At 40.8% G+C, this 242351-nt stretch overlaps 2 protein-coding genes across 3 annotated transcripts; one reads left to right on the top strand and one right to left on the bottom strand.

Annotated features, from left to right (window-relative positions):
• Positions 1-14450: 14450 nt before the first annotated feature.
• On the top strand, positions 14451-18419 carry GDF7 (growth differentiation factor 7). The gene is made up of 2 exons (XM_076335424.1): positions 14451-14787; positions 17497-18419. The coding sequence occupies exons 1-2, from the start codon at positions 14451-14453 to the stop codon at positions 18417-18419; spliced, it is 1260 nt and encodes a 419-aa protein (XP_076191539.1).
• A 13391-nt stretch (positions 18420-31810) lies between these two features.
• LDAH (lipid droplet associated hydrolase) lies at positions 31811-171598 on the bottom strand. Of its 2 annotated transcripts, XM_076332705.1 has the most exons (7): positions 171486-171598; positions 153395-153553; positions 134499-134633; positions 104388-104557; positions 72440-72680; positions 48928-49010; positions 31811-35100 (listed from the first exon to the last, which is right to left on the bottom strand). In XM_076332705.1, the coding sequence occupies exons 1-7, from the start codon at positions 171517-171519 to the stop codon at positions 34909-34911; spliced, it is 1014 nt and encodes a 337-aa protein (XP_076188820.1). In that variant the 5' UTR covers positions 171520-171598; the 3' UTR covers positions 31811-34908. The 2 variants fall into 2 exon arrangements, with proteins under 2 accessions (XP_076188820.1, XP_076188819.1); XM_076332704.1 differs by lacking the exon at positions 134499-134633 and having other exon boundaries at positions 171486-171575.
• Positions 171599-242351: the final 70753 nt, after the last annotated feature.

Genomic DNA, 242351 nt, shown 5'->3' with positions numbered 1-242351 from the left:
ACATGAAACTTTTTTTCAGCCTTGATTCATATTGGGAGAAATACAATATTATTTAATTACTAAAAAAGGCTTCACTAGAGTAATAGGATTCCAGTGAGATGACCAATCACTTATCACTCCTACCACTATTTGTTTTCAGATGACAATTACAAAACCCAGATGTGAACCACTAGGAGATTTTATATTGGGACTGGGCTTCTCTGTGAGTTTCAAAGGTAGCCAAAATGGTAGATTTAAAGTTGACTCTTGTTATATGATGTGGTAAGGTTGTTGATAGCCTGTCAAGGCAGTCTTTTAATCTACACACCTCCTAAACTCAGGATAGATTTATTCTGGGGAGAAGGGAGGAGAGTTATATAGCTGTTCTTCATTATGTGTCATGCTTTCCCCCCCACTGTAAACAGTTAACCTGTAATATGATGAGCCACATGTCAGGAATAATCTAGTAGAAACCATAGGTAATCCCTGCTGAAAGATAAACCTGACTCTTGACCTGCTGCAGCCCTGGAATTAAAATTCCACCTCTTTTAAGTTTGGGGGTCCTAGGTAAATCATGGATAAATTTCACAGTAGCCAGTGAGGAATAAAAGATGAGATTTCCTGGTTTGCCCCAGTTTAATAAAACCAAGCCTTAAAATACAGAAAATTGTCTATATTATTAAAAAATCATATCTACAGTAGATAGATACAGTAGACTTTTTTTTCCCCCAAAGAAAGGATAGTTTTACGGTAGTTGACTCTTTACGTAGATGCAATGAAAAGAGTATTTCCCCAGGTCAAGGAAAGGTGAAGGAACAGTCAATAATTGCACAAGTTTCCAGGTAGACTCCCAAATATGTTGCCAAGTTTTTCAAGTACGTCTTCACCACACACCTGACTTAAGCTGTTGCCCAAGTACTTTACCTTGGTTTCTCTCATTCCCACCAAATAAGCTCTGGAGGTGTTTATGTCCATACTAATTTGTTTGGTTGGAGATAAACAAGAGCCCAAAGTCTGCTTGGCTTTGGTGCTGACTCCTGGTTGCTCATTACCTGCGTGAAGTGTGGAGATGATTCCCTTTATGAAGATCCTGCCTGCAGGAGTAAGAAAAGGCTGAGGTTCATGGAGACCCAGGCTCCTCTGCTGAACTACCCATCGCAGCACAGATTGAGCCAGTCAGGTTAGAGCTGGCCAGATTTTGTTCCTGGATTTCTTTTTAAAGTTAGGAAACTTTTCTGGGACATTGTTGGAAAAATTTCTCCATTTTATGAGTGATTCTGGACCTGGCTGAAATTCTCCCAAACGGAAAAATTTCAACTTTCTGAATTAGCAAGAAAAAGAGAAAAGGCTGCAAGGCGAGAGGGTGTTAGTATGTTATTCTTCAGCATCTCTTCCTAAAAAAAAAGGTGTATGTAATTGCTCTGTCTGTCGCTCCATGTGTCTGCCAGTCTGTCTGCTCCTCACCTAACAACATTGTAATAACCCGATTTTAACCGAATACAACAGAAGAGGAGATGGCTGGACAACTTTCAGCTCCTCCAACTATTCTAAAAACTGGCAGCTCAATAGGTGAGAGGCCGGCATTTGCGTCCCTCTAAGGGAAAGACTGAAGCATAAACGTAGCAGATACCTGTTTCATTTGGCTTGCCAGTAGGCCAGTCGCTTCTTGTGCACCTCCAGTGTGGGACGGAAGTATAAGGGAAGTACAATACAGATTTTTTGGTAGACTGAGTTGCATTAGTTCTGCTGATCTGTTTTCAATTCAATGTAACTAATTTGGCAGACGCAATGAGAGAGAGATTACAATGACCCAACCATTGCTTGATGACAGCAAGCCAGGATAGAGTTACCCAATTGTCCAAGGAGATCTGTAAGTATGCCTCTGTCTCATAGCATGACCAGTACAACCCGTCTCATCAACCAGTTGCTCGTACACAGCTGCAGTAGGAAGGTGAGTATCTTTCCAGGTCAATGCTATTTAATCCAGGAGCTGAGTTTTGCTTGCAGACGTTTTACAACAAACATTTTAAGTCAGATGCTCTGACTCTTACTTAGAAAGTGGCTGGCAGTCAGACCCTGAGTTTCACTAGGTCATGCACATGGGCTTCTGAAAACTGTGGTTTTTAATGAAGATATTAGTGGTTGCAATCATAAAGGTGTTATAAAGAAGTAACAGTTTGCCTATCCAGTTACACACAGTGAGATTGTTCTTGCTTAAAATTAGATTTTGGCCTGCTCAGCATCTTCCTCTGTGCTGATCTGGTCAACTGGCTTTATAGTCAATGGAGAAAAGGCTGTTTCTGGGACACATTTCTGGGAGCACTGGGATCTGTTTCAGGTGCTCACTTCAAGATACGATGATTTGTGCCCTAAAAGTGCCTACTTTTCTCCAGTGGCTATAGGGGGAATGTAGCAACTAGCTTAGGTTCAGGTCTCAATTCAGCTGTTCAGCTATGGTTTAGTGCCATTGAAGAGGCCTTGGTGTATCCCACATGGCCTCCAGCTGCTGCCCTAGAGGGCTGCGGGTCTCATGTTGGTCTTGTGCTATGTCTGCATCTCCAGGCAGATGTCTTGGATCTCTGCTACATCTCAAGTTACAGTGTCTCTGTGTAGGCAATGGAATGAGGCCTAAATGGTTGAAATTCATGACCTTAGAAGTAGATGTCACCATGTTGGTGCCCTCATGTGCATTAAATATATATGTACTTATTACAGTAATTGAAAATCAAGTCAGTACGGTCTCTGGAGCTATAAGAGTGATACAGCTGATGCGTGTCTAGCAAATCTCACATTTACGTTGTAGATCAAGTGAAATGAATCCACCCTAAAGGCTTCCTTATCACACTCCTCCAAAACAGTAACTACTAAAATACTATATGGGTGTTGGAGATTTTATAGAAATGGATGCTTTTCCTTCAAAAAGACAGAGGAAAATACAGCTCTAGAGATAGATGTAGCCATTTATGGTTCAATGGCGTAGCACACGCTTCGGATTTTTTTTCTCGTGAGCCAAGTTTTCAGCTTTCCATAAGGCAAGGAGAAGCAACCACCATCTGGTGAGAGAAACAAACAGACTGAGGAGAATGGAAATGAAGTCTGCTTGAGAGACCACATTGTTCTGGCTGGTCCTACAACCAGCTGTATTCATTCCTTCTTGATATGACTGGAGCCTCTGCTGAAATCAGTCACTCAGGTGTTCAAAGCTACAATTACAAAACCAGAATGATGAAGGCTACCCGAGCATTACACAGTCAAGTGAATTGGTCTGGGCTGTGCTGAGCTGGGGAGTTGAAAGGGAGACCCAGGAATTGTGGAAAGCTGATTGCGTGGAAGGTGCTCTTCCTTCCCAAGACTCCATCAGGAATGTCCATAACGACCCTGTGCAAGGTTGGAAATACACCTATAGTATTTCCCCAATACTATAGCAGCTGCCAAGCTGCCTGCAAGAGCAGGCAGGGACCCGTTACTACAGAGAGGGAAAAACTAAGATGTGAGGGATTGTGGCTGTTCCAAGGTCCCGGCCAGCGCTGGCTTAGGTCCATCTCCAGGGTAGTGCTCTTCATTGCTCTCGCTGCCAACTTCTCAGCTCCCCACCAAATACCAAAGGTCTGGACCTTTCTTTCCTCAAAAGAAAAGCCACTGTTTGTTGGATAGCTAAGGTTCACTCCAACCTTGCTGGAATAAGCTTTTGAAAGAATGAAGGCAAGACTATGGACAGTCTTGACAATGAGCTATGTTTCCAACACACAAGCCCATCAGCTACCCCCTGGTCTCCAGGGTCCCCAGGGCTTCATTTACACAGGTAAATTAAATAATGCCAGGGAGCAATGTCAGCATTGTCACATTGTTAAAAGGATCCCTGGCATGTTTTCAGCCTAGGACTCTGCGGAACGGTTCCTAGGGGCAGTTCAGTGGTTAACACAGGCCAGGGACCATTCTCAATTGACAGCTTGTACATGGCCATCAGCCTTGAAGGCTAAGGGAGTTTAGCCATGTGGACATGGGCTGATCCACAGCACTTGACCTTGGTGTCAAAGTGGTCCTACAAGTGGACCTTGGTGCCGGGGAAGATTATGGAGCGGTTCATCTTGAGGGCGCTCACAAGGCATGAGTGGGACAACCAGGGGATCCGGCCTAGCCAGCGCGGATTCATGAGAGGCAGGTCCTGCTTGACCAACCTGATATCCTTCTATGACCAGGTGACCCACCTAGTGGATGAGGGAAAGGCTGTGGATGTGGTCTACCTGGACTTGAGTAAGGCCTTTGACACTGTCTCCCACAGCATTCTCCTAGAGAAGCTGGCGGCTCACGGCTTAGACAGGTGGACTCTGCGCTGGGTCAAAAACTGGCTGGACGGCCGGGCCCAGAGAGTTGTGGTGAATGGAGTTCAATCCAGTTGGCGGCCGGTCACGAGTGGTGTTCCCCAGGGCTCAGTTTTGGGGCCGGTTTTGTTTAATATCTTTATTGATGATCTGGATGAGGGGATTGAGTGCACCCTCAGTAAGTTTGCAGACGACACCAAGTTGGGCGGGAGTGTTGATCTGCTCGAGGGTAGGAAGGCTCTGCAGAGGGACCTGGACAGGCTGGATTGATGGGCCCAGACCAATTGTATGAGGTTCAACAAGGCCAAGTGCCGGGTCCTGCACTTTGGCCACAACAACCCCCTGCAGCGCTACAGGCTTGGGGAAGAGTGGCTGGAAAGCTGCCTGTCGGAAAAGGACCTGGGGGTGCTGGTTGACAGCCGGCTGAACATGAGCCGGCAGTGTGCCCAGGCGGCCAAGAAGGCCAATGGCATCCTGGCCTGTATCAGAAGTAGTGTGGCCAGCAGGAGTAGGGGAGTGATCGTGCCCCTGTACTCGGCCCTGGTGAGGCCGCACCTCGAATACTGTGTTCAGTTTTGGGCCCCTCACTCCAAGAAGGACGTCGAGGTGCTGGAGCGTGTCCAGAGAAGGGCAACGAGGCTGGTGAGGGGTCTGGAGAACAAGTGTTCTGAGGAGCGGCTGAGGGAACTGGGGTTGTTTAGCCTGGAGAAGAGGAGGCTGAGGGGAGACCTCATCGCTCTCTACAACTACCTGAAAGGAGGTTGTAGCGAGGTGGGTGTTGGTCTCTTCTCCCAAGTAACAAGTGATAGGACGAGAGGAAATGGCCTCAAGTTGCGGCAGGGGAGGTTTAGATTGGATATAAGGAAAAATTTCTTTACTGAAAGAGTGGTTAAACATTGGACCAGGCTGCCCAGGGAAGTGGTTGAGTCCCCGTCCCTGGAGGTATTTAAAAGACGAGTAGATGAGGCGCTTAGGGACATGGTTTAGTGGGTGGTGGTGTTGGGTCGATGGTTGGACTGGATGATCTTAGAGGTCTTTTCCAACCTCAATGATTCTATGATTCTATGTTTAATTTACCTGTATAGATGTAGCCTAAGTGGCTAGCTCTACTTGCACAATTATGTCCACCTGGAGAGCTCATGGGTCAAGTCTTTACATTCACAACCTGTTGTCCTGGTTTCGGTTGGGATAGAGCTAATTTTCTTCCTAGTAGCTGGTACAGTGCTGTGTTTTGGATTTAGGATGACAATAATGTTGATAACACACCGATGTTTTAGTTGTTGCTAGGTAGTGTTTACACTAGTCAAGGACTTTTCAGCTTCCCATGCTCTACCGACTGAGAAGGCTGGAGGTGCACAAGAAGCTGGGAGGGGGCACAGCCAGGACAGCTGACCCCAACTGGCCAAAGGGACATTCCATACCATGGGACGTCATGCTCAGCACATAAACTGGGGGAAAGCTGGCTGGGGGGGCTGCTGCTTGGGGACTGGCTGGGCATCGGTTGGCGGGTGGTGAGCAATTGCATTGTGCATCACTTGCTTTGTATATTCTTGTTCTTGTTCTTCTTCTTATTATTATTCTTATTATTCTATTCTATTTTAATTATTAAACTGTTTTTATTTCAACCCATGAGTTTTCTCACTTTTACTCTTCCGATTCTCTCCCCCATCCCACCCGGGGGGGGGGAACAAGCGGCTGTGTGGTGCTCAGTTGCTGGCTGGGGTTAAACCACATCACCTGTCTTATAAATACTGTATCCACAAGCCATCATTGTACAGAGCAAAAAGCTACTGAGAAGATTCAGAGCTGGGTTCACTTGCAATTTCCACGTCGCTAAATCATCAAGGCCCAGGAAGACCTCTAACTGTCCTTGTGCCTTTGGCTCTTATTAAAACTGTCAGCCCAGACTTAATCTGCGCTGCAGTGTGAGGCCCCGCAGAAAGGATAGAGGAACAAGGGACCTCCGTGTTCCAAGTGCAAAGCGCTTGTTAGCCAACCAGCAGCTGCCTGCCTGACAATCATTTCGTTTCATACAGGAGCCAGTCATATCAAGTCATTTTCAGCTGCACTTTTCTTCTAGACACAGAGCAAGGAGCCCGAAATGACATATTTTGACTTACTAACCTGGTGGGATCCATGTGTGAACCACAGAAATAGGCAGAGCTCCCCGTACACTGCTGAAGTGACCCACACACAGTGGTGTGCTCTTCAAGGATTTCTTCAATATCAGAAAGACCCATCTTACACATTTTTTCCTACTAAATTCTGATGATCTTCTCATGAGGGAATGTGCTTTGCTCACGTGCTAAAATAGGGACCTGGGGTCTCTCTGCAGGCTGCAGGGCACCCAAGACATCCGCATGGTGCTGGTAGATGAGGCAGAAGGACAGACCCACTCTTTTCTGAGGCAGCAACTGGAGGTCCGGATGTCTCAGGTGGCACCAGATGTTCAACATTTAAGCATCTGAGATGGTCTCAGGTGCCTGAACCTGCACGCGAGTGTTTGGGTTGGTAGGAACAGGCAGGCAGGCAAGGCAAAGCAAGCATGTTGCCTGCATCAAATATTAAAGGCAGAAACAGTTACCTAAACACTAATGTCAGCACGGCCCACACCAACTTGCAGTCTCTGCGAAGAGCTGTAGAGAGGCAGTTTTGGACACGTGCCACTGTAATGTATTAGGAAAGCAAGGTCGTTGCTAAAAGGGCATTTGACATCCCACCCAGTAACGTATGTCTGTGGCTTTGTCCACGCAGCTGTCACTGCCCAGAGGCCTGCCTTTAATTATGGTGGGACCACTAAATAAATGTGTAAGGACTGCAGGATTTAATACATTGCATATATCTCCTTTTAATATATCTATCTAGGCAAAGATATGCAGGCAAAAATCTTGTTTTGACGTATATAGTAAAACTATGCAAAAGACCCTTAAGCGAGATGTGATTTGCTCATTTTATTAACTTGAGGGCTCTTTGAGACAGAGTTGGAGCAATGCAAAATAAGGTGGAGCTTCACCTGATACACCTATAGTAAAAGCTCTGTAACAGCTGATCCTGCAACTCTTGCATACTCAGAAGTCCCTCTGACAGCATGGCACAAAGAGAAAGGGATGTGCCCACATAATGTATTCCTGTCCACAGCCAATTTTCCATCTCCCTCTCTTATATACGGTACATACTTGTACTGAGCTGCTTTACATATGTTTCACAGCCTAAGGGGAGAGAAACCAGGGTGTCTTCCAGACTGCTAGTGCCTTCCACATTTCATCTGTGCATCGGAAAACACCTTACACGGAGGCTTGCTGCTATAAATCCCTTCACCGGGAGATGGTGCTCCTGCCCTGGGAGTCATCCCTCCCTGCAAGCCCGGACACTCCGCGGTACTCAGCATTCTGCTGATGCTCGGTCCCACTGCAGCCACCCAGCCCCTCTGCTGAGGTGGGTCTGGATGGCCCCGTGGGACGGTTTCTTCTCCTCTGAGCTTCTCATGCTACTCAACAGCTGAAGGAGAAAGACGCCCAGGGCATGACATGTCTGCAAAAATAGTTGGAAAAGGCAAGATGGAAAAGGAAAGCAGAAATTGTGGGGTTAAAATGCAGAACTGGACAGGAGGCCAGAAGATACGGTGGTGGTAAAAGGTTTATGAGCTGCTCAGTTTGCCCCATGGCCTATGCTGGTCTCTGTGGGGCCTCTTAGGTTAGGGGCATCTCTCCTAACTGCCAGGTGCCCACCCCAAATCACCCATGTCCCCTCTGTCGTGGAAGGACATACTGCCCTGGCAAGAAGGTCAAAGAGACATAGTCTTTGAAGGAAGTGATCCAGGCCATGCAAAGTTGCAATCAAATAGGACTTTGGACCACATCCTTTTCCCCACACAGACACCCACCTTCCTCCGCACCTCCTCCTCCTCAAAGCCCAGCACAGCAGCAGGCACAGAGGGGTGAAGGGAGAAAGACTGGGCTGAAGCAGAGGGGGGTGGCAGGTCTGCTCTGGCCCTCTGCATGCCTCAACTGACCCCTATGGCTCATTGGTGTTCCCAGAGTAACTGCCAAGGAAACCAAGGTTGCTACTTCCAGCTAGGTACCTTACGCTGTTAGCTGCACTTAGGTAGGGTGGATCCACCTGTTGATTCCTGCTCAAGGTGATGTTCCCAAAAGGGAGGGAAATCAGTTCTTGGGGACAGGACTTTCTTTGCCAGACCCTTGTCACTGTGAAGAACTATTGGACTGACCTTAAAGACTTCAGAGTTTAGCTCCATTTGGCTGGTCTACAGCAGAAAATAAAAGCATGGGATTAAGAGCATTGAAGTGAACAAGAGAGCAGAAGTAGCGGTCTGACAAGGAATAAACAATACTAAAGGATGGGAAGATAACCTACAGGGGAAAAAATAACCCCCACCTTCCTCCCATGTTCATAGCAGTGAATACCAGAAAGTTAGGAGTGAGCCAGAACTGAGGTTATTGGTCAGACTTTGCATTGGGATAGAGAGCAAAGGACTTGGTTTTGGTACAGAGAAATTCTCTGTCTCAAGTGGCAGAGAAGTGAGAATGGCACAACAGCCATGAGCAGCGCTGGCTGGGGAGGGATGGGGAGAGGGCAGAGAAGGGGTCTCCTGGGAATAGCTGGGAAATGGGAAGACTGGGGTGAAGTACTGTGTGCAATGGTCCCTTTCTGACGCTCCCTTGAGTGCCCACTGGCAGACACTCTCCCAGCCAGGTCTCCCCTTCAGGACTGGCTGATACCCCCAGGTCTGAGGACCCTTCGCAAAGGGGCTGGGAGTTGGAGGGCAAGAAGTTGGGGAGAAACACAATAATCTGGGAGGCAGATGAGAGAAAAAGGGACTGAGTGGAAGTCAAAAGGTGAAATATGTAAAAATAAGGAAGCATGGAGCAGAGCTTGAGGAGAGCTGCAGGAGAGCACTTCCCCTGGTGACATCTCACATGGACAGCCAGGGGTGGGGAGGCAGCTGAGGTCTTTCTGCCTGGGAAGACCAAAACCTCTGTAACAGCTGCTCAGCTGGGCTCTTCGGTTAACGCAGTAGGAATCACTTTCTGGAGGTATGGCTCTCCCTCCAGGTAACTGTTAATGGGAGGAAGGTGGTAAGTTAGATTGAGAAAGAAGCCAAAATGAAGGAAGGTGAATGCCGCCCCTTCTGACCAGACAGTAGCCTAGACTACCACCATAAGGACACCTGGAGTGAGTCATTGCCTCGATTCGGCATCTGTGGCTTGCTGCATTGACAAATTACCTGCTGACTCTGCACTTTTCAAAAAGCAAACAGGTTTTTTTTAAATTTGACTGAGCGCTCAACTGTGTTTTGACTTGCTATCTTCAGATGGCTTATGCCAGACCCTGTCGACCAGATGCTGAATAGGACAATTTTCCCCAAGGGGAAAAGTCTAATCCAAGAAGTTTTTATGTTTCCAGAAGGATTGAAGTCTCAGCAAAGCATTTCCGTAATTCTCCTGTCCCTTAGCTAGGGTATAGTGTTCAAACAGAAAGTGATGTGAGACAAGCATAGCTTTAGACATCCCAATTGCAGTGACGTAAGGTCTCTGGGCCTGAAGGAAAGCAGCCCTACGGATCTTTGAATCCATCTGATGTTTCATGCATGGAGTTTGTACCTTGATTTGTCTTATCTTTCCCAGCTATCCCCATGCAGACAATCAAGAAGAATTCAGCTTGGCTTCAGTTTAAGTAAGTTTTGGAAGGAGTTGCTGGAAGACTTGGAAAGAAAATGATGCTGTTGCTTGGTTACCTGCTGAGCTGGCCTTGTTGTCACTTGTAGCCATCTTGCTAAGAAGCCACAAGAGGCTTCTTGTGTGGTCACTACACGAAAACATACTCTTCCAAATAATCACTAGCGTCAATATTGTGACCGCTCTGAACTTGCTCAAGACTTGCAAATTTGGTTGAGCCTCACTAGCGTGGCTAATGGAAACAGCCACAAACACCTCCAATTTTGTAGTGTGGAAGGGATTTGTCACCGCAGTTTATTTTTGTTCCATCAAAAAGTCCTGATGACAGGAAAGGTGAACATCTGTGGAGGTATAGGGCTCTGGGAACATGGCTATGACACCAGGTACATGGTTATTGCTTGAGGATTTCCTTTCTGCCTCAGTTTCCTCCTTGAGAAGTGGTCTTCCACAGCTGGTGGGGTTCTGGTTAAATACCCCCTTCTTTTCTTTGCTGAAGAGCGTCTGTAGGGCAGCTCCTCCCTGGCAGGCAAGAGTCCCAGGCTGGGACCTTGCCCACAGTTGCAAAAGAGGATGCAGCTGTGGTAGGAGAGTCCACCCTGCCCAGGACTCAGCCCCATGCATGGCAATGAATCAATGCTACACACGCAAAGATCCCTGACCACAATGGGTGACGCAAGAGGGCAAGCAGGGCAGTGCTGGGGACCAAGAGAAGGAGCAGAGAGAGGGAGACTGCAACAGAGGGGATAAGCCCAAGTGTCACCCAGGCAGGAACAATTCCTTCCTGATCCTGAAAGAATCAGCATCCCCAAAATGTTCCCAGTAAAAAAACAGGCTTAGTGAGCTGACTGCCCCCTTCTTTCCAAAAACTTGCCCAGAAGGGCCTATTGGTGAAGGAAGGGAGAGACCGTGGTGGGACACGGTGTGAGCTGTTAAGGTACAGGAGTCAGGATCCCTCCTGGGCATACAGCCATTGGCTTCACGTTATTCGGGACAGGTTCTTAGGGAAAAATTAGAGGCAAATGTGGCCCTTTATCTTCATCTTAGGTTCTGACAGACTTCTTGTTCGTTTAATACTTGGTGAACAGGGTGACGGGACAGTCTCAGAACCATGTTTTTCAGTCTGTGCTGGAGGTACCCAGAGCATTTGTAAGTGTAAGAGCAAAGAGAGATGGAGCAAGCGAGCAGGGCCGGAGCCAGTGTCACCACATTGGTTGAGGGCCACCATGGGCAGGAGCACATCGCTGTACCCACAGCAATGGGGAGTACCCTCAAGAGGAACAAGTCTATTTGCTGGTGAAGCCGAACGGACATAAAATTTCCCTCGGTTATATGGGTGTTTTTTCTGTATAAACTTGCTAATTGAGTTGTAAAATAAAACTGCAGCCTTTCCTCTCCAATTTCTGCTGCTGCAGCAGCGTGCTAATTTGGTTTTGGAAGGGGGCTGGTAGAAGGTGGCTCTTTGCCAGCGTGAAATTATGCACAAAAGGTTTGCACTGTGAGAGAAGGGAGCCTGTCCTCAGAGCGGGGAAGCGCTGGGGGCAGGAGCTGCTGCGCCGCTGTGCAGGGCTGGGGCAGCTTGGGAAGGTCCTGCAGCTGGGCTGGGCTGGGCTGATGGAAATTCAAGAAAGCCCAAAAGGGTTTAGACGGAGCTGCAATGGAGAACAGATGGGAAACTCTGGGCTTGTGCACCTCGATAGATGCTGTGAGGTTGAGAGGATGGGCTGCAGGATTTCACGTCTCCCCTCCGGCACAGCCAGGCAGGATTTGCTTCTTGGGTCTGTGTACCCGTGTGTGTGTGCCAGCTGGTGCGGGCATGTGTGCCTTGTGCGTGCAGACATGTTGTACGTGTCGCTTGGGGTTGTGTGGCTATGTGCGTGCCTGTGTTTGGGTCTCCATACAGATGGTGAGGACAGGGATCTGGCTCTCATCACCCAGCAGCACATGGCTCCACCATGGGTGCGGCTGTGCACGGGGACAAGGATGGTGTGGGGCGAACTGTCACGGAGGAACCTATCAGCTGTGCCGGCTTGCACCAAGCGGGGATTTGGTCCTGCTGCCCACACTGGGGGCTGAGAAGAGGACTGATCTGGGGGTGAAAAAGTTGGGGGGAAAGAAAAATCAGAGGGCACAGCCTGGCTGTCTGTTCCATCAAAGTAATTTTAATTTTTAAAAGATATATGGAAAAAATGCAGTGACAGTTCCAGTCCCTGGCAATTTGGAGAAGCCTGGGGTTCCTCACGTGTGGCAGGTACACACACCCCAACATGCAGGAGGATGTACAGACCCGGGTGGCCCAGGGCAGGGCCCGCACTCACCATTTTTGTACCTTTCACTGTTTCCCATGAAAGTTGCTGCGTGAGAGGAATCCAGGCAGGATGCTCCAGAAACCACTGCAAGAAGCCCAGAGGTTTATAGATAGACTTGTCTGCCCATTTTCTAAAGCTCGGGCAGTCCTTCCCGTCACATCGTCCTTCCGTCCTTCTGCTGACCCCTTTGGTCCCTTCCCTGGGCAGCACTCGGAAGGGACCGCTGCCGTACAGCGTGGCGGGGGCATCAGGACCACAGTCCGGTCTGTAGGTGGAGGAGGGATTGGGAGGTGCAGGACAGGACAGGGTTTTTCAGCCTTTCCAACTTTGGGAAGGGCCACCCTAAGCGGTTAGCCCTGCTGCTGCCTGCCCCGGTGCTGTGAGGGCACCCAGCCGGGGTCCCAGCACCCTGCCCAGGGGGGAGTGGGGCACCGGGGGGTGGAAAGTCTTGCCGGATGCTTTTTTTGAAGTGACCTGTAGCATCTGAACAGCATCATGCTGGTTTTAATAGGGGGCTGACAGAAGAAAAACAGGTAATGAAGCCTTCCTCTGCCCCTTCCTCTGCCTCCTGCCCCAGCCAGGTGAGGGCTCCCGGTGGTCACTAACTGCTGGGCGGGTGGTGCCAACGGCACCCGTGCAAGGCCCCGTGCAAACCGCGCGAAGCGTGCAAACGCCGTGCAAGCCGTGCAAACACCATGCAAAGTCTGTGCAAGCGCCGTGCGAACCGCGTGAACCGTACAAACGCCATGCCAAGGTGCCATGCGAGGTGTGCGAGGTGTGCAAATGCCTTCGGGCCGGGCCATCCCGCACCGCGTGGGACGGGGATTTCTCGGGACATTGTCACGGGAGCTGCCTCTGTTGCTTTGCGCTGTGTGTACGTACTGAGCAAATCTGCTGGTTGGCATTAGAAACTCGCTCGCGATACTGTGACAAAGCACCTGTAAAATTACAGCAGAAAGAAATCCGAGAGGCTGCAGTGACAAATGCTCGTGAGAAGCGATTGTTTGGGGGGGAGAGGAAAAAAAAGCCGTGTTTGTTTTGGCAAAACACCTACATTCCTTCAAATAAATCATTGCAGCACTTGTTTTTGTATTTGCGGAGAAATCGCAACAGACATAACCAGGGACTTAAGAGACTTGAAATAACATCCTAGTAAATACCCCACTTTGTTATTTTAATCGAGACCCAAGGAAACATCTGAATTTTACCAAGGAAACCCTCCGTGCAAGGGAAAACATTAGCCCGCAGCTCGGCCGGGGCTTTGTTTTGCTCCGGTGTCGGTCTCCCGAGGCGGAATTACCGGGGCTGATGGAGGCGCGGAGCAGCGCGGAGCAGCGCGGAGCAGCGCGGAGCCCGGGCCCCCGCGGCCGCCCCGCAGCGGGTCGCTCCGCGCTCCCCCGGCCGCTCCCGGCCCGGCCCCGCCGCCCGGTACCACCCCCGCGGGCACAGCGGGGGCCTCCGACACCGGGGCGGGGGTCCCCCTCCAATATGGGGCTGGGGGTCCCGTCCAAAATGTGGAGTGGCGGTTCCTCTCTCCAAAACAGAGCCGGGGCTGCCCCGCCTCCAGTATGGGACCCGAGGTCCGCCGCCCCAATACGGGGTGGCGGGTGACCCCCCCCCCCCCAATACGGGGTGAAGGTTCCCCCTCCAATATGGGGCGGGGGGTTCCCCTTTCCGAAATATGGGCCCCCTGCAAATAGAGGTGGCGGTGTCCTCCCTCTGACCGGGGACCGAAGGCTGCCCCCCAAAATAAGGGCCGGAGGTGTCGCCCCCCCCCAAATAAGGTTGGGGTGACCCCCGCAGCACAGGGGCTACGGGACGGAGGTCTCCCCTCCAAATTAGGGGTGCGGGTGCCCCCCACCGGAGAGGCAGGCGCCCCCCGCGACGCGGGGCCGGGGGGCCAGCGGGGGGCGGGTGGGGGCCCGGGGGGGGTGTCTCACCTGCAGGCGGAGGCGGGGCGGGGACCGGGGACCGGGGCGCGGGCGGCGCTTCGGCGGGGGGGCGGGCGGCCGGCAGGGGGCGCTTCGGCGGCGGCGGGCGGCGGCGGCGGCGGCGGCGGCGGCGGCGGCGGCGGGCGAAGACGATGTTCAAAAGCGGGCGGGGAGCGGCGGCGGCAGCAGCACAGCGCCGAGCACCGGGCCGCCGCCATGCGCCTCCGCGCCGCCGCCGCCGCCCTCTGCCTCTGCCTGCTGGGCGCCTGCCGCCTCCGCCGCGGGCTGGAGGCCGCCGCCGTGCGCGGCCCGTCGGCGGCCGCTCCCCAGCGACCCTCGGCAGCCGCGCCTTCCTCCTCCTCCGCCTCCTCCTCCTCCTCCTCCGCCGCCGCCTCCCCCTTCTCCTCCCCGCCGCGGAGGGACGGGGCTCTCCGCAACGGCACCGTGGTGCCGCACCACTACATGGTGGCCCTTTACCAGCGCCTGGCCGCCCGCCGCGCACCCGGCCGCCGCGCCGACACGGTGACGGGCTTCGCGGAGCGGGCGCGCAGCGGTGAGTGCGGGACGCGCGTCCCTCCGCGCAGCGCAGAGCAGCGCCGCGCCGCGCCGCGCAGCGCAACGCCCGCAGTGAGGCAGGGGAGCCGGGGACGGGCTGCCCCGCCGGGACCCCGCCGTCGGGCGGGAGGGATGTGGATGGGTTCGGGGATGAGGATGGGGCTTGTGCATGGGCTTGGGGATGGAGACGGGCTTGTGCATGGGTGTGGGGATCGGGCTTCTGCATGGGTTTGGGGATGGAGACGGGGTTGTGCACTACTTTGAGCATGGGTTTGGGGACGTGGTTGCACGCGGAGATGGAGCTTGCACGTTGCTCTGAGCGCGGAGTTGTGCCTGGGATGGGGTTGTGCGTGGTTGTGCGTGGGGATGGGGCTTGCGCGTTGGTTGGGGAATGGGGCTGTGCATTGGTTTGAGCACGGAGTGGTTGCATGGGATGGGGTAGCGCATGGGGATGCAGATGAAGCTTAACGGGGTAGGGGCCGTGCAGCAGTTGTTTGACGGGAATGGAGCTGTGCATGAGTTCGAGCACGGGGAATGGGGATGAGGACGGGGTGGGAAAGGGGCTGTTTGTGGGCGTGGGGTTGGGGTCGCGATGGGGATAGCGAAGGGGTTGTGCCTGGAGCTGGGGAAAAGGGTTGCCGAGGGAGATAAGTATGGGACTGTGCGTGAGCATGGGGTCGGGGATGGCGATGGGGTTGCGCATGCAGTCGGGGTCGAGGATGACGCTCGGGGCTGGGGATGCTGTTGGGGACGGGGTGCGAGGTGCAGCCCAGCCGAGACGGGGCGGGCAGGGGTGCGGGCAGCTCTCGGGACCTCCCGCCACCCGATGCGCTGCCCGGCAGCGGGGGCCGGGGCGTGCGGCGCAGTTTGGGGGCAGCTTCTCCGTGCAGCATCCCCGGGACCGGGAGGGAGAAGCCCCGCCAGAGCCTTTGCAGCCCGAAAAACTCCCTGGGGCACCGCGACGGGCCGGGACGGGGAGGGAGCGCGGCCGCGCTCCCTCCCCGTCCCGGCCCGTCGCGGTGCCCCGTGGGGGGCGGCTCAGCCCCGGGCTGCCGCGGCGCTCCGAAACCGGCTGAGCTCGGCATCGCGGTCCCCTTCTCCCTCTTCCCCCCTCTTTCGCCCCCTTCATACCCGCGGATCTAATGATAATAATCAAATAAACACGTGTACGCACTTAACGATATATTTTTATATACATATGTATATATATACATTGCGTCCTGCCGGCGAAGTTCGCTCGGCTGGGGGAAAAAAAAAAAAAACATCCCGATCGAATAAAATGAAAAGACAAGCTGAAAAGCAGCCCCAGCCTCCTCCCGTGCCTGTCGCCGGCTGCCCCGGGGTGGGAGAGCCGCGGCTGGCGGTGCGGAGCCCCCCGAAGCCTCCCGCACCCCATCCCCAAACCCATACACAAGCCCCATCCCCAAACCCGAACCCAGCAGGGGCCGTATCCTGCCGGCAGCCTTTGCAAGGGAGATTTTTTGCTGAAAGCTGGTGGGGAAACGGCGGGAGAGCGAGGCGGGACAGGGGGAGAATGCTCCGATGGGAGGGTGGGCAGTGCCCGGCTTGGGAGAGCCGGGCGAAAACTGAGCCACAGGTCCTGGGAAGTTCCAGCGCAAAACGAAACCAGATGAACTGTTCAAAGGGATCTCCTTATCGGCTCCTCGCCGGAATTTTAGATCGGCTTTTAAAATAATAATAGTAATAGTAATGATGATCATGATGATGATGATGATAATAATAATAACAAATGACGGGGAGAGAAATCTTTCCACCCGGAGGGCGGTGCAGGCTGCAGCCCGGCGGCGCTGCCCGCGGGAGTGGGCTGCAGTGTGGGGGCGTCGGGCTGGGCTCTGCCGGCAGCGGGTCGGGGGGCTCGGGCACAGCAGCAATGTTTGCAGCATGACCAGATCAGGTTTCTTGTTAGAGAGTGGGAAAATAAAAAACAACCCTCCCGGAACTCATTCAGCTCTTCTCCCCTACCCCACCTCCTTTGTTTTTTTTTTTTTTTAAATTCACATCGAGTATATTTAATCAGTGCCAGAAACTGCACAAGTCTGTGTTTGCGCTTTGGATCCACCGAAAATAGTGACGAATTCAAGCTGGGCTCACTTTCAGCTTCTGTGAGGAGTGCCTCTATCAGACACCCCAAGGCACAGCGTCTGCGTCCCTGACGTGTGTGCCTGTGCCTGCCTGCGAGGGAAAATGAGATTTTTCACAGCATTTTATTTGGCATGGCTGGGGCTGGGGGAACGACGACACTTAGGGCAGAAGAAATCAGTGACAACCTGCTGATTGGGGATGGGACTGTGCCGCACAGGTTCAGATGCGGCTTTCCATGCCAAAACTGTGATGCAGGATAGCGGTGCAGCTGGGGGCACTGAAGCACCTGGGAGGAGGCAGAGAAGCCACCTCGGGATGCCGGGAAGAGTGCTGATAGAAGCCGCTTGTTTGAATTGATTCCTCCCTCCTTCTCCGCCTTCTCCTCCAGGTTTTTTTTTGGTGCCTCCAGCCAGGGTGACGCTCCTGGATGCAGGGCACACAGGCTGTGTCCCCGCTGGGATGCTCAGCGAGCATTGCTGCAAGGCAATGATCTCCCCCATTAGCTCTGTGTCCCTTGCGCCTCCGTAATAAGAGCTTGGCTTCAGCTTCCTGGGTTGGTTTTTTTTTCCCCTTTTTTTTTTATTTTTTGTTTTATCTCTTCCAGATGCCTCCCCGTCCGCCCCCGAGCAGCGATACCTCTTTGACATCTCCAGCCTGCCTGAGGCGGAGGAGGTGATGGGCGCGGAGCTGCGGGTCCTGCGTGCCCTCCCCGAAAACCGGAGCTTGGCCCTGTCCCCTGAAGGCACCTTCCACCACCTCCTCCTCTCCACCTGCCCAAGCTGGGATGGCGAGGAGCCCCGGCTGCTGGACTCCAGGGCTGCAGACATTTTGGATGCAGGCTCCTCCAGATGGGAGGTGTTTGATGTCTGGGAAGCCCTGCGGGATGGGAGGGAGAGATCTCCCTCTGGCAAGCTGCTGTGCTTCTTGCTGAGGATCGTCTCGGATCAGTCGGGGCGGCTCCTGCCCCCCCGGCAGCTGGGGTTCAGCAAGCCCCGGCCGCAGCCCCATGAGCGAGCCCTGCTCGTGGCCTTCTCCCGCACCCAGAGGAAGGAGAACCTCTTCAGGGAGATCCGGGATAAGATCAAGGCCCTGGGCAGCCCCCCCTTCCTGGAGCCCCCCGATCCCGGCCAGGAGGCACACCCCAAGCGGAGGAAGAGACGGACCACCATCGCCGCCCGGTCTGGGGGCAGAGGCCACGGGAAGAAGGCGAAGACCCGCTGCAGCAGGAAGCCCCTGCACGTGAACTTCAAGGAGCTGGGCTGGGATGACTGGATAATCGCCCCCCTGGATTATGAGGCGTATCATTGTGAGGGGGTCTGCGACTTCCCTCTGCGCTCCCACCTGGAGCCTACCAACCATGCCATCATCCAGACCCTGATGAACTCCATGGATCCGGAGTCCACCCCCCCCAGCTGCTGCGTGCCCTCCAAGCTCAGCCCCATCAGCATCCTCTACATAGACTCCGGGAACAATGTGGTTTACAAACAGTACGAGGACATGGTCGTGGAGACGTGCGGCTGCAGGTAGCAATTTCTGCAGCTCTTTCCCTCCCCACCCTGCCCTGCCCCGCTCAGCAGCCCTGCCCCATTTTATATATATAAATATAAATATATATATATATAAAATATATATATATACACACACACATTTTGATGTGTGCCGTTCCAAAAGCCAAGCTCAGAGCAGGTGTCCCCTGCCTTCCCAGGGTCACACTGGGCATGAGCCTGGGAGGGATGGGGGGTACCCCCCAAGACAGCGAGGCTGTAGATTGGCCCCCCCCAGGCCCTCCCAAAGAAAGAACGACCCCCACCACCCATGCTGGGTTTTCTGGGGCTCAGCCAGCGATGATGCACTGTGGCGGGAGGCTGGGCTCCCCGCTCGGAGCTGTCCCCATCTCCGTGCCTTGTCTGCTCCCCCCTGGGGAGGGGGGGGCACACAGCCCGGCAGAGCCCCCAGGGGATGCTGGCTCAGCCTCCGAGCTCTGCCTGATCTGCTTGGTTTGCCCAAGCCGAGCTGACATCTTCTTTCCCAAAGGTTTTGGAAAATGTCTGGCCAAAATTGTCTCGGTGGGGGAGGCGACCTGGGGGGGGGGATGGACCAGTGGCTGCAGCGCGGAGGGGTCGGGCCAGCATCTCCCTCGGGCTGCGGTGGTGGGACGGAGGGGAGGTGGGAATGCTCTTTTCTTTGAGTTAAAGGAGTTTTTCTGTCTGCCTTCAAATCACTGCCCTGGGTTTGCTGGGGGGAAAACGAGGGATCCTCAGGAGAAGGCAGGGGGTGGAGAACCCGTGGCCATGGGAGGTTGAAATCATTTGGTCCAGGCCCGTTTGCAGTGCAGAGAGATTTGTGAGTCTGCCGTTGGGGACAGGAAGGATGGTCCCCATAACTGGAGGCTAAAGCGAGAGTCAGGTCTGAAGTAGAGCTCGTGCTCTCGATGGAGATGGGAACAGCCCTGCGAGGTGTTAGGTGGGGATGTCATGGCTCTGCGTGGTCTGAAGCGCTGGCACGGGCACTGCCACCCTTTGCCGATGTCCTGCAGGAGGTACCAGCCGGTGGGTCCCCTCCCTTTCCTGCACAAAACCCCATTTCCAAGGCACACTGGGCACCCAGTGTTGAGCCCGTGAGTCACACAGCCGTCCCCAGTGTGTCTGGAGAGAAGCAAAGGTCCCAAGTTCCCCGGGGAAGAGCCATTTCACTCGGGTTCTTCTTTTTCAAAATAATCTCTATAAAAGCGCTAAGCTCCACCATACCTTCCTTTGGCACCAATTTCCCAGCGAGTTCCAGCCCCGGAGCGCCTGCCTTTCCCCACCGTTAAGGGAGCCCAGATCCGCTGGGAACGGACATTTCCCATGCAAACAGCTGAATGCCACCCTCGGAGACTGCTACGTAAAGTGGGGCGCTTTCACCCATGCTGAAAGGGCTACAGGATTTTAGTAACTCAGGAGCTGAGTATAAATTATGCCTTTAAATCAGAGCAGCCTTGCATCCATGCCAAGGTGTGTTTTGGATGCTGGGAAGCATCTCTGCTGCACCTCGGTGGCATTTGGTACCAAACTTCGGCTTCGTGGCTGGGTTGGCTTAGACCAGAGATGTATTTGCACAGATTTTGCTTTTGATGGTTTGTTTTTTACTGGCAGTCAAGGTTTTGGTGTGTAAACATCAGTGCTCATTAGCAACGGTAGTTTGCTTTTGGGAGATAAACCCTTGCTGGAAAACTTTTTTTTTTCTGTATGAAGCCAGTCATCTTCCATTGCAGGGGTGTTTTCATAGGGGTATCTGAGCCAAGCCAGGGCAGAGAGGGGGTCACCTCAAAGAGCTCTACCGAGATCCAAACGATTTCAAAGGTCAGGAAAGCCTCGGTGAGGGTCCAACAGCCCCCTCCCCCCAAGAAAACAGTACATCAGCAGGGAGTAAACCGTGCACATCAATAACAGTGATATATTCGCTGGGCTAACCCCCCCCCAGCCTCCTTCCATCCTCGCCTCGCTGAGGTCTGCTCTGCATCCTCGGGCTGCAGCCAGCGGCAGCTCAGGGGGGTGAACATGGTACCCATAAGTCTCGTGTAACTCCCTTGACACTTGTGGAGCTCCTCTGGCTTTACATCTGTGTATCTGAGAGGAAAATCCGGCTCCCTACCTCAGCGTGAATGTAAATATGTATTAAGTGCGATGTACCCTTACCCGGGGGGGGGGTTCTAAGGTGGAGGTTAGTGGGGGAGAGGAAGGAGCAGGTCCATGCCGGTGGGTTTTCTCACTGTTGGCATTTGTGGGGGCGAGGTGCAGCAAGCGGGTGAGGAGGGGTCGGAAGGAGGGCTCACAGCTTTCCTCTGACCTTCGGCTTTAGCACAGATAAAAGCGGGAGCAGGCGGTTGAGGGAAGGAGGTTGGCACGAGCAGCGCTGGAGCAGCTTGCTCTGGAAACACCGCGTCATTTATAAAGTTACCAAGCTTTCGAAGTACCTCATTTTTCAATCGCTGTTGGTTGCTTGATAGTTTTTCTCACTGCTGAGACAATTTTTTTAATGTTTTCATTTCTTTTACCCCCTCCCCTTCCTCCAAATACTTGTGGTGGAGGTTCGTGGGCAGTTCAAATCCAGGCAAGATATATATAGCTCCTGGCAGTCCCTGCTGGCTGGTGGCTCTTGTGAGCCTCATCCGAGCGGGTGGCCTGAGACCTGCTCTTGCAGGACTGTGTCTGAGGGGGTGCCGACACCAGTGACCCCCAGTTCTCGTGACTCTTGTTCAGCCACAGCTGCCAGGAACGGACAGACAGACGACAGACGTCACCCACCTCAGGTCTGGAGGTGGCCGACGGAGAGCAGGGTGACGGGTTGGGTCTCGTGATGCTTTACCCTGACCCCAGTGCTGGGGTGCTGTGCGCTGCTGGGGCTCTGCCCTGAACCCCATGACGGCTTCGCTAGCCCTGGCAAGAAAAGCTGTGGCTCAGTCGCTGCAGTTTCCTAGCCTGGATCGCTACAATAAACGAGGATGGGGAGGATTCGGGGAGAGCACAGAGGCTGCTGCTGGCAGCAATGCTGTCTGTGGTTTTGCCCATGCGGGAACCAGTCCTGGCTCTCCCGGCTGCAGGTGCCTCTCCCTAAACAGGCATGTTTGTTTTTTGGCAGAGAGAGAGAGGGTGTGCATACATCGAGGAGCCCCTCGGCCACCCTTGCCATGCCCACCCAGGGTGGGAGAGCAAACTTCAGCCCCCTGGGGTGAGCCCAGCACAGCCCCTTGCCAGCAGTGTGGCCCTTTGTATTCATACCCATGCCAGCCCCTCTTTTAAGAGATTATCTGTTCCTTTACTGGGCAAACAACCTCCAGAGGACAACAGGAGGGCAAAGGATGGTGTTGGACCCTCTTTCCCCTTGCCCCGGAGAAAGATCTCTAAAGGGGACAGGGGAGGGCTGCTCCCTGCCTAGGTCTGCTCTGGGGGGATGCGTATGAGCAGGGCAAGGCTGGAGCGGAGCCAGGCTGGGGCTCTCAGTGGGTAACTGTGCTGCTGCCACCCTGGGCAAGTGTATCGGCTGCAGCACTCGGCAGTCACATTGCTCACTGCTCCCGGAGGAGTATTTCCAGAGCAAAAGCCACCAGTCCTCCCTTATGAGGGTGGACTCACATCCCCATGTGCTGGCAGCGAGGGCTGCCTCTCTGCCCCCGCGCAGATTCAGGGATTGCACCCAAACAGTGGGACTAGGCTTGGGATGCAGTCGTCGGAGCAGTTGCAAATGGAGGTGCTGAGCCCCCAGTGGGGTGCGAAAGCCTTTCCTGGACGGGGAGGTTCCCACGGCTGAGATGCTGCAGCCCTGCCGTGTTGGGGAGCAACGTGGGGATGTGTCTGCAAAGGGCATGGAGGAGCAAATCCTGCCTTTGGAGGCAGGTAAGCAGGGCATCGGCTGCAGGACGGCAGTAGCACAGCCCAGCCCAGTGCCCCAGCCCCAGAGCTGGTCCTCCGCAGAGCATCACCCTCTAATGCCACAGAAACGGTCCAGAAAAAATGTGTTTCTGATCAGTTGCCTCTTGCCTGAGCTCATTTTTGGGCATATGTAAACATTATAAATAGGAGACTAGAAGTTGAACATGGACACACGTGAATTCAGTAGACTCAGAGCAATTTTAATGGATAATTATAGGTTCTCAATCTGCAGTATTTATACAACCTTTCCAGGTAAAAAAACAGTTTCCATGCAGAGTATATTCTCCTGGAGGATTTGTTTGACCTTCAGCACCATTTTTATCTGCAGGCTATAATTACAGTGAAGCTAGAAATATTAAGCATTTGAAAAGGACTACGTATCTACGCTTAACTGGCTCCCTCCCCTCTTACATGGGAACGTAATTGCGCAGGAGCAGGGAAACTCACAGAGCGATCCCATTTGACTTGAAAGCACTGGGGCTGCGATTCGGGGAAGCGCACACGATCAGGACAGGACTGGTGCCTGTGCTTTGCCTTGGGCTCCTTGACGTCTATAAGACTAAAGCCTGTGCTTAAGCCACTGCCTGCACTGTGTCCTGAACCCTGCTGTCCAGTGGAGTCCCATAGCAGGGACAGTCAGAAGCAAAATGGCTTTATGCTCTGTTTAATTGCCTGATGACCAGGGTGCTTCTGGCCTAGAAATAATTCCCGAGAAACACAGATTTTATCATTTTCCCTTTTTTTTTTTTTAAGGAATAATTGTTTTTTAATTCTCTTAAAATAAGGGGATCATCTAACATCCCCCCCCCCTTTATTTTTTTTACTTCATACTTCAAATCCAGTGGCAGAAGTGAAATGAGTATCCTCTGGCAGGGAGAAGGATGTTCATATGGAAAAGGGCTTGCTTCAGGCTCGCAGCAGCTTCATCCTGGCATAGCTGCATTGATCCCAGTGGCCTTACTTTCTGGTCAGCACTGGCAGATGGAGCCATGTCCTCTTTGGCTGTTTGTTGATGCTTGGTGTACCTGTAAGGAAAAGACTGGAAAGGCACCGCTTCTGATTCAAAGCAAACCCCCAAGCCTTGAGCCTTCTGCTGAAGTCTGAGTGCCAGTGACTTCTGTGTGTATTTGCACCATATGGATTTTAACTCACGTCTTGATTACACAGCTCTCGCTACTGGAGAAAATTGAGTAGGTCTGCAGTGATTTATCGGTCACACTCCCGTTGCAAAACAAGCAGCTCCTTTTACCGTTGGCAGTTTTAAGCCCTTATCCCACAAACCCAAAAGTGTGTGTTTAGAGAGAGTCACCTGTGCTGGCCCCCACGTAACAGCAGACACATGCACTGCTGTTTGCAGCGCTGCTTCTTGCAGGGAAGAGATGAGGGAGGCTGGAGCATTACTTAGGATGCCCTGGGGATGCGGGTCCCATGGGCCTGCAGCTGGGCAAATGGAGTGGAGCACCTTGGGGCACCTTGGCTTTGGCTTTGCTCTCCAGACTTAACAGGAGTTTTGCCGTGAGCTTCGGCTTGATGTGCTTGTCTGTGATAGTAGCATCTATTGATTCACATCAAAAACCACATGACATATGTTGATGTGACAGATATGTCATAAATGCCAATCCACCGACCAGCTCATACTCACGTTGGAGTAAACCTGGTGGGAAATGTCATGGTTTCCTGCCGAGCGTGTAGCAAGTCCTGAAATACGAGTGCCTTGTCTTTTGTTGGCATTGGGGCAGCATGGCCATGTGTCAGGGAGAAAAAAAACCTGCGTGGGGCAACGGCAATGAGAGTCTGGCTATTGGTCAGGGGTTGTCACCCGAAACAGGGCTGTGCCACTGGATTTGAAAGATGGTCAGACCGAAGGGCTATCACATGGACCTTGGTTGGGCAGTTCCACCAAGTTGCTTGCTGTGTCCCCTGTCCTGGGTGAAACCGGAGTTGTGGTGTGAATTTTTCACTCTTCACATCACTCTCTGGGGAGGTGAGTGAGCAGGAAAACCCGCGTGGGCAAAACCAAGCTCTGGTCTTTGAGAGCGGTGTGGTTCTTCTTTTAAGTCACCATGACCAGCACATGGCATGTGTGTGCCATTGGCATCAGAGCAGCTTCCCCAGCATTGGGGATCCCTTTATGGCTACGTGGAGTCTGAATGGGGACGCTGGATGGCAGGAGCAGAGTGTAGCGGTGTGCTCACCGCCGGCAGCGTGTCCTCCATGAAAACACAGCGGGGAGAGGAGTTGGGGAGTAACTGTCCCATGGATGGGGTGTTGCTGATGGTCAGGACCCTGTCTTTGAATTAATGACTGGTAAAAGAGTGATATGTTCCACCAGGCTGGTGTATGTGACATCTTGAATTTTGTTATAAGGTGGTTTATATCTTCCATGGCAAAACCAGCTGCATTCAGTCTTTTAAGGCTCTTTATTCCTAGTACAGCATGTTGCGAGGTACATAGAGGTGCAAAGATGTCTCTGAAAATCAGTCATGCCCTATCAGCAAGTGTTCTGGACCTTCGAAAAAAGACCGAAATTTGGAACTCCTGCTGGTGTAACCCACTGACCAAGGACCCCACCCTACATCTCAAAGGATGTTTTGCAGCCTTGCACCTCAAGACATGTATAGCCCATGTGGCTGCTTTTTCCTTTTACTGGCACCAGTATCCAAGCAGCCCCCTGAATTTACCGTGTTGGAGAGGAGCCTGATTTACGTGGTGGTGGGAAGAAGCGCACACTGACAGGCTGGCTGATGCACCGTGTTTAACTTTTGGCTGAGCGGACTAGGGTAGGAAGCGTTGGGCAGCAGAGCATTTGCATGGAGATGGGTATTGAAAAATCTTAAACCGAAGCTTGATACATTCCCAGAAATGGCTGAAAATGAAACCCAGCCATTTTTCAATGGTTTTTCAGCAGGTTTTGCTCTTCATTTTTCTGCCATCACCACTTATTAATTCATTCGTACATTTTGTGAGCTCATTATTCTGCTTTGATACTTGTGCCATACTTTGGGTTTTCAGGATGGGGAGTGTGGAGACTTGCTGTGGTGTTTGGTGGGCAGGGGGAGAGCGAGAAAGGAAAGGCTGAGTCTCAGCAGCAGGAGGCCGGGGCGCAGTCTGTGCCCTCGAGCAGGGGACGGTGAGGGGACGGGTCTGGCAGGGTTGAAGCCGGTGGGAGGAGAAGACCTGCTCACGATGGTTCACACGCTCTAGTGCTTTTCTGATGGAAGGTGGGAGCGTTTGGGTCCTCCACTTCGCTGTGGTGTCAACCTATGCTGGTGCTACCCAGGTCTCCACCATCAGAGGAATGAGACCCAGAGGCTGGGTCAAGCCCGTCCTCCCCGGGAGCTGTGGTGTTGGCTTTGGTCCCAGTTTTTGGGGAGTTGGTAGCGTTCCCCATGGTGTTTCATTCATTTCCTCCATCCTGCCTTGGTGAAGAGAGAGGAGGGGAGCAGGAGGGAAAAAACAAGAGGCAAAGTTTAGGGCTCCCTTGCTACGAAGCTGGTCATCTGAGGGAGCTGTGTGCCCGCTGTGTGCTGGGAACTGCCGGGCACCAAGGGGCTCACAGCAGCTCAGCTGTCAGCAGCAGAGCGTGAAATAACATCCACAGGCCAGGAAAAGGGATGGTCACACATGGAGGGGCCGGGCTTTAGTCCTCGAAAAGGTGCCAAAGTTAAGTGGTCATGTAGGTGGTGATCAGCTGGGGATGGGGCATTTTGTAGGGGCAGCTCATCTCCTCCTTGGCCAGGGAGGGGGGTGATCACTGGTTACATTCATCCCATGTGCTGTGAGTAATTAACCTTTTAAATAGCACCGAAAAAGAAGGGTCTGAGTTTCTGAGGTGCTGAACATCCAGTGCTCCCACACACTTCAGTCGAAGCCACATTTGTGCAGTGCCTTTGCAAATCAAGCTTACAACCTGAGGAGTAGTTAGGGGCTTTGCCCACCTGGAGTCACCAGCTCCATCTTGCGCTGCAGCTTTTCGCTGGAAAAGCTGGTGGAGATGCTGCTCACAAGAACTGAACGCGTGTCTGTGCAGGAAAGACCTGCTCCGCTCTTGGTGCTCCCCGCTTTAGATGCAGGCAGGAGCAACGTCAGCCCTGCTTGTTGATCCAGTTTGCTAAGTCACTACATATCCCATCACGGCGTGCTCTTTTTCTGAAGTCAAGTCAACACTATCTGCAACTCCTTTGACAAAACGAGACTCTCTTTCTGCTGGTCAGTTGTGGTTTTATTTATATGTTCTTTTCTTTGATTAGAAAGGAAAATATCAAAAAATGAAAAAGGACTCGCGTTTCCAATAGCCGTATCTCTAGTAGTTATACTTTTTGAAGCAATACTCGTATCCCTGTGTGTGCCTCTAAACTAGCCATGTATTTGTTCAGCTTTTTCAGGTCTGAGTGTGTGAAATATCTCTAAAGAAGATAGCTCTGTAAGTGATGGTGTAAATGCATTGTTTGTATGTATTCTAAAGTTTAAATAGATTGTACATATGGGATTGTAAATGGACTGTAAACAGCAATCTATTTTCTTGAATATATTATATAGCAGTATATATTTGTTAAATAAGTATTCTTGTATACTCTTCAATAACCTTTTTAATATTTTGTACAGATAAGTTTATTAAATATTTTATTGATAAATAGATCTCTGCAAGATTTTTGTCTTTTGAAGACTTGTGCCTGTGTCCTGAAACCAGATGGCTCATGTCAGAGCAGCCTTCGTAAGTCACCTTTACTTCCTGGGCTACCTAAGATGTTAAAACCAAAAATGAAAAAGCCATTAATTTTAAAGTGCCTTCCTTGGCAACCTCAGGTATTTTCCAAGAAAAAAAGTCATAGAACAGTGAGTGTTTGCCATGGATTTATCATCAAAATGTACATCCCTTTTCTTCCCTGTGTTTCTGAATTGCCTTCACTAGTAGCTACCCAGCTCCAGCCAGCCAAACAGGATTCTCTCAATTGACTTGAATAGAAAGCTTTAGAGGCTCAGAAACATTGAATTGAAGGGGTAAATATGAGAGCTGGAAGAATAGCCCCTGCTCACATCATGCTTGTGATCACACAAAGCTGGCCTGATGGGTTTGACTTGAGCACAGGACTCTGCCCCTGCAGTGCCCGGCTGCCTGTGGTCCCCACAGAGGGAGCCCAAGTCTTCTGGAGGGGTGAGGGAGGTTAGGTCTGGTGAAAACATCCCCTTAGGAAATGAGGAAGAAATCTGGAATTTCAAAATTTGGGAAATGAAAAAATACCCGGAAAAATGTAGTAGAGAGTTCTTTTCCCCCAAATCAGGTCTGGTAGTTTCATTCCTGTTAGGTGTCACTGGTACACATGATACAGCACCTAGTACTTGGGAGCTTAGGCTGCTTATTACCGCTGCAGCATATGTTTTGTTGAAGATTGCTTTTAACTGAATGTTGTTTTTGATTATTCCGTTCTTCCCTTTTTCAAAGTCTTTTTTTTTTTTTTTTTTTTTGTAGCTTGATAAAGCACCCTGGGACATGAAATCCTTTTGCATTTCTAGTAGGTGACCTTTAAAAGTTATGGGACATCCAGAAAACAGGGAATCTGTAAGATTAGCTTAAGCCATCACATTAGATAAATGTCATGCATGTTCAGGAATGGGCTGTCAAATAGCTATACGACCTTTTTCTCATCTGCTTTCACTAGGACATTATAGTGGCAAATCCAGAAGTTTCAGGGAGAGTGAGTTGCTTTAGCACGTGCTCCTGCAATGGACATCACCGAAGTGCCTTGGAGACAGCGAGTGAAGGTGATAGGGTTACGACTGCCCCCGCTACATGCCTACCGCATACAATACTGTAAACATGTAGGTGTGGAGTAAGGCACATTTGGAAGCGTGGAAGAAGTCTTCAAGGCATCAGGTATGTGTTTCAGTCATAGCAGAGCAATCTCAGTTTTCAAGACCCAGGAGAAACACATGGAGAGCTGACAAGAGAGGTTTGCCTGAAAGACGTTAAAATGAATTCTTACAAGACTGGTATTTTTTTAGGCTGTCCCTTCATCTTAAGCACACCCACAAACACATGGCTCTGCTGGAGTGAGGCATGGTGATTTCTATTCCCAGTGGCACATGGAGTGACAGACCAAGCACGAGCCACCTTTCGGGCAGTATCCGGCATCCTCACATGCTCATTTATGGTCACGTTGGCTGAGGGGGTCTTTTGGCACAAGTTCTCCGGCTGGGCACATGGAGGGAGACAGGATGGCATTTGCCCCCATGCCCCCCCGCCGACTCTATGTGCAGTTTTACAGGAAAGTATTATCTTAAGTTATTTTCAACAAAAACATTGAAGGGTGAGAGGAAATCGTTATTCACAGGAATCCCATCATGTCTTCACTGAAATCAATGGGAGTGGGAGGTTTGCGTTCAGTGGAGACAGGTTTTTAGTCCATAGTACTAACATAGCACTTCAGACTACTCATGTGATTTACAACATAAACTAGTTAATCCTCATATATATTCTAAAAGCCAAGCATGGTCATGGTCAGTTTATATTTGAGAGAAATCAGAGGCACAGCAAAGACAGGTGAGATGCACAAGGTCACACACTGATACAATGCAAGAAAATGCAGAACGTTGCCAAAACAGGACAGTGTCTGACTTGGGCACCTAGTGACTTAATCCTAAACCAAATGCCTAAGTCCCTTATGTAGTAAAAAAGTGAGTTGGTGCCTGCCAGGACCTCCAGAGGGAGATCTGGTACCCCTACATTTAGATATCTAACTTAGACCAGACAGGGAATTTATACATCTATTTTGGGAGCGCTGCTTTATGAATCGTGGGCAAGTTAGGTGAGCCAGCTCCACTTTGCTTGGAGCACCAGTTTTTCTCTTAGCACCTAATCCAAAGTCCAGTGACATTAGTTTTAACAGCTATATTAACTTCAGTAGGTTTTGGACCTGGCTTTAGCATCTGCTTGAGACTTACCTGAAGCCTCTCATGTACCATCCCACACAGTCCTCCGTAATGCAGACCAATTCAGAAGACGCTTGGGGAGATCACTGGGACGTGTGTTTGCTGTGAGGCTCAACTGCAGTCCCAAAGTATTCTAGTATGAGAATTTCATTGTATTTTCAATAACTGATATTAGGCAGGCATGTTTTCGTTACTACGAAAACCTAAATCCTCATTATCACAAGGTGCTAATTCCATAGGAATCCATCTGCGTTGGACTGTCCTATTTTGGTGCAAACTAGTAGGGTGTCCTGGTTTCGGTTGGGATAGAGCTAATTTTTTTCCTAGTAGCTGGTACAGTGCTGTGTTTTGGGTTTAGTATGACAATAATGTTGATAACACATCGATGTTTTAGTTGTTGCTAAGCAGTGCTTACACTAGTCAAGGACTTTTCAGCTTCCCATGCTCTGCCGACTGAGAAGGCTGGAGGTGCACAAGAAGCTGGGAGGGGGCACAGCCAGGACAGCTGACCCCAACTGGCCAAAGGGACATTCCATACCATGGGACGTCATGCTCAGTACATAAACTGGGGGAAAGCTGGCCGGGGGGCCGCTGCTCGGGGACTGGCTGGGCATCGGTTGGCGGGTGGTGAGCAATTGCATTGTGCATCACTTGCTTTGTATATTCTTCTTCTTCTTTTTCTTCTTCTTCTTCTTCTTCTTCTTCTGATTTTATTCTATTTCAATCATTAAATTGTTTTTATCTCAACCCACAAGTTTTCTCACTTTTGCTCTTCCAATTCTCTCCCCCATCCCACCGGGGTGGGGACGACGACATAGGGATACGAGGATAAAAGGAAACTCTTGTGTTGCACGTAATATTTTTGTGCTGAAGCTCTTTGTTCATGTCATGTCACCTCTTTTGCCCTAGTCTCAGTCAATCAATCACTTGGGTCTCGCTAAGCCTGTGTGCAATCCTATTGACTTTACTGAGGCTGTACTGGGGCTGTAATTGGAGTTATACACTCCAGTTCACTCTGGATGCTTAAAATCCTGGGGTTTTTTTGTGGATGAAAATACAGATTCCTTCCTAATAAACACTGATGAGTTGCAGTACCCCCTGCATGCTGAAAGCAGATGATGTTAACACTTCAAAACATTTATATTCTATAAATGGTATTCCTGTTTCTAACAAGTTAGATAGGAACATCTGGATCCTTATCAAATTTTAAGGGTGCCTGTTAGGGAAAACAAGTAGCTGAGTCCTGACACTGGGAAAGCCTGTTTTTCCCAATTCCAAGCCATCTCATGTTCGTACACAAGGATTTCTCTTAATATATGAAGCACAGTGTATTTTAGAGCTCGGGGGCTTTAAGGTGAGTTTGTTGAAGATATTCACAAACTGGGAGAGCGGGGGGCATCCCCCGTGGCCTCTTTCATTGTGAATTGCTTCAAATAGGATGGCAAAAAAAATCTCCTTCGAGTGCCTGACTGGCAAACACTGCAGTCAGATACAGAGTGAGTCAGATGTTTTAAACAAGATTCTGCATTTTATTAGCTGCTGCAAACTACTTTCCACAACACAACTACTCTCCTGCAAGCACGTTCCTGCAATAGGTGGAATGGAAAAACTTAGTCCATTTACTATCAGCTTCAGCACTTGAAAACAGTCTTTAATGAAATCTCTGCCTGCCTGTCCTACCCGAGCACGCGTGTTAGCCTGTTTCGTAACTTCTGCATGATGCTACTGAGAGCGGCGATCACTTCTGGCAGCTGGCTTGTACTGTTACTGCTGTATCTGCTGCTTGTACTCAAACCCCATCAGCTGTTCCAGAAATATATGCTGTGTTAATAGTTCCTGGTCACTCACAAACGCTCTCTGGATTCTTATTTTGTAAATGTGCCAGGAAAGAGAACATTTTCCTGCAAGTGAGGAGCTGCAGAAACTTATTGTAGTTGGGAGTCTGAGTGTGACCTGTGACACAGAGTAAAACAAGTCTCTTGGGTCTAGCAAGTTTATCCAAACCCAGTAATAGTTTAAGCAACTTTATTAATGATCACATTGAACATCTTGTTTAAAGTCTTTGCTGGCAATTAGCTAGACGAAAGAAAGGGACAGGGAGTGGATGCACATATAAACCCATTTTCTGTAAAATAAATATATAAATGACCTCAACTACAGAGAAGAGATTATCTGTTGCGGCTCATGTATGCAATCTGTCTCCTGTGAGTCAAGAAACCGGTGTTTAGCTTGGAGTCCAACTCCAAATTCTTCACCATAAACACTGGGCAAGCACTCATCAAGCTTCCTGAAGGGACAAACCTCACTAATCCACACACTCTATAGCTCATTCAAAGCAGCAAACACGGAGCTGGAGGGAGCAAGGGGAAACACTGATTGATTATTTTGGAGTGGCTCTGGATAAAAATGCTTAAGCGAGTCAGGTGCCTACCACCCACTGATTTTCTCTGCACTTAGCAGATGTCTACATCATGTGTGAAATTTGGGGTTTGGCAAGTATTTTTGTAAATTTTGTATGCATGAAGTAATGAAGAAGGTGAACTACGACTAAACAAGTTATCAAAATAAAGACTCAAGTTACATTTTACCATAAATGTCTTTATTTTTGTTATTGGAGTTGTGTACTTTTTCATAAAAGGTATCGATCTAGCAAAACACTTGAACATGAGTCAAAGTCATTGAAGCTAGCAGGATTACTCGCGTGGTGAGAATTAAGCACAAATGTGAATGACAGAGATTAGGTGCTACTGCATACAGTCAATTCACTTGCGATAGGTTTCCCAAGAATTCTAGTAGTCTAAAATAGGCAAGACCACACTGTGTTTTCATGGTAAGTTGGCACATTTGGACCATAGCACTTTTGACACGCTTTGCCTGGGGTCATGGTGAACACCACGGGCTTCAGAGGAGCTGGATTCTCATTGTGTGAGATCTGCCCCTCTTCGGAAATACAGCTGTGAAAACTAGACCCGTGCTTTTCTGCAATGAACAGGGTAGCAAATTCTCAGATCTTAGCTTTACAGTAACAGCTTCTAGGAGGAAGGTAGCAATTGAATCAATATGGTTTTGATACTCTTAGAGAAAATTCATTTAAGAAAATCGTAAGGCATTATCCTACAGTAGATCTGGTCATCACTGACCAGATCTAATCTCAGTTTAGGTCTTAATGCAGTCAGTAGGATTTATTATAATGGATTAATATTTGTATAAAAGGCATACACAAGTCAAGTACAAGTATTGCTAAATTAATTCCTCATACAAAGTATACGAATAATGCACTGTAAACAACTGCTTCTCATAGGTGCTTCAGTTTCCAGGCTTTAATAGTTGCTTGTCATCTTTGGTTAATGCAAGATTTTTTTCTGTCCTCAGGAGACCCACTACAACAGCTGAACTTTTACAAACTGAGTCCTTGCTCGATTACCTGATTCCATATACTTTGAAGAACAGATGTTTTGTTCAACCAGATCAACGTGTAAACCAAAACAAAGTGAACTGTATTTTTTATGTTGCTAACATGCAAACATGTGCATGTGTACATATATATACACACGTGTACATATATATATATCCATGTATGTGAACACGCCCACCCTCACTCTGCCCCAGGGAACACCTAGGCCAAGAGACGCATTTAGCATCTGCCATAAGGCCATTCAACAGGAATGCATGCCAACATCTGCGGGCTGTTTAAACACACACAGACACACACAACTATGGATTTCTAAAGTGAGCACAAGAATTGTTTCGATCATGACTGAATATGGCCCTGTAGAAAGAAGGAAAGTCCCATGACCCTCCAATAAACAGAATCAGTTGCACGGGTACAGTCCCTTCACTTTGAACGTATCTGGTTCGTCCCCATGCTGCTGCAACTGTGGTCTCAACATTTCTGCCTCAAGCATCAGTATCTGTTTCATTACGCGGCAGTGTAATCTGAAAATCCACTGGCTAGTCTCAAAAGCTAAACCAGTTTCTGATGCAAAGAAGGTCACTTAAATCCACCCTCTGTCTGCAGGTTTGAAAACTAGTCCAAAATATCCAGAAACTGAATTGTATTACAAATTGCTCTAAATATTAGTGAAAGATTCACGGGGGATTTAGAGAGAGGTGGAAGGTGTTTATATAATTGTGTAAGAAAAGTAAGGAATTAATCAGTCCTTCTGCATCACAGAGAACATTCTCCAGTACCATTCTCACTAGTACCACATTAAAACTGTTAACAAATCATCTAAGTTAGATACCCAATGAATCATCTAAATTCATCTGTTTGCAAGGGCAGGACTTCCCCTGACTACATTTTGTACTGTTTTGTTTATTTATAAATGTCTCTATGAACTCCACAGGGAGACTATTTCACAGGTTCACGGCTAGAAAGCTTTTCCTGATTATGCTTGGCTCTGTTCCTCTTACATTATTTGCATTTCTAGCTATCACCTGTAACTTCTGTTATCACAACTGGTAGGATGCTTTTTTCTAGTTTTTTGCTATCTGTAAAGGAGAGGGATGAACAAACGTGAGGAACAGTGTACTTGTCAGCAATGTGCTATAGCAAGGATCTGGTTCTCAACAGTAACATTTCATGCCATTTGGTGCCATTTCATGGGTGCAACCATAGCAGAGTAATAGCCATTTTCTCACGGTGGACTTACCTAATTTGTGGCTTGGCAGAAAATTTCATGCTTCAGTCCTTAGAGCAAAGAACTGAAATTTAGGCATGCATCAAAACTGGTTTAATTCTTTAAAGTTGCTGAGCAAGCACTGTTCTTGTGGACTTCATTAGGAGAGCTAGGCCACCTATAAGTAGTTATATACAGATTCTGCAATCCATTTTAAGCTTTCAATACTGGCACTTTTGACCAGCATCCTTTACCTTCTCTACAGTCAATCGAAAAATGAAACACTTGGCCATGTTCCAGACAAGAGCTCCATACATATTCCCTCGCTGAACAGCCACAGTTACCTTATGGTATTTTTAATACCCTGTGGAGTCCTGGCAGCACCCTAAACCCCTTTGGAGACTTGGAGAAACTGCACAGCTCATCTACACATCTCCCTTGTACTCATTCTGAACTCAGCCTGACCTGTGACTGACCACCAACCCCATCTGACCTGGAGGAGACAACGTTAGGGTTGTCCTGGGGCCTTGGGCTGTTCTGGCTGTCATGCACCAGGGTTACATGGATGGATGAGACACATGGAAAGGGCCAGGTCTTTCACAGTATACCAGGATCCATTGCCAGGATCCATCCACAGGGGGATTTTTATCCATACAGAGTAGTTTGGTATTTCTTTCTAAAGCAGGCCAGCTGGGCTGCCCCAAACCCATCCCTGACAGTTCTCCAGCAGGTGAGTGAGGTGGTAGTAACTCAGGTACACTTGTAGCCAGTGAATCTAGTACCAGTGTTGTCTAGAGTGCTAGCAGACGATAAATATTCCACCCTTTGCCAAGCCCTGCAGAGTCCTGAAGACACAGGATGAAGGTACATCACCACTGAATCAATAAAACTATACTTTGGACCAGCCAGTCTCTCTTTAACTTCCTCTAAAACATTTCAATAGAAAACAAGCCATAATCTATAATAAACAGAAAAAAATAGGACAGACTCTCTCACACAAAATTACACGTTCACAAAATAATTACATCATTTTCTTGTTAATCACTGGATCCGTGTTTATAATTTGGTCAGATCATCCTGCAACCAGTCTGTAATCATGGCAGCCATCTCCTTGCTGGCATCTAGCACAAAGGCATGGCGGAGCCCTTTCTCACAAAGTCGAATGTCCCCGTCAGGAAAATCCATTTTGATCTCATCGTAGTAGTGCTGTGGACACCAGCTGTCTCCAGTTCCATAGTAAAAAATCAGCTAGAAATCAAAGCATATCAAATCCTTAATTTGAAAAGTTACCGATGAAGCAACCAATATCCAAACAAAGAGCACTGAATTATTTGGAAATAAGTGATGCTTCATGACCCAAGATATACTGTGAAGAACAGCAAATTGGTAGTTCTTGGTTGTTTCCAAGTCTGCAATTATGATGAAGCCAATTAAATGCTCTGTGACTCAGTTTCCTAATCTGTAAAACTGTGGAACACAATATAGGCTTAACTCTGACAAGAGAGATCTGATGATGAAAGTCTGGCTATCTTAAGAAATTTGCTATTGTGGATCAAAACATCTAGTTGTCCATGGAGTCCACTCCTAACCAGGCAAGCTGCTGTGTTTTCCCTAGCTATTAGCTGTTTTCTATGTTAGCTTTCTAGCTATTTAATCAAATAGCAAAATTACCAGTAAATTTGATGCTATGTCCCAGCTGAAGGGGCTAACCATTATGGCTTTCTTCTGGATACAAACAAAGAGAAAGTAGGAGGTTACTCCACATTTGTGAGCAGCTCAGTCTTACTGTCATCTGTTAGGTGTGATCTTAAAACACCTGCCCTGTTGGGGCCTTAGGTGGAGGAGCACCTATTTTTCTTAACCTTGGTGTTAGATGTAAACTAGAGGTGATTCACTCAGCTATATTAGAATAACAGCAATTATGGTCATTCTCAGAAGCAAACCTTCTTTTGCTTGGAGAATTTTATAATCATAGAATCTTAGAATCACAGAATCATAGAATAGTTTGGGTTGACCTCTAAAGGTCATCTAGTCCAACCCCCCTGCCGTAGGCAGAGACATCTTCAACTAGATCAGGTTGCTCAGAGCCCCGTCCAACCTGACCTGGAATGTTTCCAGGGATGGGGCATCCACCACCTCTCTGGGCAACCTGTGCCACTGTTTTACCACCCTCAGCGTAAAAAAATTCTTCCTTATGTCTAGCCTGAAACTACCCTCTTTTAGTTTAAAACCATTACCCCTCGTCCTATCGCAACAGGCCCTACTAAAAAGTCTGTCCCCATCTTTCTTGTAAGCCCCCTTTAAGTACTGTAAGGCCGCAATAAGGTATCCCTGGAGCCTTCTCTTCTCCAGGCTGAACAACCCAGGCTGAACAATGCCAACTCTCCATCTTATCTTTGTGAAGTGCTGCCTGTGTAGAGCATAGGCACGTCCTGGAGATCAATGAGCAATTTTCTTTTGGGTTGTAATGTGGAACTAAAATTCTACCAAAGTCCATTTTCTTTTGATCTTGCCCTAATAACCTTGTTCAATGATATACATAAAGCAGGTGCTACAGGGCCCACCTAAACACAAAAGTCATAAATTCCAGGCAAATATCATATTCAATGAAGTGTCTTTTCTCTCTGTTAGAAACACTGAATGCCACTCTTTCTCAAGTCATCATTTCCCCCCATTTTCACCTCAACTTTGCAAGTTATAGCTATGTTTTTCAATTTCTAGAAAGTATTTGAAGGGCGAGTCGTTGTCTGGGAGAGAGCAAAAACCTACGGATTTAAAACTATACAGGAACAAGATTAATGATGAGGACTCTTTATACTAAAATGTTTGAATGCAGGTACCAGAAGGATGTTGATTGCTCAACATATCACACACACAGCTTGGCCCAAGTCCATTACTCTCTTTTGTTTCATATTTCATTTCTGTACTTCAGTGAATAATTGAGCAATGCTAACATAAATTAGGGGACAAGAAGTTTTCCTTTCATCACAAAAATCTTCAGTTCCATCATTTTTGTAGCCGTGTGGAATATAAATAAATGCACCCACTGGGGCAGAGGTGGGCTAAGAGCCCAGACTGCATTTCACAGAATGTTACAAGTTTTTGTCTAACTTGCTTTTCTCTTGTTGAAGCGTACCCAAATCTTGGACATTGCTGACTATTGGCTGTATCCAAAATATAATATCTCAGTTGCACAGACACCAACCCGAGTTATACTTCTACGTATATGTAAAACATAGAACATAAACCATCCCATGTTAACAAACTCACTAATTGCTGGAAACAAGGTATGTCGTTTGCTTTAGCAGAAAATTTCTTTTGATCTTGCCTTCGATTCATAGATCACAGGATGTCACACTAGCAAAAATTCTTTAAAAAAGCCAACGTAAAATGGCCAGCTGCATTCAGACCTTTTGAAAGCCAAACATCTGACCGAATTATGTTTAACCCTGCGCTCTGTTACCAACAGATACAAAAATAAAGATTATGAAACTGAGAAAAAAAGAAATGGAGCAACTCCAGTTTAATGGAATAGTTCTTGAAATTATTAGGTATTTTGATAGGCTAGTCATAGACTCTCATCACATGATCATTTAGAAAAAGATGAAAAGTCATTTACACTTACAAAGGTGGATAAAATACTTGGCTTAGTCTGCATGAACTGCGAAATGGGCTGTTCTCCAGGTAGGGTTGTAAACTTGAGAACTCACAGATTTGGAAATGCCTAAACAAAGATTTATGTGCATTCTTAGCTTGCCTCTGGTATATTTGCATTATGGTTTAATCTTTCATTGCATGATCCAAAGGATCCTTGACTCATTCAACCCACTGACAGGATGACGTTCAGCTGATGAGCTGCTATTTGATAGTATTTTTCGTTTTAAATTCTGTGTGTGGTCTGAGGATTTATTCACTACATATTTCATGGTTTACAGACAGGATTTATTTTCTTATGTGCATTCCTCTGGCACACACCACTACTGGATTGGCATGCTCACATTTATTAATTTAGTTTTGCAACACCTTAGTGGCCATTTTTATCTCCACTTTGCAGATGGGGAGCACAGAAATTAATGTCAAACTACATGCATTAATTTGAAAGTATGTAGTGTAGTCTGAAACACCTAGAGCTGGTTTTCCAGTGTGCGTAGCATTACACAGTATTGACTATGCTCAAAGGATAGCACTCCTGGACTTCATTTGCGGGTGCAAATTCATTTGCACTCTCTATCTGCCTGTAAAACAGATTTCAACATCTTAAATGAGATACTCAGAAAAGTGAGGACAAACTGTGAACATCTATGAAAAATATTAATGACTTCACCAACAGCCCATTCTTGGATGTGAAATTTAGGTGCCTTTACCATGAAGCTATCCATTTTTACTTCATATAGTTCCCCGTTTCTTTCAACAGGCATTTTACCGCTTCTGCCACAAATGAGGTAGGAGTTCTGCATCCTGCTGTCTCCTTCATTACATAGCTCTTTTGGTTAATGAAAGAGGAAAAAGGAAAAGTGATGTTTTAATGAATGACCACCTCTTAATGCATACATAAAAGTTGTCTGAATGAAGTTCGGTGCTCTCTAACTTTGAAATGCTTGGTAATGCAATATCAACTGGTTTTAGCAGAGCTTGTGTATACAGACTGCTAGACTTCAAGGAGGTAAACCAAAAATGAAGTATTTTACATGTGGCACCTACATGTATTGGCAACAGTGTTAGCACCTCTAGATCTGCTGCTTTAGGCCTCTGTCCCTTAAGGTAATGGCGTAATTGAAAGAAGTAGCACTGTCAGCTTCTGGCCAGAGGAACATGGGGCACCTTCCTGCTGGGTGTTACACTGGGGGTGTCCAGCACAGAAATTAGTGATTTAGTTTGCATCTATTGTGTGTTTTTGAAGTAAATGTCATGTTTGTCCAGATTTACCATGCTTTGGTTCACATCGTGGAGTAGTCTCGGAATGTATGAACTCCTTTCAACCGAAACTAAGGCAAAGATGCTCTTCAGGATCACACTTAGTGAGCTCCAGTCACTAATGGACATTCAGTCCATGGGACCAGACAACTGTTGGCTAAAGTAATAACCCTCTGAGATGCCTACATTGGGAATATCAGGTCCTCACCACTTACTATTTATCCCTACAAATTCTCTTCTATTGTGCTGCTCCTGTTTTTAAAGCAAACATAGCCAAAGGTACCTGCTGAGAACAGGAACGGTAAGATTTTGGAAATTTAGGTTCCATTCCAAGCAGAAAAGGGCAGAATATTTTCCAGCTACTGGCCTTGCTGTTCAGTTGTTTGTCCAGTCTTTCCAAGTATAACTTCTTCTGTCTTGTCCCTTTCTGGTCTCGGGACTGCTCTACCCCCCTTTGGCTCATTGTTTCAGCTCTATTCTCCTTACCTAGTCATTTCCAATTTCCGCTACTTCTGCTTCTTATTCTAGTCCCATGTTCTTGCCCTGCCAAGTCCAAATTTTAGTTTTCTGGTTTCTCCATCCCATTCTGAGTCTCAATTCCAGCCCTAGTTGCTTTTTCCCCCAGCAATTCTCCACTTTTTTATCAGTCTAGAACCTCTATTCTCAGCCCTACTCCTCAAATATCTCTCAAGTTGTTCCTAGTGTCAGGGTTGGGTTCAGCTCAGCATAAAACCATCTAAATACAGGTAACTGTATTGTGGTGTTTACATGGGTACCAGGCATCCAAATTCCCACCACATAGTCAGGAAAGATATACTCAGTAAAGCCATCAGTGCTTAGAAAGCTATTCAGCTGAAACAGCAGGTGTCTACTGTAAGGTGGGTGAAGCTGCACTTCAGGTTCCACTAAGAACTCAGTTGCCTAAGTGTAGGTACCTACTGCCATTTGAGATGCTCTAGATATCTGAGGCATCTGCATGAGACTGGCAGGTATGACAGATTTTATAGGAGACCCACAATTTTCTGGCAAAACAGCTGGAGGCCAGATGGGGATATTCCACAGTGCCCAAAATTAAACCAGATGTCCATGTTTAAGGGCCAGATTCCACCTTAACTTCTTCAATAGATTTCTATTGATTCTAATGGATCATCTGCACCTCTAATGCCTACTGCACCTGTAGATTCCTACAAGTAAACTCATAAAGCATGATTCAGGTGCCCATACATAAATATCTGGTAGTGTTAGGTTAATGGTTGGACTCGATGATTTCAAGGGTCTTCTCCAACCTAAATGATTCTATGACCTCATGCAACTTAAGATTGATATGCTAGCATATCCTGTTTGGTCTCCACTGCTGCTACAGGCAGCTTGTGTGTCTCATATGCCAGTCTTGCTTGGGTAGCTCAAATTTACCACTTCATAGCACCAGAAGCCTACCTTTGGCCAAACAAATGGAGCCTTTGGTTCTTTCTGCCTCCTTCTCCTCCTCTCTGTTTACCCCTCACTCACTAGTTCCCTCTATACTAGCTCAGCATGTTCTCCTCTGCATTGGAATGAATAGCTTCCTTCTCCAAGCCAAGAATTTTTACTATGAGAAAACAACGCATTTTCCCCTGAGCCTTATTTGTAGATGTTGTAGAACCCTTTGGACTGAAATAAAAAATAAACAGTCAAGGTAGGATAGACACTTGTGTCGTATATGCAATTAAAGTTTGGGTACATTATAGCCAACTAACAGAACAGTTTTATAACAGGAAGACTTGGGGAACTTTATTTGATGCTGCAGTTATTTTGTCTGCTTATTTCGTGTGCAGATGTTGGTGTGTGCATTCTGTGTGTCTATGTGCATATGCTTGCAAATCTAAAACTTTAACATACATGTTTCTTAATTGGAAACCACCAACAGAATTCAGAATTGTTTTCAAAATGCTCCCCTATTAATGGATTATGCAATAAAATCTAAAAGCAGGATTGCAATTAAGGTGTAAATTTTCAGTGATCCGGATGGTGGTGCAGGGCCTAAGAAACCTGACAGATACTTGACTGTCATTTGTGGCGTTGAGGGTCTCCCTTTGAATGACAAAACGTCTGTGCTCTTTGCCTATGCCACACACGGCCACAAAATATACAGATTAGGATGTTACCTATTTTCCTAATATATTAAGACAGATTAATTTTAGACATTTTTAAACAAAAGTTTCCAGAATCCAAATGTTCTCATCTTCATTTTAACATCAGGAGCTTTGCTATTGCAGCACGCAGGCAGGCATAATTAACGAACCATGTGTAACCAGAGGCACATGGGATCTTCATTAACGGTAGGAAACATTGGCACGCACTGTATGATTTGCATGGATCTGTAAAGTACGTATTTTCCTGTGGACTGTGCATGGCTGTAAGGACATCCTGAGTCAGCACAACCACTGTACCAGCAATGGAAAACTGCTGCCAACCTAAGCATTCAAAAATGGTGTCAGGCCCCCAAAATAATGAGACTAGCTTAAAAATAAACAGATTTACAAAACAATAAATAGAAGGTTCCTTCTGTTTTTCTTCTGGGCTTAAACTTTTCAATATTTGCATTTTTTAACTTTTATGCCATGAGGGTGAGAGGATTATTTTTTATTCTTCTGCAATATTGAATGCTGAGATGTCCAGGTATTCCTGACTCAGAAGGGAAGTGGCTACCACTGGACATGACAAAGACTTTATATGATTCCTGATGCAGTACCCTGCTTGTTACGAGTGACTGAAACATGTCCTCTTTCAGGATCTGATGATGAGTGCAGAGTAAAGGGGATGTGGGTTATCTTTGCCGACCATTTCAATACCATGTTTGAAACAGTTACGCAATTTCTAAGTTTCAAATAGTTTTAAAATAACAGCAATGTTCTCGTAAGCTGTTTTACCATTAAAGTGCTCAGAAGTATTTTCAGCCTTAGCTTCTGTAAAATAAAACACAAGTCAGAACAGGGCTCTGTCAGCCTAGTACCCTGTAATATGGTATGTGTACTCAGACACTGCACAATGATGGCAGCTGCTAAGTAAACATCAGAAGAATCTGAGATTCATATCAACAGGATGTTTACATTTTAAAGAGTTTCTAAGAAAATAATAAAGATTTCCTGCAGTTGATTCCATTGGCACTTGTTTTAGTATGTATGACAGTTCACAGAAGTATAAATTACAGAGATATTTCTTTTATGCTTCTTTTGTGGCTGTCATAGGTCAACACTGAAAAACAAATCCAAAAAGTTAAAAAATATTCATTGAGTTTCCTCTATCTCTCTGGAATTTGGTACGTTATAACAACTTTAGGATCTTATTACATCGGCAGGCACCACTCAGCTGATGGCAAAGAGCAAAGGACTGATCTCTGTGAATATAAACTAGCGGCACATGTGCAATGGCAAGCAAGACTGTACCAGTGTCCTTGCTGAAACCCTTGTCTCTGATACATTAACTTTTTATCTGTATTACTCCCACATGCATTCACTGGATGAGACAGTAGCTTCTCTCTGGGTGACATCTCTCAACACCAGCGAATAGTTTTCATGTGCTCTCGGATGAAAACTAGTTTAAAAGACATTAGCCCAGAATTAATTTTAGTTTCAATCAAGGTTTAGAGAAAATGACTTAGCTTCTCTGGAATTATGAAAGCGTCTCCACTCATCCTGCCAAAAGAATAGTATAAATGACATGGGAACAGGCTGGTTTGGGGGACGCTTTTTTTTTGGACTTGCTTCAGTTGTGCTTTGGCTTTACTGATCAGTTTCTGGGAAGAATTCAAAGAGCTGGCGTTGCCCTAGGAAGCCCTAAATGCTTTGGGATCTGGTTCTCCGAGACACCATCTCTCTCCCCTCATGATCCTGCCGTTGTTGAGATCAGCCAATTTGATGGTAAGGTCTTTGAAACTTGCTTCTCAGCTTGTTTTACCAGAACTGGGATTTCTCAATTTTCCAAGGGCAGTGTGAAGCCAACCTTTTTCTGCTGGACCGTTTTGAGAAGAGGCAGTTGACAATCTGGGGTACACAATGCTATTTTTAAATACTAACCTGTAGGGGTTGTAGTAAAGGTGTAATGGGTAGTTCAAGTATTTGTGGTGATTTTATTTAACATAAGGAACGTGGCCAGTTTTGTTAAACCAACATAAATAATAAACAAAATTAGCTTCACTATCTGGAAAAGGAGTGGAGAAACATTCTACTTTCGGAGAAATTAGGAAGCAAACCCTGAGACGCAGCCAGACGTAGTGGCTACTTTGCACGTGATTTAAGATGCGTTACTCCTCTCCTTGGTGTCAGGTACGGGCAGGGTGCAGGCTCCCTGTTTTCATGCCTTTGTCAGCGTTAATGGGAAATTTGATAAATCGAAGAAGGGGAAAGGACTTCTTTTCAAATTTGCTGCAGTTTGTTAGCAATGCTACTTACTGGCTGCTCTGCATGTAGACCCAAGAGATCAAGCGAGGCCACTTCTATTTCCACTTTCTCACAGATAATGAAGGGTCAAACTCAATGCAAAGTAAAAATGTGCTTTTAAAAAGGATGCACAGGATTTATCAACAAACCAGGGTGATTATCTTATTTATACTATCTATGTTACTTTTAAAGACTTAAAAGCATTTCGAGGGTATATATTTAGATGTGTCAGGAACATCAATATTTCCGAAGTCAAGTCTGTATAAATACCAAAATAAAAACAAACAGACCTGAAACCACTATTTAAGCAACACTATTACTGGGCCAGATTCTTTCAACCATATTTACTGCAAACAGTATTTCCCTCTGAATATCAGCCTGACACTGTCTACATTCAGTGGGACTTCATCTAAGGTGAATCAGTCAGATCTCTCTTGCAACAGCAGGATCAGCATCTGGCCGTAAATGGCAATTTTGTTCACTGCCGTGCAATGAGCTCTGTGGCAGAGGGAGGGAAGGTAAGCGATTAAGGGGTAGTAAGGGTTGGATGGTAACTTCTTAAGTATTCTTCAGAAGGCTGGGGAAATATTGCTGTCTTTGCTCATTGTGTGTAGCCCACACCTTATACCCATCCCAAAAATCCTGGAAATTCATGTCATCACTTTTTATTAGAATACCACACAGCATGAACGATGGTAACAGGAGCTCAGTTCTAGAAAAAGTGAAATATCACACATAAGTATATTGTGGTCCATTGAACTTTTTGAATGCTCACTGGGATCCTTTTCCACTGAGGAGAGAAACTGCTGATCCCTGATTAGGCATTCTGGGTGCTTCAAAGAGAAGGTTGTTTTTGTGGTTAAATGACACAGGCACCAAAATCCCCAAGCACATGTGCAACTTCCCTAACTTCAACTCTGCACCTCCAGGGAGCGCAGGCCAAAAAGGATGTGAGACCAGCCAAAAAAGAGGTGTTCTTGGCTTGAGAGAGCACTTTGCACCTATTCAGAAAGAGTGTTTGGAAGGTTTTTCACAAATGTAGGCAAGTAACTCACTCAGGCTGTGGGCAGGCAAAGTATTTGTAGTATTCTTTTAACCACTTATCTTCAGATCATGCCCCTCTCACTGGGAATAATTACTAAACCCCTGTGGATGTCTACAGAGACTCAAAGGAAAAACCCTGGGCAACATCAGAACAGCTGCTTCAGGGGTCAAAATAGTTCTTGGTTGCTCAGTTCCAAAAATTTTCTCTAGCAAAGACAATTTTTCAAAAGAAAAACCTAGCACTTTTCTGTGGAAAGGAAATGCTTAATTTTTGCAGTTTTTACTCTAAATCTCTGCATATCACTCTTTAGTTGATCCTCTTGGAGAACACATTTTCTATGGTATTATTGGTATGATATAAACTTGTATTGCTTTAAATTCTAAATGAACCATTGAAATAAGCAGGAAGTGGTAAACATATACTTCATTCATTTAATTTTTTTCAAAACTGAATTTCTTCCCCACCTAACCATCTATATATGGGTGGTTATAAGCCACGCACAATACAGACTTCCTCAATCTGAGTGAAAATAGGTTCATGTGTCCATAAACTTCCAGTTTATACTTTTTCCCATTTGATTAAAAATGATTCTCCTCAGACAACAGATTTTTTTTCATCTTTGTATCTCTACTTCAGATGTTTCCTGTCTTTTTCCTTACACAATCAATGTATGTGCTACACCAGACCACTGGCAAAACTAAACTCAAGGAGCGTATAAACCTTTTTTGGTTTAACATGCTAACCAAATGAATCATGATTTTCAGTTGCTGGAGGAGATGATTTATGGTCTTAAGAAATTATGAACCACTACAGAAAGTTCACTGCCAAACTGATTCAAGACTTCCTGAAGTCTGTGGGAGCTCTTCTATTGATTTAGATGGGCTTTGGACCAGATCCTACACTTAAAAATAGGACTACTGTGTATTACACATGGAGTAATGAACAAAATATATCTCAATAAATATGAAATCTGAGGGGTGATTTTTTTTTAAACAAAATTTCCTCTGTAAGCACCCTAGTTTTACCCTTTAATGCAATATCTTCTTGATTACAACAGGTTTATAAGCTTACTTGACAGAAAATGAGTCAATAAGGCTAAGTCTTAAAATAAAGGAATGAATGTGGCATGATGCAGACTTAAAAAGTTAAGTGCTGTAGAGAGCCTCTATTTGGAAATATCATTGTCCATCACAGGCATGCTAGTGAATGCCCAAAATAACCATTTTCCCTTTCTTTTTTAAATTTTTATTCTATTTGTAAAAGCTTCGTGATGCTCAAAGCTGATCCATCTTTTAAGAATACGGAATTACACCCACTTCCTTTTGTGCAAGAGCTACAATAAACTTCCTCTAGTGCAGTAGTATCTTTGCCTCCAGTTTCTGTTAGGAAAGGGAGTTGGTGTTATTACAGTGAAAGAATGCAGCTCAGCTGGCTTAGACACAATCAGCTAATGATAATTAAATATCAAAGCTGAGCAAATCTTATATCAGTATCCCCTACCTTATTCGTTTGGATTGTGTGATTTATCACAACTCTCTGTGTCACTGCAATAAGAAGCCTACATTCGTGTACTGCTTGATCCAGACGAATAGCTTTAGAGCCAATATTTTAAATGCTCTATCAATATTACTTTGTTAGAAGACAGGTCTCCATCCTCCTCATACAGTTCCACTGCTATTTAATGTGCACAACTTCTGTCTTTAGAAGATTATACGTGAAATACCTCACTTAATTATCCAAACAATATTCCATCTCCGATTCTTTCAACATAAATCTGAGCAATTACCATTGTTAGACTAAGAATCTGGGGTCTGGAGATAAAATTTCTCCTGGTCCCTAACTAGTAATAATTATAGTTAAACCTGGGCATGGAAAGATTGGAATAATTTAGTGTCTCTTCTTCTTTCTTCTTCAGATCACAGAATGCAAATAAGATCCAGAAATAACTTTTCTATTCCACAGCAGCTGGCAAAGTCAGGTGTTAAGATTGGCTTTTAGCATATGATCACAGTGACTACTAAACAGAATAAATTTTTGAAGTGACAGCTTGCCAGTTCTATAGCAACTTGGACTATAGTTCCTGTTTTTATAAACTTCCAACCTTTATAAGTTAAGCCCATTTTTATTGTCAATACACTTCAAATTTAACATAATGCCAACTCAAAAATTTTTCCTTAATTCTTACATTCCCAGAAATTACTAGAAGATGAAAAAAGAGAAGCATTTAGCTTCATTTTTAGGCCTGCTTTTTCTTCAGTTTGCCAACTGCTTATAAGCTCGCTTCAGCTTTTTGTTTTCCTGAGTATGTTTGCCACTTTAGAAGTATGAGGACATAGAAGAATCAATAAAAGAAAGCTAACACAGGTTTAAAAAAGCTCCTGCCTGCCAAGGCCATTCTTAGATTGACAGAGTCAACAAAAGCACAGATGACGCAGACTAGGACACCTGCAAACTCTTACTGTTGGCTGGGCCTTCATTCAGCACAAGAAATAAGTATTTTTGTAATGATGTGTAGCATCTGAGTAGACCACCTGAAATCACTGGAGCTGCAGCTGATTGTCACTGCTATAGTCCTCATCCAACGAGGCTTTTATGTTTAACTTCAAGCACGTGTGCTTGTGATTAAAATTTCCAAAAGCACCGGAAGTCCTGATCCTGCAAACTCTTCACTTTTGTACCCTGACTAACACGGTAACCTGCAGTCTTACCCTCAGTTTCAGGGCACTAACAGGCCTTACCAGCCTCGCCTGGGACCCCGACCCACACTCCCTGCCCATGGGTCCAGGGCCTCCATCTCTGTCCTTCACCTTTAGTCTCCACCTCTCAAGCTACATTGTAGGAGTATCTGTCTCCAGACCTGTCCCTGTCCCTGTGTCCTAGATTGACATCGGACCTACACTGTACATAGCTTGTTGCCTGGATGGATCCTACCTTGCGGCTTGCCTTCCATCATGTCTTTGGCCATGCCTCCTGGATGGACTTTGGACCCACGTTATAGCTGTGTCTCTAGTCCTGCCTCTGGCCCTGTCTCCTTTCGCTCCTGACTGGATTCTCTGGAGGGATGCTGGACCTGGTTCATTGCTTTGCCTTGTCTGGGACGGTCAATGGATCCTGTTACCTTGCTGCGCTCGGGTGCTGTGGGACTGGACCCTGCTTGGTGAGGGCACTGCCTGTGCTGGGGTCACCCTCGGCTCACGGCTCTCTTTCCCTCAGGGAACAGGCAGACCCTGCACCTCTCTGACACTCTGAGAGGTGATTCAGTCAGTAAAATCAATCATTTTCTTTGAATTCATTGGGTTTTGGATCAACCCATGGAAAGTTTTAAGACAATGAGAATATTTGCAGTCTGGAAGATCAGCCCTTCAGTTTCTTCACTGAGATTCCCCCCAAAGTGCAGGAGAACTTTGAATGCTCTGCAGTAAAAATGTGAAAAACCAGGCATGCCTAGTGCAGTGCAGTGTTCCTTGTTCACGTATGCTATTTCAACTCTTTTAAAGAAACTAGAACTGAAACATCTGAACATACCTTTCAAAGTGCAGAGAAGGCAAATGGGATAAGTAAAAAATAAATCTATTTTCAGCCAAAAAAAGACTGATTTACGAAGTGAACTTTGTACCATATCTATTTACAAGGCACAAAGTAATCTTACAGAGATCTAGGACCTCTGTCCTAGAAAATTCCATTCTCCAAGGAAAATCTCTGCAGTGCAAAATGCTGGAATCATTCTTCCAGCAAAAAGACAGGGATGATACAAAAAATGGAGGGAAGGAAGGGGACACAGTAGAATAATATGTTATACTGATTATCTACTCACACAGAGGTTACACCAATAGTAGTTTATTAAATGTGACAGTTTTCTGGCTCATAAGCCATCTGGAATTGTCAGACCATGGCCACACTATTAAATTCTCTCAGCCTCCAAATCGGGGTGACCACATCAAAACTCCAATTAGGAACAGTTTCTGGCCTGTGCCAACCCCTGAACTGTGCCTGGGAATTGACTGGGAGAATGCTATCGGTCCAGACCAAAACTGTACCAGGATCTCTTTCAACAATAAATCCGTACAGACAAGAAAGTTCAGTGCAGGAGAAAGGTCTCCGAAACTACTTCATTTACTTGTATAGGCGTAGCTCCAGTCTCCGAGGAATGCATTTTCTGTATCTTTCTCTTACACTACAGTTGAAAAGCTGAAACTGTGGAGCCATAATAATTTGATGCCATGGAAAAATCAAGCCTACAGAATCCCATGATATTAACTGACACCACAGAACACAGATGGTACATATTCTGCTTGACCTGTCCAGCAGCAAAGTCAGAGGATTTGGTCAATCAGCCTGCACTCATGTCCTGGCTGGCCATCTGCCTGTCTGATCAGAACCCAGGTAACTACTGGCCTCACTGGGAATCACATCTCAGGCTTAGCCAGAACATAGACTGTTTCTCCTCCACCAAGGAAAACATACCAGATAGGATACTACGTCTGATAGTGGTGAATGCTACATCTACAAAGGTGTGGATCAATGATACTTCAATGATCAGTGACCCCTTTAATGGCTTCTCCAAAGTCAATGGAATGACACTAACATAAAAGCAGAATCAAGCCTGCTAAAATTCTGGTTTTGCACAAATATAACTGGATGTAACATTTCCTCATGCATGCAGGCTTCCCATGAAAACTCTGAGGATTAAATAGTTACCTTCTTTAAATTTTGCTTTATGGTTGTACTGTCTCTCTCCACAACCTTCATCATTTCTTGGCTTGCCATATACAAGATGTTGGCTGGAGAAAAAGAAACATTCAATAATGTAATTACACAGCAAATGTTTTAAAAAATATAATACAGGCTCAACTGCAAAAAGGTAAGGCACCTAGAGCAGTCAAAATCTTGACAATCCCACTGAAAAGAATCCCACTGACAGAAATGGCAGAATTTATCTCAACTAACTGAATCATCAAAAAGGCATATAGACTAAATTAAGTCACTCCCCATTAATTAGTTCCATAATTAATGGAAAGGGAAAGACACCTTTGGAACATAACTCTATCCATCTATCTTACAGACTTCCGAATCAGCCCATGGTGATGACTCTCTCTCCACTGACTAGTGAAAGAACTTTGATGATTACCTTTCACTACATACTTTTAGAAAGGTAGAGGTAAGCATGATAAATCACCCATGAAGCGTTTGCAAGAGGTGGCTTTTAAATACAAAGCATTCATTAAAAGGCATTATTAATCAACAGACTATTAAATTACTGACATTTCAATATGCAAGCCACTCAAATATTCAAAATAATAAATAATAACAATAATGGCAAGTAGCAATGTCAAGTAGCATTGAAAACTGCAGTCCTGCATAATATTGGTGGTACTTACCCAGATAGGACTAGACACCAAATGTCTAAGCCTTACCTTTCTGGAATGTAAAGTATTAAAAACGGCTCAGTGCAATTTATTGTGACTTGGTCTGCAAGATACTGTCTCAGACACATAAATGATTGAGTCTAATGTTTGGACACCTACCTAATTAAAAGTAGTCTAATTTTACAAGGTGTTGAGTTCTGGAAGGTCCCATGTATGTTAGACAGCAGTGGGAACTAAGCACTTCTGAAAAGTGGGTCAGTTTGCCTGGATGCCTTAATACTTATAAATTTAAACATTTTGACGCGGAAGGATCACACTGTGTCCACCTAGCCTTGTTTCTGTTACAACAGAACCTACAGAAGCTCGGCAAGAAATTTCAGCGCACAGTCCAAAACCTGGCTTTGAACAAGCACATACCTGTTAGATTGAGCTTTGCTGCTAGAATAAACCTCATCTATTCAACTGCAGAATCAAGAGTTGCTACATGACCATCAATGTTGCATTGTGTCTGCAGATAGTGAGAGGTCCTCCAAAGGGTATTCAGACTTACCGTTTTAACAGGGACTATCCATTTCTAACATCAGTGCTGTACTGAAGAAATGTGCACATATCACTATCCAAAGAATTAGTACTTCTTTTACCCTTTTTTTCTGCTCAGTCAGCTTACTGTGCTAATAAGATGGCCAAGCCTCTCCTGTTCTCACAATCGGAAGCCTCTGTGCTTGTTGGATGACAGAGACATTCATAACCTATATGTGGGAATGAAGGGCAATATTCTTCTCCTTTCTCACCAGTTTGCAAAACCAATGGAAGACCCTGAATGGCTAAATTACCTTAAAGCATTTCAATTTCCAGGCCCTAGAATGACTGAAAGTATTCTGAAATACTAAATCCTCTCTTGAAAAACAGGAGAAAATGGAAAGACTCTGACAATTTTTAAAATTTGAACCAATGAAGTTTTGTGCACAAATAGTTAATGACAGTGTTGGATCTGATACTGCTCTGAGACAGAAGCAATACATTCTCACAATGTGTGATAGGGGAGGAAATGGCAATCACATAGGTCTTTGGTGGTGACCAAAACATGGAGTTGGCTGAATTCCAACAGTGCTCTAAGGAAACAGAACGCCACCAGAGAGATGAGTGATGGCTCCAGAGATCAAATGTTGAAAGACAAAGCCAGCGCTCTCAAGTGAAAAAAAAAACAAACCCTAGAAAGTAGTATCTACTTCTGAGCCAGCAAAAGAAGATGCAATTCAGTTATATGCACGCAGAGCTCTGTCTTTTTCAATTAAATGTTGAACACAACTAGTGCAAGATCTTCCTTTCCTAGACAAGACAAAAGGGTTGCAGACGTGACATCATATAGACAATCAAGCAAATTTGCTGGTCCCATCCTATTCTATTGGGCAAAGGGGCCTTCGTGCACTTTTGTGTCTAGCAACCTGGTAATCTAATCCTGTGGTGCAGGTGGACAAAGTCTGTCCATCTACAGCATTGTTAAGTTCATGCCCTGACATTGGTCTTCTTTTTCTCAATTCAGCTCCAAACACTGATGCATTATATACCTTTCTTTTTAGAAGGATACGCATCTTAGAATGCACCTTCAAAAATCATCTAGGAAAACCTAGAGAGAGGTATGAAAGATAATGAGGAATTCCATAGGTATTTCATTAATTTCAGATTGATTCCTGTTTCTAATGTGACAAATGTGACTAATGCTTAAAACTCCTACCTATAAATGAAGCTGTCTGTCAGAAGCACTGCTCTGTGTCAGAAGGAAAGGCAGAACAGGGAGAGCAGCCCTTGCTACCCTAGGTGCTGGTCCTTCAGATGACGGATGTGGCTTACTATGGATTTACAAGATTTCACAAAGCACTAAGTGCAAGAGCCTGGATTTGGCAGGGTATCTGTGGCAATAGCACTTGTACCCAACCCATTATACGAGGGTTTTAGCATGCCAGGCCTTTTATTTTCCAGTCCAGAATAAGGTTCTTGTTAGTAGGACATGGTGGATAGCCTACCTGCAGTCAGAACTTTTGCCATTACCTTGCAGCATCAGCAGTGGATGGTAGGCAGGGATGAAAATACTGGTGGCCATCAGTGCAGAACCTGACATATACCAGTTCATTCAACCTTACTGGGATTCTGCAGGCAGCTCTCCACTTTCAGTTCAGTCATATAGCAAAAGTGGGAACAGTTAATACTCCCCTGCTCCTCTTCTCCTATCTTACTGGTTTCTTTGTCCTACCTCTTGTTCTTAGTGGGTTCTGCTCATATTTCTGAGTTGCTCGTGTGTTTTTTTGCAGTAAAAAATAAGAAATGAAGTGGAATTCACACACTTAGTAAACTTAGATTAGACATAAAGATCCTAAAAGTAAAACTGTAAGACAGCAAAGGCAATAAGGACAGTACTTTAAAAGGAACCGTCTCTGAAGGCTCGTGTACTGTGCAAGAAAGGGAACCAGGAAGGCAGGATTAAGCTAAACCGGATGAATGGCAAGGTTCAAGAGTCTATTTCAACCAAACAGAAATCCTTCAAATTTTGGAAACATGATCCTAGGGAAGCCAATAAACAGGAACTTAAACTTCAGCAGGCGTTAAGTAAGAGGAAATTGCAAAGAGCAAAAGTAGGTTTCCAAGAACAAACATTAAAAGATTTAAAAATAAACAATAAAATATTCCTTAGGTATATCAGAAAGAAGAGGCCTACAGCAGAATTTGCACAGGCTAAGGGAGTAGCTAAAGAAGATAATTACACTGTTTGGAAGCTAAATTATTTTCCTTTTGTTGCATGCACCTTTCTTGTTCAAAACATTCAGGAGGTTTTTGCTCTTTATAATCTCTTTCTGGCAATAACAATGATTTCTCTTTGGGTAATGAGGTATCAAGAAGTAGCAACAGTGGAGAACACAGAATGTATCAGGGCTAGAAGGTACACGTAACAGTTTTGAAGAACCTTAAATATAGAATCACTGAGCTTATAAAAATCCTGCTACGTAAGAATCACCCTGTCCAGTGGTTTGGGGAGTTAAAAATACTGTCTAATCGCTACTGATTTTACAAAGGAAAATAGCATTTTACTGATCTATAATTTCTTGAACATTTCAATAAACACAACCAGATGACAAAAATTATTTGTCTTCTAAATGCTCTCTGTCACATTTCACACAATAAACTTTGGTTGAAACTAAACAGCTGTAAAATGCAAGGTTAAGAAATAGTCTGGAAGCAAAGAAAAAAGATTAGGATTAGATTAGATTAGCTGGTTTTCTTCACAGCAAGGAATAACGTCTGGATTCATCACAAATACAAAAAAAGTAGTGATTATTACTAAAATCTGTAAATAATCATTGAACACACCTGCTGATTTGATAATTTCTGGGGTGGGTTAAATCACCTCTCAAGATGACTCTCTTTTCAGTGATAAGGCCTTTAGACCTTAACTTGAATTAAGTGCCTAAACTGAGGTGGGATGAATCCTGGCCTAAGATTCTAGTCCAGCTTCATATTAAATCATGGGTAACTTATTTCTTAATGATCTGGTCAATGGATAAGTAGTTTATTGATAGCATTTGCACAGGACACAACACTACTCAGTTTGTGAGGACCAGGCAGTGAGAAATGTGAGAGAGACCTAAAGAGGAGAGAGAAAAAAATCAACGTGCTAGCAAATGAAATTCAAATTGAAGAAATGGTAAGCGACATACATGCAGAAAAAACGCCAAAATATTCTTTTCCTTTACAAGCTTCTAAATTAATGCAAGGAATGGAATGAGAAACCCAAAGACCCCTAAGATGACTGTTGTTCACTGTGCATATTTACTCAAAATTCCAATAAAATCATATATTATGTTTCATAAGTAATAGGATGATGATACAGAATTCTGCAATGCCATTATATAAATCACATAACATGACCACACCTGAAGAACTGTGTATGCTGACAGTCACAACCGGTGTGGGACATCGCAAAACTGAGAATGGTGGTGAAAACAGTCAAAGAAGTACAATTAAAGATGTGTTGTTGCCATCATGTTCATGATACTTCATGATACACTATTTTTCCCTCTCTTACAGCATAATACATTAAAATACAAAACAATAAACGGAAGTACTTTTTTAATGTCCTGTGCAATTAACTGTGAACCTTACTGCCACAGGAAACTGATAAGCATATGTATTTGCCTCATTCACATCTAAGCATGTTGCCCTGATCTCCTCTAATTGTAAATACAGTTAATGCAATTGATCTTAGGGCAAATATCTACAACGGCCAGATAACTTATACTTCCAACAATTTCTCCTTTCAGGTACGGTTCTCTAGGTCAGCTATCATTCTTGCTTAGTTTCCTCTGGAAACATTTAGTGGCTCATCTCTCTCTTGAATTTTACTGACACGGTATTTCAGCTTATGCTGGAGAGTGTCTCTCTCTTCAACAGTAAAGCTGTAGCTCTTTCAGCCCATGTACCTCTTCATATGTACCAAAATCACATCTGTCACTCTACAACATGACATGTTAACCCACATCAGCTTGTGACCCACGATATTCCCAGGATTTTTTCCTGCAGAACTATTGCTTAACCAGTGATTTACCATCCTCGTATTTAATTTCCATACAGAACAACTTGGCTCTTTAAGGAATGACAGCATTCTCCTCTCCCTGCTTGACCCCTTCTCTTAGCTTGTGAAGGTCATTTTGAGCCTGTCCCTCCCCAGCATATCTGCAGCATATTCTAGCGTGGTACTATCCGTAAACTGAGTAAACACACACTGTATTCTGTCAGCCACATCCCTAACACAACTACTGAATAGTAAAGGAATGAAGATAAGACTGTTACAAAACCCTACTAGCTACATCTTTCCAGTTTCAAAAATCCTCCTGATTTTTGAATCATTTTCCAAACAGTCATACATCTGTCTAGTAGTTGTTTCAGGTATGTCATATTTCCCAAACTTTGTTATAAGAACATAACGGGAGACACTGTAAAAATCTTTATTAAGGTCAAAATATCCTAAATTTACTGCTTCCCTCTAATCCACATTACACTGTAAGATGTTTAATGTCTACGGAAAGCTATATTGAAAGAGATACCATTATACAGCAGGAACAGTAACCTTCTCCCCTGCTGCTGTGGAATGTCAAACTGGGCTTCTTCAGAAAAGCTATTTTTCTCAAAAGCTAAGTCACAAGTTCAGGGAGAAATCTCTCTGCTATTTCCTAATGCTATACTCCGCTAACCTTGGCATTTTTTGAATATTTAGTTCTTCCTTTTCAAAAAAACTTGTTCAGTTTCCTTATTTCATGAATACTGAGCTGCTTTTTCAAAGGAAATAACTCAGAAGAATTCACTTGCTTTTCGTGTGTAATCAGAAAGCCATCTCCAAAGGCTCACAGAGACTGTTACTATGAGCATTTCAGCAGCTCTGAAAATCAGGCTGTGAACTGGGCACAACCAGAAGGTGAGACATACAAAATGAATGGCCTCTGAAATCTTTCACTAGGCTATGCAGAGGAAGGTCGTATTGTGAGATCACTTTGTCAGTGCTTGCTACCTGGTGTTACAGTCTCTGGAAAGACTTGCAACCTGTGCTAATGCTTGCTTTAGCTGAAAATCTCTAAAGATTCCCACAATCATTACCAAGAATTCTGGGGAAAATGCTTATTGGTTTTGATTGTCATGATCTCAAGTACAATATAAAATACAACCTAGAGCCCATGTGCTGAACTTCCTGAGTGATGAAGCTGTCTCACCGAAATCTGCAGAATGAGTCACTGCACAAATTGAAGCTCATCCAGGAGTCTGCAGGACCCTAGCTCAAAATGCAAGCATAGAGAATTCCCATAACGGGCTGTGTGGAAGTTGTATCGGAGTTGTGACCTTGGTGTCCATGCTGAAGTTACGGTGAACGTGCAGCTTCAATCTGTTTGGCACTCACCACTATATCTCATTACTCGTTGAAGAGAGAAATATCTGGGGTTTAGTAAAGACAAAATAAGATTGAAATTAGTATTCTGAAAAATCATTACATGTGAAAGATAAGACTGAATGTGGGATGAAAGGTCAGGAGGCCTAGAATTTTTCTGAACTGTCACTGAAGTCCTCTGAGACCCTGTGCAAATTGTAAAATCTGTATGTCTCAGTTTCCTCATTTTAAAAATATGCTTCAGACTGCTATGACAATGAAGTGCTTTTGTAGACTGTCTTAAAAATACTTGAAGTGAGAAGCATTGTGTAAACATAATGACTATTAATTAGTTCTTGAAAAATATATTTCTTTAACAATAATGAAAATTACAGAGCCAAATTGATCATGTTCCTTTGGAATTGCCTGCTACTACCTTGAACGTTGCATTTTACAGTGAGAAAACATTCAGCGTCTGAAGAACCCACCACAGCACAGCTATGATGAGATGTGTAAACGAGATGAACACCAAATACATCGGTTCCTTTGGTAACTTGGATATTCAGACCCTGAAATGAGAAAGGAGTTCTCATGGACATGAATGTGAGCGCTTCAGAACTCCGCTCAGAGACCCACACAATGACCTGAAAGCGCTTTACTTGGCATGGATGGTTTGCAATATCAAGGCTGGAGTTGAATCCTAAATCCTGGCTTGCAGAGATTTGACTAAAGAAGCCATCTCCATCCACTGAGGATACATAAACTGCAGTCCTCTCCTGAAAAGACTTCGGAAGAAAGGAACAAAGTTTATTCTTTTCTCATCCTTTGACGGCATGGCAAAAGCCCAGTACCTCTGCGCTCTCAGTTCCCATCTAGGAAACAGGCTCCTAAAGATTTGGTCTTGAATCAGCCTAGGATTTCTAGGAAAGGAACGTATAGAAGCTCTTTAGCTTTTCCTGCCAACTTATTTTTGCTTATTCAATTTGTTTCTCTGGTTTAACAGTCTAAAGCCAATTTCAGTGTTTTTTTTTCCTAATTTTCATGGTCTAATCCCATTCCTTCAAATCTGTACCTATGCATACGCTGGACTGATACATTATGAGTCAGCCTGGGTCAGTCGGATAATCCAAAGCACAGAAAGTGAAGCATATAACATGAATCTTTGCAGTATTACGGCCTCTGTAAATATTCCTTCATGTGGGTTTTTCACATAGCAACTAGGAAAGGAAAAGCACTTCTCAATAAAAAAAAAGAAAATGTGGTTGCAAAGCTACAGAAACTGGCCAATGTACCTGGAGACAGCTGTAGAGCCCCAAAGCATTTTTATTACATTCTATTCCATCTCAAGTTGCTCATACCCCTTGTAATTCATAACCAGGTCACCAGAGTTTAGTAATGAAAAAATCTATTGTTAATTATGTAATTATCATAAACAATAAGGCCTTAGAGCTTAAAAGTGAAAGCAAAGTTTTAACAGACAAATACCATGTTTATCATGCTTTTAACACATAAATACCTTCTTAAAAATCCTAACTTTTTATATGCAGATCTTTTATATACACAGATTACCCTGAAAATAGAAGCCCTTCATTTATTCCCGGGTCAGGCTTATGAAATTAACTGCCAACTTAGTTTCTCCCCATGATCCTGCCAATGACCTTTCTCCTGCCCTGGTAGGATCATTCCCTCTCCATGGATTAAAGGTGATTAAGGATCAGTGTCAGTTTAGTCTCATACATTTGCTAAGCAGAGACGGCAAACTGTGCCAAAATGTGTTTGATTTATTTGTGGTGGTTTTGTGATAGAGGAACCCGTATTGGGCTCAAATCAAGGATCCAGAAAAGAAAAGAGTGCTTTATATCATTGGTAGCTCTTTAACCCAAAGTGTCACAGCAAGGACTTAATATCCTTCAGCTAAATTATTAGTTTTCACAAACAATAATGACTGAAATCAATCAAGCTTTTCAGTGCTTAGGGTTATTTAACCACCAATTCAATTAGCCAGTTGTTAGATGAATACCTGTATCTATTGAGCTGAACTTCAAACACATTGATATATCCACAATGCAGTCAAGAAAATAACATATGAAATAGAAGATTCCCGATTTTGAAGAAACACGTCTAGCAGCATTATTATTACTTTCTAAAGATTTTAGAGCTATATCCTAAACCAATATGTTGTCAGTTGATTCTATGGATATCAACAGATGTAAGTCGGAACTTGGAAAGCTGTGCTAATTTCAGGGAAGAAACATGACTCTAACTTGGGACAGATAAACTTTCTCTTTATACTTGATTCTTGAAGCAATACAGAGATTTCCTGTACTTGGACTGAAATATGTATTTTTCCTCAAGTCTTTAAACTACTTGCTTGATTATTGAATATCCAAAGATCATTTACTTGCTTATTTGCAAGAAAAAGATTAGATTAGGTCTAGATTAATCGTAAACTCAGACTAGAAACTGAGGAGTCACATTATGTTGTCTGTGGAAATTCAAGATTAATTTGAACTGTGTCTGTATGGAAAGAAATCTTAAAAAAAAAAGACTTACACATGGTGCACATATCTGTAAAATATAAAAGAGGGTTAAGTATATCCGACTTAACCCTGATAAACTTTGAGAGATATACATGCCCTTGATTAATTTAAAAATCAACTCTGTGTTGTGGTGCCATGACTAGATCTTGTTCTGTGGTTTTGCTCTGTAGTTGGTATCTTAATTACGTAAAAACAATATTGTATTCTTTGCTGGGCTAAGGAGATGAATTTACTGTGACAGAAAGAATAGACAGAAAGAGATGCCATACTAATGAAACAACAGAGACAATAACAAAGGAAAAAAACCTTTTCAACTTCATTGGCTAATGAATTTCAGGAAATAACCAGAATAGTTCCTTTTCCAACAAAAATGAGTGGTTGTGAAGATATCCCCAATCTGGACACTTTAATGGATGCACACACACATTCTTTAATAGCTTGTTCATCAGACTAAAATAAACATAAGACTACAAAGGGTTACCCGAGCTCACTTCATTTCCCTACCGCTGTTGGCTTCAGATTATGTTGACTCTATCAACAAGATTGTGGCTGTAGGTGTAAATTTATTAAGTCCCACACATCAAAATATTGCCCTATTTTGTAAGTTAGTAGGAGCTATGCTCTGGAATGGGTACAGGGAGAAACATGAAGCCAAATTTTTACTTCAAGGTCCAGACAGCACGATTTCAACAGCATTAACTTTGGAAGAACATACTATATGATTTTCCAGAGTGGACAAATTCAGAAGAAAAGGAGAGCACAGCCCTACCTTCATCATGCTTCCCAAATGCAAATCTGGTGCCACTACTCTTACCATACTTTGACCAACCGACCCCCTGAGCAGATGAATACAGAGAGTGGAGAGACTTCTTATGCTGTCTTACTAAGGCCACCATATACTAAGGCATTGTCTTTTTTCCACCAAGAAATGAATAAACTTTCTCTAGCTAGAACTGGAGGAGTTTGTAAGAGACCAGTGATCCTCTCCTGACTGTGGTGCAGGCTGTGGGTATTCTCTGTACTACTATAGGGTATTCTGAGACCCTGCAGCATGGCAAGTTTTTATCATCCCTCCTGACCTCCCTCACCCGTCTGCTACTTGATTCTGTTCCCCACCTACAGAGAACCTATGTTTTAGATACTTTTTTTTTCTTCGTATGTATTCTATTAGCTTCATTTTTCCAGGTTGAATGTCATTTAGTTAATTCATGTATTCTTCAGTCAAATAACACTTTCCAGCTGGTCCCTTGTGTTTGAGGCATTTAATAAGACAGCTCATTATGATTAAAAAACACAAATCTGAAGTGCAGCCAGGCCCAGAAGAGATCCCTTTAGTTCTTAAAAAATCTTTTGCAACTCATTTGTAAATACAAAGGAATATTAACAGGTAGAAATATCCGAACCTGTAAAAGGAAATCCATTTTACAGTACATATGATACAGCACATAGGATACAGCCCGCTACAATAAGAACCTCTCAGGGCCAAGAAATTAGCAAGTGTCAACAAAGACACTGGAAGTCAACAAATATTTAGAACTCTCTTAACGAACTACAACCAAAATTTAGAGCTACATACTACTACAAAAGCCTCAGGTCTTTAAGCCTCTACCTCTAAGAACGATGCCTTTATTAATTGGCAGACTGCAGAGTTTTTGCTCCTTTCTTGGAAGCATTTTGTTCTGACTATTGTTGGAAATGAGAGACTGGACAGAATGGACTTTGGATCTCATTTCCAGATACTAGTTCCTATGTAACTCAATAGCATATTTCAGTTAGTACAATACTGCTTACATTAATCCAATTTTGAACTAATTTTTCAGCAATATTTGTCACCATCTCTAAGAAAATATCCTGCTAGGTTAGTACTGTACTATCAGGGTCACAAGTACTGATACATCAATTCTACTAGATTCAGGTAAAAAATTGAAGAGCAGCTACAACTTGTTTAGTTAGTCCACCTTTCTTACACAAAAGTCTGAGCAAAGCTCTTTATTAGTTTGCCTTCCCTGACGTTAGAGACTTACAGGTTGACTCTTAAACCCAGGGCATAGTATAGTTCTTCCTGACATGGCTTGATGGTTTGGAAAATGAGGGTTTACTGTCTGCCTTTAGCTATATCATCATCAAGTACTCATTTGTTACAGAACAATCTGCTCTGTTGTTCCATAAACAGTACTCTGTAAAGAACATATTTCCACACTGGCTTGCTTTTGACAGCTTCCTCTTTTCACCTTTGTAAAATGCCTTTCCTAGTCTATCTTACCCCCCTTCAAATATTAAGTGCACCATCTTTTGCTTTGACTTATCAATTTCTCAGCTTCTGCTTTGACAATTGTGAAGTCAAATTTCCACAGTCTGTTTTCTCACAACTGCTTTCCAGCAATCAAACTGTTGCTGCTTTTGCAGGTATAAATATGCGCTGTATCTGCACCATTGTACTAAATGGAGCCAGGAACTATTTTGTGGCCCTGAAGCCAACTGGAATAGAATGGGTTGTTTTCACAGAATTAATTTTTTTCCTCTACCCAAACTGCTGATTGGGAAGAGTGCATGGCAGTGCTAACTCCTGAACCGTGCCTGAACACTAGGAGAATGCTAGTTGGAGAAGGCTAAAAGCATACCAGAAAATTCATTAATAATTAAACAGTATGGATGATCATACTCCAGTGCTACCACAAGTCCTATACTCATTTAGCTGATTTCTAGAGGTAACCTACTTATTTTTGGCAGGTCCTACTATAATATTTCTGTATCCTGCATTCAACCTGCAGAATGCAGATTCATTCAGACATTCAATCAGACGTTTTCTGAAGTTTCAGATCGGCTTTTAACTAATGCCTGACATTTTTTGCCTATATTTTGGTTTCCTCAAACATTCTGCATTGCATATGTCCATCTGTTTTGCTTGGTTCTTACTATAGTAAATTGTCCCTCATTACAGTTCTGAAATTCTGGATGCTACTCTTGTATCTTTAATTAGTGTGTATGAAATTGTGGGGCTGGAAGGGATCTCCATTGCTCTTTTTGTCTTAAGGAGAATCAATGATATTGTGTCATTTTCAGCAGATACTTATCCATCGTATCCTTAGGAAGCACAGATGATGAAAGTTTCATTATCTTCCCAGGAAATCCAGTCTAGAATTCCATTCTATCATTAACTAAAATCTAATCTGAATCACCTTTGTTGCAATGTACTCCATTACGCATTACCTCGTCTACTATGAACACGTGGATTAAATTATTCTCCTTTACTTGAAAACTCTTACCATGCCCTTCAGAAGCCCCTTGTTTAGTCTAAACAACTCTAATTTTTTATTTCCATGAAGATCATAATTTCTTGATATCTGTCATGGGATTCACCTGATTAAATGTGGATATCTAAAGCTTAATTTTTCTCCCTTCACAGTCAGTGAAAAGAACATAATTAATCTCATCCTAAAGTAGTCAACTAGATAGATTAGACAAGTGTTACCTATATCTCTCCACTGACTATGACAGGATTTTAAGCGGATTAGTGGATGAATGGAGCTCTATGTTGTAGACATGTTAAGTATTTCTGTCCTAGCACAAATGTTACCCTTTTGTGAATATATTCAGCCAATCTGCCTCTCACCTTCAAATTCTCTGTATCAAACTGCCATACATTCTCTGCCAATTGCTTTCTCTGCTTTATATCTATCTATCTATCTATCTATCTATCTATCTATCTATCTATCTATAAAAGGCAATGCATTATGAGAACTAGCTGAACAGTCTGTATGTTGCCGGATTCCTTCCTCTACAGACATCAAGCACACTACATAATGCACTTTGGATGGCTCGGAATTTTCTCAGAAAAAGCCTCTTGAATCCATCTGTCATGGTTTGGTGGACATAGTATTCAACAGGTCACCCTGTCTTTACACCTGGATATCAGAACAAGTCCATCCATCCTCCTCCTTTCTCCCTGCCCTTCTTTCCCGGGCAAGTTATGTCCCTTCATATTGATATTCTAGTTCTATCAGTTATCTCACCTATGTCTGTTAAGCCAATTAACTAATATTTTTGGTAATTTATAAAAGCTTGCAATGCTACTTTATTTTCCGTGCTTTTGGAATTTACATTGCATTACCTGCACATCATCTAGCTCATCTGCCCGTTTCCTGCCAGTATTCCTTTGGTCTCTTATGAATTTCTTTGTCTACCATAATTTTAGATCCTTCACAAGTGCACTTTTGCTCATAATGATATAGAAGATTTTTTTATCTTTCCCCTTAAACTCATCCTCAAGCCTTCTTTACTAAATCTTTCAACGTTAATCACCTTTTCATGGTTAAGGAAGCCAAAGCCCCCATGACATTGGTCTGACTGGCTGTGCTCCAACCTCTGTACACCCGTGCATACTTGCAAATATTCTTTTGAGGAAGTACGGTTGTTTTAATAACCATGTCTTATACCCTGTGAAAAACAAGCAAACTCATTACACTGTCATTAGTCTCTCACTCTCTCTAGTTTGTTTCCATACAACTTTCATTCCCACGTTGACATTGCAGTTTCCCAGGACAGTTCTGATGCTCTGCCTTGCAAAACTATCATTTACTGTCAATTTTTTCACAGAACGCATCTGCTATTTCACCATTTGCCATTTAACTGCTATTATTGCTATTACTTTAGACTGTGGTTTGTGTTGGCTAAGGACCACAGTAGAGACTGGGGACACATTTTGTCAGGTACTGGCAGTACTGCACACAGAAAAGCCTGAAATGATGCTTTCTTCTGTCACACAAGGGACTCCTACAGAACCTCCACAAATTCCTAGTCTCCTTCTCCCAGAAGGCTTCACTGACGCCTCCCTTAGTAAGTCTGCCTGGCAGCAGGATAATTTCACAATAATCTGGTATTACAAAACGCTTGAGAAATATTTTAAAATATGCAAAACATTGGCAAGTTTTAATTCCCATTCCTGGCCTCTGTAAAGGTAAACTGGACAATATACAAGTAAATTGATAATTTGATGGTAATTGTAACAAAAGGGAAGAGTCCTAACTGACTACCTGATTGGATCTTTTTTGTAACTAAGAATTAGTTATACTGTGTGAGAGTGCTAAAGGTCCCAGTCAGGGGCTGGCTTCAGTGTGTCAGAGGCTATTCAAACTATCAGGAAAAACATCATTTCTGCTCCACAGATTTTACAGTCTATTTCTAAATCCATGACTGTTCGACATCGAGTTGCAGATATGCAGGCAGTTTTGCTCGTCCTTCTGAGGAACTACAAGCAGAGGGTAGAAGAAGAAAGTAATTTGACTTCAGTTGGACAATTATTGCCAAATACTACTATTTTCATGTGCAACAGAGCTCATGTGTACTTTGACATGCTGTAATATGACTCTTTCAAAAGTCCTCTAAACTCTAAAGCAAAATTGCTTAAATTGCAAAGCGATGAATCAATTCTAGGTTGGATTTCCATGCTAAATCGAAAGGCCCTGCAAAAAGTAGATTGAACTTGTGAAAATAAGTTTTCCTCAGGGAATGTACTACTATCTGGTCACATTTTTTTCCTGGTAAGTTGCCTGTCTTATTGTAAGGTTCTTCAGAGGAGTGTAACTTTAGTTTCCTTTCCAGTTTATCCTTTGCTCTTGAGGAAGCAATCTCTGTCATGCCTCAGAAAGAGTCAGAAAACAGTGGTAAGAACTAATAATACCAAACAGCAGTGTAATTTGCTATGGGGAAAACATATTTTCTACCGGTAATTATTGCCAACAGCAATCTTGGAAATATCATATAATTTATTGTTTTTAAACATCAAACAGAAGGAACTGCTTAGTATCAAGGATGACTAATGCAGGAACATGTGCTTCCACACATGCACACACATATTAGATAAAATGTTGATGTTTAGAAGTTTACAAGATGTAAACATTGACTTTGGGTTCTGCTTAAGTTTACACTTGCATTTAGAATGAAAACATACCAGTTAATATATGGTATAATATATGCGACACAAATACGCAGAAATAGCTGCAATTGTTATGACGGACTTCTCCAATGTGCTTGGTATTAAAGTTGCAGGAAGATCAGAACTATACAAGAAAATCAGTCAGCTGTGCTTGAAAAAGCATAGTAGAGGCTGAAGGCAAAAATAAAAAGTTATTCAACAATTATACCCAGGTGCTTTACAAACAATAGATGCTTTGTTGAGGAGTGAGAAAAACACTCATTTACTTTGTGTGATGAAGCATGTGCAGGTGATGTGGGGTGTATGATGGAAACTGAAATGTCTATGGACTTAATCCTGCCCTAAGTTACTTTGGAACAACTCCCACCATCTTCAAATGACAGAACTATCCCTTAGCTGGAGAAATTAATCTCCAGTTTAAGCTCTCACATACCCTGGCAGATGGCCGTGATGATGGGATTTCTGCTAGGGTCCAGATTTTTAGTCGTGGAAAGTGTCTGCTCTCTTACCCTGCAAGAGGGGCATAGAAGGGTCTGGTGTAGGTGGTGCTCAGTGCCACAGGGAGTGGCCAGGATGGACAGTGTCTGCAGCAATTTAGCATCTCCACACTGTGGCTCCTGCCTGAGCTCTACTGGGAATTAATATGCTCTTCTAGACAAGGGTTTATGCATGTGAGTAGCTATATGGAGGTCAGCTTAAGTGCTTTTCTAGATTAGAACCTGACACTGGCTCTTTCTTGAGGAACCCTGATGAAATTCAGCAACTGGACCACCCCTCCTTTGAACAAGATGAACTTCCTCTCAGGTGGAGTGGCTTTGATTGGTATGAAAGGTGAACTTTACACCACCCTTTGTTAATCATAAACCGCTGTTTTTAAAGCTCATTTTAAATACAACTGACCATTGCACTAACCAGCAAGTTAATCTCCTGCACCACTGGGTTTGCTCAAGATAAGCCAGCATTTCCTCCACAGATCCATGAAGACTCTGTAGGCATTTTCTCCTTGTCATTATCGTCACATTAAAGAATTAGGAAAGGGAGATGGTGAGTGCTGCTGGACATTTTCATGACAAGAAGCAGCAGCAAAGCGGACTGCAATATTGCTTTAGATGACTGTAGGAATTACATCCAGACCAGTGTCCCCTTTAGGTGCATGGAATGATAGGTATTGCATTAGCAGCTTTGTAAATGTCGTTTTCCAAAAACACCTTATTCCAAGACACAAATGACTATAGTTTACCCATGGGTACAGATTTAGCATGTATTTAAAGGCTTTGCTGGGACTGCATGATGAAGGAGTTCAATGAATCAAGCTAAATTCTCAACCAGTAAACACAAGTTATGACAGAGCCATGAGCTCTACTTCAGATATTCTTTGGGGGAGTTCAGACAGACACCTCTAAGACAAAAGGCATGAGCCTACTGCAGAATAGAATCCTTCCCCTGAATTCAGAGGGCTTTGTATTGGGCCCAGGGAAAATAAAATGCCAATTTGTAGATGACTATCTGGCACTGGCTAACATAAAGCAACTGTAGCTGCTAGCACTTAACTGGCATATACTTATTTTCAACATCCTTTCTGCTTTGTTGATGTTACCCCTTCTTTTTTCATGCCATTTGCAATACATCATTAGACTTGCTGCAAATTTGTGGGAGTAAATCATATCCCTGGGGATGAAACCCCACCAGGGGTGAATAAACAATCTCCCCTTCCTCAACCAAATCCCAACTGTGCCTCACATTTCATGGAAATGATCAGCAGTTCCACTATCAAAACATTCACGCCTTATGAGTAATATTTGTGATGGGAGTTTTTTACATTGGGTTTTCCCCCCAGGAAGAAAAAGAGGAATAATTAACAGAAATAAACCCAATGAGAAATTTCCACATTATTACTATTATTTTCACAAGGCTTTCACAGGAAAGTAAAAGCTTTTGCAAGTCCTTGTTAAACATCTTCCTTTCTTTCTTTTGGAAATGGGGTAAATTATGAAGCAGATTGACTTTAAAAAATAAATAGGACTATAAATACATAAAAGTCATTGCCTTCCTCCAGTAATTTAATATGAGCATCCTACTCTGAAATAAGGAAAAGTTTCGTTCACTCACAGAAAGAATAAAGCAGATGTGAGGTTTTTCCGTCAGCTTAAGTGCTGCCTTGGTAAGGTGAGTTGTCCGACTACATTAAACAAACATTTTAGTCAGGCATCACACAGGAAAATAAACAGTAGCAGAGGAAACATGAAAATATTAAAGACTGTTATTCTTTGGCCCCTTTTCCTGCAAAGCAGGTGATAAAATATTACTGTGTTTCCACAGGTAAGGAAACACGCTCTTAAACACTTTGCAGAAATACATATTACGATCATCACTTAAAATGTCAGAAGTGGATAGGACTCAACTGTGACAGCACACAGGAGCCTGCCGAGAAACTCTGCAGAAGCAGAGGATTTAGCACACCGGGTCAGACTGCTGGGCTACCTAAAGCAGCCTTCTGACCCTTGGCAGTATATCCTGCAGTAGCGAATTCAGATACAGGCAAAAAACATCTTGTAAGAGACAGCTGTAGTTCCCCGATTTCAGGAAAGATGACTTCTCTTGAATCCTAATTAGTTAGAGGCTAGTGAGAGGGAGGGAGATTATCTGCTGTATCATTTTGACCTCTTTCTGCCCCACTGAGTATCAAAGAATGCACATAGGAAGAAGAGAGGAGACCTGCTGAGCTTCATCCTTTTTGCCTACCTGTGATATACTACACTACACTGTACAGATTTAACATTATTTACTTTATGTAGATGTAATTTATGTACCATGTGAGTAATTTGTGGTCTCCGTGAAATTTTGCCTAGCTATACATCATGTCTGAAATTCTATACACATTTAATTACAAAAGTAGAAAAATATCCTTGAAATGTTTTCTGCATTATTGCCAGAAGTTATCTAAAACTTACATTCATCAGAAGAAACAAAGCAATCAGTTTTTACTACCGGGGCTTTGATTTCAGTCAGCCTGGAAAATCAACTTGAAAACGTACTGGTCTAGGTTCAAAGATCTGCAGTTGTCCAAGGGCGAGGGGGGAGGGAAAGCTTTTATTCTCCTGCCCACTATGAAAAATGTAGGTGTGAGATTGCAAGGTGCTACCTGAAATCCTTTGTAGTATCAGTTTCTGTCTCTATTTTTAAATGCACTGCATGCACGTCAGCCTGTCTAGTCAATGTGGTTTGTGGAAGCTGCTCATGATTAACATATGTATATATATTTATAAGGTTAAACTTATGGTTAAGCAGGTTCAGTAGATGAACTGCTGCCCTGGGATGTAGGTCTATGTGCCAGTTCTGCTGATGATCAGCTATGTGATGCTGGGCAATAGCTCATCGCTTGTCTTGAACGTCAGGTTCTTTTTTAAATGTGTTAGTACAGTGAAATAATAAAACCTAGATGAGAATATAATGCACAACTCCCCCTTGGCCTTGCATGCCTCGATGGAGAGTTTTGTTTCATAAAACAAGATCAAAAGAGCTCTGCCTTCTGTGCTGAATTTAGAGGTGCTCATCATATCTTCTGTTACTTTCAGGAGTTAAATTTTAATTTCAGTGCAAGAAAAGAACACCATTTTAACTTAAAAACAAAGAAAGAGAAGTAAACTAAATTTTAGCTATGTGGTCATACAGCTTTTTAAAACACTTTTAAGGGGGTAAAGCACTCTTATTTCACCATGTCAGGTGAATTCACTTATCAAGTGCTTACCTAATACTTTAAACACTGTTTTTTAACTCTGAAAAATATAAGCAGAATAGGTGGAGGAGCTATTGAGTGCTACGAATACAACACCACGCACTGTCCTTACCCAAGTATTTCAGTTAGATGGGTATTTCTACAGCATTTTAGTCCCAAAAAAGAACCCTCCAAAAATTTCCCATCTTACTTGTCAGGAAATGGAGATGGAGATGTAAAATGAATTTTCAAAGAAGGTAGGAAACAAACAACAGGACTCTCACTAGAAACCAGCAGCTGTAAATTCTAATGCAGCCAAAGCATGGGATATCTGATTGTCCTGGCAGCAAGGGTAAAGGCTGCATGGACAATTCAGATCACATTGTTTCTGATGTCTGCAGCAAAATGAGCAGACAGTAGATAGAGTGGGATTTATCTCCATTAATTTTAGGTATCTAGTAGAGAGAGGGTCGCTCTGAGGTCAGTTAAAGAGAAATAATCATCTGTAGGGTGTGATTCACCTATCCTGCTTTAGATGCCAACTATTTGGACAGCACGATGTCCGCAGTGGTCAGATGAAGACCATCCATAATGTCATATTTAAAAACTCTCTGAGTAAGAAGAGAGGACTGGAATAGAAACAGATCTCAAGACATGACAACTCCCAAGGTTGGGATAATTCAAACCCAGAATGAAGTTTTCCAGTTGGCTCCCTGGAGATAAAATTTTAAAATTAAAGCTTATGTTGCATTTTCATAGCAACTGGAAGCCTACGTTTCACCGGCTTTTGATACAAATTTATCTCCCAGATGCTATTTGACAGTTCTGCAAATTTTATCCTCCGAGAAAGCTTTTTACTCTATGGCACTTCAGGGATGTAATTTTGCCATCCTGTACAGCCAACAGAGCAAGGTAGCTACTGCTGGGAGACAAGCCTCAACACCTCAGCCGGGACTCTCGCTTCCTATGCAGTCCTGTGGGCGTAAGAGTGGAGTGTCTGAAAATGCCTTAGCCCTTTTTTCTCTGTAAAATGAGAGAAATGTAAACACTCCACATGAAATCTGAATATCTCCACACTTGGAACAAGATAAAATTTGAATCCAAACTCTGAAGTTTAATCTTAGTTCCTTGTCTTCTTACAACATCTCTTGGATGCTTAAAATAAACCGGAAATCTACTGTCTCCAGCCGGCATTCGTGTGACAGCCTCAACCCATCTGAAACCCTCACTTCAGGTTTCTGAGTTCCCTCCTTCCCAACCTGCCTGAATTGCACAAAGCAGAGCTCCCCCCGCCCCACACTGCCGTGCTCCCCTGCTCCCCGAATAGGTTAAACAAACAGGGAGATTCCTCCAGGGAAGTCACAGGTTCAAGATCACAAAGGACGCACCGCATTTGGGCCAGTTGGAGGTTTTTCTTGCTATTGTGCTTATCTGTATCTTCACTGTCATCCAGACGTTAACCTCTGACCTGCCAGCCCGCCTCTCGAAAAAGCCTTGCGGTGTTTACCCATTATGTAATGTCTGTGCTTTTGTGGAAATTTTACAGAAACAAATGGAGGAAGTTTGCCAGTCAAACGGCTGGACAATAAATCCTGTCCCGTGTAGATAGAATGGTTTACTGTCACTGTAAGTCTGCTACTGGCATCTGTCACCGAAGAAATGTTTACAAATTTCAACGCGCTGGAGTGCCAAAGTATTCCAGCATTGCAGGACCATACATGATTTGTAGAACAACCACCACTGTGCGAGATAGGGGTTTTGCTAAGCCTGAATAAACAGCGTGACAATGTTTCAGATAACTCAAGGTCACTAATGTCCAATTTTTGTGTCTGTTCATCTCCTAGGTTTATGAATACAAGTACCCAAATGCTAGTTTGTTCATTGTAGTGCTTTTTCTGCCCTAAGAAACTTCTGCTAGAAGTTTAATCCAGGTAGGCAAACTTCCTTCAGACCCCTTTGCTTATTCCAATAGGTCCTCTATTATCTATACATTATGTCTTCCCATCCTTCCTTACAATCCATTTTCTTTACAGTCCCTGCTATCTCTCCTCTTTCTGCACTATTTCCCCTTTGGGACAAGACGTTGTATTTCATTACCTTTCTGCACAGTGTCATTGCAATGCCTTCTGCTGTGTGACTGGGGCTTCTATGTATCATCAACTATAGAGTTAGGACAATGGAAAGATGAGTTTGCATAAGAAGCAGGAACAAACATAATTTGAAACAGTGGGACAGATAGGTAATATAACTCTTGTTCACTGACTCTTTCAACCAAGGGCCTGATTCTGCTGCCACTGAATGGAGCTTTTCACTCTCGATGTCAACGGGAGCGGCACTCGGTCTTAGAGTTCCGCTATAATTAAGTTTTCAAATCTCATTTCCTTTCAGAGGAGAGAAAACATTGTTGTGACTAAGCTTTGGATGTGGTAACAAATCCCTGGCAGGTTGGTTTGTTTTAACGGACGTATTAGTTTTAAGGAAACTTTTGCCATCTTTTCTGCCCTTAATCACAACTTTTATTACAATTACAGTAATGCAACAGATGTACATGCCAAAGGCAATATGTGTATTTTTAATGAGTTGACATGCAACCTTCCTGGAGAAGAGAAACAACTTCATTTGCTGAACGTTTCCGAACCATATCTAGCAGTTTATTAAGGGACAAGGAATCAATCAGAAAACCATTTACCACAAATTCAGAGGCTTCAGTAACTCACAGATGAGCAGTTCCATAAGACAGACTCGGTTGTTGTGCTAGGTTTAGCAAATTTTTGCTGAATGGTAACATTTTCTATTGTGCACAAACAATACAAGAGAAGGTTAAGAGGCAATATCCGGAAAGCCCTAAGATTATTAATCCACGCATGTGGTCCTGAGTCACTGGGCTGTAAAACATCATCAGTTCCCAAAGATGAAATCGAAGGGGAATTCTGCTTGAGAGAGATGATATCACAAGCCCAAAGGAACTAGTTGCATCAATAAGGCCTATTTATGCAAGTTTTAGAAGACATTGGCTCACAGGGGTTTTCATTCTGGTATAATGAATTCAATCAATAAATTGAATATAGGCGGAGATCACATCCTATAAGTAAAGAGCCTTCAGTCTGGTTTCTTGCCTCAATTTACCTTACAGCTTGGACACAGATCGGACACTGGTGTACACGGAAAATTACAACAGGCTGACACGCACACATCAACCGGGCTCATTCACCTGGGGACCAAAGAGCTCAGTCAGGCTCCAACAGCAGCACACAAAATCCGTTCTGTTAAATTATTCCTGCCACTGCTGTGGTCTGGGCCAAACAGCACTCACAAACAATGGCTGGCCATGCTTTTTTGGAGGTTAATGCAGGCCAAGGACCATTTCCAATACAACCCTGGATGTGGATAACCTGTTTTGAGAGGTAAAAGTTTATCTGTGGGGACCAGAGAAGGATTTCTGCCTTGTGGAGATGTGACCCCACAGACCTTCACATACCTTTCTCCGAGACCAAATTATCAAAGGAAGAAGCCTGAAAGCCTAGTGTACGTATGACTGCATGCTTGCTTTCTCCTCGGTCGTCATAAAACTGCCATAAATTAATAGGAACTCAAGCAACAAACCATAGGACTACTATCGGAAATTTACATTACCAGTGGGGAGCCTGATTTTGTCAGGCACAGGGTACTGCAACGGAGTGACTGTCATTATGCCAGGTTTGTACAACATAAACGGGGCTGTCTAGGTTTGGCAGGAAGAACCCTCACTGCCCATCCTGCTTTCAGTCACTGTACAGTCCTACAGAGAGTGAGCCTCCAATACAGACCAACACATCCACAGCGAAAGGTATAGGACCTCACTGCAATCACGGTCACTCTGGCACATCTGTTTGGACGATTAGGAGGTAAAATTTAACTGATAGAAGACAGAGCACAACTGGAAATGTAGGAATGTGTTTTTACTACTATTAATGCAATCAAAACTTCCTTCTTGCTCTTATTACTGCGTTAGCACGTCAATTCTATTCTAAATTGTTTTCAACTGCTAACTTACCAAAATACCTGCAGTATAGCACAATCCACGTTCTGGTTTTCATTCTAAACTTAACATAATTTATCTGAAATTATTCCCTTTCTTAAAGCTGTTTCTCTTGCTAGAATGTGCAAAATATGCGTACAATATGCACTGGAGGAATGTTAACCTTCTATCTTTCTCCGTATGCCCAAGAAAGTGCTGAAATTCTGTGCATAAAGTAACTTCTATGTGTCTTTGTAGACTGAAGGCCTTTTTCTGAATTTACCAGTATTCCAATTCAGATGACAAAATCTATATAGCCGGTTAAACCATAGCTTTGAAAAAACAGATGCAAAGAACCCTTTGTGAAACTGATTACTGATTTATTTTCACCATCCAATATGAATGAAATGCAAAAAGTAAACAGACATAAGTAACAAACTAGCTTGTAAAACAGTGTTTTAATCATGTGAGATACTGTTAGTAGTATAGGTCAGAGTTTTCTTAAGAAATATATATTCTTTGGGGAAACATTTTATTTGTTATTTTCTCCTTAAGACTTTTTTTCAAAATTGCCTCATTTGAGATTTTTCTGTACCTACAGTCTTCATTTGAGAAAAGATTAGACCTGTCCTTCAAAACGTATTCATGCTTTAGTATTAAGCTTTTGCTCACAAAACTACATCAACATTTACTAAATGAGAACACTACAAAAGTTGGTGTAACAAAAAAAAAAAACACCCCGTGCTCACCAATGCAGTCCACGCTGAAGAGATTTACGGAGGTTGTTATGGAAGATTCATCACAGGTCTTCATTCCTCGCAGAGCAAACCGCACCAGGGAGGCTTTGACTCCCTCTGGTAGAAAGGACAGCAGGTAGACGGGCATGTACAGAACGTAACGAAGTTTGCACAGCAAAGGGGTCATGAGCTTTCCTTGAGGGGACTGAGCTATACGCTCTATCGTCGGAAACAGCAGCACAGAGCGAAGAACCTGTCAGGCCAGGAGAAAATGACTGTCAGCAAGTCCTACAGCACCGCATCCCAGCCTAGGAGACTTAATTTTTAAATGAATCTCTGCTTGAAATGAAGTTGGGTTTCCAGGCATGTTGCACCTCAGACACATAGACAGGCTTTGTGGTGTGCCCAGGTTAAATTTTTTAAAAGACGAAGCAAACAAGAACGTGGTTATGAAATGCTCAGCTCTATCGGTTTTGAAACAAGTGCCCAGGAGCGTGAGCACAGCCACTTGCTCCAGGAGGATGGTGACCCCACCAGAGGGCAGCAGGCAGGAACCGTCATTTCAGTCCAGGCGGATTTTTTATGTCAGCAAAAAAGTACATTGCTTTTTATTTCAACTGGTAAACTATTTTCTCTAAGTAAACCAACCAACCAAATGAAAAAATGTCAGCCACTGTGACGGTAACTTTACTGTTTGACAACACACAGGGTTTTCAATTTGCAGTTCAATATAGGTAAACTTGATCAAAACAAGAGTCTAAGCACACAGCCCCTTCACTAAGATGTGTACAGTGGTGCACGATATTGCTTTTTATATGTTATAAAGAAAGAGACATATTCTAAAGCTGGCAATTATTTTATGTTATGAATAATAGAATACACTGTAGCCTTAAAATAGAATGAAATTAATAAAAAACCCACCCACGCTAACCAAAAGTGAATTAATATACCTACTCTCAATTATATTTCAATGTTAAGATCAAAAAGTATTCCAAAAGGATACCTGCCACCTTTTTCTGGAAGTAAAAACATATTACAAGAATTCACATAGGAAAAACCCTGAAAGACACACGACTACGGTACCTAACAGAAGTATCACAAAAGTAAAGGGAGAGCTTCTGGATAGTGCATTTGCAGATGATTAGGTAGAAATTGCTGTGCTTTGTTGGTGACTCAGCGTAAATATAGTAGATGTAGTTATATATGTCTGCTTACTGCACATATCATTCTCTGTATTGTGCAAATTAGAGCAATATTTTTCTAAAAAATATTTAAAGCTAATTGTCCTCACTCTCAGATGAGACTCCGCTAACGTATGCCACTGCATCTGTGTGCAGCGCCACTGGTCTCAGCAGCTATCCAGTGGAAGGCAGGGCATGCCACCAAGAGATGCTTACAAGATCTGGGCATTGTAACACAGCAAACAGAAGAAATTCAGGAAATATCAGTAACTCGCCATACTGTACTTTCTACAGTGTTAAAAGCAGACTTTGACAGTGCTATTTATATCGAATACAGAACTATTTTAAGAAATCCTTCTACTTTCCAGCTGATACTACTTTGGTTTTAGACAAAGAAAAATACATTCTCAGGGAAATCAATCCTGGGCCTCTTTTTATTAAAGGCAACCAGCAGCTGAAGTATAGGAATGCAAGACTTGTACTAAATTATATGGTAGTTTTGTGATATTTCAGCTAGGAGCTGAACTCAAACTGTTGTGATCTAAAGCAGATTTGACCTGCGTTCCCAGGCACACATTAATCCTTTGACATTACAGTTTATAGATACAGGATTAGTTGCTCGGAGTGCTGTATTAACCACTGGGGGAAGTTGCTAAACCTTGGGGGAAAAAGGACAAACCAAGAAAGCTGTTACAATGTCCTGTGCATTCCTGCATTTTTTAATGGCACACAAATTAAAAACATGGTTGTAAGATGGAGGATAATTTTATTTAATTTCTTTCTTTTTTTAATCTTTTGCAGACAATGAGAGAAATGTAAAATTCGTATTTTTCAAACACTTATCAACTATTTCTTAGTTTAGTGCTAGATTCCCGAGCCAGGATTTTGAAATGTGCATTTGCCTGCAGAATTGTAGTTCAACTTCTTTGCAATACAACTGTGGATACAACAGATTTAACATAATTTATTATAATGTAACACATGTTCATATTTGTGTCTTGAAATAAGTGAAGTAGAAATATACAGGTAAAATTAAGGCAATTAATGAGATTCAAATGCTCAACATTAGTTAATAATTTTTGCCATGTCAAATGCCAGGGTCTCATCTATATGCAATTTACACTAGCTGAAATCAAGTAGATGGCACAGAATTATATTTGTGTTACAACTTTTAGAATTATTTTAAGACCAGTCATTCTGAAGATGGAGGACATTGCCTATCATAAGCACCTGGTATTGTCACAGCTATGAATGTCGCGGTATATACCATTAAGTAATGTGTAAAGGTTAATGACCTCTTTATTTATGGAAACCCTTCTCATACTTAACGATAGAAGTTTCTTGTGATAACAATCAATCAAATACCAAAAATGTTACACATAACTACAGAGAGAAATCCAGATTCACCTGGTTTAAATTACCCCCAATTCAAAGTCCAGTGATTTTTATCGGTTAAGCACATGGGAAGGCAGAGAGCTGGGCAACTAGAGACACTAGTCACAGAGACTCAAGCGGATCTGGGGACTACTGAAAGTTGGCCAGTGAATCTACTGAAGGCAAGCACACCCCGTGCCCATGAGTCGATGAGAGCTGTGGGTCGCATCACCTACCCTTGCTGTGCTTTGTTCAACTTGATAAAACTAGCACATGCATTCTTACATTATACTGGAATTGCCACTGTTGATTGTTGTGACAATAAACAATATTTGTAAAATTGTCATTCAACTTATTTAACAGTTATTTATTTAAAATGCTATTAAATTGCAAGTTTTCAACACTCAGGATGATGCATACATTAAAGTTCAATGTGTAAGGCATAGATGCTCTTTGGTTTAGTCACCAGGCAGCTGCTTCTAAAAATAGAATTCTAAAAATCATTAATTTTTAACTCTTTAAATTACATAGGGCTCAAGACCTGAATGGTTCAAGAGACTATAATATGATGCAGTGTCTCAGAAGTTTTAGATCTTGTTAACAACAAAAAGCTAACATTATCTGCAAGCTCTTCACATAATTTGATGTGGGTGCCAAGGCAGCTCCTAGTCCCTAGTCAAGCGGCATATATATCACTGAAAAAATGAACAGGGCATGGCCTGAGCATGTGTCCAGAGAACAAACTGCCCTAAACCCCCAATATGTTCTGCCGTTTATTCCTTCAACACACACCACAGTAGAAAGGTGTGGGGACTTTTCACTTTTGCCACTGTTTACATACTTTGGTCTCTAGAGCTATCAGTCCATCAACTTCAACTATGTATGACTTGCACAGTAAATTTTACAACATAGAGGGAAGAGAAACTACGTATTTCACAGGAAAAGTGGGCCTTCAAGGCAAAGAATATTAAATGCCCGTTCTCTAAAAGCATGGCATTGACCAAGGAGCTTTCTTTAGGCAGGATCCCTAAATGGGTATGATTCACTTCATGTGATCACTGCTTCATATAAATATTAAAGAATAAACAAAGACTTCCTCCAAACTACCTACATAAAGAACACGTACGTTCCTGAACAGCTGGGCTTTCTATCCAGATTTTAATCTGTCTAAAACAAGACAATATGGTGACAACCGAGTACCTTCAAGTCTTCACTGGATAATGGTTATGTCAACGTTTTTGGATTTGCAGAAACAGTTGGAAATTTTTTTGTTTGATTAAAATGAGAATAGAGAACAAAAAGCCAAACAATTAAATTTACAACAAATTGTTGTTTGTCACCGCACAATTTAATAGTCTCAACCACACCAGCAAAGAATTTTTGTAAAATGTTTATATGGTTTCTTTATGAAAACACTAACAGTATGCAAATCAGATCAAACCAAAAAACCCCCACACTAATATTTTTCATTAATGCCTTCTACTGAAAGAGTTGAAAGACATTAGTCCGCTACAATTTGAAGTTTGAGCAGGTAATACTACTTGTTACAGGGATTGGTAAAGGACAGTGCTGAGGATACAACATCACACTTAAAAACTGGATGCCACTTACAACCACTATTCAAAAAAGTGACTTGACTTTCAGAGCTGTTAACTCCGTCAATACCAATGAGAGAAGCTCAATTCTTTTGAAATCAGGCAGTTTTGATTACGCACAGGAAATGCTGGTTAAAGATTCAGGCCCCTCAGGTGTACCTTCCCAAGATCACACTGACACCTCAGCTGAGGGCCCGGAGAGAGCGTGCCGCTTGCTCTTAATATAGAGTGACGTTTTGCTAAGAGAAACAAAACGGGAGAGAAAAGCCGGCACGACGTGAAAAGTCAGACACTGACTGACCGAGAGGAATAGGAGTCATCTTAATTAAAGATTTGTTTCAGAAGAGACCCCAAGTAGGTGAATTCATGAATTACAGCCAGGCTTTGTCAGTCCCGTACCTTGGCTCTCAAGGGACAGACCGTCCCTGCCCACAACACCTCGCAGGCATGGTCAGATCTCTCTACCAAAGTTGTAAACCAACAAGACTCAGACCCACTGAAGAAAATATCCCTCCTACACCATCAGAAAGTGAAAATTCCTCAGAAGCAACCCACTGGTTCACCCTGCTTTAACGGCAGAAGCAGCGGTCGCTGGAGGCTCACATCGACTTTTGAGCGGGGAAGGTTTTGCAAAGTATTTGCTCCTGCTGCATAATCTGTTCTTAATCATCGGGGGTGCAGAAATAGTTAATATAATAACCACCAACAAAAAGAACATAAGATTCAGCACCGGTTACACAACTCAGAGCCCACGAGGAACTCCAGAGATCGAATCAGCGGGCAGAAGCAGGAAGCAATCCATTATGTTTTATAACCGACCCATGGCACTGACCGATGCTCAGTGGAGAAGCATCCAAGTGCACTGCTGCAGCTCGCCCACAGACCCTGCAGCCACACACCCCTGCTCCACAGCAACAGCATCACTACGCGCACGACTTCGAATCACAGGGCTGGAAAGAAAACGAGCGAGGAAGTTTTATCTAAAATTCCTCCCAAAGCCTATGAAAAGCAAAAGCTGTTTTGTCAAAAGTAACACTTCTTTTGATATATTTTAGTTCATCCCATATATTAGTTTATTATTCCTCTGTTGTGTTGGCAGAGGAAAAGCTATTATCTGTCAGGTGAAACCTAGTAAATTTTTCAAAGATAACATAATGATGCACTTAATGGTAATCTACAGTCTACCCTTGACACGGAATGCCACATTAATCACAATTTCTTTTACTCAGTATGCAGAAACCTGCAGGCAAAACAACGAGGGTCAGGGAAGTATTCCCTGCTTTATCACCACAGCTGTGCTGAGCAGATTTCCAAGAAAACGCCCAGGACAAACCAGACAGCGTTGGCTTGGGCTTTCCTCTCACCAGAGTGGGACTTTCTGGACTTGCCAGTTCACTTTGCTCAGTCATGAATTATATATAATATAATATAATATAGTATAGTATAATATATATAATATAGAGTTATATTTTAAAATCTTGAATAATTTCTTCTTCAGCTGTTCAAGATGCCATTTGGTTTGTTGTATCAGCAAGCTGTCTGTCACAGCTCAATATGAACAAACCCACGTGATTTCATGACAGCAAAAGAACTAAAGAATGAACACAACTGACAAAAAATTATTTCACTCCTGGTGTGAAGTAAGAACATACTGTGTGCACTTTCCTCTATTTTATTTTATGGATCTCCTGTGATCCTAAATGAATGTTTGGGCATATTAAATAGGCAACAGAACAAGTATCTCAAACACAGTCAATAGAGAATCTTATCACTGAAAATTTCAAAAAGTGCTTTATAAGAATTAAGTCCCACAGAGAAGCCCTAGCATGCTTTTTATGGACAAATAACCTGAAAATCAGGAAGTTAGATGACTCCACATGAAAATATACATTGTGAAAGTAGGAAGATTTAAAACAACTGTACGGTAATTTGCAATCCTCTGCTCTAACCAAAGCTTACTTTTCTGGGTAACCAAACTGTTTCTGTAAAACAAAGTGGTAAAAAAAAAAAAAAAAAAACCCAACATTTTGTAGAAAAGTTTGTATTTTTTTTACCACGAACGTCATGGTGGCTTAGTTCGTTAGTGGCTGCTTAGTTCAAGAGAGCCTTCTGTTATCATTTTCTAAAGCCCCCTCCCAACATACTGCTGTGAGGCAGGGGCACGTGCACTTGATTTCATGCTTTCAACTTAAATTTTCTACATTCCCTATTTATTAGTGCCCAAATTTTCACTTTGGCATCAGATTCATTTAATTTTTTCTATTCTTTTAATTCCAGACTTCTCATTGTGTTACATATAATCTGTGAGATTAAGTGACAGAAAGGATTTTTTTTTAATTTTCTAAGCAAATTCTTTGTATATGAGGAGCATAATCTGCTCCCTGCAGAGCTTAATTTGTTTTCCAAACAAAAGCACAGTTAGTATATGCAACTCTGTGAACGTGCTGTTAAAACTCTAAATAATACACTTAAATTTTCTCTGAAGGGCTGAAGGAATTCTTGCTCCCTAGGAAAAGTAAACTTTTTGAGTGTCACTAACAGCATCATGGCAATGTCTGTCAGATCAACTTTACTAAGGGATATTTGAGTTTTCATAGCTTGAGAACAGATGGATCAAGACTCTTGATCATGACCTTCTGGTAGAGTTTTCATATGCATACTGAGGATCTGGCTAAGGATTGAGTTCTTCAAGGGAACCGACACGTGCAGGGCTGTGAAGGCACATGAAGGATGCGCAGATGTTCACGGGCAGAATTTCTCTTACAGTATCTGAAGAAATTACGGTTCAGTTGAGCAGAGCTACTTAATGCCATCTTTAAAGCATACAACAACCCAGCCAGCCTTTTTACGTAGGCAAGAGCATCGTAGCATAAATGCAACAAGATAACAGCATAGAGCAATGTGTTCAAAGATGGACATTATTTACAAAGTCAGGATTATTTTTTTTTGCTTTTATACTGACACATATGAATCCAAACAGTAGTGCCAAAGATACAAAACTTCAGTATGTGAACATCAAATGTACTTTTAAGGATTAAGCATAAAAGCATGCAAGCAGTCCATAAGATCCATTTACCAAATAAACTTTGGACTGAATTTTGCTTGACAACTTCTGTGCGGTTACCTCTAAGGCGTTTGGTCTAGGTATTGCCTTGGGCAGGTGCCAAACCCAACATATGCACAGACGCACACACACACGTACACATACCGCCCAGGTACATGCTTCTAATTCTTTGCTGAATAAATATAGCAAAGCCTAGAAATCCCCATCCAGCACACTGATTACATAAATATTAATGACGCTTACACTAAAAGAGCAAATTCATAAATACAGTAAAGTAGGCTCATATGCACAGAGCTGAGCTATGGCCAGAAGAGGAGTACGACAAACAGTTTTCTTTATGGTATCAGTATAGAAATAACCTAAGCTTTATCATATCAGAGGCACTGATTATTGACCATCCTATGTGATTTTTTCCCCTTGTATGCCTTCTGTAAAGAGAAAGAGGTGAAACCAGTAGAAAAAATTTTATCACCTATGCTTGTGGCTTCCAGTTTGCATTGTAGCCTCAATGGTAAACTAAACTGGGCTAGGACCTAGGCTCCAGGACCAAAACTTTTTACTATGTTCTCTGGCATGATTTTGGCCAAAGCCAGCTAACACATTCCTAGATGACGTCTGGGCACAGGTTAGAAAATGGGCAGACCCGGAACTGTTCTTTAGAGATGTTTGTGGAGCAATCATGTTTGGGGCTAGGGGGAAAGGAGAAGGCTTCACTATTGGAATATAAGCTATATTTTGCCACTTGCTGTCAAGAGCCACAGGACGGCCCTAAGAAAAATAATTTAAACACTAGTTTTAGCATATCTACCTCATTCAATCAGAAATATCTCAAACTGTTCAGAGGAATTTAATAATTGATTTTGTCTAAGTGAGATTCTAAACACACTGTAAGTCATCCCTGGCAATTATATACAGATCCTCCCTTCTGTTATCAAGAGATCATTCATCAGATGCTCAGCAAGGAAAGAACAACCAGTCACTAACTCCGTATGTCTTTACATACATAGATGTTAATGTTATCTGCTGAAATCACACCATGAAATGGTGGGAAAATGAATGAGAATAAACCTTTGCCCTTTTCAGAATTCATTTTGGCTCAGTTCCATCAAGTTCACTACTGGCCCTTAACTGATGTGCCTATGTTGGGAGTTAAATCACCCAAGACTCCCAACTGAAGTCAGTCATGGACAGACACTCAGCAGATATCAGATGAACTGAAAACACTTTCTAGTCTTCAGCTTCCCACTAACGATACAAAGGACCTAATACTTCTGATTAGGACCTTTAACACATAGAACAAAATGAGACCCCTCCATGGGAGAAGCACCAGAGCATACTTTTCGATACGTACTTTTTGGGGGAGCAAATGGTACTGTAAAGCAGTATTTGAGCAAGTGTTCTCTAAAAAGGCCCGTTCATAGCAGTGTATTGTTTCCAGCACTGAAAACACTGTGTAAATATACTGGTGCCACTTAACATGGCAATGTATAAAGACTGGAATTTAGTATTTACTTATGTAAAAGCTGCAGATATGCAACAATTCCCAGGTTCTGGTCTTGAATGATTTGGAATTACTAAACATCACTTCATACTACATGCATAGTGTCTATAAAGTGCATGCCAAGACAAAAAATGCAGGTCAGCGTTATTAACATCAGTGCATGATGTCTGCAGTTGCATTGTGTTTCATTTTCATTTCTGTGCAGTTTCTCAGTTCTAGGCTTCCTCTGCCACTGAAGCAGATTAGCTGTATCATAACTATCACTGACATACAGAAAAAGTCATCTACTGCTTTTCTATTACTTTTTAGTCAAGCAAAGTCTACATTTGCACCAAAGGATGTTGACACTGGTCTGCTTAGAAATCAGAAACATATTATGTATTTGGTCAATGTTTGCAGATCTGGTCTTGAAATTACAGACTGGCATTAGAAGAAGAGAAGCTAGAGGCATTTCATAACGACTGTCACTACCTCTCCTTTGTAGCTAGATTGCAGTTTCCAATGAATGTAGTGCTTCAGTACATGCCACACCACCTATCTGAGATCCAACCTGAGTATCTGCTTCACAATGCTTAAGGCAATTTTTCCAAGCAAAAGTACAGGGAAAAAAAACCCAACCAAACAAAAACCAACCCAAAAATGGAAAGAAGCAGTATAATAATGAGGTTCTGTTAAGTTAAATTTGGTACTTTAATCATTCAGCTCACAGAACCAACTCAGAAGCTACTACTATCTTTAAATACGCCCAGGAAAAATAATCTAAAGCATGAATGAGTGGGAAAAAACCTGGCGAGTAATCAAGCTGAAAGGACACATGGGAGATGGTGAACAGCAAATGATATGCAGGTTTGCAATATGATATGGTGCAGAAAGCAAGCGAGAGAGAAGCTCTGCAAGTTAATGTTACATATAGTGAGGAAACACATCACAAATGCCAGAGGAAGCTCTGTCTCCCTGGGAGACAATACAGATTGCATTCTGTGCTGTACATCTTAAAAGGGAAGATTTCAACCAAAAGCCAGCCACAAATACAGCATAAAATTAATGAAGGGCTTGGATGATAAAATTTCTAAAGGAAGTTATAGAGAGGAATATTAATAGCTTGGCAAAGTGGGAGCAGAGAGGCAATGGGGTGGAGAACATAACTCCACTAGTATTTAAGGGCTATAAACGCAAAGGATGCAAAATAATATTTTTGGTTGGACAGGTGACATAAGTAGATGTGATGGAAAGAAATGAAAAAATTCAAATGTTAAAGCAGGTATCAGAAGTCTGTGTTGACATCAACTTTTACGCTGCACCAAGCTATCAGGTCCCAACTGTAGAACCATTAGCAACAGGGAGGGTGCAAGAGAGAGAAATTCCACCTTACATGGATGTGACAGACACTCTTGATTTCCAAAACCAGAACATTGTGTCAGGAAGCTGTAAAAAAGCTAACATAAGGCCTGATAATGTTATTTATACATTCACTTCTCTCACGCAACTACACTGTCCTGGGACCACAGCATATTACATACACTGACTAAACTAATAATCCAGGAAGAATGAAAAGTAAATGCGTTGACTTAAAAAGTGTTTTTTTTTCCTTTCTATCCCTCCTCTTCTGTAAATGGTTATCACATTAAAAAAAAAAAAAAATTAAAGCATGTTTCAGTTATACAGCAAGCTGGCAGAATCTTTGCAGAGTGGTTATGCCCAAGAAAGAAACACCCTTTCAGGAGGAGAAAACCAATCAAACGTTATTTGCAAAGTTTTTACCCCTCCTCCAAAAAATCAGAATGAAATCTGACGTTGAGAACACTACAGAAAAAATATTTCTAATTCAAAGAATTCTGTTAATAAAATGAACTTTTTAACACTCCAGCACAAGACTGATCATCAAACCCAGTCCACAACCATTCTGCATTTCCTTCCCATCAAGCCATAAGAAATCCTCCAGCACCCAATGACATATTTTATGATGCTTTGGAAAAAGATCCAAACCCCCAAAACTGATGATCTAGCACAGAATGAGAAGATGGCAGACTCACAGTACTACCACTGGCATGGGCCCCCTTTTCAGATATGGAACTCATTAAATTAAAATATTAAAAAAAAAATCCTAGGAAAGGATTTTTTTCCAGCCAACAGAATGTGCTACCAAAACACAACGCAGAGATCAGTGCTGATGGAGAATTCCTTCGTGATTTCAGATCTTCGATGAATTTTATTGTGAGCATGTAAACAAGATACACCAGTTGCCATCTACAAGATTTTCAGTATTATGGGGAACACTGTGTATACTGTCTACCTGTGGTCAATCTTTACTGCTTCCAAGGAAAGCAACTGAGGCCACAGAAGCTATACCTCAAGTCAGGGCAAAAAATATTTCTCGGACAACTATGGGAAAGTCCACAAACAGGAGTTTAGGTAGTGAAATATAAGACATACTTTTTAATAATAATAATAATAATAATAATAATAATAATAATAATAATAATAATAATAATTCATACATATATGAATGACATTTACAATATATAACTTAAATATATGAACTTACATAATTATACATGGTGCAAAAACTACAGCAACCATAACATATGTACTCTTACCTTTTTTTACAGTCTTTTCTATTAACTACTCACATTCACTAAAACCAATATAGTTTTCTTGCTGTTACGTATTTGGATGATTACTTCAGATTTAATATTTTCATGTCCAGAAACCAGTTTCTAATTTCTGAATTTATTTATATCCATCTGATCCTATATAAGTATTGCATTCTAATATAACATAATAGATAATTCTATTTTTTCTTTGTATTTACTCCATGTAATGTTTACAGAATATTATCTGTTTAAGTCTCTCAAGTTAAATGAGCCAAGATATCCTGAGCTCCTCTCATAATTTAGGTTCCTTATTATCTTCCTAGGCTTTCCCTCTACTTATTTCAGTCTGACTTCCTCTTTCTTGAACACAGCTGGCTAGAAATTACCTTGTACAATAGTACTTACGCTTTTCTGTCCTATAAACCATATTATGCCAAACTAAAATGTGGGTGAGTTCACTCCATGGTGACATATGTCATTTATTTTCACAAGAGCACTGATGGAGACCCTTAGTGCTTTGCTAAGGGATACTTTGCTACTTCACACATGCAGTGAGAAAAGCTGGCTTTTCTTAAACCTTATCTGCGCAAACATGACTCATGAGATGTACAAGAAACAGTAAATACAGACAATATGAAGATAACATTTTTAAGTCCCTCTCCTGCACACCCAGACTTTTAATTCTAACAATATGTGTACAACAGATGGGGCTGCCTCCTTAAAGTGCTCTGCTGACATGGTTGTCTTCTCAACCTTCTCACTCTTGTTCCTTAGCCAGATTGTCACTCAAAGGTCAAACTAGAGCACAGTCAGCAAGAGCTGAGGCAGGGGAGAAGTGGTAGCCAAGCTCCAATCAATGTCTCCTCTAGAGATCTGCAAAGCAAAGCAACTAGAAATTCATAACATACTTGTAACGAAACAATATTGCCTTAATATTGTGTTGCATCACATCCTAAGCTCAGGTTGGCTGTGTGACAAGGGCTGTTTCCTATTCGAGTGCTGTTTTCCGTTTATCTTTGTCTGATGTCAGGGATGTCTCTGCCACTTGGCATCTGATGTATTCTCCTTTGTTCATACTTAACTTCATGTTTTTATAGTTAAAATTACTTATAGCATAGTCTAATACATTGGGATATTCAATTCAATTCAATTCAATTCAATTCAATTCAATTCCTATTCTGGATTTGAACAAAACAGGCAAAATGAGAATTATCAAAGTGTGTGAGAGAGTGACCACTCTCATTTCTCTGTGACCGCAGGTACAACCCATGCAGACCCCTTCTCACCTCCATAAAACTTCATGACTATTACTGACCTTAAGGGAGCTGGTCAACTTAGATATGGTCAACTTATAGCTGGAAGACAGGGATGGGGAGCAGAATGCAGCCCCCATAATCCGAGGGGAAATGGTTAGTGACCTGCTAAACCACTTAGACACACACAAGTCTATGGGGCCAGAAGGGATCCACCCAAGGCTACGGAGGGAGCTGTCGGAAGTGCTCACCAAGCCACTTTCAATCATTTATCAGCAGTCCTGGCTAACCGGGGAGGTCCCAGTTGACTGGAGGTTAGCAAATGTGATGCCCATCTACAACAAGGGCCAGAAGCAGGATCCGGGGATCTACAGGCTTGTCAGTCTGACCTCAGTGCTGGGGAAGGTTATGAAGATCATCTTCAGTGCCATTACATGGCACGTACAGGACAACCAGGTGATCGGGCCCAGCCAGCATGGGTTTATGAAAGGAAGGTCCTGCTTGACTAACCTGATCTCCTTCTATGACCAGGTGACCTGTGTACTGAATGAAGGAAAGGCTGCGGATGTTGTCTACCTAGACTTTAGTAAAGCCTTTGATACCATTTCCCACAGCATTCTCCTGGAGAAACTGGCTGCTCATGGCTTGAACAGGTGTACTCTTCGCTGGGTAAAAAACTGTCTGGATGGCCGGGCCCAAAGAGTTATGGTGAATGGAGTTAAATCCAGTTGGCAGCCAGTCACAAGTGGTGTTCCCCAAGAATCAGTATTGGGGCCAGTTCTGTTCAATATCTTTACCAACGATCTGGACGGGGGGATCGAGTGCACCCTCAGTAAGTTTGCAGACAACACCAAGTTGGGCAGGAGTGTTGATCTGCTTAAGGGTAGGAAGGCTCTGCAGAGGGACCTGGACAGGCTGGATCGATGGGCCCAGACCAATTGTATGAGGTTCAACAAGGCTGTGTCAGGTCCTGCACTTGGGTCACAACAACCCCCTGCAGCGCTACAGGCTTGGGGAAGAGTGGCTGGAAAGCTACGTGGCAGAAAAGGACCTGGGGGTGCTGGTTGACAGCCAGCTGAACATGAGCCGGCAGTGTGCCCAGGTGGCCAAGAAGGCCAATGGCATCCTGGCCTGTATCAGAACTAGTGTGGCCAGCAGGAGTAGGGAAGTGATCGTGCCCCTGTACTCGGCACTGGTGAGGCCGCACCTCGAATACCGTGTTCAGTTTTGGGCCCCTCACTACAAGAAGGACATCGAGGTGCTGGAGCGTGTCCAGAGAATGGCAATGAATCTGGTGAAGGATCTAGAGCACAAATCTTCTGAGGAGCGGCTGAGGGAACTGGGGTTGTTTAGTCTGGAGAAAAGGAGGCTCAGGAGAGACCTCATCGCTCTCTACAACTACCTGAAAGGAGGTTGTAGCGAGGTGGGGGTCAGTCTCTTCTCTCAAGTAACAGGCAATAGAACAAGAGGAAATGGCCTCAAGTTGCGCTGGGGAGGTTTAGATTGGATATTAGGGAAAATTTCTTCACTGAAAGGGTTGTCAAGCATTGGAACAGGCTGCCCAGGGAAGTGGTGGAGTCCCCATCCCTGGAGGTATTTAAAAGACGTGTAGATGTGGTGCTTAGGGACATGGTTTAGTGGTGGAGTTGGCAATGCTAGGTTAATGGTTGGACTTGATGATCTTAAAGGTCTTTTCCCACCTAAATGATTCTACGATTCTATGATTCTATGTCTCCATCGCTTTGAATTACAAAAGAGAGAACTTTGGAGACTACAACAGGCTGGATTCAGGGTAACATAAATTCAAACAACCATATATCCAGTGTTTTTAGCTATATCTATTTGGACATATACATAAAGTATCAGCTATATTGGTTCTTCAGGAAGCAGTATACATACGTGTATACTTCCTTACACATTCCACAGAGGGTTTCTCTAAGAAACAACATATATATGAATCTTCCTGAGAACCTCAGAAATGCATTGTTTCCAAACATTTCAACAGCATTAACTTCCTTCAAGATACAGGGTAATGAAAGACACAGGACACTGATATTCATCTTGTGAAGTTGTGCATAGTCTTCACAACTTCACAGTATTCTACTGTGGTATTAACTGTTGCAAAATATAAGGTCATATTAAGATTTATTTTTTTTAAAGGCAAGATTAAACAGTTGTATGGACAATGCTGTCCTCAGTGATATTAGACAAAGTCACTATTTGTAAATGGCACATAAATATATGAGAGTCAAGTAACAGTTAATGAAATTTAAGGGGAAACTTCCTTTTTGTGTATGCTGGTTCATAATTTCCCAACCCTCAGTTTTCTTGTACCTTCCTTTTGAAGCAGTCAAATGTGATACAACGGATCACAACGAACTGAATTTTTATCTTTCCTCACTCTACAGGCTTATTTACAATGCCAAATCTTTTCCTTCCTTTTCATGACTTAATCAGAGAAATATTATTAAAAAAACCTTAAGGTGCATGTCCTGCTTTCATACTCTGCCCCTGGTATATTCTTTGCCTGAGGTATGTCACTATTTCTGGGACAAGTTAGTCGAAGGCATTCTTTTAGCTGTAGCACATACACTAGCTACAAATAGACATGCTATTCCTTACTAATGAAATGCAGAAGCAAAATTAATATACGGAAGCACCTCATAGGCAGCAAACCTGTGCTGTACTTTTACAGACCATCCCAGAAAAAGAAGACAGGAATAGTTTAAGATATAAGTAGATGATAACTTTTAGCTGATGTTATTCAATGACAGGAAAACAGAAAAACTCAACTTCCCAGCTGATGGAAAATGTCAGGATTCCCTTGTGTAAACCAACAGAACTATGACCAATTTTTGTCAGCAGCAAAGAGTCTCCTTAACTCAGCTGTGTATCTAGCACAGCTTTGCTTCTACTCTATGTGGTAAAAAGAACAGAAGAATTTAGCAGAAAAAGCAATTAGTAGGATGACTTGAAAATAAAAGTTAATGTACCTGTTCCACACCATTTCAAAAATTATACTTTCTCCCACTCTGTCCATCTATCACTCATACCAACTTACAGTTTCTTACATTCAATATATCCAATATTATCTTACAAATTACACCTCCTTCAACATCTGAATTTGACCCACTATGTTCAAGTAGATATAAAACACATTTTTCAAATGAATGAAAACTTGGTTTTATTTTTTTACTATTTTTTTTTCAGATTCTACCTGATGATATAAATAGCAGGCAATATTCTCATCTGTTTAAAATGCTCTACAGCGATCACAAGGTTTTTCCATGTCCTGGCACCCTCTTTATTTAACATACATTATCCAATTTTATTTGAAGTACATCTTTAATGCCCCAAGCCTCCAGTGCTTTCTGGCTGTTCCACTTGGATGGAAACAAAATTCAAGGACCAGCATTTTTTTTAATGTATTTGTATTTCAAACTGTAGTCTTTAGTATAACGACGAATACAGAGCTGGGTACAATGATTACGTCCTTAGGCATGTAGGCCTGAGTGTCATTTGCACCAAGGTGAGGTGTGACTAAATTTATGTCTACTTTAAGGCCACTTTCCACTGACTTAGCATAAATTTGATTCTGAGCCTTATACGTTGGAATCCTGCATCCAAACTCATTGGACCAGCCATATGAAGTGTCCTTTTAAAATGTGAATCACAATCAGGCTTCTACAGTGTTAACTTTGTGTAATAGTATTAGGAGTATACTAAAACTTGCTCTGCAGAGTTTAATTACAGAAGAACTAAAATGGGATGAAAATAACTCAGGATATATCTTTCAGTAGCAAGAGAGGCATGGAAATCTTGGTAGTATCTAACTTTAGATGCCAAGAGTAAGAAATTACCTTTGCCAACAGTGGTTACAAGCAGAGTAAACAAAAAGGTAGGGAGCCCTAATGAGACTGCAGCATGCCCCATATCCTGTTGAATGCTTCTGGTCCTCTGTGATTCCACCTACTGTATGGCTGGGTGTGTGATCTTGCTCTTGTTGAAACTAGTGGCAAAATTTCCATCAATGTAATGGGCCTTAATTCTGCCCCATGAATAAATTCTCATTAAATTATTTATTTTTCAGCTATTAAATATGACAGTCTACAGTCAATGTAGATCTCGCCAAAGACACAATATTCCCAGCTCTAGAGACCAAGATTCTCTTATCTATTCTTGGATAGACAGATGAAGGCCATGGCTGCTGTAGAACAACAGGAAAGGGACCATCCACAGCTCACCTTGCAAGTGGGTCATAGCACAGGAAAAAATTATCTGTTGTTTCACATTACTTGAAATATTTTCCAGTAAGAAGTACTCCTAGAATTTTTCCAGACGAAGCCCAGAATTCTGCTAAACATACAAAAGACTAGACCTCAGAAGTGTTCTCTACAGACACTGCAAACTATTTCTCAACAGGTCAGCTCTACGTACTGAACTATTTGTGAATTATTAAAAATATTAAAAATATTAAACACACAGACTGTTCATTACATTTACAAGTCTCACAGGGCTGAAATGCAAATTACTCTGTACTACAAATATTTGGGTAACTGAAGACCTGCCCAAAATGTTTGAAAAAAGAAAAGAAAAAGCCTTTTTATGGGTTAAGGTAATAATGAGAAAACTGTTCTCCCAAAAATCTGTATCTTATTGTTGGACTGAAAATAGTTTAATAGAGAAAATATTCATTGACAGAGCAGTATTTTACATAGAGAATTAAGCCCCATCAAAGTGGGCAATATCATTCCATCTACAAGGGAAGTGCCAAAGGAGAGAGCCAAAATTTGCAACGGTGTGATAATACCAGCAGGGATGGATTTGTTGCTATTATGATTAAAGCATATAAACAGAAGAAGATTAGGAGGGGTGAGAGTGAAAAGAGAGGAAGAATAGTTTATTGGTTGGAAGAAGGGCAGGGAGAAGCTTATGTTGGAATGCAGTGTCACAGTTACACACCATAAAGCTTTCAGTTGCTCCCATTACATGAATGTCAGAACACAGCTGCCACTTTCCAGGAGAAATTCTTTCCGTTTTCATTTTGGAAGTAGAGGGTGGGATTTTTTTTTCAGTGTAGCACTCCCATGAGATCACTGCACTGCACTTGCATCTTGTACCCTTGTGGTACAGGGACTGGTAAATGTGATCCTTGTAGACATGATCTGGGACACCTACCACTTAACAATGAACCAGTAACATGCCCTTAAAGTGGAGAGACGGCTCAACAAAAAGAAAGTGTTAAGAATCAGATTTTCTGTTGTCTTGAACCAACTGCTTTCACAGTCATCAATGTACAGCCATACTTACCAATAAATCTCAATGACAATCCATTCAGTTCAAAGAAAAGTGGCTGAAAAACGTGGATGAGAAACCAGCCCTACAATTATAATCTCATTTTGCTGATGAAAAGGGAAGGCCATGATTTTCCATCAGTGCCTTGAGATCCTTGGACTTCTATTTTTAAGTGCTCCATTTAAGACATTTTGAAGGGGTATATTTCACCACTCACTGAAGTCAGCCCTCAAAAAGGCATCTAGTCAACCCAAGCCCATAGCCCTACTTGGCTGGAAGGGTTAGTAGACCGATAAGGAAAGCTGAGCTGACATTTGATGTTGGAAGGAGTTCAGTCCATTACTATTTTAACCATTTTAAGTGGCCTATTTAATGATGTACTCTGGAGGAAGAAGAGCAGAATGAGTCCTCACTTGTGATATCAGTGAAGAACAGAAGGATGAGTGAGCCAGGAAGTATACACTGAGAGAAACGGAACACAAAGCCGAACTTTGTATTTTTGTCAAAGGAAGAAAAGAAACAAGGAATATTTGAGGTTCAAGATGGAACTTATATCTCAAAGTCTTGTCAGGGTATCAGAAGAAGAGAAAAAGAGAGAGGAGGGATTGAGGAATTCTCTCAGTCAGCTCGTTTTTCCATCCTTGCATTGACTTTCCCAGAACTGTAAGCATTTTAAATAAGAAGGGAAAAATACAAGATTCTTTCCTTCGCAATACTACAGACTACTCCTAGCCTTAATTATTATGACAAATGGAATAGTCAGGAATATGCTAAAAGAGCAAAATTATCATATCTAATTTATCACGCAAATAAAACTGGTCATATGGTAGGAAGGGTTTTAGTGCAATTGAGAACAAGAATTTGGAGAATATCTTTCAATTGCCAATGCCAGATAAAAAGTCTGAACTCTGTCAGCTGCCATTAAAGGTCACAATTCAAATTATATTTATTGAGATCTGGGGTTTGTACCTTTCATTTCAGTAAAATACACTTACAGTAGTCATACTGCTGTTTTAAAATAGAGGAGCAGAAATTTAGTGTTTTCAAGAACAATTAGGACTCAGTGAATTCTTACTCAGAACTATGCTTCGCTTTGGAATTTGAAATGGAGTGGAATGTTCTTACAATTTTCCAGTTCAAATGGAAATGTTGTAACAAAGCTATTAGAAGCATAATTTCATTAACATTAATTGAACTTTCTTACAGGACTCCGAAGGTAACAAGTTTATAACATACATTGTGGTTCCTGGACTTCCACTTAAATGTATACTTAACACTGAATTCCACATGAAAGGACAAACGCCAATGATTTTTTTTTCCAAAATGTCACAGTTAAGTAGACTTGTATCAAAAAATAGAAATCAAGCATTTCAAATATTTATACATTGAAATGAATGGAAAAGGAAGTGGACTTCTATTGCATTTAATTTTGAAGATAACCTCAGTCATAAGAGCACAGAGGGTGATTCTTAAGAAGAAATCTAGGGCTTGATTTAGTTCTCTAAACATAGGTTTACAGTCACTCAACACATCCTCAGGTATCTGAAAAGATCCATCGCGGCATTGGCAAAAATTCTGCTAAAATAATCAGTAATCAAAGAAATACTAAAAAGACAGGGAAAAAAAATTCTCCAGTATTTATCTGAACTTAATTCAATAGTGTATTAGAAATGCCCTAAATGCAGCGAATGTGCAAGCTAAGCTCAGAGATCCTATAACTGTTTTGTATAAAGTTTGTGTCTTTTTCTGATTCCTTTCACTCCTGCAGTGAACTCTTCAAACAGGACACACCATTCTCAGTATAGAAGCTAATGCGGAGGAATAAATTTTTTCCACTCTAGCTTCTAAAGTAAGCATCCCTAGACTTCACTGTAAACCATGGGGAATGAACAAATTAACAATATGGCAGAGTAGGAAATATTTTTAATTACAACACTGTCCATTCTAAGTAACCTCTTCTAACTGGAAGATCCAAGCCAAGTCCTTCCTCACTGCTTGAGTAACTGTATCACATACAATGAGAGGCAAGAGTTGATGAAGCAGTTCAACTTTGTTGAGGGCTCAGGATTGCCAGCGAAATTACATTTTAATATAGAGCTTCTAGGAACAGATATTGGTTACTAGAGTTATAGCCATGCTCTAAGTTTAACTACACGTTTGCAAAGACTATGTTCAAAAACTCCACAATGTCCCTTCACACGCTCCTTTCATGAGCAATTCTTTAACGCCCTAATTGACTTCTTTCCCCTTTTCTCTACTTAATTTTAAATTAGCATGAAAACTGCTGATTTCTGGCTCTATTGTCTTCTGTAAAAGCATATTAATTGCAGTAGAAAAACAAAACAAATTCAAGCTATGTGCGACACATCTTGACGCTGCATTTTGATTGTTTGGTCTAACTCTCCAAAGCGATGAGTCTCTGATTTTCAAGTGCTATGCATACACATCTGCAGAATTTCAAAAGATCTCACCACCCAGCATAAAAAGTTCTGTGGGAAATCTGGCTTTCAAAAGGGTGTTGAGCTCTTTTGAAAACATACGCTATAAATCCTAATTGTTTTTGAAATTCACTTCTTGTTATATGTTCATGATTCCCTCATTTTTATAGAATTATTTCACTTAGTTATTACTATATGAATCCAGTTTTTTTGAGATTCAAAATAACAAGACTTCATGAACAAATCTGTAAAAATCCACAGTACTTAATAAATCCTGTTATTCTGCCATTTACCATTCTAGCCATCTTTTTATTTTTAGTCCTTCATTTCCTCTTCTTTCTCATGTTTTACTTTGGATTCTTGATGAATGATCACAGATTCCGCTTTTCAGTTTATTTTTCTTCCTTTTCTGTTTGTACATTTGGCTACTTTAATGTCTTTTAACTTCCTAGAAAAAATAATTTTTATAGGTTTATTTGAATTCTGACTACGTACATCTGAAAAGAAATCAGATGTTTCATTAGCAGCGAAATAAACACGTTATTAAAAAAATTCAAGTCTCTTGAAATCAAAATTATTGTTCTTACATTTTCCTACTTTGAATCATCACAGACCAAAATCTTGGTTTTCATATTGCTTCTATATTCAATTGAGCAGTAAACCAAATACGTTAAACAAGGTGACAGAAGTTGAAGTTTCAGTGAACATTATGAACAAAATATGATTTTCCTCAGAAAGTCTTGGGAATTAGTTTTTTCTCAGGCCTTGTTATCACAAGCTTATGATCTAAACAAGCTAATCTTAGGGCAATGTTATTATTGACTCTGAATTCTCACTCTTAAAAATGCGATCAATGTTAAAAACAGAAACTTGCATTCATATGCTTGGTAATTACGTTCTGATGGATATACTGCTGCTAATTTTGTCAAGCCTGTCTTTTAATTGCACCAGACGTAAATTTTAATTAAATTCGCACTTGTGCTTTTAATTGTCACTCTACTATTTACCAGTCTCATCTGATTGTCAACATTTCTGGACCGTAAGTTTTCCTGACTCAGAAGAGTACTGAACTATATGTAACCTAGTATTTCCCGTAAAGTTCTAGGACTGAGCAGGTGATACCTACCTGCTTCACCCACTTCAAAAACCACACAAGGTATGCTATGTATACACATCGCAGCACTGTTCAGAAATGATTATTTGTTTTCAAAATACATATAAGGCAGTATTAAGAATGAATTATATATATATTTCAAAAGTCTTTTCTAGAAGGCAAAACAAAGCTTTAATAGTTACTGTACCTTATCTTTCTGGTATCTCTATTTCTGTTTTTAGGAGAGACGTTTAGGAATCGAATGATAAGACAAACTGACAGTGTATAGCCTTTGGTCTATATTTGGTAGATACAAAAAGAGTAGATTTAAAAATGAGGGTTTTTTAATGTATAGTCCTTTTTCTTCTATTCTTAAGACTGTCATATTGCAATCTTTAAGCTTTTTGTTTTCTAAACCGAGTTTCTATATTGACACTTTTTGGTCAGATACTGAACTCAGCCAGGCAAAACCACAACTCAGCTACCACCTTTCAGGTGTTGACAATATGATGAACTACAGCTTCCATGTGGCTAACATGAGCTGAGCCATGGTGTACTAACACAATATAACAGAAACATGGCATAAAATACTAGTAGGCAGAATAAAACAAAGCAATTCGAGTCAAGGTTAATTTCAAAAAGCTTTCTTTGGACCAGATAATCAGGCATGAGCTTTGGCCAAGTAGGCTGACAAGCACCGTAAGCCTCATCCAAACCTTCCATTCATGCTTCCTTGGTCAACTCTAGGTTTTGGGTTAGAAGTTTAAGATCTTGAAAAGGGCATAGTTCAACAGGTAATCCTTCCCAACATGAAACTTCAAAAATTTTACATGTTTCTAATCCTAAAGTTTTGTGTTGCCAAAAAATTCAGAATTTTATCATCTTATGTTGATAACTTGAGTTTCACCTTTAATTGTTTCTTGCTTGCTACTTCCACAGTTACAAGCAAGAACAAGTCTGGATTGCCGACAGGACAGATATATAAAGTAGAGCCCTCTGGAAATCTCCTTTATTTTTTTATCTCTCTCTCTCTCTCCTTTTTTTTTTGGGGGGAACATCTTTAAAGCATAAATCCCGTTATCTCATTCTAGAGGAAATTGGATTGTTAACTAGCAGGCAGTTATACACTGTTGACCACAACATATTTGGTCAACAGCAGAGTCAGAAGATGGCACCATGTGTAACAGACTACACAATGTATGATTAAAAGCTAATTTCTCTGCTTAAGACAAGAAAGCAGAAAACAGAAAACCAGACAGACACAAAGCCATAATGGTCAGGTATCTTCACAGCATGACTGAAGACTATTCTCAAATTGTTGATCACATTTCAGTTCCTGATAGGTTTAGTTATTTGCCGATAATTGATAGTTCATGCCACCTTTGGCTTGAAGCCAATTTTCCGTGATTAAAAATTATATTCTTAATGTGGAGAAAGATGCATGCCTCTCCCTGGTGAAAGCAAAAGACAAAAAATTTGACTCCTTATTTAATTTGCCCTTAGGCATTTTACATCTGAGGATGTATCACCTTCAACAGTTTACTTCTCATTACATTTTAAGTTTCCTAATTTTTTTTTTGTATCCTTGAGATATTTCACATTCTTTTGTCCTCTGTATTACAAGGTGGGTTGTTTGTCTGTGAAGAGAAAAGTAATTTCAGGCAGACCTACGCAGCACATGGCAATCAAGACAGTGCCTGTTCCTATTCACAAAGGCGGCGTCCAGCAAGGGTTATACAAAAAATCCCGTCTGCCTGTTGATTGCTGCATTTTCTTACAGTTTACATTTTTTAAAGCTTTTTTTTGGCGGGGAGAGGTTGAAAAGAATATGACTAGGACCGTTAGGATTAGAGTCTGTCATCAAGCCAGTGAAAATAATGGTTGCTAGTAGTCTCTTGGGTGAGCTGACACTCTCAACCCCATTCCACAGTTATCAGCCTTTCACCGACGGTGTTCTGAAGTTTTGTTGAGCTTTTAAATTCAGGCTGGTGGCCTTTTATGAGTTCCTCAGTCAAAAGTCAGTATCTCTCTAACAAATCTTTGTTTGCCATGAACTCACCCACTATTGCTCTTTGCTTTGCAGCCTCCCACCCCAAAGAGAGAAGGTTTTATGTTTGTCTTAGGTTTTCATATGAAGGTTGTTTTCATTTTTTCCTTTTTTAAAAAAAAAATCTCTCCACAATTCTTTGTAGAAACTTCCTTGATGCTTCAAAGATACAGTATCTTATTTATTTTATTTGGTCAGGTTTAATAAATCATCTGCATGACTTCTAACTTTTTCCAAATAAGAGAGCTGCACAATGTTTGTATATGCACCAAGTTCGTATTGCTTGCTTTATTGGCTATTCCACTAGATTTACTGATATTGCCTGAGGCGTCACTGAGAGAACACTCTCATCAGAACTTTGTCATCTGTTGCAAGGTGGATTATGCAAACTCTGCAATGTGTATACCATCAACTAAAGCAAATTTTAGTCTAACTGCTGGCTCAGACCACCTGTGCTTCCTTGTATATGCTCCCAAAGACTTGCTATCTATCAAGAACTGACAGAGAGAATATATAGAAAATAAATATATTATATTATATTCTATAATATATATAAATATATATATTCTATAATATATATATTATAGAAATAGTCCAATTCAGTGACCAACTTAAAACATCCATAAAGTTAAATTAACACACACGTAAGTTTGCAGATGACACCAAGTTGGGCGGGAGTGTTGATCTGCTCGAGGGTAGGAAGGCTCTGCAGAGGGACCTGGACAGGCTGGATCAATGGGCTGAGGCCAACTGTATGAGGTTCAACAAGGCCAAGTGCCGGGTCCTGCACTTTGGCCACAACAACCCCCTGCAGCGCTACAGGCTTGGGGAAGAGTGGCTGGAAAGCTGCCTGTCAGTAAAGGACCTGGGGGTGTTGGTCGACAGCCAGCTGAACTGAGCCAGCAGTGTGCCCAGGCGGCCAAGAAGGCCAATGGCATCCTGGCCTGTATCAGAAATAGTGTGGCCAGCAGGAGTAGGGAAGTGATCGTGCCCCTGTACTCGGCACTGGTGAGGCCGCACCTCGAATACTGTGTTCAGTTTTGGGCCCCTCACTACAAGAAGGATGTTGAGGTGCTGGAGCGTGTCCAGAGAAGGGCAACGAGGCTGGTGAGGGGTCTGGAGAACAAGTCTTCTGAGGAGCGGCTGAGGGAACTGGGGTTGTTTAGCCTGGAGAAAAGGAGGCTGAGGGGAGACCTCATCGCTCTCTACAACTACCTGAAAGGAGGTTGTAGCGAGGTGGGTGTCGGTCTCTTCTCCCAAGTAACAAGCGATAGGATGAGAGGAAATGGCCTCAAGTTGTGCCAGGGGAGGTTTAGATTGGACGTGAGGAAAAATTTCTTTACTGCAAGAGTGGTTAAACATTGGAACAGGCTGCCCAGGGAAGTGGTTGAGTCCCCGTCCCTGGAGGTATTTAAAAGACGTGTAGATGAGGCGCTTAGGGACATGGTTTAGTGGGCATGGTGGTGTTGGGTCGACGGTTGGACTCGATGATCTTAGAGGTCTCTTCCAACCTTAATGATTCTATGATTCTATGATCTCACTGAAGGCAGCTGAACTTAGACATGTGATTAAATCTGTGCAAAACTGTTTTAAAGTTCTTCTTTCTTTGCTCCCTCAACACTTAAAGGGGGATGAAGGTGGGTGTATATCAGCCCAATGCTGTTTGCTTGTTTTTTTAATATGTAGCTCATTTATGCAGACGGATGGACTGAAGGAGAAGAAAAATACATCAGAGTCAGTTTAGTTTTATATCATGGCCTAGAAATTTGCAGCTATCTTCACAAGATACGCATTTATTTGAAATGTGTACCAATTCCCTTGGGAGGTCTGCTAAGCATAGCCATCTATTTTTTTCCTGCATAATAATTTTGCAGATGTTGTTATTGGGTTTGTGGTACTGTAAGTCTTTTACCCATTTTAATTTTTATGGGGGTTTTTTTGCACTATCATTTAAACCTGCAAGTAACATGAAATTCGTGTGAAAATAATGTTTCTCCATTCTGTTTCTCCAGATCATGATCCCTACTGCTAAACATAACTACATATCCATATTCCACTCATCACTGCAACCCATTAAGGAACCAAGATCAAACAGTTCTCAGCAAGGACAAATCAAAACAAGGCTGCACAAACCAAGGACATTTATTCACGCTTCTACTGTGCTGTTGGTTATACTGCACCCTGGCACACAGGTCTACAAAGCACAATCCTCTACATGACAGAAGACATCATCTCTCTTCGGAAATCTTCTGGCTATTTTTCTATTTTATGCAGTCTCACTGTACTCTTCAAAAGATATGAGATAAGCTTACTTTTGTAAGACAGCATGCAAGGTGGTAAAAAATATATTTGTTCACTAAGCATATTTTAAACTTTATAATCGTCAGTGAGATCATCAGAAGCGAATTTACCCAGACAACAGCTACGTAAACTGACTTTGTTTAAAGTACTGTGACATCTAATTGAGGTAATCAACATTTGAATTAGATGCTATTATGTTAAATTTTCAACAATGGAATAAAAATTTATAGTCCTGGTTATCTCAGGTGTGCTTATATTTTCATTTTATTTCTACTTCCAAAAGGCACTACAACTTCTAAGGACATCAGAACCTGCTAAATTAGTGTCCTTTCAGAAGATGTTTTCTGTAATGATGACACCACCAGTCTTGGATTACATGTATACGTTCTAATCTCAGCAAAATAGGAACTGAACAAATATCATTGCTTTCATACGGTCTTTCCCTCATCCATTCATGCTGCTAAAAAGACTCCCTTATTATCTCAAAGGTCAGACATGCTTAGCAGTTTCTGTACTGTTAAAAAATTCTCCCTCTTTTAATCTCATAGTCCCTGTGGATTTCCAGTAATTCTATACTAAAGAATTTTGTTTTCTTGTAGAAATACCTGTATTTAAAAACATGGTGACTTTTCTCTTTCCTAACATTATGAAAGTGCTTCCCAAATTCATAATTAAGCTTTCAACACAACTGAAAGTAAATCATTAATGTAAAGGGTCACGGCACTGAATTCTGTATCACAATAAATCACTTAGCAGAGGAATCCTGACATGTTTCTCTCTCTTATGGCCTAATTCTACTTTCACTAAAGTTAGAGGGAGCTTTGCAAGCTCTTCAACAGAAAGGAACTGTTAACCAGAGACAAAAGAACCTACTTAATTCAAGGCAGAAAGGCAGCAGTGAGAGAATCTAATATTTGTCCAAGTGAGATTTTAAACCATTACAAAACAACTTACACACTCCTTCCTCCCTCCCCATAAGTAACTATTCTCATCACACAAAAACATGTGAAAAACAACTCATTTAGCAAGTGGGATCTTTTTGCTATGATGGCCAATTATGCATTTGCCAACAGTGGCAGAACAAAATTTTCTCCTTGTCCAGTTCAGATCTTGGGAGAAGCAAAAGCTTAAAAAAAAGAAAAAAAAAAAAAAAAAAAGACACTTACTTGAAGCTTCTGTCTTCAGGAAACTGTATTTCAAAAAGAGGATTATCTGTGCCAGTAAACTTTGGAAAAGCTTTGATAACTTACAGAACTGACGTTGACCAACAGACTTGATAAATTAAAGCCTGAATAAAGAATATCTAAACATGGAAATATTCCTGAATAACTTCATGTGTGAACACTCTTGTCCAGAATGAATCTAGAATACATTCAAAACCATTATCTTAAGCTATTTTGAAAATAGATAAGCTATATCAGAAAAAGACATTTGGTTTAGAATCAGAATGTTTTACATGAGTTATTCAGGAACAGCTAGTTTGCTTTAAAATTTATATTCTGTCTTATTGCAAAACAGTATTTATGTATTGATGTTCACACATTGTTAAGAGAGATTTCTTTCATTTCTTCTGTAAGTGAATAATAATTTATTGCATTTTATGTTGCATACAAAGATACACTGCAATGCAAACTATCTATTGCCATTTTTCGCTGTTTCAGTAAAGCTTCTTTTAAAACAAACTACTTCTATATATACAGGTAATTTCTCACACATGCTGGAAAAAAAAAAGCCTCCCTGGCCAAGAGATGGCAAAGAGAAGAGCGTTTCTGAAATTTCATATCCCAATCAATGTCTTTGTCAGAAGGGCCATGTGCAGAGATGTCTTCTCCCACTAAGATGTGTTGCAAAGGGCTGCAGGTAATCGGGAAGAAGCAGATTTCTAGAAAATAGAAAAAAAAAAGCTAACAGAGTCGTGACATCTGTCATTCTGTTGTGTACCTGTAGGCCATCAATGTTTCCAAGCAAGCTGTTCACAACAGATGGAACGTGGCCTTTTGGTTGAAGTATGAAACCACAAAATGAGGACCCCATTACTAACAATGCAACAACAGAAACTTTGGAATGACAGAAAAGAAAGACTAATCTATTATCAGCTAAATTTAAAAAAGAATGATAAAATATATTTCTGGCTTTTTCTAACATCAGAAGTAACAACAATAATGTTTTACAGGCGAAAGCTCCTTTGCTTTTTTAACTAAGTATTTTGAAAATTTTAAAAAAGAAGACAGAAATAAAGCTACCATGCACATATAGGAGCATCATCTAAAATAACTATATTCAAAAAACTCCAACAAAATGCTTCCCGCTGAGGTCATTCAATCCCTGTGACCACTAATAATACTAATAATGGGTGAGAGAAACATTTTTATATGGATTAGAAACTGGCTAAACAGACAGAAAACCAACAGCAGGGATATCTAGCCAATTTCAGTAGTTCAAAAGGTTAACAAAAAATGCCCGATACCTCCTGTTAGGCATGTTTAATTTATTTGTAAAAGGGAATGAATAGCACCAACATTTTATACATCATAAAATAATTTAGAATAGTCAGCAATGAAGAAATGTTTGCTTAACTCAAGAAAGCTTGGTTAGCGTACAGCTTCCTGATGGGTGAAAGTCAGTACTGATTTATGAAGAATAAGACACATTGCAGAAACCTTCTAAGCTATGTACATTACCAGATCCTGAACAAGTTGTAGCTCCTCAAGTGAAAGACCTGAATGCAATTCATATACAGACAAAAGAAAAAACATGAAAATATGGTTAAGCTACTGTATAAATTTGTGGAATCGTTAAATGCGAACTATGTTATTTTGTTATGCTCAGCAGATTTCTTGAAAGAAAGTACAGACCAACAGATTTCTGTCTGGAAGAGAACACAGTGAAGGAAAGATAAGGTAGATGCACATGAACGTGTGCACAGAAATGATGTGACAGGGTTTCCAAGGTGTGAACTTGTTTTATACACAACTATTACAACTTATGTTTTGTTAGCTATTATTTATAAAATCAACTAAATTCTAGCAATACTCAATAATCTTTGGCACCGCTGAGACATAGTAGCAATGCATGGTTTTGAATTATATATTACAGAAATTTTATTTGCTTAAACTGATACATACTCAGAGGTTTTAAACTCTTCCTCCTCAATGAGTTTTACAGGAAGAGCAATGCTTACATTCTGTGATGTTTCACTCATTAATAAGTGTTAATTTATTACCACAAAGGTGCTGGCATTTCAAAAGCATCACTGCAAATGAAAGACTAATGCTGTAACAGATTGAATGTCATTAGCAAGGAAATATGTCAATCTTTTGGTTAAATTAATGATCAAACGGACTGTTTTAGGAAAGACGCAGTAGTGTCGCCAGCAAAGGACACGGAAATCCTCCAAGTAAGGATTTGTATTTTAGAAGAGAATGCCTCTAGGATGTAGCATATTTATGAATTGGGCTCAAGCTCCAACAACTAAGAAAACAATTTTGTCACTCAGCTTCATTTTTCAGTTCTGCTGGCTGAATGAAGAGCGAAGAAGATTATGAGGTTAAGACCAAGTATCAAGTAAGCTGTACATTATTGCATTTTTCCATCTCCACACAGTAAGGCTGATTAACATTTTTCCTTCCCAGTATCAAATTTTTTTAGCAGTCTGACAAACTCTGGATGCTCCACTTCCCACGAAGAGACAAACCTTGTTAAGATTTGATGCCCACCATGACAACTGAGAAATGTTCACAGTTACATGTGTGCCAGCAAACGGAATGGCCGGGAACTATTCCCTGGTCCTGCCGTGGAACAGGATGGCATAGGATGGTCTGTGTCCACATGGCGGAATTTCCCCCGCCTAACACCAGGATGTCTGCATCCAAACTAACTACTGGGAATGGCCCCGGGCCTCTGCCAAGCCCAGAACCATGCCAGGGTGTTGCCTGGGACTTGCTGGCTGCTGTGGGCCAAAAAGTCTCTTAGAGACTAGTCCAAAAACGTCACTGCATAGCTGGCCCAGTACTCAAATCCATGCAGTAGCCCCACTTAGTTACAACTATGGATGTAACCTGTGTGGTTCTTCTCTACTGATTAGACTTAGTTAAAGGCATCAGCCTAAGACTAAGTTTGTGTTAAGGGGTCTCCTGAAGAAACTGTTAACAGAAGCCTCCCTGAGAGTCAATAGAAGAATAGGGATGGGGTCCAAAACTGAATTTATCCTGGGGTAAACTAGCAATTCCTGTTTCATATCTGTTTTAATGAAAGAAGAAAGCATATTTCACAGAAGTTTAAGAAAAAAAACCACAGTACCCCATTAACCTGCAGAGCACTAGGGCCCAAGAAATTAGCAGCATTCAAAACCGACAGCTGAAGAGCAACCAAGAAGGAGAGATAAGGAGATAGTACTTTCTCCTTTTCATGCATGCTAGCTTAAGGTTCATCAGGTTCCCTCATCATTCTACAAGAGAGGGACAATCTAGTCTATATCTGGTTAGATTATGAAAGGGCTTTAAATTGGGTAACAAAAATCAAATCTGCTAAACATACGCTCCAAATATAAACATTTACTGAATTATTTGAACAATAAATACAACACATTAACCTCTAGCTTGGAATAATGAACTGTAAGCAATTAAAGGTTCTTAAAGCAGAGAATGTAAGACCAAACCCAAAACTCATGTAATAAAAGAACATCACATAAGAACTACACAAAAATAAAATCAAATGATCTAGCTACTAAAATACACATATGTGTTCAAAATCTTGTGGGAATCAAATATTCCAGTAAAAATAAAGGGAGAGATGGAAACACAAGTTTCTTATTATCACACTTCATATGTTATAAAAGCTAACAGTTAACTTATTTTTGGCAAAGGGACAAAGGTTGCACAACGCTCTAGCTTACACAAGTATTTTCTATTGTTAAATGCATCTTAAATGTAGCTTGTCATATATTAACTTCATGCACACAGTGCACCATGCAGTCTAAGAGTGTCCCAAAGATACCTACATTTCAAAACATTGATGAATAGCATGCTGTCAGTATCCAGTGAGCCAGGTGTAAAAAAATTACTCAACAAATCATAGTTTAGTTGAAACCAGATAAAATCATTTGTGTAATAAAGACTGGACAGATGTTGACCAAAGAAAAGTTGATATTTTTGGACAAATTACTGCATATGATATTTTCTAAACACTCCCTCTTGAAAAGATAAAACAGTAATAAAAGTCCTCTCAAAAAAAATGCCCTTGTTTATAAACACAAAGTAAATTATGTCTGTGGAAATATATCAGGTTAACCTCATGTTTCATGTTTTTAGTTGCCATTTCCTTTAAAGGGGAAAAAGAAAAAGTTAGACGTGCAGTGGAAATGGTTATGAAGAAGTGGAAGAAACTATTTATGCATGTATTAAACACAGACTTTACGCTAACACTACACTTCCTTCCACTGAAGATTTTATAATGTAAAGGAAGAGGCAATGATTTAGCAAGAGTGAATGTTTAAGAATAAGAATTTAGTATTCTTCATTCATCCTCTGCTAGTAGAGTGAGTTATTACTGAGCACTAACAGTTTACCATTTCCAGAGTTGCAAGGACACGGTCCTGCCTCAGCCTTCTTATTGCTTCACAGCAACAAACAAAAATGTTCAGATACACAAGAACATGCAGTAACACCTCCCACTCCCATTGAGTTATACAAATGAAGACTGAGTTGCAGAAGCAATGATATATGCATATATATTAAATTTTAAAAACAATGTCGTTCATTGTAGTACTCATCACAATTTATATTGCTATTCTTTTCCACACATTTCCCCATGTACAGCCAGCAATCTGCTTGCCTTGAGATAAGAAGCTGCTATTAAAATCATAACCAGTCTTAATTTTTGGTGTAGTAACATAATGTAATTGCCAAATATCTAGTGATCTGTTCATAAATTATTTAAAGATGAGAAGACAACAAGAAAGTCCTAAATATATTTATCACCATTATTAATAATTTATATTACAAGGACATTTAAAGGTCCAAATTCAGAGTAAGAACTTTATTTTCCATCAAACTACTTTATTATATGTTATTAGGATTAGTCATTAATGTTTTTATTTCATTTTAGTTGAAAGTTTGTGTATAGCAGAATAGAGCTTCCACAGGAAAGACATGGCATTACCCACAGGCTAAGCATGTGCATTGCTTTGCTAATAATATAACTCTTATTCTGTAAGGTTAAGGTACCTGAAGTTCTGATGCTCGCTTCATCATCTCCAGCGTGATGTAGCAACCAATAGAATGAGCAATCAGTACCAGCTTTATATCTTTAGATACATTCTTTTTGAGGAAGTTCAGCTTATGCTCTACTTGTCCGTTAAGTCCAAAAACATCCTCTAGCTCCTTAATATCTGTGTCTGAAACATAAAAGAAAAGAAGTCCTTTGTTTTAATAATAGAAATTTCAAACATCTCATTTTTTTTCACTTCTTTGGAAAACTCTGAAATAAACTTTTTAATTAAAAAAACCCCAACAAAACCCAACCTTAAAAATTGAATTTTAAGTTACCACCACTGGCAAATACAGACTGATGAATCCCTTGTACAGGATGTGAAGCCTTATGTGTAGCTGGGGAACCAGGGGAGGATACAGAAACACATGGAACTTGATGGCACATCATCTAGCATTGTGTTCCCCTTCATTCAGTACAAGACCAAACTCAAGGCAATGGATCAGTTTAAATCAATCCAACTTTACGTTGAGAGATCAGGACCTACAATAGCAATACTGGCCAGGAACAAGAGTCCCTTCACTCACGACAAACTATCATATGTTATTATGCACTAAGAACGTTCAGATATCCAAAATCTCCTGTCTAAAAGAGAGGCACAAAAAAGTCCCACGGAATGAGGAAAAATACGAAATGCATATGTGTCAACATGGAGCACTAGCACTTACATAAACTACCCCTATTTAGGCACGTTCTTACCATTGTCAATCCAGCAACAAAAAGGAAGATCAAGTTAGAGCTTCATGGTTCTAGGTTATTGTGCAATTTCATTCCTATTTTGTCAGAGACCTCCTAAAGGAGCTTGGGCAATCACTTACGATGAGGATTTTGTTACTCGCTTCCTGGCCAGTCAACAAGACAAGGATGATCTGGTGCCTGTAACAATTTACAGCAATTTGGGCATCTTTAACTCTTGCTCATGAGGTGGGTGATATGGCTCTCAAGTTCCCCAATCTAAGGGGGTTCACAACTCTTTCATCTGCTAGAAAAGTGCTCTATCACTAAACTAAAAGCTATATTAAGGACACACCACTCTAATTTAAGCTGGACTACTCGATGGAAAAGACTGTAAGAATACATACTGAAAAAAAGAATGAAAGAAAAGAGGCAGAAAGCATGAAGGAACGTATGCCTATAGCTTATCTGAAAGAGATGTACTGGTACTAATATCACTTAATCTCTTAAAGCCATGCTATTATCTCAGGGCTCAATTTCTTACTCCAGTTTAAACCCCTGATCTTTTACATGTTGACTTGCAATGCAGCTTTAGTCTGGAATAAGCCAAATCTCCTCGCAGCAAGGTTCAGACACATGATGGGGACTGGCTCATTACTGAGCCATGGTCCTACAGACAGCATATAGGTTCCTGGCAAAAGCCACCCACCTCTAACAATTCAGGAGCAGCTAGCAGAGGTAGCACACACACAGCCCTAACCAGCCCACCAAGTATTAGGTGTTCAACTTCCCACTTGGTTTCTTTTGATGTCCTCTGCATCAATTCTCTATGTGAAAAATAGATGCGGAAGAAAGTATCCATCAGGCAGAGATACTGTAAAGATACATACATTAAAGAAACTCAAAGGCACTGAAAAACTACTGTAAGAGAAAGTTAGCTAGCAGCATAGATGCATTTCAGATGTAGTTGGTTTTGTGCCTGCTTGGAGAGAGTGATAACAGAAGCCTTTCTGCCTCTGTCTGTGAACATACTTCATCAAATTATAAAGGCTGACTGTTTTTTTAATATGCATGTGGTAAATTTGATGGCAATTGGTCAGTAACCTCAAATGCTAAAAATTACTAACACTACTGTAGTGCAGTTATCGGGGGGTTGACAGTGATAGTATTAATTGGGAGCCTAAGTGGGCTGGCACTATATTGCCTTTTTGATCATCTGTATGAAACATAACCTTTTGAAGAAAAATAATTGCTAAAGCATGTGTTCTGATGCCTTTTTTCTGAGCTTAAACTATTACCACAGAGGTCACAACAGAGAAGTTCTTCAGTTAAACTAATATTTCTGCTAAAACTACTAATGATCATATCCCAGCATAATTTATAGTATTTTACTCTAAATGAAAAACACTCTAAAATACACTCAAGGAATGCAAAATTAGATGAGAAGTAATATTTTGCCTATGAGGCTTTCTACAAGTAATGGAAAACAAAAAGCTTGTTCTGTTTTCCAAAAGTCTAACTAAAAGCCTAAGGCCAAAACATTTTTTTTTCAAACTTAGTTTCTATTTTTAGCAAAAGCTGTCTTTCCTACTTTTTATTTATTTACACAGCAGCTTAACCTCATGTAGGAGTAGGCTGCCTACATGGCAAGTCTAACTAAGGGTATATATAACACACATAAAACACAGAATACTAGAAATATGATGGCCCACTAGAAATATGATGGATACAGCAACAAGTGAAAGACTATGTTATGTTAAGTATATGTATGTTACTGTGTGTTGGGTTGAGCAGGTCAATTTTCCCTTGTAAACATTTGCTATCATTTCCATACTGTTTTACTGAGGCACTGCCATCTCCAGTGATTTATCAGTACGTCTTTTAATGTTTGACATTCCATTCATAGCTTTAGTTCTTGCAAATAAGTGATTTTAAAAGAATTTCAGCTTATTTCCAGGTTAGAGCAAGGGAAAAGGAGGTAAAGTAGGTGTAGAAACCTTCTAGAGAACTTCTCACAGTTCACAAGACCCCAGAAACCAAGCAGGAAACAAAACAAATTTTTATTTGTATTGTTCAATCTCATGAGGTTAACAGCTGCTTTTCACTACACAAACTCAATATCTGCTACAAGAGATGCTGAACATTGCTGCAATGCAATTAATAAACAATACAGCAAAGACAGTCTAGCCCAGTCTCAACATTTTCAAAGTTAAGGTAGATAACTATGTTAGACAAATACAGTTAATTATTTCAGTTATTTAAGACATTAGATATCTAATTTAATAATTAGTTACCTAATAAATAGCAGCATAGAGATTCAGGGCAACATTTATTGCTATTACTGATTTCAGCAGAGATGTGCCTATTCAGAACCAGCTTTGTTGCCAAAGCAAGAACCCCGAGGAAGGATATGCATCATACAGGTGGGGATTAAGAGTAGAGTGAAAATAGGGGCTTTTTCCTCATGCACCCAGACTTGAGTTTAGGACTTCAGCATACTCAACTCCAGCCTCTGCACTAGCGCTTTCTAGGGAGCAGCAGAGAGCAGAGCAGAGCTTGCAGAAGCGATTTTTAATTGGATGGGTTAGTTATGATTGACAATGATCACGGAGACCTGTTCTACTGCACTGGGCCAAAGCATCCTCAGCGCAGCCCTGCTCAGCACCACTCAGAGCAAGGATGCTCAGATTCCCACGTCTACTGGCCACATACACATATGATCTCTGAAAGCGAGTCCTGACAGCCAATGCTCACCCCAGAGACTTGTTTCAGCTGTTTAATACAACTTTTTCTTTTCTTCTGAAATACTGGTTTGTTGCCAAACCAAATCATGTTGGCACTACTCCTAGAGAAGCCACACTGGAGGATGAGCGTGCAGTGTGGGGTCTAGCGATCCACACGCAAAACTCTCCTCATCACAGACTGACCCTGCACTCTTGTCAGGTGAAACTCCAATGTCACATAACCCTATATTGAAATATGCATCCTATTTTTCTTCTGGACAAATATAAAATTGCCCACGCCTCGTGTCAGTTCATGTTTCCCCAACACAAATGCTACACTTCTAATAGTCCAAAATATGAGAGAGCTGGGCTGCGTCACAGGTTTGGAAGATTTATTTATTTATTTTACAGAATAAAATCGCCCAGGGATTATCCAAAATCAACATGAATTTCTTGGGTGGAGAAGCTTAAATGGGTTCTTTATATAAGCAAACAGACTTGCACAAACACACTGGCAGTCAGCTCTCCAATGGCTCTACATCAGAGAAGGGACCAGAGTTACTTCACCTCAGGTGTTGAAGAAATGGCATGGCTGAAGTAGAGCTCATTTAAGCAGTTTTCAGATAGTAGAAATTATATGACTTGTACCTTATGCTGCAAACACCCCATGTGGGCCAAGGCGTGTGATTTTAAGACTTTATTTAGCTGAAGTGTATTAAAAGAAATACTGTATTTCTTTATTTTCTTTGGCAAACCATTAATCTTCTGATGTACTTTTGGAAAAAACAAATGCGCAATCACTTTAATGAATCTCTTTTTCTGACCTCTGCTAAACCCACAGTCAGAAAACAATGATAGATTGAAATAAAGTGTTTGCTCTAAGATTAGTCGACAAGTTAATCTTGCTAGGAAAGAGGACTTTGGGTTTAAGGGAAATAACAGAGAATTGTGTTTGTTTGTTTTTCTGCTGTGTATGCAAGGGAAATTCTTAGGCAGGAAAAAAAAGCATATCAGTTATATGAGCAGACTTTAGACTGGAGATTCATAAAATTTAGCCTTTCATTAAAAAAATCTCCAAAAATCATAGACTCCTTTTTACTGGATGATTCGAAAAGATACTGGAGGCCGGATTTTCCAACACTACCCTCAAATTTGTGCATATAATTTCTGCATGCCTTTGTACTTCCCTAATTTCACAAGGGAATGCTTGTGCATCCAAACTCCCAGCTACCCTGGTCACAACAGGTGACTGAACATTTGAGCTGAGTACATATGGACACTTGTCATGGAGTGACTTTAAAGTCTGTCCCAGGATCCACTCATACAGAAGGCCCCCAAATTACTCACGAACAAGTAAGGAACTGTGTGAAAAGCTGACTTGTAATTATATGCCACGAAGGAAAGGGAGGTAAAAACCGCTGCCCTACCTGCACTGTATCTTCTTCTTCCCTGGGTCATTTACTCTAGGAGGTAGTACCAGGGTATCTAAGGACAAACCCAGCATATGAACTCTCATGGTCAAGAATTTTCAGAACCGGGCCTTTTACAGGATAAAGACAAGTAAGTATCTGGAGACTGATCCAGGGGACTGGAAAAAGATTCACCTCTTCCTCTGAAGATGCTGCTCATTTCAGCTGCAAGACACATCACCATACTGCTTAATGTTAAGTGAGGAGAAATAACAAGTTTAAACACATGAAAACGCAGTAACACCACAAGAAAGTATCAAGAGGAAGAAAAGCAAAGAGGGAGAAGATACTGAAAGGTCAGTGATGATATCAAAGCATATGAAAAGGGAAGGCACAAAGCATCAAGTATGGCCAACCAAATAGTTCAGGAGAGCTAGCTCAGGGTCACGTTAAGTCCACTGCATTTTCATCAAATACCGTAAGTGCAACCAACATATAGGGCTAAGTGTTTCAGACTTTATGCCCCACCTCCTTTTTCCACTACAAATGCATACAAACACTGGCGGCAGGAGCAGCAGTTGTGACAGAGTAACTACTGTTTAGATGGAGCAACGCACAAAAAGTTTCATCTTTGCCTTCATGTAGTGACAGGCCGAAAGCAACCCCACAACTAAATTACTTAGAAGGATTACCTGTTAAACTGGCATGCATAGTCAGAAGTCTAATTCTGGAAATTAAATAAATCATTTGATTGTTTTTGTTCTTATAGCAAAACACAATAATTCCTTACAATTGAATGATGCCACCTGAAAATGTTCAAATACAACTGTAAGCTTAAAAACTGAGATTTCAGGTTTGTGGGTCTAGTAAGGGCAAATATGTTCGAAAATACATCCCCTAAAGATATATTGCTTAAAGCCTGAATGCTTCACCCAATCTTTCATTTGATTATTGAACCCTGGATAATTTGTATCAGCAAGTGATAAAATGCCGAAAAAATGGGATCGAAACCGTGAAAGAATGTTCAATAAATACTGAAGAACTCCTCCTGACACCAGGAACCAGGTCTTAAAGCATTGTGTTTTAGATTAACCCTTAGACCTTAATCTGGCCCTAGTACCCTCAGAAACTGTTCATGCAACTTTTAAGATAAACACACCACTCATTAGTGTTTATTGGAGCAATTACTTTTTGTAAAGGTATCCTCCACAAATAAATTATCTTTTACTCAAGATACTGAAGTGGTCATATGTATTATTTTCTTTATTAGAAAAATAACAAGACCTTAATTTACAAATTCAACTACTGATTTCCTTTGCTATCTACATACCTATTGCTGGGACACTTTTAACACCTAATCTGTTTTTCAAAGGAAGCTGTATTATAATTAAATTAGTACAAGCATAGTCTGACAGAATGAACTAATAAACATGACAAATACTAAAACCCAAATTTTTATTAAAAGCATACAGGAGCACACTGAACTTATTAAATTAAGATATCTGTAAGAGATTTCTTTTTTATTCTGCATTCCCAGTCTTGCTTCCCTCTAACTGATTAGAATAACTATTACCAAGGTATGATGAGACAACAGTACAAACTTTGAAGTAGAATTTTGTTGGTTGTCTCCAATTTTGGCAAGGCAAACACCATTAAACAGTGTTTTATTATGCAGTTCTACACCAATCTATGCCTCCAGAATCACTTTAACAAGCATAAAGCAAATCTAATATGGGTGTTTTATATAACATTGATGGAAAAGTTTTCTGTATTTGAATGACTGCATTTTACAGTCAGTAAGCTGAATAACTATAGAAAGTGCAATTTATAAGAATTTTCAAGATCATATAATTAAAAAAAAAAGAAAAGTAAAAGTAAAAAAACTTGGCAGGGTGGAGGTTAGAGAAACATCACTGTATAGGAGCAGATCTACATTTCCATTGTAAAGTCACCTCAAGGAGCAAAAGCAAAGAGGTCTGAGGCTATGGGAAGCTGATTGTTCATGCTACGTTTCTTGTTTTCTGGACACGCTGAAGCCAAGTGAAAGGCTCTATGAATTCCCTTCTTCACTTGCCCACAAAAACAAAACTGGAAGGGACTTTCTTGCTGAGGCTGACTGCTATGCAAGATGTATCTTGATATATGAACAAGTATAAAACTCATTGTGACTTTTTTAGTCTCATACTTTTTTTACTTCTAGGCTGCACCTTTGATGGGAGCACACTACTTGGACTATTAAGGACCGCTTTTCAGCAGACAATTATTTTGAAGAAAAAGACCTGTAACACCATGCTCATGTAGCTGATTTGGTTGTAAAACTTGAGTAAGGTCATTCCAACACACCAGGTATTCCACTCAGCACGCCATTTTACTTTGCAGAATACCCTCTATGAGACAAGAAACTACAGAGCACAAGAAAACAACAGTATGCCCTTACTTTACCATAAGTTAGGCTTTTATCTAGGCTTTAACCATTTTTTTCCCAGTTTTGAAGTCATTTCATGTCTAGGTGTGCACGTCTACGCTTGCAAAATAACAAATAATTTCAGTACTGGCAGCCCTTCAAAACGTTCCGGCAATTCTCCCCTCTTCCAGTAATTCCAAAATGAATTAGTTCTACCACAGCTTATTAAGGAAGAATCACTGAGCATAGCCTGAAATAGTTAGGACTACATACAAGCAAACAGGTACCAAACAACACCAGTGTAGTGTTACTCTTCCTCAGGGGCTGAGGTCTCTGGGCATTCCAGAGTAACTCCACAGCAAAGACAAGCCACCAGAGCAGTTGTCAACATAACCAGGTTCAACCTTCTCATACCAGGTGCTGAAGTGAAGCACACCTCTCTGGCATTGCAGGAAAAAAATAAGATAAAAAGAGGGATTAGGAAGAAAGCAATGAAGTAGCCTTGCATTGGCAGAGATTTCATAAACAATGAGAGGAAGCAGAGCTCATGTACTCTACAACTACCTGAAAGGAGGTTGTAGCGAGGTGGGTGTTGGCCTCTTTTCCCAAGTAAAAACTGATAGGACAAGTGGAAATGGCCTCAAGTTGTGCCAGGGGAGGTTTAGATTGGATATTAGGAAAAATTTCTTCACTGAAAGGGTTGTCAAGCATTGGAACAGGCTGCCCAGGGAAGTGGTTGAGTCCCCATCCCTGGAGGTATTTAAAAGACGTGTGGATGTTGCACTTAGGGACATGTTTTAGTGGTGGACTTGGTAGTGTTAGGTTAACGGTTGGACTCGATGATCTTAAGGGTCCTTTCCAACCTAAATGATTCTATGATTCTATGATTCTACTTGAAGATCTGGTGGTTGAGAAAATGAAGTCAATAACAAGACCTTCAGGAAAAAGTGTGCACCTAGGTGTGCACTTCTACCTGAAAGGGTTCCACATTCAGTCTGAGCCTCTGGATGGGATCATTGTACCAATAATGTCTGTCTGAGCAACACAGAGAAAATCTTGCAATTTCCATTATCTTGCTGATTTGCTGAGCTTACACCACAAAAAAAGGCCATGTTGCAAAAATCAGTCTAGGCCCCTCGAAACCTACTTTGACTCTCCACAAAGTCTATTTTCCTTGCTTTGCCTGACTAGCAGGTGGTACTCCTGCAAATGTCTACCTTGTGAATACTCATTTCATGTATGATCTGAAATAGTATCACCCAGTTTTGCAAGGGCAAATGTGCTTCACTGATACTTGAATTATCTTGCACCATCAACCTGAGGCATGTGACGTATGAGTCTCTCCAGGAATAACGCACACAGAATATATTGTTCCTTAAGGTAATTCTTTACTGAAAAGTGTATCAGTATCAAGACCTTTTCATGTTTGGCCAGATCTAACATATTCAAATTTAACACAGGGAAAATCTAGTCTTGAAACTGAGGCATAGAACTTTCTTACTGAATGAAGCAACTAAAAGCAACTTCAGTAAATAGCATACTTTAACAACAACTTGCGTTTGTACAGTTTAACAGTGGAAGAAAAACAAAATAATGATGTTCTGCACATCACCAAGACTGGGTAGATATAGCATAGGAGGTAAAGAAAGGACAGTGGCAATTGTATGAGTGTTGAAGGGAACAAAAATGGATGAATATCACTTCACAGGAATTGATTCAGTCGGTGTATGATAAATGAGGTGCTGGGCCATGGTTGGCAAGTCTAACAGTCACACCAATTGAAAACAGCACTTCAAAACTTTGGGAAATTTAAACAGATACAAATAGAGAAAGAGGGACTGAGAGCAAAGGGAGAGCCGAAGTTTGGAGCAAAGTAAGACAGCTGGCCAAGGAAGACAACCCACGTTATTCCAAAGACAGGGAATAAAAAGAATTATTTTAAAAGTAGGAGAAAATGACAAGGAGCACATCACAATGTTAAGAGGGGGGAAGGGGAAAAAGCAAGCAGCTGAGAGTATACCTGGAGGGGCAGCTATACGGTAGCACAAGTAACAATACAGAATTTGTACTTCACAGCGACCGGACAGATCAATGGGTGACATTTTCTGAAGTGCTCGACGCTTCTACTGAATCCAAGCTAAAACTTTTGTTAGGCCAGTCCTGATTTCTCTTGAAAATCCACCCCAAAATTTTATTTAGAACTGTGATACAGACCAAGACTGAAATGTTCAAATAAGTATGACTCTTCAGAATAATACTAAAATAACACCTATCTTTAGAGTAACACTAATGCATTTCCTACTTCACTAGCTACTATAATGGCATTAGGATGGCATTCAGTATAACTTAGTCCTTTTTCTTTACTCCTGTGTATATTCATCTTGGATGATACTATTTTAATAGAAGTATAAAGGAAAGTGTAGGTTTCTATCTTCATTTGTCCATGGAAATGTTAAATTTAGTATCTAGAATAACTACCTGCAGTAAACAGATCCAAATTATTTAACAACACTGTCTAGCATCCTTTTTATTTTAAGGAGTAAACGACCCACTTAGGCAAGCATAACATTTTTCCATCTTTCATCTGTATCCTTCAAAATTGATGGGTTATAAGAAGTTTTCAAAATTATTATCTTAGATTCCCTGATGCTGTAAACTGGTGCCACACCGCTGACTGCAAAGAGCTACGTCAGTTTATTCCAGCAGAGAACGTGACCCCGTGCTACCAGCGCTGCAGGCTGTAGCACGAAACGTATGCAAAATATTTTGCAATGCAGTGCTACCTCACAGCGCTCAATCAATGCTTCTAATCGCTACCTGTCTTGAAAAGCCTTCTAAGTCTCTGTTTGGGCTCCTCTTTGCACAAGGAGTGCAAGCTGACAGCAAAGGAAACCAGCTGTGGCTCAGCAACAGGGGGTCTGCTGCTGGCTGACATGACATGAAGCGAATCCAGCAGCCGGGAGAATCTAGTTCTCTGGTCTGACACTCTCCACTGAGTTATGCTTTCTGCCATCATCGGAAAAGGCCACGATTTTGACTGAGGAGCACTCCATACTTCATCTTTCATTACTTTGCACAGCACAAGGCAAAAGAGAATTGGACGAAACAGCGTATGTAAAAGCCTGAATTTATTAAAATCAGTGGCAAAACTGAGGAGAGGAAATAGAATTTCACCTTGTACTTTCTTTAAATATAGCAGGTTTCTTTATCAGTTGTTGATGCTTTTAATAACCATCTGCATGTGCTGTATAGTGCAAATTTTATATCTTTGGGGACATTTTTGTCAAATTGACCACTTGAAATTATGATTTATATTGTCTCTTCTCCAGTGTTCTGTTACACTATTCAAAAATTAATTGGCAGATTTATTCCCTATTACCAAGATAGCAGTTTCCTTTTTAACCTTCCTGAAGAAAATGCTGAAGGTTCCATTCTTAGTCACCTAGCTGAACTGCTTAGCATAGCAAGTGTGGCAACATGCCAAAGATACTGTGATGGCTTTGTTTTTCTTGGAGTTTTGCATTATAGCCGAAATAGACTAAAGTGCCACCGCTACAAAGCTGATCTGTCACTATAGATGAATAAGGGATTTTTTTGGTCTTCATTTTTACACAGGTGAGATGTGCTACATAGAAAGCAAACCAATCCACCTGTGACCCACAAGCAGTGGTAGGGTCACTGCTGGGCAAAGGTTGACTTTCTCATTCATTTACATTAGCAGACATCGAAGCCATCGCTCATTGAAAACTCTTTGAAACTGCCTGTGGCTTTACAGTGTAATTTATATAAAAAGACAGCAACTGAATTTGACCTGCACTCTACACATAAACAGATCCAAATATGATCATGTAGAGTTTTATATACTAAAGAGCATTCAGAAATACTGAAATTAGTCTCTTCACGATTAATTGCAGGATAAAACTTCTTCCTCCAAATCACGTAAACACTAGTACAGAAGTCAGTGGAGTCTCTGACAGCAAAGACTCCATGTTAATATATTCAAAACCACAGTTTTGTTCTGAAAAAAATGGCACTGCAGTGGCAATCCCAGAGAATTTTAGTAGTCTCCTATAACATTTAACCCAACGGGGATTAATTTGGCAACTAAGCAGTCACCTGACCACACCAGTAATTTGATAGCTGTAGTAAATTAGATTATTTTAATAAATGCATTAATGCACAAAACATAAAATTCAACCTTTAGAAAGACAAGAATATGTCTAGCTTAAAGAAAAAGAATAGTCCCATGCAGTATCAAAAGGAGGAAAAAAGAACTCCTTCATCCAGCAAGCAGCAATGAGACCCCCTCATTCAACCTGAGTCCACAGTACTGTATCATTTGGTCCTTTATCATTTCTGGAAGCACACAGCCCTTACTCGGATCTTGCTGAGATTTAAGTAGATGCACAAGAGGTAAGAATAATTCATTAATGAAGCTGATTATCTAAGAATGAGGCCATTTGCAGTTAATTCTTCCTGCATAGTCTGCCTTACAGTTTCCTGCACTTCCCTGAAACGCCTACATTGCTCCTTAAAGAACGGGAAACTCCTAAAACCAAAGCAAACAGAAAGACTCCATGTTCCAAACCGGTTACTTTTAGAATCTGGAATTATGTTGTGCATTGCTGATGGTCTTACGACTGTAGATTACTGTGAATTAAAAATAAAACTGCCGTTAAACACTGGATTGATCCCATCAAGATCTGCACCATTTGTTGCAAGCTTTGTGGGCATCAAAATTAAGGTTTAGATAATAAAGTAGAAACTATTATTAATAAATAAAAGTATTGATCAGCTTTCTTCCTACAGCTAACCTATGTAGTGAATAAACTTTTTGATTCAACTATCAAAACAAACCTAGACCCATTACACCTTCAGACAGAAGGGATTATTCTCTGCTGTGAGGATAGTCCATTTTCATTCTGTCACCAGATGTAAATATATCTTTCAAACTGACTTGGATTAAAAGATTCTTAAGCATTCTCCCTTGGGAAAAAAATCTGAATAATCTCAATATTTTGTTTATTAAATTATTTTACTTTTTTACTTTCCCTACAATAGTATGGTAAACATTTACATGAGTTACTCTGAAACATCACAGCACTGCTCATCTCAGTGAACTGTGACATGCCTTCTAAAGTCAAGACACCAAAAGATATAAATGTTACCTTTTCATAGGGTTCACATTCTTGAACACTTTTTTCCCCCCACTAACAGCCATCTGCATCTAATTATAAGCGATGGTATCAGCTGGAGAACATACCTATGTCATGGGGTGAAAGGCGGAAAATGATCCATAAACAATCTCAAAACCTATGTCCAAAGTTTCCTGGAATGCAGTAAAGACATTATGCTCTCCAATGGATGAATGTCAATTTTTTTTTTTTAAAACATCTTGTTTTCTGGATAAGGATCCAGAAGACTGTATCAGGTTTCAACAGTTGTTACTTTAAAACACATCTTTAAAAACAGAATTATATTAACCTTATTTGAAGATATGGATGAAAAATTCTGGTTCTTCTAACAGGGGAATTAGTTGAATAAAGTACGAGAGTGGATTAGAAAGCTGTTCATGGATATTTTTAATAATATGCCTACAGATATTATGTTGACAGACTCAGTGGAAAACCTTGAAAGAAATAGAGAAAATAGAGGACTCTTTTTCATATAGCTATAATAAAAGTAAAGACAAAGCCCTCTTCTTAGTCAAACCAGCAATAATTGGTCACTACTCCATCAAAGACAATGGAATATAGAGATATGCATTAAGTGGTACCAGAATCAGCTAACAATGTTTAAGTGATCATTACAAATAAATACATGGCTGTTAAGGTATGATGCTATGAGCAGTTAAAATTGATACTATTTTGGTTGGCCAGAAAAGAAAACAACAGAGCAACTTAGAAATACTTCACATATGGCAAAATTGTATTTTCTTAGTTTTGATTTTGAATGGAACAAGATCTTTAAACACATGCTTAAAATTAAAACAGAACTGATAAAGTCGATGCCAAATGCCAAGGTTTCGCTCAAAGGATCTATTTGCATAATTATGGGCATGATTATGGGACCTCTATGAATAATTAACTGAATGCGGCTCAAAGGAAAGAAGTGTTACAGTAAACAGAGTACTGCAGCATCCCTAGGGCTGCTTTCTTTTCACACATTTAGATTCAAAACATTCCAGTGGGTTCATAACATGAAATGATCATTTATTTCCTTAAAACAGACACCTAGCACTAAAACCATAGAGTAAAATGCAGATCTTACCAGGCAAAGACAAAAACCTCAGCATTTAAATGCCTCATAATAACTTTTCCATATGCACACACACTTCCTTCCTTAAGCTGCCTTTTCCAAAGACGTATCAGGAGGGGCAGCAGGACTGCACTGCACTGAGCTGACAGTTCCTGTCCCGTCCTGTGAAAACAACCAGTTCCTCTGTGCACACCCCAATGTGGATCCCTCGCTGTTGACGAATACCATGTGAAGAGCTCAATGTGATTAATCAGTGCCAAGGCCAGGTTCGTAAACAGGAAGTTTCTCCTCTCCATAGATTAAAAAAATTGACACTTTGATATGAAACTAGCTTAATTCTACCTGGATGGCATGCTTACAACTTGGTTCTTTTTAATGTATCTACAGTCTGATACTATTGGACTGGGAGACACCTTGCCATATAATTCTGCATTAAAATTAAGCACTGCTATGTGTTCTGGGATACAAACATGACTACAGAGTTCTGAGAGTCTGTAATATTTAAACGTAACTGACTAAGCCTGTAAAGAACTTATATTAAAGATAATCCAACTTTAAATGACTCTCAGATATTTTAATTTATATGCCTAGGAAGCAGAAAATATTGTTGAAATATAAATTAATGTGAATTAAATGTGTGTAATGTGAATTAAATGTCTGTATACATAGGCTTAAAGTATGCATGTGAGATGCCAGCTCAGCTGCCTTTCTTCTGCTTTTTTCCCTTTACTTGTATAATACAAGATGTAAATGCCTTTTAAACACGGCTATCACTGTGTACCTGAATGTGGCCAGATACCTACCATTACTACTGCTGTTTGATATCTAACCGAACAGTGCTGAAGCCCAGATAAGGATTCACTGGTCAAAAACCTTCTAAGCACTACAGACACTAATTTTGAGGTGGTTTTGTACTGACCGAACAGATTGCCAGTAGCTCTGATTCACCTGATTCAGCAGGGTAGGTATTCTCCAACATCAGCAATCATTAAAAACATCTGTACTACTTAAAATAAATGAGAGTCACAAGCTAGCTAAAATTACCAAATGCATACTGACTCCCTGTGCCTTTGTGTAACTTCTCTCCTTTGGGGTTACACACAACAACAAGGACAAAGGCTGTTAGCTAAGGTTGACTCCCTATTTTTAGGAGCGCAGTTCTTGGAACACCTAACTTTCATGATCTCCTCCTCTCCTGTTTGCAGCAGTGCAGACCACAGTCCCACTCCCCACCATCACCACACATTCATGGTGGCACAACACCTCTAAGGCCACCGCAGCAAATGCTTACACAAAAAATGCATTATTGGAAAAGTATTCTTAGCTACCATTAATGCCGCTTAGCAAGTGGAAACCAGTGAGAGAGACTACTCCATCTGATCAGCCAGCTCTTCCTGGACCACAAGCAAGCATCCTGGGAACAACCAGTGGCCCACAGACCACAGTTTGGGAATCACTGTCCTAAATAACTCACAACCCTCTTATTATAGCACACCATGCTCCTTGTCTTGCTCAGGCTACTATTTTAGGTTTTTTCCTGCCAGCACAGCATATCATGATGGTAGAAAGTTATGGCTCACATCTGCTAATCATGCCCACACTTATATCTGTCATTTGGTGGACAACTACCTAGCAACGAACGAGGTGATTAACTTGCTGAAGTATAAGTTCAGTTTTACCCAAATTATTTCAGTCTTTTTTTTTTTGTAGATTTATACCACTTTAGCTAGAGAGAGCATCTCACTCATAGTCAATTCTGCAGTTTCATTAGAAGTCAGAGGGCTGGAAAGGCAAACTCCATTCAGATGAATTGTAACAGCAGCTAAGAAGCAATATATCAAATAAATTCAAGCTGCACATGCCTTCCAAATTTTTCTGTAACACTAGAATATCTTTTTTAATACAAAACTTCATTTCACTTCAAAACTTCACACTGATGGTACATTAACATTTTGGGATCACACAATCAGTGTCTTCACAGATAATTTATTATCCCTCCACCACTTCTGTGCTTTTTCCCATATTGCTTCTTAAGGATATAATTCAGTTTCAGAACGGTCTGAAGGCCCTACTCTCCCTGCATAAAGAAAAAGCAATGGAAACACTCTTTTGATGGACTATAAATCAATCCTTACCTACCTCTTTTTATCATGGAAAATGAACTAAGGATAGTTTAACAGATTTTAAGGACACACTATTATCTTCTACAGTCCATGGGACATAAAAGATCAAACTAGAATTTTATCTTGTAACTTGGCTATTAAGAACGTCACTCAGACTTCCCTGTCATTCAGAAGCTACCTAATACTGATTCAGAAACAAAAAACCAGAAAATTCAGTAGACAATCTGTTCCAAAGGATAAACATGCCTTGCTAAAACAATAAAAAGTATTTGTATTATGATTGTGTATAGCTCAATACTCATCTGTACAGTTCAGAAAGTTCTAGATATATATCTTTAATATAATTTATCATGTGACCAAATATTGTATTAAGACATGACTGATGACTAGACATTTATTAGGTATATGGTATTTTAATGCATCAGTTGTGTCTCTTTAATCAATTAAGATACGAATCATGCGATTTCATATTTCTATAGCATTTGGCATACATAGAATATTACCAAAAATCAATAAATCATTTAATTCTGATTTCATTTTTCTTTACTTCTCAATCTTACTTTGCTACAAAGAAAATTATCTTGGCAGTCCTGAGGAGAAACAAAACCAAACCTGTATTCTTCTATTCTTATTTCTGTCTGAAATTGTAATTCTTATTTCTTATCAAACCACAGCAGATGTCCACAGAATTAGACCATTTTAAGACATGGCTATGTATGTACACCTGCTGTCTATATAGCCTGTACTGGCAAAAGCCAACCAGGGTGCTAAAAAAGGGGGGCGAGGGATGTGTTAGAGGGACTGGGTGTCAAGGGTTTCCTATCTAATCTCCCATTTTCCACAGCTTTTAAGGAAATTCTGGGCGAGTGTCGTGGTTTAATCTCAGTCGGCAACTAAGCACCACGCAGCCGCTCGCTCACTCCCCCCCGGCCCCGGTGGGATGGGGGAGAGCATTGGAAGAGCGCAAGTGAGAAAAAGTCGTGGGTTGAGATAAAAACAGTTTAATAATTGAAATAAAATGATAATAATAATATGATAATAATAATAATAATACACAAAGCAAGCGATGCACAGTACAATTGCTCACCACCCGCCGACCAATGCCCAGCCAGTCCCCGAGCAGCGGCCCCCCCCGGCCAGCTTTCCCCAGTTTATGTACTGAGCATGACGTCCCATGGTATGGAATGTCCCTTTGGCCAGTTGGGGTCAGCTGTCCTGGCTGTGCCCCCTCCCAGCTTCTTGTGCACCCCCAGCCTTCTCAGTCGGTAGAGCATGGAAAACTAAAAAGTCCTTGGCTAGTGTAAGCATTACCTAGCAACAACTAAAACATGGGTGGTTATCAACTTTGTTCTCATCCTAAACCCAAAACACAGCACTGTACCAGCTACTAGAAAGGAAATTAACTCTATCCCTGCCGAAACCAGGACAGCGAGATAGAGTCTTTTGGTCCTTATTTTAAAGTGGGACATTCATAACACAGCACTTGAATTAGCAATGAGTATAAAATTAGCAATGAATAATTTCAGGATTTGTTCATTGATATGTGTTAGTTTTAACTAGCAGTTTGTTTCCTACCAAAAGAAGTCGAAAGGCTGTCAAAAAGCTTCCAACTGGCTACTATTCATTGCCATCAGAGGAGCTACTCCTAAACACAAGTCTTTAGTCCTGCAGTACTCAAGCATTTCTACTCAACTGGATTTTGTAATAGAATGTATAGAGCATCAGTCTCCACAATTCATAATGTATTGTAATGCCCACTCCCGCAAGCTGAGCAGCTATACTGGCATTTTGACAGAATAATTTGAATGTAAATAAATATGGAATATTTATCATCTTAATTTTATTTTTCAGTTTTACCTTTTTTTTTTAAATAAAGAAGTTTACAAAGTATTTAAGAGTAACATTGTTTAATGATTTATTTTCTTGAAAAAGCACCAAAGTACTTTTTCATTCTTTCCTTAAACTGTTTTCTGTTCCTGTTTAAGGGAAATCATATATTTAAAAGACAGAAATCCAACGCAATTTATTTTCTTCTGATCAGATCAGAAATCTCAAAAGAAGTGTAATGCAAATTCTTCAATGGAGTGACATATTAAAAGAAGCTCCAGAACTTAATAAAAAAACTACGAGTCAAAGGCTCAGCATCAGGCACTGAAAAGAAAAAAAGCAACCCTGTTAAGATTATATGAACATTTATAAGGCATATATAGATTATGCCAGTTTTAAACAAAATAAATGAGAGAGCTAGAAAACTACTCTCCTTTTTATAACTTTGCCTACGCTTAAGGATTGACGTTGGCCTGTTTTACAGTCCCAACAGTGTTCAAAACAACTGCTTTTTTAAAAGCTAAGGAGGAGGATAAAGAAGTTGAAATTGAGGTATAACTTTTTGTGCTGGTTTTGGCTGGGGTAGAGTTAATTTCCTTCACAGTAGCCAGCATGGGGCTCTGTTTTGGATCTGTGCTGGAAACAGTGTTGATAACACAGGGATGTTTTCACTACTGCTGAGCAGTGCTGACACAGAGTCAAGGCCTTTTCTGCTCCTCACCCCACCCCACCAGCGAGCAGGCTGGGGGTGCACAAGAAGCTGGGAGGGGACACAGCTGGGACAGCTGACCCCAACTGACCAAAGGGATATTCCACACCATATGACGTCATGCTCACCTCATAAAGCTGGGGGAAGAGGAAGGAAGGGGGGGATGTTCAAAGTGATGGCATTTGTCTTCCCAAGTCACCGTTACACATTATGGAGCCCTGCTTTCCTGGAGATGGCTGAACACCTGCCTGCCGATGGGAAGGAGTGAATGAATTCCTTGTTTTGCTTTGCTTGTGTGCGTGGCTTTTGCTTTACCTATTAAACTGTCTTTATCTCAACCCACGAGTTTTCTCACTTTTACTCTTCTGATTCTCTCCCCCATCCCACCTGGGGGGAGTGAGCAAGCAGCTGGGTGGTACTTAGTTGCCAGCAGAAGTTAAACCACAACATTTTTTTATTGTGTTCACTGAGTAAAAGTAAGTTTCAAATCTTTTTGCACAGTGGATTGATTGCTAGGAGCAGAATTACAGCAATGAAATGTTCAATTAATGTTGTGTGTCTCTGTGGAGCATAGCTTGCAAGAGCTCTCTGAATAGAAGGATATCATACAGAAGTGAAAATGAAGGGTGTAGCTTTGTTCATTTCTCAAATCACTATGTGACATGCCTCCAGTAAATTAGGAAGTAGTCTGTGATTGATGGCTGCTGTTGGAAAACTTTCTTTAGTCTTTCTGAGAGTGTCAAAATCTACTTGATCTAAATATAACCAGGAATATTATTCCAACACAGTTTCTTTCATTTTAAACCCTTTATTACTTTACAGGCAGCATCATTTATATGTTAAGTGTACTATCTACATACTTGCACACTCTAAAATCAGTGGTCTCCAAAGTGGGGCGCACGGACATTGGAGTGCAGGAAGAAAATATTAGAAATTCAGTAACACATGTATACAATTTATATCAATTAAAAAAAGATATATTGGGTGTGCATGCTGAAAAACTTTTTACTGATAGAAATTATTTATTGATAGGAGTGCTTGATCAAAAAAACTTGTGGACCACTGTTCTAAATGAATCAGTATGAATTCATCTTTCATAGTAGCTCACCCCCCTTCTTGTTTTCATTTGCTAGATTCCAACCAGAAAAACCTCAAGAATCAATGGTGTCAGATATGGAAATGTTGTCTTCATCAATTTATGCCCTCATCCTTCTTATCAAGAAATACTGAACTTCCTCAGAGGATTTGCAGTAGGCTATTTCAAATGAGAGAATTATGAAATGCCCGTCAGAAGCATGAAAGAATACATGGAATTTTTACAGTAACAGTTCCGTGCCTAGTTCTTTGCAAAAATATCCCCTTTTTCTGGTTTTGTGCAACATATTAATAATTGACATGGTTTTCGCAATCCTATATAGTGGTCCTTGACACAGGAATTTTGCGTTAGAAATCCAGAACCTAGAAGGCAATGAAGAGTTGCAGAGAACAGAATTATCTGTCCCTATGCATGTGCTTCTGTTAGTCCTTGGAGTTCTGGGGTGGTTTTTTTTGCTATAATGCCACAAAATGTCAGTCAAGAACTCCTGTGGGATGCCGGAGCAGAACATCAGCAATGAGTCCATGACTCCCTATTCCTATCAGTCAGTCACCCGGGAAACTGCAGAGATGCTCAATTTTTTGTTTAGTGATTTTGATCACACCTTTATAGTCAATTAATGAAAATTACATTTTTGGCAATAAATAAATAAATAGAAGAAAGGGAATCAGCTTCTAATATCTAAAAGTTGCTTTTCATTTCTTTTGCGTCATAAGTATGAGGGAGAACTACCCCAAATCTCTTCTCCCACTGCAGACAACCTACATTGTCATAAAATGGCAAAATATAAGGCCTTCCGGCCACTTTGTGCCTTCCCTTGAGTTTGTATCGAATGAACCATATTTCTTTCATGACATTCAAAGCTACTGCAAAGCACAGTGTATTACCCATGGCAACTGTAGTAACATCATTATTTACAAAGGTCACTAAACTTTTCAGGGTTTCCTTAGAAGACTAGCTTGAAAAAGGCTCCCTATGGAATATTCTGGAATACTGTCTAAACATATACTAATGACAGGACGTGAGCTTCCTGCTCCTGTGCTCCTAATAAAATAAAAATGAAAACAACCTCATAAATGTCTTTTCATTATTTTTTAAACTATCCATCAGTGGCTTTCTATGCTTTTCTTAGCTCCATGGTGCTACAGTGTCCTGGTTTCGGCAGGGATAGAGTTAATTTCTTTTCTAGTAGCTGGTACAGCGTTTTGGATTTAGGATAAGAACAAAGTTGATAATGCACCGATGTTTTAGTTGTTGCTAGGTAATGCTTACACTAGCCAAGGACTTTTCAGCTTCCCATGTTCTACCAACTGAGAAGGCTGAAGGTGCACAAGAAGCTGGGAGGGGGCACAGCCAAACTGGCCAAAGGGACATTCCATACCATGGGACATCATGCTCAGTACATAAACTGGGGAAAGCTGGCCGGGGGGGGCCGCTGCTCGGGGACTGGCTGGGCATCGGTCGGTGGGTGGTGAGCAATTGTACTGTGCATCACTTGCTTTGTGTATTATTATTATTATTATCATATTATTATTATTATCATTTTATTTCAATTATTAAACTGTTTTTATCTCAACCCACGAGTTTTTCTAACTTGTGCTCTTCCAATTCTCTCCCCCATCCCACCGGGTGGGGGGGAGTGAGCGAGCGGCTGCGTGGTGCTTAGTTGCCGACTGAAGTTAAACCACGACAGTCCTTTTTGGCGCCCAACGTGGGGCTCGAAGGGTTTGAGATAATAACAGGTTAACCGGAGTGTATTAAAGAACTTATATCTGTTAGTAGTTGTGGGTCACAATGTTGGTTTCTCTGTTCTCGATATTGATTTGTATAATCTGCATCGCGCTCTTTTTCCTGCTGTACATGTTAAAGATTGGTGTTGGGTTTTGCAGTTTGCTGTGGTCTGCAGTGAATAGTAATGTCTCGCTTGTGAGGTTTGTTTTTAGAACATTGACCTTGACGTTAGTGTGGTATGTAAACTTCGCAATGAAGCCGTTACTGTACCACGGAGACCATTTCGTGGAGACAACTAGCAATTGCAGTAACTTTTCTGAGAGTTTTTTTACGGAGGAAATACAGAATGGCAGGGTCACTACCTTCTTCTATAATGTTTCCTCCTTCATTACAGTAATTTTTCAGTATTTTGAACATCCTTGGGCAGTTAAGATACTTCTATTAATACTTCTTGGGAATACTGTTTCGGTTTTGTCTAAAGTTGGTAAGCAATTTAAGAATATCATCCAGAGATCTGCCCCAAGGCTGAATAATTATGAGTGGCAGGGTGTGTGGGACAAGATGGGCAAGTACCTAGGCCAATGGGCACCCCCAGTGTTTTGGAACTTCACCCCTGAGCAAGTGCAGAATCCTGAAAAGTTAGTAGAATATTTGGAAAAAGTATGCTGTCACCCTGGCAACTCTAGAGAGATGCAGCTCATTGCAACGTGCTGGGGCCTGGCCCATGCCTACCGAGCCCTGTTCAACACCATTCAGTGCCCTCAAAGGGAAGGGAAGGTCTCTGGCTCTAACAGTAAAACGACACGCACTGCGGCCACTCAGACCCGGGCAACGCGCCCTGCGGCCACTCCGACCCCAGCGACAGGCCGTGCAGCCACTCAGACCCCGGCAACAGGCCCTGCGGCCACTCAGACTCCGGTGACATGCACTTGCACTGTGGCCACTCCAACCCCAGCGACAGCCCTGCGGCCACTCAGACTCCGGTGACATGCACTTGCACTGTGGCCACTCCAACCCCAGCGACAGGCCCTGCGGCCACTCAGACTCCGGTGACATGCACTTGCACTGCAGTCACTCAGACCCCGGCAACAGGCCCTGCGGCTACTCGGACTCCGGTGACATGCACTTGCACTGCGGCCACTCCAACCCCGGCGACATGCACTGCGACCACTCCAACCCCGGCAACAGGCCCTGTGGCTGAACCAAAGAACCAGCCTGTGCCGGTATCAGTCGCCCCTGTACACAAGAAGAAATTTTGGAAGCGGAAGTCGGCTCATTTAGTAAGGGAGGAAGAAGCTTCTTCTAAAAGGGAACCGGAGGAAGAACTGTACGAGTACCCTGGAGAAGGGCCATCACGAGAACGGGAGGAGGAGAGCCGGCCGCTGATCGGGGAGGAGGAAGAGGAAGAACTCATAAACGAGGCAGTGACCACCCGATCTCTATCCCTGAGTGAGCTGCGAGATATACGAAAAGATTTCAGCCGTCGTCCAGGCGAGCATATTGTCACCTGGCTGCTCCGATGCTGGGATAATGGGGCCAGTAGCCTGGAATTAGAGGGTAGGGAAGCCAAGCAGCTGGGATCCCTTTCTAGGGAAGGGGGCATTGATAAAGCAATTGGAAAAGGGACACGTATCCTCAGCCTTTGGAGGCGACTCTTGTCAAGCGTGAAGGAAAGGTATCCCTTTAAGGAAGATGTCATATGTCGCCCAAGCAAGTGGGCCACCATGGAGAAGGGTATCCAGTTTCTGAGAGAATTAGCTGTGCTGGAGGTGATTTATGATGACCTGAACAATAAACAACTATCCAAAGATCCAGACGAAGTCAAGTGCACACGACCCATGTGGCGGAAGTTTATAAGGAGCTCACCATCGTCATACGCCAACTCATTGGCAGTGATAACCTGGAAAGATGGAGAGGAACAAACAGTGGATGAATTGGCTAGTCAACTCCGGCAATACGAGGAAAGTCTTTCTTCCTCCATCGTCTCGGCTGTGGAGAAACTGTCCGAAAAACTGTCCCGGGAGATCCAGCAACTCAGAGAGGATAGGTCCTACTCCTCACCTGTACGGACCAGTATCTCGGCTATTAGAAGTAAGCGTTCTTTTGCTCAAGAGAGAGAATATAAAGGGTACACACCACGGGGCACCCTATGGTTTTATCTGCGTGACCACGGAGAGGACATGAGGAAGTGGGATGGGAAACCTACTGCAGCCCTAGGGGCACGGGTACGCGAATTGCAAGGGAAAACAATCACAGAAAGAGGTTCTTCCAGGAAAATTGCTGCTCCAGTTTCCAGCGGGCAGTTCCCCAGAGAGAGTAGAAGGGCTGATCTTACTCTTGATCTTAATGAAGAAACTTCTGACCCGTACGTACAAGAAATGAGAAATGAGTACTGTGATGAGGATTAGAGGGGCCCTGCCTCCAGCCAGGGGGAGGAAAGGGACAACCGGGTTTACTGGACTGTGTGGATTCGGTGGCCTGGCACGTCAGACCCACAGAAGTATAAGGCTCTGGTAGACACCGGTGCACAGTGTACCCTAATGCCATCAAGCTATATAGGGGCAGAACCCATCTGTATTTCTGGGGTGACGGGGGGATCCCAACAGCTAACTGTATTGGAAGCCGAAGTGAGTTTAACTGGGAACGGGTGGCAGAAGCACCCCATTGTGACTGGCCCAGATGCTCCGTGCATCCTTGGCATAGACTACCTCAGGAGAGGGTATTTCAAGGACCCAAAAGGGTACCGGTGGGCTTTTGGTATAGCTGCCTTGGAGATGGAGGAAATTAAACAGCTGTCCACCTTGCCTGGTCTCTCGGAGGACCCCTCTGTTGTGGGGTTGCTGAAGGTCAAAGACCAACAAGTGCCAATCGCTACCACCACAGTGCACCGGCGGCAATATCGCACCAACCGAGACTCCCTGATTCCCATCCATAAGCTGATTCGTCGACTGGAGAGCCAAGGAGTGATCAGCAAGACCCGCTCACCCTTTAACAGTCCCATATGGCCAGTGCGGAAGTCTAATGGAGAGTGGAGACTAACAGGAGACTATCGTGGCCTAAATGAAGTCACGCCACCGCTGAGTGCTGCTGTGCCAGACATGCTAGAACTTCAATACGAACCGGAGTCAAAGGCAGCCAAGTGGTATGCCACAGTTGATATTGCTAATGCGTTTTTCTCAATCCCTTTGGCAGCGGAGTGCAGGCCACAGTTTGCTTTCACTTGGAGGGGTGTTCAGTACACCTGGAACCGACTGCCCCAGGGGTGGAAACACAGCCCTACCATTTGCCATGGACTAATCCAGACTGCACTAGAACAGGGTGGAGCTCCAGAACACCTGCAATACATTGATGATATCATCGTGTGGGGCAACACAGCAGGAGAAGTTTTTGAAAAAGGGAAGGAAATAGTCCAAATCCTGCTGAAGGCCGGTTTTGCCATAAAACAAAGTAAGGTCAAGGGACCTGCACAGGAGATCCAATTTTTAGGAATAAAATGGCAAAATGGACGTCGGCAGATCCCAATGGATGTGATCAACAAAATAACAGCCATGTCTCCACCAACTAGCAAAAAGGAAACACAAGCTTTCTTAGGCGTCGTGGGTTTTTGGAGAATGCACATTCCAAATTACAGTCTGATTGTAAACCCTCTCTATCAAGTGACCCGGAAGAAGAACGATTTCAAATGGGGCCCTGAGCAACGACAAGCTTTTGAACAAATTAAACGGGAGATAGTTCATGCAGTAGCCCTGGGGCCAGTCTGGGCAGGGCAAGAGGTAAAAAATGTGCTCTATACCGCAGCCGGGGAGAATGGCCCTACCTGGAGCCTCTGGCAGAAAGCACCAGGGGAGACTCGAGGTCGACCCCTAGGGTTTTGGAGTCGGGGATACAGAGGATCCGAGGCCCGCTATACTCCAACTGAAAAAGAGATATTAGCAGCATATGAAGGGGTTCGAGCTGCTTCAGAAGTGATCGGCACTGAAGCACAGCTCCTCCTGGCACCCCGACTGCCGGTGCTAGGCTGGATGTTCAGAGGGAGGGTCCCCTGTACACATCATGCAACTGATGCTACATGGAGTAAGTGGGTCGCACTGATCACACAACGGGCTCGAATAGGAAACCCCAGTCGCCCAGGAATCCTGGAAGTGATCATGGATTGGCCAGAAGGCAAAGATTTTGGAATATTGCCAGAGGAGGAGGTAACGCGTGCTGAAGAGGCCCCAATGTATAATGAACTACCAGAAAATGAGAAGCAATATGCCCTGTTCACTGATGGGTCCTGTCGTCTTGTGGGAAAACATCGGAGGTGGAAAGCTGCTGTATGGAGTCCTATGCAACAAGTTGTAGAAACTGCTGAACGAGAAGGTGAATCGAGCCAATTTGCAGAAGTAAAGGCCATCCAGCTGGCTTTAGACATTGCTGACCGAGAAAAGTGGCCAGTGCTCTATCTCTATACTGACTCATGGATGGTGGCAAATGCCCTGTGGGGGTGGTTGCAGCAATGGAAGCAGAGCAACTGGCAGCGCAGAGGCAAACCCATCTGGGCTGCCGCATTGTGGCAAGATATTGCTGCCCGGGTGGAGAACCTGGTTGTAAAAGTCCGTCACGTAGATGCTCACGTACCCAAGAGTCGGGCCACTGAAGAACATCAAAATAACCAGCAGGTGGATCAGGCTGCTAAGATTGAAGTGGCTCAGGTGGATCTGGACTGGCAACATAAGGGTGAATTATTTCTAGCTCGGTGGGCCCATGACACCTCAGGCCACCAAGGAAGAGATGCAACATACAGATGGGCTCGTGATCGAGGGGTGGACTTGACCATGGACACTATAGCCCAGGTTATCCATGAATGCGAAACATGCGCTGCAATCAAACAAGCCAAGCGGTTAAAGCCTTTTTGGTATGGAGGACGATGGTTGAAATATAACTATGGGGAGGCCTGGCAGATCGATTATATCACACTCCCACAAACCCGCCAAGGCAAGCGCCACGTGCTTACAATGGTGGAGGCAACCACCGGATGGCTGGAAACATATCCCGTGCCCCATGCCACCGCCCGGAACACTATCCTGGGCCTTGAAAAGCAAGTCCTATGGCGACATGGCACCCCAGAAAGAATTGAGTCAGACAATGGGACTCATTTCCGAAACAACCTCATAGACACCTGGGCCAAAGAGCACGGCATTGAGTGGGTGTATCACATCCCCTATCATGCACCAGCCTCTGGGAAAATTGAACGATACAATGGACTGTTAAAGACTACGCTGAGAGCAATGGGTGGCGGGACGTTCAAACATTGGGATACGCATTTAGCAAAGGCCACCTGGTTAGTCAACACTAGGGGATCTGCCAATCGAGCAGGCCCTGCCCAGTCAGAACTTTTACGTACTGTAGATGGGAATAAAGTTCCTGTAGTGCACATAAAAAATATGCTGGGGAAGACAGTCTGGGTTATTCCTGCCTCAGGCAGAGGCAGACCCATCCATGGGATTGCTTTTGCTCAAGGACCTGGGTGCACTTGGTGGATAATGCGGGAGGATGGGGAAGTCCGATGTGTACCTCAAGGGGATTTGATTTTGGGTGAGAATAGCCAATGATCTGAATTATGTGATGTTAAGTACTAATTATAGTTATAATAGTTATACTAATAATACACAGATATACTAATAATATTATATGCCATACTAATGTTATTACAATAAGAATCACCCAGACTAATGAAGAATAACTTCAGTGAAACCAAGCAAAGCACAGTGATGATGGTACCAGAACTGACTTCAACATGAAACAATCCAACACCACATACCATCTCCATTTTTCCTACCCTGAAAGATTATTATGACAGATGGAGCCCGAAGTCATGGACTAAATGAACTCACCGAACATTTTAGAGGGATGGCCCACAGACGAAGGGAATGATATCTCTGTGTGTGTATATATAAAGGGGTGGTGATTAATGAAAAAGTACTGGAAAATATGAGACTTGAGCATGACGCAGATGGTATAGAATAAGGGGTGGATATTGTCCTGGTTTCGGCAGGGATAGAGTTAATTTCTTTTCTAGTAGCTGGTACAGTGTTTTGGATTTAGGATGAGAACAAAGTTGATAACACACCGATGTTTTAGTTGTTGCTAGGTAATGCTTACACTAGCCAAGGACTTTTCAGCTTCCCATGTTCTACCGACTGAGAAGGCTGGAGGTGCACAAGAAGCTGGGAGGGGGCACAGCCAAACTGGCCAAAGGGACATTCCATACCATGTGACGTCATGCTCAGTACATAAACTGGGGAAAGCTGGCCGGGGGGGGGCCGCTGCTCGGGGACTGGCTGGGCATCGGTTGGCGGGTGGTGAGCAATTGTACTGTGCATCACTTGCTTTGTGTATTATTATTATTATTATCATATTATTATTATTATCATTTTATTTCAATTATTAAACTGTTTTTATCTCAACCCACGAGTTTTTCTAACTTGTGCTCTTCCAATTCTCTCCCCCATCCCACCGGGTGGGGGGGAGTGAGCGAGCGGCTGCGTGGTGCTTAGTTGCCGACTGAAGTTAAACCACGACATACAGTAAGTGCACCAGTAAGTACAGATCCTGGCACATGATATTGAGAACACACAAAACACCTTATTGGGTCAGGCAAGTGAGTCCCCCAAGCTCAGCAGTGGCAAGAGTAGATGCTATTCAGTGAGAGAAACCAAGCCCGGCCACTTTCTGCATCCCTTCCCCTTGCAGTGAATCTCTCAGGCTCACAACCCTGGCACAAGATGGCACTGGGACCAGGAGCAGCACAGGGAAGTGCGGAGAAGGTTAGTGTCCAAAGCAAGGACCTCAGTGTCTAAAGCAAGGACAGCAGTGCAGCTGCACAACAAAGAACCTGCCTCTTTCAGCAACTATTTATGGACCAGTTGTCCATGAGGTTGTTTTATCACTTTAAGTCCGCTAATATAATTTGCCCACAGTATAGTGCTTTGGCTGCTAGTTCCCTAAATTTTTTACCTGTTGCATAAAGCAATACTTTATCTGTTTTAAACCTGCTAGTACCATTAAGTGACCATTAGTTCCATTACTGAATCTGGTGTATTTTATCCTGCATTTACTTTATTTACTGTCATGATTTTGGAAACCTCAGTCATGCTCCTGAGAAGCATTCTGTTCCCCAAACCAAAGAGCCATTTAATCTCTCATAACAAGGAAGCTGCTTCCTCCCCGTTGTTTTAGTTGCTTTTCTCCATACACTCACCAACTTCACTCTTGAAATGCTGTCCTTGAGATGCCCACCAGAACTGCATTCTAATATTCAAGATGCAGGTCCACTATGGTTATATACAGTAATAAAACAATGCCTTCTGCCTTGTCTGTAACACTGGTTATGTCCAATGTTTTGTTGACTTAATTTTTGTCTGCTGCTGTGCAATGAGAGATGATATTACAGAACTGTCAGTGATGACGCCTGTGTCCTTCCTGAGTTTTACATATGAATTCCAAGTTCAGGATCGCCCAGGCACAGTTAAAGGAGATGTTTTCTGTCAGATGAATTAACTAATATTTATCTACCCTGACACTTGTCTACCATCTTTTTGCCCACAAATTACATTTTGTAAGATGCTTCTGTAGTTCCCTGACATCTAATATGAAGTACCATCCACAAACTGAGAAATCTCACTGTTTACTCTAATTCTGCAGGTCATGGGTGAATATATTGAATAGAACTTGACACAGCACCAATCCTTATGGTACTTCACTTCCACTTCTTCACATCCATCCTAACAAGCTACCACATCCCTGAAAATCCCCTCTCTCACAGGAGCATTGTCAGTGCAAAAGGACACCGTGAAGTCAGCTGGAGGTTTGGTTTCAACTTAGATATCAGCTCCCTCTTTCCTGCTGGATGCTCTCCTTCCCACAGATTTACATTCTCCTTAGCAGCACAGGGGCTGTCACAGTGGAAGTGGGACAGTTGTACAACATCCCTGCTGGCCCCATTTAAAGACCTCTCCATTTCAACTAGTTCAGCCATGTCAAGCCACCAAACATCTCTCACCATCAAAGGCTCTTTTCACTAACTACACACCTGCAGACATGATCCCAGGGCAGGTTATGTATGAGACCTACCAATGTTCTCTGCAATAAACTCAGCTTCATCCAGTTGCCAGACTTCTACCTGTATCCTATGGTTAACATTGTACCAGAAATTATAAACCTAGGGATTTCTCACCTATCGGGAGAAAGTACCAGCATTTGGTAGTTTGACACTTGAACACAGTGACTGGCAGGAATTTTACCAAAGAAATACAGGTTTCGTGTTTCAGTTTCAAACTTGAGATTAAAAAAACAATAAAAAGGCTTAAAAGCTCGGGTGCAAAGGTTAGTGAAGGAAAGTTATGATAAACAGCTAAAACAGTTTCTTCTTCAAAACGTTCAGGTTGCTTCACATTGCTGAACCTTTTGGTCCTAAGGAATCATACTGATTTACTGCTACATCACTGCAGCTTGACCAAGTCCAGAGGTCTTCTGACACTAAGCAGCTTTCAGGACAGGATTCGCTATTGGTTCCTCCCATCTTACAATGCTGTACATTAACAATATCCACTTACAGTTGGCTACCATATCTTGCTGGCGATTTGCACATCAAAAGACTTTTAACAGATAAACAAGCAACCTCTACCCTGCAAATGCCCCATACCCCAGTCTCAGAAAGACTTACTTGCTTCCTGGAAATTTGCTAATTTAGTACAACCATTTTTGAATTCAGAGATAATTAAGTCTCTCCTCAAGTACTCAATCTCTGAATTGGACATTTCATTGAAAAATGTACTTTTCTAATCTACTCTTCTCAATATAAACATATTCTAGACTTTCTTCTCTATAACTTGTCTCTGAAGACTGCAGTCACCAAACTCTTATTCTCTTAATAGCACTTATTTGACTGGTAAATCTAATTTACCTAAAAATACTCTTTTCCTCAGTAATCTCTCTTCTCATACAACCGTTCTGTGGAAATATAATGGAGACATTTAAAAACCATGTCATACTGTTTTTAATAGGCACAAGTTCTGCTAGTGAAATCGGGGGGGTACAAATATTTGTATGTACAAGTTATAGTATTGTACCTTCTACCATTTCCATACCACTAGGAGGTTTACAATGTCCGGCATGGCTCACAACCCAAACGGGATACTGCTGATTTAGTCCACAATATAAGGCCTGTATAAAGGTCCTGTAATAACCTGCCAGTCCAGGGTTACCTGCCAAAAGACAAAACATACAAGCACAGTCAATATTAACCTTCCAACAGCAAGCAATGTGCTTCAAAGCAAAATAAACAGCATTATACAGCAATTTGTTAATTTATTTTCTCTAGTACATTTCCAATTTTTATTTTCCCAATTTCAGGGGCTACGCTATTGAACTGGTTTAATTCCATTGATCAATGGCACCCATGAGAAGCATTTTACAGAATTACTTTGAAACTCCAGAACCTAAAATTAAAGCCCAACACAGAAGAAAAATCTCCTTTTCCATCAGAGGTTAACCAGCTTACTTAGCTATCCCATCAAATTACAGATACATGAAAATTGGGCAAAGAAACCCCCAGATCTTACAAAAATATCACAAAGACTACAGCGTATATCACTTGATCCAGATGTCTGCCCTCCAGAATATCTCAGTGTTACCGCTTCAAAATAGGTATGTGGTATCCTGACAATACAAAGGTCTGTACTGACCCTAAAAGAGAGGATGATTTTATTTTAAACTCATTGGCCTAAATTAATTTTTTCTGCTTGCAACTTCGTATTCTCTCTGTCCTCTTCCACGCCTCTTGAGAAGCTCTTTCCTTTTCACCCCTCATGCTCCAGAACCACGGGAGAATCTGTCCTCCCTCCTGCATCCCATCAGCTTTAGAGAGAACTTCTCAGAAGAGGCTGGTGGCTGAACAAATCCGGCTTGCCCTGAGAGAGCAGACCACCTTGCTCTAAATCCATTGTTTAACAGTGACAATGTCGACAGTCAGGTACCATTGCTGAAGTGGAAATTGAAATACTGTCCCAAAGATAAAAATATATATCTGGTAGGGATTTCAGGATTTCCAAACAAAACTCTGATCTCTATTCCTTCTTTTTTTCTCTCTCTTTTGGGTATCAGCAGTGACAGTGTCAAGGGACTTAAATTGGAGAGTAAATCCAGATGAAGATGAAGCAGATTTTGTTTCCTGATTCCCATAGGATGCATAAAAATTCCACACAGACATAAAAACATATAATTTCTCTCTATTTATTTATTTTCCAGGGTAGTTCCACTGATTTCTTATTACCATTTAGACACCCAGAAAGCCCACCATCTTGGTCAGGATTGCTCAGTTACATATCCTTCACTCACATACTAGGCAATTCTTCGTTTGGATATCATCAACATCAAAAGGCGGCAAGAGCAGTATTGTGTAAAAAGGCATTCACTTTTTAAGACAAAGACATCCCAAAATAACACAAATGTATTACTGAAAGGGTACGAGAGAAAAAAAAAACCCCTCACTAAAATTGTGTAAACTCCTTTATATCAGTCTGATTGTAGTAACAGAGGCTGAGGCATGTAAGCATCGATAGTGACAGAGAAGAAGAATCAGAGCTGTAATCAAATTAGTACTTGTAGAAATCGCATGTGGAGATAACAACTAGGTTTATTCCACTTCTTCCCTTTCTATAGTGGGCATTTTCATTTTGCCTTCTTTTACTTCAGCCCTTTTGCTCTTCAGGTAACACACAGTAAGTTCATCACTCTCCCAAGAGGCATTCCCTCAGTCCGGGCCTTCCAGAACACAGCCTACTCCCTGCAGAGCAGCGGTGCAGCAGGCGCCCTAAGCCACCTCCAGCACAGACACCTGCGTAGGAGCTGATGCCATTGCTCACACCAGCGATGATACGTGGCAGAGTAGGGAAGCCTTCCACTCTAGGTAATATATCACACACGCTTCATCCCTCACTTACACGTAAAAAGTGCCTCTGATGGTTTTTAAATCTTAATAAAATTACTGATCTTAAAACAACATTATTTTTATTGGAGCACACTGATTTGGAAAAAAAAAAAACCAAACAACCCCAAAATACCAAAACCCAAGCCCCACAGTATCAGTTATTATATGTTCTAAGCATCTCTTTGTTACCTTAACATTAAAGGGGAATTTTAAAAAAAAAAAGTTGTTGTATATATAAACTCCAAAATGCACGATCAAATTTTTTCAAACTGATTTCCAGAAAAACAATTTAAAATTCACAGGGGTCACACTTCCGTACAACTGTACCACATTTTCATATGTCAAAAATATATAATAGAGGGCCCCAGAGACAATAAAATCAAATCTAGACATCATCTGTCAAGCTCCTTGAATTGATGTTACATAGAGGAAACCTGTCGTTCAGCAAGGTTGAAGATGAAAGTAGCAGCAATCCAAAATAAAGTGTCTTTTGTAGTACAAATGATCACGATGTTTTGGCACTACGCTTAGTCCTGGAATATAATGCAGTTAGGTATTTTGAGATCAAAGAATCACAAAATTAATCTCAAAACCAGCCTTTTTTCTTTACATTTTTCTCTCCTTTAATAATGCAAAACAAGGAAAGGGGGAGAAATGGCAACAGCTATGTCAGACATTTCAGTGCTCTTTCCCATCATCAGCCAGGTGAACCGAACATGTAAATATTCTTAAGATTCAGTCATTAGCTGAAGAGCACTGAAGTAAGAACTGCTTATTAACAGTGAGGCTTTGCATCAAATACTATACAGAGCTCAAGGCACTCTAATACTTTTTTGAGGGAAAGGGGATTTTTATCCTGTGATAAATGTGATGTGTATTTTAGGCAGGTAAAAGAGAAGATTCATAAATGCAAAAGAAACCCCCTTTCCCCACTCTTCATAAGCATCTGCTCATGGTAAAAGACATTCTGAGGGGTCAGCTGCAAGAACTGCTATTGATACTTTAAAATGCCTTGAAGGGGTATGAATGAGAACCGCTGGCACAAATGGAAAGGAAAATCAACAACAAAGATTTTAACAGCAAAGATTTCTATAGGGAAATCACCACATGTAAAGCAGCTATGAATTTATTCTTTATTGAACTTTCAAATTCAATGGAGTTATTCCAGATTTGCACTGACTTAAGTAAATGCAGATTAATAGTCCCTGCTCTTGAAAGCTTGCATCTGCAATATTTATAAGTGGAGAATGTTTATCTCCTAATATAGCTCAAACTCACATCTCTGCGACTTCAGTCATTTTATATGTTTTTACTTTAGCTGCTGGCTGCCAAAATACTTTAAGGGGAGCAAACAAAAAATCTGAACATATATATTTTTTTTTCATACAACAGAGTTACAGTAACAGCTAATGGAAATAGCTGGGGCTTAATATGCACAGCAGTCTGTAACCAACAATATTTTGGGCTCATCTACTGTGGCTGAAATATTGTTCAATTAAACTGTTTTATTTTATAGAAAAAGAACTACCAGGTTCATCACGAAGGCACCCAGGCAATGCAGTGCTCATTTGTGCATTTTAAGGACTTCCCAGTACATCAAACCAAAACTGCCTATGTTCTTTCACTCAGCAACTAAGTGTCAAAAAATGGAAACCATAAGTAAATGCAGTGTAAACCTCCATGATTTGAAGGTTACTCCAGTTATTTGAATACCACATCAATCCTCAGACACCTCAGGGCACCTGAATCATTCATGCATGCCAGCAAATCTCAAGCTGTAATCATCTGAACCAAGAAGCCCATCTTAAGCAGTTACTCTCAACTGTGCTTAATTTTCAAGAGTGTTTATGTTGTTTCAGAAGTCTTTTAAACAATAGCTGTAAATGGTGACCATAATAGAAAAGGACACAAAACTACAATACACTGCATATTACCTTAATTTGCAAAAGATTTCTAAGCATTTCATGGGAAGAGTATGTCAAAAGGACAATTTGCAGAGTGAATTACAACACAGTGGGACCATTTTATTTGGTGTTTGTTATTGTTTTATTTGGTGAAACTCATAAGTTTCAATAACCAAAGGACTCCTGCACCTTTTCTGTTCTTCTCTGTAATACACGGCATTTCATCCGGCTATTCTACATTAAGCCCAAAGTCTTTCTATTTTTAATTTGAAGAGGGGAATCCACTTCTTCCTTTTCCGATCTGTTCCACCCACAGCTAAAGCAAAATGGTACAGAACAACTGAATGTGCAGAGGTGTAACTTTGAGCTATATTAGGAGGTAAATATTCTCCACTTATATATACTGCAGATACAGGCTTTCCACATAGCTACAAACATGAAAATTACTTATAAACATATATTTGCCTGCCTTTCACTTTCAAACACTTTCTTGTTAATGCTTTTTCCATCAAATCAAGATTTTAAATACCAACCACTTCCTTCTTACGAAGACAGCTAGCAGTGGAGAGAGAACTATTTGTACAAACTAAATATCTGCCCCAGGATATCACTGATAAAGAATAACTTGGCCTGTCTTAAAATGAAATACATCCTAATATTTGAGATGCTGCACTTCAGTTATTCAGACTCAGGAAGTTCAAACTTATATACAGTATGCCATCAGTGCAATTCAATCAGCTTAATTCTGAATGCAAAACAACAAACACATAACACTCATTTAAAAAGTCACAGACCATAGCTACTCCGCACAAGCAACGACAGCTTTTGTGGCTTACAAATTGTCAAGCATTTTAAATCCTTCTGCAGCAGAAAATATTAATGCAAAATGTAAACTATAATTAAGAGAGCACTAGCATTAGATAACCCTGTGCAAAAGTAATTTGCAGACTTACTGAGAAATGTACAATGTAAACCACAACAGCAAAATGTTTCAGGTTAGAAACAAGGATATACACCAAAACATACAGGAAAAGCCTTCTGTCCAGAAAGGGGTAGGTCGAAAATATATACAGCTTACTCAAATGAAATTAAGACTAAAACACAAAAATGAAAATAATTCTTAGCAGTTCTGGAAGGGATATCTAAATTGAAAAGGATTTCTTTAAGCAGTCTATAGTAAGTGCCAGGAGTGGCAGGGAGTGAAGGAGAAGAAACTTATGTGCAGCTAAATCGTCCCAAACAGCGACGAGGTTTCTTGCACCTTGTTTTGAAACAAGCTTTTGGGTTCTATGCACCACCCTGTGAGATGTTCCCCAGTGTTTTCAGTTGTGTCTCCAGAAGTCTGACCAAGCAGGAGCAGTAGCTGGCATTCAGCTGTGGTGCTTCATGCACTTCTCTAGCAGTTGCTTTCTGTCTGCTCTGGGACCTCAGCAGGACCATAAAGAATAAAGGCAGCTACATGAATAGATGAAGTGAAATACACAGCCAACACTGGGTTTACAGAGAACTTTGAGGAACTGGAAAATATGCCAGCAATTACCATGAGTTTAATTTTAGAAATAATCCACAGTTTCAGAATTAAGTATGTATGCCGCAGTATTTACATGATAATCTCCTGCAACAAAACTAAATGCAGACTTTTTTTTTTTTTTAAAATGAGCAGCCATAAATCAAATTTGAAATCCAGGGGCACACAGCAGGACCACACAAAAATCATTTTTGTGGCAATGATTCTCACTGCCTCTTCGCAGAGCTGCCAAAGCTCCCGGCTCCAGCTCGAAGAGCCTAAATGACAAGTTCTTCGCTCAAGGAAACTTAATCTGCCTTTGGCGTCTGACCAGCCACCATGGAAGAAGATGCAACTCCCCTATGTTAATGAATGGAAAGCAGCCCACGCAGATGTCAGAAGGATTTAAATGGAGCATGTAAAAAACACAATGATGTTCTCACACTTGGGAGAAAACTGCAGAAACTGACACCACGGCTGATGATCAGGCCTTAAAAGGAAACAGAGAGGTTCCTCTGACATGCAGGGTTAAGGGATTTCAAATAAAACATGTCAAATAACATTTGAATGATCATCACAAAGTCACGTCAATTAAGCTTTCACCTGTTTACACATTGAGGAGACTGGCATTCTTCGCGCTGTATTCCGTTTATAGTCTGTACACTAGGGGAGCAGCATCAGCCAAAGAGCAAACAATTACAAGGACATTACGCAGAAACACATGTGAAAACTCTGTTTGATCCTCTCTAACTCTGGAATCATGAATTTGGCTGGAAAGCACCTTAATGTATTTGCTTGGGTTGTGAAAATAGGGAATCTCAGAAGGATTCAGCCAGGTGCCTGTAACACAGCTTATTAGAGAGGTTTTTCAAGAACATTTCACATTTTTTCCATATATATATATATACACACACACACACAGAGTTTTTAGCTTGACACAGCTATAAAACTTCCATATAGGATTTTATAATACACATTCTTTATACGCATTTTGCAGAGCAAATAAGCTTGCCTGCTGTTCTCTAACACTGTTCTACCTTCAGGACAAATGTGCGTTCATTTACCTCTAAAGAAATCCCACGGACAGCCTGATAAACCTGCATTAACCTAACACAGATGGTTTTGCCCAAGTGACAATTGTGCCTGAAGCCTGTGAATAAAAATTCCCAGCTAGAAATTGTGACAGGACAGCACATGCCTCTCCTCATATGAACGATTAACAGCATCTCTCCAGGCACATAAGATACAAAGTCTGAAATCCTGATTTTGCCCACTGGACTTTGTCATTAAGTGATATTGCAAGGGTTACAAAGTCCACAGATGTGTTTCAATAGTTACTTCTAATGTCTCAGCCAGGTAAGATAGGTACATAAATACAAAAAAGACTTGATTTATCTTTTGTTTTTAATACGGCTGTAAACTAATGGCTCTTGGAAGGGAGTTAAGATTGAGACATAAAACTGAAAAAATGGAGTTCATAATGGAATAGTGGATTTTTCCCTACTTTTTTTAAAGGTAGAAACCAGGATTTTCTAGCACCTACAATTAAATAATTTTTGTTCCATTTTCTCCACAGCAAATGAAAAGTTAACACATCTAATTGGGTCTCCTGGTACACACCTACACATACAGAGTCTCTTAAGCATCTGCTTCTGCAGATGAAGACAGATTTAACTACTTTTAACAGCCCCGATGTGGCTGGTCTCTCTGATCCAATCTGTACTACAACTGATGCTGGCAGAGAGGCTGCAGTGAGCTCTGCACTGGGTCTAGAATTCCCAGTGAGAATTTTTCAGTCGGCTTCAGGGGATGAAGCAGAACTGGACCAGGAGAAAACAAACCTCCTTCTGAAAGAACAGGGGAGAACAAAGGAAGTGTGCAGAAGAGGAACATGAGACTTGGTGTCAAATGGGTTCACAAGAAAGCCTATGAAACACATCTGAATAACAACCACCCTGATGAGACAACATCAGCAGGAAAAAGACAAAGACAAGAAAAATAAACAATTCAAACCCAAGATAACCACAAATTATTTGTTTTGTGCAGATAAACAGCTCTGCAGATTTGATCACTTCTGAATAATATACGAGGAGGAAGCAAACAATACATTCAAAACGCACCAGAAAGTACATTTTCAAATCTGTAACACAGATTTCTCTATGCTGTACCATTGGTCAGAGTTACAAAAAAAAAAAACCCCATAGGTCTGGGGGCTTTGGGGTTATTAGGTTTTTGGGTTTGTTTTTGTTTTTTAAGATAGTTTTTAGAATAAAATGACAGACGGGAAAAAAGTAGCAACAGGGAACATGAAGACAGCTAATTTCAGAAAAAAGACTGAAAATGCATTTCTGCAATTTTTGTGTATGAAGACTGTCAAGGGACTGTAATATTTGAAAGCAACACCCTAAGGTGATTTTGCAAACAAATTTTGCATTTACATTTGTTATCAGTCTTCAGAAACGAACGACAAAAGAACAAACTGTTCTGCATATGGATAAACCAAGATTTACCAATCCACAACCTTAGAAAAAAAAATCTTTGCATTGACACCACTGTATCTCTAATTGAGGAAAAAGGCCTTGTAGTTCGGATATTAGTACTGGTCCTGAGTAGATGCTCCATGAAGACTTCAACCCAAACACTTCATTCAGGCAAACACTTTCCTCATTCATAAACACAAGTCACTTCACAAGCACAAATGTTTAGCCATTTAAGACCTACTGTGAAGAGCTTCTGCCTCTTAAGAGAAGGCTGTGATAACAGATATAAAAGATCTAAAACTTAAAGGTGGAAGGCAGTATGTAAGTATGTATTACCACATATTTATTTACTCTTATGGGAGTTTTTAAATCCATCAAGAATAACAAAGGATTGTTTTTTAAAAAAATGGAAATCAGGACAATGATCAAAATCTTCCATCATGCCCATAACAGGAAAGCAAGAGCAAGAGCTACAACTTACTGAATTTTTGGCTCTACTGTTTTCCGTAGATATTGAACATAATGGGTCAAATTTATTTCTAATATAGCTTCAATGATCCATAGGAGTTACTATTGGGATAGAAATGAGGCCGTGTGTTAACTAGAATCTGAAAGGAGATCTTTATTTTTTATTATTTTCAGAGATAACTAGGTCAAATATTTAACATCAAGGCAAATCCATATCAGCTCAGGTACTTCTGGCAGCAGCTGCCAGAAAGGAAGAAGTACGTTATACACTGGTGCTGTAGCTTTAAACATTTTAATTGCGTTATTTGTACACGATGCACATGGCAACACTGGATTTCCTTCATAGGTAGGTACTTCAGTACTTCCCTTCTGCCTCAGACATCATATGAAGAGGAACGGATCCTTTTTTAAATGGTCAAATCAAGCAAAATACCCTAGAACGCAACCTCTCCATAACTCCGGCCAACTCAAGCCTCTGCGTGCTGCAGGAGAGGGATCACTTCCTCCTCTCCCGATTACGCTGCACGCAGCCAGGCAGGAAGGATCCATGCTGAAAATGACGCCTCATTAGCGGGGAGAAGACACCGAGAGAAGACTGCGGATTGAGACATTTCAGTAAGTCACTTCAGTAAGTCACATCTGCCACCCAGATTTAGTGGAGGGAAATACTGTAAAGCACAGTTGGATGTTCAACCATCCTTGTCATTACTGTGCCTCCTCAAACTTAACAAGCTCAAGTGTGCCAAGCCCCCATCAGAGGTACTTGTGGAGCACTGAGAAGTTCAACAAAAGTGGCATATTTCAAGCCTAGATCTGACATACAGGCTCCTCTTTGCATGAGGAAGTTTTTATTTTTAATGAAAGATTTTTTTTTCTTTTCTAAAGACAATAGAAGCTGGTGGGCTGACCCAGTAAACAAAGCACAACTGTCAGCATATTTTAAAATATTAGTCACAAACAAGTAGTCCACAAGCAGTAAAAATAATGGAGAGCAGTGTCCTAAGAATTGAATTTTCTAATATATAATATGGGATAAAACATACTTACACCTTTCCTTCAGGGGGTACTCTACCAGTATGTATGTCTTCTAGCCAAACCCTTATTTTTTTGGTATCATTTTGAGTCCCCTATCTCTCAGAGAAATTTGGGGAAAATTGACCGATGTATTCAAAGTTTTATGGGGGTTAAAAGTAGAAATCAAATAGGTACAGACAAATTAGTGTTATCCCCCAAGAATAATATTCTCAGGAAGTCAAACTATTTAGCTCAGTGAAATAAAGGGGAGAGCCCTCAAAGAACCTTGGTCTGAGTCAAGACAGCACATCCCATTGACAAGCCCTCAAGCACTTGACTTCAGATTTCATTATGCCCATTTTATAAATGAGAAATAAACAGACCAAATAATCGATGCATGAAAATTAAAGCATTACTAACCACTAAGAACTCCACCAGTTAACAGTACCTTACGTGCACTGTCATCTGAGAAAATACACGGTCAGCTGAAAATAAGACTGATCTCATAATTAAGCCATGAATAATCACGCTAGAGATAAATAAGTGGCTAGGAAAAGTTGGAAGAAGTGGCTTTCGAAGTACCAGGAAGATAGGGTTGGGGTTTTTTTGTGTGCTTTTGCTCCTGTTCAACTGCAAATTTAAAAACCATGGTCATGTATAATATATATCCCATGCAAGCACGTGAATCATAAGTGTTCTGCTGTGTTTATGTCTCACTGAAATAGAAAGCTGTGCTCTTACTACCTTATCTGCTGATAAGGCCACTTGTCATCACAGGGAAAGGGGAAAACATGTTATCTTGCTCTGCGTAGACCCTTTTACTTGGATTGCTACACTACACTAACTTTAAACTCTACAGAGTAGTCTGTTCTCATTGATTGAGCCCCATTCCCACTGTCAAATTTTTTATTCAGAAAAAAAAAAATCAAAGCAATGTAAAATACAAATTCTCCATGTCAAAATCTGAGAACTCTGGGTCAAATGCACAGAGTTGGCAGCTTCATCTGGAACTGCAGTGTAAACAAAAGATGAAGCCACAAGGGAGAGGCATTCTCAGCGAACCACTACCACCTGGTGCGACTGGTGGGGTACCAACTCCTTCCAGAGAAGTCTCAAGACTAAGTGTGTGAACCCACATGTATGTGCTGCGTGCTGTGGACTGACACCATAATTTAACAACAGAAAGTTCTGCAGCAAGTCCAACTGAAGGAACTTCCACCTTCTCCCCTGCCTGCCATTCCCACCCCCCTACCATGGCTCACCAGCCCCTGAATTACACTGGCACAACTGTGTGGGGCCACGCTGTGAACCCAAACAGGGAACTGTTCCAGCTTTAAAAAGACCCCAGAAATAAATGTATGTATTTATTTAATTCACAGCATGATCTCTCAAACTATTGTTCTGGCATAACCAAGGGGTGGAGTGGCACAGTGTGGTGGGAACAGGAATACCTTATGCCAGTATTGTTGACAAACATTTTGGATTGTGAAATAATGGCCTTCGGAAGTTTTTTTAAGTGCTTCAAGGACTAAGCTCCTAGATTTCCAGTGCCTGGTGGGTCTTAATATATGCTCTACAAACAGTTTCTAACTTCCACACTACTTTAGACTCAGCAATGTCTGCTTTATACCTTGCTTGAAGGTTCTAAAAGCTACCTGAAGGCAAGAGCTCTATGAATAGCCCAGTCCTGCCACCCAGTCTCCTTACAGGCTGCCCAAATCCAAACAGAGGTTCAATTACTTCAGTCTCACCTGCTAATAAAGCAGGGAATGGTAGAGATTTTCCAGGAAGACTCCGATTATGTGATGTTGATCACGTAAGGTCATAACACAGACAAGTGGGATACAGGGAAAGACGCTCTTGAAAATTTTAGGAACACCAGCTGGCTTTCCCAGAGCCAGTCTGAAGAGCAGCCCAGCAGGCAAGTAATACATTGAAAGCATCAAGTGGTTGCTTCAAGTCCTATGATTTAGTTGTGCAGGAGAGGCCATGATAAAAAGAGCATAGCGTTTCTCTTCCTCTCTCCATGAAAGGGCTGCAGATTCACTGCCATTCTCTCCTGGCCAACTCGCAGCCAGGCATGATGTTCTACAGTGAATACTCTGCTCAAGCATAACAATCTTCAGGACTAAATTTAATTTCAAGCACTGCAAATACCAGAGAACAGACGAACGCTGCTGCTAGGCTAATATGTAAAAGAAGAACCTTTCTTAAATAAATAGAGTGAATATCTGTGTACACACAGAGAGGAGATCCTGCTCAGCTGTTTGGATATAAACATCTACTTCACAGGACAGAATTTTTAGATGCAAAACTGAGACTTTTTTGGTTCCTGCTGATTAGCCATATGTAACTCAAGTGTGCCAGCTGGACTAGATGCCATTCTGAGCTGCATAATCCTCCACATGCCTTGTCAAGGGAGCCAAGACTCCAACCAAACAATGTTCTTAAGATGATTCTCCAGACCAAGTGTGTTAAATAGCACCACCTTCATTTTTGAGCACCTAAATTTCCCTTCTTCTCTGCTCCATTGCTTCAGCTGAGGATGGACAATAGCAGCACTGCTCTACTTAGGGAGGTATGGTCAAAATAAGCACAGGTAATAGAACCCTATTACTATCTTACCTCTGTATCTTACACTAGTAGAGGTAAGTGAAGATAAATACATAAAGCACAGTGTTCATATGATGGAAAATATACATCCACACCGGAAACAGCCTTTCAGCCTCAGCTTCAGGTCATCAAAACTACATGATATAGGATTAAGCAAAATAAAGTGCAAGGTAGTGTGTAAACAGGAGTCTTATGTAGCTTATTTCAACATTACACTATGACTTTAATCTAAAAATTCTCATTGCATCCGAAAGGATTACTTAATTCAAACCACCAAAATCAAAGTTAAATGAATGATTCCTTTAATAAAGACCTGAAGTACTTAAATGTGATTAGTTATTTTCCTTTATGTCCTTTGGGTATTTACTGCTGTACAATCGGAAGATGATATGTCCTGGCACAAGAATTTCACATAATCACTAAGAGTGGAGCTGCCTGTGGAGTTGGTCAATGATTTAAACATTCCAGGAGAGGAAGTATTTATTGTCTCACTCTAGGCAGCTATGCTTTTATTGTTAATTTATTTACTCACTGTTAGCTAATTGTAACTGAATGCTAGCTTAGAGACTTGGGTGATAGATTATATAAATTTTGCAAATGTGAACAAAGAAGATTTTCTTGGTGGTTTGGTACACAATTTGTGACAATGACTGGGCATCTGTTGAAAAGCAAGCCAGTGGAAAGGCTAGGAACAAAGGCCCCAGCACCCCAACCCTTATATTCTCTGCTGTAACTAGACTTCCTTTATTTCACTCCTCCTAATGCAACTAAAAGGCATTTTTATGTTCCTCAACAACCAATATAACCAATTAATCACTGTCACATGAATGGTCTTGTAAAACTACTCTTTTTTTTTGTGATATGCATATAGTAGAGAAACAGTCAGTGCTTACCTATGCATTCAGATGATACCCTGAAGCCTGCTAGTACATGGTATAGCTGGCTACTACAGCAATAAGCTTTCCAAAACACACTATATTTTTTTTCTAATCTTTAAAACAGCTCCCTCTTCTGGCATACTCTTTCCATGCTATGTTTAAGTACCATACTTCATTCCTTACCAACTTCTAATTCCATTTGGTTTCTAACACTCAACAAACCCAATTTCAGCGTTAAGGCATTTACTATGCAGTATGGCTGTGAAGGCAAGGAGAGGGTACCTTAAATTATAGTTCTTGAAAGAGTGGCTAATTCTAATCAGGTATTTATCTAAGATTATCCATATACTTATCTTTATTACCTTTTGAGGGTACCCCAAAAATCAATCCAGATCAGAATCCACACCTGGACAAGACACCTGGATGGCCAGTCCCTGGGTCACATTCGCAGGATCACTGAAGTCAGAAGGGATCACCTGAGATCTCCTAGCCCACCCCCTGCTCACACTGGGTTGGCTAGAGCAGGTTGCCCAGGTCTGCACCCAGTCAAGTTTTGACTATCTCCACAGCTGGAGACTTCACAACATCTCAGGGCAACCTAACCTCCTAATAGGCAGAAATGCTCAAGGCAGTGCCCATCCCTAGCTACTGATTACACAAAGTACCTAGGAATTTATGCCCCTTACTTTAGCATCTGAATTAGGTGTTTAATATTAGACTGGATGAAATTGGGCCTTACAGTCCCTTTCTGGACCGGGTGACACAGACCCAGCCTGACCCTGCAAAGAAAAAAACAAACAAAAACCAAACACCAACCAAAAAAAAAAGCCAACAAAACAATCCACAGGAGAGCTCTCATAACCAGGCTGATAGTGACAAAACTGCAGAGGTAAAAGATGAGGTGAGGCTGGACACAGACATTTTTTCCTACTGCTGATGCTCTGGCACTATTCAGTCAAAAAAACCCACAAACCACAAAACCAGAAAGAAGAAAAAAGCAGCTTTTACCACCTAATGCATTCAGATAGAACAGGTTCTCGACTTTGTTCATAGAATTGTTGCTGGAGCTCATTCAGTGACTGTGAGCAGAAAGCATATGGAGCAGAACATGAACATGACCTAGAACCCAGAAGTCCCCTTGCCCAGGAGGTAAAAAGTTATCTTTCCTCTTAACCTGGCTGTCCATTGCCAGCAGCATTCTCCTTTCCTCCAGTTGTATTTCAAAGGTAAATAGTGAACACTACTGGGCCCTGTGGGAGGAGACACTGGCTGCCGACTTAAAAAGTAGTGTCTGAGACGAGGGAAGTACCTTCCTTAGGTAACTCAGTGGTCTCTACTCCAAAATCAGATTTTGCTTCACATAGTCACATAGGTTGCCCAGAGAGGTGGTGGATGCCCCATCCCTGGAAACATTCAAGACCAGGCTGGATGGGGCTCTGAGCAACCTGATCTAGTTGCAGATGTCACTGCCCACGGCAGGGGGGGTTGGACTAGATGACCTTTAGAGGTCCCTTCCAACCGAAACTATTCTATGATTCTATACCGTATTACAAATACAAATAAACAATTCTGATCTATCTTCTTCTTATTGATTTAATCACACATTAAGTACCAAGATTCACAATCAGGATTCTGGATTACATTCTGGCCAAGGTTGCCAGAAGATACATAGTGCAACCTAATCTGCCCATACTGTGAGTCCTCACTAGATCCAATACAGTTCTTGCAAACGAATGGTTATAATGTACAGATTATGTACCAACAAACACATTTAATCACATAAATTTTGTATAAATTAAAGCACATTCTAAAACCAAATTAAAGAGAATTGGAGTAAACATGCTTTACATGGTTTGTAGAATGAGTAGAGAGAGTCTTGTTATTAAGCAAACCCCTTGGTCTTGGTGGTGACAGTGCAGAACCTGTGAAGACCTCCAAAGAACTATTCATTCCAGTGACTGCTGAGCAGAGGGAGTGATTAACAACTTAAACCCCCCCCTATTTTAGTGGGAGCCAAAAAACCAAAATACAAAGCAACTAGACTTCAGGGCTATACAATTAGTTTTAGTGCAAAGTATTATTATATAGCGATTCTTAATAGAACTTTTCTTATGCAAATGTTGAGGGTGATGATTGTTAAATACCAAAACAGCAGGTGAAGACAAAGCCAGATAATGTACTGAAAGCTTTTCAGAGTCCTTACATTACAGTTAAAAATAGAACTTCAAAGACTTTAAAGCTAACAGGAAGTCTCACTTCAAGGGAGAACACATTGAAGACTTGTCATAATTCAGGCAATTGTTTGCACTATTTTCGCTGCTGAGAAATAGTTAAGTAGTCTTCAAGTGACAACAGTCTCGTTGAAGTGTCTGGTTAAGTCCTCATAGGCCTTAAACATCAAGTCACTGCATGAGTTGGTAAAACAATAAGATGATCCAATAACCCAGCAGCAATCCAACTGCAAGCAGGCACATCAAGAAACTTGGCAAGCATAGGAAGTACTCTGCATGCATGCCAAAGAACCAAATTCTGAAGTGATTTCTGTATATTAATGAATGAAACTGTGTAGCATGCTTTACGACAAAAAATGTTATTTACAGTATACATTATCAACCGTGAACTAAGCTTCCCGAGTACAAGATTGCAAATAACAAAATTGCATCGTTTACAGCAATGGTAACAAAAATTATGAAGCCTGGAATGAAGGTATTGCAATGCACTCCTGCAATGTAATGCAAGAAAAACTTGATGAACAGCAAAACTTCATGAGCTAAATAGCACGGTGGTTTCAAAGTTTGTACTGTATTTCTTTACAAAGTTAAATGTTTCATAAATACACAGTCACAAATAGACAGATACTCTTAAAACAGTAAAAAAAAAATATTCCATTACACTTTGTGGATCCTGGTTTCCAATGAACCCAAGCAATGTTAAATATTGCTGTAGTAGATTTTATACTTCACTGCTAATTTTTACACCAAGCAAACACTGCAAGAGGGAAAATAGACCTTTATGACACAAGAGGGAAAAAAAGTAATTCCTGTCCTTTCCACAACGCCTACATTTACAGAAAACCATGGATCTGATCCTTCAACTGTACACATTTAATTTTACTCTCATGAGCAAATCTCATTGATTTTAATAGAAAAGAATTCTTATTAAGAAAGGCAAACAAGAATCCGCATATATTCTGGACTGAGGAAAAATTGGGCCTTTTACACAGTAATTACTTCAGTAAACACATTATTGCTCCTATACAGAGGTTTTGCTTACACAAGGAAAAATGTTACAGAACAAAAAACTGCACATTAAACATTTCAACTAATATAGTAAAACTTTATTCAAATAAGTTTACACAGACTGCCATCGATAAAAACATTAGCGTGTTGTAGTTAAATGAGATTGAATTCTGCTGCACATTCTGTATTCCAACTGCTCCAAGCACAGTGAGCTATCAGTCCTCAGGAGGCAGAATCCTGCCTCATGTAAAGTCAATGGGAATTTTGCCATTGGTTTCAGAGTAGAAGAATGTTTTGGAGTCAGCTTCCTCCCCCTCTCCCCTTTTTTTAAAAAAATAAGTCAGACCAGAGTGAAATCCTCCCCATTATGAAGACATTTGACGAAAAACCAAAAAGAAAGTAAGTATACAGGATTTATTCTCAAATCTCTTGCAACAATTAGATTCCAGCAGAAGCTGAGAATTTTATCATCTTTCTCTTCTATATGCACCCTCCCAACCCCATTTTGTTTGATTACATATAAACAAAATCATAGGCATGAATTTCATTAAGACTGGAAAAGTATGTACCAGAGCGGTTTAATACGCAGAACAATGTATCACATGCAGTAGGATTAATCATGCTCGGTTCATATCACTGAACACTTGGCTGTGCATACTCTCCTTTTTGAGTGAGAGTTGCCCTTGTCTGGGTATTTCTTTCCTTGAGCTGTACGAAGCTATCATTTTGCCCCTCTTTTATTCCGTAAAGAATCTCAACTAGGGATACATGCCTTTCAAGTGTGAAAATTGCTGGACTCCAGAAGGGCTCCGCATTTGATACTCGGGAAGTTACAAAAGCATGAGGGGAATGCTATCTAATCTTAACTGTTTAGGTACACAAACATGTTGCCAGATGACCCAAATGTCCAGATCTCTCCTAAGGCTGTATTTTTGTGTTGGCAGACAGAATTTCCCTTGAAAGCTAAAAATGAGGCATATACCAGTAGGAAAAAAAACAAACAAACCAACATTTGATTTATGAGAAGCAAAACTGCATTATGTTATGCCAGGTCCTAGTCAGCTCCCTGCCAGCCACAGCAAGGAGCTTGGGTAACTTGATTTGCTACTGAATTTGGGTATCTAAAACAAAGATAGCATTATTGTGGTTGCTGTGTTTTTTAATTGTTTTCTCAGTGAGAAAGCTTCCAGTTTGTTACCAACATAATTCTGAAATAAGAGCAAAACCATAAATCAGCTGCTTGCAAAAGCTTGCAGACCGTGACAGAAGCACTCTGAATATTTCACCGATGTATACTTCTGGACACCTATCTAGTAAATGTAAGATGCTGTTATTAAGGAGTCTCCACAGAACTGTTCTGCAGCAAATAAGCTCCATGTAGTCCTGCCACTACATTTTCTTGCATGAAAAGTTTCCTGTGATGAATATAAAGCCCATAAAGTCTGTGTGACTTGGTATATTTCGAGCAGAATAACTCACACGCCTTGCAGAGGTACCTTGCCTTGGATGCTAATGTTTGACTTTTGTGTTCTTCCCCTACAAATCTTTCTAGTGATATGTTAGCTTTACAGATTTACCCTAGTTACAGGCTCTACCACCAACCCAAACACCAGTGTATCACAACCTGAAGACAGACGAAAGCTCCAGAACTTGGGGGAAAAAGAAACACTTATTTCTGGAAGGCTTAAATGAACAGCTGAGTTGCCTTAACTGGAAGAAAGCAGCAATTGAAAAGCATCAAATCAGGCTTGTACCTCCAGAAAACTGTTTGACAATTTGGATCCATACAGATAGTCTTTTACTAAAAAGTTACACTATACGGTATCTGGCTTAAAAAGTTGTTCCCACGGAACAGCAGCAAGATGTAATCATAGGAGGCTTATTTCTTCTTTTCAGCTCAGGAGAGAATTTAAACTTCACTGTCACTGGGTTAAAACTTACACTATTATTCAACTCCAGGAGGTAAGGGCATAAAATCATTGTGCCCAAAGAAACTAACATAAAATATTCCATGGGGCTTCCAAAACTTGCAAAAAACCTGAAAATGGAACCTGTGCTCTCTTTCACCACTAAGGACTAAGCCACACACTGGCCCATAAACAGCAACAGAGTATACTTTAACAGAAACAGTAAGCCAAAGATCTGGATAATCAGAAGAGCCATTATTAGTACCACTAATTTTAGGGAAGTAACAATAGTATCCAAAACATTCAAATAAACTATAGGAAGCATTAGAAATCTGCAAACTCTAAGGCAGTGAAAGAGTCACAATAGCTGTGCTTGAGCGGGCTCAAGCTCTACTGTTGCTAGTGGCAGAACTCCTACAGTTCATTGGCAGACTTCAATGAATTTAGGACTTCTCCACTAATTCTAACATATGCTAAATGAAAGTTTAGAGCTTTCATTTTAAGATGACCAGATTTAAATATAACTCAGAACTATACAATGCTCATTGAGTTCAAGAGCTTATCATAAAAATTCATGTGCAAAAATCTAAGTTAAAAAATTTACTATAAAAAAACTTCAAAAAACCTACTGTATCCAGAACTTTCCCTCAAATATTGTAACTTTCATCTTTCAGTTGGCACACAGCTGACATTGCAGTACCACTTTAATGTACAAGAAATAAATGGAAAGAGAGAAATGGGAAATAAAAAAAATTAAATGCTGTCAGCCAACCACCACCACAGAGTAAATGAGTGAGACATCCTAATTTCTCAGTTTTACCTTACGGCACCATTATGAATACAGATAACAGTAGTAATCAAACATAACAAAGAATTTTCCCCATTGTAATACTATTGATGTTTTGGCCATACACACAGGCCAAAATTCTACCACTTATCTAGTGAGATTTTCGAAATGGAATATACCCTTTCCAATCATCACATTTCTAGACTTGCAACAAAAAAAAAAAAAAAAAAAGACCCTTACCAGGAATAATCATGAATAACAGCCTGGGTAGATTTTTACTTTCATCTTTTGAGAGGTCTTTCCAGGGCCCACACTTTAAGACATGTGTAGCAGCTCCACAACAGTAGATAAATTCTTCATGTAACGGGACTGGCTCTTCTGATGCTAACTTCATGTTTGCTGTTAGACAGAATAAGATACTGTTACAACAGATCAGCGAATATGTACATAGCTGTCTCTGCTATTATACCTTCCCATAGAATAATTGTTAAAAAAACCCAAACCACCGTCCCCAAACAGCTGTCATCTCCAGTAAACAGAGGTCCAATTCAATATTTGATGTTTGAATAGGTTGTAGAAGTTGATACATGTTACTACTGAGAGAAAGCACCTTTCAGTTTTTGTCAGAGAAATATATGGTGATGAACTGGACAGTAAGATCTATTCTACCTTAAAGGCAAATACTTTAAAATTTATTATTCACACTGTCCACTGAAAAGATTCAGTTGAAACCTATTTGAAGGCAAACAAAAGAAAAAATACCAAACAAACGGAACTACTGCATGAATGCCTTTACAAATTCTGTGTGCCTCAACTACGGGAGCACAGCATCACTTAAAAACAACCACCAAAAAAACCCAATGTCGTGGTTTAACCTCAGTCAGCAACTGAGCACCACACAGCTGCTCACTCACTCCTGGCGCCCCCCACGGTGGGATGGGGGAGAGAATCGTAAGAGTAGAAGTGAGAAAATTCATGGGTTGAGATAAGAACAGTTTAATAATTGAAATAAAACAATAACAACAACAATAATAATGTAATAATAATAATAATAAATAATAATATACAAAGCAAGTGATGCACAGTGCAATTGCTTACCACCCACCGACCGATGCCCAGACAGTCCCCAAGCAGCACACCCTTCCCCCCCCGCCCCGACCCCTGGCCAGCTTTCCCCCAGTTTATGTGCTGAGCATGACATCCCATGGTATGGAATGTTCCTTTGGCCAGTTGGGGTCAGCTGTCCTGGCTGTGCCCCCTCCCAGCTTCTTGTGCACCTCCAGCCTTCTCAGTCGGTAGAGCATGGGAAGCTGAAAAGTCCTTGGCTAGTGTAAGCACTGCTTAGCAACAACTAAAACATCGGTGTGTTATCAACATTATTCTCATCCTAAACCCAAAACACATCACTGTACCAGCTCCTAGGAAGAAAATGAACTCTATCCCAGGTGAAACCAGGACACCCAACAAAAAACAACCAGAATAAAACCCCAAAGAAAATACCAGAGGCCAAAAGGAACATGCTAATTACTAGATTGCCTTCCAGCACTAGGTGGGCTCCTCATTTTAAGTGCAGCATAACTTACTTCTCTAGAAATTTTCAAAAGATTAAAGGAGAAGTCTTTGTCAGTCTTTGTCAGCTAAAGCTAATCAAGATTTGATCATTCAGACAAATATTTATGCTCACCTTTATAACTTTTCTTAAATTATTTGGTTATCTGAATGCAGTGATGGGAATGAAACAGTATGCTGCCAAACAAGGCATGTTCATCAGTTCATGTATTTACCATATACGAAATATTATTAGGCTATCACTTTGGAACTGGCTGATTGACCAAACTCCCATATTTTTCCTTGAGTATAAAGCTACTTCGTAAAGTGACTATTTATGAATTAAGAAGTCATCAAGATGAACTACGACATACACAAGCATCTGCCAAAATAACCATTTACCATTTGCAACTACAGGTGCAGTTACCAAATGAAGAGTCAGAAGCCTGCCCTTGTTGGAATATGATCACACATGTGCTTTACTTGGAACAGAGACCAGTGCTTGGTAAGTCCACAAAGCTGTTTGTGTCAACTTCAAGGGCTATTTAAGCTCTACAAAATATTTCCAATCTTATGAGAACCACATTTCAGGCTTCTGAAGCAAAAGATCTGGCTTAAACAAAGTTGAAAAACGTGATTAAATTATTACAGGAATGACTATGCATTCTTTATTCAATACATGACCATCTATAATGGAAAAGGCTGTGCAACTTAACTGTTTCCAATTTAATCAAATTGTAATTCAAGTCACACACAAGGGGAGAAAAAAAAAATTAAGTCTAATGACTAATCTAAAAGATTAATCTTTAGTGTCTCTACCTAGTACACCCTGAAAGTTGACTGAAATATATGTTAAGTTATACAGTAAGCAAAAAATCCCAAGATTATAGGCCAGTAATTCTCAAAAGTAACTCTCAAGGACTTCATATGCAGCTACTGCAGGAAAACTTCTTAGTGAGCCTCATCTTGAAATTAGCAGTCAGAAGTGCAACCACCTTTAATGTTATTTAAGAAGATGATCTTTCCTGAGTTCAAAAGCCACTATTTTCATGTATGACTTATATAGCAGCAATCCATCAGCACAAGGCATTAGGATAATTCAAACAAAATGAGAATATGATCAAATAAGATGCAACAAAAAAACCCCAACATTACAATAAAACTGGATATTGTTGTATATCACCATGATCTTTAAAACACCAAAAGCATCTAATTAAGGATAACAGTAGGCCTTTCAAATGTTTGTGCTCAGTGAAAAAGGACCATTCATTTTTGAGTACAAGGATCCAAATTATATTTCCTAATCAGTTTGTGAAGTTTTAGGCATGTAAACTGAAGCCTAAGATCTACAAAGTTTGCAGGACCATGAGGTAGGGAGCACTACCTTCACAAATAGTCAGTGGAAAATTCTCAGTGCTACAAAACTTGAAAGGAACAGATCTGAATGAAGATGTCACATGAAGTTAAAACAACAGGCAATGCAGAAGAGACAAATAATGCTCTATTTGAACTAACAAGAAGTACCTTGAAAAAATCTAGTATAATGCAAACAGAAAATGCTTCTGGAGGGAAGGGAGAAGTGTTGTTTAATACTTTCAATTACAGCACAATTCTCTGGATGAAGCTTTTTTTTCCCCCCTCCCTACTTCACCCCCCAAAAAAGTTCATTTAATGCCAAAAGGAGACATCTTTACTACTTCATTATTCGCCACGTTATCATCTTTAACTTAGAGTTACTGGAACATAAGTAATTGAAGTGAATACTGCCAAACTATAAGTTATATTTTGCAATGCATTGTTCCTGCTTTTATTTCTTCATTATTCAAAGCTGAAAGAAGTCAAGAGCAGCTCTGACAGAGAAACCCAGTTACATCAACAACCAAAGTAAACATTTAGCTTGTCATCCCTTTTCTGAGGTGTTTACAATCCAAGAAATAAAAGTTACAACTCCTCACCCAAGAAAGTAGGTTTTATATGAAGTTTCTGATCATTAACCAATAAAATCAGTTGCAAAGTTCCATTTTGAATTGATTTCACTGAACAACTCCAAATGGAAATCCCACCGACAACTCTTCATTCACAAGCAGCATTTGCAACATAAGGTCATAAATTAAGCAATGAAAAAAGGAAGCTCAGCAACACGTTTTGGACAGGAGTGGTAGGCTTTTTAGGTTCACACAGACTCTTCTAGTAGCTTTGGTCCAGTTTTTAACTTATCTTAACTTCTAATTTCTGATATGCACAATGTTGCAGTACCTGAAAGCAAGAGTGCACACTAGAGAAAAAAAAAGGTTTTCTGAAAAACTGCCTGTCTGAGACAATCCCAAAAGGTTTCCTAGTACTAACTCTACGTAGTATCTGAGGGGTTTTTATTTATTTGTTGCTGGATTTTTAATTTGTAACTTTATGGCCTTTAGTAATAGAAATGGACTGAAGAGAAAGACAGAGAAAAGACAGTGGATGTACTCCTAGGATACTACTCAGACCTGTTTTAAGATGGAATCAGTAATACCCAAAAATACCTATGGATCTCCTTCCCTCTTCATAAACGAAGCTTTGAAGAACAGTATTTCCATTATAGGCATCTATCTTTGGCATGAATTGCCTGTGTTTCCCCTAGAAATATCTTAAGATGGCCTATCAATTTCCAAACGCATTTAATGGGCAGAGGTCTTGAGAGATGAGACTCCTACCAGCTCAGTCACCTGGCGGAGAGGGCACAGTTTGTGCCGCAGCTCTAAGAAAGCTAAGGAGAAGATAGAACCACAAACTTGACTGGTAGGAGTTTTATATATGAGTCATCATGGAGGAAAGTAATAGAGTGAGAGAAAGAGATGCAACTATGTAGGAAATCAGGCCTTATTACATCCCATGCAATATTTTCTTCCTTCTCTCCAAAGCCTGCCCATAAACTCTCTAAACATACATGAAAAAATATTACAAGAAAGGCAGCTTCTGTCAACAGTACTTAATCTAGTAACAAAACTTCTGCTAGAATACATAAACATGGGCTTTGACTTACAGGGTAGAACTTTAGCACTAGATTAACACACCCTTAATGTAGATATCTACCTGAAAGCAAACTCCTATTACAGGATACAAAGATCTAGGCAACAGTAGATGGACTGATTAGTGAATAACCATGGGACCAGCCACTAGGTTTCTACCTCAGGATGAGACAAATCATCCCCTATAGCAAAGCCTATAACGAGAACTTAGATATACACTTGCACTTACAAACCAAACACATATATTTAGGTATCTTACTACTGATCTGGACTCCACCTACTGTCATTGTTTCATATAAGAATATTTGGAAACAAAGTTATGCACAAGGAGCAGATTACTTCTGCCATATGCCTAAGTCTCTTCATATTCATCTTTGGTTCAATTAACTCCAAAGCAAAATGCTGATAGTAAAACTAAGTTTCCTTTGCACACATTGTGCTTAATTATTTATGCAGCTGTCTTGATAGCATATTAACTGCTCCATCCTACACTATTACTTGGACTTGACATTTTATTTGAAAGATAACTTGGGAATAACAAGATTCATGATCTGCATCCAAAATAATGTTTAATGAAAGAATTGTCACAAACCCAGTCTAGCACCACATAACGTAACCAGAGTAGGTCGATTGAGATTTGGCCTACAAACTATCCAATCACAAGACAGGACAAACAGGTTGGTGTACCTGATCTGAAGAATGATGCTGAAGCAAGAGATGCAATGGTAATCACAAGGGCAAAGGTAAGTTGCATAAAACAGTGGTGGAACCAAAGTAAAGGAGAAAGGACCATTGAAGCAGATTTGACATATTAGATTCCACAAAGCCATAAGAAATACATCCCATGGTGCCCACAGCCAGGGTTACCGTGAGGCCACTCTCTATCCTTTTTGATATGTCACCATGACTGGGGGAAGTGCCTGAAAACTGCAAAAAGGCAACCATCATGCACATGTTCAAGATGGAGTATGCAGGGAGCTACAGGCCAGTCAGCCTCATCTCAGTTCTCAGAAAGCTATCAAAGAAAATCCTCCCCAAAGTAGTACCCAAGCACATGAAAGCAACTGGGAGCACACCCTGCATGGATTTGGTAAGGGCACATCGTGCTGAAATAACCTCATTGCCTTCTATGAGATGGATGGCTCAGTAGATGAGGGGAGAACACCAGATGCTGTTTAGCTTAACTTAAGCAAGGCTTTCTACACTGTCTCCCATAGTATTCTTACAGCTACGCTGCTGAGATATGGACTAAGCAGACTATAAGGTGCTCTTGGGGGAAAAAAGAAGGAAAAAATAAAAAGAAAAAAAACACAAACAAAAAAACCCAAGCCACAACACAAAAAAACCCCATTAACTTACCAGCAATGTCCTTCAAGGATCAATATTGGCCAATACTGTTCAATGTTTTCATTAAATACCTGGACAATGGGACAGTATGTACTCTCAGCAGGTTTGTGCATCATACCAGATTAAGAGGGGGAGGAAGACACACCAACGGAAACACTGGAGGGCAGGGCTCCTGTCCAAATGGACCTTGACAGGCTGGAAAAAACGGGAACCACATGAAATCCAAGGGCAAATGGAAAGTCCTGCATCTAGAGTTCAGTAATCCAATACAGCAACACAGGCAGGGGGCTCGAAGGCTAGGAAGTGGCTTTGCAAAAAAGACACTAGTGGATAACAAGTTGAAAATGAGTCAGTAGTGTGCCCTTGCAACCATGAAGGCCAAGTGTTTACAAGGCTGCATTAGCAGGAGTAGCCAGCAAGTTGAGGGACGTGATTATCTTCCTCTGCTTGGCATTGGAGAGACTGCATCTGGAGTACTGTGTCCAGTTTTGGACTCCTCAGTACAAGCAAGACATCAACATATTGGAGAGAGTCAATTAAATGATATGGATGTTGAAGCATGTGACGTATGTCCAAAAGACAAGGACCAACAGTCAAAAGTTGCAATGAAGGAAATTCCAATGACAAAGAGGTTTCTTCACATGCACAGTGAGGGTTATTAAATAATGGAAGAAGTTGCCCAGAGAGGCTGCAGAATCTCCAACCTTGGTGATATTCAATGCTTGACCGGACAATGCTTTCAGCAACCTGACCTACTTTGCCCTGTCTGAGAAAGGGGCTGAACTACAGCTTAGGGATGACCTACAGAAGCTGGATGTATATAAATGTATGAGACTGGACTAGATACACCTGAAAGTGCCAAAAGAATTGGTTGATGCAATTGCAAGGCTGCTGCTTATCAGAGAATCACGGTAAATCAGGGGAGATCTTGATGGCTAGGGGGAGGGGAAAAAAAAAATCTAAAATCATAGCCATTTTCAATCAAGAAAGGTAAGGAGCAGCACCCAAGGCACTATAGGCTGATCTGGCTCAGCTGAGTCCTCGGAAAAATCATGGGAGCATGTATTCTTCTAATCACATAAAAGAAAAGACATTAATCCAGAATAGGAACCAATTTCCCCATGGTAAATCATGCTCAAGCAATGTGATTGCCTTAAATGATAAAATACCTGGCTACAAGAATGAAAGAAAAGACATAGATGTAATGCACATTGCCTTATTAAGACTTTTGGCACCATCTCCCACTGCATTCTTCTTTCCAGGCTAAGGAAACACAGGCTGAATAAACTGACTCACATAGTTTGAAAACTAAGTGAACAAGCTTAAAAGATAGTCAACTACTGGCTGTCAACTCAATGTCAAACAAGTCAAGTAATCTTGAGTCAATACTGGAGCCTATAAAGCTCAACATTTTCATCAGAAACCTGGATGATGAGACAAAAAACACTAACAATGCTAAATCATCTGGGATGGGGGATACAGCTGGAGCAGAGCTTCAATTCAGAGGATTGCCTCCTTGAGAACCTTAAGGACTGGGCCAGCAAATCCCTTATGATGCTCAACAGTGGAAAGCACAAAGATCTGCACCTGGAGCAGAACACCATGCTTCAGAAGCAGCTCAGAAGTAATTGGCTGAGTAGCAGCCCTGCTGAAAAAAAGATATGTTTGTCATGATGGATGCCAAACTGAAAGACAACAATGCACTCTCAACACAGTAAGGCAAACTATGCATCAGACAAATTCGAGAAGCGTGGCCAGCAGTTTGAGGGAAGTTACTCTTCCCTTCTATTCAACAGTAGTGAAGACACATGCCTGCAATACTGGGCCCAGTTTTGTTCACCCCACCAGGTCAAGAAGGACATAGGGAAACTCGGGAGGGTCAAGTAGATGACCACCCAGAGGGTGAGCAACCTAGACCACATGACCTCTAAGGAAAAGCTTTACAAACTATGCTTTTTCAGTCTGCCAAGAAGAGGATAAGCTGTAATCAAATAGCAACCTAGAGCTATTTGAAAGAGACATGCAAAGATGGCATAGCCAAACTTTTCTTTGCAATGGCAGATGGTAAAACAAGAGGCAACAGCCACAAGTTGTGTCTTGACAGTTTAAGACATTACCAAAAAAATGCTTTGCTAGGAAGGCAATGGAAGATTGCTAGGAAGGCAGTTCAACCTCTTCTGTTGGAGGTTTTTAAGACTTAGCTGGACAAAAGAATAATTTTGGTCTGAACAGAAGGATGGACTAAATTTTCTCCAGACTCTTCTATAAATCAACAGTTTACAATTCTTATGGCCCTAAAACATTGTTGTGGTTTAACCCCAGCCGGCAACTAAGCACCACACAGCCGCTCGCTCACTCTCCCCCCCTCCCTAGTGGGATGGGGGAGAGAATCAGAAGGTCGTAAGTAAGAAAACTCATGAGTTAAGAACAGTTTAATAATTGAAATATAATAATATTAATTTGTAATGTAAAGGAAAACAACAAAAGAGAGAGAGGGGAACAAAACCCAGGAAAAATAAGTGATGCAACCGCTCAACACCCAGCCGGTCCCTGAGCCGCGGTCACCCCCCCCCAGCCAACTCCCCCCAGTTTATGTGCTGAGCATGACGTCCCATGGTATGGAATGTCCCTTTGGCCAGTTGGGGTCAGCTGTCCTGGCTGTGCCCCCTCCCAGCTTCTTGTGCACCTCCAGCCTTCTCAGTCGGTAGAGCATGGGAAGCTGAAAAGTCCTTGGCTAGTGTAAGCACTGCTTAGCAACAGCTATAACATTGGTGTGTTATCGACATTATTCTCATCCTAAATCCAAAACACAGCACTGTACCAGCTACTAGGAAGAAAATGAACTCTATTCCAGCTGAAACCAGGACAGACACCAGAAAAAGAGTGAGGTGCAACAAGGGTCTCAGCCAATTTTTCTAGTACCTCAGCAAATGCAGAGGGCTTCATGAATACATTAGATGACAATAACTAAGTACATAGGTCAGAGAAAAAGAATCTAAGCTAGATCAGCCACCCAAAAACATAGGAAACTAAAGTAGATGTATTCCATGGATTAGCTGTACCAGCTTAAATAAAAATGAAACATTGCCCTAATTGGTGATCTTACGTGATTGAATTCAGTATCACAATGCAAAAGAATAACTGGAAAAATAGAAAGCGAGATTGCTTCAGCTGCCTGCTATGCTAAGGCTCTAACAATTTCTGCAACATTATCCCCAGAAGAGAATCATCCAGACCTGACGTAAACGCCTTGATTTGCAGACTGGAACTAACATGCTCATAGCGAAGAACTAGAAGCAGAAGAGACAGACTGACTGACCTGGTAGAAAACCTGCAAAGATGAACAAGGGGAGGAGAGGGGGGAACACAGGACATCTAGATCTCATCAAGGATTTCTTTGGAGAAACTACAGGCAAACAGTGGATGCCAGATTCTCTACAGAAAAACAGCAAACGTAGGCCAAAGACTTTGCAAGCTGTTATGACATCAGTCACAAATCTTTACCAATTCTGTGTAAGAAAAGCAGCAGCAGCACATAAAACTGAAACTTTTCTTCATTGTACTTTACAGTACAATTCTCTGTCAAAGTCATATGATGGCAAGGACCTGCTAGTCCCTTTCACACTAGTTCTGAATTAGTAAGTAAAAACTGTTAGGTGTTATTTGTAAAAATGAGCAAAGCTAAAAAGTTAACACTATGGACACATCAAACAAAGCAATATAGTTATATGAAATAACCCAATAAAACCCAAACATCTATACCTGAGGCAGTTCAGAGCAGCAGGCTGTTTTTGTCTAAAACAAGGGAAGTAACTAGGTGGCCTTATTTTCAGGGATCACTCAATGACCTAGCAATCTGATGCCTTCAATTTGTTTTGTTCCTGTGACTTTCCCCCCATGCCCCTCCCTCAAGCAGTAAAACAGCTAAGAGAATTTCACTGATGACTCTGCAAAAATATCTGTGAAATAAGTGGAAATGGAGTACAGCTTACTCATGCTTAGAGCTGTAATGATAAAAAGCTAAAGTGAAAACTGGAATCAGTTTTCATTTCTGAACCTTGTACAGAGACACCATACAGGGGACTGTGCATAGACCTAAGTAGGAAGAAACCTAGTTTTAAGAACTGGACCTATAGTATCATCACAAAATTTGGATTTCATTACCACTAATAACCTTGTAGCCACCACCAAGAAAGTGTGTACTGTCCTGGTGGAAGAGAAGCAGAGAAAATAACTTCTGGGTATCCATTTTGTACTGGACAAGTGGTCCCTTGTCAGTGCCAAACATTATAAAACCAGTTATCGAGACAGCTTTTCAGCAAAGCAGTGTAGGACTCACAAATTGAAAAAGTGTGAGCTTGGAAAGGTCCAGATTTTGTGGATTCAAATCAGGAATAGATGGATCCCCCATCAACCTTGTTCCAACAACGTGCTTTGCTCTGGTATGAACAAATTGAAAAAGTTTTGAGGGTAAGGAATCAAGAAATCAGAAAACATTTTCAGATCCCACAGTGATACATGTCTACATTGGTCTGGTACAAAATTATTCAACAAGGAGAGTGGTCAAAACCCTGGGGAAATGGATTAGGAATGCTCACCATAACTTTTAAACAATCTTTACATCTCACTAAGAGTTTTGGCTTTAAAAAGTTCAGCATGTACTAATGACTACAAAAAAAAAAAATTAAGCTCTTGTTAATTATCATAATAGAACTATTATAGCACTCTTGGTCTTGATTTCCACACTACTCTCAAGAGGATGAAACAGCAAATGAAAGACTTCCAAGGGAATTAGGCACAATGGCAACCTTTATGAAAGCAGCCACAAGCCTGAAAGCATGAGTTGGTCTACAGCACTCAACATAGTTAGCAAGGGGATCTGACGTTTCATTGCAGTTCTGGCAACAAGACACAGTTTTATGTCTGGTCTCTGTTTCTCCTTTGGCAGTCACAGACCTTAGTTTTTGTTTGTGCTGACACTCCTTTCACAAAGGTCTCAAAAACCCAGTTATGCTTGCCCTGTGCTCAAATAGCAGAGTCCATGTCCCTTGTTACTAGGTAGATCAAAAGGTCCTCCATTTGCCATTGCAACTTTAACACTCAATTAGAAACATGTAGCACTGGAGACATAGCAAACATAAGCAAATCCTGAGAAGTTACCCTGGTGTGGCTGAGGGTCCCCTGAGGCTTCATACAATACCAGCAACTATAAATGTACCCAAAAGAAAAAAGACATGACATTCTAAAAGTGGAATATGTTTTATCATAGAATCACAGAATCATAGAATCATTGAGGTTGGAAAAGACCTCTAAGATCATCGAGTCCAACCATCAACCCAACACCACCATGACCACTAAACCATGTCCCTAAGCGCCTCATCTACTCGTCTTTTAAATACCTTCAGGGATGGGGACTCAACCACTTCCCTGGGCAGCCTCTTCCAATATTTAACCACTCTTTCAGTAAAGAAATTTTTCCTCACGTCCAATCTAAACCTCCCCTGGCGCAACTTGAGGCCATTTCCTCTCGTCCTATCGCTAGTTACTTGGGAGAAGAGACCAACACCCACCTCGCTACAACCTCCTTTCAGGTAGTTGTAGAGAGCGATGAGGTCTCCCCTCAGCCTCCTTTTCTCCAGGCTAAACAACCCCAGTTCCCTCAGCCGCTCCTCATAAGACTTGTTCTCCAGACCCTTCACCAGCCTCGTTGCCCTTCTCTGGACACGCTCCAGCACCTCAACATCCTTCTTGGAGTGAGGGGCCCAAAACTGAACACAGTATTCGAGGTGCGGCCTCACCAGGGCCGAGTAGAGGGGCACGATCACTTCCCTACTCCTGCTGGCCACACTATTTCTGATACAGGCCAGGATGCCATTGGCCTTCTTGGCCGCCTGGGCACACTGCTGGCTCATGTTCAAACACATTTCAGCATACAGTGGAAGAGGTCCTACATATCATGTCCTGTCAATCTATTTAATCATACCCAGATAGTAACTTCCACTTTTTCAAAAGGGCTAAAGCATCACAAACTGTGAACTGTTCAGAGCTACCAACATGAAAATGACCCCAAAAGAAGGCGAGTTTGTTTTGGTTTTTCTTAAAGTAACTTCATAAGTATAATTAAGGTGGGGAATCCCACAGATTACAAGAAAGTGTAGCAACACTGCTCCTAGCAACTCCCCCATTCGCCAGTTTATATGCAAGCCTGATGATAAAGCTAATACCGTTGATGACCTAAAAAGAAATGAGCAAGAAATTTGTTGCTTAAAGAAACAAGTGCACCCAAGGAAGTAATGATAGTTTCATTTGCATGAAAACAAATAGGATAGTTTAATTTGGTGTAAAATGGGGTATTTTCCAGAACAGAAAATGGGATTTGGGGAAACTTTCTAGTCCCAAAGGAAGAAAAAGTTGTTCATTTGCACATAGTATTGAGATCTACTGGACAAATGAAGTAACCTTCGAACACAGCTTTCCCTCCAAATACTGTATTGAAGTATTGGACCCAGAGGAAAATTTTGGGGGGTTTAAAACTGAAATCTCATGGAGGAATAAACAGAAGGTGGTGGGCATGAATAACAGCTGGGTATAATAAATATACTTTAAATATATGTTCTGAGATTAGACTGCAATGTTAGCAAAACCTCAGTCAAGTAAAGATAGAATTTCTATATGAGAAAATATAAAAAGCAGCGCTACTGAAGTACAATGTCTTCATGGTAAAGAAGGTTTCCAGGGAGAAAACTATGCCAGGTCTCTTCTGACCAGCAAATTTCACAGAAACAGCAGACTCATGTCACGAGAATCTTGTAAATGAACTTTCCCAGCTGCCTGCAGGAAAACCAAGCAAAAAGCAAAAATTCTACATTAGAAAATCAAAGTGAAATTAATTACGGTTTGGAATGGATAGCATGAGAAAGTTGTCACAAATACAGTAAAGTCTGCAAAGTATGCAACTTGTTTAATATTTTATTTGAATGTGGACTATGTCGAACATGAGTATTTTGGGAGCCACTAGGCAAAACTGAAATGTAACACCATTATTATAGACTGGGTTAAAATCTCGCTGAAGTTAGAAGTGGGAATGTTATACTTCATTAACAAGAACCCATCACACTTATGTTTGGATACAGAGAAAAGAAACATTAGCAGCCTTCAAACTTCAGCACATATCACCAGCCAAAACAAAGCACATTCAAAATTGAACAGGTATGTGAATTATGTGGGAGAAGAGTTGACACGACCTTTCACAGGGTATTGCTTCAATAGGGGAGAGAGAAAGAGAGAGAGAGAGAAATAGCAGAATATACTGCAAAAAAAGCAAAAGAACACATAATCAAGGACACATGCACAAGAAGAAACTGAAAATGGTATTGAGAGAGAGAACAAGTACTCCTACCTGGAGTACTGCGTCCAGCTCTGGAGCCCTCAGCAGAAGAAAGACATGGACCTGTTGGAGCAGGTCCAGAAGAGGGCCACAAAAATGATCAGGGGGATGGAACACCTCTCCTGTGAAGAAAGGCTGAGAGAGTTGGGGTTGTTCAGCCTAGAGAAGAGAAGGCTTCAGGGAGACCTTATTGCAGCCTATCAGTACTTAAAGGGGGCTTATAAAAAAAGACGGCAGCAAACTTTTTAGCAGGGCCTGTTGTGACAGGACAAGGGGGAATGGCTTTAAACTAAAGGGGGGTAGATTGAGACTAGATACAAGGAAGAAATTATCCCTGGAAACATTCAAGGTCAGGTCGGACGGGGCTCTGAGCAACCTGATTTAGTTGAAGATGTCCCTGCCCACGGCAGAGGGGTTGGACTAGATGACCTTTAGAGGTCCCTTCCAACCCAAACTATTCTATTGGTTGGAAAAAAACGCTTGCTCACTAAACAAAGATGATGCTTCTTTGCCATTTGATTCCTACTATCTCTAGGGAAAACAAGAACTTTGCACCTTTTCAAAAGAAAAAAAGTCAAAGACCTATTTGGCTCTGCAACTGTATGTTCTATACTCTTTATTTTTCCTCCTACATCAAAAAAACTACAAGCCCCACATTTCCGTTGGACAGACATTTAAGTCATACAGGTAATCTGGACAACATTCAATGAAACACAAAAACACAAGAATTTAAAGTAACAGTAACCTATATGTACATTGAAACCACAGACCCAAAAGTTAAGCATTTGAAGAAACTTCCATCTTTCAGCAGCAGTAATGACAGGCAAAAGCAGTAAAAAGCAACTGCTATTTCATCTTATATTAAATAAATCCTTTTCCACCTCCTATCAGAATAAGATTCACTACTCAACGGAGAGCACTATTCTTTGTTCTTGTTAGGTAAGGCAAAGCTCAAAAAGCATAATGAATCCTAGCAAGAAGCAGATATCAAAGCAAAAAAAACGTTCACCAATCCAATTAGCATCACACTGTCCTTGATTTGGCTTCCCCCATCCTTCGCTGTGCTGTTCAGCATGAATCTCCCTATGGAACTATCCCTTACTTCTATATGTTTCTTCCGCATTTCCATGTTCTCCCTTAGCCTAACATATGCCCTGAATTCAAAACACTTTTTTTGACTTCTTCCTGTTTTATTATTTCAACTTGCATGTGTTCTTACATTAACTGTTTATCTCACCTTCAACTTAGCTCTCTAGCTACTGATGGTTTTCTTGCTTTCTAACAAGGACATAAAAGAATTAGTCAAATGCTGCCTACTTACAGTGGACCAACTTACTAGTCACAACAGCCTTCTCCAGTCATCTCTCAACCTGTGTTCGCTGCTTACCGCTTCCTTATGTTTACTGCAGCAGCTGTACATTCTGATATTCATTTACTAATCTAAACAGGCTAGGAAGGCACTGCAAGCAGAGACATGAAAACAAATAGGCTGTATGCAGCTCTGTGCAAAGGACAAGGGAAATCAAACAGGAAAATTGATGAAAAGGAGACATAAACAAGAGACTACAAAGAATAATACCAGATAGCATTAGATACCTTTCTGAGTCACTCCAGTAATATAATTGTCTATACTATTAGTAGGAGGCCTGGAGTCCAAGTCCTCCCCAGTAAGAGGCAATGGTGATGTTCATCATCCTGCTCATCAGGTGGATGGGACAGGGAGTTGAACAGTCTGGAGTAAGTGGTGCAGTAACCAAAAGGTTTCTCCCAGAACCAGTGCTGCAGGAAGGCCTGCACATGCCAGTGCTTTGACATACAGACCTACAGTTCTAGTAACAAGAGGATCCAAGTCAATTCACCATGCTGGAAACACTGCTAGCTTATTCCTCAAAACGAGAGTAACCCTTGAAGTATCACTATTTTGCACAGGGACCCAGCTCCTCCCATCAAAATAATCCTGCCAAACCCTGACAACACATAACTACATACAAATACGTCCACAAACAAAGCCTGTGTTCATCCCAGGTGCAAATAATAATCCAGTTATCATCTGATACTCATTTTATTTCCAGTTAGTGCTACAATTTCTTTTGAGAGGTAAAATTTGGGGGGTCTGATTTCCACAAAAAGTTTATATCTGTAACTTTTTTTTTTTTTTTAAAATGAGAAATTTGAGTAAAGGACAACGGGAACAGGATCTAAACAGAAGCAGGAGATGAGACAGAAAAAGGAGAGAACCAAACGAACAACATGGTTACTGGCAGCAGGAGGAGGAAGCGATACTGAGGAAAAAAATCCTGCCATACTTGGAGTTGTCGCATCTCTGGTTAGACATTGTTCTGGCACATCAGGATTACCTAACATGATAACAAGGCGCTTACCACACAAGGCACAGCTGCATTAGGTGGTTGTGCAATCCTAGCTACGTAAATAAACAGTTCTCACGTTCATTTTATTAATCGACTATGTACTCAGGCTAGTATTTCGGTATGAAATTCCCGATTTGTTTCAAGCTTAAGACTCTGTTAAGTTCAGACCTTTCATATTACACATTTGTTTCCTATTATGAATATTCTTTTATCAGAATGACTTACTTCCCCCAGTGTAACCTGTTTACAAACCTTACTGGACATCTAAATATTATCATTCAAACTGTAAGCTGGAATCAAATTTAGTCAAGCACTTTACTGAAATTTCACAGTATTACACAGTGTTTTGTATTACACAGTGTTTTGTCAAGAGCTGAAAAAACATAGTTATACTACTATTAAGAGCATGCCCCATTTAAATAAGCAAAAACTACCTGTCCTTCATATCCTGTGTGCATGTTGTCTGTACAAATGCATGCACAACACCACTAAAGCTTAAACACAGAAATTCTGCTCCGAATACTTAGTAAATATAACCTAGACATCATTGAAAATGGGGACTACCCCTTTTTCCAGACAAGGTGCCCTCATTATAATAAATTACAATAACGGAAAAAATGTAATTTAAAAGAAATCAAAGCTATCAATAAAAAAACAGGAAGAACAGAGCTATTAGGAAGCTTTAGGGTAAATCTTGTCAAATTTACTGCTAAGTTCTTTGGCTTGGCAGTCATATTGGAAATCTTGTTTTACCATTACCCATACACAATTTATTGTAATTGCCTTTGTGAATCACATGAAGCAGATAAATCGGTAATACCCCATCAGTTTCTCTTCTAATTTAAAAAATAGGAAATACCAAACAGAAGTAGCAGAAAGCATGTTCAAAAGGTGCCTCCTGAGTTAGTGTGTATTTGACCCACAGAACTATGTAAGGCCTGATGTTGCAAACACTAGAGCTCCACACTGGTGCAAGGCAAGGATAAGTTGATGGAGAAGAAATCCACTTTGGAACTTGAAGTCTTCAGTACATCTGCTCCAGAAAGTTCCTGGGCTGTACTTTGTTGCAGGCTGAGTGGATACTTACAGAGTGGGACTAGACAAAGAAGTATCATATATGCTTGCCTCTTTAAGCATCTGCTTAAGGTACTGTCAAAGATTCCTGAAAGATCACTGACTTCAACTGTTTTAATACAATCCTTGTAGTAATACCATGATGGAGAATATTAAATGTTAGTGCTGTCGCTTACCCAGTTCTGTAAACGTGTGATCACTTCCCTCACTGACATCATAAGCAAGTGCCACAAGAAAATAGGGAACTGCGATAATCCTAATTAATAATTGAAGGCTTCTAGTCTCCGAGACACACAAAATACAAATTCATATCCAGATTCTGCAACAGGTCCATGCAGATGGACTCTCAGACCTTAACTGGATATCATAAAGTCCCAGAGGACCGGGAGTATACTGCACCTTAAAAAATAAGGGTCTGCATCATTCAAGCCATTCGAGTCTTCCGATGATACGGCTTTAATATTATACTTAAGTTGCAAGAAAATAAGCTGTTTCATTATTTTTGCAAACACAACAAAAATGTTACCAGTAAGAAAGCCCTCGACAACTGTCATGACTCAAGTGTTTCATCATTATCATCATTTCTTTTACCATATCACTGTTTACACTGCTTCCTGAACCTGCTGCTCACCCGCTGTCTGACACAGGCATTTTTTCTCTTTTGTAGCAGCTACCTTCAAGCCTGCATTTACTAGCAACAATGATGCTCAGGAACCAGTACTAAGAACAAACCTGACAGACAGAGGGTTCCTGAAGGAGGGTGTGTACGCTTGCTTTTCCAAACCAGATTAGTTCCTCTAATAAAAGGCACTTCTTTCCACTTACAAATTGCATCTCGCTTTTAACTTCTAAGCATTCATAACCTTATTTTCCTCATTTATAGGCCCTTCAGGCCATGGACTTTTTCTTCCTACCTGTTTTACAACTTGCTGTGTAGATAATGAGCACCAGTCAGCTGCAAGAAATGTTTCACAGGAACAAGTACTGACGTATAGAAAAAACACTACACGTAGCATCACCACAGTTATTTTCTGGAAAAGGAGACACTGCTTAGGACTTGTTTCTTGAAGTCTCCTCCCAATCCAAGGAAAAACAAGCCAAGGGAGCACGTATGAAGCCTTACTTACTGCATGGGATGCGTTACTCCATCCTTAACCTTACGCCTAGAAATCACGAACATTAAATAATGTCGGAACATGACTCTATAAACCCGACTCCTGCACGGCCGTTACATAAGGGCTAGGGGACACTTCACTGCTCAGCGAGGCACCGTGTCCGCCCCGCCGCCGGGCTACCGGCTGCCGCAGCACATAGCAGCAGTAGGTGTCCGGCAGCTGGCTCAGCGAGGCCCGAGGCGCACGGCCGCTCGCTTCACGACTCTCGGACCCGACATCGCCCGCCGGGCAGGGGAAGGGAAGGGAGGGGACGGAGGGAGGGAGGGCCCGCCCGCGCAGCCCGCGGGGGGCCCGGCCAGCCCCACCACCCCGGCCCACCGCCCGCCCTCGGCGGGGGCGCAGCCCCGCCGCGCTGCCCCCGCCCCACGCGGCGCCCCGAGGCGGCGGGGAGCGGAGGGACCGCCGCGCCGCTGAGGCACGTACCTTCCCCCTTCGCTGGCTCCCCGACACCCAGCATAGCGGCGGCGGCGACGTCTGCCGAAACCGGGCGGAAGCAGCCAGCGAGGCCGCGCAGGACGGCGGCGGGAGGGGGCGGGGGCGGCTGGGCCGATCCTTCCGCCTGGGCCGCGCGGGGTGGGCTGAGGGCAGCCCCGCCCCGCCTCCCGCCTCCGCCGCCCCGCTCTGTGAGGGCGGTGGCCGTGCGAACCCCCCTGGGCAACCGGGGCAGCCCTTCCGACCCTGGGCGGCGCCTCCCGTGCGTGGCGGCGTGGCCCCTGGGGCGACAGGGCGGCCGTTCCCGTCGGAGAGGTGGCCGGTGGCTGGCGGGGCCGCCCCAGCCTCAGGCGAGGCGCCGAGGGAGGGCCGGCGTCCGTCGCCCGCTAGGGAAAGGCGGGAACAAGAGCTAAGCTCCCCCGAGGCGCGCGTCTTGGGGGTTTCCTCCAGTTTCTGTCATTCACGCTTGCCCAAACCTCACAGTTTCTTCGGGAATTCTGGAAAAGAAAAAAAAAAAAAGGTAGTTTTGAAAAAGCAAAATAAGCTGGGGTGCTTAAAAAAGGCGGAGAAAGGGGTAGCAGAAGCACAGGCTCATCCTTCAAAGTGTTAGAAGTTGCATCTAAATGAGGAAACTGCACCCGGGCACCTGGAGTGTAACACCACGGTAAAGCAGGCCCAAAAAATAAAAGATCTGGAGGATCAACTTGCAAAAGACATAAAAAGTAGCATAAAAAGTAAATCCTTTTTCAACCCACCAGGATCCTGCCATGGAGTCTGCATGTCCGCTAAATAAGGTGTGAAAGGAGCCCAGGGAAGATAAGGCTGTAATGAAAAAACTACACCCCATGTTTGTCAAAGAGGACCTTAGGGAGGTTTTCATACTGAAATGCTGCTTTTTTGAGAAATGTGTTGGAGGAGCTGTTTCCAGTGGAAGTTGTGGTAGAAGGTAAAAAGAAAATGAATTGAATAATATGAAATTGGCAAGATCAGATGGTGTTTATCCAGGAGTTACAGAAGGATTCGGGTATGAAACAGTTGGGAGTGCTGAGCGTGCCGTGTAACCACGTGCTACAGACTGCATTGGAGGACTGCGGAGTGCTGCCTGTAGCCAAAATCTGAACGGCCTGAGAGGAGCCCCTAAGGTCAATGCGCATGTTGATCAAATCAGTGGGAAGAATAACAAAGACAAGAGCAAGTGGAACAGGAATAAATACAATGCACCGGACAACCATCAGCACCATTTTTTATGGAGAAAAATTGTGCCTCGGAAATCTGTGGGAGTCTTTGGAGGAGCCAAGTGACCATACCTGGCCAAGGCAAGCCGGGTCGATGAACTTGGATTTCCAAAAGGCGTTTGGGCAAGAGCTTTTGTCAAAGGTTCTTAGAAGACTCGGTGGTCGTGAGATAAAGGTTACAACCTTCAGACAGATGGATACCCAGTGAAAAGATAAGAAAGAAAAGGTAGGAATCAATTGCCATCTTTTTCAATGCATTGGTGTCACAGGTAGGGTTGTACAGGAACTTGTGTGAAGGTCAGTACTGTTCAACATAGTTGTAAATAGTCTGGAAAAGGGGGCGGATAGTGGAGTAGTAAAAGCTGTTGTTCATACTGAGTTGTTCAGATTAGTAAAAATAATTGTCAGGTTGCAGAAGGACCTTTGAATTCCTACTGAGAGAAGTAAAATGATAGACACGTGTTGACGCATGAGATAAAACTGAGTGTTTAAACGGAATAAAAGGCTCTTAACAAATGACTGCTGTTCATGAGCGAGACCTTGGAGTCACAACAGATGCTCTATCAAATCTCAGTGCTTTGTGCTCGGCAGCGGTCAAAATCAAGTAAGATTTGGTAACCATTTGGAAATGGATACCATAATTCTCTCTCTGTGTGACTGTCACTGCTTGGATGGGGTCTGCAGCTCTAGCAGTTCCCACCTCTCAGGAAGCGTGCAGTAAAGCTGTAATAAGTATAGAAAAATGTGACAAAGTTTTTCACAAGTCTGAAATTCTTCCATATAGAGAGCACTAAATAAAATGGATGTCAGTCAGAAGACAAGCTGATGGGAGAAGGAGGTTGGGGTAATAATGACAAAAGCCTATACAATGGTGTGCGAAACTGAGTTGAATGGGCAGTGATTCCTCATTGTCTTTTCTAATGCAAAACCTGTGGAAAGCAAATCAAGCTAATAGGCAGCAGTTTCAAAACAAAAAGTATTTTAATGTAGTCTTAAACTTCATTGGAAATGTCACAGATTCCTAAAAGTTTACAGGGGTTTCCAGAAAGATAAGGCAGATTTATGGAAGGGAGATCCATCAGGGGCTATCAAACATGAAGATGCTGCTTAAAGGCTCAGGAAGCCCCGAGAGCCATCAGACTTCTGGAGGTTGTACCAGGGAAGTAGCCCAATGTGCTTGCCCTTTCCTTGGCACCTACTCTTGGATGCTATCAAAGACAGAATGGACTGTTGGCCTGATCTGATACAGTTTTCATGTTCCTATTTGCAACTAACATTGTTTTTTTCTGAAATTCAGGGCAAGTCCTGCAGATCATTTCTTATTCCAGAACTCAGTTTATCTAATGTGCGTTTAAAATAGCAAAGGGCCATCTAGGTGCTTGAGGTACTGTTGATCACACTACACCATTTTATTAAACTGGTTATAAAACTCGATTTTCAGCAGCAGGTAAGCTCATGGTTGAATATTGAAATAATGACTGCGTGTATTACATTTGATATGAACTGGAGGTGGTAAGTTCCTGCAGTGAAGTCACAAAACCCCCTTTCTTTTACTTTATAGAAGACTGAGGCGGTTTGCCCTGGTCTGTTCTGAATGGGGACGTTCAAAGGAATCGGAATTCCTCAGCTTTGTCCTAGATTTTATATGTGAATTTCTGTTCTTGAAGAAATCATTTCAATGTTTTGACATTCAGGTTCCCCGCTTAAAAATGTTAACAAAAACAGCCTAAATTGTAATGGTTGGATACAAGTTCCAAGGTTGCTGGCATTGCCTCCGTCCCTGCAAGAGGATCAACATTAGGCTTTTGCTCAGCAGTTTGTGATTGCCAGTTGTGATGAGGGCAGGTGACAGAAAGTGGGAGGAGGGGGTTTGAATGGTCACCCCAGTATGATCATGCCAATATTCTGTTTATCAGTGGCTGTGTTGTAAATTGGCTGGGCTTATTTTCTTAAATTTATTTTAATAGTTGAGAAAATGGGTAGTTGTTGCCCTCACAGGAGAAGTATAAGCCATAGTTTTATGTGTGGTTGGTATATGTTTTTTAGAGGGCAGGTTCTCAGTGACTTTTAATTTCTTGAGTGAGACCATAAAATTGCTGACTAGCATGAATTTTCATAGTGGTTTCCCTTGGGGAAGGGACTGCATGAACAACTCTTTCACTTGGCATGAACCGCAGAGGGGTGGCTTAAAGCATCTCACGTGCATTTTGTTCAAACTGGGTTCTGTGATGCATTTGCATTGCTCAGGACATTGCTCATATGCACCAATATTTTAGTAGTAGTGGTAGTAGTAATAATAATAATAGTTCAGTATAAGCTAGCTATTTGTTGGTTTGGTTTCTGTCTTGGTATTTGTAATGTGCTTTTTTTGGGAGGTATTCTTTGTGAATTAACAACTAACTTTATGGGTTACAGACCTGTAGTTGATCTGGGTGTTTTAATGTGGTAAACAAATAATGAAAATAGAGGTTAATCAAACCAGTGTCTATGCTAAAGAATCAATAATACAGTGGCAGAATGTAAGTCAATAAAGCGGGTGAAGCGGGTGTTTTGAGGGCAACATGTTTTGTTTAATAGCCCATCATCTCAGCTCATCACTTGCGTAGCCACTGTGTACTCAACTGTGACATTAGGCAGTCATTCCTTTAATCTCCATAACTGAGTTTTAGATACGTGTTTTCATCACTTACATCCTCACATAAGGGGAAAAATATCCTTAACCCCTTAAAATCATCAGTTCTCCAATTTCTGAACTTATTTCTTAAGCTAAATTTCTATGTATGATGTAGGAATCAAAGATTTTGAATCTTTGCAGTGTTCAAAGATTTCTTCAAAGATTCTTTATCATTCAATCTGGAGAATGTATTTTCAGGAGATCACAAATTGTTCCCAATTTCTGTTTGTATAATTTATAAGTTTAGTAGTAAAGTGGGACAGTATATATGAATGCCTACATATGTATCACCTAATGATTTATTATTTTCAGTAGATTATCTGTAAATATGAAAACCAGTCGACTTTAATATTCACCAAATTATATAAATGCCTTTACTCTCCAGCTCTTTGTTTCTTCTGTTCTCTGGTGCTTTGAACGCAATGGAAGGGCATTTCTGGTCTGTGTGGCTCCTCTTTGATGGACTCACAGAAATGAATGTAATAAATTAAAGGTGATAGAGGGAAAGGTGATGCTCTTAAGTGTGGCCTACAGTCTAGATACAAGAATTCAGTGATTCTTTTAGAGTTAAAACATTAGTCTTCATGTTGCTAAAGCGTAGTATTTCTGGAGACAGCTTACCAAAGGTAGACTTACAATAAAGATAAATAGGATCTGTCACAGGACACTGATATAATTCTATTTGAAGAATTCCATATGTCTGCAGTGTCACTAATATTTTAAGTTACCTGTTTAATCAATGGGAGAAAAAAGGTTTTCTCTGCATCTTTATGTCCAGCTTCCACAACAATTTTTATTTATATAAAATCCTGGTTTTGTTTTTTTTTTAATTATATTTCCTATTCTGTGAAAACACATTGCACTAGCTAAATGGAGAAATTTGACTGCACAGGGAAGGCAAACAATAGATTGCAACATTTGGATCCTGAATATTCAGAGAACTGTTCACTCCCTCAGAATTAAATATCTCAAACCTCTATATAACCTATATCTTAAGATTTTAAAAATACACATGGATCATGTAAATACTTAGATTGCTCATGGAAGTGGATTTCACATTAAGCAGTTAAGCTATTGTGTGCATACTCATTTTGTCTGAAAAGAATTTTTCAGAAGTATGTAAAATAAAATCTTTGTGGTTTTCAAATTACGGGTTTTTTTTTAATTACAGAGCAGTTGGAAATGCATGTGTTTTAAAATTATGAGTTAGAGTGATGTCCTAGAGACAGTGAAATGTTTCAAAAAGTAGTTGCATCATCAGTTCCCAAAACAACTGAAACAGAGATTGCAAATGAATAAAGTTCTTCCAAGGACTAAGCTGGCTTTACAGGTAGTTATTGTACAAAAGGGAAACTTTAAGTCGGAAAAGGTTATTATTCCAGATCTTTATGGAAAAAAAATGGATTTGACATAGTGTTGATTGGCTTACTGTGCCCTTATGTGTGGGCACATGTGGACCTTGTGGTATGCATTTGAGTATGTTCATGTCATAAATGGCAGCAATAATATTTTAGTATGTATTCCTGTGTTGTAAGACTAAAAAAGCTAACTGCAAGCATTTGGAAATAGAAGTTAATTGGATGTTTTATATTTCTATATATTGTATATATAGTATTGCTCTCATGTGATTCTTTTTTTAAGTATATAAAGTTGGAGTACAGCAAACACAAAACTTTGAGCATGTGAATGGTCTCATGTAAAGCAATGGTCCCAGAGCTTCTGAGCATGCATAGACTTTGCTGATACAAACAGCCCCCTTGAAAACAGTGAGCTTAAAGCGGCTCACATGCATAAAAATTTTGCTAGATCAGGGTGGAATAGAATAAGTACATTTAAAGGCCAGTTTAACTCAGGGATAGGGGAAAAGAAAAGAGTTTATGTCATGAAAGCTTGGGGTAGTGCTTTACAAGGTCAGATCTTCCTGAGTATTTTGCATGACTTCCCTGGTTATGTTTTTACTGCTACATAAAACAGGACCAGTGAATGTCCTTCAGTGCTGGACCACTGATTGCCCAGACTGGTTTGGTTAACCTGTTTTGGGCCTGTGAACAACAATCCTGGGCGCACTTCAGGGTACAGGATTGCACCAGAAGCCATGCCTAGTAGGCAGGATGGACGAGACTGCGCCAAATGTGGTGTTCTCCACCTTGCATGGTCTTCCAAAGCTGTCCTAGCAAGCTTTGTGCTCTCAACCATCACATACTCTCACACTGCATACAACCTAGGTTTCGTGAAATGGAGAAATCACAGTGGAGGGCTGCAACACAGTCTTTGTGTTTTTCAGGCACTTATAAATAAAAAAAGCCCTACACAATATAACAGTTATGGGTAGTGGCCACAGTGGTACCACCCAGGTCCAAAAGGAGACTTGGGCCAAGTACTAAGAAATGTAGATGTGGCCAGACTGTGGCCCCTTGTCTAGTTAAGGGTCCCTGGTGCTACTTTATTTAACTGCAGGGGCATGGTCTCTGACAGGGCCCAAGTATGAATGTTTTATATAGCCAGGTACCAGGAAGGCCTTGAGAAATATTGGTGTTGAAACAAACAAGCCTGGAATATTTTTGCTGGCAACAAACGAGAGGCACAATGGCATTCAAAGTTAGTTGGTAGTATCTCCAAGCACCAAATAAATCTGCAGGAGATAGGTTCTTCTGGCCAGGGCCCTGGAGGCCATCTGCTGCACACTTGTTTAGTAATGTAAATAACACAATAATTGCTATGACCTATATATTTAAGGCTGTTTTCATAGTTCAGTTTAAAATACTTAATCCAAAGAAAGCACAATTAATGTCCAATCAAAATATAAAATACCCTTTACGTGTCAACAGTTATATGATAGCAAATCCTGTCGAGGAACAGATGGTAGTGTCTTTGTTAATCTTGCCCCACAGATGAGTGGAAATTAGTTTTCAGGCAGCAGGCAGGAAAAAAGTGCATATATGTGGAAAGTAACATACAGAATTAGCTGGAACTGTGTAAATACATGAAAAAAAGCTGCTGGTAAAACTTCCTGAGGAGACATTTGGTTCTTGAAAGTACCCACTAGTGTAAAATGTATTTGTAGTTAGCTGTTAATGCAGCTGTGTGTACTGGAACAACTCACACAGCAACTGCCTCATATTTAATAGCTGCAAACTGTAATATGAAATAAAACATTGAATTTCATGAAAGTAAATTCCAGTTATAAGTACATTTGAGAACTAGTCAAATAATTTGTTTTTGTTTTTTTTTTTCTCCCTTGCCTTCCCCTGATGCTATCTAAAACTGACCATGAGAACTGTAAGTTGTAAATCACACTAGGGTTTGGCCAAGAACCTTCATCAGAGATTTTCTGGTGTTTCAGAGGGTGCAGGTTTCAGCTCAGGTATAGAATTTAGCCTGTTGCAAAAAGTCAGCTCTAGCCCTAACTGTTGTCTAAGCCCCATGAATCACTTTTCTGCTTAGCCTTTGCAGAATAGTGAATTTTACTCTGAACTATTATTTATGATTACCTGTATGTGGTCTCCCACTAAGCAATCATAGACCCATATGCAGAGTTAGAGGGAGACAGTGAAATCTAAACCACTAGAAAGTGGTGAAGTTTCCAAACACCTTTCTACGCTTTTTCATTCTTGTTATTGATGCGACCAACTACTTTTCCCATGAGGTCAATATGCAGCAAAGACCTGCTGTGGTAATGTTTTGGTTTTAGTCCCTCAGCAGATAGTAAATTAAAATTCTTTCTGCTTCAGCCATTATAAATATATGAAATTGTTCTCTTTTACAACAGCTTTTGCACAGATTTAGCTACATTAGATCCCCTAAAAAGCTATGTATGTTGTGTCTGTATCTTTGATAATAATGCAATATTCTTCATATTCTAAAACTGTATTCTGTTGGTGAAATACAATCTAATGCCGTGACCACTGCATTTTAATTTAGTGATGTCTTATAATTTTCACTTAATGTATGTCAGCATTACACGAAAGAAAGTTTTAACATATTTTCGTTAATTATTAATAATAATTAATAATTAATAATTAATTATTTTATATTTATTATTATAATTATAAATAATAAATAATATAATAATAAATAATAAATAAAAATAAAATAATAATAAATAATAATAAAATAATAATAAATAATAAAATAAATAATAAATAATTACATTTGTTATTATAATTATAATTATTAATAATTAATAATATTAATAATTAATTATTAATAACTAATAATATTAATAGTTAATAATTTCGTCAATTAACGTTGACATCCTCTTTCTCCCTTTCCTGCCACCATTATATTGGTGCAGTACTTTATAGGGCAGAGTAGGTGACTTTGATTTTCTGTTTCCTTGTGTAATTTTGGAAAGAGATGTAGTTCCAAAACAAACATGATGTTTAGACACCAAAAGAAAGAGAGGTCAACCTGTCTTGCAGGTTGTGTCTTGCACAAATGGTGAATAGAGTACATGAACAAGTGTAGATAGGTAGATATAATTTTACTCTTAAAGTAAAGCATGGGACAGACAAAACAAAATGTTTATTTTTCACCTTTTTCATCTGCACTTTTAAACTACACTTACAGATTCACAGATTCACAGGATAGATGACATTGGAAGGGACCTCTGAAGATTGTCTAGACCAGCCCCCCTGCTCAAAGCAGAGTCAACTGCAGCAGGTTGCTCAGGGCTTTATGATCAGTTGGCTTTTGAATCTCTCCAAGAATGGAGACTCCACAAGTTTTCTGGGCAACCTCTTCCACTGTTTGACCAGTCTCACAGTAAAAAAGTTGGTTTGGGTTTTTTTAATTGAATTTCTTGCATTTCTGTTTGTGCCCATTTCCTCTTGTCATGTCGCTGGGCACCACTGGGAAGAATCTGGCTCCATCTTCTTTACTTCCCCATATCAGATAGTTACACCCGTTGACAAGATCCCCCTGAGATTTCTCTTCTCCAGGCTAACAGTCCCAGCTCTCTCAGCCTTTCCTTGTAGGTCAGATGCTTGCATCCCTCAGTCATCTTTGTGGCCCTTTGCTTGGACTTTCGCAAGTAAGTCCATGTCTCTCTTGCACTGGGGAGCCCATCACTGGACACAGCACTCCAGATGTGGCCTCACTGCTGCTGAGTAGAAGAGAAGGATCACCTCTCTCAACCTGCTGGTGATGCTTTTCCTAACACAGCCCAGGATACTGTTGGCCTTTCTTGCTGCAAGGGCACGTTGCTGGCTTACAGTCAACTTGTTGTCCACCAGGACCCCCAGGTCCTTCTCTGCAAAGCTGCTTTCCAGCTAGTTGGTCCCCAGCCTGCACGGGTGTGTGGGGTGTTGTGGTTTAACCCCAGCCGGCAACTGAGCACCACACAGCCGTCTCGCTCACTCCCCCCCGGCCCCGGTGGGATGGGGGAGAGAATTGGAAGAGTAAAAGTGAGAAAATTTGTGGGTTGAGATAAGAACAGTTTAATAATTGAAATAAAATAAAATAGTAATAATAATAACAATAATAATAATCGAATACACAAAGCAAATGATGTACAATGCAATTGCTCACCACCCACCAACCGATGCCCAGACAGTCCCCGAGCAGCGGCCCCCCGGCCAGCTTTCCACAGTTTATGCACTGAGCATGACGTCACACGGTATGGAATGTCCCTTTGGCCAGTTGGGGTCAGCTGTCCTGGCTGTGCCCCCTCCCAGCTTCTTGTGCACCTCCAGCCTGCTCAGTCGGTAGAGCATGGGAAGCTGAAAAGTCCTTGGCTAGTGTAAGCACTACTTAGCAACAGCTATAACATCATTGTGTTATCAACATTATTGTCATACTAAACCCAAAACACAGCACTGTACCAGCTACTAGGAAGAAAATTAACTCTGTCCCAGACGAAACCAGGACAGGGGTTATTCCTTTTCCTGGTGCAGGACTTCACACTTGCCTTTGTGGAACTGCATAAGGTTCCTCTATGCCCATCTCTGCAACCCATCGAGGTTCCTCTGAATGGCAGCACTTCTACCTCCACTCCTCCCAGTTTTGCTGAGCGTGCAGTCTGAGCTGTTGTCCAGGTCATGAATGCAGAGGTTAAACTGTGTTGGTCCCAGTATCGACCCCTAGGTGCACTATTAGTGTCTGGCCTTCAACTGAACTTCGTGCCACTGATCACAGCCCTTTGAACCCAGCAGTTCAGCCAGGTTTCAGTCCACTTTGCTGTCTGTTTATCTAGCCTGTACTTCTTCGATTTGTCCACGAGGATGTTATGGGACACAGTGTCAAAAGCCTGACTAAAGTCCTCTTGATAAAGGAGCCTGTGGCAGTTGCCTGCTATGAAGTCTCCTGTGTTGATCTTCCCTCTGTCCCTGTCTGTGATCTCTCATCTGACTCTATTCTTTCTAAAGCAAAGCTCCTTGCATTCGAGCCTCTCTTTTGCAGAGATTACGAAATTGTCCTCCTTAACTTCCCAGCCTGTTCTTCAGAAAGAAGCTTGTCCACTGGCTAGTTCTGGCTCTTGGTTGCTGATATTTTGCCATGGTTTCTGGCACAGTTTCCCAATATGCAGTGCATCAGATTTCCTTGCAGTTTGCATGAAAGTGACTAGAATGACTCATCCATTATTCTCGGATAAATTCTTCTGCCTTTTCCTTGTGCCGAGTGTTTCTGACTTCGCAGGACATCTTTTTCCCCTGTACAGAAGAAGGGAAGTTCATTCTAATTTATATTTTCTGTCATTTAGCAATAGTGGAGAAGCTTTTCCTGGATGCCTCCCTCCAGAATGCTGTCTGGGCACAGACTTTTCAGAGAGTCTCCATCTTTCTTTCTGTAACATTACTCCATTTTTTCCTTGACAAGCTTCTAAAAGATGGCAGACTTTCCTTCTGGCTTATAGACAGACGCATCTCTCCAGTTTCTCCTGGTTTTATCATACGGGTCCAAGGCAGGTGCATTTACTACATAACTTGGGGAAAGGAAGGGGACGATGCCAGGGGTTATGGTCTTTCTTTGTTGCTCTGGGATACTTACCTATTTAAAAAAACAAAAAATGTAACAAATATACAAATGTTAGTTTGTGGATTGCTAGCACCTGACTGCAAACAAACTCCTGTTAAGTTGCAAGATATACTGAGATAATAAAAACAGGCAGTTCCATTTCAGAGATACTCTTTAATGTTCTATGGTTATTTTCCACTATAGTCTTGGGGAATCTGTTGGGATTTTTTTGGGGGGTGGAGTGTGTGCATTTCAAATAGTTACTATTTTCAAGATGATGATTTTTTGAAGTAGCACAGATGTGGGGTTAGGCTGTTACTGCAGCTATTCAGCCGTCAGCTTTTTTGCTGTTGTGGCAGTTACACTGTTCATTCTATTCGCAAAGTCATTGGAAACTGGATTCAGCTGCCTAAACCTAGGCATCTAGTGCTATTAGATGTTCTTGTGCAGGGATCTGGCACAAATGAGACAGGAACTTTCAAGCTCTTTCTGGTCTGGCAGCTGGTGTCCGAACATCTCAGGACACTAGCGACATACACTGGGACATCTTGGCTAGCACTTTCACGTATGTTTATGCAACTGAATCCTATCCTGGCAGTCAGCCATCACTGTGAATTCCAGTGAGCAGCACCACGTTATCAATTGAATTAAAAAAGCTTCTAGAATTAACAACATTTCCAAATTGGCCAGTAAGTTCACCAAGTTACTATGGCTGAAAGAGGGCAGAAGACACATATATGCATACCTCCTCCTGCCCACTGACACCTGTACATGCAGAATGTGGTTGCATATGCATTGGGTTGGGATTTTTGGGAAGACTGTAAAAAGGTCTTTAATAAAATTATGTAAGACATGGGACAGAAGTAAAAAAGACTGTGTTTAATTAAGAAAACTTCCATTTACAAGCTGGGAAGGACACGCACTAGATTGTGCTTTAGACAAGAGGAAGCATTTTCTAACATTTGACGTATTTTTAGAAGTTCTTAATAGCCTATATTGCAAAAGTGACACTCTTGCACTGAGTTTGAAAGTGTTAACTAGCCTCAGCATAAATGTACGTTAAAGCTGCCCTTGTTAAGCCTGAAGTGGAGCTGGGGGCATTGTACTAATGTAAGTGCCGAACTTTCTCTGCTAATTCCTGGGCAGGAGCCTTGTAATCCTCTGGGAAGATGTTTTGACAGTCCATTTCATTGCTGAAAGCTGTGCTGAAAGGAATTTCCTGCCTTAGATTTCAGAGGTCTATTGGAATTGCTTGCCTTACTGGGTAGACTGACTCTTCAGCAGGCAGGAGGGAGGTGGCTACGGTGGGGCAAGGCTTGCTCCATGAAACCTGGCCTCACTGCAGCTTCCAAGAAAAAGAATGGAAATTGGTCACTTCTTTCTTCAGACTTAGAAGTCAGCAGCTTGAGACCCCTTAGCCTCGCTCTGCATTTTTCAGCCTTCTCCCCTTCCCTTGTATTTCTATTGTGCCATCTGTGTAATTTAAATAGAACAACCATGTTCAAGAATTTGCTATCAGCTTTTTCTAGGTCATATTTCTGAAGACCTCACAAGCATCACACTGTCATTTGCCAAAAAATTAACATAAGATAAAGTGAAATTCCAGTATATGGCTGGAAGAAGTCCAAGTGAGTGCAATGTGTAAATAATCAGACTTTCAGCTTCTGCCCTTTACTAAAGGTGTTTCCTTTGTTACAACCAGTTCTTTATTATTTGAATATCTCATGCCATTCTTTTGATCACCGAATTCTCCACTCCCCCTAACTTCTTCCCTTCTCAAATAAAATAGAAGAAAATGTGTGTTTTGCTAAAACATACTGGGTTTAATATTAGAATTTTTTCATAGGGCTTCATATTAATTAAGCTTGAAGTATCTCTTTTGTTTATTTTAAATCTTACATTGCTGAAAAATGACAAAGAAAATTAGAAGTGTTAAAAATTAACACTTTTTTTGACTACTGAAATTCAAATTCCACTAAATATAAACATTTAGGATTTTTTTCTCCTTGAAACTGAGATCTTGAGCAGACAACCAAATCTTTCACAACTTCAACTGACTAAATCTAGCTACAGATTTATTTTAAGCACATAACCCTATTACTGATGAATCTTTAATATGTTTATCTTCACAATATCCCTGTGAATGTAGGAATTGCTGTTGTCTCTACATAGAAAACAAGCACATTGGTTGCATTAGGTATTGAAACAACCTTAAAATCTAGCCTGACTAGAAAGCCCTGATTTTTATATGCAGCTAGATTCTTGCATGAGTTTTCAAAGATGTATTTGAATTATTTGTGAAAATCAAAATTCTGTAATATTGCCAGATATAGAACAAAGTTTCTGAATTCACGTTATCATGAGTTAATTCTTCCATCCAAAGCAGTACAATGCTGTGAAACAATTCTTTTATTCTAGCACTGAAGGGAATTTCTCAGAATAAAGTTTTCCCCGGGTTGGGGGACATATTATTGTGAATCTGAGAAGGAAAGCCTCTCTTCCCAAGCTACCACGTTCTCTGGGTACTCAAGCCGAATCTTGCTTGGCTACAGCTGATTTCTTATTTCTTTTCTTATCTGTACTTGTCTGGCAGATGAGCCCTAGCAAATTAGCCAGCTGCAATCTCTTATTTGTTCATTTAACCCCTGTGCTTGCCACAGGAGCAAATGGGTTTTGTTATAGCTTGCAGATACTGAGTATTAGCAAGTTTTGAATCAGCACTGCAAGCCTCTGATTGCTTATGCTAAAATCCTCACTTTGGATGCTGAGAACAGCAATTAGCAAAATAAAAGTTTCAGGTGGTTTGGGGGAGTCTTCTGTTTCTGAGGTTGCCTTTTCTTTCACTTCTTTTTAGAAAAAAATAATTAAGCTTTAATATTCTGGATAAATTTTTTAATGTGTAGTCTGTGTTTATATTATTTGTCTGATAGTATTTGTATCAAGTGGCCGCCACCTGCATTTAATTTATTTTGTGACATGTCTTTCCTGCCTTAATCTAAAATTCTTCAGAACACAGAAGAAATTACTATTTTCTGCTTGGACTTTCCTGGCTAGCTCCAATTTGATTGTTGTGGGCCTCTTAGAGCCTAAACAGATAGCGTACACTCAGCACACAGGTTTTTAACTAATTACTAATGTTCCTAGAGCACTTTGAAGAGAAAAAGCGCAATACATGTGTTAATTATTATTAAGAACCTAGCTTTGAACATCATGTTCTGATATGAAAAATGTTTAGTGAGTCCTCACCAAATTGTAGCATTATAAATGTATTTCATTAAGAGATCATTAAGACATTAAAAGACATCATTATTAATCTATACATGATCTAAGCTTGGCAAACCTCTGTAATCCAGACTCATTATATTAGCATGAGTGCCTTTCCGGCCAAAAAAGTGCTGAGATTTTGCATGGTAGCGTTTCCATTTATCAACAATATTACAGATGAAATAAAACCTCTGATTTTTGGAAAATCTCCCTTTCTAGTCCCATTACTTTTTCCTGGGCTTGATATAGTGCAGTTGTTGTTTCTGGCATTAATGGCTTTTAGGTTCAGCATCGCACACATTACTTGAATTGAGTAGTCTTATACATTAAGTGCAAAAGATCTTCAGCAGGCTCTATCCAGGGGTTTCTTGGATGTGCATCAGTGGATTTTGTGGGAGAAAAAATCCTTCTGGTAAATAAGTCATACATGTTCTTTGAGAATGTGTTCTAGAGAAATTGTTAATTTTTCTAAATTACTAATTGTGATGTGTAGCACAATAAGTAGAGTGTTGAAAATTACAGTGATTTTGTTTAAAATATGTATGATGAAAAAAAGATTGTGATGAACTTCTAAAATGAAAAATCCTCAAAGAAATCTGTTAAGAAAAATCAAGAAAATCCCCAGCCTTTTCAGTTCTCCTGCTAGCTTTTATCTGTCATTTGTAAGTGCACAGTTGTTTCTTAATTAGAGCTTTTCTGCTTTGAAAACTAAAAGTGTGGGCAGCCACTGACATGTGAAGACGAATCCCAATTTTCTTCTTATTGTGATTAATTACTCTAAAACACAATCAGTAAAGGAAATATTTTCTTAAAATATGAAAGCAATTTTACAAAATAAATTTGTATGCTTCCAACTGTTACCATGCATTTTCAGGGATAATTTGATGTACTATACAAAAGCGTTAAAAAGATGTTAAATCGGTATAATACTACTGATTTATAATAATATATATCAGAAAACGTGTCACTTTTAATATAATGGCCAAGATGCACAAAACCCCTTTTGCATGTAATTGCACCATATCGTAATGGTACTGTGCAATCATCATGTCAATATTCTTGCTTATAAATTCTGAAGTATTTCACCAAAATCATCTACTCCTGCCAATGCATTTACTTTATTGTAAAATTCATTTTATTCAAAAGAATGCAGAAGATTTTTTTGAGTCCTATGCTTGCAGACTCTCACATATTAGGTCATTTGATGTCATCGCTTAATATGCTGAAGGACCAAAGCACATAGATATGCAGCACTGGATTTTGCAAAGCTTCTAAGTGTCTAATTCTAGGTATATAGTAATAATCTAGGGATTTTACCACTGACTTCCTTTAAGCTTTTTGTAACAGAGTTCTGGTTAATATGCTGGCTTGGAAAATACTTTCTTTCCAGTTATGGAAATGTATGCCTAATATTAGATGCCAAGTCAAAACTCCTGTTGGAGATTCAGATTCAGATGCAGGCATCTAAATTGCGATGTCTACAGTATAGGTGTCTATGTATGACCTAGGTAAGTAAACAAAATGTACAATATGCAGCTTGATTCAATTGTCCGCACTTAAGTGTCTGCTGCCACTTGAGATGCCCTTGTGCATTTGAGACAACTGCACCTGACTGGCAGATGTGACAAAGGGTCTGTGGGAGCTCCTTGGCCTTCTGGGGAGGTGGCTGGAGCCAGGTGGGATACCCTGGGCATCATAAATGGAGCCTGTACATAAGCAACTGACCTAGGTGTCTACTGTAAGGTGAGACTACTCCGAGCTGCAATGACTGTGTTGAGTAGATGTCCACTGGCTATAATAGGAGCTTAGACATCTAGCTCACTTGTAGATACTTTATGTGGTAGACATCTAAGTTCAGATGTCTGAATCTGAATCCCATTGCTTGGGCTACTTTCGGTTGCCTACAGATGTATACGTAGCTATTCGAGAGGCTTTACAATATCCAAGACATCTACATTAGGCTGGCAGGTGAGAGATAGAGTGTAGGGGGAAAAAGTGCCTTATTCAAGCAGCATCTACATGCCAGACAATAAATCCTGCTTCATCTAAAATGACATGAGCAGCTTATGTGTGCGCAGCTGAATCCAGCTCCTTGTATTTATAATAAAGATGCGTATTTTTGTCATCAAAGCACTTCCAGTTTCCAGACAGAGGCATAGAGTCTTCCTTCAAAACCTGAGCATAGTGTGAAAGGTTACTTCTAAGTAAGTGGTGAAGGGTCTTGCATACAGAGAAAATATTTGAGGTCCTCAGGGGAGCGTGTCATGATGATACTATTTAGACTGAGGCAGTTACATTGGAAGCTGTGAAATTTCATTGTTTCTCCAGTAGAATAACAGGTCTATCAACCACAGAATTTGATATCTGCACTATAGTTTTGCAATGTAAAAAAAAATCCACTAGAGGCTCTAGTGGTACCAGCTAAGTGAGTTTGAGTCCTATTTTCAAAGGTGACATAGCACTTTTATGTTAAGGTTTTTGTCGTTGTTACACAGTGCCATATTAGAGATTCTTGAGTTGTTTCCAAATAAGCTGTCAGGTCTGTACAGCACAGCAGTTTTGAAAATGGATACCCTTGGTCTTGTGACTTTAGCCAGATACATTTTGACAAATATTCTTGAGTAAGGAAAAGTTAACAACTGAAAAAGATAAATATTTTCTGTAAAATGTTATGCTAAAAGAGAATTAGTGATACCTACAAAATAGAAATCGGGAAATTGATTAGTCTTTTTATTTTACTTTCCTGTCTGTAATATTAAGCATACAATGCAAACATGATCAAAATAATATCCTTTTTTATTATTAAGAACTATCTTATAATGCATCGTTAAGATTTTCTACCAGAAGCAAGAAGCTTTGTACAGAAGAAGACCTGCTCCATGTAAATAAGTTGAATATGTAAGACTAGTTATGGCTGCACTTTTTGGTTGTCACAAACTGACTGACAGACCCATTTATTCCAATCAGAACAGCTGAGTCGTAGCTCAGTGTTACAGAACACACTCTCAGGTTGAGTATCAGATAGCAGACTAATATACTGCAGATTACATTAATCTTACTTGTTATCTTTTCCTCTCTGCCCATTCTTTCCCATTTTTTGTGGTTTTGATTCTATGTTTGTTTTCACTGTTGCATAACAAAGATTATCTTTACAGGACACAAATTATGATTATATATACACATATTTCCTATATCATTTACCTATGACTGGTGTTTGAACTCTTAGTTTCTTTGCTATGTTATATACATTTAGTAAAGAATAATCTAAAAAAAAAACCCCTTAACTGATTTATAAACTTCTATGCTTATCACTCAGAACAGCGCTCAAGATCACTTGGCTATGATATTAAACATCTAGTCACGGTCGAATTAAGACTTCCTTAGTCAGCACTCACTTAGATGTTAATATCTTAAGCCCCTATGCATCAACCAATGGAGCAATGTCTTTTGTATAGAAGTTTCACAGTTTCTTAGTTAAGGTATTTACCTAACAAATAGGATTGAAGGGACTGGAAAGTTATCTCGTATTCTAAGAAAGTATGCTAAACATCAAGCTGTCTGGCAGCTGAAGAGTGAAGGAAGAAGTAAGATGGTTCATACCAAGACAGAAAAGTCTTGCAAAAGGCAGAAGGACTTCATTGCTATCATCTTGTATCAGTCAAGACCCTACAGGCTTTGATCATGAGAGGGAATAAGGATGTAGAGGTAACTGTGTTTTGCTGCAAGAAATGATAGTCATTGAAGATTAGAGCTGGGCAAGATTTTTCAGATTAATGGATTTGTGCTAAATGAAGTGCTGAGCTCTTCGAAAATATTCAGTCCGAGGTTTCTCATGTTGAAAGATCATTATGGTCCCCAATTTAATTACATTTAATTTAAAAGTAAAAGCAGAAAAATCTCTTTAAAAACTGAAATAAATCTATTATTATGCAGTAAATAGAAAGCCTAACTTTTTATTACGACATGACATTGGTAATTCTCCTCTCATGGTGTCATCTGAAAGCGTAATAGACATGTTCTGTCTCCTATTATCTAGGTCATTAATGAAAGTATACAATGTGGTGTGCTACTCATGTGCTTAAAATTAATTGGGCACATAAATGTTTGAAAGACAGATTCCTTTGTGGTGCATCAGTCTCAGAGGTTTTGGCAATTTTATACTTTTTAAAGCAATTGAAGCTTTGCTTGCTTTTTTTTTAATAAAGCCATAAATTGCAAAACAGGCTTTTTAAACATTTCTGATATTCCCTTGTTCTGACCCATTTGAAAGACTATATAAATCTTATCTGCAAAGTTTGGAATTTCCCATTAATAATAATGAAGAAAGAGAAAAGAATAATAAATTGTTCAAGAAGAGCCTGGAATTTTTCACTGCGAGTTATCCAATAGAGTAGAGAACTGAACAAAGATATAAACATCAAACAAATGAAATTTTGATTGTCATTTATGAGGAGAAAACATCTGTAATGGATATAACGAGCAATCTTGAATCTTAATATTCAGACTTTAATGAGTAAACAGATATTTCACCATCTTGTAAAACAATAGTATTATGAGCTCAGTCTGGTTAGAACTACTCTGGTGCTTAAAGACAGGCTTAAGTGTTTTTCTGGATCAGGCCAGAATGGTCAGCACCCTGCCAGATTCATTCTTGGAAGAGTTTACAAAAAATAGTGAGAAAACTTCTTGTGCATAGCAAGAAATCCAAAACAGTGACCAAACTTAATCTGTATTGACAACAGGATAAGCCAAATTCTTGAAGAGAATGATCTGAGGTACAGAGCGTCAAAGAAAAGATGATTTTTTGTGGGTTTTTTTTTAATGGCAACATTTTTGTCCTCTGTGACACTTGAATGGATTCCAGGCCAAAGGAGGGTTCCAAAATGTTACTGTGTAAAACGCCAGGCTTGAAAAACCACTTCCATTTGCACAAGTGGGCAAGTGAGCTCACTTGTGGTTGGGTCTGTGGGAAATGCTAATGTAAAGAAAATGACCACTTTCTCTCATAAAACAGTGCAAAAAGCAGGGAGTGTGCCTAGATCTATGGAAACTGCTCAAAACTGGAAGAACTTTGAAATAACTTGCCTGACTTGCTGGCTTGATAATTCCTCTTCTTCAGAAGGAAGAATTTGCATGTACTGTTCATATTGCAATGTTTTCAAGAATATGTTTATTAGACTTCTTCTAATTACCCTTCTTGCATTACAGCCCCCTTGTTTTCTCCCCACAGAATGGGTGTAATTGGCAGTTCTGTATTATTGCATGATGATGAGATCCTTCACCTTCATGAAACACTTTACTTCCCCCCCCCCCTCCCTTCTTGTGGGGTCACAGAAGCTCTTGCATGTCGTTTGTTGGACAATACTGGTAGTTGCTGACTCTTCTAGACCCTTCTTCCTTCCACAATTCATCAACTACCAGTTATCCTCGAATTAGTCTTTATTATGTATTTACTATCCAGCCACTCAGACAAATTCTAACTTCTCTTTGGTTTGGCTGTACTGGGTCTGCTTGGGATGGAGTTAATTTTCATCACAGCAGCCCGTGTGGTGCTGTGCTTTGGATTTGTGGCTGAAACAGTGTTGATAACACATCAATGTTTTAGCTCTTGCTGAACAGTGCTTGCACAGCATCAAGGCTTTCTCCCCCCTTTCCTACCCACAGCGAGCAGGCTCGGGGTGCGCAAGAAGTTGGGAGGAGACACAGCTGGGACAGCTGACCCCCACTGACCAAAGGGATATTCCACACCATATGACCTTGTGCTCAGCCATTAAAGTTGGGGGAAAGAAGGAGGAAGGGGGGCTTTTCAGAGTTATGGCATTTGTCTTCCCAAGTAACCATTGTGTGTGCAGAGGCCCTGCTTCCCAGGAAGAGGCTGGACATCTGCCGGCCGATGGGAATAGTGAATTAATTCCTTATTTTGCTTTGCTTGCGCACGCAGCTTTTGTTTTCCCTGTTAAACTGTCATTATCTCAGCCTGTGAGTCTTCTCACCTTCCTTCTGCTTTCTCCCCATCCCACAGGAGAGGGGAGCGAGCGAGAGGGTGGGTGGGTGTTTGGCTGCAGGCCAGGGTCAACCCACCACATTGGCTAATTAAGTACTCAAATTAAGTAGGAACCCTTTCATTGTATAATCTTGGAAATTTATCAGTTGGATTGATCCTAAAAGTGTAATTTACCATAAAGTGCATAAAATCCTAGGTTTTTTGGTTCATTTTATCCTAGCTTTGTTCTATAATGTTTAAATTTCTTGTGTGTTTCCAGCTCTGTAAGAGAATGTTATGCTGGCAAAACCGCAGCAATTTTACAGGCTCTAGCCTCAGTCATGTATTTCATGTTTTCAGAGTTCTGTACAGAGTACTGTACCTACAGTACATCTGAAGACCTTGTCAGTTTGTATCCAATTTTACACATGTTTTTGCACTCTCTGAGTAGACTTTGGCCTATTTTACAAGAAGAGTTAGATGATCTTGCCTTTGAAGTCTGGAGGCACTGCTGCAGAGATTGGCTATTAAAGGAAAGGAGGCACAGTGCCTGCTGTAATGGGGTTTCAGTCCACATTGATCTCTTTGGCTTTACCAGAAAGCAAATAGTCCTGATAACATGACTGATCAGTTCAGGGTAGTCTTTAAGGCCGATCCAGACTGACCAAAGCAGAGAGGTAAATTCAGTGAATTATAGGTATCCTGTATTGCCCTGCATTTACTCAGCTCTGAATATTGCAGTGATTACTTGTGAGGTTAATGAATATCGAGGCACTTACTTAGATAGATAAGCCTCTATCACTTAATTAGTGTACTTTATATGAACTTGAAGTAAATGTCCATTGAGAAGCCAAAAATAATAAAAATATTTACAACTCCTTGACTTCCTTGAATTCAGTGGTTACCAGAAAAGCCAAATATTAGTAATTTGTTGCAGAGTGTTGTATAAGTCACTGGAATTGTTAACTTGTTTAAATGCAGAAATAACTACTCTACCTGTGACGGTTCAGTTGCTGCAGGCAACTGTCAGTAATCAAGGAAATATCGATAATAAATCCTCGTGAACAAAGACATAATTCTGACCCCAGCAGAGTCAATGATTTATGAAATTAAATAATGTAAATAATTTAAACAATTTAAATATGGTGAAACTTTAGCTTAAGAGCATAACAAGCAAACCTTACTTTTGGCTGCCAGCTCTGGATCAAGCACAGCAACTGTGACTATTAATTCTTTGAACTAGCATTGTGTGATGCAACTAAACATAACAGAGTGCCTTGCCATATTATGATCTGCCAACCTTCTCATCATATTTTGACATATGTATGGAGCTTGTTAGATGAACGGTCTGAAAATTCTGGAAGTTTTATCTTACTTTTTCTAAACTGTTTTATCTGCAGTATATCCCACTGAAACTTCCCTGAGAGTTCACTTCCATCATTCTGTAATAAAAATAATGTACCTTTTAATGATAGTTGACATTTTAGGTCTGTATAACGAGAGAGTTAGTGGAGGCTACCAGCTATAAAGGGGCTGCAGACCCTGAAGATCAGCTGCACTTACTTGAAAAATACCTGCACTATTTGAGCAAAACTACTGACAGTAATTTAGGGAACAACTGTAAGAACACAACCCTTGATACAATTCTGTCCACTATTTTGACTATTTTAACACATCTTAAACCCAGAGGATGTAAATATTCCTTCCTATTATAGCCTACTTTTTATTCAATTTTGAGATGCCTTCCAACTATGCTTGGCTTTTTCCCCTCTGTTTTCTCAGGGAGTGTAATTCTGACAGAGGCCAATGCACTGAAGGAGGAACAGAAATGTTCCAGATGTCCTTTTATTCAGTAAATGCATCATAAACTTCAATATGCATCACGATATTACTGCGCCTCATCTCTGATCTTGGAGAGCCACTCCCAGCAGTGAGCTAATCATGCTTGTGGTGCAGTTCAGTTGCCCCAACATGCTACTTGAGATGCCCACGTGGCCTCAAACTGACACCTCAGAAAGGCATGAATCTCCTCTCGCTCCTAAGCCATATCTGCCAGTGCCATGTGGGTGTTCAGATACTCCAGGCCACCTCAGGTGTGTAAGTTTAGGCAACAGACTTGAACCCTAAAAACTTGCAAACTAGTACCTGACATAGCAATAGCTAAAGTTCTAGCGTTACAAAACAGCATCTTTTCTGTGTGATGTAAACACTGGGGAATAACATGAAAGGTAGGATTAATCCTCTGTGATTTGGGGGTTAGAATTCAACTTTAAGTTCAGAACTGTATTTCGAATTCAGAGCCTAAACTTAAATATATGTCAGTATTTATGCATCTGCATGTGAACTGGGTATCTAAGATTCCCGGGTACTTAGTGAAGATGGTTAGGTAACTATTCGGTTGCCTAAATATAGGTGCCTGATGCCTGAGGCCTACAGTACCTGAGGTGTCCACCTGGAGCAGCATGCAATCTACAATAGACCCATCTGGAGGCCAGGCAAGATACCATAAGACATACGAAAAGGCATGGGACTCCTTTGTATTGGCAACTGCCATTGAGCCATAGAGCTAGGTGAGACAAATCGTACCTTTAGTTCCTATGGAAAGAGTATTTCACAAAAGGAATTGTGCTAAAAGGAATCCTGCCTGCAGTCCTAAGGGGGTGACTAAGACTACCTTTGCATTTTACACAGGCTATAGAAAAACTGTCAAATGGTAATAACCAGCAGCCAAAAATGACTTAGTTTATATTCTCAGGTCTCCTTAGCTCTGGTGGAATGATCCTGTTTTTTGGTTTTTTTTTTAAAGAATGCGACATTTAATTATATATCGGCATTTTATAACAACTTCTCTCATTACTGTTGCATTCATACAGTCAAGATTTGGTTTCTTCAGCAAAAATGTATCTTTCTGTTGCAGAAGCAAGTGGGTGTGTTGCCTTAGATTAGCTTTTGAATGCTGACCCGATCTGTTTGCTGTTACTCATTATGTGCTTGATAATCACCATAATAGACATAAATATAGTAGGTCTGTGTTCTCAGGAACTTACAATGTACAAGATGAAGGTTGTAGAAACAAGATTGTGTGGCTGCTCAGTTTAGTTAGTACAGCTCTAGGTAGTTCACCTACAGAAATTCAACAAGATGTTACACTGGAAAATATGGCATACTGCTTATTATGCCAAGCTTTACTACTATTTTAGAAAAGAAAAAACAGTAGTGTGACTTTAAAAATCTCATTGTACAGTTACAATACAGCTACATTCTCTGACTCCATGAATCTTGATGGTATCTCTTAGCTTCTGCTTATCACATAATCTGGAAGTATCCATAAGCATCTTAAAACCCAAGATCCATTAAAGTGTGCATCTTTGCAGAGGAACATAATCTTGTTATGTTTAAATCAGTAGTATCCGAAGACTTTTTTTTTTCTCTTTCACAACTATGGGAAGAGATTAGAAACTCAGGTATAGGAACAGAGAAGCTCTGTGCTGTTTCTAGCATCTCTAGAAGCAGCCAAGCGCAGAAACAAACTTTTCTGACTAGGAGCAAGTAGCAATGACTCTTTACTACAGATTCTGCTTTTTACTTTGTAGATGTCTGTAACATATTACTTCTGACCTTGTTAAACTATATTTTGTAAAGATTCTGCTCTGAATCATTGACATTGACTTATCCTAATATAGTTAATATCCTTCTGATATTCTGCAGCTTCCTTGAAGGAGACAGAATGCTTACCTGCTTTAGAAAAAAGATTATAAAGAAGATCCTTATGACTACTATGGATTTATTAAAATATCTATGCTTGACATAAATATTACAGAGTTGTCTGAAATAGCAAAATACAAAAAATATTTAAAGAAGCCATAGATCCTTCCAACTGAATGCTAGGGCATCCTGACCACAGATCTGGAACTACAAGAAACAAGTCATAAACCTCTGAACCTTGGAATTAAGAAATCTGGCACAAAAAGGCAAAACCTATCTGTTCATCCATAGTTAATAGTTGCGTCTTTTTCACAACTCTATATGCAGAAGCAAAACACTTTTTGTTGAATAAACAGTGCTTACTTCAAGCAAAAACAACTGATGCTATTGGAAAGTGTGAAGGACATTGAGGAATAAAATGATCATCAAGCTGGAGAGAAATGCGGAAAAGAAATGCGTAAGAGACAACCAGATCCCCAGTGCTTTGACCAATAGGCTTCATTTCATTTGTTGCCTTATTCCACGCTCTCTAATGCTAATGTGTGTGTACAACGGAGAGTGAGGTGCAACGGAGAGCCTCAAAAAAAGAGACAGAAAAGGAAATGGAAAATAAAAGAAACTAGACAAAAATGAACATGAAGGAAAAGAAAATGGAATAGATAGTGCTAACAGGAAAGGAAGAAAAGTAAGAATCAGGAGGGAGAAAACGTGAATCACATAGAACTGTGCATAAGGGTAAGGAAGATGCTGGAAAGTAGAGAGAACCTGCAAAAGGTGAAACTAGATAATGAGAAAATGGGCAGATTTTAATTTTCTAGGGTGTAAGGGAGGAAAAAAACCCAACATGTAAAGCAAAAAGTAGGTAGGGTACCATTAAAAAGGAAATGGAATATCAAAATGCAAAAGAGTAAAGAATAATTGAGCAAAAGCACTAGAACTAGAACCTGCTTGAAGACCTGCAAGTAGATAGAAATTGAATAGACAAGTGTATCAAATTGCCAAAATATCTGAAAGGGACCACACTTGCTAATTATCAGTCCTTTCTGATGATGCAGTCATCTTTGCTCCTACATGAGAAGTGTAACTTGTGAAATGAAGTTTCAGATGTATCACCTTGCAATTCTTCCTCCTCATTACCAGAGGCTTTATCCAAATTATTTGCCTGTGTATTGTCATGCTAGTAAGATAGTCAGGTTTCAGTAAGCTTGCCAGGTGGTCTTCTTTCTCAAATTCTCTGTGCCTAATGCAGAGAGGTGCTGAATTGGAGAAGACTAATAAAAAGGGGAAAAAATATGCTAGTGCTATATTCACTGCATATACTTCCCACCTCACCTCCTAGGAGGCTGGCTTAGATCTGAAATGCGATGTTGGGGCCTTGTTGGTGTTTTATGCCAAAAAAAAAAAGAGTAGTAATTAATATCAGGCTGCACTAGGCAAGTGGTAAAACAGATCAGTAGGTAGAAAGAGCAAAAATCAATTCTAGTGTGGAAAGCAATTTCTCTAAACAGGAAATCCTGTGGAGAGAAGTACCATTGTTCTTAAATTGTTTCTTTTTCTTAGCTAATTAAAAAACATTTTTTGTAGTGCGGTTAGGCCTTAGCTGGCTGGGATACAAAATCCAGTCATGTGAGGCTTGATGAATTAAAGTCACAGTTTTTCTTCTCTATTTGGCTTGCAAAATTTTCCCCACGTTTCTCTTATTAAAAAAAAAAAAAGCTTTTTGTAATATTTTGTTTTACATTGATAGCAATGAAATGTTTTGGTGAGTCTCTATGCTGTCTTTTATCACTGATTCCAGCCAATAAACTATGTATGACTTCAACAGATGTTTCTTCTACTGCGGACAATAAGATGTTTTGAAGTCCTCAGAAGCAAATTAAAGTAAGAAGGAGAAGTTTAGAGAGTCATATGGAAATGAGAGACATTTTTCCATGTAGATTTTAAAAAAATAACCTTTGATGTCCTATTTAGGCTTAATAATAAAAACCAGAAAGATATTCAGGTAAAGACATAACTGTGCGTAGGAAGGAAACATCTACAACATTCACAATTAGTCACAGTTAATGTTATATTTGCAGTTTAGATGCACCATGCCAGATAATCCTTTGGTGTGACTGTTGCTTCTTTGACTTTGATAAAGCTGGACTGACTGTTTTATATCAGGTGAGGATCTGCCCCTCTGAGTCATTTTGTGAACAAGAAGAAAAGAAGGGACAAAACTTGAAGAATGATTAAAAGATGTCTGTTTGTTATCTCATTTAAATTCTGGTTGCTTTTCCAAGGCATCAGGAAGGCTTTTGTATTTTGTGATGTCTCATGCTGTATGCAGTATTATTAAAAGTACCTGTAATGTAATTCTCCTTTAAGTAGAAATTATTTCGATTCAGATGTTAGATACATATTCAGATATACGAGAAATGTGTCATAATATTTCCTTCTGTTTTCCTAGCTGGGCTTAGCCCAAATGTTTGCCATCTTTACCCATTTCTGTAACATTTTAGGCTTGGAATGGTGCTTGATCATCTTATATAAAAATGCTGAAGCCTCAGAAATGTAGGGGAAAAAACCTCAAATCCTGGACTCAGTGTTTATAGGATTTAAAGGTGAAACTACACAAAATTCATGTATTTCTAGCAGCATTAGTTGTAAGATCTTGTCCATGAGAACACAATACTGCAAAATATCATCTAATGCGACTGATGTTCTAGGAAACAGCAGCACATGTGAAGTGACCAGTCATCCTCCAGAAAGCTGTGGGAAAACTATGCTAGAAACAGGAATGATTCCAGAGAGAGCATAGAGGAGACTAAGGAGGAGGTGAAATAATAGATTCGCTGGTCAATTACGTTAAGTAAATTCCCATACAGCAGGGGTCCTACCAACAGTCCAAGTGTTTCTACCAGCTAATGGATGTCGGATCAAATCCCGAGTAGGGATGGAACAATGGTGTTAGACTGTATGGATGGGATTCATGAGACATCATATGTGAGATCCCACCTGGCTTTCAGTTGGTGAAAGATGTGGCTTTTTTATAGGTTCTGTTTAATACCTGTCAGCCCCATGCAGAAATTTCAGATATCTAAAATGGCATCTAAGATGGCTTCTAATGCCTGGATCCCACCATAAGACCTTGATTCAGTTGCATCCTAGCTGCCGGTGCAGAAGGCCTGAAGAAGGATGCAGAATGTTCATCGCCATGTGATCATCTCAGACACAGTACAGAATCTAAAATTACACTAGACACCTATATGTAGGCAAATGAATGGAATCCCAGGGGTGACCATCTAATTCAGCTTTACAAAAGTCTCTTTATTTTCACTGAAGAGGAATGGTTACTTCCTCTGTCCTATATTACACGCCTCTATTAGGATGGGATGAATGGATGTTACTCTCAGAGGACCCCCATGCTTCCCAACGGATGCCTATGTTTAAGTAACTGAATCCTACCCTGAGTGTTCCGGGTGAGTTGAATCGCTGTTTCAGTGCCACTGACTGTACTGCTTAAACTGGAGATTCAGATTATAATGGGAATATAATTGTTTCCTGACTGACCTCCAGCTGCTGCTCCAGAAGAGTGTAAATGGTACATCAGAGCTGCCAGCTCTGTGGGGGCATTGGGTTCCCTTGTATCCTAGGTGTTTGGCACCTTCACCTAAGTATACGATGCCTAAATTTAAGTGACTGAATCAACTCCCTAACATTCATTAGTATTAGAATTAGGTGAGAGGAATCACATCCTAAATAAGTGTCTAGACATAATTCTCTAATAAGAGAAAGGTATTTATATCATAGAAATTTTGGTATTTAGATATGCCCTTCTAGTTCTAACGTACTTAATTCATGAATAATATTTCTATGAGATACTATTTATGGTCCTCAATAACTGAAGTCACTACTGTTTCTTGGTTACCATGTTGATAACTATATTAATATATAATATTATAATAACTAAATACAAAACTGGTCAGAGTTTATTTATTGATTGCCATATCTCATCACATTGCATGTATAAGTAGGGAGGTATAGAATAGTTTTTAAATACTTAACAAATAAACCAATTCCTTTATCAAAGACACTTCCAGGAGGAAAAGAATTCATAACATATAGTCAGGATTGAGCTATAATTGTTTGAAATTAAAATACATAAGGAATTTTTTTTCATCATATTATTTTAGAATGATTTTGGTTGACACTGGAACAATATCGCTGAATGTTTTTAATAGTAAAAATTCCCAGAAGATGATCTAAAAAACTGATCTCACAGTCACTGCATATATGACATAAAAATTACTCATTAAGTAATCAAATTGAGTTCAGTAGCACTGGAATGGAACATATTGGGACTGGGGCTGGATTTTTTTTCTTTTACTTTTTTTTTTTAGAAAAAGCTTTTTTTTCTGCAAATGTAGAATTTAAGTGACTGAAACTTCTTGAAAGTGTATTTTTGGTGAATTGTAGAAATAACTTTAAAGCAGAAAAAGTTACCACTCTCTTTATCATGTCTTCCAAAGAAAGTAGTATTATTTTTACTACTACTACTACTACTACTACTACTACTACTACTACTAATCAGTATTACATTACCTCAGTATTTTTGTGTAGCATTAAAAGCAGCAATCAAAATTGTGAAAGGAAATGAAGCCTGATTCTTTAGGCTGATTGAATCATTTTTCTTCAACCAGAAGGAAATTTCACCTTTTTAAATACAGTGAAATGTACAGAAGAAATATAAATAGAGTTAATATGGATTTTTTGGTTTGTCCATTGAACTAAATTAATCATGTACCCTCCCTGTTTCTAAATGACACTTTATGCAAATCAGTCCGATATTTGTTTTATAAATGTCTTTTATCTGTCGGTGGATAAATGTATCTGACTTAGTATATAAACATATAGCTTATAAGTTTTCAGAATTTTATACAAATGCAAATCAAACAGAATTAATTAATTTTCAATTGCAGTAAGATGTTGCTAAACTAATACGCAGGTGTACTGTCTGGAAAGAGGCCAGAAAAAGCACTTGAAAAGTTGCACGGTGAAATCACAAGACTTTGCAAACGGTGATGGGTCATGCTTTTAATTATACAAAGAGGTATGCATATAAGCAGGCAAAAGGGGTTTTAATCATGGCTGAGTGAGTTTGAGGAAGTGCCTTCTTGTTTTAAATGTTTTGTAGGTCACAAGTCTTCTCAATGTTTTTGCTTTTTTTTTTAATAACTCAGATTGTTACTGACATCCTTTTAACAAATAACGGTTGCTGTCTTTAAGGTAAAGCTTTTCCTGAAGCAGGAAAAGTACTGTCTGAGGACTAAACAGGTATAGGACTCTGAAGAAGTCTGAATGTTTACTGAATTTATTTGAATAACTTTGTCCTATAAATTTGGCTCATACAGAAAGACATATGGGTTTAATCCTCCAATTCAGTACAACAGTTTTACACTGGTGTAACTTTGTTAGAGTTGCAACAGTGTACAGTTGGAATAACAAAGTGGTGAATCAGACCCACATGTGTTTCATATCCCCTGGGAGTTGTATATCACGTGCTTCTCAGATCTGGTGCATATGGAGTGGCATGTAATATCTGTGGGACAGATACTATATCATGTTAGTTCATGTGAGTCAATATATTATCACAGATATTGTACTGGATTAAATACGTACTCTGCAGGTTCAAGCTCTGAAAGGGGAGGAAAAGTTCTATAAAGTTATGCAAAATCTGCAATTGGAATGAGCGGTAAGTGCTTACAGCTCTGCATTTGTTCAGGTATTTGAGATAAGGAGTCAAGGCACTGGTCCAGTGGTTAGAGATGGTTTACCTCTACAAGCACAGCAGTGACTGAACCCAGTGCTGATTTTCAGTGAGTACAGAGAAGTGAAGAACTTTGCTTATGGAAGGCCATCACCGCTTCCGAAAACCATCTGAATGGGTTTTTGAGAGCTTTTTGTTTTGGTTTGGTTCGGTTTTTTGTTTAGCTAAAATCCCAACCAAGTTATGACCCAGCCTAAGCCTGTTTATGTTATGAGATCTGATGGGGCTGTAGCACAAGGCAACAAGACTTGACTAACAGCTGTAGGAAAACACTGCAGAGTCCTGATCTGTGTACAAGATTCACAGCATATGTTAAATAGTTATTGTGTACAATGGAATGAATTTAATTGTATTTAGCCATGCTGTAATTTGCGAACCAATTGTTAAAACATGCTGCAGGATGTCAAACTCATATTTTTAATAAGCTGGGCAAACTATCAAGTGGTCAATGTTCTTGTGCTTCAGCCTTTTTTGATTAGTTGCCTTGCAGGCGGATTTGGACAGTTATATGGAAACAATACAGGGATGAACAAAGAAGGAACTGGAGTGATAATTTGAGAGAGTAACTGGGAAATTGGTCAAAGGAGAAAAAAGCATGATGTAGATGGTTCACGGCATGTTGCTTTTTATCCTGTTCACTTAAAAACAATGTGCTGTAATTTATGAGTAGACAGACCTAGTTAATCCTTGCTTGGTTTATGTAGATGCTTGGGTGTCCAAAAGCCCTAAATCAGTTTTATAGTATGCATTACATGTACTGTTGACTGGCTGACCTGAATAAAATGAAGTTTACAAACTGGTTTTGATTAACCATGTCTGAATGTAGACATTTAGCCTATTATTAAATTTAGAAGCCATTGGTTTATATTTTGTTTTATTGCTAATCATCTTTTACATTACTGTCAGAGTTTCCATAATGTCCAATTAAAAAACAAACATTGTGCACAGATAAATAAAAGCTCTCCAGGCTTGTGAGAACAGTGTAGACTGTGTTTGGAAAGCACCCATTCAACTGCATTGTATTACTACGGAAGAATTACTGCCAGGGACAAAAGACATCTGAGTCTCTTTTCTCTACAGCAGACTGGATGGATGGTCTGTCAGTTTGACCAATACAGCTCCACTGGGTTTACTTACGACAACAAAAACTACTGGAAGTACAGCTGCCCCAGCCATTCATCCTGATAAACGAGCATCGTCCTAGACATTGCTTACGTGTTCATTGCAGTATTTCTGTTTGGAGGCTTAGAGGATAAGGCACCCAAAAGCAGCACTGAAGGTATCCCAGGCTGGGCTCTCATGGCTACTGAACACTTTGGCATTAAATAATTAGAGCTAGATACATTGGCTCCCTCTCTACTAATAAAATAATGAGGGCTGGCATGGGCCCAGGTGTTGCCACATGATCGTCCATATTGTTTGTCAGCACAGTCTCGGGCGTGCCTTTCACTTGTGCCAGGAAGCTGTCTTCCAGGGGATGCTTGAGCAGAGACCAAAGGGTGGCATATACCAGAGGTGGTTCCCAGAAAACAGTTTGGAGATACCACCTGGTTTGGGGAGTAGGACGGTTCAGTTGTATGGATGAAAGCTCTACCATGTCAGCTGGGCAGAGAATAAGTCGTGGTTCATTTTCATTACTGCTGTAAATGGGGCCATTAAGATGCTTTCCGTGGAGAGGCACAACTGAAGTTCCTGAGGTATGTACTGCCTGGGAAGAGGCCCTAAATGATCCGTTTGCATGTGTGCCTCTCTGAAAGGGAAAACATACAGTCTGAATAGCTATTATGCTTCAGGATGCTTACAGGGAGCTTAGCTTCCATCTGAAATCTATTTTTCCTGATTCTGTACTTAGAATATGGCAACTCATTAAGATATCAAGTATCTTAATGTGTGTTACCAGCAAAAATACAAACTGTAGATTAAAACCTGTTTTGCATTGAACCTGTGGGACTGAAGTATTCCACTCCAACTCCAGCGTTTGAGTATGTGAAAGGGCTGGGAGGGATCATCTGCTAACAGAGACTCACCTCACCATATCTCAGGTTGATTTCCAGCTTCCATTTCAGGGGAAATATCTGAATATTGTCCCAATAAAAGCTGTCAAAAGAGAAGCAAAACAAAGTGATGTGCTAACAATTAAGGAAACATCCAGCTAGAGTTGAGAGGGGAAGATAATGGCACATGACATACACCTTTCACACAGCATGAGTTGACCAAGTCTTATTGCATGTACCTTCACAGCCACTGGTCTGGCTTAGTTTCAAGTCTGTAATTGTGGAACAGGACATACTTATGTTTGGAGGAAGGTGGTAAAAAAATCATTCATTGCCTGTGCCCCGGATCCTCTGCTTATTGAAATTTATCAGACCTTTGTGAGTATTGTTTGCAGTTCCCTTGAGATGTACATAAGATTGCAGCCCTTATTGCCTCCAGCCTTCGCTCCTCCTCAGCTGAGATTCAACTTATGTATCTTAGAGTAAGTCTCTGTTGACAGTCCATCCCCTCCAGCTTCTTGACATCCACAAAATAAATGCTGCATCTCACAAAAGAAACAAAAGCTCCTAGGAGGAGCAATTGCAATGAGTCTCTTACCTCACTGCAGCCTGGGGTCTGCAGATCTTAAAATGTGATGAGAGTTGGGAACACACTTCTTCACTAACAGGTCCAGAGGGGATTGCTATTTCTGTATTACCGTACCTGTTGAGCGCAAACAGGACCTATTCCTGCAAATAGGAGAAACATGAATGCTGCAAGAGTAAAAGAAGTCCTGTTTTCCGTCTGACCATCCAGTAAAGTAGACCTACCTTTACTGTCCATCTACATCCTGTCCATCAACCCACTACCTCACTGGAGGCCATAGGGAAAGCTGAGGTCTTCCATTCCCGCTTCTCTGAGGAACGGTCAAGCGGTTAAGCAATCTGAGCAGAGAAACATGCTGGATGGAAAACGGGCAGATAGGTAAATCTGATTGGGCAAAAAAATCTATATTCAGTGGATTTTAGAAAGTTTAGAAAAAATGGGAAATTTTTATTTTTATAGAAGGGTCAAAATGTGGAATTGATGAATTCTTTTACTGTCATAGAAGCAAGTTTTCTCCTGAGAATGCTTCATGCACCTCTGCCCAGCTGGAATTTTTTCTTTTACCTTAACATCTTGGCAGAACATTGTTGGATTCTGTCAAGTAGTTCAACTTTTTTGTGTAGAAATTTTTTCCCAAAAAATTTGAAGATCAAGATTTACTGGGCTTGCCTTTCTAAAATATATTTTACTGCATCAGAATGACATGTGAATTTCAAAATGAATGAATTGTTATTATCATAGACTGCAATAAGTATATCCTATAAAGTTCATGGAGTTCATGGCCAGAATAATGTTATATTATTCAGTATAATTTTATTATGCAGTATATATATGGTAAATTTCAAACAATTATTCCTTCTTGCGTGGGATACCTTGTGGTTGCTTAACCTGTAGTTGCAGAAGAGTCTTATCTGAAGACACTAAGAGGACAAAAAGATATCATATTGCTGTGTAAATTGTCCCAGTGAATATTTTGAAAATGAGTACTTTTTCCTACTTTGAATTTTCTGCCTTAAGCTGATACTTAAGTGTAGGTAGGTAAATTGTCAAACAAGAGCTTGCCTATTAAAAGTTTCAAGTGATCCTTTTTGACTTTGGGACTTGGCAACTTTTGAAATATTAAATTTTGAGACATTAACAATGTTATCTAATAAAATAACAGTTATAAAAGTTATAAAACTCATAAAAATATAGTGGGATCATTCTCATAAGTTCAGCTGTAGCTCAGTTATAGAAAATTATTATCTGCCCAAATTAAAATTCACTTAGTAAATCTCAAATAGAGTGAATCCATTTTCCATTTATGAGCGTACAGGCTGCAGTGGGAAAAAGAGCATCATCTGACAGACTTGATTATCGTGCAGTAGGCCTGAAAGTCATAACTCTATATTCCAGAGAGGTGCATATAATGGGGTGATGTCAAAACACCTGGGTGAAACTCTGTCAGCTCCTTGTCTTCTGTTTGTGTGATTCCTGTGTGGCTGTCAGAGACTGTATAGCGTGTCGGTTTTAATAAAAGCAATGAGTGAAGGGAATGAAGCAATTGCAGAGCCATTGAGTTGAAAGCGGGTCCTTCACAAATGATTGGATAATTAAAAATATGAATGTAGCTAATCCATGTTGACATTTTTATAGCCTTTACATGAAACAACCTTTAAGGGTATGGTGGAGTAGAGAGATAAGATTCTACGGGAGGACCACTGGCAGTTGATCACAGAAAAAGAAGGTATCATATGAAGAAAATGCTGGTTTAAACGGAGCATAAGAAAATAAACTGGATGCCTAAAAATAAACATCAATGGGAATCTCCTACATGAAAAATCACTGCTAAGTAGTTGTATACATAATGATGAATCTGTAGCAAAAAGCAGTAAGCTATCCCAGGGACAGCTGAAGTGCAGAGTTGCACACCCTTAGATTGACATGGAGACTGGCAAATAGTGGGCAGAAGTGAGGACAGTATTCTGTCTTTCTATCACTCATGTAACTTCTGCACTTAATACAGCCACTTCTGGCATGCTCTGTCCATTCCCCGTGTCCATATTTTATAAAACTAGAAGATTTAAGAAGAAGCAAATGAATGGTTCATGATTTGGAAAATAAAGCATAAAGGAGTTCAATGATATATAAACCAAATTAACAGATTTATTAAAACACATCTGTGTGTACAGAGAACAAAATATTTAACGATCCAGCATTCTTCAGTGTAACAAAGAAAAGGGATGAAAGAATACAATAGCACAGAATTTGAAGACCAGAAGAAAAATAGAAGTATGCAGCTCGATTTTCACAGTGATGCAATTCACAGTGAGTGTTGTGCAGTGAGGACTGTAATGGGTTTGACATCATGTAAAATAAATAAATAATGGAAGTCTTTCTAACAGATAAGCTCTAGCTATCAGTTGATAAACTATGGAGCTTGGTAAACAAGCTCCGGTGCTCTATAATGCTTGGTATCAGGTATTTGGCCTGTGCTATTCAACAGATGAAATCTTTATACCGTGCTTTGGAAGATGATGGATTCTTTGTCTTTTGGTATTATTCATGCTTGCAGGACATTAAGACATTTGAAATCAATCAGATAGAAAGTCCAAAAGAGGATGTACACACAGGTTGTTTCTAACCAGTGTTATGGCATATGAGCTGGTAATGGTTGGGGACCACTGGGTTAGAACGGCATAAAATCTGTAGTGGTAACATCAAGAACTCTATGCAAATATAAGTGACAGGGGAAGGACTCTCAAATTCAGGAGGGTTTTTTGTCTTTATTTGACCCCAACCATACGTTAAACTAGCCCTTGAGAATAATTTAATATATCAGGAGGTCTCCTCAGCTGCCCATGACCTGCTCTCTTAGTTCATGGTACTTGGAGTGCATGCTGCTGTGCTTACATCCTCTCCCTTTTTTCTCGTCCTGCAAATTGGACCAGGCTCTCCTTCCAGCCAGGGAATTTGTTGTCACTACAAAATTAAAAGCAAAACAGATCATAGTCTCTCTTGGTTGAATTGGGTCAGATAATTCATAACAGTAGTCAGTGAGAATTTGGCATGAGTCACCTATAGAAAATCCGAACTGTCACAGGGCATAATAATGAGAAAAAGGGAAAATGAACCAGAAAAAGTTATTCTTTATAAAAGAGGTAATGAAATTCTGAAATGTGCTGCCCCAGGATATTGTGGAGGTAGTGTCAGCAGGTTCAAAACAGGATTAGTCAAATTAAGGGACAACAGTCCATTAACAGATATTAGAAGGACCAGACAGGTATGTATTCTCTGGCATCCCTCATATGATGGCTATGGGGTATGGGAGTTTCTGAAGGGATGTGCTACAAAATGTAGCCATGATCATGTGCTGTCATGTGCATTTCCTTTTGCCACTGCTGGGGACAGCAGGGTTAGATGGTCTGAGGACAAGTTCTTTGCTCCAAGAATGCAAGAAAAAAATAGTGAGGGAATGCTCACATTGAACAAAATTCTGCTTTCAGTATTAATCCAGAGGAAGACTGTGAACATGAGTGGAGGTGAGTTAATTTTACATTTGCAAATAACTGTGGAATAGAAACCAGCACATTGAAATTTCAAAGAATATATAAAAAATGTGGCACAAAATATCCCAACATAGAAAACCTTTTGAAGAAACCTTGATTGTCTTCCTTTAGATGGAGTGACTTCTATATGCATAATATTCTCCTTATTTTTTCATGATAAGAAAAAGAAATAATAGGCCATTTCTCATCTGTGTAAATTGACAGAGGTCACTTGAATTCAGTGTAAATATTCTGCTGTGCACAAGCTGAGCAGCCGACTTAAAATTTATAAGTCCACAACTCTACATATTATCTCTCAAAGGTATTAATCAACTGATGAGCTAACCCTGAAATCATGGAAACTTTGACAGAGGGTGGATCCCAAGAAATTTAAGTGAATTAGTCTCATTTCATGTGGAAAATTGGAGAGAAATATGCATACATTAAGGAAATATGCAAGCTAATGTTCTAGATGTTTATTGTTTCCATGTGTTTATTTCTAAACAGAGTAATTTAAGAAACTCACTTTAGGCATATGGAAAAAATATAGGAAAAAATCTGACTTAAAAATAGGGAAGCAAACCTAAAATAAGAAGCTTTTTGAGCTTTTTCTTCAGTTCTTTCCATCTACAGGAGTGATTTTTAATAATGAGTTCCTGAGGCCACTGATGTTACTGACTGGTGTGCTGACTGATCATCTCTCTCTCTCTGCTTTCTTTTCCCCTTTTCCCCTTCCCTTCCCTTCCCTTCCCTTCCCTTCCCTTCCCTTCCCTTCCCTTCCCTTCCCTTCCCTTCCCTTCCCTTCCCTTCCCTTCCCTTCCCTTCCCTTCCCTTCCCTTCCCTTCCCTTCCCCCTTCCTTCCCCTCTTCTCCTTTTCCCCTTCCCCTTCCCCTGCTTGCTTCCCTTGTTCAGCCTCCTAGCTCTCCGGGTAGCACCTCAGAGCATTCTTCCTTGGCCACCTCCCTCTCTTTGACCCACTTTCGGTTTTTTTACACACGCAGCGAAACATTTCATCCTTACAGCAGAATCAACCGAAGCATAACCACTTGCTTCCCTTCCCACCTGTCACCACCTGCAATAGCACCTGCTCACCGATGCCTATATTCACACAATGGATGTTATTTTTCTTATTTTTTTTAATTCTCTTCTGATTATTGTCATTCCTTTCTCACTGTGACTTCAAAACCCATTCCTACCTCTTCGTCCATATTGTGGTTTAACCCCAGGTGGCAACTCAGCCCCACACAGCCGCTCGCTCACTCCCCCCTGGTGGGACGGGGGAGAGAATTGGAAGAGTAAAAGTGAGAAAATTCGTGGATTGAGATAAAGACAGTTTAATAGGTAAAGCAAAAGCCACGCATGCAAGCAAAGCAAAACAAGGGATTCATCCACCATTTCCCATGGGCAGGCAGGTGTTCAGCCATCTCCAGGAAAGCAGGGCTCCACCATGCGCAACGGCCACCTGGGAAGACAAACACCTTCACTCCGAACATGCCCCCCTTCCTTCTTCTTCCCCCAGCTTTATGAGGTGAGCATGACGTCATATGCTATGGAATATCCCTTTGGTCAGTTGGGTTCAGCTGTCCCAGCTGTGTCCCCTCCCAGCTTCTTGTGCACCCCCAGCCTGCTCGCTGGTGGGGTGGGGTGAGAAGCAGAAAAGGCCTTGACTCTGTGTCAGCACTGCTCAGCAATAACTAAAACATCCCTGTGTTATCAACACTGTTTCCAGCACAAATCCAAAACAGAGCCCCATACTAGCTTCCATGAAGAAAATTAACTCTATCGCAGCCACAACCAGCACAGTCCAATTGCCAAAATATTATATCAGCCCTGCTTTCTTCTCCTTTTCCTTCACAGCAGCCACTCTAAATGCATTTTCCAATAAACTTTTTGTCCGCTAATATAAGCGGTGAGAGAGTGGGAGTGGCATGGTTATATTGCGCAAATGCTATCTATGCCTTTTGTTCCTCCTTGGGTGTAACCTAGGACTCTTCTAGATTCTCTGTTCTCATGTATTGTCCATTTGATGCCTCGGTCGTGAGAAGTTTCCTCTGTAGTAGAAGAGAGGGGGTCATTTAACTTCTCTTGTGGCTACTCCATGTGGAAATCTGCTTCTAGTTAGTGGATGCTTTTTTCTTGGTCAGGTGGTATAATCTCACACTTCTGGTACTGAAGAGGATCTTTAGGAATCACTTCGAGTTGATGTATTATGAGTGGGTATTCTCAATTAAATAAATAAAAAAAATTGTGTACAAACATAACTAGAGAGGCAGGCCCGTGTCATTCCTGATAATAATGCCCATTGAGCTGAGCTTTGTACAGCAGGCAAACAGCTCAGCTGGAGAAAACTGTGCTGCTGGACTGACCACACAGTCAACCCAATCCTAGTAATACGAACTGTGTGAACAATATTGAAAGGAGGTGGCAAAGATGAATTGTAAAGATAATTCCTTTCTTTCCCTATCTTTACAGATTTGCAACTAAAACACAGTGGACTGAACACCAAAGATTTCATTATTGGTTGCAATATTACTGAAATGTTTGAGATCCTTGGGATCCTGTTGTGCTAAGTGCTGTAAAAACAAAGAAAAAGCTACCTGGAGGAATTTACAGTCTGGTTACAAGACAAGAGACAACAGATAGCTATAGGGGAATGGGGAGCACAGGGAAACTGTAAAATAATGTTGGTCATCATGACAAACAGTGATCTCAGCACTCTAGCATTCTCACTAGCGTGAAGTGTTTTGTAGACATCATGGAAAACATTGGGTGGAAACAAAACTCCTGTTTGTTATTATAAACAGAGCGTTCAGAAATCTTTTTGTGGTCTGTTACAATTGTAGAGCAATCCATTTTAAATTGACTGATACCAAGTTTCCTCATTGTGTAGCAACAGGACGAGTAACTTAATACAGATAAGTAGAGCACTGGGGTTGTGAGCTTTGTCTTGCAAACAAAATTCCAAGTGCAATACACCAGAATAAGGCTTACAGAGCAAAAGGTAGCTTTGCTGATACACCAGCCTTGGGCCAGGACAAAGACTGTAGTTAGGACCATGCCATGTCATAGGCATAGTGTTATAAAAAGAAATTTATTTTACCATATGAAATAGTAACTCTAGATAATTTTATAGAAACTAAACTGCATGTGTTCTTTGAAATGCCTGGGACCATGGACTTCGGCTGCAGGCTGCAGGTCCATGCAGAGGGGAAAGGGACATGGCTGAGTCAGAAACCTGGAAGAAACTTCATTTCTTCTACCATTATCACAACGGTATTGGAGGGGCCAAGGTGGCAACACATGCTGCTGGGTCAACAGACATGTTATTACCACTTTCTGCTCAGCATATTCTGTTCACCCTGCTAACATGGGTCTTGTGCTTCCCATGAGATGAGTCTTCAAGTGATAAAACTCCATCAGGACTAAGATCCTAATGCAACTGAATAGCAATTTTCTGACAACACACCATTTTTTTTTGGAAAGGAAACTGCAGGTTCTCTGTTTCACTTCTGCATTAAAAAAGCAGCAGTTTTTAGCATAAAATTGCTTTTCAAGCTACGTATAGCACTTGGAAAAATATTCTAGATGATCAAAAGACAAGTGAAATATTTCACCATACCCAATTTTTCTATCAGTGTTTAAATTCCTGAACAGGAACACGTACATCCTAAGTGGCACAGTAATGAAACTACTGGACTCAGTTCAGACATCTCTCTGCTCGACTCAGTAGAAAACCTAAAGCACTGGGGTACTGCAGGAGTTAACAACAGGAGCTAAAGGTCTGTTTTGTTGTGGATGTCTAAGATGAGATCCAGAATAACACGAAGTTGCCTGGAACGCAACTAATGTGAAACATCTAAATCCAAGAATAATAACCAGGATTGTTATAGGGTCCTAAATATTCTAGTAAAAGCTTTAAGTGTCTACAGTTGTGCTGTAGCATGTGCTTTAAGGCACCTCTTGCTGCAGCTGAATGTTTTGAAACCATGTTCCCAGAAGGCCATATAGCTTTTACACAAGAAAACATCACATGGCGCCCAAGCTGCCTGATGCATAGGCAATGTTAAATCCAATATGGAGCATAACAGCCACAGCTACACTTAAAATACAAAGTCGAGGGAGAAGATGGGAAATTCAGATCAGCAGCTTCTGCTTCTGCTTCCCAGGACTGTGGGTCACCCGGCAGATTACACAATCGGACTTGGTTAAGTGTCTGTCTGGCCCCATGAATCTTGAATTCTTGGCTGCGGCACAGAACAGATTTCAACACCTTCCCCCTTTCCTCTCTATGTGTACATGCTCGCATGCTTGCACAAACAAAGCGTGGTGCATAGCCTGCTGTTCAGAGCACTGGGAAATGGGAGCTGAGGATTCAGGCTCTCTGTAGCTGAAGGGGGAACTGAACTCCAGGTATGTTCCTCCTGCTTCTGCGCTCTCCTTACGAGGCTACAGTGTTGTAAAAATGAACTCTTCTCCAAGGTTTCAAAATGAGTGAGGCGGTCACACTTCTATGCGTGTTATCAGGAATGGGTGAAATCTGTATTTGAAGGAAAAATTAGAGTGACACCATGGCTGAATTAATAGTTTCAAAATAAATTTTCTAGAAAAGAAAGCTAATGTCGAATAGCCTGTGTGTCCCGTGGAGCTTGCCACGCATATCTGAGTAGTGTAGTGCAACATATGAATACAGTTATCAACTGATAGAGTTCTGATTAGTGCAGTTGACATCAACCTGTGGCTGAACTGGTTCTTCAAACATTGTCAAAGTAGCCCTGGTCTGGGTTGTCAAGTGCCTCTCCAAGATCCAAGAAAAGCAGGAACAAAGCACTGGTAATTGTTACCATGTTTATTTGATGTTTCTTAGTTTCATAAAATAATTATGTTCCAATGAAAAAATACATGTATAAAATATGTGAATTCATGGTTAAGATGGGAGTGTTATCAGTGCAGCTCTCACAAGGTAAGACACATACACAATCCAAATGCAAATCCTAGGCAGATGGCAACTGTTTTTTTCTGTTTGGTCCCTGCTTATCTTTCTGTCCTCTACTCCCCATCCTCCTCTCTCTCTTCTTGTTCCTCTGGTTAGGATCCTGGATCATCTTGGATATGGTTTTTAAAATGGCTGGAAAGGGGCAAATGCTGGACCAAATGAGATGGCTAATTTATTCTAATCAAATTCAAAACACTTAATTAATGCGAAGTTCAGATTACAGAAGTCAGCCAAGTCTCTGTTTCTGTTGGAACCTTAGCATGTAGATTTCTTTACTGTTTATGATTTTTAACCGTACAAACCCATCAGAAAAATATTCTTCCTCTCTATTTCTTTTTGTCCCCCCAGATAAAAAGATTAGGGCTTTGGGGACAGGGGAGGGGTTTGGGGCTTTCAAAAATGAGGGGAAAAGTTTAACTTGGAAAGTTCATTGCCTTTTTGCTAAGAAGCTAGAAATTGAATAGCCATTGCTGGCTGTTAGTGTCACCTCCCGTGGGGGAGCCTGTTGTGCCATCCATGCGCCTACACCCAGGAAAAGTTCTTACAGTAGACAGAGGCACTGTAAAGTCAAGCTACCTATGTTTACATTTTATTTACTACTACTAATAGCAATTCACCAATACCCGATACCACCTCTACTGTCTGGTGTTAGTTCAGGTTCAGACTCCAGCATCCATTCAAGAAAAGCTGTTCCTGAAGAAATACACTCTGCCGAGCATGATGCATTGGAGCAGTATGGCTTGGCAGGGCTGAGCTGCTGAGCAAGACTTCCCTGGTGCAGGCGGTAGGGCATGGCCAGGGACTTTGTGGTGAGGAAAGCCAGTAAGCCTGCTTGAACATGCCCACAGAGATGATCTCAGCCTGTGACTTCATGATTTGTCACTGAACCTTTCCTATCTACCATGGGCAAAAACTGGGTTGTGATTGTTCCACCCTGGATGTGGTGTTAGGATTACATTCCCTCTCATTCTTGCAATGACACAGGAGAAAAGGGAGAAGGAAGAGAGTGAAGAACATTGCCTGATACAGCACAGCCTGATCCTTCCCTTTTGTTTGTTCTCTGCAGTACAAGGGAGAAGCAGCCCAGAGGAATGGGAACGTGGTTCAGCTATTGCATAGGTCTCAGTGCAAACTCAGATTCTGTTTCATCTGCATGACTGTGAAAATCACTCAAAAGATGGCAACATAAAATAACCCAGCTTTCAGTTGAGTTCTGTCTGTCCAAAGTCCTTAGACTTTTTGAAAATCACAGCCTTATTTTCAGCATAAAGCTCCAACATAACGCTCAGAGCTGAACCAAAAGGCTAACATGGGTGAGCCCGATTTACTTAAAGGAACAATAATCTATTTAAAAAAAAAAAAAAAGAAAGAACAAGAGCAATAACAGAGCACCTCCCTGCTCTACAGCTGCAGACTCCTTCTCTGACTGATCTCTCCTTTGAGAAACTCCTGCGGGCTGTTCCCATCCACCACTCCTGGCTAACTGCTGGAGCTGACTCCCTCCAGATGGCTTCCAAGGATCACTGGGCAATTAGCCTTTGTCTCTTGAGCTAATAGCAACACAACCCACCTGGATCTTTTTGACAGACCTACATGCTATTGGGGCAGCAGAGGACTGCAACTGCACCAGCAAATGCCCACAAGAGTTTCTCAAAGGAGAGATCAGTCAAAGAAGGAGAAAGAAATAAAAGGCACAGCGATCCTTCTCATTCTCGTGTGGTACGTTTGCTCACCCATTCATGCCATGTATAGTATTTCACTAACAGAAGGCTGCACTGGAGAGGTCAGCAGGGTAGACTCCTGCCTAAGCACAATGAAATATAACAAGAAGTACAAATTGTTAATTTTCTTTTTCATAATACAAAAGAGAATAACCTGTGTGGTGCATGAATAATCACGTTCTTTTGTTTCATGCAGTGCATGAAATATTTAAAATCCCAAATCAGCTTCGATATACTGGTGAGAAAACAGCAGTGAACTCAGAGGTTTGCAGAAGACTGCAGTGATTCAGTTAGGTAGCATCAGTTTTACTTAAGACTTTTTCAGAAGCCCAGAACACAAAAGAATGTCTGGGAGAGGCCTAATAAGCAGAGGGACAGAACTGTATTCTGTGATAAATTGTGTACATAATGAGTAATGACAGTGCTTTTTGCTTTTTCTTTTCATTTTGGGTCACAAATAAGCAAAATAATTAACCAAGTCATCTCAAAAGGGAATTTTTTTTTTCTCAGTGAGCATCACTGAGGACTGTATTTTTTCAGCTGCACTGATTCAGAGTATTTTGTATCACCTTTTACAAAGCTAAACAAAGCTTAATGGTATTTCCATTAAATTTCAATTGAAATACTTCCAAAACAGTTCTTCCATAAAGATAGGGTATTTGTCCTGATACAGCTCTCTGATAAGACCTTATCTGGAATAGCGTGTACTGTTCTGGTAAGCATTTTCAAGAAAGCAGGAAAGTCCAGCACAATAAGGGGAATTAAATTATTATCAGATGAGATGGAAGTACCAAGCTTATTCAGTGCAGGAAATAGAGGCAAGGGGTACACACTTGCTGTCTAGTAGTGTATCAGAAAGGGGTGAATACACAAAAGGAATGGCTATTGGACAGTCTTGGCCCAGGAACAAATGGAGATGAAATGGTCATGAAATCTGTCTGACATGAAGAATTGAAAGGGTTTTAAGCATCACATTCTTGGATGACCTTCCAGTGGATGTAAAGAGCTTTATTTAGTTTTAGAGCAGAACTTGCTCACTTTGCAAAAGAAATTGCATAATATAATTCCCTCTGACAAAAATGGATGTTCCTCTCAGTCACATGTCCCCAATGGTAGCAATGTCCTAATGAATGTGTTACCATCTCCAGTCTTTTTAAACCAGAAATAAGGGGTTTTAAAGTGAAGCCAGCCAAACTGGGCAGGGCAAATATTGACTGTCTCTGAAGAGAACACTTTATTAAAAACACAAGCAAATCTGTCTCTCTCACCATGCAACCATTCCATGGTAAACCAAAAAGCATCAGGTTGCATCAAGGAAAAAAGAGGGAACTGATTTAATGGCTCTGTTTCTCTTCCCATTGGTGTTAATAAGTAATGACTGCGAAATAAATAGAATTATATCAATGAGACTAGAATAAAATCCAGCCTTTGTATGAGAACAAAATAGGGAAAAAAACCTGCTCTTTTATGTGTGATACATTTAACTAACTAGTTACTGAAATTGGTGAAATACTTTTGTCAACTGGGTGTAAAATTATAGCAGAAAATGTTGTTTATGCTGTCAAATATTGAAAAAACTTGCAGTTAGCTTTTTTGATGTGATATAAAAGGTTACCAAGTTTGATAATGTCTGTCTAAAAGTTTGTCTTTCCAAAATAGGCATTTTGATGAGAAGAGTTCCATTAATTTTCAGCTAATGCAATCAACATGCAGGACTTCAAAGTTGTTGCTGGAGCAATTTTATGAAAACTTGCAAAGTTGTCAGTTCTTGCAGGTGGACTTTGCGATAGACTAGCAGCAGCTTTTAAAAAAGAATTAACCCTCCTTAACTCCATTTCTGAAACCGGTGGTCCCCATAGGTACTTTCCAGAGCTTTTCCTGTTTCACATAGACTTTATTCTAATGTATTATATAGGAAAATATTGTTTTCTACCTTAAATGATAGGTGAGATTATTTCTCAGATTTTTTTTGCTGTTAGTATAGTAACTGGAGTAGGTTCCTTATATGGGAAAGACAGATTTTAGGGGCCATTTGTTACAAAGAAAATTATCATCAAGAGAACAAATTTAGCAAGACAGTATTTGCTATTTTAGAAAGACAGGGAATATTATTCAGTCATACACTGACAGTCCTCTGGATCAACAGGGTTTTTTATGCCAGCTGTGCAAAACTAATGGCTTTCATGAGCTGTGAACTGATAATCCCCTCAAAGGGTTTTAATGTAGTACTTGAACTACAAATAAGAAGTCTGCAGAGTGTATTCAAGTAGCATTGGGAGCTGTATTAATGCCTATAATTGTATAATAGTGATGTATGGTTAATATAAACCATAGATATCATATCCTTCACCATCCCCTCTCACAACTACCAAAGCAAGTATCCTGCCTAATGAATCCACAGTTTCCTTTATTCCTTCAGGTTTGCCTCGTATCTTTTTCTTTCCTCTACTTTTCACCTGTGGTGACTCTCCAGCCTGCCCAGGGCATGGAGAAGGGTGCCACTTTTCACAACAAAATTAAGATGGTTTCATGATACCACTCCCTAGCTGTGGGTCAGAAAAGGACTGCACAGGTGGATGGCTGTCTTGCATGTGTGAAACTCTGGACAACTTTATTTGGGATCTCCTATCATGTCATCTAGCTGGCATAAACCCCTTGAAGACTAACCATAGAGACTGTCTGGAGCAGACGTCCAAAATCTGCTCTACAGGAAACACCTGAAGAGCCTTGTACAAGACAGTGGGATCAGAGTTAATGCAGCGCCGCTTTCACATGAAGTGACATGGATCTCTAATGTGCTTTCACTTTAGAAAATGTCCCTTTAGCTCCTAAATCAGGAAGGTGATTTCAAAATTGTCATCCATTACTTGGAAAGATAATAAATCTTCTAAACCATGTTTTTCCTTTAAACGTTGTACCACGAGAGTGATGGATCTCTACAGCCCTTACAAAAGCAAAACTGAATTTCATTTAAGGAATAGATCTTAGGTCTCCTCATTCCACCCCTGTTCTTTATCCATAAGAGTGTTCTCCTTCCCCCTGCCCATGGCAGAGAAATTGAAAGGTCAGTGAAGAGTACATTTTAGTATCTTTTATAGTATTATACATTGACCAAAAGTTTAAATATGGAAAGTATTACAGTACTATGCTATGTTACATGATTAGAAGCACATTTTGCTGGAGATACGATCTGTGTTACCAACAAAATAAGTATGTATAGGATCTGGTTTAACTTAGTTATCCTTTTGTCCTTTTTTTCTGCTTATTGTTATGTAACAGTTGTGATGGTGAAATGCATAATGACTATTCCGGACAGTATGATAGAGCATCATATGGCATTTATATAGGAGGGTAAAGCATGTAAACATATGAAAGTCATTTAAAGATACAATTAAACTTCTAAACAAAGAACTTCATAAATATTTCATTTGAAAACTCAGCATCAACCAACTACCTGAGGGCTAAGGGGACTTTTTTTAATACAACATAATAAAGATTTAATAAAAATGCTGTTGTTAGAGGTGCAAGTGTGTTAACTCTCTCTGACAGAGGGCTATTAAAATGTATCCTTCAGTCAGTTCCTTCTTGCATTTTATTTAAACCAGCAAGGTCCTGTGAGTTTACTGCCTGGGATTATGGTAAACAATAGAAGCAATATTTACAAGTTATATTGTATCGTATATATCTATATAACCCTTTGATTTAGGTAACTCTTTTCATCCTGGGGATTTTCTGCTAGTTGATATGAATTCTGAACTATCCACATAGCCTGTGATCAGTTTTATTCAAGTCAATCCTTTGCTGCACTCAGTACAACAGAACAGACTTCGTGGGTTTTCTTCCAATGTAGGGCTAGTGCTGGATTGTCTATTTTTCATGACTAAATCCACCATTCCAAAGACATGGTATATTTGCCGTTACATGAAGATTTTAAATCCAGAGTGAAAATTATTCTGGATCATGTTCTGTAGCAGATAAAAAAATTATGTGAGTAATGCAGAAATTATTGTGGGAGATTCATAGTATGTTATGCAAGACAGATTAAGCAGTCATAAAACCCTCTTTGTCTTTAAAAAGTAGGAACTATTGAATAAACGTGATTTTTAACTATCTTAAGCACTCCAAACTGATATTCCTTGAATATCACTACTGTATTTCATTCCAGGAAAGTGTTTTGTAATGAAATTGTTAAAAAGTCAGTAAAAGACATTTTAAGGTTTTGAAGTCCTGGCCCATGAGGCTGGAATCCAGGGCAATCAGATGTTCTTCAATATTTTGGGTATTGACAGAATGGGAAAATAAAGAGATGAAAAAAGAGGCTTCACCAGATTGTAATACACAGAGAAAATGAAAATACATTATCTGGAGATTCATTATGCTATATTAAAGCAGCCAGAAGAATGTCAGAGGTTGGGCCCTAGACTAGCCGTGCTTTAATACAGGGAAGCAAGAAAGCTCAAGGACTCCAACTTAATATTTACTTTTCTTTTTTTCCTGGCAGATTAAAGTTATGTTTTGTGTTCTTCTGTTTTTGGACTGAGGTGAAGAAAGCTCAAGACACTTGCTGTGTTAAGGTGGAGAAGTATACGTGTCTTTATTTTTCAGGGTCAGGATGTGATATTTCATATTTTTGCATGTTTGTTTTTTCTCCTTTTCATTTCACTAGGACACTTTTTAATAGGACTTTTCTTGATATTTGTTTGCACACATAATATTGTGTTATGTTTAAAGGTTTTATAGGTTATAGAACTGCCTATTATTGAAATTACCTAATGCTTCCTATTATGAAACCTTGATTTTGTCTACTTATAATAGTGCCAAACTGTAACTGTTTTGACTGAAGTTTTCCATGCCAAGTAGCTGTCCTAGGCTGTACTTTTCTGGAAAGCTCCAGCCAAAATAGTTCTGCCATTTTCTAGGAATGATGCAAGGAAAAAATATGTATTTTTGCCCATGTCACTGAAGTTCTTGAAATCCTTGCTTTGAAATATGCCAGTGCTCCTAAACCTAGGGAAAGGAAAATGAAAATTTTCAGGGGGTTGGTTTGGCAAGAAAAGGTATGCCTGTGGTGGTTTTTTTGCTACTTCAGTGAAGATGAAAAAAACTCTAAATTTTATGGATTAAAAACTCCAAAGCATCCTCAGGTATCTCAAATGTCCCTAGATCTTTCTCTACTCAGTAGGCACCATCCCTCAACACGAGACTGAGCGTGCCCTAGCTCACAGTGACAAAGACAGACTTTCTGGTTTATATGGACACTAAAACGAGAGCAGGGAACTGGTCTTGCATTATATTCTTTATGACAATTATCTGTTTTCAGCTATAACCCTTCTTCTGTCACAAAAAGATAAAGAAGGAACCACGTGTTCAGATGCAATAGAAACAAAAGCTGAATTTGAGAAAGAAAAGGGCTGGACTGAAACAATATATCTAGAGAAACAAGGACTCAGGGATATAGGGGAGAGCTAAAGGAAAACAAGGAGGAAACTAGAGAGAGGAAATTGAGACTACCTGAGCAAAGAGTCAATAATAGGGAAAACTGGAAGTGGGAAGTGAGACATTATTAGGATTGAAAATTCAGGGCATCAAAAAGTAGGAAATTCTACTTTAGAGGTTTTCCTATGTATCATGGCACAACTTTTACTTAGAGATCCATATGTTTTTACTTCTAGGATCTCTGTCCCGATGAGAGGATGGAGATTATCTCTCTGGAGTTTGTATCACAGATAAGGTTGTCTTCATCACGCATTTGTTGCAGAAGTGGGAAGGAATGTAAAGCCGAAGCAAGAGATTTCAGTAAGAGAAAGGGAGAGCCTCATAATGAAGATGTGGATGCTAGTCTAGACAATTGAATTCTCTTCCCATCTCAGCTCTAGATATGTGATACTGGGAAAGTAACTTAAAACAAACTTTGCATAGATTGCTGCTAACAGAATGTGCTTCATTTTCTTGGTACACAGCCTCAATTTGAAGAAGTGCTGAAGACTCCCAGCTGCAACTTAAGTCAATGGGAGCTGTAAATCAAACCCAAGGTACTTCAAACTGGATACTCAAAATTCATGGATATGATTAACTGTAATCTCCCTGCTTCAGTTCCGCATTTGTAGGATGTGCATAAAACCCATCATCTCACATGGATATTGTGGATATAATTAATATTTGTAAAGCTTTCAAAACTGTACTGATGAGCATCATAAAAGAAAACTCATGGGGAAGTTAGTAAGTGTCTTTAGAGAAGGGTTTGAATAGTGTGCAACAAAGATGGCATGAGGCCATCCATTGAACAATGGGACCATGTATTGAACAATGAAGTAAATATTCAACAGCTGTTCATTAAGTAAGCACCATCCAATCTGAGCACTGAAATGGCTAGGGTGCTATGGAAGAAAGTTTGTGATCATGTAATTAAAGCCAGTATCAAAATGCATATGCCCAAGATAGATCAGTTGAGGTTGCATGGGGAAGCTTATTTCTACCATGCTCTCACTTTTGCATGTGACTTTAAAATGTTTTTTAATGTTACTTTTTATACATGCATGTTCAATAAAAATATATGCCCACCTGTTAGTGAATACAATAAGCAATAGAGATAAAAAGATGGGGAAAATAGAAAAAACATGGAGGTTATGCTGAAAAAGAGTGTCTATGAATGGAGAAGAAGAATGAAGTGGATGCAGAGAATGGGAGAATATGGAAGGATGTTCTCGTCAGTGCCTGGGAGGTCTGTAGGAGAACATGGCAAGACTTTCTTTCTCCATCATATAAATGCTTCATATTTCCAGTTAAAAAGTGCACTTAAAGTAATGGTTTTCAAATCCACTTCTGAAAATGAGATGTGGAATTCCCATTGATTTCATCAGCTGTTGAACCTTTTAGGCAATGTTCAAAAAATCCCAGCCTTAGAGTTTTCCACATCCATTACAGATCTGCGTGTGCTTCATTGACATCCAACTGACTTCCTACACAATATTGCTTTTCCAGGAGCTTAGCAAAAAATGACTACAAGTTCACAGTTATTCACTTATCCATGTGCTTCCATCTCGTTCAGCATCTTCCATCATGTTTGAATGACACTTTCCTGTTACAAGTGTCTTAGATTTTATAGCTTATATTCCAAATATTTTCCCTTGCCTTTTACTGTGAAACAAGTGAAACTAAAATAATAGCTAAGAAAAAAGTCTGAAAATACTTTGCACAAGAGTTGACATTGGAAGGCAGTAAAATCATGTAGAATATATCAAGTGAGCGGTCAATGAGTTGTTCTTTGTAGTCAGAGAACTGTGTTCATTTGTATTCTCTTCAAATACACATTTGTATCCCTTTTTTTTTGGTCACACACCGTTTTGCAGATCAGTTATGAATAGTCACTGAGCAACTGCTGTCCATAATCCTCTCGCTATTATTTTATGTTCTCTGCCTTTTGGGCTCATTAACTTATCACCTCCTGTCTAAGACAGGTACTCTTTGGTACAGTTATTGTGGTTTTTACAAGATTTTATAATATTCAGTTTGACAAAGTTGGAACTTCTAGCTGCTCTAGCAACAGTATATAAAAAGGTTAATCCAGAGTGAATTTGTTTCAATAATTTTTAGACTAAGACTAAACTAAATATTGCCCCAAATTGTTCTTAAACGTAAAGAACCAGAAGCACAAGGAAAAGTAAAATAAAGTGAGAGGTAGACTGGGTGCAGTTGCTACTCATAAATACTGATATTCTGTACACATATAGAATCATATCCCCATGATATTGCTATGATTTGATCTTTCAAGAGTGCATTCTAAGTAAAAGTTATGCTGAAGATAATAAAATATGTTTCTTGACCTAACCACTTAATTTTAACAGAAGTAGGGATGATCATAATGATTTTGAGGGTCTCTAGGTCAGAACTAGAGGTTCTTTAATAAAAGCTTTTTACTTCACATAGCTTGACCTTTATACTGGGGTTTTATTATTTCTATAACATATCCTTTCCTTATAATTACTTGTGCTTCTATAAAATGCTAGCCTTGACTGTTCGGAATGATGAATTGTAACCATGATTTTTTATGGTACTGTTAGAAAAATAGGAAGAAAAAGCTGTTTAAAGAGACTAGTATTGCACTCTGCAACACAGGGCACTGTATTAAATACATCGAGTTTCCCTTAAATACACATGATACAACTTTGTCGTTAAACTCTGTTTGAAGTTTTCTTTACTTAACTTACATTATCTCAGTGGGCAATCATTCCCTGGAACATTTTGAAACAAATGGTAATTATTTCAGTTCTAACCAGCACACAGTCTTTCAGAAAACACTCTTTGCCAATCATCATGCCATGTTCTGGCCTATAATTTTAATAACCATATCAAGCTAGAGAAGAAAAATGCACAAATCATGGGAATATAGTATATTCTGATTATGTAAATGAGCACTAGCAATATTATTTTCATAATATATAACCCACAAAAAGAGAGAAACTACAGAATCAAATAAAAGAAGATTAATGAACACATGTGCAATGGGCAAATATTAGGGTAAGTGCAGTACAAAACACCCATACTGCTTCAGGAATTTTAATTAGGCAATTATCCATAACATGTTTCTTATGAATTTATTGAATTTTTACTTGCTTTGCAACTTAAGAAATTTGGAACTCTATGAATTCAAAGCAGAGTTTAAAGTTAAATAAAAGCAATATGAAGTAAATTAAAGATGATTTTTTTTTTTAGTTTATATCAGATCTCTTAGTAAATCAAATTACTTAGAACAATAGGGCTCAACGGTGTATTTATTTTGATTCTATAGAACTCTAAAGTAACAATTTTTATATTAAAATGAAACTTGAAATCTGGCCTTTTCCATACAGATTTTTATTCAGTTTGTGAGCAGGGTTTTAATGTGCTTAGAATTTATGGGGCTATCAATGATCCCATAAATAGTTCAATCAAAGGGAAGTCTCATGACTGAACATTAGAAATTTAAACTACTTAAATCAGTTCAAATATACGTTCTTACATAGTAAGAATACACAACCATGATTTTTTTTCCGGTAGACACAAAATCCCACAGTTATTCTAAGGTCTAGTTATTGGTATATACAACATAGTTATTTGGTATTAAGTATTCTTTTGCAGCTGCTCAGTAAAAATTTAGTTAAAGCCCTCTGGTCAATATGATTCTAGAATAAATGAATCTTCTTAGAAATTACTTAAGAATAAAATCACCATGTTTCTAAAAACTGCATAGGTAGAATTATTATTGAGTGGTTATAGTAGAATATGCCTCAATTTCCCCAGGTAAACAAATCTATATTTTGACTTTGTGATTAAAAATTCTTCTAAATTCGGCTTTTTTAATTTTGTTTTGCTTTGGTTTAACTCACTGGTAGGTATAACTGCCAGCAATTTATCCACATCTTAGTTTGGTATAATTCTTCTTTTATTTGAAAAAATTTTAAAACAACTGGGAATGCATTAGTTTATAATTCATATCCTTCTTAATTCAAGATTCTTTTTTCTTTAAGAAGCAGTTAGTTTCAGAGGACTCTACAAGTGTGTGGAGGGGTTCTACTTTATATTTGTGTGATACAATTTTTGTCACGTGTCTTTGAATGCGAATACAGTTTAGAGTTAAAAAAGTGTTATTTAGAACCTGTAAGACATTTCCTGCACTCATTTTTCTCCAGTTGTTCAGCTTATTAAATGAACATGTTACCTATAAATTAATTATAAATTCATCTCTGCAGTTTCTAAATAGCGTCTGTCTTAAAATAAGCATGTTAACCCTTCATAGAACAGAGGTACTCAAACTCAAACTCTACAAAGTCACTGGAGAGTCTCCTTCATAATATTGTACTACTTAGGGAACTCACCTCTTCTTGAGGTTGAAGACATTTGAAACTGGTTGGCTGTGTGGTTATGAATGCAAATGTCTTGGAAAAGAAAGAAAAAAGGCAAAAGCAACCTTCGTCTTCATCTAGCTATTAGAATATGAGTGGAACAGGGAACACAGATGATGTCTGAACTCTGGACTGCTTCCATTTCTTTTATCTAGAGATGGCCTAATGCAATACTTGTTCTGCGGAATTGGATCTGGGACCCCACATGTGCCCCTTCCAAGGGGATTGCTGGTCATCCCCTTCTCTGCCCTTCTGGTCTTGTGACTTTTGCATTCCTGCTTGTACATTGGCTCATCTCCAAGGTAGGCTTGGAAAATTTTGAACAATCTGCTTGAGGGGAGTTCTCTTGAAACACAGATGTGGCATCAAGCACCCTCAGCTTTAACATGGGGGTAAATTTTCTATACACAAGGCAATTCTGTGTATGGCAAGCAGGGTGTAGAGCACTGGGGAGAACATTACAGCTACTATTGACCAATTGTGCAAAGAGTGCCTCGCTTTTAATATCTTGAGTGGAGCCTGAACTGAGTGGAACTTAGGCATTTATGCTGAGAAGACTGGATCACTCTTCCAAGGCCAGGTGTCAGGATGCAAGTGAGGGTCAACTGCTCCCTAAGGGCTGGGTAGCTGGGAGCCATGGCCAGCAGGGCAGGGGCCTTGCCAGCCCCATCCCACTGCCTCCAAGCAAGAGAGCAAGGCAGGCCTAGGAATGGCAGCTGGGATCAGCCAAGAGTCCAGATCATCATGCAAGTCCATGGTGACAAGGCAGGCTGGGGTGAAGCCAGGAGCGTGAGTCAGGGTCAGGATCAGGTTTGGTAATGGTAACTAGGATCAGACACAGTCCAGTAATCCCTAGGCTGGTCCAAGATTAAGCGAGGAACTGGGTCCATAGGTCTGAGTCCAAATTAACAGGGTCCATGGTCAGACGTGGAGACAGGTCCACCTATGACACAGCTCATGGAGGAACTGAAGGTACCGGCCTGAGCTGGGGCTCCTGGGCCCATGGGCAGGAGGTAAGGGTGACGGCCCCAAGTGAGGCCAATCAGGGCCCTGACACCAGATGTTTGAAATCAAGTCACATTTGAACCTAGGATATGTGCCCCAACAAAAGTATTGATCAACAATCTTTGCTTCATCCCAAGAAGAGTTTTCAGCATCCTGCCACTTGACCTCATTTCCTGCCTTGGTCCAGAATGTTTTCCTGACTTGGTCCAGTGGTCTGCTTGTCCCCTTCCTTTAAAGAATCTGAAAGGAACTGATCAGAATAAAATGTATGCTTTGCATACACAAACCAAATGGATCTGTAGGTGTCATAGTTTTGTCAAAGATTTCCTTTATGTTCTCACAGCAGGAATTCTGGCCACCTAACTATAGGCACCAAGCTTTGTGACATTTTTTGTAACACACGCAGTGTGCAGTGTAGTCATGTGTCTGGGCAAGCATGAGTCCCTGGAAGAGAGGAGGAATGAGAAATGCATTCTGAAGCAGTGATTAATCAGTGGATAAGTTGCACCATGGGCTGTCACGATGCAGTAGGATTCTGGGAGTATCGGTAATATTTATACTCAATGGTGGGAAAGAGCAGCTGGTGACCAGTCAGAAATGAAGACCTGGGAAGAGCAGTCAACAAGACATAGTGCAGGATTTTGTACCATTCTACTTCAAGTCTAATGAATATTTGAAGTTAAAAGCATTCCACAAGATGTTTAGGACCCTATATGAAAAGACATGGGTGCTTACTCTCCTAGCTGTAGCAAGAGGAGACATACATAGGACTAGGCATCACAAATCCATGCTCCTGCAAGTCCTTCTCTAGACTCCACTGAAGAATTCAGGGCAGAAACCTCACTTAGATGCTTTTAATCATTCTTTGTAGTAGTCCCTCTTTCCTCCTGTTGACACCGTAAGAAATCTGTAAGTTGGGTGATAGAAATACTGGTCACTTTGAAACTTTTCATATCTATAATTGTATGTTTGGGGGAATTGTAGTCTTGTGTACAAAATATTAATGGATTACATTATTGCAATCTAATCTACATCTACTCTGTGTCTTTTTTTGGATTTTCTTGCTTTGCCACCCCCCTCTGTAACTGCTTTGTGGAGCTTCCACTAGGTCTTTCTTTTCAGAGTAGTGTAAGTTTCTTAATATCCCCATGGGCCTTCCAAGGTTAAAATTTTTTATGTCAGTAACTTTTATTTCTTCTTTAAAAAAAAATCCATTTTGAAGCTCTGTGGAATTTACGGAGAGTCCTTCCATGCTCTTTTGGTTGTATTTAATTGTTTTCCTTATAAATCACATACTTTGTTTTGGTGCAAAACACAGTGACAGAAGAGAATCTGACATTTTATGTAACTGGCATGTCATTTATAAGATCTCCATTAGACAAAACATTTGTTTAGATACTCTGTTATTCATTTATTTTCATGTCAACACCAAAACCAACTGCAGAAATGAAGAGAGATGAATAATAAGACAAACTGTTTTAGTATCAATGTACTCTGCCTAAGGCAATATACTGTGCAACTGGTGAAGAATGCTTATTTCCTTCCCAAAACCTCTGCTGAGAACCAGCTCTTATAAACAATCTCTTACTCCTTTGTCTTGAGGGACTATTTTCAACTATCTCCAAGACAAAATTTCAGTTGATATTTCATTTAAATGATTTTTATGGTAAATTGGTAAATAATACCTATCAATTATGGTTATCTTATCTTCTCTACTGTTGCATTATCTTTGTTGTGTCTGCTCTTTGCCTATTGTTTTTCTCAGTGTAGTAAATAAAAAAGACAGCATAAAGGAAATAAACAACAATGGTCTCATTAGCAGACAGATTTGACAAGATACGGCGTCTGAGAGATATATGTAAATCTGATAGATATTACAAACAAAAATAAATATTTCAACTGATCTGCTGCAGCAATAGCAATGTTCCTCTCATTAGAGCTGGGAGGATAAGGTGTTTCTTGAAGAAAGATGGTGACTAGGAGGTAGTTGAGGTTGCCTTCAAAGTGTCTATACCCCCAAGTTGCCTTGAGAAGAAAAAGGTAACCAGGAGGAATCTGTCCAACTGTTAATAGTAGAAGTAGCCCATTCTCAGACATCATCTCTGACAGCCAGCTAAGAACTTCCAGAGACTTCTGGGTGGATTTGTGTTGGGTAATGTACGTGCAGTAAGTGTGCTGGTTCCAAGACCAGCATGAATCCAGGATTCAGGTATGTGGAAGTAGTACATGTGCAGTTCAGATGATTCACAGATGTGCCGTACCTTTGCTGCTTTCTGGGAGCTCTGCACCTATACACCTATAAAAATTGAACATGTGAACCAAGTCTTTTATGGTAAGGCATATGTGCCTCCAAATGCTGATGAAACAAGATGTGACTTACCCAGCCAGAATGGTTAAACACCAGTGATCTAGTTTATTCCCTTGCAAAAGTTAAATTATTCTCTGAAGAATAACTTTGAATTGATTAGGCTGCCCCATTTAAATATTCAGAGTCCTGAAGCTTCCTTTACTTTCTGTTGTAAACTATTCTGTGGTTAAATAGGTCTCTCAGTTAATTTTGCCTGAATTCTCACTTTCCTGCTGCCATCCTACTCCTCCACTTAAACTATAAATACTATCCTAAATAATTCTGTTACAACTTCAATGTTTAGGACTTTAAAATATATGTGTGTTGTTATTATGTTCTCTCTTTGCTTAGCACTTAACCTTCTGACGTTCACACATTCATTCTAAATCAACTGCTATAAAAGCTTGGACAATTTATGTACTTTCCTATGAATTCCCTCCAATTTGTCGATAACTTCCAAGGACCAAGGTGGGTAGGACCATGGAAAACTCCAGGAGATAAAAGGAAAAAGAACATTCCTTTTCCTATATATGTAGTTCAGAGCTATATTTGCCTCTGCTACAGCCATATGACTTTGTAAACTTGCACTGAATTTGCATTTGCATCTGATATCAGTTTTTCCAGCATTACTACTTGCTAGATATCTTCTTCAATGTGAACTGAGTGTCTCTGCTCCGAGTTATTTATTCTAAGAGTTTTTTTCATGTTAAAAAATACTTTTTTTATCTGTTTGCATGGTTTTTATTTTCCACACCCTTGTGTTAATTATGTGCATTCAAAGAGTCTTGAAATACTTACGATTTAATATAATTATTGATATTATATGATAGCCTATAAGGGACAAAGGAAAAGGCTTACAAATAGAAAAAACACGTTTTTGATTCTGAAGACTGTTAGTTGCATTCTTGGGTGGGGATAATGTGTCTGAGCATTTGGGACTAGGAGTTACACCCTGATGGTATTCTTCTGCCTGTAAACGTTCCAGTTACTGCTTCTGTGGAACACCGATAAACACACTGCTATTTCCTTCTCTTATTTAATTGTCTTAAAAATTAATTAAATTAACAAATTATTCCCATGAAAAATCTTTTGCCTTCATCTGGCGTCCTATTGAGTAAAAGAAGGAAAACTCTTGCTGCCAATTTTTCATATGAAGGATAGCCACCCACACTCGGAAGTGTAGCTTTCCTCTATTTGAGTTTCCTTATGATGGCAGAAGGTTGAGCAATCTCTTTAGTATGAGCCCAGAATTTAACTTCCAGATTTGGGTCAGGTAAGAAATAGTCCAAGAGTAACTCACTGACTTTTTTACTGGTTTAGCCTAAAATATTATGTTGGTTTATGCTGGTGGGTTTACAAATCAGGGTGGAGACCGAGGAGGAGAAATTACCAAACTATTCCAACTTTCACAAGTCTATAGAAGAGTGTGAGGTTTCTGCTTTGTTATAAAATAATTGCTAAATTTTCATATATGTTGCAGGCCTGAAAAAGATGATCAAAACTGAAGCTGAACACTGAGAGACCTTCAGTGAAGGACATTCCCCAAAAGAATTCAACGACTTGAGTAATTAACTTAAAGCATCCTCAATATTTCTGACACAACTTTGTTCAGCGTTTAACTGTTATCTCTGATATGTGCCCTGTCTATACTCAGTTTTTGGGTTGCTACTTAATGCAGATTTCTTTTTCTATATGTTTATTGCTGAGGAGTTTATAAGAATCGTGACTGTTAAAGCCCTGTTTGTGGCTGACGAGGGTGGATTTCTATATTGATAAGGATTCCTCCTAAAATCAGTTGGGACCAATGGGATGCAGGAATCATTCCACAAACTCAAGTTGAATTTTTTCCTTTTAACATATTGATTAGAAATGGTAAAATGGAGAGAAAATGCCATGAATAATTTATTTGCATTTAATCATAAATCTGTGTTGATCATCCCAACTAAACAGTAAATGTGACATTTCAAATATTTCCAACCTATCCATACAATGCAATTCAGAAAGGTGCTTTTCAAATAATAAAGCCAAGAGGTACATGACTGTCAGGAAAAATGCCTTCTCTGGTTAAATAAACTGCTCTTAGTGGTTTTTTACACATGTACATATGCCCGTATTTTATTCTGCATAGTACAGAAAAGTCGATAAAGGATGTAGGCTTTGCCAACTGGAGGGATTTGTCTACTCTTTTTTTAAGTAGATGTGCAATAGATAGGCACTTGCTAGATTTCCAGATGCTTCTGGTATATCAGGTGGTGGCTATGTTCTTCTGTCAGATTTTTGAAGACTGGTGCATAAGTGTTCTCAATGGAATCTAGTATTCGGAATACAATTCTACATTAATTGTGCTTAAAAAGAAGGTGGAAAATTCTTCAGTACCCATAAGTAATATTTGTAATAACTCAGATTAGGATGTGATAGCCTCTTTGCATCATTGTAAGTCTTTCAGTCAAGACTGAATGTCTTTCTAAGGATGATAAGTTCAAGGCATATAGTAGTTAAGAATATGATGTACTAGCTATTGGTCAAGCCCTTTGGCCTGTATATTTTGAGAGTTCAGACCAGTGGCTTTTCTTCACTTTCTAGATCTACACAAACTGTTGGTACAGGACAAAAATGGTGGGTTTTCCAACAAGAAATGACTTATGTATGATATGAACTAATTAGATAGGGAGTAAAAATCATGGAGTGGCAATAATGAGATCTCTTCTAAGAAAATTAGTTTTCTAAATACTATCTTTAAGTTAGAAGTGGTAAATTTTCCCATTCCTAGTGCCATGTTTGGACATAATTGGCTATGACAGAGTTACTGCTCTCTTTCACTCACCATAGAACTTCTGTTTACGGATTTTCCTCTGTACCATTTTCCTCTTTCCTCATATCAGCTGTTTTCCATGTACCCATGAAAAGGGTTGACATTGCCTCAGCTGTAATTTTGGCATGGTGGTAACTTATGCTGTGGTTGCACCTGTATGAAGTGATGCCTTCGCTGAAGGGTTTTTCCCCTTTGCCAATAAAATGCCAAATTATTTCCTACTCTCTTGATTTGGAGAGTAGGAATTAATGGATTAATGTGTGGTTACATTTGCTTTCCAGAATGCCACTGCTTTTTTATAGCGTGCTGGCTCTACTGCTGATATGTTCTTTCATGGTTTGAACCTACTCCCATTGAAATCAATGGAGAAGTTCCCACTTCTTTATTGAAAGTAGCATTGTAGTCTCGCTTACTAACATGGTGAGTTTTACCTGTTTATTACAGTCCCGGTGCCAAACCTCTGTATTGGACTTGTAGCTCCACTGAAGTCACCAGAGGCATCTGGATTCAATACCAACTGAGAAGCTCTGTGCCTTGCAGCCGTATCTTGCTTTTCTTCACTGCACTCTCCTAAATATTGTTTTCTTTGAGAATATGGTTTCCAGCGCTAAGCTCTGTCTTTAACCAGCTATTCACTCTGTACAAATAGAAGGAAGGAATTTTTTTAATGACTGTACTTAGTGTTTGATATGGTGTCAAATTGATACTGGGAAGAAGTCTACAGTTTAGCTCACCTGCTGTCCCAGCTGGGCTTGCTGTCTGTCTGCCAGGTTTTTTTCCTTTTCTTTTTTTAATAAAAGGAGACCAAGAAAATGGAAATAAAAATCACAGTTATCAGAACAATAAGCAACAAAAATTCAGTGCATGCATATATTAAATCCTGCTGTACCTAAAAGTTAACTTTCCTCGGGCAAAAAAAGCAAAGTGGTAAAAGACTGAACTTGACCCGACAGATTGTATACACCTTATCTGGCAATATTAACATGCACTTGAAAGTTATTAGTGCCCCAAACCTTTCAATACCAAAGTGTGCCCTAAATGTTATTTGATACTAGATGTTACATAAATCTGTATTTTCATTACTAAGCAACTTTAGGATATGTAGTGTGTGTTTGAAAAAAGGCATGGTAATAACTCACTAATAATGGGTGCCATGTGGGGGGAAAGAGGCAATATTACCTACCTAAGAAATATAAAACATGGTTTATATTTTCAACAGTTTGAGAATGAAATGAAAACAGAATATTTGGTGCACCTGTAAAAACATATTTGATCATAATGGCAAGTACAGCATTCTTAGTGTGGGATTCATATTTCATAACTCATGTTCAAACAAGAAAAATGATTATAATGTTAAGTATTTCCTGAGTTTATTTTGATGGATGGCAGAATAAGTATCTTTTACTCATTAAAATACAGATTGGTATAATTTAATAAATGAATTTAATACACAGATGTTCAAGACTGTTTGAGGAGAGTGCATATTAATCAACTTCTCTATAACTGATCCTCTTTTATATTTTTTAAAAGAAATTTGCAGGAGCCAAAAGTTTATTAGATCTGTATGATCTCGGTCTGGTATCAGATATCAAGTATGTTGTTTGAATCATGTCAGGTGATCAAAGTGTTTCTTTTTGATTGATGAACCTGTAAACACCAAACTATTTAAGTGGTCATTGCTTTTGCATCTGTTTGAGACACTGACACATCCTTTGAAAAAATGGCCAAGATTTTTAAGAGTGACTTGCAATACTGGGAACTTCACTTTCGGGTGCCCTACAGAAGACTGATCTTTAGACAGTATTAAGTATTCCAGTTTGAAAACCTGTTTCAAGTTAGATACTTCCAAAATAGGGCCCCAGAGTCATTTGTCACATATGAGAATTGTAACCAAGAAATGCAGAGCCTGATTTTTCCTATTGTTTATGTACACTTTTGCTTCACTGGCTTCAGTGGAGTTTCACCAGATTTATATGCACATAAATGAGAAAAGAAATAGGACCGTCATTTTTTAAAGCATGTATTATGGAATATGTGGAGCTGCAAAGTATCCAAGTGAGCTTGTAGAAAGTATTTGCAGAAAAAACTGGATCTCAGATAAGCCTTGGCCTAAGATCCACAGAAGAACATCACTGTCCTGCTACCCTTAATGCACCTGAAGGAGCCTGGCCTCTTGAATGGCCTCCATAGCCTTGAGAAGGTGCCCGAGCACCCTGCGGAGAGATGCTCAGGAGTGTGGACCCCTATATGCAGCACTCTGAGCTGCCTTTGCTTGCCAAATGCTGAACACCTGCATGTTTCTGAAATTAGTAACATAAATCCCTTCCTTCAGGATCTGTAGTTTGGTTGTCTTTGTTGAAATAGCGCTCTGTCTTTTCTTGCTGATAAGTTAGAAGGGTTTTTTTGCTCTTGCAGCAGGATGTGTGTATGGTGTCCTCCTTCTTGCAGCAGATCAGGTCACTGCGGTGTGGGAGATGTACAAGGATTCAAATTCATTCTCCCCCCCTGAGAAGTGACTTAAAAAAATCAGGTGCTGGGCAATTTTACAATGGGGACGATTGAATTTATGCCACTTTGCATACAGGACCTCACACTTTCTTCTGCTAAGAGGGACCATGAGTGAATGTGATTCCCTACAGTCGTGTATGGGTGAGCAAGGATACCCGTCCTGCAAGGATCATTTCCCCTACCCTGATTTAGAGCTTCTGCCACTGAGCAATTGAGAAAAACCAAGTTCTTCCTCTTTGTCTCTTTCAAGAAAGGTTTTGGTCTGCAGCATTTGTTCTGGGTTCCTATCTTGTTGGTGAGCTCTGAGCTTACATCTCAGCTTGTAAATGTAACAGTGCAGAGGCTGGCACAGTCTGGCGATGTCCTTGTATTGAACAGGATGGTCAGATGCAAACGGTCTGTGGGAATGTTTCTTGGCTTTTGCTAACTTCCTGACTGTGCCCAGAAATTTAGGAGAGTGTTAGTTGGCCTGGGCTATAAGTATGCCGGGGAGTACTCTCATAAATTCACAGAGTAGCTTATGGAGTGCCATTACATATGCCGGTGTGCTGGTGCTGCTTAAGGTACTAGTGTAGATGCAGCCACATGGTTCTTCCTAGATCGAACACTGCAGGTAAATCTGACTGGGAGGTATCTAGTTGATGAAACCCATTTAAGCAGAGATGTGAGAGAGTCAGGTATATGGTTGCCCCTCAGGGCAAGAAGCTGGATGCTTGGCAAACTGGAAAGAAGCACCAGTGAGTATTGCCAGGGTTAAAGAGCAGCTAAGAAGGCTTCAGTGTTCAGAGCAAGTGTTGTAGGCATGTGTGTGCATTGGTGATGTTTGATCACAAAGGACAAACTAACCTTTTACTCCAGGTTTTATTTTTAAGAAGGAATACCAGATTAGAGGTAGAATGGAAGTGAAGACAAAGAGGCATGTAGTTTTCAAATTATTTCACAGGCTTGTTAAAGGCTTGACTCCATCATAATCTTGAATACATCTGATTAACTTTCCTGTAAATGACAAGCTGACTTGTCTTTCCGTGGGATTTTGTCACATCCCACTTTAATTAGAGTTCACTGTTCCGCCTAGTGACAGCATGCTCCTAGGTGCATTCCCTGTGGTCAGGTAGAGCATCTGGGAAGAGGACAGTAAGCAAAAGTTGTAGGTGATCACACAAGTTTCCTTTCAAGTGTGGTTAAGCCTCTTAGTGCCCAAAAGAAAGCCTTTCTCACCTTCATAGCAGCAGTTCCAGTCACCACCTTCATAGCAGCAGTTCCAGTCACCCTGACATCAAAATTGGTACCCAGGTGGCCACTGAGAATTAACTGACTTCTGTGTTTGTCCCTGACTCTGCTCCTACCTATTTACCAGAACATCTGGAGGGAGATAGTGCTGCAGTGACTCTGACTGAGTTCATTTGGGGGCTGCTGGTGAGCAGGATGGCTTGACTGATTTGTGCGCAAATTCCTGAATCTTTCTGAACTGGATGTTCTTGCTCCTTCACTGCCCAACACCTTGCAACCATTTGCACCTGTACAGAGTGAGTGTAAAAAACTGCCAGTCCAGATGGCAACACTTCTCACCTACTTTGTCCAGGTTTTAAAGCCTAAACAAGCTGCATGCAGCAGGAAACCATGTGGAGGGACTTCTTCCATTTCTGCTGTGACTCATTCTAAGGTGCATGGTCCCACTTCCCCAAAAGGGGAGGGAGGCGGGAGGAGTAAGTGGAGGGATTCTTTGCGGCAACCTTTTCATCTCTAATAGTCAACAGGAAAAGTACAGCTTTACTTTGTTTTTCAGATAACTCAGCCATGATATCATAATGATAACAAGTTTGCCTTAATGTTCACTTCTGTAATGTATCAGCCAGATAATCAGTTTCTGCTCCAAGAATTTTAACGAGAAGTTTGTGGTCTGCAATCAGAACAGCTTCTTCCAATGTAAAGACTCATGGAATGTCCTCATACCAAAATGCAATAGTCAGAGCGTGAGTCTTGTTTCATATGTTTCATGAAAGTGGAAGCAATTAGCCTCTCTGTTCTGTATTATTTTAGGTGAGAAGCATCTATACCTACAGCTGAAGCATTGTCAACTGAGAGGGAAGAAGGGGAAATGTAAGGTGTTTTTCATATCTTCTTAAATTCTTGATTTCATTAAATTACTTCTCGAAGTTTTCAGTCCCAAACTGTCCGAGTAACATCTTTGCCATTGGATTTATTAACGTAGATAAGTCAGAGAGAAACTCGCTATAATAATTAACTGTATGTAAAGAGGATCTGTAACAATGTATTCTTTGGCACAGCGCTTTTTTTGTCATAGCTTACTTTCTCTGGAAGTAGTTTAAAGCCTTACACATCACTTTCATAACCCAGTCAGTTGCTTGTGAATGGAAAAAGCCATATTTGTCCTTTTTCTTACCTTCTCCAAATTGCGTTAGACATTACAGCACAGATTCCAGGCTTCTCAAGTGTGTTTTCTCAGTTGCATTTGAATAAAAATCTCTCTCCACTTATATCTTGCACACTTGTTCTATTATAAATTGAGATGTCACTAGTACACCATCTATGTGCTGCTATTTCAGAAAAGAACCTTACTCATGTTAATGATCATGTATATCAAGACCCTGGTTCCAACTCCATCTGCTGGTAAGCCTGAGACAAACCTACCTTTGTAAACTTCGGTTTCCCTTTTAGCAATGGAAACATTCTTTGGAGACTTCTGCATAGGACCAGGGAATAATAGTTACATATGCCACAAGTCACATCGTTCTGAGATTTTACTTGACTACAGAATGTGACCTTCTGTGCTTCAGAAAGAGACATTATTTAGGACAATCTTAAGAGATCCAACCTCTGGTTTTAAGGACAGGGTTTTTTACAGCACTGACCTTTTACACTTTTCTCCAAACTTGATGTTCTAATTGTATCTATATTAACTGAAGAGTATGCGACCAATTATGACACTGTGAGTCATATATAAAATAGTTCACTAATGTACATTTTTTCAAAAGCACAGCACACAGATTCAAAGACAAAGGTTCTTTCTCCACATCTGGATTAATTATTACCAAGTCTCAGACTGTACAGTTAATGTTTCTGTTGTAAAGATAAAACAGCAACTAACCTGTTGCTGAACATCACATTGCCTTCCCTTTCCTTCTTCTTTTAATGTTAATGTAACTTAGAGAAACTACACACACACTTGACAGAATTGACCTACCTATAATATGTTTACATAAATGCGTGTCCACTTCTGATGTTCAAAGAGACACAGGCTTTAATGGAGGTTTTTGAATAAGAATCTTTTCAGAGTCCTGCTGGCATCAGTGAGTTATGAACCAAGCCCATGGTGATGTCTTCCTTTGGAGAGCAGTGTTATGCTATTGCAAACAGGTTAGTATCAAGTTTTGGAAACCTTCTGCAGTTTTGATTCTTGCAAAATGGGACTCAGAAATCTGGGCAGTCTTGGCAACTTGTAAAATCTCAACCAGTAAGCAACCCACTGAGAAATCTCTGTGTGTGTACTATTTTTTGGTGAAATAACTCAAAGAATTTTCTTCAAGAATAATAAAACCCAAGGTAAATTGAATGGTGAGCCCCAAGGATTAGGTTTTTTTATAACTTCCCCATCTTTTGTTCCTTTGGCACTCCATCTCTTGCAACAACAGATATCAGGTACCTCACTTAAGAACTGCTTATTAAAGCAATAATCACTGATCTTCACAGTGGGAACTGCAGTACTGAGCCAAAGTCACAGGTGCCAACTCCACCATATTTGGCAGCAAATCTTTATACATCATCTACTGTCCTGCTGCTTTTTTGGCCGTTAGTCTAGGAATTCCAGGCAATTGGCAGGCTTGTTGGAGAAGTTCAATAGCTCCAGTGAAGCTGCCCTGTGCTCAGATATCCTGAGCAAATGGTCACTGCAGATGTACAAATTGACTTCACATTTGTCTAATGGATTAGATGTGTGAGATCAGTTGCATCAGTGCTGCAAGGCTGCAGCAAGTTGAATTCTGTGGCTATGCCCATGCTAGTATAGTATATCAGCCATGATAGTATATCAGTCAGTGCCAAGGGACGTTTCTGAGGGCTGGACCATGGTTGTGTACCAGCAAAGTGTTCGAAGGCCTCTGCCATTGTTTTGCCTCGGGCCGACTGGAAGCAGCCTTGTCACAACACTGGTGCTACAGCTGAGCTAAAGCATGTTACGAAGAGGGAGACCTTAGTAGCTGGAACAGGGAGCAGCACTGATACAGCCCAGCTGCTTTTGAGAATAGGCTTGTACGTCCAACATGAAACGTTTTGGGTTGGCATTAACTGCTGTGTCTCTGCAGTAGACACTACAGAGCAAAATGGTGCTCTTAAGATCAGGAGCAAAGCCTACAGGAAGAGGAAGCTCAGACACAAGAACTGAAGTTGTGTCTTACACAGGGCATGTATAAAGGCATTGGAACAATGTCCAGAGACACCTAAACTAGCACCGACACCATCTGATATATAAGCATTTTACAGCCTAGCCCCATGAGAAGCGAGGTCAGTCGCATTAGAGCTGTGTGTGTCTGTGCTGCTGAGAAGCAGGGCTTATCTTCTTGTCCATCACCCTGCCCTGACTCTGCTACACTGATGCTGATTCTGGATCTGATAGAATCTAGGAGATTTCTGCCTTATAGTCCACTGCACAAGGAAGACATGTTCTAAGGTTAGCAGGGATCCCAAAGTCAATGGCAAGCAGATCCTAAAAACTCAGCTGTTACATTAACTATTTATCATCAAAGTTATTACAATTAGGCTGTACGTGTGCACACCATACATATTCTGCCACATACATCACAATGCAAATTGATCAGACACACAAATGTCAGAAACTGGAAAGAAGTAGTTCCACTATTAAAAGTTCTTCATAGTTTTGCCAAGTTAAAGCAAGCCACTTTAGGCAGGAGATTTAACCATTGCTAAACTTGTAATTATCTTCTATATCCAGTGAAGAAAAAGAAAATACAATTTATTAAAAATTACCTTTTGTTTTTTTATCTACCCTGATTATTACAAGCTTTATTGCAGTTATAGCAGTATTATTGGAGTGACGAGTGAGTAATGACCTCATTACAAGAGAGAGGGAGAAGGGCTAAGCATGGCTCCCCAGGTGTCTGGAAATTTGCCCTTTGCTTGTGCTACAGCAAAACTTTATAGCAAAAGTTGAAACTAGAGTGTAATTAAAATACATATATGTATATCTGATGCTTTTTATCATACTGTGATTTCATTTAAATTCTGATCACATCATAGAAAGTTCGTAAGTGCTCTCTTTTCTAGCATTGCTACCAATAATTCTAGCAAGCTCTTTTGAGAAAAAGCTCTTTTCCAAATTACACTTCCCAAAATTAATGTACATTATCTATCACAGATTATTGGTTAACCTCTACCTCATTTTTTTTTTCCCCGTACAGACTGAGTTTGAATTTCCACCTGCTTTTCCTGACTGACATCCAACAAAAAGCTAGATAGATTTATGCATATTTTAGTACATTGCAGTGAAAATAATAAATTTTGTTTTAGCTTGGCAATTCAGAAAATATGGAAGGGAAATAATTGTCAGTCAAGGCAGTTTAAATTACTTTGTTTTTTATTCAGACAGAAAAAAAAGAAAATATTTTGAGTCAAAAAATGCTTTGTTTCACTTGAAATGAATTATTTTGGTTCCTAAGGCATTTTACTTTTTGACATTTGAAAAAATACATTTGAAATACATTTCAAAGCTAAAAGTCACTTCAAATGGGAAACCAGAAATCTTTCAACTTCTAGGGTGTTTTCCAGTTCTTTTCTGTTAATGAACAATTTGTTGGAATTGATTAGAAGTCATAAAATGTCCGGTCTCTCTGGACCTACATTTTCCACAGAAAAAAAGAAAATGCCATGAGCTATTAATTTATCTACCCCGAGGAAAAAAGAAAATAAAGAAAACCAAAACCCAAAACAAAGTGGAGGCCATGTAAGCAGCTCTCATGGACTTTCTTTTGCCCTTAGTTTCACATTTTTCTTCCCCTGCCGACAGACCCCTCTCGCCCACTAATTGTATAGAGGGAAGGAAGTGGTATACGTTCCTTTCCAAATTGGCCATCAACTAGTTGGTCACATATTTGCTACTTGGTTAGATTTTGCAGAGAACTGGTAATATATTTTTTTTCAAAATGTGTGTTTCAGCTCCTGAATTTCTGAAATGTCTTGTGTTCTGCCATATTTTGTTACATCTTGTCAGACACGGCAGTATGAAATACCACAGCGTGACTGCTGGTAGCCAGTCATAGCTTGAAAAGTTGTACAGCTGGGTAGAAGAGACTTCCACATCTCCTTTTGAAGATTGTTTCAGATAGCAAAAAGTGAAGTTAGCATGACACAAAAATACAAATCCAGTAATCTTGTTACACACTGACTTTAAACAAAGTGATATTTGCTCAATATTTCTCTAAAGAAACGTACAATATAAACTATATCAAAGCAGAACAAATGAAAGATCTGTTCACCTTTTTGTTTAGATAAAGTGAGAAATGGGACTGTTTAGCTGAGCTCGTCAGAATCCAACCAAAAAAATCATTTTTATGTTTATAAAGTAGCAAGTTTCAGAATTACACAGATGATCCAGAGAGTTACTGTCATTTTTATTGACATATTTAACTAAACATTGATATCCTTCAATGCAGAAATATGGCAATGTGTTTCCCAAATTATATCCTATACCTCAAATTTTTCATCTTATTAAAAGAGGTTAGATTCAAAAACTAAATAAATAGTTTTTAAGAGATGGTTGCTAATGGGTTACAAATCTAGGTGGGGTTTTTTTTTTCCCTATAAGCTTGGGGAAAATCTGAGTAAAGTAAAAGGCCGTGTCATCTGCAACTGGAGCCACTGCGAATTAGCAATGCGTATGCAATCCACTCATTTAAATCAGTTACAGCATCTGGCTTTGAGATCCCGGCCATATCTTCACTGCAGCTTAGAGGTGCGATGACAGCTCACAGGGACATGCCTGACCCACTGGAGGGGGGACATTGGGCACCCACAGGGGCTCTGGCTACCCTGGCTTCCTGCACTCCACCGGTGGGACTGCAGCCACATCAGCACGGGTACCTTGCTAGCTGCTGTTAAAACAGGCTTGAGCAGGTCCCTAGAGGCCAACTGCACCTTCTGATCGCCACACCAACGTAAGCAGCTAGACTTACCTCCTTCCTGGCATTAATGCTGGAAAGACAACTGAGCCATCCTTGTATCACATCTGGCTGCCTTTATCTGAGACAGCCACAAGTGGATTCAGCTCAGAGGTACCTGATTTACACTCCTCAAGGCAAGAGTGTTCAGAATTGAAGCCTGACTTCTGGTGAGTAAGCAATTGCTTTTCTGGTATATTCTTTATATGAAAGCTGCATCACATAAGGTTTTTTCTATAATGCAATATTTGTGTTATGCATGTTTTTAAGTCCAAACTCTGAAGTTTCACATTTCAATACTTACTAGTTAACAATTCAATACTTACTGGTTAATTAGGCATTTCATACTATAATACAATGTAGTTATAGAATGCATATGATTTCAATATATAATACACACACCTACACGTGAATTATTTCTGCACAAGCTCTCTCTTTGTGAGCGGATAAACACACACATGATAAATAGATCACTCTGTGTACAAAGGCATATGAATTTCCTGAGTCAAGACGACGTTTCTTATGCACCTATGCAGATTTCATAGAATAAAGCTCTGCTGGAATTTGCCTGAAAATAACAGGGGGCAAATTAAATTTTCAAGTGGAATTCAGAACAATAGTAATATTTCCTGAAAGGCTACTAATTCTAGTGAAGCTATTTCAAAGGCCACATTCTTTGCAGGTCGCTATGGAAGGTTAGCTCATGTTATAAAATGATAGCACCCTTTTGTGGTCTGAGCTTTCTGTTACACCTGCTGTGTCCACTTTTTTCCCCCCTCATTTTCAGTTCTGCTTGGTCTAGCACGGACTGGTGCTGAATGAATAGAAAGCAGCAATATAAAGAAATCTGCCTCATATCTCAGGAATTTTTTTTTGCCTTTTTGACTGTGTCTAAGATGCAATTAACTTCTCATAAGACATAAAATAACAACATTCAAAGCCAAAATTACTAGCTGTTATTATTCCATGTGTTAAATTACCACAACGCTGAAGCTGAAGATGGGAAACACCCTATAAAATAACTCATTATGAACAATACTGGTTTTCTCTTCTTGTTATTTTGGGTTTGCAGATCCCTTTGATAAATTTAGTTAAGAGGGACAATGCACCCACTCTAGTGCTGAGGGCTACAAGAAAAAAGCCTGTTCCAATCATAAAATATTTTCAGAAGAACGAGTAGGGAGTAGGCTCTAGAGCTATTTTGTATTTATTTGGGTTTCTCTGAAGATGCCAATACGTGTCAATCACACTTTTAAATAAGTCAGTTCAGACCCTGAAGAGAGTGTATCCTGTGGCTGTGTGAAGCTCAGCCTGCTTTTGCAAAATCTGTTCATAACGTGTAAATACTCAGAGGGTGAACTGAAGCTAATCTCCCTCTTCTGTGGCTAAACTGGTGTCAGAAGAGTTCTAGTTACAGCAATACACCTGCTTATTTTTAATAGCTTTCTCCAGTATTTTTCCACAGAAGCTTCCTCATTCTTGGTAAATCAAAAGCTTGTTGCTCTTTTCCTCCAGTGAGACTTGTCTGGTCTCTCAAGTTCTACTTCACCTGTCTAAAACACTGCCTTACCCCTGACTGATGTAACTTCATGCCTCATAATCTGCAGTGAGTGTATTCTTACAGCTAGAGAAGGGGAGAAGGGAAATGACTGAGGAGGAACACAGTTCAGACGTGACAGTCTTCTCATATTAGAAGAAATCAAAGGAACAAGAAAAGCAGAAACTAATGTTTTCAGGGCAACTGAGATATAGTCTTGAATACCAATGATATAAAATCAGGGAAAAAGACATGGGGAAAAATAAAATAGAAAGTGCCTGAGGCAGATAGGGATGCCTGTGAAGAAGCAAGGCTGAAAGATACAGAAAATTAGTTTTGGGCTCAAAAAAGAGAAAATCATAGAATCATAGAATTATAGAATCATTAAGGTTGGAAAAGACCTCTAAGATCATCGAGTCCAACCGTCGACCCAACACCACCATGCCCACTAAACCATGTCCCTAAGCGCCTCATCTTCACGTCTTTTAAATACCTTCAGGGATGGGGACTCCACCACTTCCCTGGGCAGCCTCTTCCAATATTTAACCACTCTTTCAGTAAAGAAATTTTTCCTCACGTCCAATCTAAACCTCCCCTGGCACAACTTGAGGCCATTTCCTCTCATCCTATCGCTTGTTACTTGGGAGAAGAGACCGACACCCACCTCGCTACAACCTCCTTTCAGGTAGTTGCAGAGAGCGATGAGGTCTCCTCTCAGCCTCCTTTTCTCCAGGCTAAACAACCTCAGTTCCCTCAGCCGCTCCTCAGAAGACTTGTTCTCCAGACCCCTCACCAGCCTCGTTGCCCTTCTCTGGACACGCTCCAGCACCTCAACGTCCTTCTTGTAGTGAGGGGCCCAAAACTGAACACAGGGTTCGAGGTGCGGCCTCACCAGTGCCGTGTACAGGGGCACGATCACTTCCCTACTCCTGCTGGCCACACTATTTCTGATACAGGCCAGGATGCCATTGGCCTTCTTGGCCGCCTGGGCACACTGCCGGCTCATGTTCAGCTGGCTGTCCTGACCTGGACCCCCAGGTCCTTTTCCAAAAAGCAGCTTTCCAGCCACTCTTCCCCAAGCCTGTAGCGCTGCATGGGGTTGTTGTGGCTGAAGTACAGGACCTGGCACTTG

Source organism: Aptenodytes patagonicus, chromosome 3 (genome assembly GCF_965638725.1).
Source record: "Aptenodytes patagonicus chromosome 3, bAptPat1.pri.cur, whole genome shotgun sequence".
In the NCBI taxonomy this organism is placed as follows: domain Eukaryota; kingdom Metazoa; phylum Chordata; class Aves; order Sphenisciformes; family Spheniscidae; genus Aptenodytes; species Aptenodytes patagonicus.
Note: the sequence above shows the minus strand (reverse complement) of the source record. Positions and strands in the feature narration are given on the sequence as shown.

Coding starts and splice junctions, on each gene's coding strand:
- LDAH (XM_076332705.1), bottom strand. CDS start 171,519: ATGCTGGGTGTCGGGGAGCCAGCGAAGGGGGAAG. Junction 134,634..153,394: donor GTTATTCATGATTATTCCTG/GTAAGGGTCTTT, acceptor GTCTTTTGGCAG/GTAACCCTGGACTGGCAGGT. Junction 104,558..134,498: donor TGGTATGGAAATGGTAGAAG/GTACAATACTAT, acceptor TTTATGTTTCAG/ACACAGATATTAAGGAGCTA.
- GDF7 (XM_076335424.1), top strand. CDS start 14,451: ATGCGCCTCCGCGCCGCCGCCGCCGCCCTCTGCCTCTGCCTGCTGGGC. Junction 14,788..17,496: donor CGCGGAGCGGGCGCGCAGCG/GTGAGTGCGGGA, acceptor TATCTCTTCCAG/ATGCCTCCCCGTCCGCCCCC.